Source organism: Melanostigma gelatinosum (genome assembly GCF_949748355.1).
Source record: "Melanostigma gelatinosum genome assembly, chromosome: 4".
Lineage (NCBI taxonomy): Eukaryota > Metazoa > Chordata > Actinopteri > Perciformes > Zoarcidae > Melanostigma > Melanostigma gelatinosum.
Window position 1 is genome coordinate 20732471 of NC_136637.1, and position 210379 is coordinate 20942849.

Below are 210379 nucleotides of genomic sequence, written 5' to 3' on the forward strand. Positions count from 1 at the left end.
AGGGTCAGACATCAAATGAGACCTGGAACAACAGAAAAGTAGTTTTTATCGAGGTAACTGTGAAAATGTGACGTTAGATAGATATGTTGTATCTATCCTCTTCATTGATAGGGATTACAAATCAAAAAGATAAGATACCATAAATACGTTAGGCCAAAGGTCTTGAGGTAAAACGTAGTACATATTAGTTATTCATGACGAAACACAGAGACCGAGCAGAATGAAGTTTATGAAGCATCCCAGTAATTCACCTCGTAAAAATATACAGAGTCCTCAAAACTAAAATGAGTAAAAAAGATAAGAACAGTGAGACCAACAGCAACTTAAAGGTTATTAATAATGTTTGTCAAAAGTCAAAATCACAAATCAACAATTCCAAAACAGTTACAATAAAAACGACTTAGTTTCCAAGGCCAAGAACTACTAACTTTGAAGCTCAACTTTTAAGCCAAAGCAGACAGGAAGTCCTGAAAGAGCTTTTTCCTAAAGAAGAAAGCAATATGAACATCCACAGTTCCATGACCTGGACAAACTCCGTCTCAGATTCACAAGATGGACCATCTTACTTTGGTCAAAACTTTTTTGTTTATTCACCGTAACTAAATGTTGTGTGCTGACACATTGTTGTGTTATGAAAGCACAGACTGAAGGGTAAAAAGCTCACCTTGCTGCCCTGTTGTCTTCCATAAATTAGACAATGTAGGGTTTTATAGTCGCTGCTCTCCTGTAGCGCTCTGCCTCGATGTTTATTACCCCTCTGGTATTGATATTAAAATGCAGGAGGGGCCTGATGCATTTTTCTGTCATCTCTCTTTCTGACTTTAATAATACCATAAAGCTTCCTACTGTGGACAGAGAGAGAGAGAAGGAAGGCGAGGGGGAGCTGAATAAATTATGAAAAAGAGGTTAATATATGGTATTGGTATATATCACATCCAAACTAAGCCAGATCCCCTTTCAGTTTTAAACATTCAGCCTTTTAAAGGCAGGAGTCAAGTAGGGTCAGATCCATCTCGTTTTACTGCTGCGTTCCCTCCCCCCTTGTGGACGCTCATCTGCTGATCCCCCAAACATCCCGTCTCACCATCAGTGTGTCGGGATGCTGGTTGTACTAAGGAGACTGACACGTTACGACGCTGCCAGTCAGCCTGTGTTCAACCAAAAGAAACCAAGAAAGTGTTTATGTATTTGCGAGTTTCTGTCTGATCCAATCAATATATGATGTTGGTTTGTGCATGTGTAGTGTTTTTTTTTTTTTAATGACTGAAGGATCTTTGATTTTAGCAAATTGGAAGTCCATCTGTGCACAGCAGAGATTGCAGAAGTGTGGACAGGAGGGAGGATCAATAACCTCCTACTATCAACTGCATTTAGGCCTCGATAATACGCCGAACTGCACTATTTTAATTTGACACAAATCTGACCTTTACGTCATCTCTTCTCTTCTGTTTCTTGTCTTTTGTGTTCTGGTCTCACCCTTCGTCCTCCAGAGTTAGCATGTAGCTTACAGGAAGTGCAGGGGATGAAGTTGGAGGAGATCCAGCACTTGTCAGTCACATGGTTTTAATTCACTCAGCTGTCATGGAGGTGGGAAGATCCACTGTTCGCTTTCCACAAGAAATCTTGAGTTGTAAAGGGCTTGAGTACGTTTTTGTTTCAATGCTATTTGTTAGTAACAACAGGGGCTTCTTCGGGTCATATGGCAGCGTAGCGTGTAATTATTTAACAACAGTTAAGTTGTATGAATGAATTTCGTTTTGTTTAAATAACAGTGACAAAGATTACTTGGCAGGCCGGTTTTAATTGAGATGTATGTTGTGTCATGGTCAGTCCTCAGAGAATTGTAATGCAAAATGAATTAGATATGCTCTTTAAATTAAGGTTTCCTCTGGGAGACTGGCAGACCCTCAACTCAACAAGGCCCTGAAGGAAGAGCTGCTGACAAAAGCGTACTTGTGCATGTTTGCTTATTTAAAGTCCGATTAAATTACCTGTTTTTTGAGAGACATCTTTTTGTGTTGTACTTCATGTTGCACATTCATCAATCCCATGATTGCTTAAAAATGGTTCCAGGTCAATGGGCACTATGACATTTCTCTCTCACAGAGGGACAAGTCATTGTCGATACATTACATGCAAGCTTTTTGTAATTGTGATCCATTCATTTGCTTTCCAGACTTATCTGTTGGTGGCATGCGGAACACTTTGGGCAGGTGCCAGTGAATCGCAGGAAACTGGATGATATATCTGAATTATACCTTCGCTGTCCAGAGAGATTCCAGAGTTAGTCAGTGCACGGTTTGATTTACTATTACTGCAACAACTACTACTAATAGCCTAATAATAATAATGATACAATTGGCAATTTAATGCAACCTTTACAAGCCTCACCGTTGTGTCATAAAACTGATAAAACACCTCACTCAGGTCACTTTAAAAAAAACTCAATCAAGCTCTTCATCAGGCATGCTTGTCTGGACCGTTGTACAAGTTGTTTGAGTCAAATGAGCCCATTACCGCCTCGTCTTAGCATGACAGGGTCAGGTTCAATCAGGGAATTGGAAAATATCATTTCTGAAGGGAATAGATTTCGTTTGTTCAACCAATCTCTTCTACTAATTACCCAAATGGACAGGAGCTGTCAGGAGACAATAACTATTCCCTAATAGAATTTGCCCCCCAAGTGCAATTTAATTTTCTCCTCCGTGCTCCCTCCTAAGGTTTCCCCCCTCGCTTTCTGCCTCTCTCTCTCTGTTCCTCTCCTGCTTTCGGACCAAATGGTGAGCGACACTGTGCCATCGCTACCTAATGTCGTTTTGTCAGTGGATGCCGGAGAGATTGCTGACTGACTGCTGCTGTTTCGCTGCGAGCTTCGGCTCATCCTGCTGAGAACGACAATCCGGGAGCATGGAGGAGGAGAAGAGGAGGAAGAGGAGGAGGACGAAGAGGAGGAGGAGACAGTCTGCCCCAATATCACCGGCGAGCTGCGGTGATTAGGTAGGTCTGCGCGGTGGTGTTACTTACTCATCAGCACAGAGGGAATTTAAGGTTCTCTAAAAATAGGCATCTTCTCTGAAGATACAATGTTTTTATTGATCACCATCGTTACAGGGAAGCGCTACTGCGACGTAGTGTTGTCTCCATTGCTCATTTGATATTTTATTTTGTTTGTGTGGGTGTGATTGTACAATGGTAAATGACGTTACCAGATGAATGCACGAATCCTGTATTTGCACACATAAACAACATAATAAATGAAATCCATTAAGTGATGTTTTGGCTCGTGATAAACCAGGCCTGCCTGCTGCAGAGTTACAGTATATGGGACAGTACAGGGTGACACACACCTGCGTTATAGATGCCTGCTCTTCCTGAACGTGCTTCTGTATTTCTGACTCCCTGCTCAGTAAGATGGATCTGTGAGTCTCAAATGTCAATGAACTCGTCCCCTGAAATATTAGATCTAATTAGAGGTGGCTGGGTCAACGGCGGTAGCAAAGGAGTCGCCCTCTGCGTGAATTATTGCCCGAGAGGTGCTTCCTCTGCCGCTTTTTATCCGTCTTACAGGAGCACCTACATATGGACGAAGATCCGTCATTTCACATATCTCAGAAAGTGCATCATTTGAATGATCTGATGATTATTCTTGCTTTCCTTTCTTGTGTTTGAGTGCATTCTTTAAGAATAGAAATGCATTGGTATTAAGCTTGTAATGCATGCGTGAGAGCCTAGCAGGAAACAATTGGACGTAATTATTTTAATATTATAAATATATATTTTGCAGTCTAATTCTTAATATATAACTCACCTTTTAAATATATGCTGTCATCTTGTGCAGTAAAAATATTCCCTGAAACCACTCAGATGTGCATTGTTTTGCAATTCATTTTGTCATTCCCACGTGTTTTTTTTTTGCCATCTCATTTAACGATGAAAAAACGCCATTTAGTGTCCTACTAAACCAGATGTGCGCGCTCACATCTTTTCTCTTTCTGCATTTTGCATCCGTCAATTATTCTAATTGTGTTGCCCTTTGCTGACAGGTTAAGAGCATTTTTATCTGCATTGTTTTCCAGGGCAGCTAAAGGGGTCTCGATACCAACAATCAGAGTAATTGAATAGTTCAATAAATTGAATGATCTTGAGGGGAAAAGTGTATAATGAAAATAAAGTAATACCAGATGATTCCTTTGCCACACATGCACGCCATGGATGGATGGATGGATGGATGGAAGGATGGATGGAAGGAAGGAAGGAAGGAGGGGACACCTGGTATGGAGACTGTAGCTTTGCATAGGTTGGATAAAAGTCCTGTAATATCCCAGCCTCTTTTTTTAATCAGCTTGATGTGCATTTTCATTTTATTAAATTACATTTAGAACATTAACCACACAAGCAAACGGATTATGGGATTGTGACTCCCTCCAGTATATAAATGACGTGCGACAATAGAATAAACAGTCCGTATTGGAAATATACGAGAAAACGGGAGGATACATCAGCGTAATGTAGCAGAGAAGATGTCACTTGTTTGAATTAGACACACGCCAAATCGAATTTATTTTCAAAATGCAGAAGAGTTTCCAACACGATACTCACTTTATCATGTTGGAAAAAAAATGCATTTATATATATATATATATATATATATATATATATATATATATATATATATATATATATATATATATATATATATATATATATATATATATATATATATATATTTCAATATGCCTATCATTTGGTGGAAATATTTTTTTCCACGACAAAAAACATTTTCTCAATATTATTTTGGAGGTTGACTTATTCTAGAGCCTCTGTTTATCAACACATATAATTGTGTTGAATTGATACAATGATAATATAACTCAGATAATTACAACATTTAAAGCGATAGGAAACCACTGATATTAAATCACATTAAGATGAAACTGAATACAATCAAATAACATAAAACCTATCATTTCTTGTTCAAAATGAACTCAGCGGTGTTGTTGTATAAAGCCTGTATCCAGATGTGTCTGTGCAGATGTGGTGTGAGCTGCACACACTCACCGCGGACCTGCAGACGGTCAACTCTCTGTTGATGGAAACAACCTGCGTTGGTTTGGAGGCGGACCGGCGGGAAAGCGCCACTGTGCTTTTCTTTCCACGCTTGAAGTAAATTGGAAGCGAAGATTGAGTTCATCTAGCTTGAACTAGCGGGCCTCCGGGGGGAATATCTTATCCGGGAGAGCAGTCTCAGACGATGGGGTTTGAAATGAACAGTGTCAGGAGGACTGCGCCCAGACTCCTAATCCCACCTGTCACTGAGAGGGATCCAGCTGCACGGGCACACTGCCGGGGAAGAGTGCAGCTCGTGCGGGTGAAGGTGCTGTGAATTGGACTCAGACGTGTGAAAACGTCCCTTCTGTGGTGTGGTTTCACTTTTGCTTTTATAGCTGTAAATAGTGACAACCCGGTGTGCCATCTTTTCACCCTGAAAGGATATTTAAACTGGTATAAGAGCTGTTTTTTTTAAGGGAAAACGAATGAATCTTTTCGCGGAAATATTAATAATTTGATTTAATGTTGACAGCTTACCTGCATGCACGTTTTATATGAATAGTCCCATCTAAACCTAAATACGTATTCAAGCTCAATAAAAGAATAAAATAATAATTCAATTGTCTTCATCACCATCGCATATTTTGTTTAAGCCTGCAGACTCTCTGGATGAGCAGCAGAGGAATCTGCAAGGACAACTTTGCCCCTTTCTTTATAAAGTGTGTTATTGTTAGTTCCTGAACTAAAAGTGGACTATTCCTCACATTCCTGGCTGCATTATAACTTCCTCCTCCTTCCCAGAAGGAGGCTAGCTGGCCCGGGGCCCCTCCAGGAGCCACTGCAGTGAGCTATTTATGGTCTCCACAAGGAACAAGGTCCCGCCTCCCTTGAGACATTTTCATATATACCATGTTAGACGCCTCTCCTCCTCTCCTTTCTCCTCCTCGCTTGCACACCTATGGAGGATGCTTTCCGCCGTGGGGGCCTCCTCTTCCTGCGCTCCCATTGGCCCCCGGTTGAGCCTCTGCCGCGGTGACGTCAGAGCCCGCCGCCCCTGCAGCGCTGAACGGACCGAGCAGCCTTTCTGATTCACTCCAAAAACAGCTCGGCACGGAACGGCACGGACATCATCCCGGGAATTAGGGATAGAGGCTTGTCGGGACAGCGAGGAGAGCTCACCCTTCGGAGAGGAGAGAGGCCTCGACATCAGCACCATCATACTTTTTTTTTTTTTCTCCAGAAGACAGGACGGGGGAGTGCGCCCACCGTGTTGCGGGTGTATGTGCATGCGTTTGCCTCCCGGTTTGGATCACGATGATGCAAAGTGCGGCGGTGCTACCGACAGAGAGTCCCGTGAAGAGTTTACCGGAGATTCACGGAGTGCCACTGCAACGTAAGACATTTTTTTAATACCCTCCTCGATTATCAATCATGGAAACCGGTTGGTGAGTGCAACCTTTTGCTGTAGGGAGAGGGGTTCAGCAACAGTAACTCGGCAGATGATGAGGAGAGCAGGCTGAACCTCTCTGTCTTAGATTGTCACGTACAGGCCAATGATGTGTCATGCTGCTTATATTTCAACGAGCATATGAGTCTTACATAATACAGCGTATTTGGCCTCAATGCCAAGCAACCGCCATCCCGCATGTCCAATGAATCTCTACGGCCTAGACACTGTAGTCTGCAATAGGATGCAACACTTAGTGTAGACGATGTCACTTTGGTGTTTTTATCATCCCATCCTTAGGATGAAAAAAAGAAAGATAATTTCTGTTATTTAAAGCAACAGTATTTAATTTCCCAGCTTGGCCTCAAACTTTGCCTCTCCCCCGTCAGGTTGTTGGGCTCACACTGAGCCCTCCCAGGCAGCTGCTAATTTGTAAACGAGACTGCATGGTCAAGAGATCAGACGCAGTTGTCATCACCCATCAGACGAATACACACTGACTTTGATTGACACTCATTACTCTGTCAAATAAAACGCCGGATACGCTTTCTTTAGTCTTTGACAATTAAGGATGATTTGTACAAGTTCGTTTGAGTCATTATTTATTCGGGATGGGATCAAATGTTTATCACAGTTATTTTTCAGCATCTTATTGCGTTTTCAACCTTCCAGCATCAAAGGCGAGACTTACTTTACATCTGTTCGTCCCGGCGTGTTAATCTGTCTCAGGCCCTTTATAATCTGATCGTGCAATCAAGATAGAACTGCAACGGGATACATGTCTGCTCTGACCTAATTATTTATAGGCGAGTTGGTTAATTAAATGTACAGATGGACTTATGCTATAATAGGCTACCTCCTTAAACCAAAAACCAAAATGGGATACGGTGTGATAATTACTGGACTGCTCCTTGGTTTCAAAACACTGATGATAAAACGTTTGGTCAAAATGGTATGAAGCTGTAAATATTTAGGGTACATTCTAACACACACTTGCCTTCCAAATAACCAAAAATACAAAATAACATTATTTTATTTGTATCATCTTTGGTGTAAAAAAACACAAATGCAAAAATGCAGATGAAATAGATATGGTGTCATTTTAGAGACCCAGCCTGTTCAGCATTTTTCAGTATTTAAACCTGACCACAGTAAAAAAAAGAGACTATATGTGGTCGGCTTATGCTCTTTAATTTTTATAAATCGAGGCAGATTAAAAGATTGGATAAAGATCCTGCTACTCAGCCCCTGCAGTACCAGCATGCATTCTAGATTTAAACCTGGATTATTCCAGGAATAAAAGCAACAGCGAATGTATCCAAACATTTGTTTCATATCGTGGACAGAATGCTCTGCTGACTCAGGGCAATTACACCCAAACCGTAACCTGCAGGCTATTAGTCTGTGATATAAAGTGTTTATTTCACGTTTAATTACCACAAATCATCTGACAATTGAAAGTACGAGAGGCTGCCAGACTGCACTTATATAGAAAAAAAACCTGTTAAAGTAGTTTGGCGATTGGACATCTCTGAAAAGGTGGTGAGACTGAATTGCAGAATGAATTGAAAGAGTGAAGAGTTGTAGCAACAGATAGGAAGACCTCTTGAATGAGGTGTACTCCCTCTCTCTCTCTCTCTCTCTCTCCCTCTCTCATACACACACACACATACACACACAGACACGCACACACTGAAGCGGGAAGGTGGACCTTCTGTCGTTGCCAAGATCGTGCTGCTTTCCTTTCAGCACCACTTCTCTCGGTCCCGCTCAGCTTCATCCACTCACCACCTATCTCTCTGGACATTTAAAATGCCTCGAATTTCTCCTCATTTAAAAAAAAAGAAAAGGCAACAGACACATTCAGGTGTAATTCTTCCTAAATCATTTCTCCTGTCATCCCTGTATACGAATTCACTATCGAGTTAAAAACATAGCCAGTCAGCCTGTAATGCTGCCTGTGAGTGCGCAGGCATATTGCTCTGTTATTTATTGAGTGCATCGCTTTTATTTTGTGGTTTTCACCGAAAAGTTATAGATATCTTCTTCTTCATAAAAAAGTGAGCATATCAAAAATATTAATCTGTTATTTGAACGCATTCCATTTTAGTCACAAATGTCTCAATTTAAAGCTGCAAAAAATAGCAGAATTGATTGGTTTATTTTGTTCCCTCCATGTTGCACAACCCGATAGCTTGGTCTTGTTTTTTGCAGACTGTGTTGTGCTGAACTGATATTTAAGCACGCGGCATCTCCGCCCTAGACGGTTATTGTTGAGGATGTTTTGTCTCGAGAGTGAACAGCCTCGCTGCTGCAGCTCGTGTGTGTTTATCCTGTTTGTTTTTTTTTAGACGCTCCATTTGTCCTCGATATTGATTTTTCATTATCGGATATCATGTGGATGTTTGACCAAGTGAAGCTGCGAATGAAAAAAAAACAGTAAATAATTACACTGCTATTTATTTACAGAATGATTTATTAAGAATATTAACGGTTTAGATGATAGGACGAGGCCCTTTTCACAATGTAAATCTCGCTGTAAAGTAGAATGAGAAGGATACGTTTAATTATGACTAAATACACAAATTCACCGTCACAAAATAAACCAGTTTGTGTGCAAATGTATCTGTATCATGGCATTTAGCTGTTTCTAAAAAAGGTACAGCTTTGGGAGGAAATGTGCTTTTTGTTATTGAATAAACATTTGACTTATTTATTTGTGAATGTAATTCACTTTTAGAAATGTGCAGTTTACTATCATCGATATCGCTGCAGAATTAGGTGATATTAAGGAATTGGAGGGTCAAATACGACATGATCCCGTTTGTGTGTGTGTGCACATGTATTCTGCTGCTGCTTGTGTTTTTTTTACAGCCACAAAAATGATAGTGAACCTCGTCTGGAGCCTGATTTGCCACCATAGATCATAGAAAACCACCTATAGAGACGCGATCAGGCTTCAGGGGAACAACAATATTACAAATCAATATGATCGTCAAAAAGTATACGTCTATCTCTGCTCGGAGTTCAGCACCTTGGACAGTGACGGGAACATTTCACAAACCGCTTCAATTTGTTTGCCTTAAAAAATGATAAAAAATGAAATTCATAACGTAATTCAAAATGATTAAAAATAAGAAACAAAACTGGGTCCAAAATGAAAAAATGAAAAACGTAAATAAATAATAGGACTAAAATGATATATATATTGGTCAGACAATTAAAAATTCTGGACTTACAGACGCTTTTGAATATACATATTTCATCTTTGAATACCATAATGAATATATAATATAATAACAATAATATATAATAATAATATATATAATTCAAATGTCACATGATCGGTAAAAGATATATTGTTCGATTGAAGACTGAACTGCAGGCTGGGACATGATGAAGGTGAAAGGCCACCTGTTTTTAGCGCAAGGTTCATATTTAAATTCATGTCAGCATGTATGAAAACCTTTATTTCTATGGATATCAGGGATTACTCACATCACCTCTTTGCTCATTGTGAATGTGACCGCCTGTTTCCCCCCGCAGAGATCCCTCAGTGTGCCGGCTGTAGTCAACACATCCTGGACAAGTTCATCCTGAAGGTGCTGGACCGACACTGGCACTCCAAGTGCCTCAAGTGCGCCGACTGTCAGACTCCGCTGGCGGACAAATGTTTCTCCCGAGCAGGGAGCGTCTACTGCAAGGAGGATTTCTTCAAGTCAGTTTCTTATTTATTTTGCCTCATTGATGAAGTTTTATATATATATATATATATATATATATATATATATATATATATATATGTGTGTTCATTGTTAATTTAAGCTTTCTGTTTTTTTAAACGGAGTTAGTTTTTTGGCCTAAACTATAAGAGCAAACCAACAAACACGGACTAGTCAAATGGAAATAGATATAGCTTATAGTGTTTTACCCGAGAAAGTACAATTTTGGTCACTTTTCACCACGAATTGGGATGAAAAGTGACTGGCGGAAATTAATCTTTGAATAGTTCGTCTATATTTAATATTTACGAAACCAACCTTATGTTCTATCTGGTAAAAAAAAAATTCTTGCAACATTAGCTTAAATTGCGAGGCTAACGTTAACGTTTCCTTACTTGTTTCAAAGTTGCTATTAGCACATTAGCATAAATCCAGTGTTTTTTATATCTTGTATTTTTTACCTTTTATTATTTATGAACCAAAATATCATAAGGGAGAGCTAGTTTATAATATTTTAGGTGAATAGTTATTGTGCTCTGCGTTGAATTAATCATATTTTTGTCTTGTATTGTTAATATAATTATGTGTTAAACTCCTATCACTTTGCTGCTCTGGTAAAATGATGCCATTATTCAACTCAAGGCACCATGCTGGACAATATTTGTTGATTTATTTCAGAATTCCAATATGTGCTGATGGTATTCATAATATTGATAGTTAGCCTTCATAATTTGCTGTTTTGTCTTGCTGACATGATGAGAGGAAGCAACATTTCAAAACAAGAGCTCAAAAACTCCTTTTCTGTTTCTATATATATTTTTTGCCATTATCCCTTTTCCTTTCCCTTTCTGTCTTTCAAACGATTTGATTTCTGAGGCATTACAGAAGAAAATTGAGTTTGACTTTTATCCAAAACAGGATCAGCAGATCGGGGCTTTTTACTAAATCATGTTTGAAAGGTTTTCTAATGCTCAAAGCTTGAATGAGACCCAAAGAGCTCTGGAGTCTTCACTGAGCGCTAACAGTGTTAGCCGACCCCGGGGGACAGCAGGGGGACGTATGTTCTGTACTGTGAGGGACACGTGTGTGCCTGCAGGACACACACATAAACACAGGAATACACACACACGCACACGCACACACACACGTAGACAGACAGATTCAGTGGTGTATGGTTCCCAGTAGTGATTTGGATGCTTCACCTTGCTCTTTTTATTCCTGGGGCTTGGTTGTGTGATATAAAGCCTCTCCTGAGTCAGTGTTTTATTGGTTCTCCTCAGGGTGTGTTTACTGTGAGCAGCCCTCCTCCTCCTCCTCCTCTTTTTCCTCTTCCTCCTCCTCCTCCTTAGCTCTCTGTACTTGATCTGCAAACACATAAACATGCAAACATGCACACGCATACACACACACACACACACACACACCACACAGTGCATTGATCCTCTCCATCCATCAACCTGCAGACAGGTCTATCGTTAACAGAAATGCATTCCAGTGCTGGTTTTTTTTCCCCTTTACAACAACTGGAGCTTCTGAAAACACAGACATGGTGCCATCATTCTTTGCTGCAGTTGAAGAAATATCTGTCTGGCATGTGAAATTTTAATCTCTAGTTGGTCTCGCTATCTCCACCAGCCTGTAAAATGGGCATAAATAGGAGAAGGATGTCAGTCTAAGGTTTTGCATGAAATGTTCTAATGTCAGCGCTCTTATTCATGTTTTCCTGCAGGCGTTTTGGAACAAAATGTGCATCATGCCAACAGGGGATCCCTCCGACGCAGGTTGTACGAAAGGCGCAGGACTTTGTGTATCACCTGCACTGCTTCGCCTGCATCATGTGCAGCCGGCAGCTGGCCACCGGGGACGAGTTTTACCTCATGGAGGATGGGAGGCTGGTGTGCAAGGTGGATTATGAGACGGCGAAACAAAACGGTAGGTCTGCGTGCATACAAAATATTAAACAACAGCACAAGCTGATACACACAAAAAATTCAATTTAAAAGAAAAATACATGTTGAAACTTTACTTAAAAATACTTTTTTTTTCAAAAATAATGTGTCATTTATATCCATACAGTCAGACACATCTTATGTGATTCAGTCTGGCTTGACTTCACCACATCAGAAACACAGTAGAGGATGTGACAGATCAAGCTGTGCACTGTGTAATGCAGTGAAATGACTACTGGCTGTGGATCTATGTCGTTTGTCGTCTGGGTGTGTGTGCTGTCTCCCCCCCTTTCCTCTCTTCTGAGATTTTCATACATCTCTGATTGATTATGTAAAGTGAAGCAATGCTCTTAAATGGTGCGACTCCAATAACTCCATTCCTCTGGCACTCCGGCTGTGTAGATTTATGTCCTGTGCTGTGGGAGTGGGACAGATGCACAAGGACAATAATGCACTTCCATACATGACCATTCGCTTTATTTAACACGCATACATTCCACGCAAAGGCCGAGGGGCACTGACTGTTAAGGCGACGTGACAAACGTAAGACAAAGTCACTCAGACTTGTAATGATGTTTTCAGATGATTCAGAGGCGGGGACCAAGCGACCGAGGACCACCATCACGGCCAAGCAGCTAGAGACCCTCAAAAGTGCCTACAAAAACTCGCCGAAGCCAGCACGCCACGTCAGAGAGCAGCTGTCCTCGGAGACGGGGCTGGACATGAGAGTAGTGCAGGTAGAAGGTTTCATTCTTTCTCATTCAGACGACTGCAGGTGTCCATGTTCCTGCACACTACTCTTTGTTATCTCCAACCATGTACAACATGCAGTAGCAAAAATACATCATTTCTGGGTATCATAAACTTAGCTGCGATTCTTTTTTGAAAAAATAATAAGCTTTGTCACAAATGTTTTAGCCCCATATGACCTGCTCACAAGCTGAGGTCCCCAGTTACCCAACGTTTGTTTAAAATATAGATTATGTAAAACAAGCACACAGGCCTTTATTATCTGTCTTTGCTGCTGAAAAGATTGCATTTTTTTTAACGATGTTACAAAGACGTAATTCAAACGATCTCTGAAGGATATATATATAAAAGTTGACATATTTATTCATTTATGTTAATGTAAGGACTTTAATTATTTTGAGCCTCTTGTTATGACTTTATGCCCGGCATTAACATTTCTCTTCATGATTGTCTTACTTTTTCCTGCTGATTTAATATTAAATTGTGTTTTTTAGTTTATAATGTGCATCTTAGAGTTAAGTGTAAGTTGGTTATGCATTCAAATGTGTTCACAACTATTGTGTGTCAATCAGAATGGATTTTTAAGAATGTAACATCTGAAACATCATGAAAACATTGAGTATGTCTGATTAAACTGAAAAAAATATGATGTACGATGATTGAATTGATGAACAACAATATTAGGTGTTATTTTGACTTAATGATAATTATTATTATTTCCATCAGGTGTGGTTCCAGAACCGGCGAGCAAAGGAAAAGCGGCTGAAGAAAGATGCAGGTCGACATCGCTGGACCCAGTTTTATAAAAGTGTCAAACGTAGCCGAGGAGGAACTAAAGTGGAGAAGGAAAGCTCGGCCGACGACGCAGGACTCAGTGACAGCGAACTGAGCTTCAGAGGTATTTAATGTGTGGGGAACTTCAACCGAGTCAACGAACCGAGTCCATATCTATTATTGCTTCGGAGAGAGATTCCCGAAAGGAAATTGTCAGTCATGCTGTCGCTCTAATGGGATTAAGGGAGCCTAAAAGCTGCTAAATGATATGGTGCAGCAGCAATTGAATGTGTCTTTGTGGCAGTTTATTTGTTTCCTTGCATTGTTCAATGCACGGTGTCAGTAAAATCCAAAACAGAAATCTCATTTCACATTCCCATCACACCTCCCGTTGGCCGCTAACGTATTCTCCTGCCTCCGTTTGTCGCCAAGATGGAGCTTATTGGAAAAGGGAGACGGTCCTTATTGGGATGCAAACGATATTTTAGACATCTCTGTGTTATTTAATGTTCACAAAAGCCGTTTTGGGTAGCCATAAAACTCTTCAAGCCGCTTTTTAAAAGAAGGCCATTTTTATGAGAAATGAAAACATGGTGACAGAAACTCTATAAAGCATTTGAGGCTTTTAGTCAATTAGAGAGAAAGCGCTCTGGGGCATTGTTGTTATGGAAGCCACTCAGTGGAGGGATTGAGATGGAAACAAATATTCTTTGCACGCATACAGACCTCCGTTGTGAGAGAAGAAAGTAAAGCACATATCACCAACAAAACTCAAATGCTTATCTGATACTTACCCGTCCACACACTGTGCCTGTGAAATCCACATCAATCTTACTCATAAAAGCACTTAACGGTATTGAAATATAACAACGATATAATGCTCTCGCAGTTGATAGGACTGTTTATGTGTGTCAAAAGTTTTTACACCCCTCATGCTAAGTGCTGGTGTCTCCTTCACAGACGACCAGGTCCTGTCGGATCTCGGCCACACCAACGGGCTTTACGGGAGCGTCGGGGACATGACCAACAGCGGGGTGCTGAACGGCGGCTTCTCTGTCGACGCAGCGGGGCAACCCTACCACGACATCCGGGCAGGAAGCCCCTATGGTCTCCCTCAGTCGCCCTCCTCCATCACGTCTCTGCCCGGCCACACCCCTCTCCTCAACAACCTGGGCTTCAGCATGGACAGTCTGGTGGTGCAGGGCGGGCCGGGTGGCGTGGGACAGGCTCTGAGGGCCATGGCAGGGGGCCCGACCTCAGACCTGTCCACGGGAAGCAGTACAGGATACCCCGACTTCCCCACCAGCCCCGCCTCATGGCTGGACGAGATGGACCATTCCCAGTTTTGAGTCTCGAACGCGGCAGAAGATCTCTGTGGGGATACGGCAAAACAGACTTATGAGGCTTTACATTTCTTTCTATCACCCTCCAAGACTGGTATGTTTTGTGATTTTGGGTGAAGAGGAGGAGAAAGAGAAGAAGTGTGACTTTCAGTCCCTCAGCAGTTGTAACGGTGCGGCAACGGTGGAGCCCGACCAGACGCAGTGAAGAACACCTCCAAACCGCTTGAATGTTCAATCTCAACACTGTATCATAGAACTTTTGGTATCACCTGACTTTATTTAGTTCTTTCACTCTGAGAATGAGACTGGATTTTGTTGGATTAATGCTCACAGAGGAGCTAATACTGTCTCCGAAAATAAACCATCCCTGTCTATCAGCTACAATAATAGGGCTTCAATCTAGATCAAAGTCCCTATGAGACCCAAGAGGCACCCGCATGCTTCTGATCCATAATAAGTAGGACTGCTGTCTGGCCATATCAAAGCCTTTTACATTGGCAATGCACTTTACTCTCCTCTTCTTTTTCTACACATATGGACAGGAATGCAGAGAGAGGACGAGAGAAAAAGAGGAGAGACATATGCACAAGGCAAAAACACAGTGTTTCATTGGGAGAGAAATTTACAAGAACAGTGGCACAAGTGTGAATTTTGAACCATGCTGATGTTTTTTAATGTGTTGCTGAAGCTTTCAAGTTATTAGCAACGTAGAAGGCCGTTGGTCTGTCTGTCCGTTCGTCCGTCTGTCCGTAGAAACTGATGTGTCCTCTGGTTGAATGAGGGCAAACACTGTTTGCTACACAGCAGGTCTCTCTTCTATATTTAGTTGCTTGACTTGTTCTTGTCTGTGTAAAAGCTGCCCGAGAGGGGAAGTCTGTCAGTATTAAATGATCTGTTTCCAGACTCACCAGGCATCAAAGCTCACGTGTTGGAGGACAGTCAAGAAGTTTAGGGTTTGGAGACCATTTTAGTAATATATCACACATCTAAATTATGAATTTATTTTCTTTTAAATGCACAGATGTAAGACAAGCAGATGTCCATTTATAAGACAGATTTGCAGATATTATTATCAATTGAAATACCTTGAATTGACATTAAAAACACCAACAAGTATTAGCCGGAAGACGGATAAAAAGTCCCTTTGTGTTGGCTCTTCTGTTTCCTCAGTCTGATCCGGGCTTCTCTTGGTAATCTACTCAGTCAGAGCTCTAGCTTTGCCTGCTATCAACCTACTTACTGACCCCAGATGTGTTGTCAATCTGTTCTCCCTCTGCGTGGCCCCCATGTCACAGGGATTACCACAGAGCCCCCCACTATCAGGGCTGATACCGTACTGTCGCTTCAGCGCTGGACTGATATGTTTCTGTCAGTTCTGGCCACTTCAGCCACATCTTAAAGCCTCCCACGACAACCGAGACAGAGGAGTGATGCGCTGGAGGTTTCTGACTCTCTTGAAATGCAACCTCTCTTCTACCAGTTTGATTTGACCTGTTGAGCATGTCAGAACCAGTAGCTATTTTGATCTTAAGGATTGCTTAAAAACACATCCTTACTCCTATTTCTGTTTCGTCAATTGAAGAAAAGAAATCGAATCTCATACGTGTGGTCACCTTTTCGAGAGAAATTGCCAAGTTCTTTTTTTTACCAGAGCATCCTATTTAACAGCCAGAAAGCAACTCAACAAACAGAAAGTGACACCACTAGGAATATCGGGTAACATTTTGGATTACAGCCCGCAAGTTGCAGCATAATTATCTAGTAAATACATGGTATCAATAAAATACTTACTGTATGGCTGTGCTGGGATTGAAATATAACTGAAGGGGAAAGTAGTGAACAAGGGGGGGGGTTGAGAAAATGGGGTTGTTGAAATTTCATTGACATTAGTATCATCTATTTTAAAAGTATGATATACTTAAATAAATAATAATGTTAAAGGGGTTTAAATATGACTTGTAGTGTACATTATTGTTGTTTGAAGGCCACAAACATTAGTTACAGTATAATACATATCTATGCCACCACCCTCAAGATAATTTAAAAACTCATTATTCCCAGTATTCTCGCCTTGATCATACCAGTAGATAACCAGTAAGTGTTTTATTGGTACTTCATGTGGACAAACAATTTTCAGTGTAATTTGCGGGCTACAGTATAAAGTGTTCAGTGAAAATCGTACACAAACACATTACCACTACAGTTTTGTTAAGTCTGTGTTGCCTCAGAAGTTTGCATCTTAATTGTTGTAAATTTTGTACAGTTTGAAACCGTGTTGATCGTCTTGTTTCATGAGCGCTATTTATTATTGCCATGTGTCTTTGAAAAAGATGTAAAAGAGAGCACTGAATTTATTCATTTATGCCTTCTGTGTAATGGTATGAACCGTGTACAGTCAAATCTATATGAGGAAAATAAAGCTGAATTGTCTTTGGGTTACCCTCGAGTGCATTTCTCTTTAATAGACTGGGCCTGCAGTGATGAATGTGGGAGTTAAGATTTTCAGCTGAACTTTGTTTTCGATATATCAAAAGAAAAATATCTGCTGTAGGTGTTTTTATTATTTTTGCCTTATCTAAACGCTCTTAGAGCGAGTTAACCCGCAAATTCATTTACCCATTGAGAGCATTTACCACACACTTAGGCCTCTATTCAATTGTGGAGATCCATTTAGTACCACCAACAGACAGTGGTCAGTCAGTTAACAGTGATTGATGCTGCTTTCCTCCCTCGCTCCCTGGGTGGGGGTGACAAGAAAGATACATGAAGCGAGAGAAGAAAGAGAGAAAAAATAAAACAAGTGGAGAAACAGATGCCTCGCTGGCTTCACTGATCCTCTCAGTACTAAAGAGACACAGCAGCAGATTGCAGCGCTGCACTGCCAAATCTATCCTTAATCCCTGTGCTGTTAACTAATTGTAGAGTGCTTTGTGAAATATTTGAAAATATGCTTTGTGGTCAGGCAAAGAGGGAATATGGCCCATATGCCGGCAGTTAGCTTGTATGTCAATATGTCAAGCTGCTAAAAAGGCTATAATGCAGGGCTGTAGCCAAGATTTTCAACCATTAAGATCATGAGTCACATTTTCCTTACCCAACCATAGAACACTCTTTTTTTTACGAGCAACCATTGTTGCTATGGATCTCCTCTATTTCCAGCTAATTCTAGCCCCACTAACGGCTGCTTCAAAGCCCCCCACTGTTGCTATTTGTTTTGTCATTCTGGTGGACGAATACTAAATACATGAAATGTTTTTTTTAAATTTGTTAAAAAAAAAGAAAGAGTCAAATTTACATAATATCTAGAGCCATGCTAGCAGCTCTGTGAGGCTTTACTTAGGCACAGCAGTGCTTTGAGTTAAACGCAAAACATTAGCATGCTAACAACGACAATGCTAGCATGCAGATGTTAGCAGGCATAGCTTATCGTACTCACCATCTCATTTTAGCATGTTAGCAAGCTAACCTGTGCTACTTAGCACTCAACACAAAGTACAGATGGGGTTAATAGGAACGGGAAGAGTTTTGCAGGTTTTTAAACAAAAGTATTGTACAAATTTTGACCTGATGATGGCGCTACGTGAAAAGTTGAGGAATCACCAAAGTTAGTAAAATTGACCACGAACCACAATGTTACTCTACGAGTCCAGTCCGCAGCCTTTGTTGTATATTATTCGTCGTCTCTCTCGCCTCACATCCTGCAATCTTTCTACTGCTGCCTCTCTGTTAAAGGCATAAAATACCCAAATAAATACAAAACAACCAAGAAAAAAAATTCCAGAAACAATACAGTGGACGTGACCTCTGTGTCCTCATTTGTAGCTATGGCCTTGACCGTGTGTGTGTGTGTGTGTGTGTCTGCTCGGCCTTTGCTAATGGTTCTTATTAGCTTTTAGGTTACAGTGGATTTATTCCCTATAACTATGGTGTTGGCTAACTATGTATAGAATTATAATGAAATTACACCACGGTGTACATCTGTATGACGCTCATTTGTATGCAGCAATGTGCAGCACTTGTCTGAGAGCTGGCCAACCTAACCCAAACGTAAGTGTTATCGATTCCTTTGTGTTTTAGCTATTCCTGTTACATTATAAAAACAAAAAGCAAACAGTCAGTTGGTTGGAGTTTGCATAAAACGCCACAAATTGAGCTGATTTTTATTTAAGCATTGATTGGCTGGGCTATGGGCATTAATGGATACGCTCCAATAGTACGAGCCTTACAAAGATAAAAAGCCACACAGACAGTTCGGATAATTTACACGGCACTTACAGCACTAGTATACAAATAAATCTGTGGGAACTCCACCACTGTTGCTTTTGCGAAGATGACAAACACAAGCACAAATGCCATTATCATCGATCGCAAGGCTTTTATTACAAACTTCCTGAAGGAAACTGTTTTGTTTTTTTTCTGACTGAGGCAAAAGGGAATAAATTAACATGCAAAATAGAGAGGATTTGTTTTCGCCCCGAAAGCCAATCCCGCAGCATCAAGACAGGGCATTTTTCTCCCCAAACGACTCCATCGGGCCTGCAGTGAACAATGATCCGCAGGATGACGGAGCGAGTCTTAAAGAGGGACTGGAGTCAAACAGAGGCCTCGCAATGACACCCTCAAGGTTGTGAGCTCGATGCTGTTTTAATGTGAAACTGGGCCGTTTTCCACTCAATAATGATCCTGCTGCACATATCGACTATATGAGAGGTAACCAAAGGAGGAGGGTTCATATCCCCGAGGAAACTATGATAAATACTGTAGTGACGATAATATATTTGTTGTATTGAAGGCTGCGGTCTCCAGCTGTAGTTCTCTTGTGGTTTATGTTTATTGTTTGTGACACAGATGCTGTGAGAGAGCGTAAAATTACTGTTGGCTTATCTGAAGTCTGAAAGCTAAGGTCCTTGTTGGTGTTGGTGGATGGCAGAAACGCTTGTTCATCACCATAAACTACACATAAAGCTTTAGAGCTGAGCCTTGGACACACACACACTCTCTCCTGGACAACAGTGAATGAGCCTCTGATATAAGTGTTTGAGTAGCAGAGGTATTTCTGCTGACTGTTGGTTTCCCAGCCACACTGCTCAGGGCGTGTGTGTGTGTGTGTGTGTGTGTGTGTGTGTGTGTGTGTGTGTGTGTGTGTGTGTGGGGTGGAGGGGTAAAAGGTTGCATTAAGAGCTGGCCAAAGCAACGACATGGCATTGCTTTTACAGGAGAGAAAGAAGTAGCGAGGTAAAAAAATAAAAAAGAGAGCGTGCAGGATGAGGGTGAGAGAAAGATGAAAAGGGGAGTGATGAGAGTGGTAAGGAGGAGAGATGGAGGACTCCCTCAGGAGGAATTGTTAAAGAGGTGCACACACACATCCACAAATACATCACAGGCTCCCGACAACAAAAACAAATTACTCTCCTTTGCTGTCTGAATTAATGCGTTTACATTACTTAATATCTTAGTTATGAGTATCGTTCTGGTTTTTATTATATTGGGGATCTGCTGTTTACATGAAACCTGGTTATTAATATCCCTGAACACATTATTCTGACGGTAACCAGGTTTCTGTTGGTCTGCCTGCATGTGCATCTCAGCCACTAATTTCTTAAGTTAATTCAACAATTGAGAATGAACACATTTTGAAATCGTTTAGATTTAGAGTCTCCATCTGATCACTAATTGTTAACAAGAGTGACGATACAATTTATGATCTGCACTGCATTACGGAGGTCAGACTTTCCCTTTACTTCAGCTCGTTGATCATCATTACATCATTTACCACCATATTTCCTCTTTTACTGACTAACTACTATGTAACTTGAGTTAAAGAAGTACCTGCACACATGAAGGAGAATGATCAGAAACCTGTGTACTCATGCCATTGTATACTACTGGGGTACTCCACCCGGCATATCCAGGTTTGTCAAACCCGGGATAAGGGTTTAGCGAGGTTTCTGATAACGGAATGGTTTTGGCTTGCGTAAAATATAAAAGGTTTACTCCAAAAACCTGATCATAACCAGGACCCTCACGCACGTGTAAACACGCTCATTCCCTGCTCTTCTTTAGTTCAATGTGGATGTAACTTGATGCTAACTTTTGGCCATAGCAGGCCATTGTCAGGGGAACATGGACTCATTCATAGTCAGTGATGAAACATGTAGAGTCATCATCTCCTCGATAATTAATTGAATATATACAACAGTATGCCTATTCAACATGGGGATGCATCTTCAGGACACCGTAAAGAATTGTTGAGGGATAAAAAGCAACTCTGAATTTCATTCCAAAATATAGTGCAGTAAAAGTATGAAAGCACTCAAGCAAAGTACTGGTACCTCAAAACCGTACCTAAGTTTGCTGCTTGAGAAATTGAGGCTTATTACTTTTCACCTCTGAAAAATGCATACATATTCAGAACGGCTGAACAATATTGGACCCTGGGGGGGGGGGAAGGAGTCTGCGGTTTGGAGAGGGAGGGAGCTGCAGTGTCAAAAGTGAAGAGCTCAGAGGAAAATTGAAGCCCCATAATGGAAGCATAATGGGCTTAGTGTCAGAGTCTTGCAGACGAGCCGGGGGGGAAGCACGACTGCCGTCAACCTCTCTTACCTCTAGCCAGTGTAACGGGGTTTAGGAAGCAATGCGGAGACAACAACTGGCCCCAAACAGGCTTTAGCGATACACCAACAGCCTAATGGCTGGATGTGGATGGAATTCATAACAGCAAGATGGTCACTGGTCGTGTCTTTGTGGGATTGTTGCGCACCATGTCTCAGACTCAGGCTGAATACTCAAACGCTTTCCTCTCAACTCATGGAGGGTTCCTCCTCAGAATTCATGACGGGAGAGGCAGAACATCTCATTGAGGAAGGCTGTGTGGCTGGAGTTTGTAAAAGTGAATGATGATACTTTTGAAAAGTATACTTCTTCTGTGTGATTTGTAAAGGAGTGCATGGATAGGAGGACAGGACATAGACGCAGCTACAGAAATCACGCGGAGACATTTTAATTCACCTCATGTATGGCACAGCGCACTTGCATCTCAATTCACTGCAAGCAGTATACAACAGCTGTCAAGGCAAAAATTTAATTTGAAGTGCCGCCCCTGGCGATGACTACCAATGCCGGGTAGACCATCTACTGCTGTCATAGATCTGTGTGTAACGGACAGGCTGCAACCAGACATGTTGAGGCGGTTATCTAATGCCTCGTGTGGAGGCAGATTTCCAGTTAAGTCAAACACTGGGGGATGAGGGCAAGCGTGGAGCCAGGGAGTGTGTTCGAGAGTAAAGGATTAAGCTGTGTCCCTGCTGTTGTGTGCAAAATGTGCATTTGCATCTGTGTGAAGCTGTAGTTAAGATGCAGGATCCAGATTTAGTGTATTCTCATCTGGTGGAGTGTGTCTGAGTGTGTGTGTGTGTGTGTGTGTGTGAGCTGAGGCAGAGAGAATGTGCTGATCAGAGGTGCTTGAGGACGAGTAAAGCAGATTTGGACTCAGACCATGTGTTGGTTATTTTTGGAGAACATCCAGCTCTCTCCTATATGACATAATACCACAGAGGCAGGTTGTAGAGTCCAGTGCTGTATGAACAGTGTGTTGTGCGTATACTGTGAGGTCGATGAAGATGGGCCATTTTAGTGAGTTGATGATTCCAGCCGTGTGTTATCATTAATAAACGAGGTTTCATTGAATTTGTATTGGTGCTCATTCGTATTATGGCATACCAACATGGGTAGACTTAAAGCACGATCAAGTTGTTGGTGATGTGATTATAGTCTATTCCTTTTTATTTTCTCTCTCTGGACTTTTAATATTGCTACCTATATTTGCAGGTCCAGGTCCCGGTAGGGGGTGTTTTCTGTGCGATACGCCCAACGTTTTCCACCGTTTTTTAAATGTTCTGTCTTTGCCTTGTGGAGGATGTTTTGTGTAACTTACCCATTTTGTAAATCATTTAAACGCGGTAGTATACACTGTGTACTCGTGTGTGTGTGTTTGAACTATAAATAATAAGAGTACCATGTAGCGTGCCACACTACCATCCGATGTTGACTGTAAGTTATCTAATGAGCAGAAAACAACTCGTGGGGAAAGTATTTGTTGAAGACTTTAATGTGACAAATGATTAAAGCATTCCTTGAACGTAACGACTGAATCATGAACAAATGGTCAGAGAGGGCTGACCCTGACTGAAAGGCCTGGCTGATCGGCAGACCTGGGCAGTAAGAGTGGGCGATATGTATAAAATATTTTACTGTGATTTTTTGGGAATTTCATATCGTTTACAGATAAATTAAGTGGATGGGAATGAGGATTAAGCAGGGACAACGAAGAGCAAATGAGCGGCGCGGGGATGAAACGTGCTGGAAGATGCCCCATCTAGCCTTTCGGAGCCGTGTGCTGACGCAGGAGAGAGGAGATGGCGCTGGATTCAGTGACCTCCTCGGGGAGAGAGCCCTCCATGTCTTTGATGGACGGGTCGGCTCCAGCATTCAGCAGGAGCTCCACGATGTCGGCAAACTCACACGCCGATGCTATGAGAAGAAGAGAGAAAAATGACGGAGGAGTTATCGTTAAAAAGGACAAAAAGCAAGCGTTGATGCACACGTTCTGCTAGCAGCTAGCCATGCTAGCTGGTGTACGGCTGCTTGGGTGTCAATGTGTACAAAGCGAATGACATTCCCATCAACCTCAGCTCAATTTATATTCAGTGTCAATTAGCAAATGTTGGCTAACACGCTAAGCTAAAATGCCGAACATGGTAAATGTTAATCCTGCTAAACATCCGACGTGTCAACATCGTCATTGTGAGCATGTTAACATGCTGATGTTAGCATTTAGCTCAAAGTCTTCGTCTTGTTTCAAACAATGGACCTGTAATCAGAGCAGAGGAGCGTTGTAGTGCTGCCTATCATTTGCTCTTACCTAGATTATTGTTGTCAGACTTGGGAATTTGATGGATCACTGCAGCTCATCATTACAGACTGTTATGATGGTGTGAAGCAGTTTTGAGTAAATGTGCCTCATCACTTTCTTCTGCATACTGTAGTCAAGTACAGTACGCACAGTGCTGCAGTTAATGAAAAGCCAATCTGCAGGCCCAGCACTGACACCGGCCTGGACCTGTGGTTCTCTCAAACACTTCATTTCTGCCCCATTGGCAATTTGTGCCCCACTAAAAGGGTCTTCTCCCTCTCTCTCTATGTATGAGGGGGAGGAAGTGGGGGAGGCATGCTCTTTCTTAACCCAGTTAGCGTGTCTCTGCTTTCCCAATGCACCTCTCGCCCCTCTGGCACCTCATCCCCCCCTCTCTCTTCCTCTGTTGTTCTGAGTGCTCTCCTCCGTCGGTGTCAATCGCTCGCTCCTCTTAAAGAGCGGACTCTGTGCCGCACCATGATCGCTGATGTCAGCAGCCACTGTGATTGACAGCCAGGCCTTTTAACCTCGAGCCCAGGGTGGCTGGCTGGCTGTGTGCATGAGATATGATGATACGTCAGAATGCATCCAAGTGTTTAAGCAAGTGCGTGTGCATGCTCAACTTGTGTCTCTGAATAGCACGAGGTGTGTGAGCATCAAACGCTACAACAGCCACTTATCTTTCAGCCGAATCAGACTAACAAAGCGTGGCTTATTTTTCCAGCCACACTTGCAGTCCTCCTCTTGTTGCTCTAAACAGCATTTTATTTAGCTAGTGGTGTGTGTGTGCGCGTGGCGGGTGTCTCGCCTGGGCCTTGAGCTGTAAAAAGTGGCTGGCCCCTCGGGGGAGCCGTAGAGGAGGAGAACAATTTATGGTGAGCCGTAAACCCTCAATTAATCACTTGCCAGCCACTGTGGCCCTGTGCAAAGAGAGGTGGGAATGAATTTTCATTCTCTGCTATTTGTCTCTTGGAGTTCATCGCTTATGTTTATCAGTCATCTTTTTATGCCCCATCCTCGGGGCTTCCTTTGCCGAGTGTGTTTGTGTGTGCAGATCTCCAGCAGGTGATGCAACATGCACACACCAACGCCACCAAGCTGGGGGACAGATGGTGCACACACACACACACACACACACACGCACACACAGAGGACAGGGGAAACGCCCCTCCGGGACTTTTGTGTTGGGGCATGAGAGGGTCAGGGGAGTCTAAGGACCAGTGCTGATTTCCTCTGGGAGGTCTGCCGATTATTACACACACACACACACACACACACGCACACACACACACACACACACACACACACACACACACACACACACACACACACACACACACACACACACACACACCAAAACCAGACAGGAATCCACACATGCATACCAAAGGACACACACAAACACACACACGCAGAATACAACAGAGCGGAATAAGAGAAACTGGGTGAAAAACAACTGTAGAAAATAAAGCTGAGGTATGGAGGAGAGAGTGTGGGAGGAAGCGGCGGGAAAGATGACAAATGTGAGACAAATGTTGGCAAAGAATCAAAAACAAGCTGCTGCATATGAAGACAGTTTGCACACAGACAACACAATGATGTCAGTGCACAATCGAGTTTCTTTACAAAATGTGATATTCACCATATGCAAAATAAACATACATACACTTATCAAAAAGCTTTATTGCATGGAAATAAAATAAACATACAGTGAGTATATATATACATATATAACATTTTGACCTACAGCGATGAATAAGAAGGTCCTTCTTACCATAATGTAGTGCTGTCTGTCCTTCATTATCCTGTAAGACAAAACAAGTCTCAATAATAATATCAGAAATAACTAAATATACATTGAGTATGAGAGAAATTACTTTGCTCAAACTTCCCAAGAGTCAAGAGGGAAACGTTCAGCTTCTAGAATACCAATCTCCTCCTACTTGTCAGCTGTGGACAAAAGGTGCCACGTATTCATTGTACCAAATGCAAAATATGAGATGATGAGATATTGATTTGAGGAACATGTGACCTGCAAATGAAATCTTCCAACTCGCAGGCGACCATATAACAGTAGAGGTGCCTCCAGCATTAATATCACAACCAGTGTTAGCCCCAACTCTACATCTCAACCTCATGTCTGCTGCTCCCCGACACATGGCGTGGTCACAGTGGAAACTAGATATAAGGTCTTAGAGACATGAGTCTATAATTGTCCTTATTGTCAACAAACAACAATGCATTATGCTGTAGTTCAGTAGTTTGGGTGCAATGGGAGGAACAGGAAAAACTCCCATTATCCTGTTGCTGAGGTAGTGTTCATGTTTTATTTAAACCAGGGTTCATACAGTCTGTAGCTTCATTTCAATGAACTGAATATATTCTATGAGGGTTAACATTGGACCGCAGACATCAAGTGGGAGACATTATGGTTGTTAGAAGTCCCCGATATCTCCGACTCAGAATTACAACTCGAAGGCTGAAGTGATCAGTTTTTTCGTAATGATGGTCTGAACAATATGACATGAATGCAGCATTAGTCCTCTTTAACTTTGAGATGTCCCCTTACTCTATTCTATTTTCAGGCTGGGCACAGTTTTTAGCACACGCTACTGAAACAGGATTTTACATTTGTTAGGGACAATCTGAGTGTAAATACTTGTTAGCAGAGCAAAACATTGTTGGTTTTGGTTTACAGCCTTATCTTTTTAAATGAATCAACCATGGAGGCTATGTGACCCTGACACACAACAACTCAGGGACAAAGGAGAGAAGAGTGTCAGAGGGTGACCTGAAGTTCAGTGGTGGTCTCGTTCAAGTGTGTGAGTGTGTGAGTGTGTGAGTGAATGAGTGAGTGAGTGAGTGTGCAGGCCTATTTGTGGGTGTACGGTAAAAATAATACCTGGGGTCAAGGCGTCAATGATAGAGATATAATTCTTGTTGTATAACTGTGGATTGGACACAGGAATGAGGAAATATATATGCGTGTGTGTGTGTGTGTGTGTGTGTGTGTGTGTGTAGGTATGATAAGACAATATATGACGGGCATCACCAACAGGAGCTTCAGTTCTTAATCACTGTTCCTGCCTGCCTTTGCACCTCATAATGATGATAAATGGTCGAACTGTTGCCTTCAGTCACAGAACAAGCGCAGTCGTTGAGCCAAGCACAATGGTCTCAAATTCTCAGAGACGGATTAAAAGCAAGCAGGCGCACTGACATTTCCTCCAAATTACTGAAACTGTTATGGCGAAATTATTCATTAGTCTTTCCACCTTTGCCCTTCCAACAGCAGATCCTCACATACACCTTCCTGTTTTTGGTTACTTTCATGTCCTTCCTCTACTCTCATCAAATTCTTCCTCCTCCTCTTCTTCTTCTCCTGACCTCCCTTTCTCCAAACCACACCTCCCTCATCTCTTTTCTTTCATTACCTCTCCCACCGTCACCCCTCTCTTTTTCCAGTCCCTCCTTTCTTTCCTCTTCTTTCTCTCTCCTTTTCATTCCCACATCAACGTCTTGAGCCTTTTCCTTTCCTTCTTCTTCGTCCTCTTCCTGTCTCCCCTCTCTAGCGCTAGGCCCGGTGCAGAGTGATCCTATTGTTGTGTGTCTCTCTCTCACTCAGGAGCAGCACTTCGGGGACCTGCTGATTGGATTAGAGCTTTCTATTCCCTCTGGGTGGATCACAGTGCACAGATGCAAATCGCCACGAGCGTGGAAAGCGCGCCGTAGTTAACCAAAGACAACAATGCTGTCTGTCTGCGAGTTAAGCAGCAACCTGTGATGTATCGAGGACATTGTGTCTGTCTCTCACAATCATTCAGAGAGACGGAGAGAGATTTTACTCTCCAGGCATTTTCTGTAAAAAAATAAATAAAAATGACCTGGAGCAACCTCTGCCATAAAGAGGAAAATACATACTTAACTTACTTTACACTCGCGCGCACACACACACACTCTCTCACAAAAACAAACACACCCCACAATGGGGCAGTGACAGATGTTTAAAGCCGGGGCAAAGTATAAGACCTTGATGCACACAAATACATACAGTTATAATTAAAGTGTAAGGGGTTTAAACCCTAATCTGCTGCGAGCGCTAATCTGCAGTCAGTTGTTCCGCAAGCACACACAGAAAAGTATGAATGAGTGGTTGATAATACACATGCAAACACCACACGCCTTAAAGCGCAGCGACACTGGAGGCAAAAAGAAAATACTGTGATGTAGTATGCTGCCTGTAACCGCGCATGTTTGTTAGGAAACATTTAGCCGGTGTGTGTGCGTGGCGTACAAGCTTCTTGCATGTTCATGTGAGGGGTCAGCGGCCTGTCCTCTCAGCGTTCCCTAATGCCCCTTCATCCAGGACGGAGGCTTGATGGAATCACAGGAAATTGGATTGTCTTCCATTTGCTGTGGAAGCAGCCTGGTAGACACTCCCTCCCCTCCTCAGCCCACTGCTCTCCCCCAATACCTGCAGTTAGCTACCCCCCCCCACCCTCCCCTCTCTCTGGTGCACCCCTGTTCCCATCCCATTACGGAGGCGTGTCGCACCAAACCCCTGCTTTTACATGTCGTCCAAAGTTTCCCCTTGCGGTGCAGAAACGCTGGGCTGGATGTCAGCAGAGTGCTCAATAAAGCCGCTGCTCGCACAATACCAGCAGCAGCAGAGATCCAGCACTGTGTAGTGTATCACCCTAATGGGGTGGAGCAATATGCTTAGGAGCAGCATGGATGGGGATTGATCTATTAGTACAATTGCAGTTTTGCTGAATTTAAGTCACACCAATCTATCATTTTTACCACACACACACACACAAGTGAAGCGAGATGGATGAAAGAGAAAGACAGCAAAGCAAGGATGTAGGAAGCTTACGAGCGCAGTCTTATTTCTTTACAGGTCCAAAGTAATACTGTAACTACTTCAAAATTGGTCCAATGAAAGATGACCGTGCGTGTTTACATTTGTGTCTTTTTGTCAGATTGTCCTAACGGAGCGCAGGAGTCAGACTGAGGTCAACAAGGATCGAATAAAGCGTCGTCTGTAAACTCCGGTTATCTGCAGGAGACACACAAAGGGACTGTCGCAGATGTTGTGTTCATTTCTGGAAAGTGGTTTAACTTGTTTTCTCCGTCTGTCTGCCTTCACGGACCTTGGACTACAGGGTAAGAATACTGCAAACAGTCACACAAGCTGTTTACACCAGCATTATGTGAAGGGATCAAGGGCACATCGGAGGCGGAAACTTAACTCAGTCAGGGATACAACTAGGACACAGAGTACCCTTGAGTCTATCTCCTCTTGAAACTAGGTTTCAATCTGCCTTTCATTCTGTTTGTCTGAGTCCGAGCCAGAGGAGAGATTGTGGACTAAAGGTAAAGGTCTGTCAGGTCTGAGACTGAAGAAAGCACAGTGTGTGAATGCGTTTGGTGACCCCATGGACTGCAAAAGCATTCATGTTTTTGTTTAAATAAAAAGAAAATGCTACTTAAAAGGTGCTGCAATTCAACATCCATAAATCATCGCTACGGTCATTTAAAGACATTAGTGTAATTAGAGCTAACAAACAAGACCGTAGCCAAGATTACTGGCAGACATCTTGGCTACGTCACTAAACAAGAGGAGGGGTTTATTCTCCAGTGGGCTACAACACCATCAAAGGAAGTGGGTTATCTGCAAAAACACTTAATCAGATGTGAAACCAATATACAAAAGCTAATGCAGACGCCCTGAGCTGCAGTTCCTCTAATGACCACCAGCTGTATTAAACTCTACCAGATCTATTCATTCTCACCATCATATCCTCTCTCTCCAACTCTTCCTTTCTATTTCCGCTTCAGCTCTTTTTTTACCGTCTCATCTTTGTGTCTCGGTAAACTTTCTCAGGGCTTTTTTTTTCTCCCACTCTTCCTTTCCCCGCCTCCCCTCATTCTCCCCCCCCTACTGTCCCTGACAGCAACATTAAACAAGTGGGTAAAAATGGACAAGCAATTATGATTTATGATCAATGCATGCAGCAGCTGCTGACTTTTATAATGACAGTGGTCGGGGGGAGGGAGAGGGGGAGTGAGAGGGTATCAGTGTGTGTGTGTGTGTGTGTGTGTGTGTGTGTGTGTGTGTGTGTGTGTGTGTGTGTGTGTGTGTGTGTGTGTGTGTGTGAGAATCAGTCTCCAGGGTGTGTGCGGGGAAGATGAGGGGTGAATCGATAGGCGTCTGGGATCATTGGTATGCAGATTCCGGCAGATAGCATTATGATGAGCAGGTGCCATTAATCAGAAAGCAGAACACAGAGCTGAGCGAGATGGAGGAGAAGAAGACCCTCCTTCACCGGGTCCCATCTGTAACCAGATCAGCTACTGTGGCAACGACCTCACGGACCAGACAGAACCAACTTATGGCACTTTTTACAAAATGAATTACTAATGCTGCAGACTTTTCTGCTGAGCGTAATCTATAACAAAGAACATTTAGTATGCTATATGTAAATATAGACGTTATATTATTGTCACGTAGATGTGCAGTTTGAAAATGCTCCCTTAGTGCTTTTAAGGAAACGAAACATCTGAGATGTTAAAGTCCGCTGTAGAACAGAAGCAATATGTAGAACATTCGCCCAATACGTTCCATAATGTTATTGTAAATCTTATATCTCCTATCACACAGCACCTAACTCTCAAATCTCCTGATGCAACAACGAGGAAGAGTTCCCAAAAGTCCATTGTCACCTGTATTATGATGACAGAATGTATATAATGCACGATGTGATTTGTAATCAATGTAGATGCAGAATAGTCATTGAAATCCACAGATGAAGCAATAAATGCTCATACAAACATACGTATCAGTATATATTGTTGTATGTAAAGGCCTGTGCATGCACATGAGTGTACCCGATGTTTGCTGTGTGCGTTAAACGTCATATGTGTGTGTTAGGAAGCTGCCCCCCCCCCCCGTGTTAAAAGGATCTGCAGATCGGGGCCAGCCCTAATTGAATCTGGGTGTCTCCTCTCTGAGCCGGGAGAGGTAACCTTGCCACTCAGCGTGTGAGCACTGCCACCCACGGTCAAATTAGCCTGACGCCAAAACTCCCCGTCCTTCACACCTCCTGGGAGTGTCCTTCAGGTGCCCGGGTGATCCCGCCCCCCGCCCCCCTCCCCCCCCCCCCCCACTCACTCCCTCCCTCACTCCCATAGCTGCCATCAGTAACATCACTGCTTGGGGGGAAATCCTGAATGAGTCATAGGTCAAGGGCTGACGCAGGGGGGGACGGGACAACAATTGTGTCAGAATTGTCAAGAGGCCTAAAAGTATGACACACAGGGAATGTCGTCCATCCCAAAACATCTCCTGTAGGTCTGGAGCAAAGGATGACACGAGCATCTGAAGCTCGATCGGAGCATAAAAGCTCCTTTAAAGGGCTGGACATTCCTTTACCCACAATATCCTGATTTTCCTGCCTTTCACTGCCACTCCAGACAAAAGAAGCCTCTCTTTTTCACAAAATCTCCGTTCTCTCCAACCCTGTTCTTTTACTTCCCCCCCTTCCACACTCACCTCCCCACGTCGCAGAGGTTGCCTGTTCCCGTGGGACACCTTAGCCTCCATTAAAGCCATCAGAGAGGAGGATGAGGTTGAGACCGAGCATTAACATCGCCAGAGGCCCCGTCTGTCCTCCTGCGGCTCATCGATGATGTTTAAAAAGAAATATATGAAATAAATAAATACATAAAAGAGTGTAATATGAAAATCAATGGCCAGGCAGAGGGGGCTGCGGCTAAGGCATTTGGAGTGAGGGACTCATAAAGCTGAGTACTGCGGGAGACTGATGGAAGGCAAAACACTTACTTTGTTTATTCTCTCTCCTCACCCCCGTCCCCTCCCCTCGCTGTCCATATCCAGCTCTCACTCTCTCACTCTCTTCTCTCCCCCCCCCCTCCACCCCGCTCTGTCTGAAACGGTCGAGGACAGCTTTAATGCTCCTGACAATTTATGTGGACGGTTAAGAACGATGGAAATCAAATAGTTGAGTGTAGGCAAGGCCTAGTGAATGGCCAATAAGAAAGAAACAACAGCTGATGATGGCAAAGAGGACTGTTACCTGCTGGAATGGCTCTTTGCGCCGAACTATTACTGTCAAGTCGCTGGCTCTTTTCTGAGTGCTCATATTATAGATTCATAACTGTATCTATGTCCGATAGGCCCTTTTAACACAGAGCGGCAACAGCCTTCATTTCATCGAGTTGAGCTAATGTGCAGCAAGTATTAATATGAACGCCAGAAGAGAGGCTTACAGTGTGGCAAATAAAATGGAAAGTGGCTTTGTTGGCTTTTACGTGTGTGTGTGTGTTATACGTTACCACGGTGTGTTCAGATCCCTCTACTGTAACAGAAGTGTACATACTGTAGGCAGGCACACACACACACACACACACACACACACACACACACACACACACACACACACACACACACACACACACACACACACACACACACACACACTTTGGAAAATGCAGGGCCAATAAATTACACTTATAAAGACGAAGCAAGGAATGGCTTTCTTGAATATCTTCATTAATGTGTGCACTAAGCGGTGGGAGTGTCTCAGAGTCCACTCTTAATCTGTTGCAGAGACGTGAGTGTGTGAAGGGGCTCACTGTAGCTCTGACACCCTGCCTGCTTCCATGCCCAGTTAAATGTGCACCAATTAAATGCCGCAAGCTGTGGACACACGCAGAGGAACATGCACGTACACATTCATCCTGCCTGAGATGTATTGTCCCGCTTCTCCTCTAGGGTTGTGCAATATGGATGGAAATCTCTATCACAGTATGTGTAATTTGATATTGTGCTATCAATATATAACGTGATATCATGCCCGAAGTTGAAACTGTGGATTTAATAACCAGACATGAATGTCTACTTTTGGCTTATTCAGTGAATACCTCACAAAAGAAGACACTCATGCAAATATAATATAATACTGTCATAAAGCCATGATGATGATTGATTTGTAAGATGGTCAATAATGTCCTAATACAGCCAGAGAGGTGAAAAGGAATAAACAGTATGTGACCGACTCATATATTTGTTTATCTGCTCTATTTCTGCCTTCGTCCTATTTCACTCTCCATTTTTATTCTTTGAATCCTCGATTTATTCTGTGTTCTTACTTTCCCACCTTGCTGCCTTCCCTTTCTTAAAGACACTATATATTCAGGGGGATAGGTCGCACAATTACAAACACACACGCGCGCGCACACACATGCACAATTATGACGAATCTTGCTGGATATTTGTTATGACTGGCCTGACTGAGCCATTAGTTATAGGAGGCAGTGCTGGGAAAGGGGAGGGATACAAACGTGTAATAATACCTCCACCATAGAATTTCAATCAGCCACCATGGTGTGTGTGTGTGTCTGTGTGTGTGTGTGCGTGCGTGTGTGTTTTGATCACACAAGTAGTTGACACCACAGTAGAGGACACAGATGAGATGGTTCAGTGTTCTCTGTTTGCTACAACAGCCGGCCAAGCATGAATTCAAAAAGCTCTAAAATGCTTAGAGTAGAGCTGCATAAGTATTTATTTTTTTGCTGACTTCAACATGAAATGTCATAAATATTGATACAGGTTTACTATGCTTTTTCGTGAAAAATGAGCACGAACAGATGCTTATGATTTGTTCAGTTTGATTAAAATGGAATATTTCCTCTGACACGCTTCTTGATTTGTGAGCCGGGGATTTGGCACAAACCTTATTTAGGAAACAGGTTTTCCTTTGAGAAAGAGAAGTCTTGTGCTATTTGGTAATTGCAGTGGTCCGTATTTATAAGAAAATCTGACGTTTTATATTTTTTTCCATTCATTTCGAGTACAGCTGGACGTTTTCATCGCAACACCAGCTTATTCAACTAATTAGCGAGACACAACCGTTTTCTTCAAGAGCTGTACTAACGTGTTTACAGTTCAACAAACTGCCAGTGATTTATGATGAGTCATTTATATGAAAACATTTTGACAGTAGATTCATCGTTTGAGTTATTAATGAAGCACAAATGCAGATGATTCTCTGGTTCCAGCTGCTCAAATGTACAGAATAGCAGCTTTCCTCTTTTTACGACATTTCAATCTTGAATGTTGAACTTGGGAATTAACGATTGATCGATTTAAAAAAAATGATTGGTTGTAGGCCTAACTGGTAATTAATTAATAACTAACTGTTAACGAACTGGTATGATAATTGTAACTAACTGCAAGATAACTAACTAACAGGTAATCCAGTGGTAACTAACTGGTGACGGTCTGTATCTTTGTACATGTCAGTATTTGGGTTTTAATATTTTATCTTTCATTTACTGAATACATAACATAAACAAACAGTTAATAAGTTAACATAACAGTTAATTAGCATCTTATAATTAAAGACTATTAAGACTATTATTTGTTCCTAAATTACCTTACTTACTAACGTACTGTATATTTGGCCTTTTGTTCTTATGACTTATCAGCCGAAGTTTCCGCCAACACTGACGTCTGCAATGACCTAATATCAGAAGACACATCAGTCCGGTCAGTTAATCAGCGCAGCTCTAGAAGTTCTAGAAGGGACACTGAAGCAGCGAATGTAAAAACGTGACAGTTAACTGACATGAAATCAGAGGAAACATCCCTTCATATCGTAAAGATTCACCAAGTTCTTCACTGACATCTGTGAACATGTAGCAGGTCGAGATCTCACACAGTCACGAATTCACTGTTTCACTCGATTATATAAATAAATCAACAGCGCGAGTCAGTCCGTACCACTCGTATCGATATCAAATCAATGGATCCATACCTTGAGAGAGACTCCGCCATTACAAATCAGCCACACATACGCGTGTACAGAGCTCCCTCGCGCTATTTCACACACAAGCAGACAAACAAACTGTTGATACCAGTAAAGAATACTTTTCTACAATCTAACTAAAATAATGAAACTGCACATTCAAGAAATGTATGAACATGTAAAAACCAAGAACATATGTGCCCGTCTGCCAGTCTTAAAGGCTCGACTCCTCGCACACAGACACACACGGGTCCGCTGCAGCTTCTACATGCAGACTGCGTGTGTGAGACTTGTTGTGTGCTCTCCAGCCACCAATTGTAGGGCCGCCCAGTCAGATATTTATTACTATTGATCTAGCTGGTCCTGGCTGGAGACTTTTGTTCTGCCGGCTCGAGGCTCTGACCTCAATTAAGTTATGAATTTCTATCTGATAGACTGGGAGAGCTCGGGGCCTGCCGTGGCCGTGCTACCACGCTGGATTAATTAGAATTAGCGGTGCTGCGAGTTGCCCTCCCCGCCTCATGGATCATATTGTTTTAATACAAAGTAGAGGCGGAGGAGGCGTGGGAGGGATGGAGTGAAGGGGATGGGAGCTTTGGGGGGGGGGGGGGGGGGGGGGTGGGAGAGCGATGAGGAGAGGGGAAAAGATGGAGACACACAGGGGGCAAAAAAAGAAGGCATGAGTCGAGTAAAAGGATGAGAGACACGACCATGTGCGCCGCCTTTTCCTCCAAATCAACTCCTTTAAACCGTAACACCGTTTCCTTCCGGGCATTGTGTTTGTTTTGTGTTCACCTGCATCTCACCTGTCCTTCCTCTTTGTTAGCCTAATCCTGGCTCCGTCACTTACCCTCTCAGTAAGTCAGACATTGTCTTAATCTACTCTGGACCATTCCTGACCTTTGTTCTAGGTCTGCAGCATCTCCGAAACCAAAGCCCTGCCTTTTCGATTCCGGTTCCCAGGAATGGGCATGTCCTTTCTACAAATGCATATTTCCACGGCAACCTTACAGCCTGTTGGGAGGTTCAGATGGGATTTCCACCTGTGTGGGTGTGGGATTACACCGTCTGGACCGAGAACGACCACAGGAGGAGCGGACACACACAAACGCACATCTAGTGGACTCTTAACTCTTAGTCACACAAACCAAATATTTGAGGTGGCCCGAGCATCGAATGAGCCATCTTCATTTTCACTGATTAAACTCTTCTCAAAAGGAAAAGTGCAACATTTTGGGGAATATGCTTTGTTGAAGAAAATTAGATGAGAAGATCGTTTCCTCTCCCACATCTGTAAATAGCCAGCGGACGGATAGCCCGGCTTAGTGGGAAGACTTGAAAATACATACATCGACATATTTTGGTCATTACCCATAAAATATTAACATCTGACACCCTGCCTGAATATATCTCTAAAACAATGATCCTTCTTATAGCTGAACAAACTGTTCTGTGGCACTGTTTTCACTGCTGTCGTGATATGATGGAATGTAAAGTTAAGCCGATGCCTCATTAATGCTCTTAATTTAATACATTCTAGCACGCAGAATAGGAGTCCAGTGTCTAAGCCTTAATTTCCATGATTACATTAAGTGAGGTTTTACTGTCATCTTTCCCACAGTTTGTGCCCCACTTTCTCTGGGTGTATTAGCAGAGGGAGCAGTGATACGGTGATGATGGGGGCTTAATGTGCAGTACCAGCGCCTGATCTACAATTGGCAGAGCTGTGATCTGTGTATTCAAACACACACACACACACACACACACACACACACACACGCACACGCACACGCACACGCACACACACACAACTACCTATTGTAGTGTCGTCGTCCCCCTGCCCCCCGCCTTGATCCAGGATTAACTATCAAACGAGCCTTTAATGCAGGTTACCAGGGTTTGGGAACAATTCACTTAAACAATCAGTTGATTAATTTCAAACGATTTTCCTCCTCTGCCAAGCAAATAATAATACTTTTTTGTTTTAACTCCCAAAGTCCCCCTCCCCTTTTTAATCAACAAATTAAGCATAAATCATGTTTGATCTTTATTTACTGGTTGCTCGGCAGTTGGTAGAGGTCAAGAGAGATTACTGGTCGCTCCAATAGCCGGCAAACAACCCAAACATTCCTCGATTCCTCTCGTGAACACACACAACCTCCCGTACTCTTTGCTTCATGTGGCAGCGGCTTTGGGGGGAAAAAAAGGACAAAAGCATAAAGCTGCTTCATCAAGTTTTTGTCTTTCTCGAACATAATGTCTTCTCTTGCTTAATCCCAAGTCAAAAAAACTGAACAAAGGATGTCCGAGCAGGTTCTAATGAGAAGCATATCGCTCTGTAAGCTTTACGTAGTGAGATAATTTGGCATTTCGACAGAGGGGTATGATTTAGCTGCCTATATTTTTCTCTCAGCCACCTCTTTGCCACCTCATAAATCTGCTACCAGTAACTCTGCTGCTGAGGTCCACGTGTCTTTAATACTCAGACTTCTACACAGCCGGCTTCCTCTCACACCTGAGAGAAAGGCAGGCGAAGAGGTCCTGATGGCCTGAATGCATGAATTCAGGACATGTTTGCACTCTGGTTGGCGAAAGAATGCTCCCTCTGAAACATCATTTTTTGAGGTTTTCCTTCCTTCGAGTACACATAGTTGCTCAAAAAGGCACATTTATAAAGCAGAACAGGGCTTTAAATAATTGAAACACACACAAAATGATCTCTAGAATACACCATCCTCTCTCTGTTTGCTCCGCTACAGATGATTTAAGATAATGGAAGAAGCATTGGATTATTTCCATCCGTGTGTTTTGATACAAAACAAAAAAAATCAGTTAAATCAGACAAAAGTGAGAGGGACATAAATTAAACGTCTACTCATATGTATCCACCCATTATCACTACCTGGCCAAAGATTCACGTTTCCTTCTTTGACTGCTGAGAAGTCTTGGCACATTGGGATATCAATTTATATTTTACCGACAGACACGCGACTGTAAAGACGCTGCATCTTACAAATGGACAAAAGCTTCCATCTATACAGCAATCGTCCTCTGCTGTCATTATCTTGATATGGCTCGAAATCATTAGTGAAGTGTTTTCGTAGTTATCCCACTGTTAACTCTTTTATGAACCAGTCGCCACAAATCCACCCCCCCCCCCCCCACTGCGAGCATTCAAAACAAAAGGGGCCATGCATGACCACAAAAGAGAAAGTCATTTGTGAAATGTCCTGATTATGTGGGTTGTGCAACGTAAAACAATTTGCCTGATTACTTCCAATTGATTCGGCCTTACAGTTAAAGCCTCAGTGGTGCGGCCCGGTGAACTGCATTGTGTCGTCGTGGCGCTGCGCAGGGAAGAGGAGTAATTTCTCCGATGTGCAGCTGAGCCAGCTTACCGCCAAAGCTAAAGCCGCCTGGATGCTGCTAAACCTCGGGGAGGCAAAACACCATGCTAGCTACCAGCTAACTCTGTCTGCTAAAGCCCTGGGGGATTTGTCTGTGGCACAAAGTGAATTAAAGGTGACCTTCTGGGAGGGATGGGGAGGAAGAGAGAGAGAGAGAGAGAGAGAGAGAGCGAGAGCGAGAGAGAGAGAAGAGCAGGTGGAAGGCTGGAGATGTCGGTGTTTGCCTTGAGCTTGCATGTACACATGTGCATGACAGTGTTACAAGAAATGAGGCGGCTCCTGTGACTTTCCTTCCGCCCTAAATCCACCTGTTATACGCTAAAACACACATCTCTGCTTTCTCTACCGACTTCTACTAAACACAGCCACTACACGTGTGTAGGACAATGTCGCAACACATCTTCTTTAACTTCAAGAGATCGGCCCTCCGAGCAAGGCAGTTGTCGTGAGTGAAACTTTGGACCACGTGAATGTTGATGTTCTGCCACCATCTAAAATGAACCGACTCCAGCTCTCAAGTTCAGTAACTCATGCAATTCTAGAGGTGTAATCTAAAAAAACGTAAAAGAGATCTGAGTCCTGCCCTAGTTCTGTGTAAGTACCGTAGCTGTTCAATGTATTTTCCTTTTGAGGGTTTCTTTCGTTGAACTTTTTGAGAAGCTGAGACTCAATACTGGTGTTCTCAGTCCATATAACACAAAACTCGATGGAGCTGTAGCTGTTGAAAGCTAACAAAACAAATGTGGTTAGGCCGTTGTTAAAAATGAGAAATGGAAATAAAAACTAGAATGCACAACAGCCTGAAGTTGGAGGCGGAACTTTTGTTCTTTAATAACTTCAAATGAGACAGTCTGGGTAAATATTATACAAGAAGTCATCAATTTCTAACAAAAAGGGGCTCGTTTGGCTTCCACTCATTCATTTACCGATTCATTATCACAGAAAGAGGAAAATGCAGCTCACCTGACTGTTGATGTCTGCTTTGTGCTGCAATAACACAGAAACCAGCTCCTTGTGTCCTCTGTCACAGGCCCAGTGCAGCAGAGCTCGGCCCTGCGAACAAGTGCACATCAGAGGACAAGTGTAAGGATCATTTAAATGCCATGTGGAAAAGGTTGAAAGTACAACTAAACCTTGAACACCACTGCTATGTTTAAATTAGCTTGATTGCATGCAGTGTCATGTTTGTAATTTCAGACAGTTATGAACTACACCAAAAACACACCGTGCATACTCCTCCTCTACCTCATGCGCCTCAAAGTTAACTTCTACTTCAATCCGTTTCTTTGCTTTCAGACAAAATAAATGATGCACGGCCATTCAGAACTCAGGAGCCTCTGGGCCTCAGTTCTATAATGAGTGACCAGATGTGTGTTTGTGTGCTTGATGTGAATGTGTGTGCAAAGAGGAGCAGTGAGGCGTTTCAAGCGTTGACCGACGAGGGCTCCCGGACAAATCACAGTAACCTGCACACATCTGTAAAGCTTCAATGATGAGACACTGTGCACAAAGCAAGAGCAGCCCCTTGATCAGCTCAACCCCGTACTCTAGAACACACACACACACACACACAACTCCTAAGGTCCAAGATCCTTGTTCTAATAAAAACCACGCAAGCTCATTTTTCAGTGAGGCCAATTAGGTAAAGCAAACTCTCCAAGTTCAAGTCTGTTGCTTAAATCATATTGATCACCATGGCTGCATGTTAAAATGGATACTTATGAGCTGGGCCAGAATACCAATAAGTTGCGCTCTCTCTCTCTCTCTCTCTCTCTCTCTCTCTCTCTCTCTCTCTCTCTCTCTCTCTCTCTCTCTCTCTCTCTCTCTCTCTCTCTCTCTCTCTCTCTCTCTCTCTCTCTCTCTCTCTCTCTCTCTCTCTCTCTCTCTCTCTCGCTGGCAACATTCTCACTGAAGACCAGAGTTTACTACTTCGGGAGACTGCACACACAAACAAATTAAGTGGGCTTTTTGGGGAGTTGCAGTGATTAATAAAACATTGAATGTGTCAAATAGAATAAGTGCAGCATTCAAAGCTGAGAAAACACCATTAACAGCAACATTCATTCGTTCGGGGCGAGCCAGTTTGGGCATTAAGAAGGGTCTGTTCTGATTAGAGCTGAAACAGTCCTATCCAGGAAGGTAAACCACTGGTGATAAATGTTAAGCACTCTCCACTCAAGTGGGTAGATAAGTAAAAGCCTCCTTTATCCTCATTTGAAAAGGAGGAAAGAAGCATCGCTGTTTGGAAAGATTAGCAGTCACTGCGGTAAAGGAAGGAACATCTCTAACCAGACACACAAAACGGACACGTTATGCACAACTGGTGAGTGTATCCACAACGTATGTACATTCTTCTTCTCCCCATCCTCTCACCTCGACTCTGCCCTTAACGCACACTTGTGGTTTGGCATGTTGGAGTTAGTCGGAAACAATTAGTGTAGTGTAGGCAAGTATGCAAAAGGGCGTTGCACATTTGAAAGATGCTAACAGGCAGTGAGATAATGCTGAAATCACATTGGAAACATACCTTTATGCAAATGTATCCCAATCAAACAGATAAAGTCAAGATTACAGTGAATCTTGAGCAGTTTTATGTGTACAGATGTTGTCTGATGGATATTTATGGAAGACTATTCCACAATTCTGGTCTATAATAAACCTCTAGACGTCTTGTGATGACTGCAGGTATGCTTAACCAACACATGATGCTGATTATTCCTAATCACGCTTTATGGTATTCAGACAATTCAGAATCTTCTAGTTGGTTTGCGTCAACAATAAACCGATACACAGTTAGACGTTTTAGAGTGAAATACTCTTGTGTTGGAGTTAATTGTTCATGATTTAAAAATGAACCGCGTTCAGAAAAAAAGTGCAATCATAATTAGATTGGAATGGCTATAAAATACAAGCATTTGGATGATTTTGGAAGAGCAAAAGAGAACATTTTATTGACAAATAGGGGTAAATATATAAACTGGCTCGCATGTCCCACGCTGAAGGAATGCAACACAAAACTATAAATGACATTTATCTTGCCTCAGAATTGTTAATTAAAAAGGTTTTAATTGGGGTCAACATCTGTGTCCTCTCTTTTGGAAACAATAAACAATTGAACTATTTCATTCATATCCAAACAATCCATCTGGTCGGCAGAGAGGTGATTATGACTCGAGTATCCTTTGACTATTTACATACAAAGTCATCTGATATTGTCCAATCCTTCCTTCTGTTTTACATACCTTTGCAAAATGTTTTATCATACAGGACACATACTGTTATGATCGTGTTATATTTGTATGTGTCTTTATCACCAATAATCTCTGATCAATAAATAACTCATTTTGGTTCCCTGATTTCTCAGTTTTTGTTTTACTGTTACTTGAATATATTTGCGATGTTAGATGGCTGTTGCTTGTTATCTGTCTGAAAAAATAAGTTAACATCTGCCGCTGTGGCTGAGCAACAAAGAGCAATGTTGAACATACAAGTATGACGGGATGAGTTCATCAACCATTCGTGTCCTAATGTATTCTGGAAATCCGCCACACACCTCCAGTCGAAACTGGTATTTGGTTTTGTTGGCAACTACTAAAAAACAAATACATAACACAGGTGGATATTTGGCGACACACCTAAAGAGTTCGTGCTCTCTCACTGAGCTGCAGGAGCAGATCTGGCTTCTTGCTGATGGGAAACTCACTTCACCATTGCCCTCTGCTGTTGAGCAAGCTGCGCTGCAGGAGCACAAACGACAACAACGGCAGCGGACAGACAAAGCTTTCTCTGCCGAGGTCCCTCGACCATCTGGCCTCCGACTGGGAACTCACGAGCCGACCGCCTGCTTCTCTGAAGAGCGGCGGCGATGAAAGGGAGGCAGGGAGCGAGCCATTTGGCCTGGCCGACGGTGAATCGGAGACAGATGAATGGATATCAGGGTCGATCCAGAAAACACCTCGCCATGGTAATAGCCGTTCACACTATTTACTCATCTCTGCCTGAGGAGTGGTTCCCATGTGTGTGTGGTTCAGATCGTTGAAACCGTTATGTAACGATTGCAAAAAGAGCTGCATGAACCGTCCCCCGGTGACCTGTATTTTTTCATGATACTCCACTGATCATTTTCACCTGCCCTCCTGCACGAGGGGTCAGAGCACATAACAATAACCCTGCAGCGTGTACAGACTCAGTGCCTTGCTAAATAATGCCCCCCAAGTAATAATACATTCATGCAAGTTTGAACTTTTAAATAGCAACTCTCACATGGCATCAGCACAGTTTCACTTGACTTATTTCAAGGCGCTGTCGTTACCTCTTCGTCTTTAGTGTTGACATCCGCTTTCTGGGAGATGATGGCCTTGCTGATGTGGTCGATGTTATTTTCTCTGCAGTAGTCAAAGATGTTCTTATCCTCTTCCCTGAGAGTGACACAGAAACGGAGATAAAGAAGAACATTCAGTCAATTGTATTCTTTTCTTTTTATTTGTGGATAAAGAATCAGATGACTTCGTTTTGATTTCACTAAGACACATTTTGGGATATACGTGTGCGATTTCAGGAGCTTCTACACAAACACAATGGAGGTGAACGGATTCGATTTCTTCACACATTCAGTCCTGTTGGCTCTGAATCATCCACAAACCTCACTGTGAGCAGTTCTCATCGGAACTACTTCCTACCCAAGGAATAGTCCCAAGAAAAATGGTGACAGTATGTAGTCTATGATCCAGACTAACTGAGAAAATAAGTGTGCTGTAATTTGGGCGCCCCATCTACTGCCTTGTGTGTCAATTAAGTGATTTATATGTGAAGTGTGTGCACTCACTCAGGAAAGCAAACACCATGCTACTATATCATGTAGTCAACCACACAGATGTAAAAGATAACGCAAACACCTAACTCGTCTCTGTGTCTCTCACACACACACACACACACACACACACACACACACACACACACACACACACACACACACACACACACACACACACACACACACACACACACCTTATCCTACCTCTGATTATATCTGTGTCTCTAATCACCTCCTGGCATTGGGGACAGGAGTGAGTGCTGGGGGGAGACAGGGTGCAGTGGTGCTGCTGCTGCTGGTGGTGGTGGGGGTGGGGGGCTGTTGGGCGAAGGGGCGAAATCTCATTTAGAGCTTTACGCCTTCCCCTCCCCTCTTACCCAATGCCGGCCATTCAGATTAATTGAATTTAGTGCTCTATTGTCTGACAGAAACCCCGCATACCAGCCGCTTTACCACTCCCACGCAGTAAGTCAGTCATCCCCAAGGCCAACTCCTGCAGTTCCTGTCTCTGATGTCTGCTCGCTCTGCTGCACTGGGCTTTACAAATCCCACAGCACACACCTGGCGCTAGACACACAGGAGACTCCGTGGGCTGTTGTCCCAGTCAGACTGGGGATGTTGTTTCGCTTTATGCTGAGTGGGCGGCCATAACACTATCATAGTTCAGTTACCTTAAACTGCTCTGCTGCTGATGATACAGAAGGTCTGGCTATGAAAATTCCTGCAGAAAAGTCATGTTGAAAAAGGTGACAAACTAACCACGATGTTTTGCCTGAAACAAAGACCACCTCTGCTCACTAACATCATAAAAAGTCATTGCAATTTTATGAAAAATAAAAGAGGTAAAAAGAGCAGAGGGGCCATTTCACACAACATTGTGTTGGCATTTAATCAATGATTGGAGTTCTTGTTTAGATAGTCACTTCCTAACTAAATTAATCACAAATAAAGACGTGTCAGGATATCATTAAATGTGCAGCAATTTAGACAATCGATCGATCGTCATTCTTTAACTAAAAGATTTACATGCGAAATGTTTTCTTTGTCTTCTACAATTGTGAAAGGAATATCTTTGGGCTTTTGGACTGTTGGTCAGCCAAAACAAAACATCTGAAGACATCACCTTGGGTTTTGGGAAATGGTGATGGGAATTTTTTTCCCTTTTCAATTCATCAATAAAAAAAAAAAACTCCTTACGACTTCGCCTCAACAATTTTCTTTGGGGGAAATCCTTTGCACCCAGCCAAAAACCAACCAGAGGCACTGTTGGACTGGTTGTTTTAAAACCAAAAAAACAATCAAATAGTCTTTTTCCTGACGTCTTCCAGCTTGAATATGATAAATGTGTTTATCCATCCTTGCAGGTCAAACACACACACGACACAAGGTGAACACGGTTGGCAGCATCACTAGCAAGACATCTGACATGTGTAAGTGCTCGATAGGTTGTGTGTGTATCGGTTTGTTTGATACAAAGAGCAAGAACTGAATCTACAGATACTCACACTCTACGTACACTGCTGGATCAACTACAACCTAAAACTACCCATAGCGGAGACAAAACATTCTGACTCATGATAAACACATTATATTGTTCACTGTGAGGTTACACAAACAAAGTTTTGTCTGCTGTTTGTTCTTTAATGAACCCCTGCACTTCTCTTTCTTCAGCTTTTCATCTACACGCTTCATCTCCCCCGGATCTCTCGTTCCTCCCCTCCCTCTTCCCGCCATCTCCTCATCAGCCCGTGATGAATTATGAATAACTCATTACACTTTTATCACTGCTGGGTTATGTATGAGCACATTCATTTACATACTCCTGATTACCAGCGCTATGTTTATTCATGAGCCTCCGCGCTGGGCCACACCCACTTCCTTGTCTGATGGCCATGGTGACCCCAAGTGTCCCTGATGTGTGGCCGCCATCCGTCTCTCCGGCAAGTAATCAATAGGCCAGCTCATCAGTCTTTCGTCGATGGTCGGACAGGGCCGGCCGGACGGGCGCATGACACATCCTCGCATATATATGAAGCACGAGCACACGTCTAATGTAGCGTGAGGTCATATAATATACACAATTTCTAAAATAAGCTCACATGTGACTGTACAATCACACACAACCAACATGGGAACTGAGTCCAGAGCACAGTGACAGTAACATACTGACACACACACACACACACACACACACAGGCTATAAACAAACAAATGATTAATGTGGATCCTATAAACGACGTAACATCAACAGGACTGCAATGCATGCTGGGAAGGTCACAGGCTACTCTGTCATCACAGTAGCTGGGGTACCAAGGGTTTTGCGTGGGATTCTGTATGCATGTGCGTGTTGCATGCTCGTGTGTGTGTGTGTGGGTCCAGTCCAGTGTACTGGCAGATATGTCCTTCATCCATCAGGATAAACTGGCCACGGTGGAGAACACTCATCTACCTGGCCTGCGTTTCACTGATCAACACTACGCCATCTATCACACACACACACACACACACACACACGGTCATCACTTCCCCTATAGCACCCCGGTGGACACTCAACATGGCTGAGCTCCACAGAAGTCCCGAGAAACAATGAGAACTCAAATAACTCAGCAGTGGCTTCCAGCACAGTGTCCAGACATCAAAGTCTCCAGTGTTTATCAGAGTCCTGTTTCAAGGTGGGTGAGAGGATTACAATTGTAGCATTCAAAGCCTCTTCAATCACACACTGATCAGCTCAGTAGCCCAGGGATATTGCTAATCAATCCTGCTTTTGTCGATATGCGCGCACGCACGCACACGCACACACACACACACACACACACACACACACACACACACACACACAGATATCGAGATGAGCAATGCAATTAACTCTGTCTGGTTAACAGGTGCTTAGCTGTTTAATATGGAGTGGGTCTGTGTCTGTGTCTGTGTGTGTCTGTGTGTGTGTGTGTGTGTGTGTGTGTGTGTGTGTGTGTGTGTGTGTGTGTGTGTGTGTGTGTGTGTGTGAGAGCGAGGAAATTGAAATGCAGCAGAGCAGTGAGTGTGACAGTTCCGGCAGGCTATGCATGGATTCGGATGCAATCGCGTCGACGTATAGCGGGCGGCAAGTGTATATTTATGTGTGCACACGAGTGCATAGGTGTGTGTATGTGCCATGTTAATGACTTCCTCCTTGCTGGTTTCCCCCCCGGGGCACAGTTGCTACTGGATATCACCGACGGGGAGCATCGTTCTGGGAAACCTGCTGTACCTGCCTCCCTCTACTGTATCCGGCAGGTCTTCATCACCACCCTCCCCCAAAGTACCTCCCGAATCGTAACGTAATTAAAAAGGGGAGACTCTGGCCGCCTCTTTCCAAGACCATGCATACTAATCGCATACAGCCATTTAGGGATAAAACCTGCAGGATTCACACATGTAATTTTCCTCTCCTAAAAAGAGCTCCGTTTCTTTGAAATGAAGATGAGGTTTTTAAGCTTGAGTAAGTCTGCCAGGCAGAAGTAAATGGAGAATATATTTCATTAACATAAATCAGAAGTGTATGACGTCTCCCGGCCCTGACTGCAGTTACGGTCTGTTGAATAGAATCAAATACAGCATCAGGACCAGTGGTTAACAAAGCCAGACGAAGATCCAGTTGACCTAAGCATTAAATAAGAAATGATTCACAACTGAAGCAAAATGCTGAGTCTGTTCCAGCACAATCAAAAACAGGGAAATTGTATTTTAATGCTTTGGTCTCTGAAAACACAATCTCAGAACACAGAGTTGAATAAAGAGACAACAATGCACAACGTGTGTCTTTGAGATATTTGCCTCTCGTATTCGATGTAATAGGCAGTTTCTGATGTATGGTTGTCCGTTTCTGTGTGTGTGTGTGTGTGTGTGTGTGTGTGTGTGTGTGTGAGACGTAAATACCTGATCATCTCCTCCTGGTATAGAGAGCTGACTGCTGCTCCAAAGCCCGTTCGTCTTTCTGCTCCTCGTCTTTCCTGTCAAATAAAAGGCAGGCACACATTAATGAACAATATCCACCTTAGACAGAGTTAAAGCTAAAATGTGACATTTTCAATACAGATGTTTGTCATAGTTAACAAACCTACTTCTTGTTCAATGATAGCTGGTGTGAAACACCAACCAAGTCTAGTTTGGCTTAGTTCTGCAGCTTGTGTTGTGAACCCATATGGAGAGAGGTACTGACCTTATTGTTTAGTGTGCTCAATGCTAAACAAAAGGGTTGGTCCGTCTATCCAAAGCACCTCTGGATTTTAACCTCTGCAAAGCCACTGCATGACACAGATGAAGTTCAAAATGTGCATTTTGAAACAAGCCTCTGGGGCTTTAGACGTGACCTCATAGGTAGTAAAAGTCCAACAAAATGCACAAGACCAATATAAAATGTACAGCAACTTAATTGTGACTCTTGTTAATCTTCTGTGTTCCACATTCAGTGCAGCCAGGACTTTATTAGCCGGCCTATTCTTCACTGACCAACCAAAAAAAAAACCCCACACAAATCTGATTTGATTTGAGAACATGACAAGCGAAAGCAAAACAACGGTGCGTGAACTTCTGGGACAACCTAATTCACTTCAGAAACTCAGAATATTCGCTGATGCACTGGCCCTGCTCCTCTGCAGTATAATGTAATAGAAAGCCAGTGTCTGCTCAACAATTGAGGCAGGTACAGAGGTCAAATTCCTGCTATTATTCTCTGCCCTGCTTCTCTGTCTATGCACTCCTACTTACACCATTTGACTGTGGTTCCCAAAGAATAGCAACTGCCAAGCTATGGTGCTTTGTTAACACTAATACAATCAGCTTCTTTTCAGGGGGACAGTTGTGCGTTTGCTGGCCTGTCTGCCGGGGCTCTCTCTCTCTCTGCATTGTGCAACTATGAGGCAGACTCGAGAGAGAAAAGAATGTGTCCGAATTTGACATGTGGTTGGCAGCGACGCTATTAAAGAGACATAAATATGGAAGGAAAGGATTGAAACAGGGGTTGGGTTAACAAAAGAGTGATGGGGTTACAGAATACATGAGGTCGGGGGAAAGATTAATAGAGGAAAAGCAGGCAGCATAGCGGTGGAGAACAAAGAGGAAAAAGTGCAGCAAGGAAGAGGTCACACAGGACTTGTGACAGGCCTCTTAAATGTATTCTTTGGCTTTTAAATTCTAGAGAAAACAACCTACTTCCATCTCTCTGGTCGGTGCTTGTGGAGGATTCGGTGACTGTGAATACATCCCCCTGTTTCGAGAGTATGCTACACTTGTAGAAGGAATCCACACGGTAACTTGTAGCCTAAAATTCCCACAAATTATCAGAATGGTCTAGCCCTCTCCAAAACAATGTCCTTTTTGTTGGCCTAATAGTAATCCCCTCAATTTTACAACATTATTGTTGATGTGAAACCCTCAATGTGTAGACAAAGCTAAACGAACTCAGTGTGCTTTGTTTAATATTTAAATTCATATTTACTCAGCAGTCAGCACAAATTTTGATGAGAAGATCACACCTGACACGTTTGTTCTTAGCGTCCCAATAATAAGAATACTCTTCCCAACGAAGCAGACAGCACAAACTTGTTGTTGTAACTGAATGCTGTTGCCCCAAAGGACAGCCTGTCCAAGGCAACATAACTCTCCTGACACAGTTGAATGACATGACCATAGGGATATGACAAAGGTCTTGCAGGGATGTAAACAGTCTCTCTTATGTCACGATACACACGGGCACATCTAACTATGACAGTTATTTGCATTATTCATATCCCAAAATGCAGCTATTGCAGAAGACAACATAACCTTCTCATGTATTTTTCATGCTCTGTGAACAGAATAAAGAGCCACTGAGAGGCCTCGGACAAAGTGACATTGTGACTCTGACCTCTGCTGGCAACAAATATGCACTGCATCAGAAAAAGGCAGCAATGAAATTGGATGTTTCTCTATTTGTCATCCTTTTTTTTTTTGATTACCTGGAGCAGAGCTTAGTCGAACACCAATGGCAATTTGAAACACCTCTAAAGGCTTGTTTTAATGAGCATGAAGGTGGTTGGAATTTGCTATTTTGCAGAATGTTATAACCCGGTATGCAATGTATAATTTACTGGACAGGAGTCGGAGCTTTTTCATGATTGGATAAACGAAATGAGCGCTGCAAACAAGATATGTCTTCATTTCACCAAGTTTGCCACTAGTTTACCCTCTGTGATGTTTATATCATTCCTTAAGAAGGTTTTAGTAAACCTCGCTGTTCCTACCCTACTGAATCCACTATATTGGTACTGACATATACACAGCAGTAACCATACATTGTAGTTTATAATCAAGATTGGTGTTGGCAATCAGCTTTGACTTCTCAGAGATTTAGTCCTCATTACCTTTGTGCAGCCTTCAGGGTCTAACACATTGACACAGGAAATGTACTCCTGCATTGCCTGATCTGCTTCCATGTCTCCAAGCTGCTTCCAAGCTTGCCTGTAATGAGATCATAATACATCATAATCAGAATAATGTTTTATTATTATTATTAATAAAGTTTTTCATTGTGTGGAGAAAACATCAAAATAACAGACTTTAACGGAGAATAAACTTTAACATGAACTGTCATTGAAACTGAAAACATATTTAGGAAAGAAGATATTTAAGAACTTATTTATTGAACACTGGCTTCCAATTTTAGGCTACATACCATTTTCTCTGTCCTTCAAAGTCAAAGAAGCCAGGCTTTGGTGTATTGCACTTTCCAACTTTGGCCTGAAATTAAAACCAGTCTGGATTATTCCTTTGGTCTAGTATTATCCATAACTAATTACATCAGATGATAAGGTAGCGGTATCTATGCATATCTCATCTCAACTGTTACAAATGAGTGATGACACAAGGATGTTGGGGATTCAATGTATGTGGTTATTATCTAAAGTCACATGGTGCCAGTATTTGAGGGGTTACATTTGGCCTACACGACAACAGTAACATGCATCCGACACTCACCTGTTTGTATCGTGCATACAGGTACAGCAGCTGGTCCCTGCTGGCCGTCTGAATCAGATCTCGTACCCGGTCGGCTGCAGACTGAAACTCTCGCTCCAGCTCTTCTCCCTCCAATCGGTCCCCCATTTCCATGGCGCTGCAGTCAAATTTACCCAAACCCAGGTCCGAGTCAGAGTCCGAGCCTGCACCACCGAGAGGCTCCCCTGTGTCGGGCCGGGCTGGATCTGTACCTGAGCCCGTCGCAGTGTCCGGAGAGGACGACGGCGACCCAGAAGCCATTGTTATTATTGTTTATAACGTTAGCGTAACGTCAGAGACGACGTGCGACGTAGATCCGAAGGAAAAGCGTTAAAGACGAACGGAAAGTAGCTCTCCTAAATATCTTTGTTATGTATTTCAGCGCCGGTTTCGTCTTTTAATCCGTTATCGTTAAGAATCCGTGACAGCCGGATTTGTTTCTACCATTGGTCCGTCTCTGGTACTGTAAACTAAAAGCACCGGCCACAGAAACTGCAAGCGAGAAAGGTTCCGCCCTGTTACTTTGGTAAGAAAAGGAAAAACAACGAAAGAAACTAGGAAAAAATGTGTAACACTCAGTTTAATTTAGTATGCTTATGTTTTAAAAGCTTTTGGCGCGTTTGTTGTTTATTGTGTATATGCTAACCATGCGGTTGATGTAAAAACAACTAACTTATAAACGTCAATTAACGCTAATTGTTGTCAGCGTCAAAAGCTAACGTTATTGAATAACTTACCTAGCTTGCATTTGGATAATTGGTTCTTTGGACGGGTCAAATTTGGGTTATTCTGTCTGTGTTTGTTTAAAGTTACTAGTCAGCTACATGGTTGCTTGATGATAGCCTTGATCTACAGCCGAGTAATGCAGAAGTTAATATGGGCTTTACAGCTCGTTGTATTACTGTCGAGTCCAATTTGTCCAATTTCAGTTTAAATATTCAGGTCGATTTTATGTCCTCTACTGCAGCGACTTTGAGTTTCGTTGACACCTTTTTATAAAGGTAAATATAGCTATGTATACGCATTGGTGGCAAAAATTGCATTAGCGCAGTTTGTCCAGCAGGTGCTGCTATTGGCATGATGATGAATTGTCACCTGACACAGACACTGAGCAGTTGTCCCAAACGCGCATGAGATCAACTCAAAACCAGTGGATATTTGCATAACAAAAGTACACGTAATAGCCTATTTAACTTTTTTTTTAGGATGTTTGTAGTCTTACTGTCATTACCTTTCATTGCATTTGCCATGTATGTGGGGAGCTTTGGAGTTTGGACAACAATCAGATCATTTTGACATATGAGTACCCTAATAGCCTATTATCCTGTTATAACTCTGCTTTTCTACAGACACAATCTTCTGCAGGCCTATTAAACTGAGCATCCAAATAGCCTGTCTGTAATTCGCTGTCCCATTTCAGGATGAATTGTAGAACTAAGCAGGCTACTCTGCTTAACCATAACTCGAATAGGATTGTTAATCACAAATGCGAGCAGAAGAGGGACAAAGTGATGTTTTCCCATGCATAAGTGATGCACGTGATCTTTAAAAGGTTACATGGAGTTTACACTGGTAGCTGGTTGGATACAAATGACTGAATGTAAACTTAAAATAATATCAGATAATGTGTTTCTATTATGGAGTTTAACTGTATCCCCTCTTTCATTGCAGACACAACAATAGCAAAAGCAAGCTTCTCGGACGGCCCCTGATGTATCTGCGTGTAGATAGAAGGTGAGGGGTTCCCTGGCCGCACCGCCAACTAGTTTTCACTGGAGGTCCCAACAACGCCCGGTGCCAGTGCGCGCTCTGCTGACGCAACCACGTCGCTGTGGCTCAAATCGATGGCGGACCGCAACGTGCCCAGATCTGCCCAGTGAGGCACGGAGCAAAGTCACTGAGCCACTCTTCACCGGCTGCGTTCAAAGCTGACCACCTGTTAAAGGAGAGAGGCCGCTGCCGCTGCCATTTGCCGTCCCTCCCGCGAAGTAGTATGCGGGACGGGATCTGCTCGGAGTGCACTGACCGGGACGAGACAGAAGTGGAGTGAGGAGGAGCTGAGTGCGCCGGGGCTGACGCACCGCATGTTGAGCCAGCAAGTTGACTGAAACAGCAAAAGTCGCGTCGTCGACGGGGAAGGAAGGGGACAGCCGCTCTTGGATTTAACGGAGGTTTGAGAGGACAGTTGTTCCGGCAAAATGAAATTCGCGGAGCATCTTTCGTCCCACATCACTCCAGAGTGGAGGAAACAGTATCTTCAGTATGAGGTAAAGTGAAAATGTTATATTGTATTAGAAATAAACTCTTTGTAAATATGGTCATGGCCGAAACTCCCCCAAAATACATCATTTTTTTGAGAGGGAAGTGGAAGAAAAGAGCGAATATGGCTTTCAACTAAGACACAATGTGAATTTTTAAACCTTTATTTCAGGTTCAGTTTCGCCTGCTACTGAAAGCAATAAATCACACCAAAATAAGGGATGTGCTATTGTTTATGGACGGAAAATTGACTGCGGGTGTTAAGCCAGAGGCAGCATTCATTGCTTATTATGGCTGTTTGCTCAGTTTTGACACTTAAAAATTAACAATATGAACAATTGAATGCCTTTCTTGAAACGATTCACAAAACAATTATGTTCTTTTTTTTAAGAATACATAGAGAGTATAGATATTTCACAATATTATCGACATTTTAATTTATTTCGTTTTTTGTAGGTTTAGTTTTCTTTGCAAAACGAAAAATGATACCATCGATTTCATTTAGCCTGCATATTATTTTGTTCCAAACCTTGATTTCTTTTTATTTTAGTCTGTCCATCATATAACTGAGGGCTATGCTTATATTTTAAAAAGGGAAAATGGTGTTCATTGTCAATTACTTTGATAATTCCGTTCAATAAATTCACATTTTCTTTGGATTTTTGTCCAAATTATTTGCACATCTAACTGAACAACAGAGACATTTCCCAAACATTAATTATGCATTGCTGTAAAATTGCAAATATTCTTCTGTAATTATTCCTTGTTTTTGACCAGAGTTATATAGTATTTTTAGTATATCTCAGTGTAGTTGTTATTACTATTCTGCACAATTAAACAGGCAATCAACCTGCAAGACTTCATCCAACAGGATATTCTCTCTGGTCTCTGCATCTGCAGAGTTATGGAGACCTTTGTGTGCACACATGCTCTTTGTTGGGTGGTGTACAGTACTTGAGCAGTATTTCATATTCACACTTCACTTCTCGCTGGCTCAACATTAAGAGCTTTAGTGCAGACATGCAGTGACAGGGCAGGCTGCTCCGTTCCATTTAGCTCTATGAATTATAGACAAAGACCCTGTTTTCATCAACCTCAGCAGCCTACATCCCAGGCTCAATAGAGGCTCACTTCACTGGTTTTATTTTGGAAACATGCCCTGAACAGTATTATTAAGTTAGATTATTGCTACAGCAGACATTTGGAGGCATGAATGATATGCTGTCATCATCGTGTGATAAAAACATCATAATTAAAGTAGAAAAAAAGGGGTGTCGGATATGTAGTGGACAAACTGATGAGAGGGCAACTCTACAGTGGAATGCAATTTTAATTGATTATAAGCATACATTCACATCCTGTGTGCAGTCGCTGTGTGCACAGACAGACGCACGGTGAGCCCAGGGACAGATGCATGTCCACACCAGCCATTTTACACCTCCAGTCTTCGGCTCGGCACTCACTGACCTGAGATGGATGATGATAGATTTTCTCTGTCATCCACGTTTTGTGTTGGTATTCAGATATATCGGATATAATTATCTTGAATGACAAAGTTTTAATGTTATACTATTTTAGACATATATTTACGCCAGTCAACAGAGGCAATTTGATTCCGAAATTTTATTGCAGATGATTGCATGTTTTTTAACTGGAATCATGCATATCAAAGGGTATTTTCATCACTTTCTTACAGGAATAACTGTTTTTTTTATAAGCATGAAAGATTAATTGACTTCATCGGTCTATATTTAGTACTTCTTACTTTTATAAGATTTAAATTTACAGCAAAGCAATAAATCTGGCGTGAAGACATCTGTAATCGACCATTATGAGACTCGCATGGAGCAGAGGCCTTTGTTTTTGTTTCCATCCCAAAAACCCAGTCCTTACAAACATTGTTCTCACATTGGTAGCTGTTGGCGAATTATGTATAACAGGGCTGGTCCCCTATCCATACAATCTGTATTCCACCTCAAATCTGAATTATACATATAGGGTTTGCATGAAGGATGGGTTTGTGTGTGTTTGTGTGTGTTTGTGTTACTGTGGCTGCCGTCACTCTTTGTCTGACCTCTGCACACCAGCTGTGGGAGGGATGGGGAGAGACCTTTCACCTGCAGATGAAGGACAAACATCAACTTCAGTTTACTTTGGTGAAGTGGGTCACTGAGATAAAACCAACCTTAAAGGGAAATTTAATGTCAAGCCTAAAAATGCAAAGCCTGGATATGCTGCTGTGGTGCAACAGGAGCAGCGTCAACCCATGGACTCAATTCAATGAAGGGGACATGACAGAAAGCTGGAGAAATGCATAAAAAGCATCCAGTCATTACACACAGTGGTAGCCAACCGCCCCTCCGATATTTATTCTCCATTCTGCGTTGCAGTGGCCACTGCAGCCGTCACATCAGCTGTAGTGTAATACAGTTGTCTGTCCATTAAACTACCAACGGACACATTATTCAAGCAACACAGGTGACTTTTACCCGTCGTCCATGCAGTAAAATAAGACCCTTCCACGCTGGCTGTATCTGTGGCGCGCCCACATCTAAATTGACTGGTTTGAAGTGATATCCTTGCCTTTGTGTGCTAGTTGGGTTAATTAACCTGCTGCCCAGTTTTCGCTCTCCACCTTTTTCTTTTTTAGAGCACGCTATTGTGTGGAAAGCTGTGCGCTGTCTATTTAGATTGGTCAGCCAGTTTCTATGCAGATGAGAAGGATGCAGCAAAGTGGCCATTCCAGCAATAACAGTCTTCGTTGAGTAAGGTGTCTTGCTTTATCCTGTCGGATTGTAGTTATAAACCTATATGCTAAACAGCTGTTTGGTATGGAGGTGTGCATGTCGTGCTTCTGACAAAGGGCAGGGGATGTAGGTTGATATGTGGGGGTTTGCCTCTAAATGTAATAGTTATTAAGTGCAAACATTAAAAAAAAGACGTCGTTTTTATGAGCTGAGTTTACTGTCTGCTTTTTAAGTAATTTTCTCTCCATGCTCAAGGCTTTTTCACGCAAGACGTGAGATGTGTGCAGACAATAGGTGTGGCAACTGTATTCAGATTTATATGATGAAACTAATGTGTATTAGAGATGCAGGTGTGTGTGTGTGTGTGTGGGCGAGAGAACAAGGCCACTTATGCATTTACCTCTGCAGTCTAATCACTTGTGTAAGTGTGGATGAGGGGGAGGGTGCATGCAGACACTCACATTTACAATTCAAACCAGTATAGGGACATTATGTTGACGAAAAGCAGGTGCTTGGGTGATTTCAGTGAGTGATTGCTGTTCGTTCAAAGGTTAAGAGTTGTCTTTCCCTAATTAATCGGAGTGATTTAGTTTGGATGTCTTAACCAGCAGAGCGAGCTTTGATTTGTGACAGAAATAATGGAAATAGTACATCAAATATAGAGCATTCCTCTCCTCATCTGTATTTTGTGTAACGACTGTGTGATTTATCAGCATGTTCAACAACATTATGTGTACAACAGGCATGGCGGGGCAACTGCTGAGAACCCCCCCCCCCCCCTTTCTATACCTCGCTCCTTCCTCCCATCCTCACCTCGTCGTTCCTCCCCCACTGGGAGGACATCTGGTCCCCGACCAGACCTGCCCCTCTGCTGCCCTCCCCCCTCCCTCCCCTCCTCCTACCCTCTCTGCTCCTGTTTCTCCATGCAGGGATCCACTCGGAGACAGAGCCAGGGATTCAATTGATCCACGATTGACATTAATTGAGCCAGAGATCTCTTCAAACTAATGACGCGCGCCGTGTGTCCATCTCAAGCACAGGGATACCAATCTCAAGCACCTTGGAGAAGGACATGACCATCTCAAAATATGTTGCTTTAGTGTCCACTCAACTTGTCAATGCTATGAAAGGATTGAACTCCATGGACAGCCGCCTCAGTCCAACATACATACACATACATCAGTGTGCTACGACATTCGAACGGATGGCCCCATTAGGCTTGACTTAGTTATTGTCTACAGGTTTCCCCACTGATTACTGCCAAGCCCACAGGTTTATCCCAGTTCCCCAAAGAGCCCCCCACCCTCCTTTCTCATCACTGCCATCACCATGGCAATGCCTCCCTGTCTGGATCCGAATGTCTTATTTCCCACCTATTAGTCAGGAGGGCCTTTTTTGCTCACCAGAGATTAGCCAGGACCGAGCCCTGCACAATGGTGTGTGTGTGCGTGTGTGTGTGTTGGTCTTCTGTGATCTTTATCAGACAAGGTAGAGACAACATGCTACGGACAAATGAAATGTGTACCTCTTGGATTAGACTCCAGTGTCGGTCTCATTCTGCAGGTAATTCACAGAGGAATTTGAGTTTCAACAATCCAGGTTGCTGTCTAATGCACAGCAGTTTCTAAGTGGCTCCCACCCACACACGGGATTACTCACACCGCTCTCTCACTGTCATGGTGCAAAAGCAGACGGCTGTATAGAAACCTGGACACAGAGAGTGGTTAGATATGATCAGTGGATAAGTGGATCAAACATACAATCTGTCAGGAACATTTTTCTCCTTCAGCTGCTCGTCATATTTGCACATTTTATTTACTTACAGTTTGCTGAACACTACTAGTTCCTAGTAAAAATGTAATTTGTAAAGTTTTTTTTTCTATTTTGCAGTTTAGTCAGGAAGCACGATTCAGTTTGAGTCTTTACTCTGATTACCACTGATATGTTCAGATGAGCCAGCGTGTAATTATCTGTCAGTTTCTATTATCTTTGCGATCAATCTTAGTTCAGAGAAACAACCTCATATCATGTCTGTCTCTCTCCCTTGTTTCTGTCTGTCTGCCTGTCTCTCTCTATGTCCCCAATCTGCACTTTTAATTAGAAAGTGTCAATCTCTGAACGTGTCAAAGAACTATTTTATTTCATCTGTAATTTACGTTATCATTGTTCATTTTGTAAAGTCTTGTGGAGTCAGGCCGTTTCACTGTTTTCGATCAACTAAATCACAGCAATAACACAGCAGCACTCTCATTCTAAACTCATCCCAAGCGCGTTCATATACTTCACTGCATGTGGCTCATTCTTTATTTACAGCAATCAAAATATGCTACAGTTGGGCCGAAACGTTGGCAGTTCTTTGAGCTAATGCAAGTGTAGAAATAAATGTGTACGTAACTTGCATTAAATGAGTTCATTAAAATTCCAGGGTTTGTGCCTTGTTTGTTATGTTAACAGCTGTGTGGCAGTTGCTGTAAACAAGAGTTAAGTTAATGGCTCTAAAATAGCTTTAGATGGTTTAAATGCTACTCTAAAAGCAGATGGTGCTAATACTTGTGTAATGCATGGTCTACTGTAATCCTTTCTTACTTGTACTGGTGTACTGTAAATACACTATATTTGATGTGGAACCGACTCTAATCTTTTAAATGACCCCGCAGTTACTCCATACATGTATGTATACATGAATCCTCTGTATCTATGGATTATATGGACTCTAATGACTTGTCATATACTTAAACATCCTGGCAAAAGTACATCTGTGTACAACCTGTTTTTTGTGTCATCATTTTTTTCTGCTTTCCTCATCAGGCTTTCAAGGACATGCTGTATGCTGCCCAGGACCAAGCCCCGTCCATAGAAGGTAAACAAACAGACACACACACACACACACACAGTCACACACTTGTGTACTCACTGTACTCTGCCTGGGGCCTGTTTGGGCATCCCCAGAATAACAGCCTTCCGTCTGCTAAAAATAGGTGGAAATCATCGCTAACATGCTGCCACTCACTCCGTAGGCAATGACTCAACCAGACCACCGGCAATTACCAAATCATTACCTTCCAGCTTACTGTCTTAGCTTTTGAACTCGCATAAGAAAAAAAACATGCCGTGAATCAAAGATAAAAGTTTTGTTTTCTGAAATCGTCCTCAGTAACTCTCAGTGGGTTAAAACAACAGTGCACCAGTCGTCCACGTGGCAGACCAGAGCTGGAGTTCAATGGCCGGCAGTGCTGAGTGTTGCTGCTCAACACAGCAAAGATAAGAAAGACCATTGGCTATAATTAATCTCTGGCATTAGACTGCACATGATGTGTGTGGAGGGAAAGAATGTAAACGATTTTAGATACCAGTTTGTGGAGGTAAACAACTTTCTTTAGTTGCAGGCTCGAGACACGGCCTACTTTATGTGTCTGGGGAAAAAAAATGGGCTTGTTCTGAAATCTGGCTGCACAAAACTGACCTCTACCGCGCTTGCGTGTCTGTACTGTGATGGCATAAGCAATCGTGCACTAAACTTGTGCGTTTGTCTGTATAGTGATAGATTGTTCGGCGGCACAGACCTGCGACTCACAGAGCTCAGTTCCAGATGAACGGTCTCGATATGGATGGGAGTATGATATGACTCCATCCATGATCAACAAGCATGTAACACACAGTCACAGAGTGTGGATGACAGCACTGTGTGTGTGTGTGTGTGTGTGTGTGTGTGTGAGAGTCAGCTTTAGGCAGGAAGACAGACATTTGTCAACTTTATTTTTAACAGCAGTAGGTGTGAAAGGAGAACAAAATTAGATGAAATGTGTTTTAAGGGTATTAAACTCATTGGCTTTGTGCGTATATTATACTGTTTCTACAGGTATTGCTTGCTCCTAACATTTAACACGACTGTTGAACATGTGTTGTTGGGTGTCTGTCCTTTGAGAGCTGTCTCCAGAGGCTGTTAGCCATGCTAGAAGAGGTGGCGTGGATGATAAATCGTTTCCTGTCTCAGGTCTGAGTTGTAACCATGGGTCACTGCTCTGCTCTGCTCTGTCACAAGATAGATATGGTCTTCCTATGAATGGTGACGGGATCAATCAATCAGTATCGAAGATCCTTCCGTGTCATTCATCTGGTGTCGTTGTGAGGTTTCAACAGTCCCCACTAAATGATTTTGATTTGTGTTCTTTTCTGTATTTTTTTCACAAATCAAAACACTGAAGCAGGCAAGTGCAAAAGAAGGTGTATCAGCAATGTCATCTGTTTTATAGGAGCGAAGACTTCTTTGAATGTTTCAGACAGTCGTCGCTCCCTTTTCGTGTATTTATGGGACAGCGAGAGGCTGTAATGAAAACAGCAGTCGAAGCAGACAAACTGTTATTGAGTCCTGTCTACTGTCTCCTGTGGCTGAGATTTTGTTGACTTTTCATAAGAGAAATAAGATTAGCAGGTGTTATAAACTTCAAGCTTACTGCATCACTTTCTTTCCACACTCCACTAGACCCAATCTGTCAAATCTGATCGAATTTAAACTGGGACAGAAAGAAATTGCACTTATATAGCGGGTTTTTTCTTGACTTTAGTGGACAAAGCGCATAACAGTTTGCCTATTATTCACACAAACACTTGTACATTGATGGCAGCTGTTGAACACTGGAGCATCAGGAGCACATTTTTGTTTATGGTATATTGCTCAAGGACATGTCACCACACATCATATGGACACATATCCTGAGCTACTTATATTACATAAAATATTTATTTGTCTTTCCTGTGTTGTTTGTGTCATGCAGATTGGAAACCAGTAGAGCAACTAACAATTATTGTCATTTTTGACTTCATCTGCCAATTATTTTCTCAATTTATTGATTTGAAACACATATCCTCAAATCCAAGGTGATAGTTTTGTGTTGCATTTTTGTCCAACTAACAGTCCAAAACACAAATATGTTAATTTTACTGTCACATAAGATGGCGAGAAGGCAGCAAATCCTCACAATTGAGCTCAGGATTGTTTTGCAGCTCAAGAAACCAAAACAGTCATTCAATTCTCCTAAATTGTGTTTTTTTTATCAAATGAAATAATCTTTAAGTTGTATGTCACCAATGCACATACATAGTGATATCCATTGTGTACATCTTAATCCTAATTTTCAACCATGATTATTTTATTAAATCTGCTTCCTGAGTGGAAGACTAAATATGCAGGTTTGATTCTCCCTCTCTCCCTCTCTCCCTCCTTCCTCGGTCATTACAAAAAGGAGTATTTTTGTTATTCAGAAGGTGTTTCCCTTGCCTCAGGGAGACCGTTTACTGGGTTGCAACTGCTTGCTCACCCACTCGGCTCTCTTGCCGAACACCCTGATAGAGGTGTGTAGTAGATAGACACAACACTGAACAGGCAGCAGTTCAAGGCCTCTGTCAAGGCCTCTACATTCGTGTTGTTGTCAGGTGGTGAGACTGTCACCACACATGGCCAAACAACATTAATAAATATGTGCAATGTTCATAGTTTGATCTTTCTATGAAAGCATATTGTCTCTCATGTGGTGTTATGTGTTGCAGTGCTAGCTGGGCTTTTGTTTAAACAGACATTACACACATTAGCACCACCCACCACACTCTGTGGGAACATGAAGTGCACTTCTTTCAGCACCATTTTTAGTCTAATGAATCATTCAGCTTCAACAAGATGAATGTACAGTAATTAAGAGAGCTTGCTGCAAACCGACACAAAAACCCATGCACATTATGGTGGCTCTGCTGCTGCATATGACCCTTCACCCCTCGTTAAGATCCTTTGTTCTTATTCCCTTCACCCCTCTGTTGGTCCTTATGTAATTGTGAATTAAAACACTCCTGTCCCTGTACTGTGGAGAGCCGGAGGAAGACAACAGAGAGAACAGCTGGTTGGATCTCTGGTTCCCCGTGTCCCAACCATTAGAATGAGTTATGCCACGATTTAATTCAATTAGTCTTCTGATTGTTACAGCAATCTGAGAACAATTGCCCCAGATAACACACACACAGCTTTAACGGTAATCTCGGGGTGTTTGTGTCATTCTTTCCAGCAATGTTTGCATGCGCCACATGCCATACGTGCTTATATTTGTATTGAAGCATTTTTCTAATCCCGCTGGGAGGGGGAGGAGGTTTCACACTGCAAGTCATTCAGTGGTGGTCTCAGTCATTCTCATTCATTCATTGTGTCCTTCATTCTGCTTCTCTGTAAATGGCCGGTCTTCTACTGTGATGGTATCTATACTGGGTGGGAGTAAGGGGGAGCTGTGGGGAGGTAGCAGTGATGGCACTGGGAGTAAGGGTGGGGCTGCTGTGTAGTACCATAAACACACACACACACACACACGCGCGCACACACACACACACACACACACACACACACACACACACACACACACACACACACACACACACACACACACACACACACACACACACACACTGTGTCCGAGGAGGAGAATGGGGTGCTACGTTATTGGCTTACAGCTCAGGGGACCAGAGAATAGATTTTCTTTCTCTGAATCACAAGGCTTAGATGTCAGGGATGAATGAATCAGACAAAAAAACAAACATAAAATGAATGGATATTTCTTATCCATCTCATCTCATTTACTTTTCTATCTTGCATGGTAAAGGTCCTTAAGGAAATGTCCACCTTATTGTCCCTACTGACTTGTGGCTTTGCTGTCCGTTGCCTTATCCCTTTAAGGCTTTTCATGTTTCATGCAGTCAAATCAATAACAGCGTAAAAGCAGTGACCTGTAAATAGGATGTGTGCAGTGTGGCGATGAATTGCTGTACAATTTCCATCAAAAATAAATGTGATAGTAGTCTATTCACCAAGAAGTTTACGTAGGCTCCAATATATATTTTTTATTAACCCTATCAGTTATGTGTTTTATTGTGTTGAAATAAGACGTCCACTTTTATTTAAGGAGTCCTAACCTAACCCTTTTAAAGAACAAGATAAGAATGTTCATGAACACTCAAACCTTTAACCTTGTAATCACCATCATCTACCTGCTGCAACGAGCTCAGTCGCACCTGGATGATCCGGTGGCTCTGTGAGAATCACTTTCTTTGATTTCTCCAGTGCATTCAACACCATCCAACCAGTGCTGCTGAGTGAGAAGCTGCGGGTGGTGGGGGTGAACGCATCCACCGTCTCCTGGATCACTGACTACCTCACAGGCAGACCACAGTTTTTACGACTGGGCCGTGTGCTGTCTGATACGGTGGTCAGTGATACTGGAGCCCCACAGCGAACTGTTCTGTCTCCCTTCCTGTTCACCTTGTACACCACTGACTTCCAGTACAACTCTGGGTCATGCCATCTGCAGAAGTTCTCTGATGACTCTGCAGTGGTCGGGTGTGTAAGGGACGGACGGGAGGAGGAGTACAGGGCAGTAGTGGATGACTTTGTGGAGTGGGCCGGTAGAAATCACCTGCGTCTGAACGTGGCCAAGACCAGAGAAGGATGGTGGTCGACTTCAGGAGGAAGACGACAGCTCCACAACCGCTGAGAGTTCTGGGAGAGAGGATATGGACATAGTGGAGGAGTACAAGTACCTGGGTGTCTCCATCGACAGCAGACTGAACTGGAAGACCAACATCAACGCTGTGTACAAGAAGGGGATGAGTCAACTCTTTTTCTTGAGGAAACTTCGATCATTCAACGTGTGCAGCAAGATGCTGGAGATGTTCTATCGGTCTGTTGTGGCCAGTGCACTGTACTTCTGTAGTCTGCTGGGTGAGCAGCATTGGAGCCGGAGACACCAACAGAATGAACAAACTGGTTAAGAAGGCCGGCTCCATCATTGGCTGCAAACAAGACAATCTGGAAGAGGTGGTGGAGAGGAGGACACTGAAGAAACTATCATCCATACTGGATAACTCGGATCACCCTCTCCACCACCTCCTGCAGGGACAGCGGAGCACTTTCTCCAACAGACTGATCCAGCTCCGCTGTCACAAGGAAAGATACAGGAGAACATTCCTGCCCACTGCAATAAGACTTTACAATAAAACAGCTCTGGCCAGATCATCCTCCACATAACTACACACCGCTTCACTGTTGTTTGCTGGGGTTGACTTTTGCACTACTGTTCTTCACCTAGTCAGATAATTCAACACTATTCTATTTCATTGTATATACTGTGCATTTTTATCTTATATATTCTATATTCTGATATTTTAATTTGTCCTACTCTGTTATTCTATTGTGCATTTTTTAATACTTCATATTTTGGTTACTTTGCTAATTGGTGTGTCTTGCTGCTGTAACATACAAATTTCCCCCTGGGGATAAATAAAGTCTGTCTATCTGTCTGTCTGTCTGTCTATCTGTCTATCTATCTATCTGTCTGTCTATCTATCTATCTGTCTGTCTATCTGTCTATCTGTCTGTCTGTCTGTCTGTCTGTCTGTCTGTCTGTCTGTCTGTCTGTCTGTCTGTCTGTCTGTCTGTCTGTCTGTCTGTCTGTCTGTCTGTCTGTCTGTCTGTCTGTCTGTCTGTCTATCTATCTATCTATCAAGATGTTTAAGTTGATGCAGGGTACTTGATCTCAGAATGTGTTCTGTCACTAGCCATTATCCCAGCCATGTCACATTCAGCTCAGAGACTGACAATCCCATTATACTGCACACTGAAATGAGAATACATAAATACATACATGGTGCCTGTATTTTGCTGCACATGAAACTGCTGATAGTGATGTTTTGGAATCAGTGCGCATACATTTGCATGTCTGTATGCATGTGCATGTGTGCAGGTTTGTTTCTGTGCTGTGGGGCTATTGGGCATGCAGACGTCACATTGGTACAGATAGTCGGTGTGCAGAAACACACAGTGGTGTGTCTGGCTTGGGGCCTTGCCAGACCGTGTTTGTGTTTAAGTGGTCCAGGGTAGCTGGGCTGCTATCGGAGTGGGGAGAGGGAACCGAGCCAGTCATTTCTTCAAAGAGCATCATCAAACCACCACTTAAACTTTGCAGTTATGTGATGAGATTAAAGTGGAATAAAATAAAACAGAATATAAATCGTACCTCTCCATAAAACGAGATGGATGTATGGTTGGATGAAATTAATGTTTCCCATTGAGTCAGACAAGGCACCTACACAGACAGATGTTGTTTTTTCCATCCCAGACACCTGCACCATCACTGCCTGGTATCTGCTACGCAGCTTCCGAGGCTTTTTTCTCATTTGGCTCGTCGTGGCTTTGATTACTGGACAATAACCAGAACAGTAAACCTGCTCGCTGTTGCACCTTTTGTTTTGTTTTTTTAGCTCTGCAAATACCCCTCTTACCACTTCCAAATGAATATTTTTGTGTCTGTTTGTGAGCCATCGTACCGAATCTGCTTAATGAAAGCAGCAACATGAATCACAGCTACCAATCACCTCAACTACACCTTTCAGCCAGCACTTATTCTGCTATTTTCCATTGTTGTCCCATGCCGCTCGCTCGTCTGCTATTTTGTCTGCTGTTGACGGACGTAGTGAGAGGTTAGTTGAAGCCTGCTAGCCTGTGTAATACAGTGCTGATTATTATTCTGCTGGTGTATTTCATGGAACAGCAGCTGTTGTTATGACTGTGGTTGATCCCCCTTGGAGTTTGTCCTGTGTGGACTGGCATTCTGATTTCTGTCATTTTCTCGATTTGGCATGTTTAAAATTCTTTTTTTTTTTTATTCAAGCACTCTTCGGAAAATATCAGTTTATTTCCCTTTTTTATTTTCTAAACAATGCTGTTTACCTTGCTTTGGTCTAAACCACTTGATTACTTTGTTATTGCACATCAAGTATACAAGTGATAAACAATGATAAATACTAGAATGCTGCATAAATTATGGAAAACCCTGGATGCATCTATATAGTAGAGGGATAAATGAATACATGCATTTATATACCGGTACATAGAGTCGTCCCCCCCCCCCCCCCCCCCCCCAGCCGCAGCTAAGGGATACATGCATAACAAGCAGCCCGGCTGAGAGAAACACATACAACTCTGCGTGTGTGGTTAAAAAAAAGACAGGCAGATGCTGGCAGCATGGCAGGAGGTCAGGCAGGCACTCAGAAGGTGAGAGAAGCAATGGACGGAAAGAAGTGAGCTGGATTGAAAGGCAGACAGACAGGTAGACAGGCAGGAGGGTTCAGCAGGACAGTAGTGTGGCAGCCTGGGTCTCCCACCAGCCTGCATTATTGATCGGCTCTTTGACAAGCTGCTGCTTTTGCTCGCTAAAAGCACTAATTGTGGGTTTTTGGTGGGGGTTGGTTTATTTTTTTTGGTCCTAAATCTTGGATCCACCTAGAAGGTAGACACAGAGAAAATCAAAGCCAAACTAAATAAAGTGGCGCAACACTGAAACACGACAGCTATAAGTGAGTATAGGACCCAATGACCCAAAATGAGTGAGATCTGTTGGAGGACAAAACCTTATCTATTGTCTATAAAAATGACATGAGGGTGTTTTTTTAGAGCCTGTTTCTCTGCGCCATTACTTCAATATTTCCAGGAGAGGTGAAGACGCCTGAGACTCTTCATCCAGTGGCGATTATGAGTCCACAATAGACTGCCATGGCAAGGTCTCTTCTAAATTATACACCTAATTGGCATTCAAACAGGACATTTCTTGAGCAGTTAGGCCTACATCCGTAATCAAACTTACAGAATGGGCCAATGGGGTTCAGCAGGTTTAGCTTCCAGAGTGATTTAAGCAGCCTCGATCCTACAGAGCAGTAAAGGAGGGGAGGTGGATTGAGAGCAGTCCTTTGATGAGGCTTCTAAGGGTATTAGAGGGGAGGGAAGCAGGGGGGTCAGGGTCAATACAAACCTAGGATCGCTATCCCAAGGTCAGGGTCTAATCGAACTGAAGTAATGAACGATTGAAAAGGTGACAGTTAATTGGATGAAGACGGCGATGAATAAAGATGGCCAGCATTCTTTGCTTTTATGTTTGACATGACGATTGTGAAAATAAAGTAAAAGAAAAAGGTTTTAAAACGATGTTAAATAGATTGAATGGGATTGCCGACGACCAGTGTGGATCAGAAACGGATAGAAAGGGAGAGCTAGAGATCCTTCAGGCAGCAGACAGACAGACTGAGTGGGAGGTCCCTGGGCTCATCTCCAATGCATGTTGCCCTGCATTAGCACTGCAGCCATCCCGCAAGAGAAAGACAGAGAGAGAAACAGAACCTTGATAGATGAAAGTCTTCTATCCATCCGTCCATCCATCCATTATTCATCAGTGAATTAGATCTTGCCTGAATGAAGGCGAGGAAAGAGGCAGAGGAGAGGGGGAGAGAGGGAAACGTATGGGTTGGTTTAGAGGACGATGGGTCTGGATTGCAACTGTTGTGGTGGAAGAAAGGGTGAGGAGTTCAGATGAGGATGTGGCTCCAGCTCGGACGGTATTTTTAGATTTGGGGCATTTTACAGTCTTGAGTGTGGGAGGATCAGATTTCCACTGGTGCAAATGTGGTGTTGGCAAAATGGGGTGAAGGGGTTCGAGGTGTAGAGAAAAAGAGGGCAGAGGAAGCAGGGGCGGGGGTACAAATATATGAAAAACGATGATGTGTTTTTGGGAGGGGATGGTTCAGGGAGAGGTACAAGGTGCTCAGAGGAGTCGAGGTAATCATGGAGCCGCCTCAGCTCTCTAATTTAGAGATGAGGGCCTTTTAAGGTTATGGATCCTCTAGTCAATAACTTGTCATTACTGTGCCTCCGTCTCTGTGCCTGCATGTGTGACTATTTACGTGAGTGTGCACATCTGTTCTGGTCATGGCAATGATCTCCTGATCCCCAGGCCTGAACATGCTGCCACTTGAATGAGGATGAGCATAACTGGCTGTGATCTCTACATCTTCAAAGGTGGACAGAAGCTTTGCACTTCTGCTCAAGATACACATTATATAGTTCTTCTCAGACGCCACACCTTTAGTTCAATGAGAATGCAATCGGGTAAAGATTAAACAAGCATAAATCATATGCACCGGCTGTTTGCCAGGTGCACAAGTGGAGATCACGTACTTAGAGCACCAGCAGAGATTTCAAGCATGTGAGGCATGTGGATGTAATACGATCTGGCTCATGTTGATTAGAAATCAGCTGTCTATAGGTCTCAAGGGTTTGGCGTATTTGTTTAGCGTTTATCAGGGCTTCCAAACCTAAATCTAACCTCTGTAATGAGGCAAGTTATTGTTTTTAATCCTCTATGAGAGCCCTAATCAACAGCTTCTGCTGTTTGCCAGCAGATCAGCCAGACTCAGCCGAGTGTAACCAGTCAGTCATAGCTGACCACATGGCGCTTATCTAGCAGGGATTCACACAAGGCTGCTTTGATGGCTCAATTTTAATAGTCTTCTGTATCGACTGCGTTGCTTGGCTGAAATTGAAGAACATCAGTAACCTGAGCAGTAAACTGAAATGTGCAGCTTTGGATGTCCCGTAGTCAAAGACTGAAGCAGTGTGAGTAACAATGCAGAGCCGGGAGGTGACGAGGAAAGGATAGAGCGAAGAATACAGCCATGTGACCTTGTCTCTGCTGTGTCTGTTTCGATGCTTTTGTCTTCTCACACTGCCGCTCTCTGCTGCACTTGCATACAACTGACAGTAGTAGTGGAGACACCCACCCCATGCATGCAGAAAGACGCTCACAAACTAGGCACACACGCAGGCACATAAGGAGCTGTGTGCTACAGGGGGTGTGGGTGTGATTGTGAGCTATAGGTGATGACAGCGAGGCCATATGCTGATTTATTTCTGGGGTTTTTTTTGCCACTGCAATTAGAGTGTAACCAATGAAATCAGTACACATTGCCCGCACTACTGCAATCCATGATGCAAACCCTTCATTGCTTTACAAAAGCTTTCAGTGTGTCACTTTCTGATGTGAGATTTTTAATTCTCATGTCTAAATTAATTCTCTGCACTAGGACGAAGATGTTTTTTGTGTTATTTATACAAGTGAAATTACATATTTAATTAAGGACGTGAGAGCATTTTTAATGGGCATTTGCATGTTCGAGTGATACATGGTGGTTGTATGTGGGTGGGTTTGTACTGTATGTGTTCGTGGGTAGGGCATTGCAGAAGACGCAGTGTCCTTCACTGCGCCAGCGTGCCGCATCGCCTCTCTGGAGAAACGGCCAGAACCATGGCTCAGATTGGCTCGGAGGCAGGAAAACCTGGTGGAAATGTACCAATCACATGTGAGACCGTCTCCTCATCTCTACATTGCCGTATTGACTCTCAGCTCAATGTCAACACAATCACAAGCTTCAGCACTACACCTGGCAGCAAAGGGATCTATTTCAGAGCTGATATTTGATGGAAAAATGTCTCGGGCGGCAAATACTTTTTGAATTTCGTCTTGTCCCCTTGGGGGGTCAGCTGCAGTGTGCATGATGTGTATGGTGGGTTACAGAATTGGCATTTGTACTGTATTTGTCTTTGCTGTGGTCTCACTATATTTCATCCTCTACTGTTGAAATAAGAAGTGGACAGGCAGAAGGGAATTGAGGGCTGAGAATGACGGCTACAATGAGAGAGGAAGCATGAGAGAAAATGGAGAGGTGACATTGGTGGTAATTGGAGTAAAGGAAGCTAAAGCCTTGGGGAGCCTCCTTCCCCAAACGTTACTACTACACATGAAAGATGTGTGGAAAGAAAACGAACTGGGGGCAGAAAGACATGAGAGCCTGGCTAAAGCTCTTTCATTTCAATACATTTGGAGTCAAAGCACATTTTAAGTGCTTTCCAAAGATGGCAGCAATAACTCGTCGTAATTTCAGTTTAATACATTTGTTCCTTAGGGGTCAGAAAAATATTGGTCCAAATATAATTTCTCCTCTTATTTACACTATATTAACTTCTTCTAATCCCGAGACAGGAGGAGAGAGAGAGATATCAATAATTCACATCTATTGTTCCCTCCCGGACAGCCTGTCTGTCTTTATATTGAATGCTGAATTATTAACAGCGTGTGAGATTGGAAATATGGTGAATCTACCTCCTGATGCTCATGAGTGTTCAAAAACTGTCCTGCCACTTAATGTCAGCCACAAGAGTGCCAAAAACAGGGAGTTGGTTAAGTGGAAGGTACATTACAGGGTAACCTTATCATTTTTACCTGGATCATATTTTCCTATGTTTTTGTCTGACTAATGGGGACAACAATGATTCAAATTGGTCCAGTACTGAGCGAGAACGCTGTAGCCAGCAGCCGCTAAACGGACTGCAACGTAATCATATCGTGCAATTCTGCACCGTCAATTAACATCCACTCAAAGTGCTCCATTTAGCCTCTGACAGGCTCAGATTGTTCTTAAGTGTCTGAAGACATTCTGGACAACTTTAATGTTTTTCTTTATGATTTACTTGATCTAGTCTGTTTATTTATAAGTCGCCTTCTGAAATCTTGTGTCGCCTCCATATTGACGAAATTAGCTAAATATTCAGCCCCAACATTGAAACTCTTTTAGATCACACTAAGTTACCCTTTCTGTACACACAACACAACAATCTCTGACAACAGCGACACTCCTCTCTCCAACTCTCACTCGCCCTTCCACCCTTCATCTTCCGGAAACAAGTCACACATAACACATGACCCAATTTAAAGTGGAATAAGTGCATTTTCTGGTTGTATGGTACATTAAAAACAAGTGACGAGATTGGACACCGATAGAAAACTCCACTGTGTGTTACTTCACACATGCCAACAGCCACTTCTTTTCATTCAATGCCTCTATCAATGTGTCTCTAGTGTAGTCACAAAGTTAAAGTCACCACGTCAGGACCGTGAGTGTTTATCCTTCTTACCAATTCTTCTTGACCGTCCCTGTCGCCATATGCTGGCCTCAGGGAATATGCATCTTTTATGTTCTCCTAAACATGCGACTAATGTATTCATGATGTATGTTAATGATTAGAAACCGATTCAGTGCTTGCAGAGTTGACTCACTGTTAGGGTTGAGTCTTGTGTGTACACTACATTTTTACTGCATGTTTATACCTGATGGTATCTTCTCTGACTCCTCCTCTTGCCATCTAAAGTGTCCTCTTGACTTCCAACCAGCTATAGTGTTAAAGAGAGACACCCCTTAGTGGCTTTTCAGTAGAAACAACATTTTGTCTCGGTTTTGCATTTTGTCCTCGGGGCAAACTGCACGGCTTCTTCTTGACAAGTGCCATCTGATAATTAGGCCTCATAATCACCCTATTAGTATGCAGCTCAATTGAGCAGAGAACAGATTATTGTTCCCCATGCAGGAGCAGCAGTAAGAGGATTATTGTAAATTTGTTGTTAGGGTTTTTATGAGAATGAATCATATTTGTAATGACTTAAATTGCAGTGTTGTTAATCTTAGAGGCATTTATTTTTAACGTAGCCAGGAATATGGGTTGCAACGCTACAGAGTTATGATAAACCCTTCATCAAGATGCTTTATATTAGTTAAAATCACTGGAATCTGGTAGTATCGCCGTGTTTCAAAGTTGGTTTCACTGTAGGATTGCAACCTTATTTTCTGTCCCTTTTCTGTGGACACAAAAAGCTGAGCTGAACTTTCTCCATCACAGTTACCATGGCACTGAAGAAAGAGACCCGAATCACTTGAGCCTCGTTTTGTTCCTGTGACTTTCAGGTCCCAAACACAATAACTGCAGAACATGTAGAACGAAGGGCTGGGGTGCGAGGTTGAATTTCAATACAGTCTTGTGAAAGCACGCTGATACCTCTTGAGAACACAAACAGGGAAAAGGAACTAAAATTATTCTTGATACTCTATAAACACAATGGGAATACTACCTGAGCACCCGTGTATAGCAGGATACAGGCGTAAATCAAATGCAGTGTACTGTATATCGTATGCATATGCTGACAGATATACAAAGTAAAAAAGGTATTTATTATACCTTTTATATATGTTGTTGTGCATGTTGCTGTAACTTCTGACTAGCAGATGAGTCACATTTCTGATAGTAGTTATGTTGTGTGGTTGCTGTTCTAAATAACATCATATTTTCTCTACATCATCAATACACCAGCAATAATAGGGTGAAATCTTTCGGTTTATTTAAAACTTTTTAATCTCAAATTTTTAAAATAATTATTCTTGCTTGTCTGTCATTTCATGGGTGCTTTTTCCTCTTCATGTACTCGCATGTTCTTATGTTTGTCAAACAATATTCAGTGTCACATATAGCAGAATCACGTGTGTTGTCGTAACATTTTACCTGAAACAACATCCTCTGTGCATGATTCCATTCAGCACTTTAGTTAAATAAACTAAATTGAAGAAAAGAAAATCTGACTTCTGTGTTTGACATGTTTCAAAGCAACGTTGTCCTGCTGTAAATTTTCTCCAGGACAAAAACAAGGCTGTACACTGACAATACTGAATAAAATGCTACAGTAGATTCTCTGAATAGGCAGTTGAGCTTTTTGTCATGCTTTTTTCCTTTTGGCTACTTTTTTAGTGACAGATGAGCTGTGTGTGTGTGTGTGTGTGTGTGTGTGCGTGTGTGTGTGCGTGTGTGTGTGCGCGTGTGTGTGTGCGTGTGTGTGTGCAACCCAGGTTAACAAGGAACAGGTCAGATCTTCAACGGTTGATTTTTGTCTGTCCTGAAAAAATACCAGGAAGATACTGTTTGCTGCAGGGCTTAAAGAGGCTCAGTCAGTATGGTTCATTCGCTGGCGCGCGCACACTCACACACACACACACACACACACACACACACACACACACACACACACACACACACACACACTCACCACTCTGAAACCACAGAAATCTGCGACTCTGATTTGGTGGTCTATTTGTACTGAGGCCAGATGAAGGGGATGGATGGGAATTCAGAGCTCCAGTGCTGGCTCTGGCTGGTGGTTGACAGACAGTGGCTGCTTCTCCTCTACATGATGCTCTTTAAACTCAGCTGGTATCTACCCCATGCTGCTGAGTGACACACACACAGACTCTGACACAGACACACACTACAGAAATGCCACGGACGCTCTTCAGTTTGTATTTCAACATGTATATTCTACCCAGCATGCTTGCAAAAAAGCCACATGCCCCATATGCTCCCCAAACACCCCCCACAACAATCTATACTTGTGAGGACCTTCATTGACATAATGCATTCTCTAGATTCCAACTTTAACCATTTGTCAAAAAGAGATGGAAATTGCAACTGCATCATAGTCCCACTCCCGAGATCTGAGCTCAAAATACCAAAACACACTTGTCAATCTAGACACTTTTCTAATAGTTTGTTAACTGCATCCAGCTGAACATTGCTTTAAAATTCAGATGAGGCTTATTGAATCTCAAGAGTGTGGCACATTTTGGTGCATGCTCTGCTGTGTTGCGTCTATGTTGTTATGCATATATATATATATATATATATGTGTGTGTGTGTGTACTGGTGTGGAAACAAATATCCCTTTGGGACAATAAATCTAAATCTGGTTTAAAAGCAGGCTGAAATAAAAATATTAAGAGTAATAATTTGTATTAATGTTCTGACAAATTTGCTTAAGAATATTTTGTAACAAAACAAAGCGGGTACTTCCTGCTCATGTACATCATTTGAATGATATGACTCTGAAGCTGTAAGGTCAGCATGCTCTTAATCTCATTGAGTCAGGAAATTGCTCCTCATCTAATAATATCAAGTGTTGGAGTCCTTCTTCTCTGCCTGGATGGCAAAAGTAGAATAGGCAGTGTGATGGCTCATTCATAAATTAGAGTTACAGCATTAAAATGAGTGAATGGAAACGGAAGTACCGATGGGAAAGTTGAGCTGCAAAATAGCTTTCAACTTTAACCTGATTTAACCTTACCTACAACCATATCCAGTTTGGTCTCAGTTGATGTTGGTAGCTTTCAGTAAATAAAAGGTCTGCTTACTTTCAGATAATCATCCCAATAGTGAAAAAGTAACCGGTCACGGTTGGGATAAATCTTAGGCTTAGCTTGGTGTTAAAATGTTGCGCTATCCAAATACAATAGTGCCATGACAGTGTTTGCATTAGTGAACAGCTAACACATCAAGTACACGTGTGGCTCTAATGTGTTGATTCATAGGAGTGTATATGGAGTCTGTGTTTGCATTGCTTTGACAAGACACATTTCCAAGAATACGTTTTAGTTAATCTGCAATCTGTCTTTTAATCCTCACTTTCTTTCTGTACAGTGTTTTTTTTTAATCCCATGTTTCATCCTCTCTCTTTGATTCCACCTCTGATATCTACTTTTTACGCTCTTTGAAACCCTGACTGGCCTTGCTCTTTCATTCACTTTCTTTTTCCATCTCGTGCTACCTTCTCATCTTTTTATTCCCTCTGCGACCAACTTTAACCTCTCTGTTTCTATTCCTCTCACTTCTCCTTCATTTGTCCATCTCTCCTTTTCATCCAATCTCGACTCCCTCCTTTGCATCCACCCGCGTACTGTACAATAAGTTATAGAAAGTCATTACACACAGAGAGAGATACTGAGTGGATCAGGGAGATCACATCTGACATAATATTGGTCTGTGCAGTTTATGGGATGCATTCAAGACGTTCCTGGTTATAATGTCAGCTCTGCCTGACTGCAGAGTTTCCAGACACTGTGCAGAATGTATTTCTCCCTCTCTGAGGAAATTGCCTTGTTTCATGTCTGCTAATCTGCTAGCTTCTAAATATCTGCCATGTTACAGGAATGTGTGTGCATGGTTTTGTGTGTTTTTCTCCTAACATTTCAGTTCATTTTGTCCTCAAAGTGAAGCTGTTTGTGACTCTTATCGAGAGGCTGCAGCTGCTGTTGTGAGAATACCACGGCAGCTTGGAGGGACACCTTCACACAAGTGCACACACACACGTACACACCTTGGTTTACTCACACCAAGCTGACTAAGGCACACGCTCCTAAACAAGCATGAATATAAGCATGTTGTTATATTTACCTGCAAAAGGGTATGCAGGATTCTCTTGAGAATGAAAGATCATCTCATTAATTGCACGCAAATTAGGTGGCACGCCGCTAAAAGCATGTTTTGTGAGCATGTACCATTTTTATTTACTATCTAATGACCACCAATCATGAAATCAATAGTAATAGCAATGGTTGTTGCTGTACTGGGCTGCATATAAATCCCATGCAAAATAGCACTATTACACTTTCAATGATGCATGATGATGTATCTCAGCTGACATACTCGGTCTCATGGGGGATGATTTACTTCAAGTTATGGCAAACTCCATGCTGTCGAAGTGCTGGCTGTAACGTTACCTCTCTGACCCCTGCTGTTAATGGCGTGGCCGTCCTGTAGGTTAATGGGTGCGGAATTTCCTCCACCTCTACAGAGCAGCCTCTCTGCGTCTGCCGCGGTTACAGTAGTTGAGCCTGGGCTCTTATTCTGCTTAGATTAATGGCCCCAGCTTGGACTATTGACACAACACTTATCTTGTTTTTATGAGTCCAGCGGCTTCTATCTATAAACCTTCGAGGCTCACGTGTGCACAGCCACACACATAGGAGCGCACAAAGAAGACACTCACCTCACTGCGGCTCCGACATGTACAGTTCAGTTTTAAATTCCGTTTACTCTTTGTAACACAATTACTGTTTCCAGGTCAGTCCTAATAGCTCTGAGCTTAAGATAATGTGAAGGGCTGAGTTTGCCTTTTACACAGTTCACCAGCCATACTATCTGTTGGAAGGTTGACATAAAATGATCCTTTTTGTTTTTGCTTTGATTACATTTAATTCCACTTCCGCGTAGAATGTGTATGCTTTTACTTAGACTGAGCTATTTTCCTCTGGTTGAAGCATTTGAGTTGCGCTAGACACATTCTGGACCACAATCCCTGAACTGGGAGATACAGTAGATCCACACAGAGATAGGTTCATATCAGAAAATGTACTTTTATTACAGTTGAGATGAAGTTAATATCAATTTGCTCATGTTTTTTAATTGATGAATCCTCCTCCTGACCTGTCCTCTAGCACCACCACAAGTTTCACATTTGAGGTTTTAAGGGAAAAGTCTCAATAACCTTTGGATGGATTGTCATGTTCCCCTTTGGAAGAATTACATCTGGCACCATCATGAAGTCAAAATTTCATTTGTCCAGTACTTTGGTTTATGACCAAATACCTACAAAATAAAGACATTCCCTTAAGTCTCAGCTGTATTTGTGTTTAGTGCTAATAACAAAATGTAAGCACGCTAACATGCTAAAGTAAGATGGTAAACATGGTAGCCATTGGCATTTTAGCATTGTAATCGTGAGAGTGTTAGCACACATATATTAGCATTTAGCTCAAAACACTGTCCTCTGTACAGTCTCACAGAGCTGACATGGCTTGGGACTTTGTTCAGAGTTGAAAGCCGAGGTACAATGTCCTTTCAAACGCCTGAAAGAAACTAATGCAGAGAGAGACACTAGCTTATTTGCAAAGCTCTGTGTATTAGTTAGTTATGCGGCTTTGCAGCAGATCAGAGGGAATGAGAATGAGAATGAGCAGATTAGATGTCCCTGTAGGCGTTGCTTCCTCTGTACCCGGAGGATCAAACACAAAGAGTGAACCAAACATCACAGGAGCCGTCAGCCACAGTTAGGCTAACAGATTGCCTTGCCTAAACTTATGTCTGTCAAAGTGCAGTGTGTGTGTGTGTGTGTGTGTTTGTGTGCGTGTTTGAGAGAGAGAGAGACAGCGAGAGAAGAGAGGCGAGAAGAGTGGAGAGAAATTGGTGCGATACAAATTATTACACCTAGACTACATGCATCCTCATGCAAATCTCTGACACACTCAGACACACACACACACACACACACACACACACACACACACACACACACACACAGGCTCCAACAAGCAAATATAATTTGCAATAATATGCTCTAACAGAACTGTGTTTTCATCTGTCAGATCTAGATAGTTTGCGATGCCTTTGATTCACACCAGACCAAATTGGAAATCTTCCAATATCTTGTTACGTTTTAAACAATTAAATATGTTCAGTGTCATGCTCTTTCACACTTCACAGCTTAGGAACCATGTTTTTCCACAGGGAAGGGTTAGTTTAAATTATATTTTCCACAGGGCAGCAGGATAGATTGAGGCAGATAGAAGAGCACAAGGTGTACGCTGGATACTGCAACACTAAGAAAATATAGCTTGAGGGTTCAATAATAACCTCTCTACATATAAATGATTGGATTTAGGAGAAACAGTGACTGCTTTACAGAGGAATAAATGGAGATCCAAATAAACAAAAAGGAAAAAATAGTTCACTCATTGAATTTCTGTGACATGTAGTTTAGTTGTTGAAATGACTGGCCCAGAGCTGGTATTAATAACAGCAGTATTCAGCGCAGGTAGATCTAATGTGCTGTCGGCTATTGGGTGGGTGTTAACCTCCTAGATCCACAGATGGTACCCAGACAATCGGACATTCGCTTAGCTGGTTGCTTGTGATTAAAACTCCCTGCTGAACAGCAGCTGCTTGACATCAGTCATGATTGGCTAAGGTGGGAGTTGATGGTTGTGATTGGTTGATGCTGGTTAGATGCAGGCTGCTGATGCTAGCCGCACGGTTGCCTGGATACAGCCATCCCTCACTGTGTTAGTGGCCTTGGCAAAGTGACGGGCAGTATAAGTGCTCTGCAGAGGAATTTGTCAATCTGTTGATTCTGCTGAGGATCTCTTTATCCGTCTTTGTGATGGATCTGTATCTCTATGACTGTATATCTTTATCTTTTGTTCTCATTCTTTTTTCTCTTCATCCCTATATGCATGTGTCATTCTATTGACACGTAAGTCCAACATTTACACTACAATATTGGCAAATGCACAAGTATGTGTGGACAAACAAAAGGTTTCTAATGATAGTAATTAAAGCACCAGTTTCCTATAATATCTATTGAGTCTGTTAGTTTTTATAAACTAAGATAATGGTGTGTGTCTGACTCTTTAATCCAGAGCAAGATAACTTCAAATCGCCAGCAATTTGGTGCGGATATTCATGGTCCTCAGAGAGAGATTCCTAGTGTTTTTGACATCTGCCTGAATTTCCATTAAATGTGCCATGAAAATTCATGGTTCTCAGAGGATGACCCCAAGGTTTGCAGCAATTACTAACTTTATTATCTCATGCGAAACACATTTTTTGATATATATTTTTGTTTGTTGCTTCTATTTGTTATGACCAAAAGCAGTAAGGTTGAAAGAGTGTCTTGTTGGGCATTATGTTGTTCCTTTTTCAGTGCTTTATGCTCTGGCCACACTCCAGACACTGAGCCCAGCAGACCGCCTGCTAATTTGTTTCTCTTGTTGGACAGACAGAGGACTCCAGGACTGCACATTCTCCTGGACATTTGTAGTGTGTGTGTGTGTGTGTGTGTGTGTGTGTGTGTGTGTGTGTGTGTGTGTGAGTGTGTGTGTGTGTGTGTGTGTGTGTGTGTGTGCAATAGAAGCATGAGCTGGCTGGTTTTCGTCCCTCTGGGTGCTTGACCACATTGCTACCATCCCGTGAGCGTCTTTTGCTGTTGATTCATATTTCAGGCACGGTGTTAATTGTGCACACATGCACACCCGCACAAAAATACACTCTGTATTTACTTTCATAAACACAGGATAGCCTTCCAACCTTTGCAGCCATGTCTATTCCGAGGAGAAAAGTGCATAGGTGGAAGGAGACTGTGAGAGGGAGATGAAGACATAAAAGGAGAGAATACAGAGAGGTAGACCTTTGAGAATATCAGCAGTAAACAGAAAGCGAGAGATTTATGTCAGAGCTCTGCAGACATTTATCTGTGGACGCACAAAGTAGATTAACTCATTAAACTTAATGTGCTCAGTGGTCAGTTGAGTGGCCAGCGGAGCATAAACAGAGCTACAGATGGATCTCCTCCACAACTGGACTGCCAGTGTTTACATCACTTCAGCCACCTCAGCCCCTCCCTCCCTGATTTATCTCTCAAGGCCAGTGACATGCTACCGTTGGACCCTCGCCTCAGTTGCCTTGACAACTGTTCTCGCATTGGGTACCTCTCACTTTCTCAGTGATGGAACGATAAGTGCAACAATTATGTAAATTCTGTCCGACCAAAGTGTTTATGCAGATTAAACATAGCTATCTGAAAAGCGTTCAGCTCTAAAATTGACGGGTGTAAACTTGCATTTAATCTTTATATCTATCAAATGCCATGGACACTGCTTTTTCTGTTCCATTGTGTGGACTTTTGAGGACAGTATATATAGTGCATGTGCTTCACACTATAGGGCCCTCTGATGAAATGGCAGATAGAGAGCAATTCTGGCAGCAGCCAGTATTACCGTTGTATTAGCCTACAGTTGCTATTGTGAAGAGAACAGTCATGATTTATAGATGCTACTTCATATCAATCATGTTATGTTTCTAACTATTTGCATCAAACTTTTAGCTCACAAAAGAAAGACTGCAAAACTATTTGACCGTTAAAAGACAACACAATGAGTTGATGGTTCAATTAAATTTTCTTTGTCCAAAGACCCATAAAAGTAATCTGACTACTTCTGTACGCTATAAGCAATTCATATGTCTTTTTAAGGGATATGTACATTTCTTCTGTCGACTGTCATAAGTCACACGAAACTTCAGGTGTAGTTGCAGCGAATTGCCCCAGCCTTCTTCCAGCAACACACTTCTTGAACTTGTTGATGCATGTTTCTTTATTCACCATGTCACCCGCTGCTCTCTCATATTATCTGTTGACAACCGAACTGTGCGGTTTACAGAATCCTGTTAGCGGTGCTTTAGTTATGGCTGTCTGTTCATGTGTGCATTTTGAGAGAACTCTCTTGTTCGAGCTTTCAATAGCAACCCTGTCCCCAAGAGACAGACTCTAAGGGGGCTGCCACAGTTATGCCAGCCCTGTTGCAGCAGAGTTTGTCTTTGGCACGAGCTCCACTGCTGTTAAGAGGCTTAAAGTCTCTCCCTGCAGAGCTCAGGCTTGGATCCTGGCCTGTCAGTGTGTTGTCATTCTTCTCCCTGTTGCATCTGTAGCTTCAGCACCTTCTGAATCAAAACCAAGTTTAACTGTACAGTATGTAATGTAAACCGTACTACATTTTCTTGGATTAAAAATATATGGCGTTATTGTTGAAGATAGGAAAGAGAATATATTAGAATTACATTTATACAGTTAATTATGACATAGTTGAGAGAGGAAGAGTTTCTGTCCGTGAGTGTGTGTGTGTGTGTGTGTGTGTGTGTGTGTGTGTGTGTGTGTGTGTGTGTGTGTGTGTGTGTGTGTGTGTAGATGAAATGGAGTGGGGAGTTGATTGTTCTCCAAAGAAAGTGATCCTCCAGCTAAGACCACAAAGCTGATGCCACCTGCGGAGCGCTGCTTCTTCAGCAGTAGTTGTTTTTTTAAAGCGAGTCTTGAGCTTCAGTGGAACCGTGTTTGTTTCCACATGCATGTGTGTTTGTATGCACATTGGTAGGTGCTGTGGGTTGAAAGTGCTTTTTTGAACTTCGGGACAGCACTGGTCTTTTGTTGTCCGTCTGTTAGTCGCCCACACTCTCCTCTCTACACCCCCTCTAACTCACCCAGCATCCACCCATCCACTCATCTCTCATCCTCCACCCACAGATACAGGCTCTGTATTCTCCTCTCTGTCAGATGAGGGAGGTGTGTGTGTGTGTGTGTGTGTGTGTGTGTGTGTGTGTGTGTCTCCCACAGCAGGTGTACAACGGCACAAATCCGAAGATTTCATCAGTAGCAATTTGACCTTTCACCTTGTGTGTTTTTGCCATTAATTGTGTGACTGGCCCATCATGTTCACATTAGCAGTCTGAACACTGGAGATGACTGCTGCTGTTGTTGCTGCTTGTAAATGGGTGTTGCACATGTGCACACACACACACACACAGTGACATACTCTGTAGCAGAGTAAGATCAATTTTTCCCCTGGTGTCCTTCTAACTGGCATCAGAATGACATTAGAATACTAATAACCACAAAATCAGCCGCAGAGGTCCCAGTTGATAAAGGTCACTAGACAGGAGCAGCATCTCACCAAACACATCCCATGGCTTCCTGCAACTTTGTAATTACAAAGTGAAGAAAGCAGTTTTTGTGTTGAGAATTTTGTTTATTAATTATTGGAAACTCTTTTGACAAACAATTAATAATTTAAGTACTTTAACAGTCACAAAATGCCAAACAATGGCTGGTACTAGGTTCTTCTAGGTGAAGATTCATTGCTTTTATCTTATTGATATTATTGTAAATTGAATATCTACAGTTTTTTTGGACACATTGGCTTGGGCTTTGGGTTTTATAAACCAATCTATTAATAACAATCAGCAGAAATAATAACAGTGGTAAAATGTTTGCTTACCAGCTAGGTCCAAGACTGAACATCCATAAATTACGAAGATGACAGGATTGTGCTCTTTTTTTTAATCTTCATTGCATGTGCGTAATTAGACATGAAATCGGCCCAAGTTTTCCTTGTTAAGGACTGTCCAGAGGGACAAATAGGACATAATAGGATTCACTACATTGACCTCCAGCTGTATCCATGGTAATACAATGAGGCGCCCATTACAGGGCCAGTGCATTTAGTAATGTCCACACACACATACGTGCCACACACAAAAGCACACACGCAACACACACGGAGCCTCATTTGGAATTGCAAAGGAGGGGCCGAACCCTCCTCCATGAGCTGAACAGAGGAAAAATCAGATAAGAGACACGAGGAAGAGCATGTCACTTCAAAAACAAAGTGCAGTGGCGCTTTGTTGTGATTGCACATGAGAGAGATGCTTTTGGTGGTAAACACGTGTGAAAGGAGTTTGTGTAGATGCTTAGTTTCATAGCTAATAATTCATTCTTTGATCAAAGAATGTCAGAGGTCATTTAAGGAAGACAGTTCCTTCATGTACCATTTTAGTTGATTGACAAATCGACTTGAATCTCCAGCTGTGTTTTCTCTTTCTCAGAGTTATATCGTCCCTCCCTCAGCAGACGCCTTGTTTGTCACTCGCTTGTTTGTCACTCGTTTGCTGGCCTCTGTTTATCTCCTGCTGGCACCGAGGCCAAAGTCCCCTCAGCTGTAATCACTGCTCTTTAGCCTGCCAACCCTCACAGGAGGACCTTTGCACTGCCACTACTGTTGATACCGAGGAAGGATTGCAGCAGCTAGGGCTCCTTTGGACTAGACAGACAGCGAGGGGGGGGGGGGGGGGGGGGTTATGTAGGAAATGGCTGGAAGGGAGACTAACATAATTCTGACTGAACTTGCCCTCAGATAAAGTTACAAGTGCTCACTGTCTGAAGTCTGTGTTTACCTGAAGGCAAAGATGTTGAATTGGATTAAAGTTTCCTGGCTGTGATACATGAGCTGGGTGTCTGAACATTTGTCAGTTTTCGAATAACGATGGTCTATGAAAATGTGATGGCTCTGTGTCATTGTGATAGAATTGTGTCGCTTTGGTGTTTTCTACAAAGTCCTATTCATCATGTTGTGTTTTGAAATACACCCAGAATCTCATATCTAAAGGTACGCACACACACACACACACACACACACACACACACACACACACACACACACACACACACACACACACACACACACACAAAATGCTTCAGAGAGGCTCAGATATGCACATGTTGCACAACTACACACACCTGATAAGTGGCTAAAAACAAATAAGAGCCCCAGCAGTGACCACTGAAGGTTTTACAGAGATTTGCCTTTAAGGAAACTAACAATTAAACCTTCCTGTTAGTGTACAAGAGAAACGAGAGCATGCTGTCTGCTCCAGTGAACCAGTCATTCTGAACTCAGCAGCAGAAAGGTTAAATTCATAATTTTTTATCTAAATGTGCCAACCAATATTCAAAACACTTTCTCATCAAATGTAAAACATGAAATAAAACGGACAATATTTTGTGTATTTCTTTTATTTCTTGCGTGATTCAGTAAAAAGTCACGAGTAACGTAGAGCAATGGCACAAATACTGACTACAAGTACACTAACAAGCCGTGCTCAAACTGTGTGATTTATAATTAAATTACACAGCCAGCAGCAGGGTTACCTGAGGATCCAGCAGGGCCGCTCCTGCCACATCCATCAAAATAAAGGTGTTTGTGTTGAGCACAGCTCTGCTCGGTGGCATTTTAGGGTCCATAAAGGACAGTTGAGGCCTGTTGTAATGAATAAGCCATCAGCTAGGCTGGTGCTCCCAGCCGCCACAAGGGCCTTCCCTGTCACATCCATCATCTGCTGGGGGACCGCTCGGCACAGAAGGAGCGCCGTGTAGCCAAATGACATGGGTACAAGTGTGTGTCCGCAATGGGGGGATGGTTTGTTGAAAGGTCTTTGGTCCTGCCATCAGGGTCAGTGGCATTAATGAGACGTGGTGATTGGAAGAAGGTTTGACCCCTTTTTTGCTGCTTCTTAAATATAAATTTAGGAACAACAACTGAGGGAGAAAGAAGAGATGAGAGGAATACGGGAATAGGAATGTCAGAAGGGGGTGGGGAGATCAAGGTGTGGGGGTGTGGGGGTGAGGGGGAGAGGTTGCCCTGGTCCAGAGGGCTTTGAGAGACACAAAGAGCTGCGACTCCCAGAGGACTCCTCCATCAGCCCACCCTGTTTTTATTACTGGCCTGATTAAACTCACCCGCCAGCCAGTAATGTAACTATTATATATGATCTCGTTCTCTCTCTCTTACTCCCCCAAGCACGCAAACGTACACACACACACACACACACACACACACACACACACACACGCGCACACACAAGCTTCTCGAAGGTATTCTTGGATCCATATTGACACACCCCTGTGGTTTGTCACATGACCAGCTCCCATGGTAACAGAGACAAAGAGTTATTAGCATACTTGATGAGTACTGTATATTTGTCTCCATATACATATCTACACTGAAAATAATGTTCTTTATATTGGTTTATTATTATCGAGTTACCTTACTCTAAAATAGAGTCCGATGTGTCTTCAGAATACATTTTGTGGCGCTTTCTTGAAGGATAAAGTGTTTGTTCTACCGTTTAACATCTTAATTGGGTTCATTGTACAGTAGAAATGTTAAGTCAGCTGATGCAAACTTATTGAATAAAAAAAAATGTCTTCCTCCCACATCAGTGATATTTCCTCAAACACAGCTATAGAGATTCAGGCCGACGGGGAAGTAGATGATTTTTTTAATACACACACACTCCCAGCGGGGCCTTCAATATAAAAGGGTTTTCATGTTACCGTGCCAATGAGTGCCTGGAGTGTTGACTCTGCTATGTAAAGGATCAGTGTCAGCCTAAAGGTTAGAATATCGCCAAATCTGTTTTGTGTCAGTGGGATTCTGAACTTATCTGCAACTAAAACACTCTCATCTTCGGCCTTTTAGGTACCGTACATGCATTCAGCTTAATTTGTGTTCTGGGAAACTAGGCTTACAATGTTGTTTTATTTGAACATCGATCATGGACTGGTGATTTTTCAGTCTCAGTTGGCGTGTACTGCTCTCTTCCTCTGCTCAGTGAGATATGCAGTACAGCCTAATCAGAAATCAGAGTATTGATTTCTAAGCACACAGAAAAAAATGGCTGTTGCTTTCCATGCAATACAAAGGTACTGAGTAGGCCTAATCAGCACCTATTGATTATTTTCCGCTGACCGCTTCTTTTTGGTGTGCAGTTTTCTGTTCGGCGTGCCTGGCATGAAATGTGTGTGAGTGTTTCCCCCTCTGTGTTCCCCACTGTCATGGAACATTTGCCTTAACACAGAAATAAATTGGGAATAAATGAGTAACAGTGAGGCTGCATTTGATCAAATAATCAACACAGACACGTTCAATCATCTCGCCATCATAGAGACAAATCCAGACATGAATGCACACCCGCACTAACGCAAGAGAAACACCTGCTCATTCGCATGCATGCACACAGTCACACAGCGATGTGAAAGCAATTGGCTGCAGCAGAGGAGAGGTCGACTCCCGGAGTTGGTTGCTAATGGCTACAGGATCCAGGGGAGCGGAGAAAGATGTCGATAATGACAATGTCACTCGCAGCCAACCAGCTCTCAAAAATGGGACAGGACACACACACACACTGACTCAAACACATGCAAGTAGGTGCATTTATAGTGAACACACACACGCACACACCTAGACGCTGAAATGGAAGAGCAATTTTGTTCCAACCAAGTGGCTGTGTTATTATAGCAGTCGAAATGCTCCAGAGGGCCATTTTGGCTCCAGGTTGAATGTTTGAATAAAGGATGTTCTTTCCTATTTCACACTGCAGGTACCATCATCAGCATATGATTTCCCGAAATATTCATTTAAAATTTCAAGGTCAATCAGCAGTTGCTTTTCTTTTTTTTCTATTAAATGACCAAATCTTTTTTGCCAATCGCTGCTTTTTGTCTTTAGCTTTTGTTCCTATTGACACCATATTTTATTGGTCGTATTAGTGAGAGTCTGCCCTTTTTGTTAAGTGTGCCCTGGTCCGTGTATTATGGGTGCTTTAGTGGTGAGACAGTTAATTTCCTTCTTCCATCCATCAGAGCTTTCCAAGATGCACAAGAAATCAGGTGTCAGCATCAGTTCGTTTTCCACATCGGTTCCTTTGTTCTTTCAACAATCAAGTTTTGAATGCAAGTGATTGAATCTGTTGTACAATTCTTCACATGTTATTTTTTTATCTTATATTATAAGTTTTTATCATCCAGATTGACCAGAGAACGCCTCTGTCTTGCAGCGTGCTGTGTGTTTCCCATGTAACATCAGGCCAATGGAGCAGGCAAGATTAACAATGGAGCTGATCGAGATGATGTAAGACCACGCAAAACCTACAGGCTTTAATATGCAATACCAATTGTCACCAAGGGAATTGTGCAGCGATAGAGAAATGAAGTGAGACTGGCTGTAGCGTTGCTCCTTCGTCATCAGCAGAACATTGTAATGGAACAGAAAAAGAAAGGTAACCCAGAGCATTATTTGTTCCTTTTGACGCCTCCCTCTGACAGCACTTTACTGCTACATGTCGTGCATTGCAGCTGCAAACAGGACCCTGCTGGTTTTCCTCTGTGGCCTTCCAGTACAGACGTGGCCCTGACATTTTCCGTATGAATGCAGTGAGTCTAGGATGCCGCTCTTCTTCCTTACACTTGGTTGCACACGGATCAACTGAACAAGCTCAGTGAAGAGGAAAGATGTGGAGGGGGTAAGGTGAGAGCGGAAATAGACATGCTTCGTCTTGGAAAAGGAGTTGAGGATGAAGTGATGACAATAAATGTGGCAAAAAAGAAAAGAATCACTAAAGCAAGAGATTAGAGGGTCCAGTCCTCCCTTCCTCTCCTGCAGTGCGGTTAAAAAGAGACATCAGCAGCACAGTAGAGCATATCTGAATGATGTCTTTTCTCAAAAGACGACATGTAGATTATGATTAATATCAATTATGTTTGCATAAACCTGAGAGCAGAACATAAACCTTGTTGTTATCTTAATGAGCCATGACCAAAGACCAGCCCTGACTAATGGGGTTAAGCGGTTGGTTCACCATCTTGAGAAGAGATTGGAGACTGTACTGAATCTATTCACAGGGTTCACATTCGGGTTCACTCTCCATAGGAGATGCTGTGGAGAGAAAAGGCTGTGGAGCGAGACAGAATTAAAGAAGTGATTCTTCTACGTATGGCGAGATTTGCAGTCACCCCAGCAAGCTTCATTTCACCTTTTTTTTTTCTTTCCAGCTCAATGAATAATCTTTCAGTAGCAGCCTATGTTGCCTCCCCGAGCTCTGTGCTGCCTTATTGTCGAGTTCACACATATGCAAGCGTGTGTGCACGATAAAGTTCTTGCAATGCCATCCCAGTGTCTAGGAATATAGCGATCCTCTAATGTTATTTGTTGTATTATACCGTTTATATTTGGTTCATGACGGCAGAGAAAAAAGGCTGCTCTAATTGGCTGCTGTTGAGTTTAATGTGGGCTTTTAAAAAAAAATTAAAAATAGGCGATCAACGAAACACTAAACTGCATTTTGAATTAAAGGATACACAAATTAGCTTCCATTTTTAGTTCAATGTATAACTCAATACTGGAGACTCAGTGGAGTCATCTGACACTCACCTTACAGGCTCCACATTGGCTCCATGAAATCAGACCTCATCACTCAGTATTATATTTGCATCATTTAATGTTTAATACGGGATCAGTGCAGTGCGTGAGTTTGCATACTGAGACATTGATACTCGTCGACATCCTCTATTAGGCTGCTGCCACAGGAATAAAGTCTGCATTTCTCCAGCTATATTGGCAATGAATATCACGTTAAAAAGCTAGCGTTAAAATGGCTTTAAATGAGATCTATAACACATGCTAATCAAAACTAATTTTGTTCAGACTAGACATTGCATGTGCAGACCACATGTTTAATATATGGTGCGCTTCATTTTAGTTTATAATGTCACTATAGCGGACGCCACTGACAGACTCAGAATATTCTGGATCTCAAAGGGCTTTAGATATCTGACAAAGTTTGAGAGACGTGACTGAAGCTGAAAAATGAGATGAATCAGACAGCTTTTAAGTTGGCCTTTTCCGTCGGGCTCTATCTACCTGTAGAGAGACTATCCTCTTTGAGAGAGAGAGAGAGAGAGAGAGAGAGAGGTCTAGGCCAAAAACTTCCTCACTCTGACAGTCGGAGATAACACTTCAGAGCATCATCTTAGTAAAATAAGAAGAGGGGAGAGAGAAAAACTGCCCTCTGAGGAATAAAGAGCAGGATTAATTAACTTTCCCATGAGCCTCTTGGTCAACAATATTGCTGCTTTATGTACACTTCCTGTTTGTCCCATTGGAAGAATCTGTGCCCTACTTCTCCTCTCTGTCCAATTTCACCTCATCTAACTTCTTCCCTCGTCTCCCTTATTCCCATTTAACCTCCTCTGTGCTTTCAACCATCTAGCCCTCCACTGAACTCTAAATCGAGTCACCACAATGCTCCTTGTTCCTGTGGTGTGTGTGTGGCCCCAAATGTGTGCATCTCTATTCTGCAGTCAACAGGCGTGAGCACATGTGGGCTTATAAGGGATACGGGAACTATCGGGGCTTTAATACAGACATGCTGAGAAAGGGCAAGGGTAACTGACTGGGCAGATTTTACAAATAGAAAGTCCTCTCACACATTCATAAGCAGTTTAGCACACATGCACATATCCACAAACACATACAGGAAATACAAAGGACACAACAGTAAGCCGATGTAACAACAAACATGACCCACTTCATGGTTCTCAGAAACTTTGCCTATTAGTGGTCTTCTTTCATTGCGCTGCATCAACCTCTATGTCTGGTTTAAGAACTCACTTAAGTAATTGCTATACTGAAAAGTGTCTGTCTTTTATACCTACTTCGTCATAAAGTTGCTTTCATTTCGGCAAAAATCATTATCTGTTTCTGGACAAAAGAGCTGAAACCCGTTTTTGTTGTACGTAATTTTGTGAGACATTTACTCAGACACACACGGAAATGTCCATGTTTACTGACGTACTGACTCTATGTTAAATACACCAGTTTGTTTTTTTTACCACATAAAAGCACAAGCATTACTTGTATTAGAAACTAAGATTATGACTCTGTCTGCTGTAGAAACGTCTGAAGTCATGATCCTTCTGTCCTTTGGTCCTGATGACCATATATGTTTTTGGAATCAACACCTCAACCTTCAGGGATCAGACGCTCTGGCCTGGAAGGTTGTTTTGAGGAGCACCATCAAAGACAGTTCCCCGTATCAGGACACGCATGCTGACTGTTCGATTAGAGGTGATGGATTACAGTTCATATTATGGTGACCACACAATTCTTTGAAAAATTGCCTATTTCAACCCGTTCGTGTTTGATTTCAGTACCTTGGACAGAACTCCATCCCAGAATTTAAAGCACCACACCAGTACTTTACATATCTGCATTTTCAAAGTAACCCGGCATGTTTTACCATTTACTGGGAATCATTGGATTCTTTCAATCTTATAACTAGTACTATGACAAAATAGCACACAACAACAATGAGTTGTTTCAGTAATATACTTGTTCCTTAAAGCATTTTTTAATTCTCATACTTACTTTCTACATAGCATGCAATCAATTTACCAAGCCAGTGCTGTATAGTGTCTGCTCTCCATTTATTGAGAATTAGTGGTGACTTAAAAGTATTCATCTTATGCATCTTCTCCCCAGGAAGTTTATTCATTAATGCACATTTCTTTCCATTCATAAATTGTTGTACAGCACATTGCAGTCATTCAGACATAATATAAAGTACAAATTACACTAGTTCAGTCTAACAGAGTAGCATTTCAACTCTATTCTCCTCTCCGTTATAAGCTTTTTAAAGATGTTTAACTCTTAAACCGACACATAGAGAATACATTTTCTTTTTTCTGTCTTATTCTCTCTCGTTTCTCCCACTTTCTGCCTTTCTTTTTCCTCTTTCTTCCTCAGTATGAATCTCCCATAACCATTCTCCAGTGCTGTGGGATGATCATCTCGCACCTCATCTGGCCTCTTTCTTTTACTCTCTCCCTCTCATGATGTATTGACTTGGCTGCTCGTAAAAAAACACACCACCACACCATCACATGTGCCTCACGCTCTCTGTCTCTCTCCCTCTCTCCCCCCTTCACACACACATATTTTAACACCTCTCAGAATGTGTTGAACATGTGATTCTCTCCATCATATCATTTTATATACTCAACGCCGGTGTTGTATATTTTCTGGAGCTGCTTAGCTTGCAGTCTGGCAGTATAAATAGTACACAATGGATTGGGAGCTACAGTAGTTCCTCCTCCTGCCTCCGGTTGTCCCTGGCTGGCAGTCAAGCCCAGTGAGTGTGCATTCTTAATGCTCCCTTGGCCTCGATGAGAGAGATGATTGGTAGAATTAATTGTGGCTGGAGGGCCGAATGGGAATAAGTGGAGGGGAAAAAAAGGCGAGGTGGAGGAATGGAGGGGGGGTATCTGGCTGGTTTTAGTGTAGTGTTTCCTTCCTTGAAGCTTGGCACTGGAGGATGTAGAAGCTGATTTTATGCATGCAGTCACACACGTTCGTACCTCTAGATTAATATTAGCCCAATCCTATTCTCTTTTATAGCTCAGTTTGTCTTTCCATTCATTTGTGATTTACTTTGTGCTTGGAGGGAAGAGATAAGAAAGCCAAACACCGCAACAATCATAATGTAATGGTCTCTTCAGCTCCCCCGACATAGTTTAAATCCCGCAGTGAGGTGTCATTAAATGAGATAAATCGAGCTTTAGAATAGGGGCATGTAATTTGAGTATGTGTCGGGAGTGTGAGCCTGTTTGTATTAGAGGACTGTGAAGACAGCAATGCTGTGTCCTCTATCCTCTCCTCAGACTCAAGTGACAGATCATATCTGAGCTCCTAACACAGAGGAAACCTTTGCTCTGCTTCTCAGTGCCTTTTCAATTATCTTGTCCCGCCTGACTTACCGCCAACAGATCTTCAGCATGAAACAGGTGATAGAGCACAAGAATGATAGAATAAAAGCATTATAACAACAAACATCCCCCCCCCCCCAAAAAAAATAAATGAAGGCAGTTCTGAGTTGTGAAGGATGCGATACAGGGTGACATGTATATGTTTGTGTCCATTTGCCGCTCTCCTTGTCAGCAAATTGGAGGGTCTCCTTAAAGGATGTACGTGCTGGTCTTATGGGGTCGCGTCACAGAATGCCTGAATGTGAATAAAATAAGTTGGGGGTTGGGTGTGTGTTTGTGTGTGAAGGGTTTCGGGGGTTAGAGTAGTAGGGTTCCGGGGAAGCTTTTCTCATCATTTATTTATACAATCTACAGAAGAAGGGGTTAGCAGAGAGGGGGGGGGGGCTGCCTTCTACAAGCCGCCCTGGGAATACTGTATAGGTCAAGAGTTGTTTTTCTAGCCACCAGCACAATTCTTTGTCTGAAAAAAGGGGAAGCCAATGAATGAGCACACTATGCTGCACTGGATTTACTCTTCTCATCGCATGCTGTACTCAAGTTTGGCTCATTATCTCCAGTACAAAACCCCTTGGTACCCTTGATACACTGCTGTTGAGGCCCCTGCATCTCCTGCTTGTTCAGACAGTCCAGCAGGTTAGTTGTTGTGCTGATGATTCTGAAACAGAAAATGAATGCTTGGGTTTTATGTCTGAGCTGCGTAATCGATATGTTGACGCAAAATGAATCATTTAAAAGAATTGTCAACATGCAATATCAAGATATTACTTTGGGCTCTGGAAGCTTGTATTGGACACATGATTTACATTGTTAGTTGATCTACAATTAGTAGTTAATGTATAATTTAGTCTGTAAAAGACAAATCACATTTCATGAGCTCACGTTTGTGTCATGATGTTTTATGTGTCCATAAACCTGAAGTAGATAATAGTGATACAAAGTGGACAAAATCTGTAAATTCTCATTCTCATTTTTAAAGCTGTACCCAGCTAATGTTTGGCCTTTCAAATAATTGATTCATCAACAAGTTTAGGTGTGAGAAAGCAAAATACAAGCCTCGCCACTGCTGGCTCTTACTTAGTTCATGGTGTTGATTTAAAGGGTTTAAAAGTCCTAAATCTAATCAAACCACACATTGATTTTTCTGTAGCTTAAGATAAATTACATCTTCCACGTATTTTGGTCGTCTTGACCAAAATGCAGCTCTCTCAGCTGCTGGTATTTCTCAGCCCGAGCTGGTTGATCCGTTATTTAGCACAGGTCTATTTAGTTCTCTGAAGGCAAAGGGGAGTAGTGTCTGTTGTTGACACTTTAAGTGTCAGTGCTGAAGTACTGACCAAAACACACAGTTTAAAGACACACACATGCACACACAAACACACAAACAAACAAAGCAGAGACATATATCACCGCACAGCCCCACAGGGACAGAACCATTATTCCTTGCCAAGGTGATCCATCATCATCCCTTTGGCGTGGCCTCACACACACACGCACGCACGCACGCACGCACGCACGCACGCACGCACGCACGCACACACACACACACACACACACACACACACACAACTCTGTTTAAGATCCAGAGAGTATTTTCTATTCTGTCGCTCTCATTTCCCAGGAAGTCCAAACTTTTATCTATTTTCAAATCCCTTTTGTGAGCTCTGTTGGACTCTAGAAAGCTACCGATGTTATCGTCCACCCAGACTTGTGATAATGAGAACACATACTGTGTAGCTGAAAGAGAAGCTGTCAGATGTACATGAACACTGACAACATAGATCAAATTAAAGAAGCAGTAAATGCGATAGTAGCTGCATGAATTCAGAATGTTTTTGTAATTAGGTTTCACTGCATTTAGCTCTTAGGAGGCAGGTAAAGAGTTGACTCAACGTAATTATGAGATGTTGTTGACGCTCATTTGTGCAAATGCTGGTTGAAGGTAAAGTGACAGGAGATGGCTGAAATGACACAGTCGTTTCAGCAGCGAGAGTCTGTTGGTGAAGCCTCAGTAAAACACAGCTGTGAAGATGAACTGGCTCCGACTGTGGCCTTTGTTGTTACACTTCACACACTTCGCACGCCTCACACACATAACTGCCGGGACATAAAGAGATGTGTGCATGTCCTGATATGTGGAAATACACATGCACTCCTCCACTGATGTGTTCAGTAGTGCACGAGGTCGGCAGGAAACAAAGAGACGGGCGTGCATGGCCATTTCGTAACACCTTCTCTACCTTCAAAGTGCCTTTACAGCTTTCATCCACCAACCCACTCACTCTGTTAGTCAGCATCTAAGCGACAAAGAAGGTAAACTCACAAAATATAGACCGAAACACCTCTGTAAATGTACTAAATAGTTTTTAAAATCACCTGAATGAACATAATTTACTGTCATAAAATTACAGGTACCGGTAATGACATTTTCTTGTTCTTCCTGAGCTCCAAAAGGCGGTTTAGATGACAAGCTGTTTTTTATCAAGATAAAGGTTTTTAATTTTGTTGCATAATTGACAATACTTTTAGGATATATTGGATGTATTTTAAACCTAATGTTTGATGTATGGGTAACATACCCTGTTAAATGATCCACAGTTCACTGCTCCTCATCTTTTTCCCCCCTCCTGTTACTCTGCGTCTCCATCCGTCAGTGCTCTTTCATACGAAGTGTTCATTAGCCGTGTAACCTTTTACTTTGAATTACAGTTCAGCTCAGTGTGCTGCTTGCCTGCAGGTCTAACTAAAGGAGCATGTTGGCCCATTAGTCATTCTGTCACGGCACACTGACTGGCCAGGCTCTCAGTCATCCTGCTAACCTGCTCGCCAGCCGATCGCTCAGCAATTCAAGCATGCATCCCTCTATCCAAACAGTCATCCATCCACTCGTCTGCAGCAGCCGGGCCCGTCGGCCCGGCGGCCGGCAGCTGCTGAGGTGGCTGAGCGCTTCATCGTTGTAGGGCTGGAGGAGTTGTGACTGCAGCTGATCTGTGCAATTGTGTGTAGAGGTGCGAGGCAGATTGGAGACCATCTGCTTCATTTTCTGTCTCTCTCTGTTTCTTGTCCTTCTACATTTCTTTCACCTCCTCTCGTGGAAGCTTCATCTTTCCCCCTCCTTTTGTCTCCATCCTGCATTCTTATCCTCTTTTTGTGCCCTCTTTATTGAGCGAGGTAGTATTTAAATCTTTCTTTCTTTACTAACTCTTACTCTTCACTGAATATGTACCATTGTCAGTGTACTACAGTGAGCTCTGTCCCTTATTATCTCTCTATAAAAAGGTCACGATTGATGCTAAGTGGACGTTTGTTCACAAACTACTACAATAATGCAGCCCCATTTCTTTCAGTTGTCATTACTGTAATGATCTTGTTTTGGATGTTTAACGAGCACTACTTTGATGAACTCCTACTATGAGTAAAGGTTATTATGCATCAGGTCTCAATGCATCTGCTCTAGGAACTTTTCCTTATGCTCCTTAGCATTTGTCCTTCTACTTTAGGCTGCCGAGAGTGTTTTCACCTGGAGAATGCGGCTTAATTAACTTATAATTGATTATCTTAATGGGTGTGGAGGCAGTTTCTCATTTATTTTCCTTGTAAAGCTGTTGAAAAATTGTTTTTACCTTTTCATCGCAGGCTTGTGTGTGAATAGGACATATTGACAGGCTGCTGCCTGGGGCGTCTCTTTTTTATTACTGTGTTGAATAGAAAGCCTCTACATCTACCAGTGGCAGCCGAGCCGCGCTTTATGTACCAGCAAATGTATTCAATGCGGTATCACTATTGGATCTGACTCTATATGGTCCTTTATCAGCAAAACCCACACCTCTCTTTATTCTGCTGTGTGTGTGTGGACACTATGTGCTTGGCAGGTAACTGGCCAGAGGCCACATTTTAAACTCCGTCAGGTGTCGGGTGGTCTGCTGTGTATGAGGGGAGGATTATTTGAGACAGAGCATCAATGCTGATTGAATTGGCCGGTCCTGAAAAAGACATGCAGGGTTTTGTCAGACTGAAGTGAGACGGAAGGAAGTTGTTAATCAAATTAGAGCAGTTAGATTGCTCTGCTCAGACAAACCTACAGGGATATGTTTTTGGATGATTGACTGAGTTACACACAGGAGTTTGGATTTAAATGCTGTAATACTCTACAAGCTACTCATTTATTCAGACACAGGACATAGTTATTTCAGGTATTAAACAGGAAGACGAAGGCTTTCACTCACGGTTGAAAATTCGACTTAATTACGCACTAAACTACAGTAAATACTCCGATGCATTTTTCTTTTGTTCTCAGGAGAACAGACACAGGGCAACTCTCACTTATCACGGTCTGTTACAAAAAAGAAAAGCCACAGCTGTTTTTGTAGTTAAAACTATTTCTTATAGATATTTGCTTCCCACCTTACCCACATGGAGATGCTGTCTCACATATTGTCACTTCACAGGATGTGTAATTATATTAATAATGTAAGCAAGGAGAGATCTATCGGGTACATGCAGTACTCCAGTATGTGTTCTTCTCTATTTTGTTCCCCTCAGTCACAGCAAGTTTTGTCGTGGCTTCATTTTTCACATCGACCCATCACAATATAAACGGTGCTTTGTCATTGCTTATTAGCTATGAGCTATGAGCTATGAGCTATGAGCTTATTAGCGTCAGCATAAATGGGAATCACAAAAAAAAGAGCACTGTCATCAAAATCCTGTCCGTGGGTCAAGATTATAAAAGTGCAACAGTGCATTATCACCATTTTTCTGTTCTTCTTTCAGTCACAGATGAAGACACGGTGAAGAGATACTACGCCAAGTTTGAGGAGAGGTTTTTCCAGAACTGCGAGAAGGAGCTCCTGAAAATCAACACATTCTATTCAGGTATTTATTGACTGCAGTTACATGAATGGTTGATGCTGAGTTTGTGAAATCAAAGACAATTTAGGAAAGCTAAATCAAATAACTGAAACTGTTAGTGTGATGATTGGGCTGGTATTCAGAGAAACCATTTCATTGGCTTTGACTTAATGAATCCATACCAATATGAAGCAATTCTTTTTTATATTCTATGATTGATTCTGCTCTGCAATAATGCTCCATCGGCAAATACATTCTCGATTTCATCTTGAATTAACTGGTGTAATATATTGTATAAACCATGATATAAATACTCTTATAGGTTTCAGCTGCCATCACTTATCATTATTTTATATATTAGAGTTTTTCTACACATTTTACTCTGTGCTAAGCTTCCAGTTTCTGTGCCATACGACATTGTGTCCCGGTCATTTGATTGGAGTAGCCAGTGGTTGTCGTGTTCAAGCCAGCAGGCCTGCTTGTGTGTATTTCAGGGAGCAGGGGAGTGCGTGTGCACCATGTAACATGAGATGGAAGCCAGAATATTATCTGGTATTCTGGTACCAGCAGGTTGCCTTCTGGTCTCAAACTTCAGTTCAGGGGGAAGTGGGAGGTGTCTGGAGACAGCGAGTGCTTCCTCTAGAGGCTGTTTGTGAAACTACAGGTCAGGTGATGGCCAAGTTGACAGGCAAGATTGTTCCAGCTCATAATGATGGGACATAACTGGCAAGAGGATCAAATAAATAAGACATACTGTAAATCATTACAGATATTGTTAGCAGGAGGTTGATTGAATGGAAAAAACGTTGATCCTCAACAGTGCATGTCTTCATTACTGACATACTGTATATGCCAGAGGCTTATTATTGGCTGCTGTAGAGGGCATGACTCGTTAACTTGTCTTTTATTATCCTGATCCATTATCTGCTGCTCATAATCACAACATAGTTCCTTTGCTTGTGACAGGACATCATGTGGGTAACTGGTTAACACTATTTAGCAGTATATAAACATTGAAGGGCTTATAACACACTATAATGTAGTTGTAAACGTATATAAGGACATTTCTTTAATGGTTTATTAATGTACTGAATTGTTCAGCAGTTTTACTATATTGTCATTCATTATCTGTTCATACAGCAGCAAAAGTCCTCAAGAGGGTTCGGATTTGTTTATGTTAATGTCTATCTGTACGAATAAAAACAGAAAAAGGAATAGACCCAAACAAACAATTTAAATTTCTGATGTTCTCAGTGCTACATGTGACATGCATATGTCTGTTGACAGCAGAATCCCAACACATCAGTATTACAGTCAGTGAGTCACCGGCTCTCTTCAGCTGACCTGAGCAGTGAGGTTGGTTAAATGTTGTATATGAAAACATCAGCGTCTCCTTCCTGCTCTCAGGCGTGTTGTTTATCCTCCACACACAGTTTTATCTGATGCCAGTTACTGTGTGTGTGTAAGTGTGTGTGTATAGTGTGTGGTGTTTTGAAAAGGCTGGATAGGTTGTGAGAAAGAGAGCCGGCGGATGGATGGAGATAAATCGTGTGCTGACTTTACATAAGACACTTGCCTCCACATAGCTCTTTCCCTCTGAACAACCCTCTGAAAGGGGTCCTCGACCTCTCAAAGCCATTCTGCTGCATTGCGCTGAAATCCGTCCTGTTGGACAACACTTTCATCTTGATGGGTTGAACACAAACCAAAAAGACATTTTGTCAGACTGCTGTTTTAATAGAATATCCTTTCATCTTGAAAGCTTAAGAAGAGCAACAGGCTCTTTAAACTTCTCCAATAAAGCCATACCAGTTGAAATCTAAACCACCAACACCTGTCTGTTTAAGGTCCATTAGCAGCAGACAATTGAACTGTCCAGCCATGTCCTCTGTTGTGAAGGGCCACTGCAATCCTCAGATTTAATCTAAAGCTATACTTGTCCCCGGCAGTCAGGGTCTTGACTTTCTCACGCCTCCTGCCGTTGTCATGTGTTCATCCAAGCATTGCTGTGACAGACTGTACGAGTCGAGTAGAAGGATTACTGTGAATTCAGATGTCGAAGAAGCATTTCTGTGAGTGTGATATCTGGTGAATGTGTGGGTGGGTGTGTTGAAGCAACAAAGCCTGAAAGTCACCAGTGAGCCCTCCACGCCATCACTGTTGTTTTTCCCATTTTTTATCATGATTATTTTATTTTTATTTTATCAGGTAGTCTCCTTGAGATTAAGATCTGTTTTCCAAGAGAGACCTGGGAGCAGGAAACATTCGCAATAACACAATCGGCAAAACAGAAACGACACAACTACGCCAAAGACAGGATTTAAAAACAGTTACAAGAATCATGAAAAACATCAGACAATAAAGCTTCAAAATGACCAAAGGGAACGCAAGACTGTAGTTTGAGGGCAGTTTGCAGTTCATTCCATTTAAAAGGTGCATGAAACCAGTGCTGCCAACATTAGTGCGTACATGAGGGATATCTAAGGTTAAGTAGCTACTGAATCGCAGACTGTATTTACTCGATTGTAATGAGAGAAGAGGTGTTTGGAAACCTCGGTGGTAGAGCTTTATAACAACATGAGATTGCTGTTTCTTCTTAACTGTAAGGAGGTCCATCCAACCCGATGACACAGAGAATAAGGATCAGTCCGAAATTTGAAAGTTCATGGCAGGAAAGTCAGAGTCGCTGGTGGAGGTTGAAAATACTACTTGGTTTTTTATACATTTAAAACGTGTGTTTTAAGGAGTTTAATTGGAAAGCATGAATGGCAGACTGAAGACGTGACAGGGATGGAGTGAAGCCTGGGCCACATACAATTGTATCATCCGCAAAAAAGAGGACATTGGAGTATGAGGAAGAATTATGTATGTTTAATGTAAACCACAATGGACCAATGATAGACCCCTGTGGCAACCCATTTCAGATGGTAAGCTGGCTTGATTGAGTACCAACAATAATCTCAGTCTGAGTGCTCAGGTAAGAGTGGAACCAATTGAGTGTGGCCTCAGCCAGACCTGTAGACTTTGTCCTATAAAGTTTGTGGAGTAGGATTTTATGATCAACGTTATCAAATGCTTTTGAGAGGTCAATGAAGAGGACAGCAAAATATATATATATATTTTTTATAACCAGGTAGGAGACAATGGAGACCAGAGGAGAGGCAATGGTCAAATCAAAGTTCCTAAAGAGATGCTATGCTGTTTTATAAATGTATTGATTTAGCCTTCCTAATCATGCTGGTGCAGATGATGCTTTGTTGCAGAAAGTTTATGAACAGGGGTTCCACTGGATGGAGATTTGTGGGGAGAACCTAAGGACTGTATGAGCTGTTCATTCAATGTGTTTTTTTTAATAATGGGCATGTATGTCTGTCATTCAAATATTGTGCTACTGCGAGATCAGTAATAGGGAAAATTGGATAAATTTCAGATTGGCAAATCATTAAATAATAATTATGATTTCTTGTGGTGATCATTTGTGATTGTGATTAAGTGTCTCTGACGCAGGCAATGGACAGTTATCACTATCGTCCAGGGCAAAAACTCCAGATGCAGGCTTCAGAGTTTGGACAGAGGAGCAGCTATTGCAGCCTCGGCTCCTCAGGCTGCCAGTATGCTTCGAACCAAATCAGATTCGGTGTGTTATCAGACTGCTGTCACAAACAGCACTGCAAGAAGGTATCAGTGCTGTTATTGCAACTCCAGGTCTGTTTATTTCATGGTTTCCACACCAGCTGCATGAAGTTGCAGAAGTCACAGCAGGAATAAAGATGACTTGCAAGTTCTCAAAACGAGAAGTAAGCACACGCGCTTCATACTTAAGATACTTAACTAGTACAAACCTAAAAATACATCAAGGAGTATGTGCAGAAAATTGTCTTGCCAGCCTGCCCACCAACTAAACACACTCAGCTGACTCTTTTTGCTCACAGACTGGCCATTAGAAAGAAACTACCGGTACTTGTCTTAGTCTGTGTGACTGTATTCTTTTTTTGGTGCAGAGTTCATAAACTGAGGAATTAGCAACTGAATGGTTCAGTAGTTCATCGGACCAATGAGTCTGAATTTCTGCTTTTAGAAGAAGAGTGAGGATAGAAGGAAGAGGATAATGGTCAAAGGGCAATAAAAGATATGGCCTCCATTGTTCAGTAGCTGAACCTGATATGACTTTTGATTGGTTAAAAGAAAAGAAGCAGTATAGAATGAGGACCAATCTTTGTTGGAAAAGTCGGTAGAAATGCAAGAGACGTTAATGAAATGCAGGTTACTGCCCCCACTCTCCCGCCCCTCTCTCTCTTTCTGGGTATATTAACCTATCTCTGACCCAGATAATGGTTCCTCCCTCTGCAGCTTTTACATGTCAGCTCAGCCTAATAGTCTCCATGCTCTTGCTTCCTGGAACAGATGGCAGGAGAGCAGAGGAGACGGGGTGTATAAAAGTGTTTTCACCTTCTCGTTCGCTGTCATTTCTTGATACTGAGACCTGTCCTCTACCAAGATCACTGGTGAAGCAGCGGGTTGACTTTTCTTCCCAGTAGCTCGTCAGGCAAAAGCCAAACTGAAGAGTTTTCTTTCTTCTCTCCTTCAGGCATAATGGTTAGATCACCAAAACATGTCTAACAGAGTGAAGAACAGTTTGCTTTACTTCATTAAATCTACCTATTAACGCTGTTTGTTTGCTTTTAATTCATAACGCTGATTTTTGTTATGTCCTTTGTACTTAAAAATGCCCTCCCTAGGAAGTAATATTGAATGAAATTTACTTTAATTCACCAAAACAACAATACATAGTGGAACAGAACTCAGACTACATAGAATATAACTACCGAGTAAAGATAGTGGCTTCAGTAGTTCTGCACAACTTTCAAGAGTGGATATATGCGTTATAAAAATGCATAAATGTGGTGCAATAATAATCCATAAGAAAAAACATGAACCTCTTCTTTTTCATAATTGTCTTGTCTTCCAACGTGTAGAAAAGCTTGCTGAAGCACAGAGACGCTCGGCCACTCTGCAGAATGAGCTGCAGTCTTCACTGGACGCTCAGCGCGAGAGCCACGCCCCGCCCGGCCCGCGGAGACGCAAGACAATGTTCCACCTGTCGCAGGAGGAACGCTGCAAACACCACAACATCAAGGACCTGAAGCTAGCCTTCAGCGAGTTCTACCTCAGCCTCATCCTGCTCCAGAACTACCAGGTATCATGACAAACTCTCAAACACACCTGCATTCAAGGTTGAGTCAAGGCGGAAAGGTTCTGTAGTGTAAATAAGGCAGGATGTAATCGATAAACCTTCTAATCTGTTGGTCTGGTGTGTAACAATTGTTTCCTGCTTGCCGTCCACAGAACCTGAACTTCACTGGTTTCCGTAAGATCCTGAAGAAACATGACAAGGTCCTGGACACTCCTCGCGGGGCCGACTGGCGCGTGGCTCACGTGGAGGTGGCACCTTTCTACACCTGCAAGAAGATCACGCAGCTGATCTCCGAGACAGAGGTGCCTGCTCGCATACAGACAGACAAACACACACATACACGCTACAATACAAAAATAAAATGATTGTTTGTTGTTGTTGTGTTTGTGTATAGACCATCGTCACCACTGAGCTGGAGGGAGGAGATCGTCAGAAGGCCATGAAGAGGTTGAGAGTTCCTCCACTGGGGGCAGCTCAGGTTAGAAGTGCAGCTGATTACACTGGGCATAACTGAGTCATATGAGCCTCATTTGTGCCTCACAAACATTTGGACGCATAACTTCTCAAGAAAATTAATCTTCTCCGACAAATGCAGAAGAGTTCAATAATATCAACCATTTTTTCTCTTCAGTTTTTTTTGTCATTTGATGTATTATGGAAGCAGGGATTCTGCAAACTAAAATGGAATTACAAGCACATAAAGACAAAATAAATATTTTCAGTCCCTTAAGTCCCCCCCCCCCCCTTACTCTATTATTAAATTACCTGAATACAAATGTGGTGTCCGCGCCTGAGAATATCTCAGCGAGAATAATCTTTGCATTCATCTCGCTGTAAGATATTTTGCTGGTGGTGACTAAAGGTTAAAAACAAAAGGTGAGCGGTTTGTTCTGGAAGAAATTGAGAGGAAGGAAGCTGGGAAGTTACAAAGAGAGAGAACCCATGAGAGCCTTTCGTATTGATTTTATAAGTGCCTTTCCGTTGTTGAACAGGATATCTTTCTCGTGGCACTTTACCCCCCTATGTTATATCAACTGTTATTAATGCATTAATTACTGTCATGTCTGACTTGAATTGTGCTATGTGACTATCGATCACTACATTTCCCCTGCAGGCATGTGTATAATAAATATATTAAAGCACATTAAAGTAGTCCGAGTTTTTTATGGAGAGACTTTCATTTCAAAAGTTGTATTTACATACAAAATATCACTATTTAGCATCTGTGAGCTCGTTAATATGTATAACACGGTCGTTAGGTGTCTCATATTAATACTGTTAACATTATTAATTTCATTTTTTTTCTCTATTCCCGTCTGCCTGGTTCAGCCTGCTTTGGCTTGGACAACCTTTCGTGTGGGACTCTACTGCGGCTTCTTTATCATTCTCGCCATCGCCTTCGTCCTCACCGGTAAGTCACATTAACATGCAGATTCATACATTTTGTCATTTCCTGCAACAATGTGTCACTGTAAGATAACTGGCAGTTTTGGCAGGTGGTTTGAGATAAATAAGGAGTATGTTCGGCAGGTTTTTATTGTTGTTTTCCATCAGATGCGTTAGACGGTAAAGGGTTTTATATTTTATCTTTTTAAAAAGCAAAAAATCCACTGTGGTTTCATCAGGTGCGGTTTTTATCCGCTTGGAGAACGTGTGGCCACTGGTGCGGATCTATCGGGGCGGTTTCCTGTTGATCCAGTTCCTCTTCCTGTTGGGCATCAACACTTACGGATGGAGGCAGGCCGGAGTCAACCACGTCCTCATCTTCGAGATCAACCCCCGAAACAACCTCTCACACCAACACCTGTTTGAGGTCAAACGGAAACAATTATTTATGTTACTGAATTAGAGAAAATAACCTTTTTCTCTGTGATGAAGAAACAACTTTGTTTTCAGGTTGAATTCGTGATCATGCATTTCTACATCATGCAATAACAATGAATGGGGCTGTTGAGTCATCAGGGTAATCCAAATTCAAGGAATACATTTTTTTTTTCGTTCAGCAGAAACAGTACATATCTCATTTCCACAGGGTTTTATTTATACAATGGAGTAACAAAACACAACATCATTTGCACAGAATTATTCAGATTGCCTTGTTGAATGAGATTGTGTGTCAAAAGTGCTTTATTTTAATGCCAGTTGCTTCTGTTTCTCCCCTGTGTGCTGCAGATTGCTGGTTTCCTGGGTGTGTTGTGGTGTCTCAGCATCCTCTCCTGTCTCTACTCGGAGTACACCTACATCCCCATGCAGATCAATCCGCTTATCCTCTATGGCTTCATGGTGCTCTTCCTCTTCAACCCCTTCAAAACCTGCTACTACAAATCGCGATTCTGGCTTCTCAAGCTGCTGGTCAGTCGATACATTTATTTATCGGAGCTTCTCTTTTACTCCTCTGCTATTTTAGTTTGAAAGAATCACAATGATGACATTGAACTTCGGTGCCACCAGTAACACTCACTCGGAGCGTCTGAAAATCTGAGCTGGATAAATCGGTACAGGTTCATGGATACACAAAGACGAATGTTGACAATTGTGAGCCGGCAGTAAGTAACGCTGTAGAGGACCACCATAAAAAGCACAGAGTGCAGGAGCCAGGTTTAATGAGAAATGTGTGGTTATTTGTATGAAAGAGAATGGTTGTTATTTGTATGCATGTATATAAAATTGCAAAAAAATGTACACGTTTAGACAAACCAACAACACCAAAAGTTACTTTAACCAGCTATTCTACTCTTACCTTCACCAAAATCATATTTAAAAACTATAAAACCCCCAAAATATTGACAGAAAACTTCACCAAATGTTATTTAAACAAAACACATACACATACACAAAAGACTGCACATTCTCCTGGACATTTGTAGTGTGTGTGTGTGTGTGTGTGTGTGTGTGTGTGTGTGTGTGTGTGTGTGTGTGTGTGTGTGTGTGTGTGTGTGTGTGTGTGTGTATGTGTGTGTGTGTGTGTGTGTGTGTGTGTGTGTGTGTGTGTTTGCTTGCGTGTGCCTGTGTGTGTGTGTGTGTGTGGCTAGAGGGGGATGTATCGAAACAGAGGGCAGAGGGTTTGAGGGATAATAGAATGCAGCCTCGTCCCAGGGGAGGTGGAGGGTTGTGACTGTGCAATCATTACAGGCATAGATCTATCAGTATGCTGATGCCCTGAACTCCTCTGTCCCTCCTCCTCCCTCCCTCCTTCTCCCCAGCAGCAGCAGCATACCCCCTCCTCATATTCGTCTCCTTTCTTTCACAGCTCCCCACAGTCCTCAGCAGCACTCCCTCAGCCCTCCGCCACTGACTGGCTCCATAATCAGCCTCAGTCTTGATTGGTCCTCAGTAATCACAACAACCTACGCAGCATTCGAGCTGATATGAGCTGTTTTTCATGGTTGTCAGACATGTTGCCTCCTGGAATACACAATAAGTGATTAAGGATGTTTCAGGAGAAATGGTAGTTTTCTTGGAACAAACAATCTGTTGTTGTTTTTTCTAGCAGTGCTATAAAAATGTGTCCATGCCAGATGTGCTAATTTCCTCTGACAATAAACACCAGAGGACAAAGATGTAATTAAAGAGCAAACTGCAGACCTAGCACCTGGATTACTAGTGTTTGCTCAAGAAATGAAAACCTAACCACATCACTGCACAGGGCTCAGCCTTGAGACATCCACACAGACAGAGCGGATATGGGTGAGATGGCCACTCGATCAATACAGACTTTGATTGACAGGTTAAGAAAAATATGTAATGAGCTGATATGTGTAAAAAAAAAAAAAGATCAATATTCTTTGACATTTTCCGTGGAGGGAGAGTGTTTGTGGGGGTTTGAAAGTGTACATAGTGCGAGGCATACAGTCACTCCTGAATGTCAGAAGTGGCCTGGGGGGCTGAATGGAGAGAGTCGAGCAGCGTTGGATCATTTTACAAAGCGCGGTCAATAAACGAGCTCCTGCCAACAGAACATATCCCAAATAACGTGCCCATAGGAGCCGAAGCATGCCACAAATCCCTGCCAGCCACATCATGTGTTTGTTTTGTGCACTAGTTAGTAGTGACACACAAATAAACAGATACATGCACACAGACTCATTAGGTTGTCCTGTGGTGTGCTGATACGGTATGATCCCTTCATGTGATGCAGATCATTAATAGAGCTTTGTTCCCTGCTTTGCACTCCTCTACTGATGAACTGCGACAATTTCACACCAACTAATTGTTGACTAATTCCGTCCCAGTGTTGAAAGCACACACACAAAATGTAGAACTCACTGTAGCAGTGAGGTCAGCCGAGGTGTTTTCTGAAATGCACCAGACGTTTTTTTCCACAAATGAGACGAGAATGAATATTGTTATAAAATAGCAGCTTAACTTTATCAGCTGCCATCTTTTCTCTGTTGCCTGTTTCCAGTTCCGCGTGCTCACAGCACCGTTTCATCGGGTGGAGTTCGCAGACTTCTGGCTGGCTGATCAGCTCAACTCTCTGGTGGTTGTTCTGATGGACCTGGAGTATCTCATCTGCTACTACATCTTTGAGCTGCAGTGGAGCAACAGCAAGGGCCTGCTGCCCAAGATTAAAGGTGAGACATGAATCTGTGTTCAAAATGGCTCATTAAAGAAATGTTCTCTGTGCCTCTGTCTGTGAGCAGATGGAACATAGCAGGAGCCAGGGAGGGGAAGGTTTGTACCCAGCTATAGAAAAAATGGCTATGAATTTTCTCAGTTCTATAGACATATAGGTAGCCACACAATATTTATAATCCTGAGTACGTGTTTCATATTTACTGGAGAAGAATTCATTCCTGTTCTCAGGAGTTTGTTGCTCTCTGGGAAATAAGGAAAATATTCTGACTGAAGCAGATATACAGTAGATTAGGCCTCTGAATAATTGGAACGCCTATATACAGTCAACTGCAAAACTTAAACACAAAGAGAATCCTTGAAGGCACTGACTAAACAATAGATTGGTGCTATAGATATTTGAATACATGCACTACTTTATTTTCAACATAAGTGTTTATTCCTCACCTGCTATATCGTGTCATTATAAAGACCCAAACCATTTGGTTCTAAATGTTTCGGACTAAGTTGACAGCGTGCCAGACGGCCGATCTGGCCTGTCAGGAAATACGATGTGAATAAGGTTTTAATTGCTGTCCGTCCACTCCACAAACGGTCACACGTCGGCCTCCACGCAGCCAATTAACACGGAGCTAATGGATCGGAAATGTTTGGCCTCTCCGAGGTCGCCATGTGACTCTCATAATAATGAGCCTCGCTGCGAGAGGAAGAATGTGAGGAGGGGACATTATGTTCGAGAAAAGGCAGAGAAAAAGAGGTTTTTAACATAATCATGCACTGTTTGATTCTATTCTAGACCCCGATGACCACATATGCCACAGCTACTCCTACGGTCTGCGCGCCATCATCCAGTGTCTGCCCGCCTGGTTCCGCTTCATTCAATGCCTGAGGCGCTACCGTGACACCAAGAGGGCCTTCCCTCACCTGGTGAATGCTGGGAAATATTCGACCACCTTCTTTGTCGTCACCTTTGCCGCGCTCTATGCCACACATAGAGGTAGGACACAGGACGCCTCAATCATATCTACACTCAAATATCTATGTTGTTGTGTCATGTGCCCCAGGTAGGAGGTTACGATGCAGTAAATTCCAGCTCAGAAGAGCAAGAGTATTTGTGTATTGCTGTAAGAGAAGCATGTCAACAACACACCGGCTTTTTGAGCTTTTGAATTGAGTTGTGTGTGCTGAGAAAGCAGAGGGCTGACCTTGAGTGCAAATGCTAGAAGTTGGCCTTGGTTCCCTGTCGGTGCCTAGAGCTTTATAATGGATATGAGAAAGGTTTGTCCGACACAGCCACGGATAAACAAGGTTCTGCTCTCATAATATGGCATTCAATATGTGGGCATGAGGCCAGAGAGAAAGAGGAGACAGACCAGCGGAAAGGAGAAATAGCAAAAGAAAGAAATAGAGAAGAAGAAAGAAAAATACTCCTCATTTGGCATCTACCAGAAACAAGATTGAAAGAGAGCGGTTACATTAGAAGTCAAATCACTCGCTCCCTCAGACAGCTTCACAATTAGCCTGCAATTATTCAGATTCAGAAGCCGTATCACAAAGGAGTTCATGTTCAAAGATAGACCCCGGCAATAAAAGCGTCCCTTCAGCATCCACCCTTTGTATTTCAGTTTTCCATCACAGATATTTATCCACGCAGCTCGTTTGAAAGCACTTTTCTTTGTCACTCGTATATTTTAAACTCGTCTCAGATGCCAATTTATATATTTATTTGCCGGCAAAATGCCAGCTGTGAAACTTCTTCTTCAACCTTTCAAACCGCTAAATGTTATTTCCCAGCTTGACTTTTTTCTTTTACGATATGAATTCAAATCAATACGCTTGCTTCCTACGCTGACCGCCAGTGATCTGATATTGAATGAACCAGGAAGAGACAGAGACGGACAGACACAGACATACAGACGGACAAACCCTTTTCTTTTTTTTTCTTCTACTGCTCAGTAGGAGAGCTGTCCATTAAACCATATCCTCCTTCCTCCTCTGGTCTGAAGCCTGTAGACTAATGGGCTCTCTTCATGTGTTATTCTCTATGAAGCCGTCTTTCATTCAGCACGATAATGGAGGCTGAGCCCAATCGCTGGTTAAGCAAAGGAGCAGGGTGGGAACACAGATACTCATGGGTAGTGAATGGATGGTTGAGGAAATTGCCGGTTGTGGAGATATTTGATGTATCCGCTGCAGAAATTATTGTTCTGGTCAATTTTAAAGCCCCTGATGAACAAATATAGGCACCAATGTCAGAATATCCTGCATCCAAATAGAAATGATGAATAAACAGCCTCTGAAGCATTAAAAGTGCAAAGTAGAGGTATGACAAAACCCTCGACTGTAGCCTTAGTGTAGGCGGGACAGATGATGTCCATCATCTGCCAGGACAGACATCAGGGTGGCGTCGTGTTCACACCGCTGGGTCCAGCTGTAAAAGGTGGCTGGAGTGTCAGTCGCTATCTGGCAGAGTTCCCACTGTCTGTCTGTGGATGTGTCACCTTCATTGCTAACCTGATCACAGCTCGGATGACCTCACCACCTCACTCCTTCCTGGAACTGCACACATTCAGCTCTGGGAAGGAGAAATGATTTAACCTTAAATGCAATATATAAATCATTGGCTTCTCATTAGACTACCGAGGACTGAGTGGTATTCAGGGTCGAGTTCTTCCATTCACAAGGTACAGTCGCACCTGTATATGTGGCAGACTGTGATTCAGTTTTTAGAAAGAAACGTTCTTTGGCCGTGTTCTGTCAATGTGGGATTCAGGCGTTAAATCATTCTTTTTATGTGTTGCAGCGAACGAAGCAGATTTCTCCCCTCAGAGAAACGTTCAGTTCAGTGTTGTGAAGATGTGGTTGGACTCTGTCATAAAACTGTAATCTCATCTGATGCTCAGAGATGATGGAGGATTCCCTGGTTAAGTCAGAATTTTCAAACTCTAAAAGAAACCGTGTGAGGCCTGATGATAAAGCAGATACTTTACTTGGATCAATACAGACTCGGCATTATGTACATTGGCTTGAGACTTATTGCTGTTTTAGATGCAGGGGAGTTACAGGCCTAATGCTAATTTAAACCTGTGGGATTTATCTCATGGACAAGCAAAGGGAGGAGAACACGATGCTGCATGGCGGGCAAAAATAGCAAAAAGCCTCTGACAGACAGAGATAGACAAGGTATGCACAGATCCTCAATGAGGAGAAATGTGAAGGTGTTTGTCCTGTCAATGTACGCACGTTTTAAAGACATCCCTCTGTCTGTGGCGTCAACATCAAAAACTCCCTAACCCAGCTAAAATAAGCAGGAGCAGAGAGGAGCATTCGTCCTGCTGGTCTCTGTGAGAGTCTGACCATCGGGGTGAGGGGGGAAATAAATTGAGTCACGCTGCGGTGAAGGATCAGACAATTTAGAGCTGATAGAGCGTAGAGGGGGAGGTACAAAGAAAGGTTAGATGGAGAGAGGAAAGAAGTAACAGAAAAAAACAAGAGAATAACAGGTAGGTGCTAAATATCGACATGAAAGGGATGATGATTCACAGATTTATAGATATCAAAACATGAATAATGATAGGAAATGGATAGAGGAGAGGAGAGGAGAGGAGAGGAGAGGAGAGGAGAGGAGAGGAGAGTGTAATTACCAGCCCAGGGCTGAACACATGTCTGCTGGACTCTGCTGGAATAGAGATGAGCCCAGAGCTGACAGCTTTTATAACTTCATTTCATGTTCTGACCCCTCGTTCATTATCTGAAGAGGAATTGCAGCATACACACACACACACACACACACACACACACACACACACACCCTCAGTCAAACACACACGTTAACCAGTGGAGATGAATGACACAGCTCTGAGTAAAATGTCTCTCTCTGCCTGCTTGAACTCTAATTCACCCCTGCTCAAGCCAAATAGCCGTATGCAAGCAGATTGCATTCTTATCCTCAAACTCTTTTCTCTGTGAGGTTTGTTCATACGAGTTGACTCTCTTAACTGCACCAACTTGTCGTGCATACCGTGTCTCAGCCTGGTGAATGCCACCTGTTCATGCGGAGGTGTGTGTTTATGAGATTTCACAATTAGCATAATCGACGTCCCTTCAGTTACGATATGAGGCTACCTGTTCTGCTCATTCTCTGGGTCAGTTTTATTTAAAAAAATGTCACCAAAATTATTTTAGTGTCTGCGCCGTATTTAAACTCCAAATTCATTCAGATTATGGCGTTATGGTTCTGAAGTCAAGTGTTTTTCGCCCCGTGGACAGAATGAAACGATCTGTGTATGGATTTCATATACTTGGTTAGATGAGGTCTGTTGTTGAGTGGTGTCCAGTTGCAGGATTCTTAATTACCTTGTTGATGGATCTGGTGGCCATGGCAACAGATGATAAATTACTCTTTGATGCAGGGACTGATTGTTTCTGGTGTGAACTTTTTTGCATCAGTGGGAACTGAGCCTGTTGCATAAAATGAGCCTGCCGAGGTGGTGTGTGTGTGTGTGTGTGTGTGTGTGTGTGTGTGTGTGTGTGTGTGTGTGTGTGTGTGTGTGTGTGTCAGAGTACTTGCAATTGAGTGTGTGTGACAGGAGCTAGTGACCACAGTTAGCCCTTACTGAGCATCTAATCAATGTCCATCTCTCGATGGTTGACCTTTTAATGGTCCAGTGGCTCACCATCCTGGTGAAAACACATCAGCCTTAACAGAAACTGAAGGGTTAAATACTTGCACACTTTACAAGCTGAGAAACTCACATCAGTGGATATTCTCCAGTGAATAGAGTCTATTGTCCTGGACTAAGTATAATCTACGGCTGGGAAATCTCAGTGTGGCCGTAGGGACTACTTCCATCCCATCGCTCAGCTGAAGAAGCAAACAGCACAATGGGAGCAGCAGTTAACAGAGCAGCACAGCAGTAACTCTCCGTTAGAAATGTCCCCGCTCTGCTCCCTGGCGTCTCTTTGGCTGAGAGCAGGAAGGAGCAGTGACTTTGACAAATGGGAACGAGCCCGGTCTCTGTCTGGTGGCTGCTGTCTCTGTCTGTGTGAGTCACTGTGTTAGGCCACTGGGTGCTGATTTATGTATCAACGCCCACTGAGGAACAAGCAAATCACATCCTGCAAACACACACAGACTGCTGAGCTCGGCTAATCCCACTCTGACATTGTACAGTACGTCGAACAACTGTAAACTAGCTGAGAGCTCGTTAAATACTCATCAGCTGGGGGGCAGGTCAACAAATAGTGATAATAATTATCATCACAGTCAACATGTTCAGTCTATCACTGTAGTATTTTGTCAACAAATTATTAAACCCGTTTATGATGAAGCGTAGCAAACATGATGCTCGATTGAACAGTCGAATGAAATGACTCTTGGAACCAGCAGACTTGTAATTTATCAAGAGACGACGAACTGAAGCGGGATGTGTTTTAATAAGAACAAGCCAACATACAACAAGTTCAGCAAATCCAATGTATTACTTTTCACAGATTACTTTTATTCACCCCCCTTTAGTCACTCTCCACCAATCAAACCAGTCGCTTGAACCACAAACAGAACACATCTGGTCTTCCATTATGTCATGCTCTCATGACTTCGTTCGGGTCAAGATAACCTTTTGGCAGAACACACGATTTGCGTGCGGCTTTGATACAAATTGGAGCGATAGATTACAATTTGTCTGGCGCGCCCGAATCACTTCCTAAGAATGCTTTTGTGAAACCGAATGTGTTCAACATTACAAGTTATATAAACTGTTTACTTGTGAACCCAAATGTGTTCAGTTCAATCTTAAGTTGCATGATGATTTTCTTCACCAATAGTTATTGATCAATAACTTAGTTCTTACCCTTTGTAGAAGTACAAACGTTTTCTCAGCCAATAAAGTGCTGAGTCTTGGTTTGGTTATTCGCAGTAGGACACGCTGTGTGGGACAGAAGGATGGAACTGACATTTATTCTTCTCTTTTTCAGCACTGGGACACTAAGAGAAAAACATACCTCTAGTGCACTATACAGTACATTTTACACAGAGTAAATCAATTAAATAGATATTGAATTAAACTGTACATTGATGTAAATATCTCTGCATATTAAAGTTAGGACACGAACTGTATTGGGATAAGCAAGCTAACAGTGTGTCATTTGATGTTTGGTCATCTTCCATTTGGAGAAAGATATTCGGATGTATGAGTGAAAATGAAACTGAACTTAATAGTCCTCGGGCTATTCATTACTTGCTGGTGTATTCATGACAGGAGGGCTCCCTCTAGTGGTCAAAGTATTGTTGCAACATTTGTCTCGCTTCAGTGAGGCGGTCGTAAACCTTCATTCAAGAAAATAAACACAGTTCCTTTAAGATCTTTAAGTGATGTTATCTGCAATCACTTGTGTTTGTGTGTTTATTCCAGAGCAAGGACACACGGACGCCGACATGTTCTTCTACCTGCTGATCGTATTCTCCACTATCAGCTCCCTGTACACACTGATCTGGGATCTACGCATGGACTGGGGACTCTTTGACCGCGGAGCCGGAGAAAACACCTTCCTCAGAGAAGAAATTGTTTACCCGCACAAGGTAGAGTTTGATAGTATAAATGACACACACACACACACACACACACACACACACACACACACACACACAGAGTTACCCTAATCCTGTCTCACCTGCTTCCAGGCCTACTACTACTGTGCCATCATAGAAGATGTGATCCTGCGTTTTGCCTGGACGATCCAGATCTCTCTGACCGCAACGACCAAGATCCACTCTGTGGGCGACATTGTTGCCACCGTGCTGGCTCCCCTCGAGGTCTTCAGGTGGGTCTCAATTACATGACAACTTTTTTTTCACATGGTGCTCTTTCAAACCACTCATCCCAATGAGGCCCCTTAGCGTCAGGTTCGTCCTACTCACCCTCTTACTCGCTCTGCAGGCGTTTTGTGTGGAACTTCTTCCGTCTGGAGAACGAGCACCTGAATAACTGTGGTGAGTTTCGTGCTGTGAGGGATATCTCCGTGGCGCCACTCAACGCTGATGACCAGACGCTGCTCGAGCAGATGATGGACCAGGACGAAGGTGTCCGGAACCGTTCAGGCAAGAAGACCTGGAAGAGGTCCTACAGCCTGTCTCTCCGACGCCCCCTGCTGTCCTCCTCACAGTAAGAAACAACATGAACGCTTGATATCGGGCTCATACAGTACACTCATACGTATTTATTTTAAGTTTTGATTCATAAAAATGTACAAATTGCTCTAGGCAAAAAATAGCTTGAAGAGATTTTGACATTTCTCATCTTTGTTGACGCCGTGTCACACTACAATAACTAGATACGAGATGCTAAAAAACGTTTTTGAACCGTTTTCGTTTTCTGACATCATACTATTGACTGTTTACTTTATAAAACACATACAATACATCAGACTGTGTCTGAGATTAAATGATGCAGTTGCCATTGTTGTCCAAGTTCTGTAAAACATAAAACAACATGAACATATCTGTTGAAATGACAGTATGAAATTAAACAGAATAATAAGATCATATTTTCAATCCTCTCCTAGATCAAAAAAGGACACCAAGGTGCTAATTGAAGACACGGATGATGAGGCCTTCAGCTGAGTTCACAACGTCACACACACACACACACACACACACACACACACACACACACACACACACACACACACACACACACACATACTATACTTATAAGGACCTCATTCACTAACACCCAACCCTCAACCCTTCTCCCTTATAATAATAAAAGACTGGTGACCCTCAGTCTAAACCTTTAAAGCAGTGAGGACCTCACATGGTCCTCACTTTGGACAATAGACCTCATCTTTACATCCCTGTGAGTATATTTGGTCTTTATAAGTATCGACAAACACAATCAATACACACATTAATGCAGAAACACACATAAAGATATACCTGCTGATGAAGCACAAACATAGTTTAATAGCTACAGTTGAGGAGAGAGCTTATGACAGACAGACAGGCAGACAGGCAGACAGGCAGACAGACAGACAGGCAGACAGACAGACAGACAGGCAGACAGACAGACAGACAGACAGACAGACAGGCAGGCAGGCAGGCAGGCAGGCAGACAGACAGACAGACAGACAGGCAGGCAGACAGACAGACAGACAGACAGACAGACAGACAGACAGACAGACAGACAGACAGACAGACAGGCGTCAAGGGAAATCTTCTGCACATAAGACCACACTGCCCTGGGATTATCCTCCTCTACTTTGAGATATTTGTGTTTCTTTGGATTTTTTTCTTTACTTTTCCTGGATTTATTTCAGAGAAGCTGCATCAATGACTGTTTACAATCCTTTTTAACTGCAATAGGATCAACAGGGAGAAGACAAGCCAATCAATAAGACATCACAGCATATCAAAACAATTCAACTGGTCTCAACTTGTTTCCAACGTGTTTTCTGCAGGAAATGCATTTTCTAGTTCTTTTTATACTCTGACTTTATTTTTGGTTGAGTTGTAATAACTTCAGTGTCAAATCCCAACCTTGAGGCATTTGCAGGAAAAGTGCATTTAATACACAAAACAATGAAAAAAAAAAAACTTTTACACCAAAAGAGATGTTTTGATTCAAACATTTCTAGTTTGTGAAGTTGCTTTGTAATATATTTAATATATTTTGATGTTATTACTCTGTTGTAGTACTTCTACATGTGTTGTTTATACTATTGCGACTAGTTGAGCATCCACCTGATGATTGTTGATGTATTTTATAAGGTTTGCAATGTTTCTCTTTGTTAGACTTGTGCCATGTTTTTAATAAGCTCATATTTAGGCCTCAATTTACCCCCGACCTAAAATGAATGCTACACCGACTTGTGACGTGTCATGTCATCTTAAAATGCCCTATTAGATACAATATATGTGCGTGCACTGCTATTCTTTGCATTAACTACCAAAAGCTTTATTTTGTGAATGTGTCCATTCAACCTAAAATCACCAGTAATATGAGTAGTGTGTCAAAAGTGATGTGAGGTGGCCTTTCAAATATTCAGTTAAATAGTTAGTGAGTCAAAGTGTACATGCCAGCGGCTCTCAAACTGGGAGGGGGACCAGGGGGGGGGGGGGGGGGAATCAGGAGCGCTTTTTAAAATTACTTATATGTTTAATTATGCGTATAAAAATGTTTTTGGGTGGCTCTAAATAATTTGGGTTCCTTTTGTACCATATGGGTGGTTTTCACCAGCAAAAACTTAAAGACCATAACCAAATGATTCGGCCTCTTTTGATTTGGTTTCACACAATTATACTCGTAAAACATAATGCACATGGACGTTTAAACCTCTGAAAAAGTGGGCACCTTTGATGATCTCATTGAGTTACTTTGTGGCAGTCAAATCTGGCAGCACTGTTTAAAAGCTCTTTCAGTGCTTTTAAACAGTGAATATCTATAAGCTGTGACATGTTTCACACCTCCTGTCCAGCTCTGAATCAGTCAGGTTTCACCACATTCAGCGACATGTTGTTTGTTTCTTTGTTTGTCTCTACGGTTTTATGTGCCATTTTAGCACTTTAAAAAAAAGATTTCAAGTGTTGTGTTTTGTTAGATCAAAACTTCTGATCACAGGTACGGAAAGTTATTAATAACCAGGAAGAATGTGCTGTACATCTGACGTCTACTATTTACTCCCTCGGCTTATTTTAAAAGCCAGCAGCTCACACTAACTGTTGGTTATCATTGTAAAGTGTGGTGCTGCTGCTGGTAAAGGCCCCCTGGTTTTCAGAGAAAGGATGCTAATGTTAATGCTGGTTTGTGTGTTTCACTTTCTCTTCCTGTTTGACCCCCTCACTCTGCTCTGCTGTTCCTCCCTCTGGCTACATTGCCTCACCGCCAGCCAGTCATGAGACGAAGCCCAGAGAGCCACAAGACAAATGTGTTACAGAAAGTCCTGTTTCTTCCCGTTTGTTTTTTCCTGTAGCGGCTAAAAGACCGAAAAGCTTCTATGTGCAATGAGCTTAATGTGAACTAGAAAGCTAGAAAGTGTTTTAAAATATATGTTAAATATGTAGAAGATGGGTAGCTTCCCGGTCCATTTAAATACACTGGATACATGCCATAACTGTCGACAGGCATGAAACATGTCACACACACACACACACACACACAGCCCACATTGCACCTCTCTCTTGTGTCGGAGAGCACAACTCTGCAACAGACAGGTTTGTAAAAAGGCTCTGTTGTCTTGCCTGCATGCTGCTTTAGTTTTACATTGTACATAGGTCTTAATTTATTTGACATGATGTGTATTTTTGCAATCGCTGTTGCTACTGTGACAAAGATTGAGTTCATACGTTGCCATTATTGCTCCAAGACAAGCAGTATTTGTCGGTGATTAGGAGCTTTTGTTTTTGATTGATCACGATCCTGCACTCCTTTTTATGTGTAAATCTGTTGACAACGTGTTTGTATAAAAAAAATCCATAGAACTGGAGAATGTGATTGGTTGTATCTTGTAGGTGATTCCCTCTTATTTCAATGCTTAAGGGGGAGGTGTGTGGGGCAGATTACTGTGTCCTGAAACTGTAAAACTGTTACATCTGTTGTTGTGAACTGCCCTGCTGACGGAAGCACTTTGACATAATGTAGGGCAGAGGAACAGACCCACACAAGATACTGTTAAACTGATCCCAGATCTGCATGAGTTCCTCTTGAATTAGCTCATAAACAGATGATGGATCTTCATTTTAAGCATTTTTTTAAGATGCTTCTCTTTGAGAAAAATAAATGTTTTAGTGGCTGGTGTCCGTTCACAGATGTTCAGTGTGTGTAACCCAGAGACAGAAACAAAAACAGGGTTATTTTGTACAGTTTGTGTTTGATGAGATGATCCTCAGCCCTTCCATCCTATTCTTATGGGTGATTTTGTTTCCACTGCTTGCTGACACCCCCATGATGTTCAAGTGCTTGATATGTGTCGACCCCACCCTCTCCGTCTCTTGATGTTGTTCGTACCCTTTCTCTAATCTAGCTGAACGTGATAGTACCTGTAGTTTGGTAGATGGATGTTCTACTTTGATGAGATACAAAAAAAAAATAGAATAGAATGAATACATTGTGGCTAAATGTGATTTTAAGAGACATAAAGAAAGGAAAATGTCTGACCCATCCGCCCCTGAATCCCTTTTACAGAGTAGTTTGTACATGTCGATTGTATAACACCGTTCTATGATGGTTTTCCTGATGGTATTTGTATTTCTGTATACACTTTGGTGATCCTGTCATATCTGGGTTTTATAAACCACGATTATTTTTAAAACTCGCTCTGCCTCTCGACTCTTTCTTTTCTCTTTTACTGTTATAGCTACCGCTACTAGCTTTCTGCTGCTCCAGTCTCTGCTAATCGTTGAGTTTCTCACAGAGTCTGCGGATGTCTCTGGCCTCCTTGGTGGACAAGTGAGTTTCTCTGCCTTTAGTGGGGCTTTGATGCAGTTTTGTAAATACATGTACATGTAGCCTACATTAACAGGTATTTGTACAGCTTATTCCTTTAGCTCACAATTGTTTGCTGTGGCGGGGTGTTGCTGTTTCCTCTTTTATTATGGATACAATTAAAGTCGGAGAGAGCTGGAGAGACGAAACACTTCTTACATTATTTATCATTTCATTCAGTCACGTGAGGCTGATCATCTGAGTGTCGGGTTTGATGAGTTTTGTCATTTAAGTTTAACCTGAAACATGTCGTCTAATAAATTAATTCCAGTATTCATGAGATACTATAATCATATTCTGGGTTAATTAATAATGACGACACAATCAGAATTTACAGACAGGTAACAGGCTACAGAGAGACCACATCTCTACAGTGATGACTGTATTTATTAGTTATTAGTATTATTAGTTACTATTGAGTACAGTGATCATGTATTAGACACAACTCTGTCATAAGTCTCCAGCTGTTAAAGCCGACTGACAGCTGATCCAGCTGTGATCAGCTGATCCTCCCTCAAGCTTCACTTGAGCTTCAGAGGAAAGGACGTCTCATGTCTCTTTAAATCATATATACAAAAGTATAGTTTGTCATAAATTGTTATGCAGGTTCAGATGACTTTATTGTCCATTATATTTACATGAAATAAAATGTGTCTTGTGGCGACACACACCATACAACAATACTCAACATACACACACAACAGTGCACAACAATTATTCATGAAGTCTTAAATTGACTAAGTGTAAATTATTATAAAAGGATTGTTCTCCCACTAGTATGTAGTGCATTAAAACAGAAGATGATACTCTGCAGTATTACAATAAGTATACACTAAAATAAGTGACAGTGTTGGTAACAGAATGTTCTAAGAAGCAGCCTTGATGCTTGGGAGGGGGCTTAGGGGAAGGGTTAACGTAAGGTGTGTGTGTGTGAGAGAGAGAGAGAGAGAGAGAGAGAGAGAGAGAGAGAGAGAGAGAGAGAGAGAGAGAGAGAGAGAGAGAGAGAGAGAGAGAGTGTGAGAGTGAGTGAGTGAATGAATTCCAAGCGGACCCATTTGAACTAGCTCTTGGTGAGAATGTTCACGGCTGATGAAATGAAGGATTTCTTGGAGTTGTTCTTCCGGGTCATCGTGGCTGAGGCTCGGTGGCAGCAACTGAAATGCTGGGTTGAGAGGATGAGTGGGACCATTGCAGATTCAGATTGCCTTCTTGTCTCTGGAATGAGAAAATAAATCCTGGAGTTGGAGTTGTTTGTGTCCAATGATCTTGCTGACCTGATTGGAGACATGATGACCGTAGTAAAGTAAGACCTGAAAATGTCAGAAAGTCACAGGAGTCATAAAAAGTTATGATGTTGTATTAAAGTTATATAAAAGTCATAGTATATTATGTCAAAGAGAAGTCATATAAACATTCTATAGTAATTAAAAACAAAAGTAAAAAAAGTCATTGTATAGTTTGAGATGAAAAAATGTTAAAAATCTCACAAAAGGAATAAAAAAGTACAAAGAAAAGTCTGTAAAGTCCATCATAAAAATGCAATATCTAAAAAGTCATTAAATAATTCATAAAAACTATACAGACACCAATTACAACTATATGTTTTCATAAGGTTTGTCAAAAAGTAACAGTAAAGTGTCATAAAAATAAAATACATAAAAAGCAATGAAAATGTAAAGTATTTCTCAAGAAAGTCATAAAATTACTGGTCAATAAAAAAATGAGTATGCCACGAAAAGGTCTAGTAGGTCATAAAGTCATAGTTTAGTATGTCATAAGTCAAAAAAACATTTTAAAGTTATACTATACTGTCATAAAAAAGTGTAAACAAGTCATAGGATAGTATGTTTTTAAAAACGTATTTTAAAAGCAATCATACATGTAAAAAAATATAAAAAGCAATTTTATGACGTGGCTGACTCTTTTGGAAAAATATACTATGTCTTTTTAAATTACATTTCTATGACATATACTATGATTTTCTTTCATTATTACGGATGAGACGAGTAGCTTTCCTTTTGTTCCAGTGAGCGAGTCTGATGCCGTTATGTTCAGTGTGCCAGTAGTTGTTGACGGAGCGGAGGCCCTCACTTAATTAAAAAGGTGAACAGTTGGAACTTTTAATGGTATCACGTCCCTCAGCAGATTAAGCGTGCCTCAATAAATCGAAATATAATCTAAATCCCAATTTGTAAACCAGAGACGACCTAAAAGTGCTCAGAATCTTTTTTTTTTAAATGTACAACTGCATAACAACTGGGCAACTCCACTTAAATGTAGACTCGATACAAGGAAAACAGCTACTTGTTGAATTAAATTCAACCCAGCACAACAGCCCTGCAATAAATCCTATCTAACGGAGCTCATTTCTAATTTAGGGCTTAGAATAAAGATATATTACTTGATTAAGCACATTCGATTAGTCTATAAAATATTTGATAATTGTGAAAAATATCTCCATCTTCCAGAGCGCAAGGTGACAAAGTTTGACTCTTTTGTTTTGTTCCATCAACAGTCCAAACTAATATTTCATTAGCTGGAAACAGAAATAAATCCTCCCATTTCCATTTTGAAAGTAAAGGAAATGATTATAAGATTAACAAAATAGTTGCAAAATTCACTTTCTGTAGATCAGCATTCTCTTAATCGTGTCTGCTGTCATTTTGTTTTTTTGATACCGTGTCAGAGATCTGTCGTCTACGGTCTTTTTAATGGTCTTCTATGGCTCTAGTTTCTATTTTTTTTATAGCTATAAACATATTGCAAATGCATGTTCAACTTTTCTCAAGCCAACAAACAACCTGCCAGTCAACATCTAAGAAGGTCACAACTAGGTTGTTTATTTTATGATAACTGATACAGGATAAATGTTATACATTCTATTTTAACACTGATATTTTGCTTTTATTTTCAATGTCAGTATGCAAAAAAAGACAATACAAAGTAAACATTTAGTATCATGAATATGATACATAATTTGACGGCTTCCTCCATGTTAAACCAATTCACTTTAAGGTCTACTTGTTGCCTTGGTGATGACTCGTTTCGCTACAACACAAAAAAGGGAGAAAAAAAACCAAAATGCAAAACATCAAGAGTTGGCTGACAGCAAACACTGTAAAGAACAACATGATCTCAAGATGCATCAATCAACTCATGTAGATGCATATATAAAAATACAGTATCCCTGTTATGTATATATATATATGCACATACAGTAATAATGCAATTACGAGAGTTGTAGAGCCTGTACTGGGCATAGAAACAGACAAAGTGAAGAGAGCAGGATACACATACATACACACGTTTACCATTATCTCTCCATATAAACACGCATAAACCAACCAACCAACACACAGAAGGCTCTCTGGCTTTAGAAGCTAAAAACTACACTTGACTTTAAAAAAAAGAAAGAAAAAGAAACAGACATTCACATTTCTGAAAAGAATTCCATGATCTCATAACTTCTCGCCTGTTCAACTACCTCCGTGTCCATCAACTTTCAGTGCCACCAGAGACGCTAGAATGATGATGATGATGAGGATGACGAGCTCCGTTTGTGCCATCGTGTCCGACTCGTCCCATCAATCGGGGCCGAGTTCAATCTCATTGATTACTTCACTGTCTGTGTTGGTCCTTTTCCTCCACGTCGTCGCTCCTCTCACTGTGCACTCATTCACTGACTCACTGTCCACTGGTATAAACAGTCCAGAGTCTGCACTGTGTTTCTTCATCCCTCAGTCAACGTGATTGAGTGGTGTGTGGAGGAAGGTGGAGAAGCAGGACTGCAGCTGTTTATGCCTGTGTTTAGTGTATGAATGTCTTGTACGTCCATGCATTTACCTGTTTCGTGTACTGTCTGTCCACCTCTATACAGGCCTCTACGGGGAGGCCGGGGCTTTGCTACCGCTGTAATGAACCTGGTATCTGTTCACGGCTTGCCCTTTCAGCTCGGTCGACAGGCAGGTAGTCTTGCAGGGGATCATGTCCTCTTCCTCCTCGCCCATTAGCCAGTTGTGCACGGAGCGTTCAGCCGCGGCCGTAACGTGATTGGCCTGCCAGCCCTGGTGCCACGTGTCGAAGCGTTCATGTTGGCTCGCTGCCACTCTGTGCTGCGACTGTGGAGGAAGAGGAAAAAACTGTCAGACACCAAACAGGATTTCACGAGCAGAAAATGTACATGCGAGGTTTGATTTTCCCCGACACACATCGTGACCAGGATTCCCCACATCACATCTTAAAGTCAGACTCCGGCCTACCTTCCTGGCCTTGACCAGCGCTCCTCTGCGGTACATGTAATCCTCAGAGTTCATGACAAACACCATCTTATGAGTATTGAGTTTAAATCTGCAGTCCAGACTCCCGGCGTTCTCCACGCCCAGCTGTCGGTGCCACTCTCTCCTGCAGCGCATCGCCTCCACCTGCCTCACCTGCCAGCGACGGAAACGACGCAGGTTCCTACAAGAGAGAAGAAAGACATTTATTAGACCTCAACATGCTGATGACATTACAATATACCGGTACATGACATCTTTGAGGACAGCTGAGTTACATATAAATTAGTCCCCGTTATTTTTTACAAACGTTAACCCGAGATGACAACTATATCACTTAAATTCACGTGTGAACAGAAACGTAACTTTTTCAGAAATCTAAAATTGCAACTTAATTTTTTCCGACTCAAAATGAGGCAACGGTACATACCGGTAATAGTAAATTATTAAAGTTAAAAGTATTAAACAAACCATCTCTACTGTGCAAAGTCCATCTGAAGGATATGTTTTTTTCAGCATTGATAACGTGTACATTGACTTACAGGTAATTAACCGATACGATCTTAATACAATCACACACATCAGCACATCTGAGCCTGACGGTTAGGACGAGTGGTTTCTGTTGGTGAGACTGAAATGTGTTGATTTAACGCGATGGTCTTTGTTACATCATTTCATTTGACATATTGGATGCACTGTACTAAAAAGGTGTTTCAAATACTTTGTCCACTATGAACAATACATTAGAAAAACAAGTGGGGAAGCAGTACGAGGCCCACAAAGATCAGTTGGAAGTGCATGGAGCGAGTGATCACAAGCTGGTCTGACTGCATTACTTCTACAAGACGAGGGAAGATCAAATGAGAAGCGGTATGGTGAAGTCTTAACCTCCAGATATGATAAACTGTTATACCTGGGCAGGAATACAGGTTTGAAAAAGTAGCCGTCTGCTTGACACAGACTGGACTCCGTTCCTACAAACTGCTCCATGTAGCTCGACAGGCACTGAGGGAAAAGACAGCAATTATGAATAATAGTAATAACTGTACAGCAAGACCCATTAAGATAAAGAATGTGCATCATTCATTGTTGTTTATATTATTTTATTTAGGTATCCGAACAGTCTTTTTGTAAATGTGTGTTTACCTGTACATCCAACGGGTCATCAGCCTGGGCCTCCTCCGTGTCCAGCAGCTCAATAGTCATCGTCACATGACCTTTGTTTTGGAGAAACATCACCTGATGACACAAAGAAACATCTGAAAAACACCTCAACTCAATTTACACCTGGATAAAACCAAGAGATTAAAGCTTTTCAAATATCTAAAGAGGGCTTTGGTGCAAGAGCAATGTGCTCCATTATATGCAAGTGAACCTAAAGACGCCGTGTTCATCTTGCTGTAAATAAGCAGCATCACTTCCGTGTCCATATTAAAGGTTGAGTCTGCGGTTCAGCAAAAGTTTTCTCATGGTCCAGGGTCTGTTCTGTGTGTGCACGAAAAGAATCTGGTGTTCCTACACAGCCCCGGCTCTGTAAATGGGAAACAAACACTATTCCAGCCAGGACAGGGGAAAGGCCATGTATGTATACATGGAAGTGTGGGGGAGATGGACGGTAGTCTGGTACAGGCTAGCATCCTGAAGGACCACTGTATGCAGGGGTGTATTTGTTCAAATAGCAATACTCTTTTCTCCAGAAGTGCAGACTCCACATTTAAAGATTAGTCATAACATAGAAGGTCAAACTATAACCAAGCGTGCCTGTAGCATTACACATCAGATCAATTTGGAAAAGTATTCAACTTTTAGTAAAACAGGAAGCAGCTCTGCTTTGCTTTTCTGGATACTTTAGTGTTCTGAGATTTTTTTTATAATCCTCTAAAATAACTATAAAAAGTGTAAACCGCATATTACCACTGCAACGGAGGTGGAGTTTGATCATAGAAATCGTTTCACTGCCTCAAACAGCAGCAAACTGTCAGGGCCAAATATGTAATTCAGTGCTCCATTCACCAGCACTCTGTGCTCACCTTGAAGCAGTTCTCCTCAGCCATGACTCGCTCAGCTTTCCACTGGAAGCTGGTCTCCCAGGCTGCTCGGACACACTGCGAGGACAGGTTTCCCCCTGCTGCCCCCCTCTTCCTCTCAGCCAGGTAAAGATCCACCACCTGCAGACACACCTCGTCGCTCACTAGGTGCTGTAGCTAAAGTCAAAGAAAAAGAATACGTTAAATGTTGTGAATAAAGTCACATAGATGTCACCAGGGTCAGCGTGGCCGTGGACTCCGCTTACCTGCCGAATGATATTGTGGATGACTTTGTCGATGGTGAAGCCGATGTAGGCGTGGATAGTGAACATCTCTCTCAGCGTGTCTTCGTACTGTGTGGAGTCCAGGTTGCCATCCAGCAGGCTGCGCACCATATCAAGGAAGGCTGGGTAGTACTCCTCTAACTCCACCTCACCTGTGGGAGAAAGGAATGTCACATGAGTTAAAACAGCGTGTAATAACAATGTAATTAAGTCATCTGTGTGGAGGTGGACTGTGGATCTGAAAAGCGTGGGCAGGATTTGAACACCCCGTCTTCGGCCTCTAACATGAATCAATTAAGTTCAAATTAAGTTTCCTACCAAAAGCAGCACTTAAAAGTGAAGTCCTTGTTGGTGTCATTAAATCAAACTGCCTGAATTGCCACTTCAAATGTTGGCGAGGCACACGCAGTCTTCCCACACATCTGGAATCATTTTCAAACAAGCCTCTCTCTTCATCATGTAGTGTTACTATAAATGAACACCGTGTATACCGGAATAATGTAGGTGACTTGACATCAGACACAGATTTAAATGCACGCTCTTATTCAGTGCCCATTAATTAAACATAATTAACTCAGGTCATATATTACAGCTGTTGAGCATCGCTCCCGGATCTAAAACACAACCCCGTAAACCAAGCTTATTTGTCCATGTTGCGTCCGATCTGGCAGCTGGTTGAACCAACTCATATTCAATACTTGAATCGTACCACTTTAGGATTTGCATAACCAACGAGTAGATTAACTTACTGGGCTGTTTGAGGCGGAGCTCCATGGCGAGGTCACATGCCTTTTCTCTTCTTCCTTCTGCCATGAGCAGCCTCTCCCTGCTCTGCTCAGCTCGGTGCTCCAGCAGCTGCTGCTCTGCCTGCCGGTAAACCCGCAGCAGCCGCGAACACAGGGTCTGGTGCAGCCGCAGGAAGAAATACCAGTTGTTGTTGACGAAGGAAAGGTTGTAGACACCGTCCATCTCCTTCTGGTGCTCTGCTTCAGGGTCGCGCAGGTCCACCTTCTCCCCGGGTACACCTGAACCCGTCTCCATCGGCGTAGATCCAGGGGTGGATGAGGCGGTCCCTGCAGGCTGGCTCGTGCTACTGGAGGTGGTGGAGGCCTCTGTGTCTGCAGGTTGAGATGGGCTGCAGCGTCTCCGCCTGGACTCACCATTGAGCTGCTGCTGGGACTGGGTCTGGGACTGGGTCTGGGGCTGTGATTGAGCAGGTTGGGGCTGTGATTGAGCAGGTTGGGGCTGTGATTGAGCAGGTTGGGGCTGTGATTGAGCAGGTTGGGGCTGTGATTGAGCAGGTTGGGGCTGTGATTGAGCAGGTTGGGGTTGAGACTGACCACCTGTGGCTGCTGGTGCTCCTAATGCATTATTAGAATTACCATTTCCTCCTCCTCCTGCTCCACCACCTCCACCTCCTCCTCCACCTCCTCCTCCCACTGCTGCTGCTGCTCCACCTCCTATTGCTCTCTCTAACCCCTCCTCAGGCTCAACCTCGTCGTCTGTCCAGTCTTCAGTATCACTGAGCTCGCCGCGGCGGGAGAAGAACAGGTCGGGGACAAAGTGCTGGATGATGCGCTTGATGTGGTCTTTGTCATCTTTGTGGATGGTGGGCTGACGTTTGACGTGGTAGATGATGAGCGATGCGGCGTCCTCCAAGATCTGTTTGTCCTCGTACGTAAACACCATGTGAGGCTCGCTGGTAGAGGCCGCACCGGAGCCGTTACGACTCTGCTGCCCAACGCCGCCCTCTTCTGTGCTCTGCTCCTGACGCTGAGACACAGAGATGAATGCAGGCAACTTCAAAAACACTCACTGACAATTGATTTTAATGGCGAGTTGCATTGATCCAGGGAAATGAATCTCCAACAGAGATTCCGGCCTGTATAACATTCAAGGGAAAAGGTTTTTCTCTAACATCTGCAGTACGCAAAGGTTGAAAAGAAAACAACATACTAGGAAATGACAAAAGAATCTTCTTGCGATTGTGTCTTTAGTTGAAATTACGTCAACTGCTGTTTCCGAGGTCAAGACTGAACTGGAAAGATCAACTTTACAAGAAAAGTCATAAATATAATAAACAAATACATGGTGTCTCTACAACCTCGCACAAACACCACACTGACGTGGAAGTTGACACATTTGCCAACGATTATCTTTTCATATGATGACAGCTCTAGTGTTGGGATGGCAGACAGGAGTGTTTACCTCGTCGTAGACACTCTCGATCTCATTGAGAAGACTCTTTGACCGCAGGGCCTTCATGTCATTCTGTTTGAAGTTGACTCCTTGGTGATCGAGGGACTTCAGGTAAGCCTTCTCGTATTGCTCCCTCCAAATCTTATTGAAACCCTGCTGGGCCTCTCTCCACTCCTCTTCCTTGGCTTTCAACCTGCAGAAGAAGACACGCCTTTAATGCAGAGACTTCACAAAACACAGCTACGTATATATAAATGTGTGTCCTAACAAAAGAGTCTGTCACTGAACTTGCATGTGCACAGATTAGAAAGGGTTAAAGCATCTGTGGGAGGGACCATGTCAGCCTTTCAGGATGCATTCTTTATGAGAAAGCCTGCCACGAGTAAAACACATTTCAAAGTGCCGAAACACCGAATACACACTTTTTAAAAACAGCTGTTGCTGATATACAGGAGTTCATCTTTGTTGGCAGGAAGTACAAAGACTGCACAACACTGTATCAACACTTCCTGTTGATACAAGGATCTTACTCACACTGTCAGAAAATAAACATTTCAAACCAACTTTCACTTAAATCTTCAACACTTAAACCTCCCTGCTGATGACAATTAAAAGTAAAGCAAGCAACAACCTCCTTTTACCATATTCAAAATGTTGACATACAAGAAAATTAGCATTCTATCAATATGTCTAGTTGACAGTAATAGTAGTGCATGCACATCCAAATCATGAACTGAATTTCTGCCATGGAACATTTTACCGGTGAAGAATAAAAAACACAGTCCTGACCTCTTGAGCACCACAGGCACAGCGGTAGCCGGACTCCGCTTCAGTCCCTCGATGATCTCAGGGGCTTTGTCACCATAGATACGATACACAGCACGACGCTGGATGACCTCAGAGGTGCCGCCCAGACAGTCGTCTAATCTGAACCGGTCCTGGTCCTCCGGGGAAAGACGGGAGAGCTTCTTCTGTACGCTCTCTAGCACCCTGATGGTGGCCAGGTTCGTCTCCAGAACCACATCCAACTGTAAGGGGAGGGTTACAGACACACAGAGTTAAGAAGGCAGTCATCAACTACAGTATAGTGCCATGTGCTCTATGTGATGTTTACACAAATGTCCCCTTGCTCCACAAGAAGTACAAATAGAATAGTTAGGATGTACGCACCTCAAATCTTTCATCCTCGCAGCGATGGAGCTGCTCCTCATAAGGAGTCTTCTTCGAGCTGACGAAGGTGGAGTCCTCTGACCAAGAGGGAAATGACACCCAGGTGTCGTTCAACACCTACACACACAAGGAGTAAAATCATCAATAGGAAAACCCATTTCCATAGGAGAACATTTCACAATGACATTCTATTCAAGCATTTTTAGAATTCATTACATTTATGCTCGAGAAAACAGAAATACGGCAGCAAGGGAAGAAGAAGACTGCATGTAGACAATGCATGTTTCAAACTCTGAAGGGAAACCGGCTTTGCGAATGTTATTTGGAGTACGGAAATCCATTCAACAGACCTCAAGGATACACACAACGCGTCTTGGTGAGTGAAATTAAATGCAAACAGGAGCTTTGATTACAAGAAAACGCCACATATTAAGCAATGCACTGAAAACAAAAAAGAGGGGGTGTACCTCCTTGCACAGGGCAGTGCGCCCGCTGCATTTAGGCTGCTGGTAGGTCTTGGGCAGCGCTCTGTAGCTGGACCCCAGGCGCTTGCAGGAGGCATAATCCACCTCCCTGCCCCCTCCCCCCTCCATGTAGCGATCCGACAGCCCTGACATCATATGAGAGAGCTCTTTGTCCCCCAGAAATGACTTGAACTGTGTGTACAGTTCAGGAAACTTCCTGGAAGGAGATGGATGAAATCAAGAATCAGAGATAAATCAGGAGAAAAAAAAAACCAAGCGCTCCATCAGAATAATCCCACCAATGAGTGTAGTGTGAAAAAAACCCTGCATTATGTCATGTTAGTTTTATTTCTTCTGGCATAGTTTGGTTCATGAGTGATCAGATAATATAAGTTCCATATGTACTGATCATATAAGTACCATTTGGGTATGCATTTAAAATGGTTTAACGGTCCTGAAAGCATTTCATACATAACATTTTTACTGTGCAGCTACTGTGTCCATTCGTCTGATTTCAAACAAACAATTCACACATCAGCTCAACCACTCACCCGAGGAAAGGTGTGACCAGCTGTAGCAGCTCCGCTCCCGACACCACTTCCTGGTTGAACAAGGCAATGCAGCGCAGGAAGTTCTCATACACCTCCTGGCTTTTAAACAGGCGACGAACCTGAATGATGAGAGGGGGTTTGACCAATTAATAAAAAAGACAAAAACTGTGGCAGTGGGTTAAAAGAACAGCATGAAGCAAGGAAGAAGGAAATTGCCATGACATGATTCAGTGCCATGGAAACTGGTGTCTCACCTTATCAAAGAAAGAGAATTCTCTTAAGACTCCGTGTTTGCCAACTGATGCAAAGGACTGATCTTTGGTACAGGAATACTTCATTTTCTTCAAAATAAAAAAACAAAGAAATGAATGATCTTTATATGTGTAATTATTAATTAAATGTGTTGTAGTTGAAGCTTCTGAATCGTTGCTTTAGGAACAATCGAAAATGTCGAATCCTTTTCAAGGACACGTGTACATACATTGGTGCGTGTCCTGAGGCGGTTATTCTAAATTGAGAGTTTACCTTGAGCAGTGGGGACATGTGCTGCATTAGGATGGGCCTGGGCCTCTTTTTGTTTTGTTTGGTTAGTGAGTCCTCTTCCTCCAGCCTTTTCAGCTGCTCTTTGCCTCCCGTCAGCGAGCTGCCTGTGAACTACAGAAGATGAAGCACACAGGAATAGTGTCACAAGATAGTGTAAAATGCCCATCACAAAATGACCCAGAGCCCAGGTTGACGCATCAAAATAGCTTGTTTCTTGTGCAACTAACAGTCCTTTGAATGTGTTTCAATATAAAACTTTAAAATAAACGTTTTTGTTTGAAAAATGACTTTACCTTGATAAATCAATTGTCAAAATAGTTGCCAATGAATGTTCTGTTGATCAACTTATATACCGAGTCGTCTCATCTTTACTTTGGACTTTTCACTGAATTCAAAGAATGTTGAGTAAAAAGCAATTATTTTTGCAATACATTGACGACTAAGAATATGCAAAAATTGCATTTCTGTAAAAAAAAAATGGAATTTGCAATTCTGTTGAGATGTGCATTAAAACACTGAAAATAAGAAGAAATATAGTTTTTTGTGCCGAGACAGGCCACTGATTATGTAGCAACCTTTTTGATTTTTACATCGCATTATGTATCTCTGTCTGCTGCTTCTACTGACCAATGATCTCTTGGCATCAGGTAAGAATTGCCCGAACTCAGCCAGCAAGTCTTCTTGCCCTTTGAAAAGACTGGCAACTTTAGAAAACACCTCATCTTCTGTCATCCCACTGCTGCCACGGCTGCCTCGACTCTCCTTCACCTCCAGCTGCTCCTTCTGACGGGTGGTATGGGGAAAATGGTTTTCAGAGGTGAGAAATGTAATTTAGAATAGGACTGAAGTTACCACTAGAATCACAGTGCTGTGAGACATTTGCTTTGCTAAAATCCTACAAGAACAGTCAAATATTTGAGGTGGAATAGGAAGAACGTCAGAAGAACTTGGCAACTGACATAAAATAACTACATTGCCTATATTCTGTCATAATATGCCATAATAAAAGAAACTTAAATCTCCACATTTGCTCTCCACAGTACCTGATATGTGTGAAGAATCTCTAGGAAGGCTCTGTAGATCTCTGGGTGATCCAGGAAACGGTTCTTAATCTTGTTTACATAGCTGATGGCACTGTCGAACTCTACGGGGCTCGTCTCTGAGGCAGGTGGGGATACAGACGACGTGGTCGCCTGGTTCTGGCTCTCTCTGCTAGTCAGGGGAAGAGAAAGCCTGCTGGAAGGCTCCGGAGGTCCTGCTGGGGTTGAGGAGGATAGGGACTCTGATGAGGCTGCCTTGACTTCACTGGTCTGGGCAGGTCCAGCTTCACGGTTGGCAGCAGCGGCACTACCTGAGGTTGCTGTCACTGCAGGGGTGGTAGAGCTCTTCCCCTGCTGGCCGGGGGATACCTGGACAGATGAAGAATGATAAAGTTGAGCTGCGTGGTTAAAAGTGCATTCATTTAGAAAACTGAAGTTTTTTACTTCAAATAAGATTTGGGGAATAATATCTGGAAGTAATTACCAGCCCAGGTGGCACTTAACCAATGTTAATGCTCAGAAAATGTACATTACACTTGAATCCTACCAGTCTCCAAGGATGGGAATTAAGAAAAACTACAACCCTCAGTAACAAAAAGCATTTGTATGAATGCTATCTGTTGACATCTATAAAAGGTGCATCGTTGGATTGTTAGCAGAAAGTAGCTGACACTACATTTCCGATTGCGTTGTGAGAATTCTTTAGGGCCCGAGACAGTGCATAAATTTGACACCTCGAATTGGAACACTCATAAAATGGCCGACAGTATATTTGGTGCACTATATAGTAAAGATGGAGGGATTTCAGACATATGAACCGTTTCCTTTAAAGCTACATTGTTTACACTATTTGACAACATTATGCATTTATTTTGTCTACTGTTTACTTAAGTAGTATCACACTTATATGGAATGAAATATTTCCAGATAACATGCCGTTTTTTGCAAATCCCAATATGGGCAATACGGCTTATTAAATACAAAAACATTCATCCAAACCATATTCAGTGACCAATTAAATCAACACTGGCACCAAAAACTGTTTTGATGCAAATCTCAATTAACACTCTGCAAGTGTGTACAACACATACCTCTGCTGGTCCTAAGGCTGTCCGAACTGATTCTTTAGGTCAAGCCGTTCAAATAAGCAAATCTCTCACAGAATATATATTTTTGGCAAAAAAGTTTGTTTGTTTGTTTTCAGTTGAGGAATTTTATTGGGCAGCAAATGTTTATCAAAATCCAGTCTGGCATGCTGGTCTTCCTCAGAGTGGCATAAGAACAGTCAATACTGCGACTATGTATTCATCTTCAAACACACCTTGAAGTCCTCTGGACTTACTGCATGTGAAACTGATGCACCTGGAACTGGTCTCTGCCAAAACTAAAAGAAAACACTTCATGTATAAATAAAATATGAAATCATACCAAATGTCAACTAAATTGAAACTGAATATGAACTGAAGCCAACCACATCTGCTCAGTTTTGAGCCACAGTGCATCAACCATTTAGAAATGTACTCTGTGTTGTAGACAATGCATCTAAATATAAATAAAGTAAAATAGATACAAACTGTCTAAGAGAAATACCCACCCATTACCATCATTTTTTATACACATTAAATACCATCAGTTGCCACTTTATTAAATACACCTCGCTAAAAGTAATGCAGTCTAATACAACAGTCCTGTAATAAAGCTTCATGAAGTCATAATGTTCATCGTTTATTGAGACTGTTGATTCAACTTCAGAATAAATAAACTGGGAACTAAGTGTATGTGTACGATTCAGCATGGATCTAGACTGCAATTAAAAAAAAAAAAATTGAAATTCAGTGCAGAAGAAGCAAACTTGTTCCTCTTCAGAAATGTATAGTTTATCATACCGTACTTTCACCTACTGAAAGTTGCATAAATAAAGCGTTAGTTCTGGGGAATTTGTCAACGCCAGTCGTAGAGTATCTCACCTGCGTGGAGAACGGAGATTGGAGGAAAGCCACACCATTTTTGGGGACTTCTATCCGATACCCCGGCGGTAGAAAGGCATTGAAGCCCAAGACTAGGTCCGGGTGTCCATGGAAGAGCTGCGACACGCGGTTTATCACCCCCGGAGTATCGATGCTATTTAAGAGAACAGGCAGACACAGACATATTAGTGGTGTGATTGACGGAGAAAAATAAAAATGAGCTTGCTCTCTCATATGCAGCACGACAACAACCACTTCCTGATCAAAAAGAGTTGCAGCCTAGTTTAAGAGGAAACAAGAAGCAATTTCTGTCATCTCACAATTAAATGTAAGAGAGAATATAACCTGCTGGATAATTAGTCTATGATACTATCTGCAATTCCTTAAGTTATTGATAAATGCCTTAAAATGTGTGGTTGATCCCTCTGTCCTTATATCTGCGGTGTGATCAAAGTCTGCACACCAGCTCCACAATTTGGTGTCTCAAGAGACTTTATTTAGGAATAGTCATTTGAAAACGTATAATTAAAACGAATAGTTCAGTAAGTAACGTCTTGCATAAATACCTCTGTGATTTGAACTCTTTCATGATGTCGAGAAACTTGTTGTATATGCCGGGATCATTTGCAAAACGAATTTTGACTTGGTCCAGATAGGACAAGGCATCTTCAACCTAAACACAGGGAAGAAAAAAAATCATGAATGCAGCATCAATTACAATCACTGTGGAGAAGCTGTTTAACAAACACCCTGTTTGTGCTGTTGATGAAGATCTCACAGGGGTCTCAATCCAGCTCGTAAACATGTACATTATATATTAAATCACAAGGCGGTGGCACTAACAAACAGAACTATTCCCTCAACACTATAACTTACGTGGAAACGTATTCACGTGAAGTTATATAAATAGGTAACGTAATGTTTGCTTTCTTTATCGTCAGGCTGAAGTGCTGTTCAGGCTGTACAAGTAACCGTTAAATAAATAATCAGGCGAATACAAGAAACAACAAGCTGCTTTTTGTCAACTTGACCTCATCTTTCTTTATTCCCAACATCTAACCTATTGTAGGTTACGATTTAAAAAAAAAAAATCTAAATGTGATCACACAAAGCGTTGTGACCAACAGTGCACATCTAAAGAGAGGGTTGTTGAAGCTAACGTTAGCCAACAGACACTCAACTGACGGTAATAACTTAACACTTGCACACACAAATCTACACAATACATTTGGTCACAGCTGGTCCTTGGCCGACAGTATCGTGTTGGCAAAAACAGCATCACAATGTTCCACTAACGTTACTGCGACAACAAAGAAACGTGTAATGAAGCCGCTAATCAACTGAAATAGCCGTTCTAGTGCTAGCCTGGCTGACGTCCTCCACTTTGTTCAGGGTGGCTGAGAAAAAAAAAAAAAAAAAAAAACGAACAAGGAGGAACTTCCCACAACCGAGGTTTGAGTTAACGTTTGCTCACAGTTGACTGTTATTGACATCGTAAATAAGAAACTACCACTAACTGTGTCACTCGACTGTCAACTCAGACGTGTACTCATTTAAATACAGCTTCCACATTTCATCTCAAATGTCCAATTTTTTGGCTGTTCAGCAATGAATTAACGTTACTTTTTAATAGGCCACCGAGCTAACCGACGCTAGCCAGCCGTTCCTTTCACTACTCTCGACGTGACGGGAGAAAGAGAAAAGCCTCAAATCCAGTGATCCGACGAACAAAATGGTTCTGACTCCGAGGGACTTTTCCCTTTTGTCGTGTCCGTTGTCTTCTTACCTTCAGCTTCTGGAAGTGCTGCTGCTGCACTTGCTTTTGTGTTATAACGTAAGGCTTTTCTTGGATTTGGTTTATTTGCTTCGCGGTGCTGTGCGCCTGAATCTTCGCCATTATCCCCGGCGACAGGAGGCTTGAGAGCCACCACCACAACTTGAGAGGGAAAGCTTCGCTGTTACCTCCAGTTGTTGGCTAGCCGACAAACCTTCCTCTCGGTCGGGAAGCCAGCCTGCCAGCAAGCAAAACCCTACTTTGCCTAGCTGGACAGTCTCTGCACAGCGCAAAAAAAGGACGGACAATCCAGCAGAGTACAAGGGTGATGACAGACGAGCTGCTACTCGCTGCGACTTTGATTAAACATCATCATCGATTTAAAACAAGCTGATCCAAGAAGCGTCGGAAATTGAGCTAGGGGGGACAATGGTTGCCGTTTATCGTATTTAAAATAACTATCGCCTGTCTCTTTAAATTCGGCGGCAGCGGTCTGTCTTGGCGTCCGGAAGCCAGAGTAGGAGTGAAAAATTGAAAAAAAGGAGTGGAAAATTGAACTGCGCAGCCGCAGAGATGGGGAGGAGCTGAGGTCTCAAGAATCAGATCGCTCCACTCCCCCTTCACTGCTACAAAGGAACAATGTTGCCCCGTGCACGATAGCTACATACTACTACTACATTGTGTTTTTAAAAGCATTTCAAGAAAAACACGAGCACATACTTGGATTCTAAAAATGATTTATTCGTGACGGACTTTCACATGGTAAAACATCAAGAGAAGTAATGAGCATGAAAAACAAGGGGGGAAAAAAGAAGTGTGCATTTTACAACTATTGCAGCATCGTCATGTTGCCACTGAAAGGTGCGGTAAAGGATCTCCTTCCGATTCTCTAAAGGATGAGTCGCCCCCTAAGAGGCTTTGGCAGCAAGTTTCCACCTTTGTAGCCACTGTTGAAAAGTCAGTCCTCCTTTACTGACATCAGGCAGCACATGCTGGGCTGGCCGATCCCACCTGAATGTATGAACAAAACAGACAAAGTTAACCAGCAAACCAGCCCTTTAACTCTTGACTGAAGGTATTGATCCAAAATAACAAATACGTATTTATCAGATAATAATTCTGAAGTTAAACACAATTATCGACACCACTTCTTTGGAAAGCAAAATTAACACATCAGCCATTGCATTGGAAAACTGTACGTGTACACACAATTAAAGTGTGCACACATACAGAGTTCTTCGAAAACTAATAGATGTAAATGATAAAGCAGTACACGTGGTTCACTTTCACTTGCAGGTGCACTCCACATTAGAGCTGTGAAAAGGGGGCTCACCCCCGGACCTCTGCAATTAAGCCGGTTTGTAAACAGTGTACTACGAAAATAGACCCGGATTAAAAAATAATTGTCCTTTTCAGACATTTTGAAAGGTAACTACACAAAAAAAAAAAAGGCTCAATGTGTTGTATCTATTGTTTTACGATTATCTACTTTGGAAATGTGCCTCACCAGTAAGAGATGGCCGTTTTGACTTGGACCCCGTAAGAAAGGCCTTGGGAGCAACGTTGGTTGAGGCATCTGACTCTCTGTACATGAGCCTCCAGAAGCTTCTGATCCTCTTCCAGGACTCTGGACAGCAGAGCTAAGAGCCACAGTGTAGACAAATGCATCATCATTCTGAAAACTTAAATTCATCATCGTGTACAAACAGCCAAATACAGCACTTCTTACTGTGTATTTTAAGCATGATAACATCTTCACTCTTGCTGAGTTCCCCCGATTACCTTTTTGATCGGATGCATGCAGCAACTCTGTTTCCTTCTGAATTTTCCTCAAAGTAGCAGAGTGGAGTTGCAGTGACTGACGGAGAAAACGTAACTCAAGCTGCTGGGAGCTCGCCTGGAAACACAACTCCTCTGGAGCCTGTGTAAGAAGGAGAACATTTGGTTTGTGTCAAAGAGAAAAGGGGGCAAAGGAGAATATTACCTCAAAACGGCATTAATTGGCCGACCGATTAAACAATCAACCATCAAACTGCTAAATAGCTACGTTCTCACAAGCATATATAGTGTTGCTCTGGGCAAGAAGACGTATAAGGAGTTCTCATTGTTGTTAAAATGCAGTGTTGCATTATCTGCCTGGACTCACCCTGTAGAGTGGGAATGCCAGGTTCTGACACAAGCTGCTAAAGGTCGGGGACTGCAAGCGATGGATGGACAACCACGATGCAGGGACCCTTTGCATTCTGAAACAACAGAAGACATGTGGAATGACTGGGGTTTACCTCTTCAGGTGTCAGGCTACTTGTACTTACCCATCAACAGATCTACAGTCCAAAGCAAGAAGCGAAATCGTTCCCAACTGTCTGGCCTCCTTGGAAATAGAGTTTCTTTGACGGCTGGCTGCAGTGGTGACCACTTCAAACTGTGGCACCAGTTTGCCCCGGACAAAGTCCTGTAACTGCAACAAGACAGAGGTATAGATGAGAGGATTAGGGATTTTATTAGCTTAAAGAGGCCTGAACATTTCTTTCACCACAGAATTAAGCAAATCTTATAATAATCTTTCTACTTCAGTGTCATATATGGAGCACATTCACACCTCTGTGTGCAGACGAACAAGCGCCGTCTTGGCTGTTGAGTTCCCCTTAATCAGACCTCTGATATGCTCCTGTCTGAGAACCTGGAGAGACAGGACGACAACAACAGAACATGTTTAATGATGCATGTAGAAGAAACACTGACGCCTCTGTGCATTCAATTCACTACAATTGCGGCAGTGTATGGTTGATTGCGTGCAGCGTAATGTCTCAGGGAGACATCAATTATTGTTTCAATGTATGTTTTAAATCTCCTTTACTTTTTACTACTGAATTTTATTTCTTACACTGTTTCTTTAATTGTTTTTAAATCTCCTTTTATTTTGCCTTATGTTTTGATGCTTTTAATGGTTTTATGTGAAGCACTTTGAATTACCTTGTTGTTGAAATGTGCTATACAAATAAACTTGCCTTGCCTTACAGGTTTGGCAAATAAAGATGTTTTAAATCTCACATAGACCACATTTTCCTAAATAATAATATGTTTTGAAATACGTACATGTGCTTGATCCAGGAGTAACACTGGAAATTAAGGTTATGAGAGGTCTCATATTGTCAATTCACTCTCACCACTTGTTGTCTGAAGTCAAGGATGCTCTGCCACTGGCTGTGGAGGTTCCTAAGCGCCTCCTGTCGGCTTCTGGCATGCTGGTCAAGTTGGATACACCGCTCTCTGATTTGATCCCTGGCTGCTGCCTGCATCACACACTGAAGTTCCACATCTAGAGCAGACCTGACAGAACCAAGGAGACAACACAATAAATGCATTGTGACCAGATCCAATCGGTCTCTAATTTAATGCAAAATGTCTGACTTCCTGTTGTTCTTGTTGGTATATCGCTTGATGCTTTTGTGCATCTCCATATGTTACACCTGTCTACAAATGTCCCTACATGTAGATTAAACCGCAATGAGGGGTTACATTTTTCTAACCTCGTAGGAGAAAATACACTCTTTTTACTACGTGTGGGAAGCTCATCATCAAACTCTACGGTGAGTCTACTTACAGTGCCAAGGTGTCGTTGTGGAGCTCATACGCAATGCCAGACACCTCCTGCTCAGCCGTCTTCTTGCGGGCCTGGAGCTGGTTTTGGAGCTGCTGGACTCTGGAGCGAGTCTTGGCCAGTTCCACCAAACTCTGCTCCACCTCTTCCCAAGCATCCTGCAAACAAAAACAACCGTGCAGATCCACAAATAAAAATGTTGCAATCACAAATGCCAGGAAACACATGAACATGTTTTCTTTGCTGCTGTGAACTCCCTGAATATCACATGACAGTGTCAATGTGTGTCTGTGTTTAGCACCTCTAGGAGGGTCTTAACCGATGGCAACTCATTGTCCTCTTCTGCTGACATGTCCAGTAGGTGATTGCTTTCATAGCGGAACCTGAAATTGAAATGCTTCATAAAACTTTGGTGGTTTTATAGTCGTAAAGGAAAAGAGAATGTTATAACAACGTAGAAGTTTACCGTAGAGCTGTCACATCCTGCGTCACATCCAGAGAGGCTAGTTTCTCCTCTAGTTCCTTCTGCTCTCTGGATGCTAAATACCTCAAAGCGGAGAGGACATGGTTTGGAGGATAACCGCCCAACATGTTCTGATGACAGGACAAGCAACAAGTTGTTAATTCAAGGGGAAAATCTACAGAAGACAAGTACCAAAATATGTTGTGAAATTGAATCAAAATACAGAAACCTCAACAGCACTCAGCCAATACTGAAACACAGCAGTCCTTTGTTCACGAGTCATACTGAGAGAAAACAAAGAGATGAGAGATTAATTCAAGAAGGAAAAAGTTGACAATATTCTAAAATATTCTAGTTTTAATACTGGATTTCTTAAATACTGCATCCACGGTTGTTCTTACTGTTTGAATGCAGAGTGCGCCGTTTTCAGTTCACTCTCTTGTAAAGACTGATAGAAGTGGACCCTGTCGTCACACAGCTCTCTTACTTCACGCTAACGGGAAAAATAAAAGAAATGGGATGATTTCCTTCAGTCAGCAGCTGATAAATAACAGGCATCTTGGTCTACAGCAGTCATATTTATGTAAATAGTTGCTGATCAACTGGTATGACACAACCACCGTAGCATTTTTGTCAGCTTACTATTCACTCTTTATTTTTCTGACTGAAACATGTACTAATGGACAGTACAAGTACACCAATGCTGCATATGCAAGATAAAGTGCACCCAACTCATCCCTACCCAGTAAAATAGAGACAAGAATTAGGCAGCTCTTACCAGGACCTGTGCCTCTGCCACGACTTGAGAGTCGAAGTTGTTACCATCACTGCTGCTCGGGGGCTTATTATCAAACAGCACCTCAATCTCTGCTTTCCTGCAAAACACAATACAGTTCTCACTTAGCACAGGTGTGTAAATGATCTCACTTCATTCATTTGACTTCAACTTTTTGCCTTACCTGGCTATTTGTTCCATGGCCTGGCAGTGTCCATTGATGTTTTGCGTGTCTCCAGAGAGCACCTTGCGGCCTAAGATGCAGCGCTGCCTGAAGGCCTGCAAGAGCAGCTCTCTGCGCCGACTGTCCTCCACCTGGGTCCAGGTATGGCTGATGGACTGCTCTGTTAGTAAACAGTAGATAACACTGGTGTAGGAGATCACTTTGAATATTGTTAAAACTATGCAAGCTAAGCAAACAGCAGCAATGAGCAGGCTTTTTGCAAAGGAGTAATGTGGTTTGATCAAACACCCAGCCTTATGTGACGAACTAACCTTGTGTAGCCAACTGTTCCTCCGTTCCAACGATCTGAGAGTCCAAGTGACTGATCTCTGTTCTCAGTTGCTCTATCTTCCTCTGAAGCTCTCTCTGCTTAGCAGCCTCACTCTGGCCCTCAGCCTGCTTCAACTGAGCATGCAAAAACACCGGCAGATAAGAGAACCCCGACACATTTTAGTTTACCATTGGCTGTCATCATCAGTGTGATCAACCAAGATTAATCAAGCAGGTATATCAGGAAATATAAGTGAACCACAAGGAGGGGAAAATAAGGCTTAACCTACCTCTTTGTCTTGTAGAACTTTGTACCTTTAAGATCATAATGTCAAGGAAATTGCTGGATAAACACAGTGTCCATGGTGGTTGAGGAAGTTCAGTGTACACCGTATACACATACAAACAGCAATACGTATTGGGCAAGATACAGACTATCTTCTGTCAAAGTGACCTCTCACTGACATTTACAAGAGCAACTACAGGACCAAAATATACACATGAAGTTGCCATGGCCACTGTAAAGTGTGTTTAAAATCCACTATCGGGGCAGGAAAGGATACCACTGGAGATTGCCACGCATGATCCGCGCGTTCCTGGAAAAACAGAGAAACCGTCAGACAGCTGTAATACATGATCTATACCATAACATGGTCAGAGGGTGAGATTGCAGTATATTTTAGAGATGAACCCATTAATCTGAAGCCATGATGTTCTTACTAACAGACTAACCTCTGTTGAAAAACGTGTTGGATGACATATTTCCATATCGACTTTCCTGTCCCGATACAGAGCCTATAAAACAAATGATCAGCATTTGTTGAACGCTGCATTAAGCATCAACTGTGAGGACCTCTAACAACACGGTTAAGCATGAACGTTGATAGTAAAGACCAGCTGATACCCACGTTTTAAAGTAGCCGTCATTCGGAAGACTGTCCGGGGGCAGATTGAACTCCTCCGTCGCCCAACGTTTTAATTCCAACACAAGGTTTCTGTCCGCCATCCTGACAGGCAACAGAAAGTAAACAACTCGTAGCGAGCTCAGGTAGCTAGCGAACACCACTAACAGGCTACTGTTCGTGTCAGCTAGCGTCGTTAACTCGAGTAGTTGACCACATTTAGCTCATTTGGGTCCTTTAACTTACCCTGCTCGCGTGGAAAATGCAGCTTTACTTTATTAACGTTATGCATAAGTTACTTAGTAATGGCAATATGTTTTAATCCAACATACACAAACTTTCAACTTCCCGCCCGTGCACAGTACTTCCGGTCAGCATATCGGTTGACAGCGACAGCGCCCACGCTGGTTGTAGTCGGTAGTTTTCATGATTACGCCGATGCGGTTTTATTAATTCATCCAAATAATTAGGTATTTACAAATCATGACACAAATACAAAATTAGTTAGTTGATTGAACTTTCTTTATTATTTGATATTTTTACATACTTTGTTTATATCGCTGGTATGATCACTTGTGTTCGTAAAGATGTGTGAGTTCCATTGGTATAAATACTGCACATGAAAAATGGCAAGTCGACCACATAATCAGGAAACAGCCAATTAATCTGGATGACATAGGTTTTAATTGTGAAATAAAAATGCAAGCAGGTTAAATGTTGCAAAAATCAACACTAAAAAGTAAAATCTTGCAAATCTAATCAGACGTATTTTTTTATGTGGATGAAATATATAAACAATCATGCTTTTTGAATTGTAATTTTAGGATGCAGCATAACAAACTCTATTCTAACAACAAAAAATTGGTATTTGGTACATTTGTAAAGGCAAAAAAGAAATATACACCAGTTCTTCAGTTCCATCATCTTTTATTTCTTCCTGTCCTAAAAAGAAATAACTAAGTGGTACATGTCTAGATGCGCAGCATAAGACTTTCGGTCCACAGGGGCAAAACTGCATTATACCAGCCAACCTCAGTACTCCCAAGGATCACAGTAAACATAGTGTACATATTATAAAGGCCATACTAGGTGAATATGTTAAGGGGTTTATGTTTGTCATTATATGTAATGGCATTCTTTTCCATTGTAGCTCAATACGATAGCTTTCACTGCAGCGTTAAATAAATAAGACCTGAGTTTAACAAACACTAAAAATGCTCTATGCACATTTCAGATTCCACAACACAAAATATTTGAAGTAATGCCAATAAATTCTTGTAATTAATACAAAAAATGGAACTAAACCCAATATACATTTTTGTATAAAAATGACTACATTCATAATTCGAGCACAAAAATCAAAAACAATTGACCAAACAATTGTTGGCATGAAAAAAAAGTGCTCAGTTGCTCTCCTTGACGTTTCCTCTGTGAAAAAAATGTCACACGGTGCTTGTTTTAGAGTTTTAATTTGCTTTAAGTTACCGTATCCTGGTGAAGAGATTTAAAACTGATACAGATTCCTGAAACAAAAGATAAAGAAACTTGGTTACCGGTAATTCTTTTTGCAAACAGGAGGGGGGGGGGGGTCTGTGATAACAGAATGCTGTTCCCAAAAAGTGCTTTCTTACTTTAGTTGACCGTGTTTTACTGAATACGTTCCAGAAGCGTAGAGTCTCATCTCCAGCTCCCGTAACAATGGCCTCACCATCCGGGGACATTGCCTAGTTATAAAAAAGAAATTATAATAATAATTCACCAGATGTTCTGGCCAGCTTTTCAATTAATATGACCAACAGCAAGATCACATTCGCATCATAAAGAGCACAGAAACTGACCAGGTAGAGCACTCTGTACGAGTGTCCTGTGAGTTTGGCAACCTGAGTGAGAGCTGGATATTTCCACACCAAGATCTGGTTCTGAGAGTAGCCATGGGTGCTCACCTGGAAAAAAAAGAGGCAATGTTATATTATGCAGCGATGGTCTTGTTATTTGACAGTTGCACTGGTCTCAACAATGTATGTTTTTAATTGTGTGCCAAAGATACAAAACAGAAAAAGGCAACACTTCTTCAAGTGGAAACAGGTACATTTTACAAAGTATCTCACGATAAAAAATGGAAACAGCGTAAGCCTATGCTCTGCTTTATAACTTATTAAAAAAATTGTTAATTGAGGACACAGTACCCAAGCGACGCTCACACGAACTTCGCTACATTTTTGTTTTAATTTGTTGTCTTTCCTCCTGATGCACATGCACATGTTTTTTATATGTAACAAATTGACTACAACTGTATGTTGTTGTGCAACCCTGTGTTGCATAATGACAATAAATCATTCTTGAAATCAGCTGATTCTGATTTAAAATCTCTGCAAACTGATATAAATTAAGTACAAATACTTTTAAAATGTATCATCTTATTGTCAATGCAAGTGGGACCCTCATGACAATTGTATGGCAAAACATTTTTGCACAGTGTGTATCTGGAGTGACTTACTAGCTCATTAGCATGTTTGGACCAGGCCAGGTTGCAGACCTGAGAGCCGGTGTCCATACACTGCAGCGGCTGTGAGGTCAGGGTGTTCCAAAATCGGATGCAGCGGTCAGCAGTGCCGCCCCCAGATGCCAGCAGGCCGTGCTGGTGGGGGGACCAGGCAATGGCTTTCACTGCAGCCAGGTGATCCATGTATGTTTGCACTGGGCTCAGCGAGGAGTGGTTCCAAACCAGCAGCTGAGATGACGAATAACAACAACGTCAGTAAACACAATGAGTAAATGCACAAAGATGGGAGACATGTTTAATAGGAAAACCAACTGTACCTTGTTGTCGTTGCCACCAGAGGCAAGCAGCTGATGGTCAGTGCTCCACTTTAAGCCACACACTTCCTGTCTGTGTCCCTGCAGCCGTCTCTCTGACTGGAGTGGAGGGGTCCGCACATCTCTTTGAAGAATCATACGATCACGGCTTCCCGAAGACAACTGGTCTGCATTCCACGCTAACGCTCCTGCAAACAGATTACATTTTAATTTAGCTTTGTCACACTCTCAATATTTGTCTAAAATGTCAAAGGACACAATTATCAAGAATTATTTCAATTTTCTAGTTTTTTGGTTTTCAGTTCATTTGATTTGATTGTGACTTGCACATTCCTGTTAAGGCACTTTGTAAGCCATGTTCAGAGTTTAATCCCAAAAAGCATGTTCTTACCAACTCTGGCTGTGTGTCCTTCCAGGGCAAAGAGCTTCTTCCCAGCACCAGCGTCCCAGATCTGAACATAGCCTTTGTGAGTCCCCACTGCCACCAGGTTACCCTAAAAACATGAAGAATCCTTCACTTTAAAGAAAAACGAACTGTACCGTAACATTACCTTGATAGTTTCCTCAAGGCAGTGAGCTGTGCGTACGTACCCTTTCGGACCACCCAACTGACGTGACTGAGTCTCCCTCCACTGATAAATCACACAATCTTGTTACCTGAGGAAAAGACAATTCAACAAGCGAGTCACTGTGGTGTAACATAGTGATGAATGCTGCCACGAATCAAAAATATTGCCACAAGTATATATACACACACACACACACACACACACACACACACACACACACACACACACACACACACACACACACACACACACACACACACACACACACACACACACACACAGGTCAGCAAACTGTTCAAATTCATGTTCTAACATCAGTTATTTAAACACTCTACAGTACCTGGCTGGTACAGGCACTCCATAGGTAAACACATGTACCCAGCCCGACACTGAGCACATTGAGAGATGACCAGTCCACCAGGTTGAGGTAAAAGTCATCCTGCAGCTCTGGAGCATCCAGGACTTTAAAAGGGATCTTTGAGATCTTGCGAGTTGGCTTTCTTGGTGAACGTAGTAATTTCTGACTGTGACAGGAAAAGTTGGACATTGTGAAACCCTGAAGTCAAAATGCACCATGTCTTTGCTTGCAGTGTAAACAACATACGACCAAAATTGAAAAAGTATTTTTACCTTTTATTGCTGACAGGTGATAGAGAGTAGGGGGAGATGTTGGTGCCATCGTCTGGTGACGGCCTCTTGGTATTGACCGAATACTGCAAAGAACACACACAGAAACCACCATATTCTATAAAACACTGTAAAAAATAAAACTGTACACTGACTGAATAGTGGGATACTACTCTTAATATCGTTTTACCCCCCCCCACTCAAGTCTCAGAGAGCTTATTGTATGCGCGTCTGTTCTGATGATCGTATGATGGGCTTTATCCTGCAACTCAATACGTAACGAGTATGAGATGAAATGTTCATACAGTGAAGAGACTTCTCTCTTCTGGGGTTGATGGCTGTAGACGCCTGTCCTCTGTCTGAGGGTCCTGGATCTTTTCGATTCCTGCTCCCAGCAGCTCATTCTTCAGCAGAGCAGAGTACGCCTGCCCGTCTGCTGCATGAAAACAAATGTATTTTAGAAAAAAAGCACAAAACTACAATCCTGAGTGCACATGAGCAAGTAACAGACGTAACAAAATAAGCTTTACAACATTTATTCACCTTTAAGGTTATCAGTGGAGGCATCCTTTGTTTTTCGGTTCTGACTTGGTGACTTCTCATTTTCCTTAAAATAACAAAGATACAGACATTATTTTGACATTCAAACAGTGGGTGTTCAGTCTCAGACAGAACATTCATACAGTAAACACCTTTAGACTTTTGTCAGCTATCTATCTAAAAGCATAGACACACTCCTCCACAAATGTACCCACAAACTGTTCATACATTGATCCGGTGGAAGTTGATACTCCAGTTTGCCCCCGCTCTGGTTGGAATGAATCTGTCTCCAAGCTTACTGGGTGAAGATAACGGGGAGCCGGTGGGTGTCTGACTCGGTGTCCGTTTCTGCAAAAACGACACATTACACATATATTTATAATATCACTTGATAATACCACAAAACCAGTGTTGATGTAAAACATTCATATTATTAAAGAACAGAGGAGGACTCACAACAGGGCTCAAGTTGTCACTTTGAATGTTGATTTGTCGGAGGAGGCGATGTTCATATTCTGGATCCATCTTAGCCTGGAGTCCTGATCCCACAGCCACAGGCTGGGAGGTTGGAGACCTGTCCAACAAGCACAACAATGATATAAACAGTTACATTGAAATGCGTTTTGTATTGCTCGTCTTCTAACAACAAATGCAAGGTTAGAAAGTTAGCCAAAATGTTATGCAAGTTAGCTAAATTACTAGTATCCTGAAACTGCTGTTTGAAACCCGTAAAACCAGATAATTAGCCAGGTTTTGAATTGCCATTCTGTCTGGCATGTAGTTAGAAAATAACAACATTTCACATAACGTTAGATCCCAGCACTTTTGAAAGATATCCTGATTATGTCATCTCTTCAGTGTAATTTTAAAACTCACAGTTGATGCTAGATTTGATGGAAGAACAGATGAGCTACCTTCCGTTTCAGCACGACTAACTTTCAGGCAGTTCAAGGCAAAGAACTACATTTTTCAAAGCCTTGTTCGTAGCTAAATGGCATCAATTGGGCTTCTTTATATTCACGTTTAAACAGAAAAGGGAGAAAAAAAAACTAGGTAACGATAACTAGCATTAGCTAATTTAGCTAGTGGCTAATCATACCATATTTTTGCAATTGACAACATACATACAAAAAGTAAGCCAGTCCCTGAATAGCACCACACGAACGCCAAACAGGACCAACAATTCACGGAAATATCAGATGAATGATCTAATGGTTGTATTTCAAGCTATTCACTCAGATCTGCAGCGAGTGTAGTTCGGTTTATTTCAGGTTACAACAATCGCATTGCATTGTGGGAGTTTTGTCAACCCCGTGACGTAGGACTTTCAAATCAAAATACGGAAATGCTTAATTTGTAGTTAGAGGGAGTTTTTAAAGAGCTCACCACTTTGTGGAAGTATGTCAAGTATTTCACAACCAATATTGTACCATCAATCCTAAAATGTACGTCCCCGTGTACAGTATAAACCTTTATCTAACATTAATAGTCTGCAGGTGCATAGATACATTTTGCAGTAGCCTACATCAACTAGATCTGTAAAATATAGGAAATGATGTAGATCAAACTAGAAAACTGCATATAATAAATACAAGTGAATATACTGCAGTTATGTTTTTTTGTAAATTGGTTATTGTTTGGGTGAGTTTCTTGTCATGTTCAAGTACAAACATAGAGGGCGTGCTAGTTCTATTTCTAAACTCTCCAGCCCTTGCTTGCCTGGGTCTAGAACTTTGAAACCGCTCATTTTACCGAGTTCGAGCGTAACGAGTTGACAATTCTGTCAGGCAATACCTGTGCTGTAATTTCTAAGACCTAAACCAGCATGCTTTCTTTCTTTCTTTTTTCCAACCAACTTATTTTAACATAGGCTGGTCTTGTATTACACCCCCATCCTCGTCAGCAGTCTGACAAACACACATTCATCTTATAAATCTTATATAATCTTATATAATCAAAACATTGTGAATCTCAAATTCAAGACATGGAAACATTATCACACGGAAACAATATGCATTCAACAAGATAGTTAAACTTCATTGATCCCATGCATGGAAATACAAGTGTAGTTGTAAAAAAGTAGTAACTGATATGTAGTTGTCTCAAATGTTTTTATTGTGAAGCATCATTTTCAAAGATAACAAAACATGGCATGGCCATGCTTGTTTTCCATACAAACAAACATCAAAAAACACATTCAAAATATTCAATGAATTGAAGAGATAATTACATCAAAGATAATATTCAGACTTATTTTCTAACTTCAGTAACAAATATGCAGGGGTGAGATATAACTAACCATCACTCAGCCTCCTGTAGTTAAGGACAGTTTTGACATACTTGTATTTGATTCCATTCTATGCTTTCTACTTTTACTTCCACTACATTTCAGATGGAAATATTGAACTTTTTACTGCACTGCATTTACTTGACAATTATAGTTACTTTTTTACATTAACATGATATGCTTATCATATGATACTGTATTATACTAATATAATACCTACATTCACAATGACAAACTACTACATTGTATCGGTAGGGGACAGGAAGCTGAGTACAGGGGTGTGGTGGAAAGTTTTGTTGAGTGGTGTGAATTGAACCACATGCAACAGAACATCACAATTTTGCACAAAGGACCCCTCCAAAACCAGTCAGCATCAGGGGAACAGAGGTGGACATTGTCGAGAGTTACAAATACCTGGACGTTCACATAGACAATAAGATGGACTGGACTAAAAAACACTGAGGCTTTGTACAAGAAAGGTCAGACCCGCCTGTCATTTGTGAGGAGACTAAGATCTTTTAACATCTGCAGAGGCATGCTGCAGATGTTTTATCACTCTGTGGTGGCAAGTGTCATGTTCTACGCTGTAGTGTGCTGGGGCAGCAGGGTGAACTCAGCTCATGCTAATCGACTTGATAAGCTCATCAGGAAAGCTGGTTCTGTCCTTGGAGTCGAACTGGAGTCTGTGGTGGAGGTTTCAGAGCGGAGGATGCTGAGGAAAATACGAAGTATTCTGGACAATGCCTCTCATCCCCTGCACACCACACTGAAATCACGTCAGAGCACCTTCAGCCGTAGACTAAGACCACCGAGGTGAACCACAGAACGTCACAGGAAGTCTTTTCTATCTGTGGTCATCAAACTGTATAACTCCTCTCCCTTCTGCAGGAAGGAAAGCTGAATCATCGGACACTTATAACAATAAAAAACACATGTGTAATATTACATTTCAATTTCATGTGCAATATTATCTTCATTAATCTATGGGAAATACAACTTTCTACTACTTTTTCACAGTCATTGACAATATCTCTCTCAATATCATGCTCAATATTACTTTCTATTTTAGTTTCCATTAGGCACTGGTGTTAGTATCACGTCTTGTACACTTTATATTTTTACTCTTGTAAATAACCATTAGTTTATGTTTTTTACTTTATTTATTTACCTTACTGTAATTGCTATTGTGTTCTATTTTGCAATGGTGTCAGCATTATTCTTTTCCACTTAATAACTGTTATTCTATTGTTCATATACTTTTATATCTTAATTATATTGTTTTTTGCTGTTCTTCTGTTGTAATCTTAATGGAACTCTGGCACAAGAATTTCCTTCGGGATTAATAAAGTTCTATCTTATGTTATCTTATTAAAATGCTTAATGAAAAGGGTTAGGGTATATAACACTGTGAATGATTCCATTCTGCATGACTACATTTACTTTTGATAACGTACGTAACATTTTGACTTCAGGACATTTATTTGTAATGGAGTATTTTTAGATCACCGTATTTCTACTTTTATTTACTGTAAGTGAAGGATCTGAGAACGTCTTCCACCACTGCTAATATTACAATACAATATCATACTTTGTCAGACCATAATGTGTGTTACTGAACATGTTTCATGTAGCTTAGTGTAATGCCTTGCTCAAGGACACTTGGTGGATGCCTGCTGTCTGCCTGAGTTGGGTAGATTTGTCCATAATCTCTGTCAAACAAAGATCAGGGAAATCATGACTGTTCTGAGAAAAAGAAAACTGCAGATGCAGACTTGCGATGAAATATTTGTTAATCTAATCAGGCGTGAAGCCTGGCTTTGGTTCATGACAGGTCAGTGGTATTTTTAGATGTGATGGCTTGTGTGCCTTCCTGCTATTTCACATTACACTGTAACAGGATTATAAATTCACAATGTGTGTGTGTTTGTCTTTAACTTTGTTGACATGTTTAGCTCTCGTCCAAAAACACGACTGAATGTCCTCTTCTGTCACCACCCTATTCAATAACATTGTCTCTGCAGTGCACTGCTAATGAGCGTGTAGCTATGACAAAAGACTGAGCACTGTGTCTTTAATGCTGACAAGTGTAGTGATAATAATCACACACAACAGAGGGCCCCCTGTGAACTTCACTGTGTGTTTTCTGGTGAGTGAGCCTATAGAAATTTACCACATCAGACACACAACATAGTTCTACAAGTGTGAAGGAAGCACCCCTCCCTCTCTCTCTCTGTCTGTCTATCTGTCTCTCTCCCACAGACACACCCACACAACACTGGCGCCAACAGGCAAATCCCCGCTTCCACCCCCCCCCCCCCCTAACTGACCTCCAATTATGTCATGCGAAAAAGCTGTGTCCCATTGAAAAGCTCTCTTAATCAAACCCAATTAATTCCGCTATTTTCCCTTATTGTCCCTTGCGAGGAACGCGTCTCTCCAATAAGACTGTTAACTCCAGCCGTGGCCCTTTCAGATCTACTGGCCTGCAGGAGCGAAATAATAGACTGTGCAATTAATCAATTAGTAATTATGGACTCAGCTGTTGCTAATGAACACAGTAACTGTGAGGTGAGTTAAGGCTTCCTCAAAATTACGACCGGTCGTCTTCCTATTTGCAATTTAGTCATCAACCTTTATATCTGTGGCGGAAGACATGAACGTGTGCAAATGCTAGAATGGATCACCTTTATGCAGTCATATTGTTATTGATAATTCTGAAAAACATATTCTTTAAAATACCATTGCTCTGCTCCTATAATTACCAGGCTACCTGTAATTTCCTCACTTATTTGCAGAGTTGTTTTTAGCTTTTTGGTGCTACTGTAGTCCAAGTCAATTCACAAGTCTTTACAAGCTAACTGAAGGACAATTTCAAGTTTTTGAGTAAAAGAGAATGGAACAACTTCCAAATACACAAACTAAAATCTTAGTTAGCTTACATTTGATTTACTTTGAAATTTTGCATTTTTCATGTTGACCTCCAGCTGCTCAAGTCACTAAATGTTGACCATTAAAACTACAAACCTTTTGAATAAAGCTGTTTTTGTCGTGTTATTTTATTGTTTCACTGCATAGCCCTAATAATGAATTATTCAGGTTGTGAAGCTATGCAAGGCAATTCATTTTCTCAAGTCAGGTCAAATCTATAAGTCATGTGTCAGGTGTCAAGTCTTTGCTGACTCGCCAATAGACCCAGTCAAACGCTGTAGGGATAGCTAAGTATGTCTACGTTGTGTTTAGAATATTTACCACATGAGTTCTAAGGTCAAGCATGAATCTGCATGCTCAAATCTCAAGTCCACATTTTTCTGTGAATCAAGTCCAATATCTCTGCCTCTATGTATTTGTTTGCTTTTTACTTGCAGGTGATTACCGCATAAGGCTTTTACTGGTTATGTGTCAGCGTTGTGTGATTGATGTTCAGATTTATTGTCCAGTACGGTCAGGAGGATTAAAGGCTGTGTTCCTCTGTCTTACCACCACAAGACTTGACATCAAGCAGCATGCAGACAGATTGATTTTCAATACAATCCAGATCAGATTAGGTTGTGTTTTGGATGTAATGCTGTTTGAAAATTGATGCGTCAGCAAGAACCATTGAGCTGAGAAAATGTTAACATTATATGGTGGTCTTTCTAAGATGTTCTCACCTATTTTTCTATGTTTCCAAATCCTCAATCATTTCTGAAAAATAGGTATATTTTTTGAGAAGTTCAGCTCTTCGTAAGTCGAGAGTAACTTACAAAAGCAGCAGATACAATCTTACTTGCCTCACATTTGAATACATTTGCAATTTCGCAGAGTAGAGAATACCTTTTCCCATGCTTTACTTTGAGCCACTCACTCCAACTAAACGCATGCCTACCCCGAGCCCCTGACTGTGGCTACAGCCCCGACCCGGCCCCAGCTGAGCAGTGCCAAGCTGTCCAGCAAGTTAGTGTCTGTTCAGGCCCGGCCCAGCTCGGCCTGGGTACTAATCCTCAGGCTGTCAGAGGACCCCGCTCTGAACTCATCCTGCAACACAGGAAAACGCTCTAATTGGGGGATTTTCTACATCATTAACTCTGATGAGCAGCGATCCCTCCCTCCCTCCCTCCTTCTCCTCTTCCTCCCCACTCTTACTCCTTCTGTCGCCCTCCTTCTCTCCCACACTTTTCTCCCTTAATCTCTTTCTTAATGTTTCAATTTTTCCTCTCTCCCACTCTGACTTCTTCACATTCTCTGTCGCTCCTTTTATCCTTGCAAGCATTTTTTTCTTTCCTTTTTCATCAATTCAGCGTAATGCTCGTTCATCTCTTTGAGAACACCATAAGCTGTGATCTGACCAACAGAAAATAACATGTGAAAGTAGTGCAAGTGCCTATCAACCTTTTTAGTCTTACCTGCCAACTTGTTACACTTTACAGAGTAACATGCAATTTGTGTGATCCCTGAAAGTTTCGCTCAAACATGAGTTTTCTTTTGTTTTTCTTTACAGATCAAGTTCAGTCACATGATTTATACCTGCCTTTACTTTTGCTCCCTACTAAGAACTGGCCCCAGTTTGTGCCTCTCACATGTTACCATTACATTTGAATCACAGAGCCATCCCGTTTCCTGACAAAGAAATATCAGAGTTAATTCAACAAAACTCGCTGCTGTTCAGGATGTATTTCCAGAACACTCAAAGACTCCTCAAAACATCTGGATGAAAAAATGCACTGTCCGCTGCACAATAAATAAGATTGCAACATTTTTTCTAATCCAGATAGCTCGAAATTACATCTGACCTTACCACACAGACAATATATACACATTATTTTGTAGGAAAATATAAAATACTAGAAAAACAATAATACATCGTTTTTGTTGCGCAACAGACTTGGGCAGACAAATTTTTCATCCAGGTGCTTGTAAACGTTTTCGAGGAGTGGTGTTAAATTGAGGAGGCCAGCTAGCATGGCGGCACCGGTCCCTCTGTGAACATGTGTTACAGCGGGTGAGCCTGCCTGTCTGCCTGGGGGCAATTAGGGAGTCGGGCCCTGCGGTCAGAGGCCCCCTGGGAAGCGCTGATTGATTGGAGTCTCATCTTCCTAACAGGCTGGCACCCTGCCACCGAACCATGGAACAGCAGAGAGGATTGGGAGGGGTACAAAAGGGAGAAATATCACAGAGAGAGACGGGGCACAAGTGTCAGAGGAAAAGAAAGAACAATGTCAGATGATAACGATTATACTGTAGTAATCTTGGACTGCTCTTTAGACTTACCGGGGTAAAAAAAATAATACTGTGACTGTGTGGGAATGAGTGCACAGGTCAACATGAAAGCACTGCAGTGAGAAAGTGGAGATACATATTCTATCAAACTATATTTATTTTCAGCAGATCTTCATCCTTTCCAGAATATGGACATCAACGACCCCAGACAAAATCAAAAAGAAAGAAAACAATGAGATCACTAGGACAGATATAACTAGGACATGTAAGAAACAAAACAGCCATTCAAGAAGATAACCTAAACATTTCCACATTAAAAAAAAACTAAAACTATCAAACTTCTAGTGCATTTTTGTCCATTATCTAACCTTTGGCTTATTCTTGGTCCACATTTACTGTATGTAGCATCCTAAAGAAGCTCTTAATGTGCAAGGTCATCCTCATTCCCTCTATAATGTGAGGTCCTGGCATTGTCCAATAAGGAGTCTAAACATCACTAACCATTTAAAAGAAATGAATACCTGGGTTTCCCCCTCTGTTAGTAGTACAACAATAGGTTTTAAAATGAAAACTCAAAAAAAATCATGTCCTGTTGTTGTTGCTGCTGTAGTCAGTGTGAATGTATGACTTGCTGTCAGCACAACCTTTATACTTTTATATCATATCAAAATGAAATATCACATATAACAGGCATGTAAAAAGAAATACATGTAAAAAAACAAAAGTGAGTCTGAAATTGCACTTTAAGATGAAGGATTTTCTCTCCCTCTTGTTCCACAACAAAGTCAAAAAAATGTACCATATAACTTGTATTTCTGTACATATTCAGTTATTTGAGATGTTGCCTGCAGATGCAAAAAATGTCTCATTCAAATCTATTTAGCTCTCCAGCTTATGTGAAACACATCAAGACAATTCGAGCTTGACTCTGTAACAGATGGGAAAAGACCAATATTGTGTCACTAATGACCATAGCAGCTACAATCCATATTTCTCCTCCTTTGATTGAGAAAGAAAAAAAACTTTCATGACAAAGTGGTTACAAGGGCCTATTTAGTGCAGCCTGAGACTGTCCCCCCCCCCACCCCTGCCTCTTTCAGACAAAGGGGATACACTTGGATCAATTGTGAAGAACAAAGACTAAACTATGTGGGGTGACACATCACACAGGGCTCTTTCTGCTGCCCTGCATGTACACGCAGCCACCCAACACTGAGCTGCCAACAGGTCTTCTTCTCACAACAGCCACTCAAGCAAAAAGAGAGTTACACTGGTCTCTGGTCTTTCTTTCTTTCTTGTATACTTCCTTCCTTCTTTAAAGCATCTTAGCACAAATCAGAAACTGTGCAGAATTATTTTTGGTATATTTTCAGCCGTGGTCCACTTCAAAGGTGCCAACACATCTCTGACTCTAATAAACCTTCCCACCAAACAATTATCTATTATACAGCATAATTGGGAGATTCTCTTTTTCCTGTATATTGAAAACCACGACAGTAGGCCCCACTGGTCCTTGGCTGTCATCTTATTCCAGTCATACCAGGTTATCTAAGCTATACACTCAAATATCTAAACTGGGTATCCAGTATAAACCAACTATAATAGGGAGTTAAGCTTAAGCATATCTTTTTATAAACCAAAAGATTAGTGAGACCTGCATTTAACAGACAAAGTCATGATGCTGCCTTGATTTTTAAAAGCTGCTCTCACATCAAACTGAGACTGGTCTTTCATCCACAAAGTACGCTGAGATTAATTAGTAAAAACACAAACTTGGTGAAAAAATAGGAAAAAGGAAAGAAGCTGAATGTAACAGCTGACAGGAATAACCGCAAAGCAATGAGAACAATAATAATCCCCATATTTGGGTGATTTTCAAGATATCTTAATTTCCTGTTTCCGGACAGCTGTCTTCTTAAAATATGAGGCATAAAGAAATATTTTGCCATTGCTTTCATATGTGTTCAAAGTGTTTGTGACCCCTGAAAACCTGCTGCCCGCTGTCACTAGACATGCTGTTCAGCAATATGGGTGGAAGTACGCATTTATCCATAAGGAATTGTGGCTGTAAAGATACGATGGTTTGTTATAAAAAATAAAAATAAAGGTTGATCAGGAAAGACATTTTCTTGCTTTCCCGGGTGCAAGAAGACATTTTCTTTTAAAGCTCAGAAGGCGACGCTGAACACTTTTACATTAGAGGGAGAACAGACATATGGAAATTGGTGGTGTACAATTTGCAACTTAACAAGACCAGAGTTCACTTCCTTGATGTCCTTGAGATGAGAAAAGAAGGAAAGAAAGGAAGTCAAAACATCCTCGTTTTTCACAGTTCTAAGTCCATTTCCTTTGCTCTGTGGGTATCAGACAAGTCACTGTCATATTTTTCAACATGCCGACTGTCCCTGGACCCCAAGACACAATTTCAACATCTTACTTTCGCAATGTCATTCCCATGGACTGGTAGGTTTTTTAGTCACATGGGATGCCAGGTCTTGTCCATGGATTGGAGATGTTCCTTGGCTTTCATTCTCAGAGCAGCGATACTGGAGCTGCGCTGGTCCACGTCCTCCAGAGGGTATTTATCAGGGTACGGTGCTGTGCACTGGTAGGGAGGAGGAGCCACACTCTGCATCCCCTGGCCCATGGACGGATGAGGATGAGAGTGAGGATGAGGAGGATGAGGAGAGGAGTTGAGGAAGCTGTGGCTGGGGTAGCTGGGCTGGAGGCCCTGAGCTGGACCCATGAAGCCCGGGATGCTGTGGACCGGTGTGGCGCTAGACAGGGGAGAGGAGAGCCAGGGGTCCAAGGGGAGGGAGTTGGTCATCGCGCCCATGCTGGTATGAACCGGTGGCGGGCGGTTGAAGGAAAGCATCGGCGAGTCGTGGAGCTTCATGGTGCTGGCATCCATTTTTTCCTGCCGACGCCATTTAGCTCTGCGGTTCTGGAACCAGACCTGGAGGACAACAATAAGTTCTCATGAAGTGTGTCTGAATATGAGGGACATAAAACACATTTTCTACAGAGATTCAACTGGTATCAAAATGTAAATTGAATGGAACTATGTGATATGCCATCACTTTGGATGTGTGTTTAATGATGCTCTTTCAAGTATGTGTTGACCCAATCAAGTCTTTTAAGCTCCACACTCACAGAAATACTGTTCAAACTAAAGTCTAGCCGCAAAAAACACAAAATGTAGCTAAATACCCACAAGGTCTACCCTTTTTCCTCTCTAAATAAGCTACCGTACAGTTTAAAAAGTGCACCTTCTTGTCCTCACAAGCGATGTTGTCATTGTGTGTTGCAACACTTGGAAATACACACAAACCGCTTGCTTAACTTGTGCAATCTCCTCACCTGAATACCTAAAAGCCAATGGCCGCAGGCCAAAAGCTTGGCGGGCTTTCTGTAAGTCTTTAGGTACCTGTCAGCTCTTGGCATGTCGGCTTATTCTACTGCCGTCAGACATCAAAGGATCTCTGTGATGTTGCGGTTCCTCCTACCTGAACTCGGACTTCTGGGAGGTTCACCTTCATGGCGAGCTCCTCCCGGCTGTACACGTCCGGGTAGTGGGACTTCTCAAAGGCACGCTCCAGCTCGTGCAGCTGGTAGGTGGTGAAGGTGGTGCGGTTGCGCCTGTGCTTCTTCTTGGGCTGCTCGTCCTTGCATGGCTCTGGAGACTTGCCTTCATCACTCTCTATGCTCTTCCTCAGTTCACTCAGCTCCTCATCACACTTGTTTGTGAAAAAGCCGTCATCTGTTGATGCGCAACGAGAAAAATGAATCAGGAGTTTTGAAAATTGCGATTATCACGGCAATGTTTTAGAAATAATGAACAAAGATTTTGAGGAAAAACAAAAGCAGAGTGGTGAGTGGAAATGAAGAATGTAGTTCCCACTTTCCAGTAGAGCAGACATTAGTTTGACACTTGCAACAATAGGCTACTGTAGGTCAGTGAAGCAAGCAATCCCTTGAACTTCAATGAAGCTCAAAAACATTCCTAATCGGATTTAGAAAAGTTGTGTCCAGTGTTGATATTCTCAAACAGTAAACCATCTTCAAAACTTTTGTGGTCACAAAAAAAAACATGAAAAAATATCCACGTCCTGTCAACATTTGTGAGCACCAGCCACTGAAAAGCTACTGTTTACTGACAATACAGAGGTTTAAGTGCAACTGTCTCTCCTGATGATCCTTAAAGGCAAACAATTTCCCTTAGCCTTCCTCTCAATTCTTCTTTCTCTCCCTCATTCCTAATCTTCCATTATATTGTTCTATATCACTTTCAGCTCCAGGGAAATACAGAAAAAAAATGACACGGAGGAGAATTAAATCTTTAACCGTATTAGTCTAACCAGCAAGTAATTGAATTGAACAAAGTACAAAGATGATGATCCGGCAATAAGATCAGTCTTTTGTGAAGCTGTACTCTGAATCATGTACCATACATCATTCAGGTTGTGTACAGAACAGTCGGTTGAATTAACTTTGATACTTTCCTGGTAGATGGATGAGTATTCGCAATGCAATTTTGGCATCTGACCAGAGAGAAATAATTGTTAATATTAGTGGAATGATTCAGAATTTACTGACAGGAATCTTGTCTTGTCCGTCAACATAATCCAAATGAATTTAACTCCTACAGGCAAAACATGGACAAGCTTTTTCTCACTGTCCTCTTCAGTGGATTGGATTTGGAATTTGGATTCAGAAAAAAAGCTGGTTTTTCTGGGGGGGCATATATATTATCACCTTTTAAGTTGACGCAGTGATCTTTTCAGCAAACTGTTGCACAGTCACACAACCAGCAGATACGGAGCAACATTATCATTCATTTGGAGTCATGTATCACGTGTCCACCTGGCAAATGTAAGTCCAATATTCACTCTCTTTTTGCTCTGATTTTGGTCTCTACCAACTTCAGAGGGAAGTATTTGGCTCTTAAGCTGCTTTTTGCTCCATTATGTTCACCGGCTAGCACTAACTCTGTCTGTCTGCCATTTGGTGATGAGCAGGTAGTGTACAGTTGAGCCCTTTCACTGAAACTGCTGCCTGCTGTGGCTGGCAAACAATGCTATGAGAGCGCTGAGAGCGAAACAAAGAAGCAGATTCACGGAAACTCTCCGTAAAGTCAGGTGGAGCTGCAGATTCAGATTATTCGGTTGTGTAAACCCTATCATATTTATCACATTGTTTTCACAATATCATGTGATACATAGTACACCAACTTTGACTATAGGTGGTTTGATTTACACTTTAAATGTAAAAATAAGTATTGCTAAAGTCAAGAACCTCATCGATATAAATCTTCATTTTCCTGATAGTTTGTTTTTGAGGTTTTCTCAGTATCATTGTTCAATACATGTAGACAATTTTTCCAAAGCTTCAATGTCCTGTCACTGTTGCAGTACAACAACCGGCAGTATCCAAATGTAAATATGAGCATCTCTCTGTGGCTGAGATGTGTGTATGGAGATAGAGGAGGGGAGGGGTGGAGGCGGGGGTCATTGTGGTCTTTCAACTGGCAAACGGGAGCTGAGGCGAAGGCAAAGCAGGATCTTTAGGGGTTCATTTATCCACCTCTCATTAAGCAGCTATGACAAAGGCCAGGCTCTGACAAAGGCAGAGGTCAGGTCTGGTTCAGTGACCAGCTCTTGGCCTGTCAGCCCATCACAGCCACTGGTCTGAAGGCTGCCCACTGTTTATCAGCCAGCAGAACATCTCAGCTCCGAGAGGAGGGGGCTGACTGACACCAAACAAAAAAAAATGACTCATTCAGGGGGAAACGGGCTGACTTCACAGGATAGCTACATACAAAAGAGTGATGTCATTGATGTGGATGTATGTTAATCAAGGAAAACAAATGTCTGCCTGGATTCAGTGACTGAATTTGAATCGCTTCGTCTTTCTGGACAAGATACATCCACCTCCATGGAAATTAGTTTTTTTTTTTTGGGTTTCTGACACAAAATCACCAACCACCTGCCAGATACTGCATGTGAAAATAGCTTTAGATTAAACATGATGAATTTGATTCTGAGACAAAACGATAACACCCGAATGAACTACTGTACAATCTAATCCGCAAAGAAGAGAAGATTAGGGGAATTCCAGAAGGGGATGGGATTGGGCTTGGGGACATAAACCCCCTACACCATCTTGTCCTGCGATTTATCTCCCAATCTCAGGCCGCACAGTTCATGCAACGCACTCCACATGGTAACAGTGTGTAACACAGTGATTCTGAATCTGCATGTCAGTGGTTTTAAATGGATGCAACACATCGGATCCAATACCTTACCCATATTTAAATAGGTCCGATTTTTAATCATCAGTTGCCTGTCTGTCAAACATAGGATATTATCCTAAAATGATGTTCCATTGTTTGGTTCATTTTCTTTTCTTTTTAATTTGTCAACATTCAAACATCAGAGCATATTGAATAAAATAACTGTTTTGTGGCGATACCTCCTTTTAAGCGTCTGTATTGTGTCAGAAACTGTTTGTTCAGCTAAAAGTTTTAATCTTGTGTCTTTTTCGTCCATGCTCTGCGTGTAATATATGCTGTTTGATATGCTTCCTTATATCTTATGGAACACTTCAATGTTAACGGTATAAACTCAAATTCAGCCTTTGAAGTTTTTCATTGGATCAGAAGTTGATCCTGGCTCTTTCATAACCCTGAAAGACTGAATCTGTGTTTGTGGCCAGAAAACTTTGTAGTCAAGCGGTCAAGTTAGATTTATTATGTTTGCTCACAGGCATCAATATCCTAACTTCAGTGCAGCCAAATCAATTCCATCAAATCCAATTAAAATCTCTGAAACACTGAACCCAGAGCTCATACGTTTCCAGCCTTCCAAGACCAGAGGTCCTGCTGTTCAATCAATGTCCTTGACCATCTCATATGTTTTGGGACGAAAGATCAGATGATTCATGAACTTTATCTTCAATAACGAACTCTGAAGAAACGTCTGCACTGAAGGAACTCAACCTAAAGGTGATGTAGAACGAAATGCTCTTAAAGGAGATATTACTGTATACACTTTGACAGGACGGAGACCTTCAGCAGCAGCTTGACTCACCGTGGTACTGCTGCTCTGTGCTGCCATTTCTCAGAGAGGAAAGGTGCCCGCTGTAGGTCGGGTGTGATGAGGGTTCCTGCTGACTCCCAGGCTCTGCCAGGCCATCTACGTCCACTTTGTGGGGTCGCGGGGCCCCAGCAGGGCTGAGCAGGGGGTCCTGGTCTTTGCTGAAACCCAGAATGACATCGATGCTGTGGACGCGGCCCCCCACTGCGACGCCCCCACCTTTCCCCATCTCGTGGAAGTTGCTGGGTGAGAGGCAGCTGTCGTCCACCATGCTCATGGTGTCCAGTGATAAATGCATTCCAGCGTCTGGGCACTAAAATCAGTAGAAAGGGGTTTAAGTGAAGGACTAAAGGTAGAGTAGTGGGACAGAGATCACCTGGTGACCTTCTGTCCCTACATCTAAACCCGCTTAACCTCTGAGGACACCGGGGCTCAAGTATCTATCCTTTAGAGCGGCAGTACTGACGAGAGCGCTCACGGACACTAATGACACAAGTTACTCCTCAATCCGTACTTTTTTTTTATGAACGATCAGCACTAATGGCCATACAATGTCGATTATGAATGTGAGTTGCAAGATTTCTACAAAACAAAGACAACTTTTCTCATAAAAAACACATCCATAACTGTTTATGGAAATCAAAGCTTCTAGTGGTTTAAAACCTCATTAGACATACCAATGACACATATCTTGTCACTTTACTGACAACATTGCCTCCCAATACTTTGTAAACTCAGTACAGAAATGTGTCTTATTTGTGTCAATATTATGTTTGTTAAGTATAGATTGTAACTGTAGCAAGGATCCAGATCTTTAAAGAGTAAGAAACCATTAATCACACATGTGATATCTGGACTGTTTCAATACAGCAATTCATTTACGGGTTATAAGGTTTGGGTAAAATAATGCATGTTGCTAAACAAACAAATGAAGTGAATTTTTGGGAAAAAATACAAAAAAAGAAGGAAGATGAAAAAGAGCCTTTTGGCCAAATCTGGGACATCCAGTACAGCACGTTGATGTTACTTATTATACAGTAAGTAAGTCAAGTAAAGTGAATTGACTGGATTGCAATAAAGAGTATTGTGTGCAATATTGATTCTGCATTCGTCTATTATTTGAGTTCTGCTGTGCAATAGAAATAAATCTATACATCATCGGACATGTGAAAATGGCAGATTTTAGGTGCTCACTCATAGAAGATGTGGAGTTTTCATGAAAAAGACTTGAGTGTCAACAGCACCATTGTGTGTCTGTTCAGTGCATCCTGAGGTTCACCTACTGAGCACACCTATCTGTTTGGACTCACACATCTCCAGTTGCATGACAAGTAACACAGTGAAGGTTAGTGCCACTAAAAGGTACGACAGCCATAAAACAAGACAGTGATGTAGAGCTTACCTTTTGGAAGTAATTACGCTGAACTGTTAAAGTTGCTGAAGCCAGTGCTCCACCTGTTCCTCTCAACAGCTCCCCCCTCCAACTTCACTCTTCCCAGATCTGCAATGTGCAGCGCTCGCAATCACTCAGCCGGCTTTTCCTACCTTGCATCTCTCTGAATAATTTCTCTGTGTAGCAAACACTTCCCGACAGAATCCGTCCAATAAAGTGCAACTGAAGCCCCCCCAGTGCAGAAAGCATTCAACAACTGAGTTCAGACGTCATGCACTCCGGCTTGGAGAGGAGAGTGGAAGAGGAGAAACACAGAGAGGGAGAGGTGGACAAAGCTGAGGGGGGCGCATGAGGTTAAACGTGGGGATTAAGAGAAGGTTAATAATTGGAATCCTTCCCCTGTAAGAGTGATTGGCAGCTGGTTTCTGCAGAAGTAATTGTTTTAAATGTCATTTCACCCCCACAGCAGGAGGCCCGGGCTAATGAAGCCTGCACAAGACTTTCTTTCATAAATGTATTGTTTTTAAGACAAAATGCCCACTGAAATTTTTCACTTAGCACAGCCAGCACCCCGCCCCCCCCATTATGTGGATCTACATTAAAAAGGGAAACTTTCAAATGATATCACATGATGTTAAAACTACTATCAACATAAAGACTATCTTGACCTATTAATTCACAATAGAACATTTTTTCTAAAAGAGGTGTGAGTGATAAATGATTGCATTAATACCCCACTGTGAATGAAACTACAAATGACATGACAAAGTAAGATTGTCTTAAACCTTCCCAAAATATTTCAGTGTCTGTGACTTTCCTGCATGTGATCTGTTTTAGTTCAATCTGACATTCTGGTACGAGACCAAATAAATTCATTTGAAATGCTTGTGTATTATTCACTAAAACTAAATTATTAAATTGAACTTTAACAAAAAAAATAAGTAGGGCCCAGATACAGCAACTTATTTTTTGCAATATTTCAAAAATATTTGAAGATAATTAAGAAACTAATCAAAAAACCTTAACACAACATCAATACTCTTGAGTTGTATAGTCATTAGCTATTATAAATAAACGTCATGCAGGTAAATTGGAACGATATTTACTCGCGGACAGGAAATAAATGCTGCTTACTTCTAATTACTGGTACAATACTTAAAATAAATCAAAACAATTAGGGATCTGTTAGGGAAACATTGTGGTAACACTGTTTGAATAGGCTGTATATAGGGAACACTTCAAACTTATAAACACATTAAATTAGTAAAAGAAAATTAAAGTGTTTGTGTTCTGGGAGGAACCTCCATTATTCTCAGATGACAGTGTTGGACCTGTTTACTGACCTGGTGGAGGAAAAGGGTGATGCAACAGTAAATCGGACACATTCAGTGCAGCAGCTGGGCAGGACACATTAAAACTCCTCTTGTGGAGGTGCAGTATTTCTTTAAGGCCTTCGATGGAAGGCTTTTTAAAAAGTCATTTTTAAAGCTGCTGCGAACTGCTTTTGACAGTGATGATATGGTGACAATAAACTCCTTCAGGTTGTGATGCTGATGTTGACCGGACACAAAGGGTCTGCTGCCGCTGCTTCTGTATCATCTCATACTCAGATGATGTGTCTTTGTTGAAGCAGCTCAAATGTGTCTGCTGGAAGCTTTAAAACGCTCGACTTGAACTCGGCTTAATGTCACAGGAATCCACCGCAACTCTAAAGACGGTAGAGATTACCTGTGACCTAAAACATATCCAAAGGGAAGTTGGAAAGCATTAACAGCTGATTCAGTTGACTTTTTTTTTAGAGTGTGCACATGACAAAATATGTAAAACAAAGTCTGCTGTGAGAAAAAAGGAAGATAATAAAAATTAAAAATAAATGTAAAGTTGGTTCTTTGGATCAGGAATTTGAATCAAACTTACATGAACGTACGTAAATTATTTGGGATCCTCATGAGCCAGGTTTCCATCCAAATATCACAAATTTTAACAAAATGGATTTCAGTGGTTATTAAGTGAAACAAAATGGTAATTTGGGTAAGACAGTTCAGGCAAGAAAGAAAGATAATTTTAACAACAAATAACATCATAACAAAACCTTATTAAAGTGACAACATTGGAGTGGAATGACAGACGGTGGGGGTTGTAAAACCCAGACTTCATTTTATTACCAGCAATTTATAATCAAATAACCAAAAGATAGAAAGAAATAAACATCATGAATAATGATCTAAATCTAAGCCTTCCAAACCAGAGAGTACCATAATGACATCATTTTGCCATTCTCATTGGAGTGTAGTCCGCTTGCAAAAAGACTCTCGCCGCTAGCAAGCTGATGGAGTAATGACAGTCTAAGGTGCTTGTTTATCTCCTCATGATTTAGTTAATACATTTTTGTCCTTCCACTGTTTCTCTGTTATCCTTATTGGACATACATTGGTGAAGACGGAGCAGTGCAGTTATCAAGCTGCTTAGTTTTATCAGATGACAATCTAAGTCCCCCTGATCCTATTAGAGGTAAAAGCAGCTAACGTGTAAATGCAGTGTCAGCTTACTGAGGCGAGTGGAGAGAGGGTGGAGGGAGGCAGAAAGAGGGAGAGAAACGGTGATGGTGGTGGTGTGACGAGGAAGGTAACAGTCATGTGATTCACTGGTTCTCTGTCATGCAAAAGCACACAGGCAGAAGCAGAGAACACTCTGCTGTGATTGGCTGTTGAGAATTCCATATGTTGAGATTGGTTCCATGGTAATGTCAAATCAAAGAGTATGGTAAATGCAATTTTTCAATGTTAAAATTGATTTATATAATAGTACAGTTGAGTTAGTTCAAAGTGACCAAAAAAACGAATGAACAAAATGATAAAAGCTGCAATCATAATGAAGACAGAACCGCATTATTGAGAATCAAAGTCATGTCTCAAGAATACAATGTAATCTTAATATCACAAAATTATGGAAAATGCTATATTTAGGGAGAAAAAGGTCATATTTTGAGAAATTGCTTCAAGATAAAGGTTGAAATAATGGGACAAAACGAGGGATATAGAGGATTTATTCAGATCCATTGAAGTCTCACCATGAAGGAAATACTTAGTTTGAGTAGGAGCGCTGGGCTTTGAAGCTAATTTGACATCGCATCTTACATTAACCCAAAAGACTTCTCCCCATTGACTTACATTGCACTCAAAAAAAGGATATTGGGAGGCTGTTACATTTACTGTAGTGTAACATGTATTTCGAACGACATTCATTCATGTTTCCAATGTGAACGTGATTCAGTCATGTAGGATTTGCATGAACTTCAAAAACGTAACATTTATTAGATCCATTCATGTTGCGATAAACTGAGACAATCGAGTATCTAGGCATGACCGCGAAAATCAAGGCGAAGGCAGTCTTCTTCAGAAGCAGATTGTTGAGAAGAAGACACACCGTTGGCTTGCACATGGAAAAGGTAAGCAGAAATCCACCATCATCCGCCTAAATGTAAAATAATATGTGCATAAATGTCTTCAGCTCTTAGCTAACGTTAACTAGCTAGTTGTTCTGTTGAGGCTATTTGTTATTTTCGACCAAACTTAAAAAGCCAACAGTCCCCATGTGCACGGCTAGCTGTTAGCCGGTTTTATCAGTGTTCACACCAGTGATGCCCTGCAGGGTGATGTTGTGGACTTGTGTGCTGCAGACCTCAGTGTGTGTTTGACTTTCTCCCGCATGTGTAGATTCACTGTCCCTGTGTTAGCCGTGCTAACGTTAGCGCGCTAACGTTGAGCTAACGTTAGCCGTGCTAACGTTAGCCGTTTCTTACTGCTTACGTTAGCCTGCTTACTGCTAACGTAAATTTCAGGGAAACTTAACCTTTCCCTGAGATTTGCACGGTTTTATTAGACTGTTCACACCAGTGATGCCCTGCAGGGTGATGTTGTGGACTTGTGTGCTGCAGACCTTGCAGTCTGGGTGGGTTTGACTTTCTCCCGCATGTCCCTGTGTTAGCCTGCTTACGTTAGCCGTTTCTTACTGCTGCCGAATGCAGCAGACGTAATACACGCGTGTCTTGTTTACTTTCTAAGCTAAGCTAAATACTAGCAGAGTTTGGGTGAGGGTGGCTGAGTTTGATTAGCCGAATATGGATACAATTTGACCGGATTCAAATCAGAGCCTTCGCGCTACGTTGCACACTTTGGAGCCGAGATATCTCAATGTTTTTACGGACAGCGACACGGTCTCTCTCTCTCTACAACCAACCACAGCTAAAGTCATGGAGTAGCGTTACCTGAGGAAAGCGGGTACGATAGTAGTTATAAGCTGTGTGGACATCCATTGCCAAATAATCTAGAGTCACTGTAACCGTGCACTTTATCACTGTAAGTATTGTTTTACCATATGTTCCAGAAAGAGTTATTTTTATACGACAGATGAATGCTCATTGTCTATAACAGGGGAATTTGTTTGAAGAGACGTCTGTATGATTCATTAGTGAATAAGGGCAGCTTGTTATGATGCAGAACATGCTGAATTCTGTGTTTTTACTACGAGGACGTTGCTACAGGCCCGATTGTATTTATTTTCCGATTGGTTATCTTTCCAATGATAGAAGAGATGTGTTAACTTGGGGGTAACATTTATATTTGTTAATAATATTGAATTAATAAAAGATAATTGAAGTAAATGTATCTATATTCTTTTTTACATGATGAATCTTTACAAATATGCTGTGTTTTTACAAATAGCAGAAAGTCACAGTGAGAAAAATATATAATATTTGCTACTTTCCTTGACAATCATTTTTTCATCAAGACAACTTAATAACTTAACCTTCATTGATTGTTCTATCTGACTTTATTGCAGCAACTTCTGACTGCTATCCCCCAGAGTGTCCTGGTCAACCTCACTGACTGCACCATCCCACCGCAAGAGTGTCCTGGTCAACCTCACTGACCTGCCAGGCATGAAACGGTGAATGTTTCTCACTGAACAAGCGATTCCAATGTTAAAAAGCTTATGTGTGATGGTCTAGCTAAATTATGTGGAGGTGTATGGAGTGTAGTGTATCTCTATCTGGTAGATATGAGCTACTAAAACATATTAGACGACAGCACAGGCAGCGCTATCCATGCCCACACATAAACTGCCCATGTACTTTTAAGACGTGGAATGCTTTGCACATTCATTTAAGTATAGTCCATCTTCAACAAAACTCCCAGGAGCTGCTAGAATTGTCAACATTCAGTTGTCATTTGTGCACTTGTATTGATCTTCCACAGAGAAGGATTCTTTTTTACACATTTGCACTCATGTGAAGAGTCAAGAAACTGTTACTTGTATGTTTGGGGGTTGCAGTGTTCAAACAAATGTATACGGAACATTTCACTCTCACAAGACCAGGAAACACAATCCACATACATTCAAATATTTCAAGCCAGATGTAGTTACAACCAGTGAAGTTTCACAAGAATCCTGTGATAATCCTGAGGAAGATGAACATACTGAAGATAACCCTGCAGTTGAAGATGCGTGTATTGTGCATTTGCATGTCTTGAACGGACTGAACTGCAATATCAAATGTGTACCTAACAACAGTGACAACAAAATAGCCAAACTAATTTCTTTTTTGTGTAGGTGAATGCAGAATTCAAGAGAATCACAACAATCAATTTGCAGTCAAAGTTCTTCTCCCAGCTGGATCTTCACTCTGAAAACCTGATCCAGGTGTATGCCAAGAAAGGTGGAGTTCAAGGGAGAAAGATCAAGAGCATCATGGTACCCATAACCCAGGTATGATAACAATGGAAAAGTTGAAGAGAGGCTATTCTACTCGTAGAGCTTTTGTATTTTTTTACTTCCCCGTTGCTCTTATTGGTTGTCTGCACCTGTTGATAACGCCCCTTGGAAATTTAAAATGAACTGAGAGGTTCCAGAATAATACGCATTTCTGAAATTAGGGTGGTGATGCCAAGCTGTGATCGGTAGCGAACATTCAAAAACCTTGGGAGATTAATAAGAAACTTTAGGAAAGGTGTAGTTGAAGTCATAGGCGCCAGCAGCTACTGGATCCCAAGGGTTCACATACTAATGCACACATGGATATTGCATGGTTAATCATTGTGATTAATAAGCTGGTTGGTTGAGATGGTGTTCCTAATGTTATTTTATTTTGCATATTTTCTCTTATCTGCATACTTAGACTGACAGCGTTGACGTCAGACGAGAATGCGTCCTCAAAGGTCTGTGTCTACCTGAACGAAGATCCAGAGAAGCTGGTGATGGAATACAAGGTATGTTCATTTACCTTTATCTTTATTTGGGGATGATCACAGTTGGAATAGATGTGGTTTCCTCTTGGTTGCCATTAGCTTTAAAAACGTGAAACTTTTATTTACCTTAGTAATGCTAGAATAACAACCACTGATCTCATGGTAACAGACAAGCCACTGGTAGGGCTTAGTCATTGAAGTACCTCACCATGGCTCAGTGAAACAATTTAATATCAGGTAGTCATAATGTCTTTTAATTATGTGAATAAAGTTATTGATAGCTGTTTATACAGTCAAATTAATATGTGCAATAAAAATGGGATGTAATGCACATAAGTGAAAATTATTGCCCTTGTTAATTGTTTTGTCACAGAATTTCGAAAGCAGTCAAACGGCCATGGCAGAGACCGTCTTTGGAATCCTTGTCATTTGAAAAGAAGGTGCAGAGCCCAGTGATGACCCTGAGGATGTTCGAGTCATTCTGGAGGGGGTGGAAGTGCTAGATGAGTTGGAAAAGGTACCTTTTGCGGTGTCAATGTTGCTTGCGCTCGTGTATGCTCTCAACCTGAGCTACCTTCCAGAGCTCAAGTACACATTCGAAGCTCTGCAGAAGATCATGATGGAAACAAACTATCCATCAAAGGACAAGCTCTCAAAACAAAGCTTTTCCATTAGTTTGAGACTGCCCACTGATGGCTAAAGCAGATAAGAAACTTCCGTGTTTCTGTGCTATTTTCTGTAATCCTGTGAGTTCACCAGGACATTAAACGACAAGTGCAGTAAGTTAGTAATTGCAAAATGTAAAAAGGAATGTTTTAAGAAGAATGTTTGAAATCTTTTAAGAAGAATGTTTGAAAGGTTTTAAGAGGAATGTGTTTTTTTTTTTTTTAGACCGCTTGTTTTTTTTCAAATGGATTAAGTACCAAGATCCACTATATTGGCACTTTCAAAAATAAGTGAAGCAGTGTACTTTATTATTTTGAATGTATGTATGTCATAGAAAGTTGAAAAAACTTGTAATTTTGATATGTATGTTTGCAAGCAACTGGTTGTTAAAACATTATTCAGTGCCTCCTTTGAGAAATACAATTGTATTGCAACATCTCCCATTTGTCTTGTTATGTTTCCAGCCGGCTGTATATTTTGTTAAAACTTAAGTTTCAGTTCTGGTTCACGGTAAACGTTTAAAAAATGTTAACACTCTAAAGTTATTTTTAGAATTACCTTAGCTAAATCATGGAAAGTATTTCAACACGATTAAACGTGGAGTTGGCAGGTGCTTGTATGAGTCTATAGACCCATACAAGCACCTGACAACTCCACGTTTTAATCAAAAAAAATGATGCTTTCAACGAACTTAATAAAATCATGGAAAGGATTTCCACACGATTAAAATGCTTTCTTCAAGCAAAAAGCAATTCTGTTGGATCAACGTAATTTATTCGGGTTAGTCCAACCTATTTTACTTGGGCCGGATTCAATTAATTCATTTGGGTTGGTCCAACGTAATTGACTGTTGTATTTTTTACTAATGTAGAATTAGTCAAACCAACCCTAATCAATTAAGTTGATCCTACTCAAGTACTTTAAGTTGGATCAACATAATTGTTTTATGCTTAAAGAAAGCATTTTAATCATGTGGAAATCCTTTCCATGATTTTATTAAGTTCGTTGAAAGCGTCGTTTTTTTGAGTGTGGGAAAGAGACGTCTGTAAACTTCTTTCTCTTGAAGTAAACGATCTTGCGTTCCCATCGTGACTTTCTAGTCTTCCGACCACTCAAAGAGGTGTCTCTGAATGTCACCATTCAATTAAAATTCAGCGAGGTCCAGTTAGAGAGAATTTCCTCATTGCAAAGGTCCGGAACATCACAGTAATCTCTCATTTGTGCTGCGATCTAGTGCAATGTGTAGCCAACATTTGTATTAACGTCTGTATGTAGACAACAACCGAGTGTCAAATCAAATAAAGAAAGTTCAATTGAATAATATCTAAACAATATTTATTCTCACAGATTTAAAATTGATTAAAAATACATAAAAAAATACATGTTCTTCTCTCATTTTTCTAGCAGCTTTAAAATTCAGGTGTGAAGGGATGTCAGTCAAAAAAGCCATGCTATCCATATTTTTCTCATCTACATGGCTGGGTTTGATCCAAACCAATCTCTGTAAACAGATTCTGCTTTCACTTGAAGAATCTGTTGGCAACGGGACACGATTTTTCCATTAGTAGTCCGTGTAGTAGTGACTAATCACATTCGAGCAAGCTTTGGTTGAATGTGGGTAAACAGTCCGTGTGGAGAGCAAAAGAGGCGAAACGCAATCTGGGAACCAAACGGCTATCCTCTGGCAATAACTTACATCTTTATTGGTTTAAAATTAGCTTGTAAACAGGCCACTTGTGAAACAATCCGGTTGCAAACGTCATCTCTCAACTCCAGTCTTACATCTGAAGTAGCTAAACGGACTGTCAACATAAGCAGCAAACAAATAAGGAAGTCTTGGCCCCGATATCTGCTGGGGCCACCTGAGCCCCAGAAATATAGCCCGTTGTTATTTTCAATCAGAAAGTTTTCACTTGTCACATTATGAGAGAAAATGATTTGTTAGGATGAGGACTGTCCCCTGTGTTTTTAGGATGAGGACTGTCCCCTGTGTTTGGTGAACATAACGCTCGTGGGTAACTTTGATTGGGGTTGTTCCAATAAATCCAATCCAATAAAGAGCAGGTCAGAGATGATAACGATATCCTAAACTCTGATAGCATCCAGTATTGTCTTACACACAGCGGGTCTACTGCACAATGGATGCGCTAGTCTTGAACTGGGTCTATTTTCACACAAGCTATAACCATAAAAAGCTATATGTAGTCAGTTAATGCCGTGCTCCTCTGAGGTAACACTTGATTACTTGGTTGTGGAACGGTTTTTATGATATTTATAAATGTGTAATTTTTCCTTCACTGATGTTATGTCAGTCACTGAATGTGGAAATCTAAGCTTAAGCTACATTAAGTAGGAAACAACTATCATCTATGTAAAGTTCCCCCCAAACAGTAAAAGCAGAATGTGAAGCTCCTTCGCTCTCCCTGTTTAGAGTCGAAATTCCACACATGCCTCAAAATCCAACTGAAATGGTGCATCAGTGGCCCTTGGATGTAAGTTTTCTTTTTGATTATTTCTCTTTGATAAATAGCCACTCCAGATAAAATATGTTTTTGAATGGAAAATATGAAGTTAATAAATAAACTACAATTGTCAGACAAAAGTAATGAATACAAATTATATTTCCCTTTGAAATGTAGCAAAGGATAAGCATTAAGTATAATACAATGAAAATACTCAAGTAAGGTCCTTAAGTACACGAGTAAAAGTGCTTATTTACTTTCCACCACTGAAAGCTACAGGTATTTCCAAGGGACTGATTTTTGCAGTTTTTTTTATGTTATAATTAACTTTTAATATTTTATTTGAATTATTTTACTAAATGAATCTCTTATTGCTGTTCTATTTTGCATTTGTGTTCGTGCTACTTCTTCTACTCATTTTGTATTATTCTTCTGTTGTAATCTTTGATCAGTCTCTTCTATCTTCTATCTCACAGGGCGGTGATCTCGCTTTTTCTAGTATATTCACATCTTATGAAGAAACAAACCTCTAGCATGAACAGACACTCAGCTGATAGTTTTTTTTATTGGGAGATCATCAAGGTTCTAAGCTCTATTAGCTGCTTGGCTTCTGACTTCCACCTTCTTAAGTGACTACAATCTATACAATCTATATAACTTAAATCCCATAGGTTTACCGATGCAACCATACCAAAAAATTTTTTTTTAAGCATTTGGATCCTTTATAAATCCTTAACCAGAAAATTGCTGCTCATCCCATCAGAGAGCTCCAGGAAAACACTGAGCAGATTGAACAAATTGTGGCGGACCCTCGCTTGCACTGTACGATAACGGCGGATAAAGACTCAATTTGGGGTCCATCTCCTGGGACAGAGACAAATACCAGGCTTACGTAGACTTAAGTCAAATGACATCTTTAATTTGGTCTTGTGACGTGACAACAATCAAAAAAAAAAGAGGTTTCACTTTGTGGTGAGTTTAGGACCGGATGTGCATTAGTCTCATCAGAAATATGAATATTTAATTGCATTTTCTATTAAAAAGCAGCTGATAATCACATACATTAAAATGAGTTATACATTAATAAATAGAACACATATATATCATGGTATATGTAAAATAATAATGTGATGTCCAAAGATTAGTAATTCAGAAAACATTCTCAACCTACAAAAATCCAAAGAGATCCCAAGAGGATGGTGGATAACACAAAGTCACTATTACAATCTCTAAATCCTCATGAAGAGGGAAGAGAAAGTAGTAATTAATGCCGTATTTCCCATTGATTTAGTCTTATGAAATAAATTTCATTTGAATGAATTGAATCAAAGCCCCCGCCCCAATGCTGTCTGGTGGAGTGGGACGGCCAAAGTGTAAAAAATAGTACGAGATTTGGTTTAAAAAAAACAAATCTGGAAAAGTAAAATGACAGTTCATCTCAAGGTGAAAAAGCTACTTAATTAACCAACAATAACATTAAATATTAAATCTTTTACATATCAAGCCCTGAATCCACGGCATATTGTTGAACATGAATGCCGGGACACAAGCTTCTTCAGACGTGTGTCCCTGACATTAAATATAAATAACCTGTGTTTACTCTGCATGAAGCTGATCTTTGATCATACAGGTACAATATTTATATGGCAAAAAACAGACACGAAATCCCAGTTAATCTAACCTGACTGACTAAACTGACATTCAAACATATGTCAATCAGGAGATTCACACTCAATGTACAATATCTCCAACACATTTTGGCACTGTCCTGCCGCTCACCATTGTCTTTGCCTCCTCAGACAACACTGGTTAGCTCGAGTAATGCATTCTTGCTTTTTGTCATTTCATGGGATCTGGTGTAGTACAAACCGTGTCGTTTAACCCTTTCTCACCAGCATTACATGATGACCAGAGTTACATAATGATCGTCTTGTCTCATCCGTTAGATTAAAGGAAATCCAGTAGGAACTCCACCGGGCCATCTTGTGTGATGCACACCATCAGAAGTGGGTTACAATGTGTGAATTACCTGTCCATCAGCCGCCAGTCTATTCCCACCATAGTGAGCTCAACGATTCACAACCGAGATCAGCATCCAGTAGCAGACCTCATCCCATCCCGACACTCAGACCCAGGGCCCATCTCTCGCTCAAGTTTCTCCCTCAGTTTGTGAAAAGCAGGTCTTCGTCGTGGCTCCTGCTCCCAGCAAATCCTCATCAGCGAGTAGACAACGGGGAGGCAGTCCTCTGGAGCCTCCATGCGATAGCCCCCCTCCACCCTCTCCTTCACCTCCTTCAGAGACTACATGAACAGGGAAAGAAAGGAGGTGAAGAATTCATAAATTGTGAAGTATTATAAGTATTCACAATCCTAGTACTACATAAAAAAAACGCTCTTATCGGTACTGTGTGTGTGAAATGAAACATTTGTGTCATACCTTTCTTATTATACATGTTAAAACCACAGATAATAATCACACACACTTTTCCTCCTGGTCTCTCTGCCAACAGATACCAAATGACCAGTTGAAGAGTTTAATTAAGGGGAGCACAAACTTGACCTAAATAAATCAACTTGTGTATATATCTACAAACAGGCTGCAATTAGGAGATAATCATCAGCATTTAAAAGGACACCACTTGGCGCAAGGTGCAAAGGACACAACCTAACTGTCCCTTCCATTAATGGTGGCTGATCCTGATGTCCTCATTGAGCCGCTGGCCTCAGCAGTCATTGAGCACGGATTACCTGAGAGGGCCTAGTACGACAAACAGATGGGTGTTTAAGTAGCATTGTTTCTTCTTTTCCAAAGTCTCTCCGTTCCGGCGTCGACATGATCCAGCCCTCATCAGACTACAATCCTGTTTTTGCCTGTTACCTCCCGCTATGAAGTCTTTGTGTACGATGTAGCTTCCTCTTCCTCCATGCCCAAACCGCTCATAAAGTAGATTAGTTAGGCTGACAATAACGAGATTACTTCTTTTTTTTGTTAAATGGTCCCACACAATGTACAGTAAACCTCTATGCTCGCTGACGCACTACTGTGAACTTAGTCACCTTAAGAGGTTTCCTGCTCAGACGCAGTAAGTCGATCCAGAAAATGACGGCGGCCTCCAGACAAATATGACCACAAAGCCAGGTAACATTCGACTGACACGCCTACGACTTGCTAGAGACACGAATCCTGATATGGCACAGAGTTACCTTACGAGCTTGATACTCTTTCCTGTTGGTTACAGGACAGAGAGTAAAGATTTATCTGAAATCTTATTTTTTCTATTCATTATAGAGTATCATTTCTCAAAATCGGCTTTTTATTTATTCATGAGCAGGGAGAGCAAAAAGATTGAGGTCTGTAACTTGTCAGACAAAGAGTAGTTGTGCAGTTGTTTAAAGATAAAGCCATCAAGTGTCAAACTTAAATAAAGTCATATGAATAACATTAATCAAACCGAAAGAAGAATAGATTGAATAGAAGATGGATTTTGTCGGACCTCTTGAACACTGCCCCTATTTTTAGGCCTCTGCTCGACAATTGCATACCCATACTACAGAGAGTGTATTTCTGCAACTACAAGGTCTATTTTAATAATTTTTGATTGTATAATACAGGTAACACTTGTGAGATGTGCTGATATCTGTAAAATTGTGTATATGTTACTGGTTCCTTTAACAAATACACATATGGCACAGCTCAAATCCACTTGAATAGAGCCGTTTTTCGTCCATAAAATCATCAAAATGTAAGTTTTTTTTACCCAATATTTTCTGTCGTGACCTGTGGCTGATATTGGCATGTAACCCCATAACTTTTGAACGGTTTGAAAGAGAGTAATTAGAGTAACCCTTAAAAGAGGGTCGAAGCACGGCCCTCTGGATGTGCTCATCTGCCAAAATCGCTCCGTGCTTTCTCATCAGAGACCAAAACAAAGAGTATAGTACTGCAGTTTTTTGCCCAGAAAAACGTGGTTTTGTGGCAAAACTTGTAGTGTTCTTCTAGATATGATCTTAGTTCATGTATAATTGTGTTTTGCAGTGTGTAAAATGGCTCCCGTGGTTGTTTCGCTCAGAATCTCTTTTACACAGGTATTTTTTTATTTTTTATTCGTATCGCAAAAGTGAATTGTACACAAGTACACCACCCCCCTACCCCCTCTAGCCCCCTTTAAAGGGGGCTAGAGGGGGTACTCTACTCTATGAAAGTGGTACTGAATGTGAATAAGTGTATTTCCCAAAATGTCAAACTATTGGTTTAACACAGTTTGAGCTGTAACTGGCATGTCTGTAATGTGTCTGGTGACATGATACCACCCATATACTGTATAAACACGCACATACACATATCATGACAGTATAATAGTGACATGTTCTGGTGCTACTTACCATCTTAGGATAAGGTTGACGACCGTAAGAGAAGATCTCCCACAGGAGAACACCGTAGCTCCAAACATCTGATTTTGTGGAGAATTTCTGCATCATGGGAGCAAATATAGAAACATGTAAAGCATTGATGGATTGTTACTTATTTAAAGAGTAACTGCACACTTAGATGTGTTTCTTATATTATAAACCAAATGATATGACTGTACTCTGATGAAACAAGTCAGTACTGGACAATGCCAAATCAATACAAATCTGCATTTCATGGTTGAAAATGGCTCAAAACGCCATCTACTGTTTTAAATGAGCCCTAATCTTGCAAGTCCAATTTTGAGATAGAATTGACCGTTTGGGACTAACGCCCTCGAATCAGACCCCCCCCCCCCCCCCTGGCTTCTCCCCATAGCGTCTATGATTTTTATTTTTTCCATAACCGCTGTGTAGTATTATCCCAGCACAAGCCTGTTCTCTCCTGTCTGTCTGCTGGAAATTAAGCTATCAGCATTTCAAAGTCTGGTGAATCAATGTTAATGACAGCAGGCTGGTGGCCGGCGGGGGAAGTTACACTTTAACCATTAATACAGCATTATTTTTAAATATATGAAATATTTTAGGACCAAAAAGAGGTCTCAGAGAGAAAGAGATTTCACAGAGGGGCAGAAACAGATATGGAAAATGAAAACAAATCCCAGGTTGAATAAAAGTGACACTCTTCTAACCAACCTCTTTCTTCAGAGCTTCGGGGGCGGTCCATTTGACTGGCAGTTTGGCGTTATCTGACACTTTCGAGTCCACCTTGGTCAGACCGAAGTCGCTGACTTTAGCCAGGCTGTCGTCAGAGACCAACACGTTACGAGCTGCCAAATCTCTGTGAACCAACTTCTTGGCCTCCAGGTACTCCATCCCCTCACACACATCACTGACCACATACACGTAGACGCACAGAAACAATTGTCATTCAAATGTTGTACATGAAACTGTTGAACACACACAAACAGTGTAAAGTATATACAGTTAACCAGCAGTTTTTGCATCTATGGACCCAGCGGTCACACAATGTACTACTCTGCACACACTGTGATTGCCGCTGTGTAGAACGTTCAAATCTTTAAGTTTGCCGCTGACGTTTGAACTCACAGAGCAAAGCGGAGCAGCTGAACCGAGTTCACAACTGAGCGTCCTCTTGTCCTGAGAAAGTTGACAAGGTTTCCCTGCAACACAAACACATATATAACACATATAAAATACTCAAATAAGGTTATTTTAGAACATTTCTCAGTTAGTATTGTGAGAAATACTACATGCAGACAGAAATACAACAAGCATGGTTTAACCGTTTGGTTTGCAAATATTCAATATTTTAAAATGTCACCTGAAGTCATGATATGACTGTACTTGAGGCCAAGCAACTACAATGAGCTTCTGCATTTTGTCCTACTGTCATTGAACACAAGAGGAAGTCAGACCCTGACTCCTTAAAGTTGCATCATTGGAAAACCATTGCATCAGTGGCACCTCCAAGTGGCAGCAGGGCAGTCTGTAATTGTTTGGATTTTTGGACTGTCGTCTCACATGGGAGAAAATTGTTTCAGATTGAAGGATAGCTCACGGTTAATGGTGGTGAATTTGCAGTAAAATTTTGATATATTCATGGCTGGTGAGTCCACTTTTCTGTTCATATATGGGGGCACCAATGTCGATAGGCTTATATGTTCTGCTTCATTGTGTGATATAACAAGACGTTTTCAAGACACGCTTAATCTTAATTCAGTATGTTGCCTATTTTTGCATTGCTCCCGGTTATTATAATCGTGTTTCAGCTCCAACTGAGACCTGCTGATAAATGATGTGTTAACTGTACCTTAGTCATGAGCTCCGTGACAATATGAAGCCCTTTGTGAAGAATGACCCCCAACAATCGCACCAGGTTTTTATGCTGGAGCTTCCTGTAAGGAGTGAATTCACATTAAACACTGACAGCGGCAATAAAAAATACCAACAAGTTACATTTGATTCAAAATGACATGATCACTTGTACAATAAGATACAATTATTCATTTATTCATTGCGCAAACTCACTAAAATCTGGTTTTATTAGTGTTGAATTCACAGCTCTTCAAAGTGTTTTGTCAAAGCATTAAACAGTAAAATTGAGGAAGTCTTCAGACTCACGTCATGACTGTGGTCTCCTGCAGGAAGGCCTGTGCTGTGACATCACATTTAATGGTCTTTACTGCCACCCTCTGGCCCATATAGTCTCCTTCATAAACAGCTGGGGTTGAGAGTCACACATAGTGTTTAGTACATCCGTACTCAGACAGAATTATTCTTCTCTGTAAATGTTTGATGACACCTTTCATTATAAATGTTGTGGTGTTGGAAACAAAGATAATAAAAGGAGGAGGATCAAATAAAAGCTCACCACCAAACTCCCCTTCTCCTATGTTCTCTCCCAGTTTGAGCTTCGTAATGTCCAGCAACCATCCAGCTGGAGAAGAGAGAGAGAGATGAACTGTGAGCCTCACACCTTTACAAGCCTTCATAATCATAATCGTTATTATATTTGATCTGTATAGATGCAGTTTTCTTGACCTCATACTTACCTTTGGACAGCTCCAACTCAGCTGACTTGGTTCCTTGTTTTTGTTTTGGCTTCAGAAGAGTTGTAGCGATGGAGCCTTTGTTCTTTGAGTAGAACTGCAAAAATGGAAACACAGAACAGATATTCAGCTATTTACAGCAGATGTTATTGTATACGATATCTGGTATGTTCCTTCTCCACAGTCTGAAGTGCCGTGTAAAGGTTGCCATATGCTTACGTTTTATGAATGAAGAGTGCATTAATATTTCCTATAAGCACTAAAGAGAACAATGAGCTCATTGAAACTCTGACTAAGATAAAATAACACCGTCAAAATGCTCAGGAAGCCATTTGAAAACAGATAAGGACTGTGGTTGGACAAAAACAAAAAGTACAACCTATATTTAGCTTTAGAAATCATTAGAAAAACTGCACAACACAGTTTGTGTATGGATACTCTTCACTGTCATTGTAAGGTTTCCTGACGACAAAACACAACGCAATGAGAGGCGGCAGCTGAATTAAATTGCACAAGTAAATTCTGACCTGGTTTTGTATCGTCAGCAGTCTGCCAGCAGTGAGACAGAATCGCATTTATTACATGATTCAGCCCAAATATTCATCTGTTTCCCTGCAGGAGTAAGTCAGCGGGTCTGACTCAGGCCTGAAGCCATCTGTGGCTCGCCGATAAGAGCTGGCCATCTCTTTGGAGTCTATCCACAAACCCTCATGGCAGCAAAGCTTCCAATGCACCCTCACACAGACACAGGCCAAATGCAGATAAACCTTAAAAGGGCTTCGTGTGTTTTCCTGTCTCTGCTTCCTTTTGACACATGAAAGATGTAGTTTTACTCTGGCGTCAGTTATGCTGATTGGTTTACAGGCTGACAAACACTTTGGCCAAAAATACAGCAGGCATCAGAGTGCTGTGGTCCACAACCCCCCTAACATGACAAACTGTCTATTTATGTCCCCTTGTCATCATTTGTGGCCTTAGTGTGAACATTAGAGGGACTTTTAGCCATGCTAGTGGTCACATGTTGGATTTTTTGGTACAAATAATGTAGTTACAATATTTGATTTCAACTAGACTTTGGAAACATGTTGCCTGTGTTTGTTGTTACAGTTGTATTGACAGCAGTTTTCAGGAAGAAGTGTGTGGCCTAACCATTTTGCATTGATTGACAGTTAGACTAAATTACACTAAAGCTAGCGAAATAAAGTAGAATTAAAACACTCTCACATTTGAAAGGCACATTCACCTGATTATCAATTAATGAATACCTTGGGTAACAATATTTGGGAGAGGAGAAGCCGAGGCTATTTGTCAATCTACATCACGTCCACCTCTTGGCATGAAATGGATCCAGATCTCTGCCTTATGTTTTGAAAGACCCAACTGCAGCATTTGGTCCAGATTAATAGGATTGCGCCACAAAGGGGTTGATATTTATTGAAATGTCTTGACAACTATTGGATGGTTCGCCATGCAGTTTGGTACACACATTCTGGTCCACCTTCGGATGAGTGTTTCTTCTATTGCCATCGTAAAGACTTAGTGTAGGAGTTTGATTTATGGCCAAATAACTGCAGTACTAATGACATTCCCATCAGCCTCACATATATTTTGTGTTTCGTGCTAATAAGCAAACTTAAACATTCTAACATGACATGGTAAAGACTGACCAGCCTCACAGAGCTGTGGAGTCGCTTGTTCCACTACTGGTCTGGAGTTTCCATGGAAGAAAGAGCTGAACTGAATTGGTGAACTGATTATCTGCGCTGCAACATCTGGCTGAATTCTGATTGAAGGGGTCAAAACTCCAGCAAAACTTGAGGTAGGAATAACAAATGAATATGTGTTTCAGGTTGTTTTTTGTCTTTCCTACACAACTTAAAAGGAATCTAACCAGGAGCCGCTTACCTCTATCATGTCAATGAGGTTGTAGAAATACTGTGTGTTATCAATGGTCAGCTGCTTGTCCTGATAAATCACCCGGTAGTGGACAACACCTCCAGAGACACTGACACACAGGACGTAGTCGCCGGGATGGCGGATGGACTCTCGAACCAGGAACAGGCCGTCCTCGGCCGGCTGCAGCTTACACACCGCCTCTGGACCCGAGATCTTCCCATGAAACCAACTGGTGAAAGACAGGACAGAGTGGGCCACACACACAATAAAAAGACATCTGTCGCATAAGTTCCACATATCTTACAGATGATCCTTTTATAAAAAACAGGAGGTGTTTTTATCTCAGTGTTTTACACACAGGAAAAGGAAGCTAGTCTCTGTATTAATCACTCTGTTTGTTATAGCATGTCCAAAACCACACAATTTGGTCACAAGGTGAGTTTTCATCATTTACCAAGCGAACAGCTAAAGTTGTCTCTGTGGCACAGTCACATGGCTTGTGTTAACCGCATGTAAAGATGGCTGCATCCTACTGATGTGAGGCAGTCATGGAAAGGAAGAGGAGACCTACGGCATCAGGCTGAGGCTGGGGTCAACGCGCAGAGCCTCTCTTTCACGCACATTGGTGGAGTTTATGAGTCCTTCCTCTCCTGTGGTGTTGAGTCTGGCCTTGTAATATCCCTTCTTCTGGAAAAGAGCATAAGTCTTGTGTCAAATTGGGGGGGGTAAAAAAATACAAAAATGAACTGAACAAACCGTTTGTAACCCCTTTTAAACGTGACAGTACCGTGCTGGCATCAACAATAGTGAGGATGTCTCCTTTGTGGTAAGCCAGTTCTCCAGGTTTTGGTTTCCTGTGGTCCCCCTTGGCCACACACTGTGTACCGGCAGCCCAGCCCATCTTCAGGAGCAGAGAAATATTATAACAGTTAGACTTGACAGGCTGGCCGGTTTTAATAAAACAACATATTAAACATGGCAAATGTTTCATATTTATTTTACAAAACAATTATTACCAAATAGTTAAGTTTTCTTCAAATAACTATGTAATTTGGTGTATTTAATGACAGGGAAACCTGCTGTTATTTTAGTCATTATTCATTTTCAAGATTGATCTTTAAAGAACTATTTCATTTAAATCCAAGACAAGTTGATCTCGCTATGTCTCGACCTATAACCACTGACAGTTACATGAGTCTTTCTAGGAGTCGTCTTAGGAAACCATACGGAATCTATAACCCTCCAATATGATATAGTATGCATCTAAAAGTCTACCCAAATGTATCCTTTAATCAGTAATGCTGGTTATGCGGTACTCGCATGTAGCTCAAGATGATGCTCCATGTTTAACCAATGACAAGTTCACATGGAATATACTTTAAAACACACTATTCACTCTGATAAATAGCCCAATCATCTCACAGCCCATTACATTTTATTCGAACATTACTGAACTTCAGACTGTAGTTGAGACTTCGGGGTTTCTTAATTTACAATAATCTCGTGTATTTTTTTGTTGCTATTCTTGAATGTCTCTTCTTCAAAGCCCCTTTATTTGACCAAAACATCACACCAGATATTAAAGTGCACTTGATGCAGCTCCTTGTATGACTCGTGTGTGAAGATAAACCACATAATGTGGTGCACGCAGCACACAGGCTTACCTTTGCCATCAGCAGGGTTGTTGGATAATTCTGTGTTGAACACCTGTCAGGGAGAAGAATGGTCTCTGAACAGTAACAAAACATGAAATTAAATTCAATTCTGTGCATTAATAGAGAGTAGCTGCAGTCAAGACAATGAGGGTCCAAACACACCATTAAGCAGAGATGAAGATGTTAGCAGGCTGTTGACAGACTAAAACGCCCCGGACGGCTTGTTCAGTCTGGTTACTGAACGACATCAATGTTTCAGTACCTGCGGCTCTCCGGGCAGATGTTGAGCGTTCCTCTTCAGCACAGCTGGGTCCGTAAACAAGACCCGGAAGACGACTTTATAAATCCTCTACGACTCGATCAGCGGTGATATTTCTCCATTAATAAAACAACTCGGCAGGAGCCGATGCTGTGGACGTTCATGTCTCAGACGTGTAGCGCGCGCTGATATCAGTCGGTCGGACCACTTCCTCTTTATTTTGGAAAATGTGGTTTATATTTCATGAGGCGACACAAGTAGTGACGCTGTAGGTGACTTCTCTTCCTGCTCCAGATACAAAAAAAATAATTAAATAATCGCGTCTCTCGAAAACGTAGAAAGCGTTTAATTGGTTAATGAACAAAACAGGACACAAAATGGCTTAAAAGTGTTTTAATATCTCCCCTTAATGTTAGGCAACACTACAAAGACATTCAAATAATAAAAGGACAGCAACGTTCACACTTTCCATTTAAACACAAAATAGAATTTCCTTTAGAAATAAAATAAGCGATACTTATGTGACGCTCTTGATGAATGAAAATCAAACTAAAAACCGGCACATTAATTCTCTCACATCAACTTTTAAGCCAAAGAGTTGTACAACTGTCCCTTCCCTGTCCCACATCTATGTGAAATTATATCATTACAATATCAACCTGACAAAAACAACTCATAAATGTTCCCCTTTCTCTGTAATACACAACATGACGCAGGCACAAGGAAGAAAGTCAAAGGACTACTTGAGCGTTATAGTAGATATTCAGTCTCATTTCTCAGAATAAAGCTTCTCTCTTCTGCTAATCGTACTCTGGAAGAAAAAAGATTACTAGGCATATTATTCAAATGATAAAATTATGGCTGCATTCAGTAACATTGTACTTTCTTAAGTGCTTCATTCCCTCCGCATGCTACAGACTGTGCAACACAACACTTCTCTCTCTGCTCAGACAGATTGACTCTCCAGTGTTCTATCTCCATAGAAAAACACAAAAAGCAGAACTTCTGTGTTCTTAATACGTTTCTTGCAAAAGCCTTAATGACGTATTTTCAAAGCGAAGTCATTTTTAGTGTAGCCTTTCAACTCGACTGTAGAGGTGAGCTCAACAGCGGCACACGGTTTTATTCCTGTGTCCTCTTAGGCACAATGAACATCACGGTACTGTATTTACGTAGATCTCAAACTTTCAAAGCTTCTAAACTTGAACCCTCTTCTTGTCTTTGTTAAACACAGACTGAAAAAACAAGTTTACAAATGTCATGCACCGACGTTAGTTCAGAGTCCTGACTCAAGCGTGTGAGTTCAGACTCTGCTGAAAATACAGCTTACGGTGCTGATGATGGAACATAATAGAAAACAATATAACTGTAGTGGTTTAACTATTATGAATAAACGGGAGGGAGGGTCAGTAGTTAGTGTGCAATTACAGTCAGTCACTTTCATGTATTTATTTTTTTTACTGTGCCAATTTTCTCTGCACACTTTAAAAGACACAAAATCTGTGGGAAATGAGTATACGAGAGAAGGATTTGCAGTACAGATTCTCAAGCGTCGGTCTCCTCCCCACACTTCACTCCTCTTAATTCAAGGGTAGGCATGTAACATGTACAGTCAGTTATATTCCTATGTGTGTAGCTGCGTGTTAAGATTGTTTTCAAGACAAGAAAAGTTGGAAGTTGTGACATTCTACCAGTCTCTAAAACTAGCATACGCCTCCCGCTCTGGAGGCAGAAGTCAAGCGCTCTCTGCTTCTTCCTTCTTGTCCTTTTTGCCCTCCCCCTCCCCGTCGCCCGTGTCGCTGCCGTCCCGTCTACGTTTGCGGTTGCGAGCGCTGGCCTTGGACGCCGGCAGCGAGTCCATACCCAGAACCTTGTGGATCTGACGGAAAGCCAGCAGCCGCAGAGCATGCTGGAACCAGAGAAAACAGGAAAGAGACATGTTGAGTTGTAGTTATTTGTTTGTAGATGATTGTATTGGCATTTGATTTGACAGTTAATGGCACAGAGGAAACAAGAGGAGAGGGTATGATGTGCAGCAAGGTTTGTGGTCCTCTCTCCTTTCCCCTGCAGCAGATGACCCTCAGATGCAGACTACCAGGTTCACTGTGGATAACGTTATTTTAAAAAGGCCTCTCATTCCTCCGACCATTAGTTGATTTCCATGTCAACAAAAATCAAACACGGTAAATGTGCGTGGTTCCGTTAGTGGTAACACAAATAACCCTCTCACGAGGTCTTGATCTAAACCTCACACTGCTGCTGTGCTGAAAACAAACATCTAAAACAAACTAATGTGTCCCGTTTAAGCATTATTATCAAAAGTGAAGCCTTCCAGCCAATCCAGGCTTTTCAGTGGCCATGGCTTTGATGCTGTCTGGGTACCTGTGCACTGGCAGTTATGTCCTCTCTGGCTTGAAACATCATGCTTTCCAAAGCATCCGTAGTGTCTTTCTCACAAGGGTCCATCAAACCTGGTCCATCTGAACAAGGGAAATAGGTTTAACATGTAAATAAGTTACAGAATCAGAATTATTCTTCTTTAAATGGTTAAACTTTGACACGAGCTGATTTCATTGCACAATAGATGATGAAAATGTCCCCGGTATAAAAAGTGATGAAAGTTGTGTATCCTGTGAAATAATCGACCTATTCACATCACATCAACACGTGTCTGACCTGGTAGCAGGATGCCTGTGGAGATGCACTCCAGGACTCTGCGCATGGCCTCTCCTGGGCTGAGCGGGCCTGCAGCACTGCTGATCACTTTCTCCACCAGCAGCTCCATCGCCTGAAGGGAGGAAGGCATGGAGGGAAGCAGACGCACTGAATGGAAGAAGACACTGCAGACGGCTGATTGAAGTACCCTTATAGGTACTCCTCTACCGGTCTTAAATCTGCATTAAAACACCTGCTCAAGACATTTAGTGGGTAATCTCCTCACACAAGATACTAATACACAGCATGGATTCAGCACTGAAGGCACTATGAATGTTTGTAAATTTACTTTTTATGTTATTATTCTCTCATAGACAACATCAGACGAGACAGACATACTAAAGAAGAGGACGGAAAACCCTAATCAAGCAAACAACAGTGCGCATGCTTGCAGAAATGGCACATTATATTGTAAAACCGCACGAGGAGAAGGTTCATACTGCACTAAACATTTTCTAGTAAAACACAACAGAGAGTGGAAGCTTCTTACCCAGCCGGGCATCTTTCCCCAGGTGGGAACCCGCTGACATAAATCTCTCAGCAGCCGAATGATGATCACACAGGACTGCAGCCCGTTGGCACGAGCCTTCAGAAAAAACATGAATGAACAAGAAAGGGGCATTTATTTTTTAGATAGACTGGACCTCTGACAATGTCCCTATAATATCTAACTGGTGACTTTAAATGGGTGTATTTGAATAACGAAAAAGGCAAAATCATTTATGATTGTACACAAAACTATAAAGAAACCTTAATGATTGAGAAGAGGATGGCCGTACATGCTCTTTATCGCAATTAGAATCGGTCCTACCAAGAATTGTGTTGTCATTATTTTTGGACTGATCAGATAACGAAATATAAATAATCTTGAAGAACATTCTGAGCAATGTCTGCTTACAAACGACATCCTCATTGGTATTGCTTTAACACAACATCCCACTGTCTGTTTTTAGCCTTAAAAATATCAAGTTTCCCCAACTCGTCCACTTCTGCAATACAACACATTATATATTTCATAAATATCTCATCACAAATTAGACCTTTTGAGGACATTTTGACATGCTGGTGATGCGTTTACCTGAAACCATTTGGCGTGACGGAGAGCAGCCAGGTACTCCAGACATTTCCTCTTGTTCAGAAGATCAGTCGGCTCCTTTTCAGCCACACCTGGTGAAGATAGCATGCACTGGCTCATGACTTACAGTCAAACTAATGCAGAACCCCAAATGATGACTATGCAATACATAGCAAGTGTTGATGTACAGTCGCCGATCAGGGATGAGATTATAAAAACGCTGGACGTTTGTGTGGCCGGACATTTCCTTGAGTCCTTAAATACAAGTTTGTTTCAGTTTGTTTTGTGGGAAAAAAAAATGATGAGGGGAAGACATGAGAGAAAATGAAATCAAATCAAAAAGAAGGAAGTCTGAAGTGTTTGTGTTTTGCAGATATATTCTTAGGGTTCGAAAGTTACAGAGAGGCATGCAAAAAAAGAAGGAAATCCAAGGCATTCAGAGAGAAGAACGGTGGAGTTTATAACACTTAGTTTAAGATGACTAAACCAGACAAGTGCCCCATTATCGTCTGCATCTTTCTCCTAGAAAGACATTTTGACTTGTCAAACATGGGCGTGACTGATGACCTTATTAATGTCTAGGTGTGTCTGTGCCAGGACCGTGGCACTGAGCATGCTGCTTCACTGGACACTTAGAAGGAAGTCATCGTTAATCGTTTTCCTGCTATGACAAGTCAAAATATCTGCGTAAGAAAGACGCATGAAGACCGTTTTATCATATCACCATCAGCCTGTTTCAGTCTGACTCACACATATTTCTCTCTCACGTCAATGGAGTCTTATCACTCTCAAGATCTCGAAAATATCCTTTGAACTCTCTTCAGTTCAGGAACTGATCATTGAGTCCCGACTTCTGACATTTCTCCCCACTATGTTTTTAACAAAAAAAAAAAAATCAAATTTGTCTTTTATGAAGGAAATGAGTAATTCTTGGAGATACGGTAGAATTTCTAAGATGTCCACATTGTAGAATCTTCTCTTAATAAACAAACTCTTGAGTTGTGGATTTCCTCTTTTTTTGATTGGAACAGTTCAAAGGCGTGACATCCAAAAATATATTTTCTACAGCTTTGATCATGAAACATGGACTTCATCCCTTTGAAAAGCTCTCCTACATCAAATGTTTTAATTGGCCCTCCTTTGCATTGACAGCAACTTTTCCCATTACTCCTCTGCAACGACGTTTAAAAAGGAAACTTCTTAAGCAGATAAAGTCGGAAGAATACTTTGTCCTTCGTGCCTCCACATTTTGAAGACAATACCAACATAAAAAAAAAACAATTAAAGGTGATGTCTATATGACAACGCCCAAGAATAACTTCATGAGTAGTACAGGTGTGTGTTGGATTTCGATGCTGAGGAAATTCTAAAGTATACTTAAAATGACAGATTTGTCTTGACATTCAACTTGGTTACTGACGACTGTGACAAAGTAATATTTCACAAGAGCAGCCGTGGGGCTTTCCACACTTCTATGTTCACTAGAACTGTAGCAGCAACAGAGGTCATTAGCTTCCTTACAGGGAAAATACATAACAAAAACAAAGCCACTTTTTTGAAGTCTACACTTCCATACCACTTAGAATTAAAGACCCATATTCATCATGCCTCTAAGAGAGGGGAGTTTGATTTAGCAGCCGCTGAGCCCCTCTGATGATCGCCAACAAGAGGGGGTTTCCTCCTCTACGAAGCTTAATGAACATGGGCAACCTGGTTCCTTTAATGTTTCTATTCTTAGTGGTATGTGAACAAGTGTGGTCTTCAGATCAGCCATTGGCTTGCCTAGGTCTGCTGATACAGCAGTAGGGGCACTGATCAACAAACCCAAACAAAATTTGAAAAAATAAAACACAACAGGCCACAGAAAACATTTCTACCATGTTTTCCAATTGGGGGAAAAGAAAACACATTAAAATACTGACAGGCGCAGGAGTGTTTGCAACACAATGATCTTATTACCTTTACTGTTGAATGGGGGGGGGCAATGACAACAGATTTACTAATGTCACCTTAGTGTTTCAATACTGATCATTGTGAAGCGATAAAGTGACACTCCAACACCTCGTCACTGATAATGCCACAGCATGATACAGAGATGAGAGACGAGGGGATGGGAAGTCGCTGGACCTCAAAAATCCCCGAACAGGTACCGTGACCAAAATGCAGCAAGAAGCACGATTATCAAGTTTAATAAATAAGGATATTTGTGAAAAGTATCACCGTTCGAAGCATTTTTCATCCCTAGGCATTATCTGAACACTTCAGCCCCTCGTTAGAGTGTCCCAAAGGTCTCATCTGAGCATGTGTTCACAAGATAAACACACACCCTAGTGGCACAGAAAGGTCGGAGAGCCCGGCTTTTGATTCCCATGTTGTGGAAAAGAAATAAAGAAATTGGGGACTAGTGTAAACTGCAAAAAATGTGGGGAGGGGGGGGAATGAAAAAAGTGGGACAAATGAATGTGCAAGTTAATTCTTATTTTAGGGGTTAAAGAGAAAACAACTTCTACGTGGGCTTTGGTTAAAAGTCCCACTTCTCATTTTATGTAATTTAGGAGCTTTTCAGCCTAAACATTTAGGCTACTAATGGGTGGAAGGGTGGAACGAGGGGTATATTAATATATATATATATATGTATATATATAAGTGTATTACACACATCGCTTACATTTGTTCGTGGTACTGAAAGCTTTGGCTTCTCTAACCTTTCTCAGCCGCTTTTCCTCCTGCCTGCTTGTCCTTCTCAGTAGCAGGGTCCTCCCTCATCAGCGGCGAGGTGAGAGAAATGGTCACCTGCATTTTGGGCTCCTTGCTTGAAAATATCACGATGTTGGCCTCCTCGGGGTGAGCCTGCACCTCATACTGATCTTCAGAAAATGTCTGCCGGTTAAAAGGACACTTGGGATTACTCACTACAGAGGAGGAGGGGTGGAGGGGCAGAGAATCGCCTTGTTTGGCGAGGTTACAGGGCAATACGGTTATATTTTTAACCCCGGGTTGTGCAATTGTTTTTTTGTTTTCTCAAGGTAGTTCCCTTATTTAAAACAGGGTCTGTGATATCATCACAAATATATGTCTCAACAATTCCTTAAATCGTTGTAATATTTAGTAAAGCAACGGGGCAGTTTAAGAAGAAAAAGCCCCATCTCACTCTGTAGGATTCAGGTGTCATAACCAGGCAGTGAATCTAAAGATCAGTCAAAAGCACCTTTAATGAAACACTCATTACAGCTAAAGCAGGAGGGAGGAACAGTGTGGAATTACAACACATTGCAACCTTGTATTTGGCGCCAGTCTTGTGGAGCTTAAATGGCCGGTAAATTAAAGTTGTTCTCTTCAGGCTGGAAGCAGTTCAATCATTTGTGTGCATGGAAACATCTCTCGCAAAGCTAGAAACCACACAGTATTTATAAGAATTCCTCTAATGACAAAAAGAAACCGACTTAATCGATTAACACAATTAACTTTACTAAGTGACGGTTCTGAACCACCAACACGTGTACTGTATATCGACAGAGAGTCAACTCTACTGATGTTAATCACAGTCATTAATGCATGAGTGGAGGACAAACCGCCGTGTTGTTTCTGGCTGTGGAGGACAGCGGCCCATGTTCACCAATGATCAATAAGCTGCTCGAGCGCATGAGAGAAACCAGTCTAGGACGCAGTGATTTAGCAGTGGAATGTCTTTGTGGGTTGGGATTTTGGCTGCCGAACATGTGGGAGTATTACAAATACCACATCACGATGTTTCGCTTGTTTTGTTTTTTATAAATAGAGTGAGAACTTCTTGTTCCTATTCTATGGTTACATACAAAGTAAACCTTTCAGTCCCTCAGCAGCCACTTCTCATGACAAGTCATGAGGCAGTGGATGACAATTTCCTCTTTTTAAAAATCTACTGCATTTTTTAACAAACTACTGATAAAACTGGCAAAGGAAGATTTTTTTTCCTCCTGCCATTTTTGTCAGGATTTACAGCTCATCTGTATGATCCCACACACCTCTGGTGGACTGTATGTCACGGAATCCTGAAATAATTTGGTATAAAACTTAAAACGTAAGATTGTCAGTGTTGTGAACTCCAAGTTTACCACAATTCTTCCCTCCCTCAACCTCAACCGATGTCCTAAAGTAACCGGTGACGTTTTCTTACCTCCAGTTCTTTGGGCAAATGCTTGGCGATATTCTTCAGTAAAGTGATGGTGGGTTTCTTAGCAGTCAGCAGGATGAGCTCGACATTTCTGTCTCCACGAAGCAGCAGGCCTTTGGCCAGGATACCCACCCTCATCACGCCTTTTAGCAGCCGTCCCGAGTTCTCAGTACTGTCAAGAGAACAAACAGTTCAGCCGAAGTGATTTCTTTTGTGGCAACTTGATGGCTCACAAATAAGAGACTCGGGTCACAATGGACCTTTTATTTACAGCTGTAGCTCTAATGTATGTGTTCATACCTGAAATATGATTTGTGTTTCATTAATAAGGTTGTAAACTTACAATTCATGCTTACATGTTCCATTATACACATGGCAAAAACCTACATTAAAAGCACAAGTAAAGGTACGATACCCTTGGCTTGAACCAGGGACTCTCAACCTTTTATAACTTGTTAAAAGAAATTTCAAAAGGACCACCTTAAAAGTAAAAAAAGTGAGAAAAATCAATTGGGCTGTAAATATGTGATGCCACCATCAGCTGTCGTGACCAAAATAAACATTCTGCTTCCCCTCGCCCATCACTGCCTGCCACATTTTATGTATTCAGGGTCATATTTCCTCTCCTCACATATTTGGAGCTTTTCCTGTTGGAGCTAACGGTGTCAAAACAGGTTTGTCTGTAACTGATGATGTATTGTGATCGATGTGGTGATGTATTTAAACATAACTATTCATGAAATGATGCTTTGTTTAAATAACTTTGTTTTTTCTTTATATGAATTCCTAAGATCATTAAGATATAAAAATAACTAGCTTTGTAAATTACCAAAAAAACATTTGTTTACATGTCATCTAATATAGAGCAGTACCTGAGCTCTGATGTCCACCAGTAGGCGCCGGCCCAGTGGTTGAAAACAGTTCGCTGAGGTACCTTAATCCTCGTTTATACCAATATGCCAAAAGATAAATGTGCATTATCTGCCAGAGATAACTTTTTTACCCTTTTTCATCTTCTCCTTCAATAGCAGCGGTATCTACAGCTGGCCCCTCCTTCTCCAGCAGGGAGTCCGACACCAGTTTCAGGGCTCTCTCAGAGTGGGAGACAATCCTCTGAACAGCCTGCAGCTCGTCCTCTACTGGGTAGATGGTCGAGTGTTTAGCCATGATGTGACGGTCATCGGGGGAGTCTGGCCGACGCACACACGTCTTATGAGGGGGGGGAGGAAATAAGAGAGATCACACTTGGAATTAAGTTTGAGTGAATGTTTCGTTGTACAACACAAAACAAAGAAAATGACTGCGTTTGCACTGCTCACCAGTAGAGGTGGTACTGGCATACCAGGGCGGCTCATCAGGGGCGGAGGAGCCATCCTGCGTCTTTGCTCCCCCCAGTACATCTGCTCCTCCTCCATCCTCCTCCAGTACATGTCCTCCTCATATCGTCTGCAGGAGAAGGGAACGTTTTTAATCTCATTCATTAAAAGTCATTTATTCCAACAGGGGATTGTTATGGCTGCCATTAATGGGACGAACTAGTCCATAAGAAAGCACTTTACCTAAACATTAACTCTGACCTACAGTTGATCATATAAGACATTACTATACAGAGGTTTCTTCTCAAAAACATTGTGTTCGTTGAAGATAATCCAAGGTTACAAAACAGGCATCTTGTAACAACAATTAAAGCATAGGACTGGTGTGTAAATTTTCTGAATTACACTTCAAATTTAATAACAAAGGTGGAAGAAGTTTAGGTTACTAACTTTGGCCACGAGTCTGACCTCATCTCCATGTGCCAGCGCTGCTCGTCGTCTCTCTGTCTCTTCTGCACCGCCTTCTGCTTCTGCTTCTTCAGCTTGCTCTCCTGCAGCTTCCTGGCCCGGTTACTGGGCTTGATCTCCACAGGAAGCTCCGGGTTGACTTTCTTCTACAGAGAGAAGATCAGAACATTTTTTAAATGGAATGTAACACACGGGATCCTGAAGATTAGTGCAGATTCAATGTAAAATAATCTGGGCTTCCATCCACGGCAAACTGGCATTTTTACCCCGAAGCTCTTTTTTTTTCTTTAAAAAAAAGCAACCTAATGCTGCGTTCACACCAAACGCGTCGCAAATTATTCGCGCGTCTAGATTACATACAAAGTCTGTGCACAGACGCGATGAGACTGTCGCGGCGCGAATCTGCGATGGCGCGTCGCGATGGACGCGAATCCGCGTCAAACGCCAAATCGCCCCGACGCGCGAGTTGAAATATTTAAACTTCTGCGAAATAATTGCGTGACGCTGTGGCGCGATAGCCTATCAGCGTTGAGTTGCTCCTCCTGTCATCAGTGACGTCCTGCCGTTGTTGAATCAGGAAATAAATCCTGTAGCCGTCTGTGTTCACCCAGAGCTCTACGATACCTCATATCAACAGAGACCGGACCAAACTATGTGTATACATGCGTGTGTGTACAGCTGTAGTAAACAGCGACGTGTGGCTTGCTAGACACAGTGAACACAGCTCGATAAAATCCATGGAGCTCCTCTGGACAATATTATGAACCAGACATGACGCCCCCTCTCCGGCGCGTCCAGCACGATTCGCACATGAACACAAATGGTCTCCGGCGTTTTGACCGGCGTCGCGATGGACGCGGATATGCGGCGCGAAAATGTGGACCCACTCATAGAAAAACAGCTCCAGAGGGGTCAAAACCTGTCTCCCTATTTTTAGTTGCTCATTTTGTGCATCAATACAGCCAATCACATAATACAGGTTTTGTTGCCATTCAACCAAAAGAAGAGGAGGAAAGAGATTCGGCTGTTTTGGAAAATCATCTGCTGTGAACAGAACCCTGCTTGACAGTTCATGTAATTTAAAACACCAGAAACCTTTGAAAGTACCTCAGCCCTGTTGAGTATGTCTCTCTGTTCAACCAGTCAGACAGGAATCGACTCATAGATGCTCAAACGTTCTGACCTTGTACTGGAGTCTGTGCCTTCTGCCTTTCAGGTGCATGTCTTTAGCATTAGGGTCGTTGAAACTGCACTCGCACAGTTTACAGTGGAATCGAATCACTTTTCCGTCATCGTTGCGGACCTGAAACGGACGGATAGTTCAGGTAAACACACGTCATGCAGGACAACGAACCCTACATACATGATCTTTTACTGTCATCATAAGAAAAGGACACAAAACATTTGATGTAGAAGTACGACAAACTATTATTTAAATAATCGAACTATCTCCAACTCACATGTTGTACACTACTGTGAAAATTGAGATCAAAGTATATCAAAAATGTAACCCTTTTTAACCGTTTTACAATTTGCATATCAACCAACATATATCCCTCCGACAGGCTTCTTGTTTCCTGCTGACCTCCTCTACGTAGTCGTGTCCCACTGGCTGGATGTCTCCCTGGCCTCCAGCTCTGTCACAGTCCTCATCGTCACTCTCAGGGTCCATCCTCTGTTGCATGGGCTCCTCCGCTTTGGCAACAACCACCGCAGCCGCCGTCACTGCAGCTGCTGGAGCGCTGACCGGCTTATTGGCTATGGAGCAGGTCAAATATTACAAGTTAGTGAGTTCATTTAAGGAACGCTATTTCTAGTCTCCATTTCCTATTGTAAATGTAATTTAAAAATGTAGTTTAAATCAAATGTCCATTTGTTGAGAGGAAAAGACACTGACTCATCACGGACTCTTGTTTTGCAGGTGCACATTGCTTTTGAACTTTAGTATTTTGTTTATGAAAGGATGAGGAGGGGCTAAATAATCCTGTTCAGACCTTCATGCCACTAGTTTAAGACTAAAGGAGTCAGTATGCACCGTCAGATGGTCAAGTAGGTTGGGACACACCCCCGACACCTTTCCAACTATTTCTGTCACTTTGTGGTGTGTACAAGCAGAATGTCTTCAAAGTCTGAAAATGAATATTATGGAGGTAGATATTGAGCTCCGTTTGGCAGTTATTCATTAATGAATGGGTCGTATGGGGGAGAGAAACATCTCTAATAATCAACGTAACAAATTAGCAAACTTACAAATGACAGTTATTTTGGAAGGAGCTGGTTTCTTGACTGGTGCTGGTTTGGCATTGACGTTTACAGCCGCCTGTTTGGCCGTCACAGTCGCAGTTGAAGTGGTTGAGACAGAAGCAGGAGTGGTTGTAGAGACCGAAGGTTTCCCAGCTGTCGATGTTGTGACAACTGGAGCCGAATTCACCAACAATGGCTCAGTGGAAGGTATAGGTTTGCCCAACTTGGTGTGAAGTTTCACCACCTTTCCAAGGTTGATAAAGGGGACAGAGGAAGATACAAACATTTTGACCTCCTGATACTAAATCCCATCCCAAATCCTGAAGGCAGGTTTTGTTCCAAGACTCGGCAGCTGAGATTGGACCATCACATGAGTTCACCACAGTCATGCGCAATAAAGAAAGCAAGTTACGTCAATATCTACTACAGAGGCCGATATTTAAGAGAAATGATCACAGCCGTGCTAACCTTCTGGTGTTTGGCCCCACGGATATGTGCGGCGTAGGCATCCACTCCAGTGCAGGAGACGTCACACAGCTCACAGCATAACTGGGTCTGGACCCCCCTGGGCCCGTTGCTGGCCCCAGTCTGCCCCCCAGATTTCAGGGCTGCCTCCTTTTTCTTATGCTTCTGTCCCTCGAGGTGCTCCCGGTACGTCTGGTGCAGCAAATCAAACCAGTTAGCAAGATGTAGCTTCCAAATACATGTACACTCATATTTGTTACTTTTCAGTGATTAGATAAAATCAATATAATACAATCAAATCGGACTGCCGCACTCTGGTCTTAAATGTTGATATTGTAGTGCGTTTGTTCTCATTTCTTTGTGTTTGTATATCTTATTCAAAGCTCAGTAACACACACAACACAATAAAGCTTTTCAGTTGAAAGCTTTGTATGAAGCTCATTATGAACTCCTACCTGAGGGCCTGCACAGCTGATCTTGCAAATGTCACAATAATGGAGCTGGGGCTGCTTGGGAGGCCCTTTGGGCTTCTGCAGCTTGCTCTGGTGAAATGTGGGCTTTTTGTAGGTGTTTACAGTCGGAGCTGTCACCATGTTGCTGCCAGAGTTGCTCCAGGAGGAGCTCGTCAGCTGTTTAAGGGGCGGCTGGATGGGAGGCTGTTGCAGCTGCTGAGGTGGGGGCTGCGGCTGGGTGAGAGCCTGCTGGGCCGGCTGGTAATAGGAGGGGGTGGGTGTGGAGGTATAGCCGGTTGAGTCATAACTGGAGTAGCTAATGCCTGAGGGTGAGAGAGCGGGAGGAAGACAGCGAGGACAGAGAGTTATTAGAGAGAACAGAAGCATTCAATATACGAGTCACTTATTAGTCAGCGGTCATGCAAGAAATTACCGGCACTGCAATTGCACCAACATTCGGACCAAGACGGACAAGAAGATACTAATCTCAAGAACCAGCAGAGTGATAGCTCAGCTCGCCAGCTACAGTAGAACACAAACTTGCACTGCAAGTAGTCACTATGTCACCAAGCGTCGAGACGAGCTGGTGAACTTCCCTGTGACACTCTCAGATTGCAACACACTGAATACCTCTCCGCTAAATCCTTTCTTTCAAAGACTGAGGTAATGTGAGCCATCAAGGTAACACTGTTACACATTGCTCAGAGGCCATTCTTACCACAATAACACGACTTTAGCAGCAACAGAAGTCCAATCTCTGAACCCATCGTCTATTGGTCTGACTACGGATAAGCCTCTGGGGGCAAGGGGCTCTATTTGTGGGATTCTGGTGTAGCCAGCTGATATCCAGGCCAAGGCTTTCTTTTCTGAGCACTGCTCATTCACAACTTGAGAAAGAATTAAATTCATGTAAGAATCTAGATTCTTGTCTTCAAATATTCTGAATCGATTCACGACTTCTAAAACATTTCTTCGACAAAAGAACAAAGATATTGCATTTGAATATGGACATTGATTGCCACACCGCCTTTAAAATGATCGTCTCTTTCATATATTAACATATGTGGCTGCACACCGTCTCTTATTCGGACTGCTTTGATTTTACTATTTTCATTACAAAAATAAGGAACAGAATGTGGATTTAGAATTGAAATGTCAACGTTATGAATAAAAAGCTACGCACTAAGCTATACACATCTATTTGATTATGTATATGAAGCATTTTGGGGACAAATATTTCTTCGGGATGAATTAAATTCTTTCTTGTCTTATATCTCGTCTGATCTTACCTGAGTAGGTGGTGGCCGCAACAGTGGAGCCGAAGGTGGAGCCGAGGGTGTAGGATGAAATGGGTGTGGGCGGCTGCTGCACACTGGTGGACACTGGGTAGATGTTGTAGCTGGTGGACACAGAGGGGGCCAGAGGCTTCAGGGCCGTTACCTGCCTCTGGGGAGGAGGAGGCTGGCTGTACACAGTGGTGGGGGCTGGACTGTAAGCACTCTTTACTCCTACTGATACAGGAAAAGGGTGGGGGGGGGGGGCAAAGAGGAGAAAAGGGCGGTAGAGGTGGAGAGGAAGGGTATTAGAGTGAGAAGAGCGCACACCAAAAGATATCTGAGACATCCATCCTATCCTCTGGGACTGCCTGTCAGAGAGTTTTTGGCAGCACAGGAAGGATCTTTATTTCACAAGCTAATGAGCAACAGACACATTCCACATACAGTATATCATATCACAGCTTCAACAGTCAATAAGAATTAACAACACCAGGACTGCTGACCCACAAATCCCCCCAGCAAGACTGAGGGGTGTATGTCAGTGAAACACTCGTTTTACAACAGTCAGCAATAGCTTTTAGTGAAACTTGAACTTTTAGGTATTTAAAATACACACACACACACACACACACACACACATATACAGTAGGGGTGTAACGGTTCACAAAATTCACGGTTCGGTACGCTTCGGTACAGTAGAAAACTATAAATGCCAGAGAAATGTACTTGATTTTAAAATATATTTATTCATTACAACTAACATCATGAAGTTATTCTTTGACTTTGAACAATGATGGAACTATACCTGAGTGACCCATCTTCTGGGGTGTCTTCTTAGCAACACATAAGCATAAAAACAAAAACTGCTCCTTAATGTTATGTATTGTTACTTACATCTTGCTTACATCTTGTATTGTTACTTACATCTTGCAAAAGAGATTTTTAATCTCAATGGGACGACCTGGTTAAATAAAGGTTTTATTCAAACGTGTTCGGTTCGCCATGCGTACCGAACCGTGAGCCTCGTACCGAACGGTTCAATACGAATACGCGTATCGTTACACCCCTAATATACAGTAATCAATCATTTCATTACTATTCAGCCGGTATATAACCCAGGAACCATTATTATCCAAAATAAGCTAAAATCAACCAATAATACCTGCCATTCTGATATATCAGTCAAGCTCTCCTGTAAAGACTTTAAAAGAGTACTCCAATGGTTTAGCATCCTTTAATATTGTGGGACTAACGATGGACAGTAAAAAACAAAACAAAATAAAGGGGTTGTAGAAGGGTTTATACAACTTTCTTCACATATGCAGTGGTACATCAGCTGTAAGCAGACAGAAATAAAGTGACTCACCAGTCTGGTAGTAATTATCTGTGTGTGTCATCTGAGCCGAAGCGATACTCGTCTGGTAGTACTGTTTGTTGTCATAGGTAGTCACAGCTGCAGGACGCCCGTAGCTGTAGTTGTCCTGCTGTTTACAAATTGGAAAGCAGCAAGATTAAAAAACTAATAACAAAAGACAATCCCAGTGAAAGTTGGTACAAAAGGGGCATGCACATGATTTGACCCAAAACTAAATTATTTACATTACATCCAATATGACTACATCATGCTGTCAGAAACTGAGAAGAAGAGATAATAAAGAAAGCAGAAAGCGACTCACCGTTTCCGGGTACACCTGGTACGTCTGTGGGGTGGTGGTGGGCTGCGGGGGGGCCGGGGGGTCTGGCTGCCTGTATGCGTAGTCAGGGGGAGCCTGGTGGCTCTGATAGGCGGGGTAAGGGGCAGTGACCACAGGCCTGGCTGCCTGGATTGGAGCTGGAGAATAGGACGCAGTCACTGCATGAGCCACGGCTGGAGCCTGCTGGACACTGTAACTGGCTGTAGAGGGATGGGAATAGGCCGGGGGAGGCTGGGCACTGGAGGAGAGAAGAGGGAAGGGAAATTAGAGACTATTTAAGTATTTACTGTCTGTTTCATCATGGTATGATATTTATGATGCCTGATTAACAGTGAGACTGGTTTACAATATAGGTAACCTTGATAAATGCTAGCACGGACAGTGGAATGATAATCAGGATCATTTTACTCCATTTATCATAATTATTAATCCATTTCTGTAATAGTTTACCTGCACTTGAGTATTTCTAAATTACACTCACTTCTTAGTTAACAAAACTTTCTTCAAGTGTATGGATATTTTAACAAGACTAAGAGTATTCCACTAGGGAAGAGTGGTGCTTTGAGCTACATGCTAATGTTGGCAAGCTAAAAAAAGTCAGAGGAGGCATGAACGGCAGTGCTCTGTACTATATTTCGGGGCAATCCATCCAATAGTCATTGAGGCAAAACCACAAATGTGAACCTCATGGTGGTGCAAGAGGAAATGTTGGGGAATCACCAAAGTCAGGAGGATTCGTCATCCGAGCGCCATGAACATCTATTCAAGATGATATGTAAATCCATCACATAGTTGATGAAATACTTCAGTCTGGACTGAAGTGGTGGACAGACAAACTCACTAACTAACCAGCAGCCCAATATAAATGATGCCCATGCACAACTATATGAAATATTGAATTTAAATGGGCGAGTCATGTAAAAACTGCAGTTTTTGACACTTCTGCATCAGCTTTATTTTTGCCGCTTGGTCACGCCGCTAACACGGCTAAATATGGGCGCTAAAAATAGAGACAAATTAAATGCAAAACGTCAACATCCAATCCAGATTAATTAATCACGGAGGTCAAAATTGTGATCACTAATAATATTACTTGATTCACTGAGCAGCCCCTGCATTGAGCTCAGGTTCATTTTCATCAGCATTCAGAGAGAACTACGCAGCAATGTTGTTGGCCTGGTTTGGGATGGGGAAGGCAGTTACTGGCAACGGCATCAGTAACTGATGATATCAGCATCTTTATTAAGCTTTCAGTGTGTAGATGAACAAAACACGAGTGAGCTAAAATGAAATGACTTCTTAAAAAGTCATGAAAGAGCATGGCCTCAACATGCTGTGGGAGTAATCATAACACCATATTATCTTACAAAAATATACTGGATCCGAGGGAAATTTAAAAACAGTTGCACGTTAGAATGTATACAGGAAACTGAGTTTGAATACAAAAAAATAGAAAGAACCAAGACGTGGTTTGGAAAAAAACATTTTCCCAAAGTTGACGAGTCTGTGCATTGAGCCTCTCAATCGTTCCTCTATTTCATGCAATCATGTGGAATGTCATGCAATGTGGGCAAGAATTTCCACAGCCTACTACTTGGATTGTGCTAGTGCTACATGTGATGTTGTGAATCAGATACTTCACCTGAATAAATGTGGTGGACGCCCGGGCATGTCTACATCTACAGATGCTGTCAACCGCACACAGAAAGAATAGGCGAGTAAAATTAGTTCGCATTTTTGCACTTCCGGCTCCTTTGTGGCAAAGTCAATAGTTCTTTCTTTTTTTTTAATGGGTTTTTGGTTAGATGCCAGAAATCCCACAAGCTTGAAGATATTTTAACATTTTGTTCTACGATAAAAGATGCGTCAGTAAATACCCCTGTTGTCAAATTTGAAACGTTTGTGTCTTAAAAAAGGCTAACAAGTGGCTAAATGAGACTACAAAACGTCATGACGCCATCTAGTCCTTGTTGTGTATACTCACACACATGCCACCGTGGTCTAGTGTGTTTATAGCCCAACATTAGATGTTTTACTTCTGCCGATTGCATTCACGCTTCAAAAATCATGAAAGTGGTCATTTGTGACGATTATCCTGCTGAACATAACATGCAAGTATCATAAGTTTGTGTTTGCCAGAGAATTTATTTTCTGCAATTATCCAAAATCCAACAGAGAAATCCCATCGGCTTTTTGTCGAGGGAACCAGTGCGATGCCGACGTCCTACAAAAACACATCATCCCTGCAGCACTCAGTAACCATACAACAAATACAAATAGTGCCAGCAGACGGCTCATGCCCTTAAAGTGACATGTTAAAGTACATGTGCTTCATTATACAACCGGTGAAGGATTTAGGATGCGGATTGCTTCAGGATAAGTGCTCTTGTGGAAGTGAGCCGAGATGTTCTGGTCTTGATACTGCGTAGTCTTTTACCCAAATGTAGAAGACTGAATGGAGGGTTTATGGGGTGTGAGGAGTCCTTTAAATGTTCAAACATTTCCATTAAATGTGAATGTGGTATGGTTCAGAAATGGTACGCAGCTCATTATTTTAGTGGACAACTAATTAATGGCCATAAATGCACCGTGCATGCAGAGGGTTGTCATTTTACTGAATTCCTATTTCATGACATGCTGGTGAAATATCTCTACATGTGATGAAAGAGAGTGCTGCTGAATGAAGTGCATAGTTCCAATCCAAATAAACCTTTTAGCAAACCCTAAACAGAATTGTAATAAATACATTATGCATATAGGACAACGGACACTGACCACTTTGACAGTGTTTCCCTGAGACATCTCTGGACGTGAGAGTTTATTATGGGAAATTTTGCAAACAATGGGGGGGAAACTGCTTTACGGCAATATTGCACTAAATATTGATTTTGCAGTATCGAATTACACATTGTGATGGCGGATTTTAACAATATCGCCCGATACTGTAACCTTGCACAAGGTGTGTGCATCTCATGAAGACTAAAACCTTCCTGCCTTTACTGCTTCGTGAGGCTTTATGTTCAATCAAGAATTAGCACAATTTAAGACTTTGGTGAAGGAACTAAGGGAAACATGACAAATTAATACAACAGCACTCTGTATTGTAAAAACATCAGTCTTCTTCTACTGTTTGACAGGTGTGTTGAGTGCTAGTCAAAAAAAATCTAAACACCAGACAAAACAGGAAACGTTGCTGCAGTGAATGATAATTACATGATATGCTAATTATATCCGATTACCTGTCAAGATGGCTAAACGATGTACCTGTCAAACCAAAGTTGCCAAACACCAATCCATGCTACTAAGAGTTGTACAGGTCACCAGTGTCCATGCTCTACCTTAACATAATCTATTTTAATGTTCCTTTGTAGCGGCATGTCGGACTATAACAGGTACAAGTACACTGTTTGTGAGACAGGGGGACCTTCAGTACAGGTTGTTAATCCTGAACACCGGGCCAAAATATCACCCCGTCACAGCGATTATCTCAACCGGCTTCGTGACGCTTGCTATAACTGACGTCAAAGTATTTAAAGTGGTAATTTGTTGACCCGTGAATACCCAAAGATGACCGTACTGGGGTTCTCGTAAGTCAAGCAGCGTGTCCGTAAGAGCTGGCCTGCAAACTCAGCTAGCCAACGTTAGCTAACCGAACTAGCGGGTCAAGCGAAGCTAGCTAGCTGTGTAGCTCATCAATCCCACCACTGACCGTTATACATCGGCGGCTGATAAATGTGACACAACAGACACACTGACATCAACCTGCATCTCTTGAATTACCTGTATTGCGGACCGGCAGCATGTGTGAACCCGAAATAATTGCTTGCAGCCATCTTGGCATCTCCAGTACCAACAGTAAAAACCCTGAAACTATCTGTCAAGATAGTTAACCCCCTCTACTGCAGCCAATGGCCTGACACCGCTCTGCTTCACCGGAACTGCGTAAGACAAAAAAACATATCTGAGATATGAACGAAAACTCAGCGACAACATGTATCATTGCAGTTAATTTACACTAACAGTTTGGGCATACATTTATTTTCACAATTTGTTCTTGGGATTCCACGTAACTAACGTACATCACGCATGCGCACCAATAATTAACAATAACAATAGTTGTTTTGCTTGTGTTTGACGAAACAGTAGAAGGTTGGGTGTATGTGAAAGGGATCAAAGAACAAAAAAAATAAAGAAAGGGAAAAGAGGAAAAATAAAAGAGCATGTTTACTATTTGCTTTGGAATATACTCCTGTTGGGAAGGAAATTAATTTAAACAAACGAAATGCTATAGTTAAGAATCTAGTTAATTTGTGAAGCCTGGTTAGAAAATAAAAACTGCAATGCTAAAAGACCTTGATACTCATATTTTACTGTCGCCTAAACATAGAATGTATAAACCCTAACCCTAAAAAAACGGGGTTTACGCGAAGACGGAAGTAACGTACGATGAATCATCCCGTTATGCTGTATCTGCTGAATGTCGCGTGTGCCTGTCAGTCATGCTGACATACACATTAATGACAATAAATAATATATCTCATCTAAACCTAAGTACCGGGCACTGAGTTTGTAGACTCAACATATCATCAGATTCAGATTCATGTTAAACTGCCTGGTAACCACAATGTCCCAGCTAATAAAGGCGACCTTGTTTTAAACACGTCCCCTCGCGAACGCCACATATTGATGACAGTTATGCCATAAATCTAAAGAAGGACACAAATGTCAGATTCAAATAGAAAAAATATACATGACGTGATTAGTACATCACAAGAGGAACAGAATGCCCTAATTATAGAGAGAGGCCTGTTATAGGAATGTGCAGCCAGCAGCAGACTTTGCAGGGAAACTGGGCAGTGATATGATTGGTTGGGTGCAAGTGAAGTAAGGGACTGAATAATTAATGCGTGAGGAGAGTTGGGGTGTATGGGGTGAGGAGACAGAGAAGGAGGGGAGAAGCTATGGATGGAGAGAGAGAGATGCTGTTGCCAGGGAACAGCAGCCACATAGAGGACCACTGAAAACAACAGCAGGATTATCTGATGGGGTAAAGGGACACAGAGACTGGTGCTCATTTTCCCCTCACGGAGAGGGTTTGAATTGATATTTGGGAGTGGAAAAAAAGGTATTTGGATTTACAAGCAGGGAAAAGAAGGCGGTATAGGGAGGGAGATCATGATGCCAGAGCAGATGCATTCTGATTAAAGGAATTTTGTGTCTTGGTGGTGTGGACGTATGCGAGCTGAGAGGCAGGCTGTCAGCTCGTTTTTCACGGCCAGTCTTTCCCCAACAAAGGTGGCCAGAGGCGGAGGAGAAGAGGGGGGGGGGGTCCACCACAGAGGTGCCCCCTGTCTTTAGACACCTGCTGCTGGCTAGCGGCTGACATCGAGGACACTAGGACTGTGTCTGTGCACAAGTGTGTGTGTATGCATGTGAATGAGTGTACGACAGGGAGCGTGAGAAGAGAAAATTCAGCCTGACCTCTGCTTCTCTGTTGATGTGGAGGATCAGGAATTTCTCCCCTTGAATCTTTGCGTCTGTGACTGAGGAGGGAGGACGCACAGACCAGCGAGAGGTTTTGAGGAGATCTCACACCGCTCATGTGAGTATAGTCACTGAATTAACGTCCTTGCATCGCTATTCTGCTCGCTGCACAAATCAGACACCTTAGACTGACTGCATGCACAATGTGTCCATTAACACATGAAATCCATTTAGGTATTTTCAATTTTGGCTGTTACATTTGGGATGACCCAGAAAGACTGCAGGGCTCTTTACTCTGTGACGTTTTGCACATTTGGGGGCAATTCATTTGGTATATTTTGCAATATTGGAATATGCAAGCAGAATGATTGAACATGGGTAGCATAACACAACATTAAAGGTTATTTAAGGTAAAGATATTTGCATTACATTGTCAACATTTTCCCAGCCTGTCAAACATGGTGTGAGAAAGAAGAAACCTCATTGTCATTGATTTATTCTGTTTTCTGCTCTCCCTCTTGCTTAACCGCTTTCTTGGTGTTGTCACATTGGATTTTACAAACGTGTGATGTGTTAGTGGATTTTGCTTCATGGTACAATCTCTTATCTTTGCTTTGTTCCTTATGTGTAATGTAAGGCCTGTAAAAATGAATGATTTCCTCTATGTGAGACATGGCTGTCTTCCATTTAAGCCACAAGTGTAGCTGCCGAAACCACTCCACTCCTCTCAGTAATTATATCACACAGCAACATTATGCACTGCCGACAAGAATGTTTGTTGTATTGTATTCTCCCACAACAGTATTTTTAATGTGCCTTTCCTCTGTTTGTAAGAATAACCTCCAACACAAACCTGACCATCCTCTGTCACTCAGCAGAAGCTGCTCAGACATTTTATACTTGAGTGGAGAACTACAAAGAGAACAGGACTTACGGTCCAATTAAATATCCACAGTGCTCCTCTCATGCAGTTCACCAGCCAACAGATGTGCTTCCTGTTGTTATTAATGTGTCACTGTTGTGTTGTGATAACGCATCTGGATTCCAGCATTAAATCCCATAATTAAGAAGAGTGCAGTGCATCTCAATGCCACCGTTGATTATACAGTCGGTGTGTAATCATTGTAAAGGCATTCACCAGTATGTGGATTCTCTTCAAACTCCTGAGCACAAACAAATGAATATTAGATTTTAAGAGAAGTTTTTGTTTATTCTGTTAATACTATTGGTGACATAAAGCTTGAGCGTAAAAGGCAACAGTCACATCATTGCGGTAGGATTAAGGAGCAGTGAGTGAGGATTAAATGTGCATGTCGTTCTCCACATTGGCCTCTTGAATTCCACCCAGGAAGAAATTTGTACGTGATAATTGACATTGAGGAGAGCTGAGCTCAAAGTGGGTTCTGTTCTAGTCAGTCACATGCCTCTCTCATGTGCTCCTCCGGGGTCGGGGGTAAAAAAAACATCTGACTGAAGAGTGGTTACAGGCCCCAAATTGCAATGGAAAAGTGTTTGAAAAGAAATCCTGCAACAATGCTGACTTATCCCTTTGTCATCTAAGTCAAACACGTGTTCCTGCAGTGCAGCCATGAAGCTGACTGTCTAGTAACACATTTTATGTGACAGCTTTTCCTTTGTAATTGTAAATGGAGTTCATTCATAAACAGTTTTCTTCACTTCTCCAGGCCCCTGCTCCCTTCCCTGAGGGATGGGCACCACAGAGGCAACTCTACGAATGGAGAACTTGGAGGTGAAAGACGAGTGGCAGGATGAAGACTTTCCCAGGTGGGATCCTTTTAATTTCTACTAATCACCATCTCGTTCACTGTTCTTTTGATGTCAATTGGATGATGTTGAAAGTGGAAAACTATGAAACACTTGAGCAGAAAAAGCTGCCGTTATGGCATCTCTTAGAGCTGTGTGTGTGCCTTTAACTGTACGGCATATTCTTGTGAATGTGTGTGCTGGTGAATATGCAGCACATTTAACTTAATGGATTAGAATCTCATTATTTAAGATAAATTGTGCAGTTATTTCGGGATTAATTGCCAAACAGGGTTTCTTTATTCTTATATATCACTCTTAATTCTTATTGTCTGGGTGGATTTAGAAGCAGTGCTGTTTATATTAATCTGTAGTTTTGTAACATTGACACTTTTTATTTTATAAAAGCTTACCTATGATCGCCATGTCTTATTTCTGTTCTATTATAAAAGCAACAGTGGATCTATATAAGCTTATTGTGTTGCTGTAAAATGTACAGGGTGCAAGGTTTGAGCCCAGTGACGTTTAATAACATGTTCACAGTGAGATAGACGGGCAGAGAGAAAGATAAATGATAAAAAAAAAAAGGTTTTAAAACGATTTAGAGAGTGTGGGAATTTGATGTTCAGAAGTGGAGATGCAGAGCTTGATGGGCATAAAAAGAGCAGGGGAGAAGTGTGATGACAGTCAGTTCTGGGCTTCCTCCTCCTCCTCCTCCCCCCTCCTCCTCCTCCGTCAGAATGGGAGGCAGGAAGCCAGGGAGCAGGTGCAGCTCTGTCTGTAGATGGTCTCAGGCTACGTCATTTGACGCAAGAGCAGTCACTGATCAACAACACAGCGTCGGCAGGAAAATGGTGGCAGTTTTTGGTTAAAGCCAGACAGAGACGAAGGAATAGCCAGCAGCAAATGGATTATCAAGGCATCCTGTGAGAGATGCTCTGCTCTACACTGTCTGTTATTAGCTGAGCAAACAGGGACTGAGTCAGCAGACTAAATCTAAAGGTGTGTCAGGTTAAAAAGCTATTTGATCAGCCTTGACAACAGCAGCCCCGTGCTCTTTCCAGAAGGTAAGCATCATGGATTTGGCATGTGATTGTTGTTTGTAGCTGAAGGACAATGCAGCTATGAACTGGAACAAAAGAGATTATCTTGCTTTTGTTAAAACTAGAAATCCCCATGATTCTGTTCATAGAATTGACATCATTTCTGACAAAAGAAGCATTGGACTAGTAATCACTGCAGGGATCCTCGGGGGAAAGGGTGGAACCGTTCGTCAGTGTCTGTTTCTCTGGGCTAAAGCCAGTGTTGTTGGCTCAGGGGGAGCACACACTGTCCCCCTCTAGATGGGAGGAAGAGGCAGAATGCAGCTGAGATCCTCTCTGCTGAATGACACTGCGTTGTGACTCTCTGCATCGCTTGCATTTGAACCATTTAGTTGTAAAACCCTGTTTCCACGTCCCTGATCGCATCGGGTGCTGTTGCCCATATGCAAAACAACACGTCTGTCCTAATGTGCATAGTTTTGCTTACTGACAAAACAACACACGGATGCTACACGATATGCATGGCAGGATCTCCAGTTTGCTCCTCCTTCTGCGCGGGGTAAATAACAAGTAGCATAGAGGGAAAGAGAGCTGCACCTTTTTGTCTGTGCGTAGACATACTTCTTGCCTCTTCTACTCATTCTCTATTTTTTATTCCTCCTCTTTTCTCCTTTATCCCCCCCCAGAGAGAAGTTAATTACCATCTCTATCGTCTTCTGCTTGCTCCTCTTTTTAGTGCTTAGCCAGATCAGTTACAACACCCACGCCTTCACTGGTCCATTGAACACCATCCTAATCACAATGCTACATTCTATTGTGAGGCCATAGTTTGAGACTGCTGTATGCTGGAGAACAGAGTGGAGTTTAAGATAAATATGCTACATTCAAAAGCTATAGTTGCTTGTGTTAAAGATCCAGTGAGAGCCATGATTGTTCTGCTGAACATCTGTTCCCAGCAGCATCATGACCAGCTTTATATTATATATTATACCTGTGTATGCTTCCCTCCAGACCACTACCAGAGTACGGAGACATGGATCCCTCTTGTGGTCTCACAGACGACAGAGCCTGTAAGTAAACACTCTGTGGTCACTGATTGGTCAACAATGGAAAGTCCATAATAACCCTGATTTATGACATCACCAACATTTTCGGATCTGTCTCTCCTCTCCTCGTCTTGCTGTAGCTCCCCCTAACTTCCTGAATGTAAGCCCACCTGGAGGAGGAGGCGGCATGTCCTCGTCCCACCGCAAACGGCGTACGTTGATTGCCCCGGAGATGAACCTTTCACTGGACCGAAGCGAGGGCTCTTTGCTGTCAGATGACTTCCTGGATACACCGGACGACCTGGACATCAACGTTGATGACATCGATACGCCCGACGAGACAGACTCGCTGGAGTTCATCACCAATGGCAATGAGCTGGAGTGGGAAGGTGGGTGGTTAAAAACGCAAGAGTTAGGATATCTTCAACCTAAAACTAATTCTAAATGAAACCACAAACCTGAGACCTAATCCTCAATAAATGTTAATCCTGAGACAGCAAGACAAAATGTAACTGCAGTTTTGTTCATCTAATATTCAACACTTACATAAGATGAGGTTACACACAGGCAATATATTTCACTCTCTCTTGGAACCAGTGCAAAGCAACGTGGCAGATATTTCAGAACAAAATCTGTCTCTGTGTTCGTCCAGATGACGCGCCGGTGGCCTCGGCCAAAGCAGGTCCCGCTGGCGGTTCAGGAGACGTGGCTGAACAGGGGAATGTCAACAACGGACGCCTCTGGAGGACGGTGATTATCGGAGAACAGGAGCATCGTATTGACATGCAAGTCATCAGGCCCTACCTCCGGGTCATCACACATGGAGGTCAGTAAATCAGAAATCAATGAAATCAATCTCATGAGAGTCTTTAGAAGATGGTTTTCAGTCAATTAGGTTTATCTCATATGCAGAGAAGCATGATTCACTATTCACTGAAACTCTCCCATCAGGTTATTATGGCGAGGGGCTTAATGCCATCATTGTTTTCTCTGCCTGTTACCTGCCTGACAACAGCTGTGCAGACTACCACTACATCATGGAGAACCTCTTTCTGTGAGTGACGTCCATGATGCTGATCTCTCTCATGCAACTGTTTCGAGGTTATTCAGTGTCTTGCATACGACACATACGCCTTCCCTTTCCTCCAGGTATGTGGTGAGCAGTCTGGAGATGCTGGTGGCTGAAGATTACCTGATCATCTACATGAACGGAGCCACGCCTCGGAGTAAAATGCCTGGGATCAGTTGGCTCAAGAAATGTTACCAAATGATTGACAGAAGGTGGTAAAAGGAGAAACTACTCAGATATTATATTTGTGATGTGCTGTCTATAAAACACGTCTTAATACTCATTTAAAAGATGACAGTTCTGAACTGAAATATGATTTTGGCCCAACCTGCTATTATTAGCTGCTGAGTGTTGTTCACCGTCAATATACAGAAATGCATGACATTGGAACTGACAGACACAAATTGGAGGTCAATGCAAGTTGTGGCTGCTGTCAGTACAAGTCTGAGGTTGACTCCGAGGTTACATTTACAACAGGACTCTGTTTAGATAATCCTTAATAATTATCAGTTTAATATTTATTTATTTTGAATAATAACTTAACTGTGCTAACTGAATGGACTTGTTATTTGTGTTGTGAGGGCAGATTAAGGAAGAACCTGAAGTCTTTGGTCATCGCTCATCCCACATGGTTCATACGCACTGTCCTGGCTATATCCAGGCCCTTTATCAGGTAATACACACACACACACACAGACACACACACACACACACACACACCAACAACTGAACAATTATATCTGAAAGCAGGGAATCCACAAAACTCGGTGCACAAGTTAAAATGCTTTTTTCTACTGAACTAATGAGGACCAGGCCGTGCTTTTGATCATGAGGATTTTGTAACTGAGACATCGGTGATGCAGCGACTGTAACAGTGGTCGTGTTGTTGTTGTTGTTGTTGTCTCTCTGCAGTGTGAAGTTCATGAATAAGATCCAGTATGTCCACAGCCTGGATGAACTTGCAGAGATCGTCCCCATGGATCATGTCCATGTACCCGAGTGTGTAGTGCAGTAAGTATCTCTGACCACTAGATGGAGAAAACGAGCCGCAGCAGTGACAGCAGCTTGTCCTGCCTTATAATCATCATTCATGTACATCTGGCAAAGAACAAGAGTGATGTGTTTGAATAAAAGTAAAATCAGATACTTGAGCTCTTTAAAAGGACTTGAATTTACTGAAGGATCTAACAGTGTTACTTATTTTCAGATTTGACGAGGAGAGGATTAAAGTCAGGAGGGAAAGGTAAAATACATTTGATAAGATCAGCTTCTCATACATATATATTGCTCATACAAAATTGCACTTGAAATGAACTATGGTTAAAGCACTTAAATTGAATTAATTGGATGCAGAAGACTGCCTTTAGATTCATAACCAAATGGGCATCAGCCCAAATGCCTACAATAACTCTCTCTCTCTCTCTCTCTCTGTGTGTGTGTGTGTGTGTGTGTGTGTGTGTGTGTGTGTGTGTGTGTGTGTGTGTGTGTGTGTGTGTGTGTGTGCGTGTGCGCGTGTGCGTGTGCGTGTGTGTAGGATGGAGCAGGAGCACAGACAACAGCAGCAGCAGCAGCCAATCCCACAGGAGCCAATTAAAAAATCTGAGAGGTAATGGTCCACTCTGGATTTTAAAACCATATTTTCACATCGGACATTTAAATAGTTGGGACAGTCATTCGCTGTTGGTACGTTGTCATCCCTCCAACTTTCAAACATGTTTTTTTCTCATTTTCAGGCCGAAGTCAATGCTTGTAGATCAAGAGTAATGAGAAGGACAGCTTCTCAGCAGGTAACGGTCATATAAAACACTGTTGTGTATCTTTTAGGAGCCCCGATGTGGCTTTCTGTTCTGAAATATATTCACCACATAGCCCTTTGTATCTCCACACAGATGTCTAAATCGGGGCCAATAATCAGTTCCAGTGTACTGTTTTTATATATTTTATACGACAATCAGATTATGATCAAAGTCTAATATTTTAGTGTGTGTGCTTTCTGTTACGTAAACAAAATGTTATTTATTCTATTAGATTTCCTGTGTTACATGCATTTTGAAAGCAATCATGTATTTATCCATTTTGAAAAACAGTATCCTAATTGTGTGAATTCTTTCTTAATCTGAAATAATCAAACAGAATATTCAAGTGTACTTTTAGCTGAGTAAAAGGCCATGGGCATGTAGATGGAAGAAAACAGTGTGCAGCAATGGGTAAAGATAATTATGTTTTCTGATTCACATTCATACAGTTGATACTCCTCCATTGTCAATGGGGATATCTGTCTGTGGTTTGTGATGTCTTGCATGCCTGTACGTGGATGCTTGGTCGTTAGACGGACTTGTTTTCCAGGTTTTTAAAGTAGCTTCTCTGGAGTGCCCTTTTCCTCTAGTCAGAGTCTTGCCTGCATTTTGGTGTATAGCTCCATCCTTGGACTGGTTACAATGAGACTGGAGCCGTGACTTTGGTTAAGTTTTACATGTCAGAATCAACAGATGAACTATTTCTTCATCTGCTTTAAGTAAACCATCAATGTGGCTCAGGGAGGTTAAGCGCATATTCAGTTTAGAGCTTGACACTGCAACAAGTGATTAGTTTCAAAAAAATGTAATCTCCAGTTCGCAAAACTTCTTTTAGAAGGGTATATTTGAAGATTTTTGGTACTAAGGGCAATTTATCCCTTAAAAGGATCAGACATTAATTATATCAGTTCAAATTTGATCATGATCCATTTTTATTGTCTTGTCATGCTTTCATCATCCACAAGCATGTCCTTCTCTTCATGCAGTGTGTGACAGACGTATGGCGAATGAACCTTTGGATTTTTACCCGTATGAAGCAACGGTGTCCAACAAGTCTACATACGCTTCCCTGTTTTACCAACATCCAGCTGTAGATTTGTGCCACGAAGATGGTGAACGCTCCTCCTCATTAACCCTTCGTGTGGAACCCCTTCTTCCTCTCGGCCAGTGGGGTTTTCATATGGCAACTTGAAAATGTACAAAGGAAGTGGCTGCAGGGAGTGTTTCCTTATGGAAACTATTGCTGGGTTCATTAACCTGCTGTGTGGTCGGACCTGTTGCATCGCCCACATTGTAATATTACATCATCGTGATGCTCCGGAGGACCAGGCCATTGACAGAAACTCACGCTCTATAATGCAAAACAAAATAAACTGGAAGACTAAAGAACGACAGTGTTGGGTGAAACAACTGTAACTCCAATTGATGATACTCATGTTGTAACTTAGTTGAAAGGATTACGCCTTCAAAAACTTTTTGTTCATAATTCAATAAATATACAAAATTAACTGGAAAAATGATGAATTCTTGATCAGAAATCTGACAATTGGAGAAATCAGCTGACACAACTGATGTGAACATATGTTGTGAAATATTTAACACTTGGCAAGACCAGAGATGTCTAACAGAAACATTATTGGTGTAGCAGATGCTGATGTTAGGTCAGTGTGTGACCAAACATACATTTATATTCATGCTGGTTCGTGTGAATATAATGTGTGTTAGATGTAAATAACAATGCATCAGACGCCTTCATCTTTGTTTGCCTCATACCAGCTGTAGCTCTCTTTTGCCGTAGTGACATTTTGAAAATGTCGAAATGTACTAACATCTGCACTGTACCATGTGTTATTGTTGTGCCTCAGTGTGTAGAAAAATACAGAAACATGAACAATATTTTAATTTGTGACCTGGAAACCCCAAATGACAAAATCTTTAAGAAACATATATGTGTTGTAAAATACAATGCTTGTTTATTTTGTGTAACATGGTTATGGCCACATAAATGTATGTCAAAGAAGATTAAACACATGTGCTTTATATCAACATTTAGACCGTAATCATATTATATATTGTGTGACATGTATAAGACGAATAGAATTCTAACCCGCCGTAGACAAAACATCTGCAATAATTTTGTATGAAAGTGGCAATAATCAAGACGCAATACACAAACATTGTACATATGATTATGCATATTAATGTTATTAATTGTGCATATCTATAATTCTTATTGATCTGTTTCATATGGGAACGTTTGCTGTCAGCTTAGATTGTGAAATCATATTCATGACCACTAACTTGATGAAGTATAAAGTGGCCTCTGAGGATTATTTTCCCAGAATCATGAAGTTTTTGTAGCTTATGTAAAAAAAAATGTAGTTTGTGTTCAGCAGAGCGACAGCCCCCTTATGTTTTTATGTGGTTGTGTCTGATGAACCTTTGGGATGATGTCAGCACATTCCCATATTTAACCGAAGTTTTAACATTTCTCAAACATCCTAATGCATTAGGGATCGGATGTTTTCTGGGGTTGCATTGATTTTCTCTCGTGTCTTCCATCTGTTCAACTTATTGTAGCAGGAGAGCAGAGGAGTAAGAATTTATTATTTTTGTAAAGAACTGCATCAATTATAATGCCTGCCTGCCTTGTTTTGCACTAATACGATTTGGTTATTTTTAGGTGGAGAAAAGTTTACTGAAAGCATATTTTGTGTAGCATTGATGGCATGCAGTTGTGTAGTTAGTAAAGAATGAACCTTTTTATGCTTCTTTGTTACACAAACCTAGTCTCATGAAATGTCTTTAAACTGCCATCTCAATTAACTTCTTTTGCCTTTTTATAGGTTCAACTTTTCAAATATTGTTAGTCCTGTTCGGCTGTTTTCAAACCAAACATGAGCATCAAATGTTGATCTTCCTAGAACAGCTCAGTTACTGCAGCTCGTCGTTCTTTGTGTTTGAGGTTTGTTTGCACTGTGTGCCTATTTTTCCAGCAAATGATTTTTAAAAATCCAGACAAAGTGACATAAAGTGTAGCCTTTCCATCTGTAGTTATTGTAGTTTACAGGTTTATTATATCAAACTTCACCCAGTAATATAAGCAAGTTTTGCATAGAAATGGTTTGTATGACCTTTCCAAAAATCTAAATGTTCATTTTGACTATAAAAGCACAATATTTATATTATTACTAATTATTTGCCTACCATTTGTCTGTAAAATGTTTCCTCAGATTTAAATGGGGAAGATGATCTATCATTCATGGTTCTGGGCTTTAGATTGATATGATCGATTATGCCTTGTACATATAACTAAATAAACTGTTCCTCCCAAAATGTATTTTTCACACTTTCTGTGTACTCATATGGGAGCTCATTAATGCTCTTCAGATACAGAGTTTGGCCTGGAAAAACTAGACTTATGTTACACTTTATGTG

At 41.8% G+C, this 210379-nt stretch overlaps 10 protein-coding genes and 1 long non-coding RNA gene across 31 annotated transcripts; 4 read left to right on the plus strand and 7 right to left on the minus strand.

The window, feature by feature from the left end:
- Nucleotides 1-6319: 6319 nt before the first annotated feature.
- lhx4 (LIM homeobox 4) lies at nucleotides 6320-15040 on the plus strand (the record flags this gene model as incomplete). The annotated part of the gene is made up of 6 exons (XM_079266808.1): nucleotides 6320-6442; nucleotides 10043-10214; nucleotides 11948-12150; nucleotides 12750-12904; nucleotides 13644-13815; nucleotides 14652-15040. The coding sequence occupies exons 1-6, from the start codon at nucleotides 6364-6366 to the stop codon at nucleotides 15038-15040; spliced, it is 1170 nt and encodes a 389-aa protein (XP_079122934.1). The 5' UTR covers nucleotides 6320-6363.
- Nucleotides 15041-23182: 8142 nt separating this feature from the next.
- acbd6 (acyl-CoA binding domain containing 6) lies at nucleotides 23183-50461 on the minus strand. Its single transcript, XM_079266736.1, has 8 exons — nucleotides 49994-50461; nucleotides 49692-49756; nucleotides 49381-49477; nucleotides 46916-46989; nucleotides 42497-42602; nucleotides 39148-39237; nucleotides 25720-25750; nucleotides 23183-23563 (listed from the first exon to the last, which is right to left on the minus strand). Exons 1-8 carry the CDS (start codon nucleotides 50270-50272, stop codon nucleotides 23409-23411), a joined length of 897 nt encoding a protein of 298 aa, XP_079122862.1. The 5' UTR covers nucleotides 50273-50461; the 3' UTR covers nucleotides 23183-23408.
- Nucleotides 50462-52142: 1681 nt separating this feature from the next.
- xpr1a (xenotropic and polytropic retrovirus receptor 1a) lies at nucleotides 52143-112776 on the plus strand. 2 transcript variants are annotated; one of them, XM_079266733.1, is made up of 15 exons: nucleotides 52143-52278; nucleotides 57826-57877; nucleotides 94338-94439; nucleotides 99392-99612; nucleotides 99762-99911; nucleotides 100004-100087; nucleotides 100939-101020; nucleotides 101235-101422; nucleotides 101782-101961; nucleotides 104015-104183; nucleotides 104981-105181; nucleotides 110598-110764; nucleotides 110867-111006; nucleotides 111123-111347; nucleotides 111748-112776. In XM_079266733.1, exons 1-15 carry the CDS (start codon nucleotides 52210-52212, stop codon nucleotides 111803-111805), a joined length of 2088 nt encoding a protein of 695 aa, XP_079122859.1. In that variant the 5' UTR covers nucleotides 52143-52209; the 3' UTR covers nucleotides 111806-112776. The 2 variants fall into 2 exon arrangements, with proteins under 2 accessions (XP_079122859.1, XP_079122860.1); XM_079266734.1 differs by having other exon boundaries at nucleotides 110604-110764.
- Nucleotides 112777-118507: 5731 nt separating this feature from the next.
- Nucleotides 118508-132080, minus strand: sin3b (SIN3 transcription regulator family member B; the record flags this gene model as incomplete). Its single annotated transcript, XM_079267031.1, has 19 exons — nucleotides 118508-119782; nucleotides 119924-120122; nucleotides 120852-120943; nucleotides 121085-121177; nucleotides 121969-122142; nucleotides 122232-122401; nucleotides 122999-124022; nucleotides 124458-124641; nucleotides 125238-125476; nucleotides 125619-125735; nucleotides 126086-126299; nucleotides 126634-126752; nucleotides 126888-126974; nucleotides 127159-127287; nucleotides 127804-127959; nucleotides 128220-128585; nucleotides 130184-130337; nucleotides 130750-130856; nucleotides 131970-132080. 19 exons carry the CDS (start codon nucleotides 132078-132080, stop codon nucleotides 119546-119548), a joined length of 3972 nt encoding a protein of 1323 aa, XP_079123157.1. The 3' UTR covers nucleotides 118508-119545.
- Nucleotides 132081-132677: 597 nt separating this feature from the next.
- haus5 (HAUS augmin-like complex, subunit 5) lies at nucleotides 132678-138550 on the minus strand. 2 transcript variants are annotated; one of them, XM_079266893.1, is made up of 20 exons: nucleotides 138438-138550; nucleotides 138198-138296; nucleotides 138022-138084; nucleotides 137853-137885; nucleotides 137580-137604; nucleotides 137292-137424; nucleotides 136981-137140; nucleotides 136800-136896; nucleotides 136423-136514; nucleotides 136251-136305; nucleotides 136025-136152; nucleotides 135860-135941; nucleotides 135562-135716; nucleotides 135125-135287; nucleotides 134557-134637; nucleotides 134270-134415; nucleotides 134104-134200; nucleotides 133740-133878; nucleotides 133465-133597; nucleotides 132678-132968 (listed from the first exon to the last, which is right to left on the minus strand). In XM_079266893.1, exons 2-20 carry the CDS (start codon nucleotides 138293-138295, stop codon nucleotides 132866-132868), a joined length of 1983 nt encoding a protein of 660 aa, XP_079123019.1. In that variant the 5' UTR covers nucleotide 138296; nucleotides 138438-138550; the 3' UTR covers nucleotides 132678-132865. The 2 variants fall into 2 exon arrangements, with proteins under 2 accessions (XP_079123019.1, XP_079123018.1); XM_079266892.1 differs by lacking the exon at nucleotides 138438-138550 and having other exon boundaries at nucleotides 138198-138413.
- A 238-nt stretch (nucleotides 138551-138788) lies between these two features.
- Nucleotides 138789-144014, minus strand: LOC306776331 (fizzy-related protein homolog). Of its 6 annotated transcripts, none has more exons than XM_079266985.1 (14): nucleotides 143873-144014; nucleotides 143201-143318; nucleotides 142973-143092; nucleotides 142748-142811; nucleotides 142510-142640; nucleotides 142208-142290; nucleotides 141918-142101; nucleotides 141600-141665; nucleotides 141400-141502; nucleotides 141012-141196; nucleotides 140689-140922; nucleotides 140030-140134; nucleotides 139823-139915; nucleotides 138789-139714 (listed from the first exon to the last, which is right to left on the minus strand). In XM_079266985.1, exons 2-14 carry the CDS (start codon nucleotides 143267-143269, stop codon nucleotides 139673-139675), a joined length of 1479 nt encoding a protein of 492 aa, XP_079123111.1. In that variant the 5' UTR covers nucleotides 143270-143318; nucleotides 143873-144014; the 3' UTR covers nucleotides 138789-139672. The 6 variants fall into 6 exon arrangements, with proteins under 6 accessions (XP_079123111.1, XP_079123110.1, XP_079123109.1 ...); XM_079266984.1 differs by having other exon boundaries at nucleotides 143869-144014; XM_079266983.1 differs by having other exon boundaries at nucleotides 142510-142637; nucleotides 143844-144014.
- Nucleotides 144015-152703: 8689 nt separating this feature from the next.
- On the minus strand, nucleotides 152704-157619 carry rx1 (retinal homeobox gene 1; the record flags this gene model as incomplete). Its single annotated transcript, XM_079267551.1, has 3 exons — nucleotides 152704-153183; nucleotides 153734-153987; nucleotides 157316-157619. 3 exons carry the CDS (start codon nucleotides 157617-157619, stop codon nucleotides 152704-152706), a joined length of 1038 nt encoding a protein of 345 aa, XP_079123677.1.
- A 4329-nt stretch (nucleotides 157620-161948) lies between these two features.
- Nucleotides 161949-166066, plus strand: LOC306777063. Of its 8 annotated transcripts, none has more exons than XR_013771949.1 (5): nucleotides 161949-162162; nucleotides 163557-163664; nucleotides 164328-164483; nucleotides 164893-164983; nucleotides 165336-166066. It is a non-coding gene; the product is annotated as an uncharacterized lncRNA (long non-coding RNA). The 8 variants fall into 8 exon arrangements; XR_013771950.1 differs by having other exon boundaries at nucleotides 164338-164483; XR_013771951.1 differs by having other exon boundaries at nucleotides 163581-163664.
- Nucleotides 166067-169030: 2964 nt separating this feature from the next.
- On the minus strand, nucleotides 169031-179011 carry matk (megakaryocyte-associated tyrosine kinase). Of its 3 annotated transcripts, none has more exons than XM_079267058.1 (13): nucleotides 178884-179011; nucleotides 178631-178695; nucleotides 177754-177867; nucleotides 177538-177653; nucleotides 176976-177195; nucleotides 175074-175167; nucleotides 174893-174958; nucleotides 174643-174742; nucleotides 174332-174416; nucleotides 173608-173681; nucleotides 173194-173389; nucleotides 172474-172560; nucleotides 169031-170391 (listed from the first exon to the last, which is right to left on the minus strand). In XM_079267058.1, exons 2-13 carry the CDS (start codon nucleotides 178637-178639, stop codon nucleotides 170179-170181), a joined length of 1374 nt encoding a protein of 457 aa, XP_079123184.1. In that variant the 5' UTR covers nucleotides 178640-178695; nucleotides 178884-179011; the 3' UTR covers nucleotides 169031-170178. The 3 variants fall into 3 exon arrangements, with proteins under 3 accessions (XP_079123184.1, XP_079123185.1, XP_079123183.1); XM_079267059.1 differs by having other exon boundaries at nucleotides 178631-178673; nucleotides 178884-178977; XM_079267057.1 differs by having other exon boundaries at nucleotides 178784-178934.
- Nucleotides 179012-179265: 254 nt separating this feature from the next.
- On the minus strand, nucleotides 179266-198626 carry zfr2 (zinc finger RNA binding protein 2). 2 transcript variants are annotated; one of them, XM_079267866.1, is made up of 19 exons: nucleotides 198520-198626; nucleotides 194722-194977; nucleotides 194412-194529; nucleotides 193058-193279; nucleotides 191772-192091; nucleotides 191320-191508; nucleotides 190858-191095; nucleotides 190193-190365; nucleotides 189791-189910; nucleotides 188608-188753; nucleotides 188143-188269; nucleotides 187827-188032; nucleotides 186827-186995; nucleotides 185376-185550; nucleotides 182674-182762; nucleotides 182086-182181; nucleotides 181557-181668; nucleotides 181263-181360; nucleotides 179266-180789 (listed from the first exon to the last, which is right to left on the minus strand). In XM_079267866.1, exons 1-19 carry the CDS (start codon nucleotides 198570-198572, stop codon nucleotides 180616-180618), a joined length of 3081 nt encoding a protein of 1026 aa, XP_079123992.1. In that variant the 5' UTR covers nucleotides 198573-198626; the 3' UTR covers nucleotides 179266-180615. The 2 variants fall into 2 exon arrangements, with proteins under 2 accessions (XP_079123992.1, XP_079123991.1); XM_079267865.1 differs by having other exon boundaries at nucleotides 188590-188753.
- A 1595-nt stretch (nucleotides 198627-200221) lies between these two features.
- atcaya (ATCAY kinesin light chain interacting caytaxin a) lies at nucleotides 200222-210266 on the plus strand. Of its 4 annotated transcripts, none has more exons than XM_079267980.1 (13): nucleotides 200222-200341; nucleotides 201909-202008; nucleotides 204042-204100; nucleotides 204217-204465; nucleotides 204729-204902; nucleotides 205028-205130; nucleotides 205226-205357; nucleotides 205732-205818; nucleotides 206058-206156; nucleotides 206353-206388; nucleotides 206680-206751; nucleotides 206879-206932; nucleotides 207928-210266. In XM_079267980.1, exons 2-12 carry the CDS (start codon nucleotides 201932-201934, stop codon nucleotides 206907-206909), a joined length of 1119 nt encoding a protein of 372 aa, XP_079124106.1. In that variant the 5' UTR covers nucleotides 200222-200341; nucleotides 201909-201931; the 3' UTR covers nucleotides 206910-206932; nucleotides 207928-210266. The 4 variants fall into 4 exon arrangements, with proteins under 4 accessions (XP_079124106.1, XP_079124107.1, XP_079124108.1 ...); XM_079267981.1 differs by having other exon boundaries at nucleotides 207979-210266; XM_079267982.1 differs by lacking the exon at nucleotides 207928-210266 and adding an exon at nucleotides 207279-207302.
- The last annotated feature ends 113 nt before the right edge of the window (nucleotides 210267-210379 follow it).

Bases quoted from the DNA above. Each gene is read 5' to 3' on its own strand.
- acbd6 (XM_079266736.1), bottom strand. From the start codon at position 50,272: ATGGCTTCTGGGTCGCCGTCGTCCTCTCCGGACACTGCGACGGGCTCA. The intron at 49,478-49,691 runs GTATGTAGCCTA...ATCTCATTACAG, and splicing joins TTTGAAGGACAGAGAAAATG to GCAAGCTTGGAAGCAGCTTG. The intron at 42,603-46,915 runs GTATTTACGTCT...TGTCACTCTCAG, and splicing joins TACCAGGAGGAGATGATCAG to GGAAGAGGATAAGAACATCT.
- xpr1a (XM_079266733.1), top strand. From the start codon at position 52,210: ATGAAATTCGCGGAGCATCTTTCGTCCCACATCACTCCAGAGTGGAGG. The intron at 99,613-99,761 runs GTATCATGACAA...TGCCGTCCACAG, and splicing joins TCCTGCTCCAGAACTACCAG to AACCTGAACTTCACTGGTTT. The intron at 101,962-104,014 runs GTCAGTCGATAC...GCCTGTTTCCAG, and splicing joins TCTGGCTTCTCAAGCTGCTG to TTCCGCGTGCTCACAGCACC.
- haus5 (XM_079266893.1), bottom strand. From the start codon at position 138,295: ATGGCGGACAGAAACCTTGTGTTGGAATTAAAACGTTGGGCGACGGAG. The intron at 137,141-137,291 runs GTTAGTTCGTCA...GTTTACTAACAG, and splicing joins GGAACAGTTGGCTACACAAG to AGCAGTCCATCAGCCATACC. The intron at 135,942-136,024 runs GTAAACTTCTAC...TTTCAATTTCAG, and splicing joins CAGGATGTGACAGCTCTACG to GTTCCGCTATGAAAGCAATC.
- LOC306776331 (XM_079266982.1), bottom strand. From the start codon at position 143,866: ATGTTGTCAATTGCAAAAATATG. The intron at 141,197-141,399 runs GTAAGAACATGC...ATCTGTTTGCAG, and splicing joins AGGACACACAGCCAGAGTTG to GAGCGTTAGCGTGGAATGCA. The intron at 140,923-141,011 runs GTACAGTTGGTT...TCGTCATCTCAG, and splicing joins CTGGTGGCAACGACAACAAG to CTGCTGGTTTGGAACCACTC.
- matk (XM_079267058.1), bottom strand. The intron at 173,682-174,331 runs GTACAGTTAACA...TTTGTGTTGCAG, and splicing joins TCACGGAGCTCATGACTAAG to GGAAACCTTGTCAACTTTCT. The intron at 173,390-173,607 runs GTGAGTTCAAAC...GTATGTGGTCAG, and splicing joins CAGCTGCTCCGCTTTGCTCT to TGATGTGTGTGAGGGGATGG.
- zfr2 (XM_079267865.1), bottom strand. From the start codon at position 198,572: ATGGCTGCAAGCAATTATTTCGGGTTCACACATGCTGCCGGTCCGCAA. The intron at 185,551-186,826 runs GTAAGAAAACGT...TTTAACCGGCAG, and splicing joins ATTTGCCCAAAGAACTGGAG to ACATTTTCTGAAGATCAGTA. The intron at 180,790-181,262 runs GTACCCAGACAG...CTCTGGTTCCAG, and splicing joins ACATAACTGCCAGTGCACAG to CATGCTCTGCGGCTGCTGGC.
- atcaya (XM_079267980.1), top strand. From the start codon at position 201,932: ATGGGCACCACAGAGGCAACTCTACGAATGGAGAACTTGGAGGTGAAA. The intron at 204,466-204,728 runs GTGGGTGGTTAA...GTGTTCGTCCAG, and splicing joins CAATGAGCTGGAGTGGGAAG to ATGACGCGCCGGTGGCCTCG. The intron at 205,131-205,225 runs GTGAGTGACGTC...CCTTTCCTCCAG, and splicing joins ATCATGGAGAACCTCTTTCT to GTATGTGGTGAGCAGTCTGG.